This window comes from Pieris napi, chromosome 21 (genome assembly GCF_905475465.1).
Source record: "Pieris napi chromosome 21, ilPieNapi1.2, whole genome shotgun sequence".
In the NCBI taxonomy this organism is placed as follows: domain Eukaryota; kingdom Metazoa; phylum Arthropoda; class Insecta; order Lepidoptera; family Pieridae; genus Pieris; species Pieris napi.
The window spans coordinates 7,900,454-8,185,000 of record NC_062254.1 but is presented as its reverse complement, the minus strand read 5'-3'; the positions used below and the strand labels follow the sequence as shown (position 1 = coordinate 8,185,000).

Genomic DNA, 284,547 nt, shown 5'->3' with positions numbered 1-284,547 from the left:
CTGTCCAAAAAAACAAATATTATTAAGATGGGTTAGGTTAGGTTAGGTTAGGTTAGGTTAGGTTAGGTTAGGTTAGGTTAGTATATGAATATTTGGTCGCCAAGAAGCTGAGGCTTAATTAAACAATTATTATTTCGATCGGAGCTGTCCAAAAAAACAAATATTATTTAGATGGGTTAGGTTAGGTTAGGTAAGGTTAGGTTAGTATATGAATATTTTGTCGCCGAATAGCCGAGGCTTGATTAAACAATTATTATTTAGATCGGAGCTGTCCAAAAAAACAAATATTATTTAGATGGGTTAGGTTAGGTTAGGTTAGGTTAGGTTAGGTTAGTATATGAATATTTGGTCGCTGAGAAGCCGAGGTTTGATTAAACAATTATTATTTAGATCGGAGCTGTCCAAAAAAACAAATATTATTTAGATGGGTTAGGTTAGGTTAGGTTAGGTTAGGTTAGGTTAGGTAAGGTTAGGTTAGTATATGAATATTTGGTCGCCGAATAGCCGAGGCTTGATTAAACAATTATTATTTAGATCGGAGCTGTCCAAAAAAACAAATATAATTTAGATGGTTTAGGTTAGGTTAGGTAAGGTTAGGTTAGTATATGAATATTTGGTCGCCAAGAAGCTGAGGCTTGATTAAACAATTATTATTTCGATCGGAGCTGTCCAAAAAAACAAATATTATTTAGATGGGTTAGGTTAAATTAGGTTAGTATATGAATATTTGGTCGCCGAATAGCCGAGGCTTGATTAAACAATTATTATTTAGATCGGAGCTGTCCAAAAAAACAAATATAATTTAGATGGTTAAGGTTAGGTTAGGTAAGGTTAGGTTAGTATATGAATATTTGGTCGCTGAGAAGCCGAGGTTTGATTAAACAATTATTATTTAGATCGGAGCTGTCCAAAAAAACAAATATTATTTAGATGGGTTAGGTTAGGTTAGGTTAGGTTAGGTTAGGTTAGGTTAGGTTAGGTTAGGTTAGGTTAGGTTAGGTTAGTATATGAATATTTGGTCGCCGAATAGCCGAGGCTTGATTAAACAATTATTATTTAGATCGGAGCTGTCCAAAAAAACAAATATTATTTAGATGGGTAAGGTTAGGTTAGGTTAGTATATGAATATTTGGTCGCCAAGAAGCTGAGGCTTGATTAAACAATTATTATTTCGATCGGAGCTGTCCAAAAAAACAAATATTATTTAGATGGGTTAGGTTAGGTTAGGTTAGGTTAGGTTAGTATATGAATATTTGGTCGCCAAGAAGCTGAGGCTTGATTAAACAATTATTATTTCGATCGGAGCTGTCCAAAAAAACAAATATTATTTAGATGGGTTAGGTTAGGTTAGGTTAGGTTAGGTTAGTATATGAATATTTGGTCGCCAAGAAGCTGAGGCTTGATTAAACAATTATTATTTCGATCGGAGCTGTCCAAAAAAACAAATATTATTTAGATGGGTTAGGTTAGGTTAAGTAAGTATATGAATATTTGGTCGCCGAGAAGCCGAAGCTTGATTAAACAATTATTATTAATATCGGAGCTGTCCAAAAAAACAAATATTATTTAGATGGGTTACTTTAGGTTAGGTTAGGTTAGGTTAGTATATGAATATTTGGTCGCCAAGAAGCTGAGGCTTGATAAAACAATTATTATTTAGAACGGAGCTGTCCAAAAAAACAAATATTATTTAGATGGGTTAGGTTAGGTTAGGTTAGGTTAGGTTAGGTTAGTATATGAATATTTGGTCGCCGAATAGCCGAGGCTTGATAAACAAATTATTATTTAGAACGGAGCTGTACAAAAAAACAAATATTATTTAGATGGGTTAGGTTAGGTTAGGTTAGGTTAGGTTAGGTTAGGTTAGGTTAGGTTAGGTTAGGTTAGTATATGAATATTTGGTCGCCGAATAGCCGAGGCTTGATTAAACAATTATTATTTAGATCGGAGCTGTCCAAAAAAACAAATATTATTTAGATGGGTTAGGTTAGGTTAGGTTAGGTTAGGTTAGGTTAGTATATGAATATTTGGTCGCTGAGAAGCCGAGGTTTGATTAAACAATTATTATTTAGATCGGAGCTGTCCAAAAAAACAAATATTATTTAGATGGGTTAGGTTAGGTTAGGTTAGTATATGAATATTTGGTCGCCGAATAGCCGAGGCTTGATTAAACAATTATTATTTAGATCGGAGCTGTCCAAAAAATCAAATATTATTTAGATGGGTTAGGTTAGGTTAGGTTAGGTTAGGTTAGGTTAGGTTAGTATATGAATATTTGGTCGCCAAGAAGCTGAGGCTTGATTAAACAATTATTATTTCGATCGGAGCTGTCCAAAAAAACAAATATTATTTAGATGGGTTAGGTTAGGTTAGGTTAGGTTAGATTAGGTTAGTATATGAATATTTGGTCGCCGAATAGCCGAGGCTTGATTAAACAATTATTATTTAGATCGGAGCTGTCCAAAAAATCAAATATTATTTAGATGGGTTAGGTTAAATTAGGTTAGTATATGAATATTTGGTCGCCGAATAGCCGAGGCTTGATTAAACAATTATTATTTAGATCGGAGCTGTCCAAAAAAACAAATATAATTTAGATGGTTAAGGTTAGGTTAGGTAAGGTTAGGTTAGGTTAGGTTAGGTTAGTATATGAATATTTGGTCGCCAAGAAGCTGAGGCTTGATTAAACAATTATTATTTCGATCGGAGCTGTCCAAAAAAACAAATATTATTTAGATGGGTTAGGTTAAATTAGGTTAGTATATGAATATTTGGTCGCCGAATAGCCGAGGCTTGATTAAACAATTATTATTTAGATCGGAGCTGTCCAAAAAAACAAATATAATTTAGATGGTTAAGGTTAGGTTAGGTAAGGTTAGGTTAGTATATGAATATTTGGTCGCTGAGAAGCCGAGGTTTGATTAAACAATTATTATTTAGATCGGAGCTGTCCAAAAAAACAAATATTATTTAGATGGGTTAGGTTAGGTTAGGTTAGGTTAGGTTAGGTTAGGTTAGGTTAGGTTAGTATATGAATATTTGGTCGCCGAATAGCCGAGGCTTGATTAAACAATTATTATTTAGATCGGAGCTGTCCAAAAAAACAAATATTATTTAGATGGGTAAGGTTAGGTTAAGTAAGTATATGAATATTTGGTCGCCGAGAAGCCGAAGCTTGATTAAACAATTATTATTAATATCGGAGCTGTCCAAAAAAACAAATATTATTTAGATGGGTTACTTTAGGTTAGGTAAGGTTAGGTTAGTATATGAATATTTGGTCGCCAAGAAGCTGAGGCTTGATAAAACAATTATTATTTAGAACGGAGCTGTCCAAAAAAACAAATATTATTTAGATGGGTTAGGTTAGGTTAGGTTAGGTTAGGTTAGGTTAGGTTAGGTTAGGTTAGTATATGAATATTTGGTCGCCGAATAGCCGATGCTTGATAAACAAATTATTATTTAGAACGGAGCTGTACAAAAAAACAAATATTATTTAGATGGGTTAGGTTAGGTTAGGTGTTGATGCCAACCCCCACGACACCTCAGAGACTCAGGCCTGCACAGGATTATACGTTTAGATGTTCGTTTGAGAACACCCGTGCAGTAACCAAAGTAACCTCGGTGCGGCTTTGAATACCGGTGGGGTTTGACTTCGTACGTACTACTGTTCTAGCCAATCCCGACGTCGCTTCAGAGACTCGGGCCTGCACGGGATTAGACGTTTAGATGTTCGTTTGAGAACACCCGTGCAGTAACCAAAGTAACCTCGGCGCGGCTTTGAATACCGGTGGGGTTTGACTTCGTACGTACTACTGTTCTAGCCAATCCCGACGTCGCTTCAGAGACTCGGGCCTGCACGGGATTAGACGTTTAGATGTTCGTTTGAGAACACCCGTGCAGTAACCAAAGTAACCTCGGCGCGGCTTTGAATACCGGTGGGGTTTGACTTCGTACGTACTACTGTTCTAGCCAATCCCGACGTCGCCTCAGAGACTCGGGCCTGCACGGGATTAGACGTTTAGATGTTCGTTTGAGAACACCCGTGCAGTAACCAAAGTAACCTCGGCGCGGCTTTGAATACCGGTGGGGTTTGACTACGTACGTTTTGTCGAGACGGTTTGACGTATCGCTGGCACCGCCTCAACCCACGCACGATACTCGACGATGGTCTTCGCAGCACTCCTCCTTTGGTTGCGACGTCCACGATCCTGGTACTTCCGTCGGGCCCGGGGTACGTGGTTTCGATGATTCCCCTCGGCCAAGTTCATGGTAACGTGCGATCCACGATAAGAACCACGTCGCCTGTCTGCAGCTGCTCGCCTTCCCGTCGTTTTCCTGGGCAGTAGCGTGGGCAAGTTCTCCCGTAGCCATCTCCTCCAAATTATAAGCTAGGTTCGTTATTAGTCTAGAATTGACTATGTGTTCTGCTTCCAACAAGGCTGCCTGCAGTTCAAGCCTTGGCATAGAGATATATACTTCGGCTGCATACGACGTCTCCCTCGTGTCAGTGAAAGTATGCAGCTCCCCCTCAGTGCAGAATGTTGTCATACATCGCGGCAGCTGGATGTCTTGTTTTCTACCGATTTGTTCTAGGTAGCTCTTCCGCGCGTCGGTGTCGTCTTCAACGATCTCTATATTGTTCGACGCCCATCCTCGTAACTCGAAGTGTGCCTTCTTATGCATCAAGTCGACTTGCTGTATTACTCGTTGGTAATCGTCGCTGTGGCTGTGGAAGCTATGCAAATGATCATGCATATAGTGCTTCCGCTCTATTGCTTGCGCCGCTTCTTCATATTTATGTAAGAAGGCCTTTCTGTTCTTAATTTTTATATAAATCGCAGTGCAAGGCGACGACGCAGCTTCAAAAGCCAGTAATAACATTCTGTAATCCTTCACTAGCGCTTCCTTGTCTTTTCGCCAAAGGTATCTGAGACTATTTCTATCTTCTTCACATATTTTCCCCTGCAGAAACATTTGTTTTGTATCGGCCGCTATTGATACAGGACCTTGACGAAATCGCAGTAGCACTCCAAATATTGACTGCAGTAAGTCCGGGCCGGACAGCATAACGTCTTTGAGGCTGACTCCATTGTTTTTGGCCGCAACGACAATTCCTAGCTTCTCATTCAGAGGGTGAACCACTGGGAAGTTAGGCAGGTACCATTTTTCGTTAGATGTGTAGTCGGCTGGTGCTTCTTGGGCGTAGTTGCTTTTCAACAGACCTATCGGCGCGCTATGTTCATTTTTTAATTTAGCGTTACGTAGTTTTTCTTCTATTCTTTGAGATCTGTTGAAAGCTGCTGCGTAATTGTTTGGAAGTTGTATGTCTTCCTTTTTCCACAACAGTCCGACCTCGTATTTGCCATCTTCCAACTGTCGGCTGGTTCTTTCCATTATGTCTAGTGCTCGCTGTTCGATATCCGTTGAAGGCTTCTGCGGCTGAACTATTGTATCTTCGACGACACTTACGTGTGCACATGTGTTTACGTAATTTATCGGAAACACGCCGCTGCTGTCGGAGCCATGGAGAACCCACCCTAACTTTGTTCGTGACGCCACCGGCTGCCCTGGTTTTCCACGTCGTATTTGTAACGAGACAATATACTCCCAATTGTCTTGGCCAATGAGCAGCTTCGGCGCCTCAGCTTCGTAGCACACGTCTTGTAGTAAGCCCCGCAAGTGATGACACTTCTTTAGTCGGCTTTTATCTACGAATTGAGGGGTTAATTTAAGCTCCTTGATCGTTCTTGCCCGCTTAAGTGTGCTCTTCTCGCTTTGCTTGATCCCTTTCACTTCGATATCTAAAATCATAGAGTCGTGATTTTTCATTTGCCCTCCGCCGATAGTTTCTATATTCAGGGCTTCGCGAGGACCCTGGATGCCGATGCTCGAAGCCACGTTTTCGTCAAGCAGTGTCACCGTTGAGCCTTCATCTAGCAGCGCCAGTACTTGTTTGCTCCCAGCCGGTCCGTATATCTCCACCTTGAGCATCTTAAGAATAGCTTTCGGTGTGCTTATTGTATTGACCGTTGCTGTCTCGGGCGCTGCCTCTTCGTGACATTGTTCGCTCTCCGACGTCACATGTAGTAGGCTATGATGCCATCTTCGACACAACTTGCACGGTGGTCTTCGGCATGTTTCTTTCCGGTGCTTCCCAGCGAGGCACTTGAAGCAGACCTTAAGCCTTTTAACTGTTTCCCATCTCTCGTTGACTGCCGCTTTTAGGAATCTTTGGCAGTCTTTGAGTTTATGTGTACCTTCACAGTCTGGGCACTTGATTTCTTCAGGTCTACTCCTTTCAGCGATATTATACGTAGCTTGCTTCACTGGCCTTCTTATCGCTGCGCTCGGTCGTACGCTTTTGCTGTCTTCGAGTACTGCGAATGCGCCGCATTTGTCCGCTTCTAAATTGAGGAAGTTGCTTATCGATTGGATATCACTGAACGATTCCTCTTCCCTCGCAGCCGTGAAATCGTACCATCTGAATCTGAGAATTGGAGGCATCTTCTCTATTATAAGTTTCACGATTTCAGGCGAGTAGAGGTATTGCGGTCTCTTCAATCCCTTTATGGCGGCCACGCTGTTATTTATTTGGCTAGCGAAGACGCATATGTCCCTGGGATTTTCCGTCGTTCTGGGAAGCGCCTTTAATTTCTCCAGTTCAGCTAGCACCAGCGCGTCGGGTCTACCAAATCTTCGGCGTAAAGCGTTAATAACTTCTTCAGGCATTGCCTCTGAGTACAAGAGGCTCTTAATGCTTTCTCTCGCTGTGCCTTTAATCGCTTTACGTAGCCGCGCCATATTCTGAATGCCAGAGAACATCGGAGATGTGTCTTCATATACGACTCGAAACGCCGTCCATTCGGAGCTGTCGCCTTCAAATATCGGCAGCTCTTGAATGTACTTCGGTTGCGGCGCTACATGTGTCGTCATGGCTTCCTTTATTGCGTCAGCTATTGCTCGAATGTCGCTCTTTGTTTCTATTTCTTCTGGCCTTTGTGCCGAAGAGCGCATCCAATTTGCTACCTTTTCTTCATGGTTATCGTTGACATCTTCTATAAAGGAGTCTTCATCTTCCGTTTCTGCTTCTAATCGTAATCTAGCCAGGCGTGCTGCTGCCTGCGCTTCCCGCAGCTCGCAGCGAGCCAGCTCTTCTCTGGCCTCGGCTTGTCTTCTTGAGCTGGCTCTGGATACGGCTCTCGATGCGGCCCGCCGGGTGGAACCCGCTGGTGCCAGAGTCAATGCTTGATCTGGCTGGCTGGCTGCACTCGTCGACGTGGACTGCTCTATCGTTATCTCTTCGCCTGTGGTCCGAACTTCGGACGTAGTGGCGGAGGTAACAGTCGTCGTCGATTCCCCTCGCTGCATCCCGTTCTGTGACCTTGTGACTGGCATTTTCTTTTCGCAGTATTCACTTCTTGATGACAACCGTTGCAGGATCCGGCGCTCGATTGGTCGCCGAATAGCCGAGGCTTGATTAAACAATTATTATTTAGATCGGAGCTGTCCAAAAAAACAAATATTATTTAGATTGGTTAGGTTAGGTTAGGTTAGGTTAGGTTAGGTTAGTATATGAATATTTGGTCGCTGAGAAGCCGAGGTTTGATTAAACAATTATTATTTAGATCGGAGCTGTCCAAAAAAACAAATATTATTTAGATGGGTTAGGTTAGGTTAGGTAAGGTTAGGTTAGTATATGAATATTTGGTCGCCAAGAAGCTGAGGCTTGAATAAACAATTATTATTTCGATCGGAGCTGTCCAAAAAAACAAATATTATTTAGATGGGTTAGGTTAGGTTAGGTTAGTATATGAATATTTGGTCGCCGAATAGCCGAGGCTTGATTAAACAATTATTATTTAGATCGGAGCTGTCCAAAAAATCAAATATTATTTAGATGGGTTAGGTTAGGTTAGGTTAGGTTAGGTTAGGTTAGGTTAGTATATGAATATTTGGTCGCCAAGAAGCTGAGGCTTGATTAAACAATTATTATTTCGATCGGAGCTGTCCAAAAAAACAAATATTATTTAGATGGGTAAGGTTAGGTTAGGTTAGGTTAGGTTAGGTTAGTATATGAATATTTGGTCGCCGAATAGCCGAGGCTTGATTAAACAATTATTATTTAGATCGGAGCTGTCCAAAAAATCAAATATTATTTAGATGGGTTAGGTTAGGTTAGGTTAGGTTAGGTTAGGTTAGGTTAGTATATGAATATTTGGTCGCCAAGAAGCTGAGGCTTGATTAAACAATTATTATTTCGATCGGAGCTGTCCAAAAAAACAAATATTATTTAGATGGGTTAGGTTAAATTAGGTTAGTATATGAATATTTGGTCGCCGAATAGCCGAGGCTTGATTAAACAATTATTATTTAGATCGGAGCTGTCCAAAAAAACAAATATAATTTAGATGGTTAAGGTTAGGTTAGGTAAGGTTAGGTTAGTATATGAATATTTGGTCGCTGAGAAGCCGAGGTTTGATTAAACAATTATTATTTAGATCGGAGCTGTCCAAAAAAACAAATATTATTTAGATGGGTTAGGTTAGGTTAGGTTAGGTTAGGTTAGGTTAGGTTAGGTTAGGTTAGTATATGAATATTTGGTCGCCGAATAGCCGAGGCTTGATTAAACAATTATTATTTAGATCGGAGCTGTCCAAAAAAACAAATATAATTTAGATGGGTTAGGTTAGGTTAGGTTAGGTTAGGTTAGTATATGAATATTTGGTCGCCAAGAAGCTGAGGCTTGATTAAACAATTATTATTTCGATCGGAGCTGTCCAAAAAAACAAATATTATTTAGATGGGTTAGGTTAGGTTAGGTTAGGTTAGGTTAGTATATGAATATTTGGTCGCCAAGAAGCTGAGGCTTGATTAAACAATTATTATTTCGATCGGAGCTGTCCAAAAAAACAAATATTATTTAGATGGGTTAGGTTAGGTTAGGTTAGGTTAGGTTAGTATATGAATATTTGGTCGCCAAGAAGCTGAGGCTTGATTAAACAATTATTATTTCGATCGGAGCTGTCCAAAAAAACAAATATTATTTAGATGGGTTAGGTTAGGTTAAGTAAGTATATGAATATTTGGTCGCCGAGAAGCCGAAGCTTGATTAAACAATTATTATTAATATCGGAGCTGTCCAAAAAAACAAATATTATTTAGATGGGTTACTTTAGGTTAGGTTAGGTTAGGTTAGTATATGAATATTTGGTCGCCAAGAAGCTGAGGCTTGATAAAACAATTATTATTTAGAACGGAGCTGTCCAAAAAAACAAATATTATTTAGATGGGTTAGGTTAGGTTAGGTTAGGTTAGGTTAGGTTAGGTTAGGTTAGGTTAGGTTAGGTTAGGTTAGTATATGAATATTTGGTCGCCGAATAGCCGAGGCTTGATAAACAAATTATTATTTAGAACGGAGCTGTACAAAAAAACAAATATTATTTAGATGGGTTAGGTTAGGTTAGGTTAGGTTAGGTTAGTATATGAATATTTGGTCGCCAAGAAGCTGAGGCTTGATTAAACAATTATTATTTCGATCGGAGCTGTCCAAAAAAACAAATATTATTTAGATGGGTTAGGTTAGGTTAGGTTAGGTTAGGTTAGTATATGAATATTTGGTCGCCAAGAAGCTGAGGCTTGATTAAACAATTATTATTTCGATCGGAGCTGTCCAAAAAAACAAATATTATTTAGATGGGTTAGGTTAGGTTAGGTTAGGTTAGGTTAGTATATGAATATTTGGTCGCCAAGAAGCTGAGGCTTGATTAAACAATTATTATTTCGATCGGAGCTGTCCAAAAAAACAAATATTATTTAGATGGGTTAGGTTAGGTTAAGTAAGTATATGAATATTTGGTCGCCGAGAAGCCGAAGCTTGATTAAACAATTATTATTAATATCGGAGCTGTCCAAAAAAACAAATATTATTTAGATGGGTTACTTTAGGTTAGGTTAGGTTAGGTTAGTATATGAATATTTGGTCGCCAAGAAGCTGAGGCTTGATAAAACAATTATTATTTAGAACGGAGCTGTCCAAAAAAACAAATATTATTTAGATGGGTTAGGTTAGGTTAGGTTAGGTTAGGTTAGGTTAGGTTAGGTTAGGTTAGGTTAGTATATGAATATTTGGTCGCCGAATAGCCGAGGCTTGATAAACAAATTATTATTTAGAACGGAGCTGTACAAAAAAACAAATATTATTTAGATGGGTTAGGTTAGGTTAGGTTAGGTTAGGTTAGGTTAGGTTAGGTTAGGTTAGGTTAGTATATGAATATTTGGTCGCCGAATAGCCGAGGCTTGATTAAACAATTATTATTTAGATCGGAGCTGTCCAAAAAAACAAATATTATTTAGATGGGTTAGGTTAGGTTAGGTTAGGTTAGGTTAGGTTAGTATATGAATATTTGGTCGCTGAGAAGCCGAGGTTTGATTAAACAATTATTATTTAGATCGGAGCTGTCCAAAAAAACAAATATTATTTAGATGGGTTAGGTTAGGTTAGGTAAGGTTAGGTTAGTATATGAATATTTGGTCGCCAAGAAGCTGAGGCTTGAATAAACAATTATTATTTCGATCGGAGCTGTCCAAAAAAACAAATATTATTTAGATGGGTTAGGTTAGGTTAGGTTAGTATATGAATATTTGGTCGCCGAATAGCCGAGGCTTGATTAAACAATTATTATTTAGATCGGAGCTGTCCAAAAAATCAAATATTATTTAGATGGGTTAGGTTAGGTTAGGTTAGGTTAGGTTAGGTTAGTATATGAATATTTGGTCGCCAAGAAGCTGAGGCTTGATTAAACAATTATTATTTCGATCGGAGCTGTCCAAAAAAACAAATATTATTTAGATGGGTTAGGTTAGGTTAGGTTAGGTTAGGTTAGGTTAGTATATGAATATTTGGTCGCCGAGAAGCCGAAGCTTGATTAAACAATTATTATTAATATCGGAGCTGTCCAAAAAATCAAATTTTATTTAGATGGGTTAGGTTAGGTTAGGTTAGTATATGAATATTTGGTCGCCAAGAAGCTGAGGCTTGATTAAACAATTATTATTTCGATCGGAGCTGTCCAAAAAAACAAATATTATTTAGATGGGTTAGGTTAGGTTAGGTTAGGTTAGGTAAGGTTAGGTTAAAGGGCCTCATAGCCAAACGGCTTTGTATGTGACCGTGGTGGGTGTGAGGTTCCGGGTTCGATTCCCGGTCCGAGGGTAAATTTATATTTATTCTCGGCCTTTGGTAGGGCTGTACGGTGCCGGGCGAGTGTTTAAACCGTACATAGTGGGCACAGTTGAGTTTCTATAGTGTGCAGTGGGCACCCAACTATATTGAGACTCCTGTGTAGGCTTAGAACGTAGCAATACGCTCTAGGCCGAGGATGGCAATTACAAGTGGTTAAGTAATTGGACATTCCTTTTTAAGGGCCTCATAGCCTAGCGGTCTTATTAAGTGGCAGCTAGGTGAGGGGTACCGGGTTCGATTCCCGGTTCGAGGGTAAATTTATATTTATTCTCGGCCTTTGGTAGGGTTGTACGGTACCGGGCGAGTGCTTAAACCGTACGTGGCGGGCACGGTTGAGTTTCTATAGTGTGCAGTGGGCACCCAACTATAGAGATTCCTGTGTAGGTTTAGAACGTAGAAATACGCTCTAGGCCGAGAATGGCAATTACAAGTGGTTAAGTAATTCAACATTCCTTTTAAGGGCCTCATAGCCAAACGGCTTTGTATGTGACCGTGGTGGGTGTGAGGTTCCGGGTTCGATTCCCGGTCCGAGTGTAAATTTATATTTATTCTCGGCCTTTGGTAGGGCTGTACGGTGCCGGGCGAGTGTTTAAACCGTACATAGTGGGCACGGTTGAGTTTCTATAGTGTGCAGTGGGCACCCAACTATATTGAGACTCCTGTGTAGGCTTAGAACGTAGCAATACGCTCTAGGCCGAGGGTGGCAATTACAAGTGGTTAAGTAATTGGACATTCCTTTTTTAAATTTATATTTATTCTCGGCCTTTGGTAGGGCTGTACGGTGCCGGGCGAGTGTTTAAACCGTACATAGTGGGCACAGTTGAGTTTCTATAGTGTGCAGTGGGCACCCAACTATATTGAGACTCCTGTGTAGGCTTAGAACGTAGCAATACGCTCTAGGCCGAGGGTGGCAATTACAAGTGGTTAAGTAATTGGACATTCCTTTTTAATTCAATGCGGTGCCAGATGTCATTCATTCAGAATGGATGTGTCTGGCACTGTAGGTGATATGGAGGGCCTAGGAGGAATTTTTAGTGGGTCGGGTTTCTCCCCTCTGGTTAGCAGAGGGATAAGAGATAACCATCCCCACAGTCCCCGCGGTAGCGACTGCATACGCCCGCGGGCCTGCAATTGTGCATTTTAACCTCCTTCATAAAAAAAAAAAAAAAAAAGGTAAGGTTAGGTTAGTATATGAATATTTGGTCACCCAATAGCCGAGGCTTGAATAAACAATTATTATTTAGATCGGAGCTGTCCAAAAAAAACAAATATTATTTAGATGGGTTAGGTTAGGTTAGGTTAGGTAAGGTTAGGTTAGGTTAGGTTAGGTTAGTATATGAATATTTGGTCGCTGAGAAGCCGAGGCTTGATTAAACAATTATTATTTAGATCGGAGCTGTCCAAAAAAACAAATATTATTTAGATGGGTTAGGTTAGGTTAGGTTAGGTAAGGTTAGGTAAGTTTAGGTAAGGTTAGGTTAGGTTAGTATATGAATATTTGGTCGCCGAATAGCCGAGGCTTGATTAAACAATTATTATTTAGATCGGAGCTGTCCAAAAAAACAAATATTATTTAGATGGGTTAGGTTAGGGTTAGGTTAGGTTAGGTTAGGTTAGTATATGAATATTTGTTCGCTGAGAAGCCGAGGCTTGAATAAACAATTATTATTTAGATCGGAGCTGTCCAAAAAAACAAATATTATTTAGATGGGTAAAGTTAGGTTAGGTAAGGTTAGGTTAGGTTAGTATATGAATATTTGGTCGCCGAAAGCGACCAGGACGCCGAGAAGCCGAAGCTTGATTAAACAATTACTATTAATATCGGAGCTGTCCAAAAAAACAAATATTATTTAGATGGGTTACTTTAGGTTAGGTTAGGTTAAGTTAGGTTAGGTTAGGTTAGGTTAGGTTAGGTTAGGTTAGGTTAGGTTATGTTAGGTTAAGTTAGGTTAGTATATGAATATTTGGTCGCTGAGAAGCCAAGGCTTGATTAAACAATTATTATTTAGATCGGAGCTGTCCAAAAAAACAAATATTATTATTTAGATGGGTTAGGTTAGGTTAGTATATGAATATTTGGTCGCCAAGAAGCTGAGGCTTGATTAAACAATTATTATTTCGATCGGAGCTGTCCAAAAAAACAAATATTATTTAGATGGGTTAGGTTAGGTTAGGTTAGGTTAGGTTAGTATATGAATATTTGGTCGCCGAATAGCCGAGGCTTGATTAAACAATTATTATTTAGAACGGAGCTGTCCAAAAAAACAAATATTATTAAGATGGGTTAGGTAAGGTTAGTATATGAATATTTGGTCGCCGAGAAGCCGAGGCTTGATTAAACAATTATTATTTAGATCGGAGCTGTCCAAAAAAACCAATATTATTTAGATGGGTAAAGTTAGGTTAGGTTAGGTTAGTATATGAATATTTGGTCGCCGAAGGCGACCAGGACGCCGAGAAGCCGAAGCTTGATTAAACAATTATTATTATAATATCGGAGCTGTCCAAAAAAACAAATATTATTTAGATGGGTTAGGTTAGGTTAGGTTAGGTTAGGTTAGTATATGAATATTTGGTCGCCGAATAGCCGAGGCTTGATTAAACAATTATTATTTAGATCGGAGCTGTCCAAAAAAACAAATATTATTTAGATGGGTTAGGTTAGGGTTAGGTTAGGTAAGGTTAGGTTAGGTTAGGTTAGGTTAGGTTAGTATATGAATATTTGTTCGCTGAGAAGCCGAGGCTTGAATAAACAATTATTATTTAGATCGGAGCTGTCCAAAAAAACAAATATTATTTAGATGGGTAAATTTAGGTTAGGTAAGGTTAGGTTAGGTTAGTATATGAATATTTGGTCGCCAAGAAGCTGAGGCTTGATTAAACAATTATTATTTCGATCGGAGCTGTCCAAAAAAACAAATATTATTTAGATGGGTTAGGTTAGATTACGTTAGGTTAGGTTAGTATATGAATATTTGGTCGCCGAGAAGCCGAGGCTTGATTAAACAATTATTATTTCGATCGGAGCTGTCCAAAAAAACAAATATTATTTAGATGGGTTAGGTTAGGTTAGGTTAGGTAAGGTTAGGTTAGGTTAAGTTAGGTTAGTATATGAATATTTGGTCGCTGAGAAGCCAAGGCTTGATTAAACAATTATTAATTAGATCGGAGCTGTCCAAAAAAACAAATATTATTTAGATGGGTTAGGTTAGGTTAGGTTAGGTTAGGTTAGTATATGAATATTTGGTCGCCGAATAGCCGAGGCTTGATTAAACAATTATTATTTAGAACGGAGCTGTCCAAAAAAACAAATATTATTTAGATGGTTTAGGTTAGGTAAGGTTAGGTTAGGTTAAGTTAGGTTAGTATATGAATATTTGGTCGCCGAATAGCCGAGGCTTGATTAAACAATTATTATTTAGAACGGAGCTGTCCAAAAAAACAAATATTATTAAGATGGGTTAGGTAAGGTTAGTATATGAATATTTGGTCGCCGAGAAGCCGAGGCTTGATTAAACAATTATTATTTAGATCGGAGCTGTCCAAAAAAACCAATATTATTTAGATGGGTAAAGTTAGGTTAGGTTAGGTTAGTATATGAATATTTGGTCGCCGAAGGCGACCAGGACGCCGAGAAGCCGAAGCTTGATTAAACAATTATTATTATAATATCGGAGCTGTCCAAAAAAACAAATATTATTTAGATGGGTTAGGTTAGGTTAGGTTAGGTTAGGTTAGGTTAGTATATGAATATTTGGTCGCCGAATAGCCGAGGCTTGATTAAACAATTATTATTTAGATCGGAGCTGTCCAAAAAAACAAATATTATTTAGATGGGTTAGGTTAGGGTTAGGTTAGGTAAGGTTAGGTTAGGTTAGGTTAGGTTAGGTTAGTATATGAATATTTGTTCGCTGAGAAGCCGAGGCTTGAATAAACAATTATTATTTAGATCGGAGCTGTCCAAAAAAACAAATATTATTTAGATGGGTAAATTTAGGTTAGGTAAGGTTAGGTTAGGTTAGTATATGAATATTTGGTCGCCAAGAAGCTGAGGCTTGATTAAACAATTATTATTTCGATCGGAGCTGTCCAAAAAAACAAATATTATTTAGATGGGTTAGGTTAGATTACGTTAGGTTAGGTTAGTATATGAATATTTGGTCGCCGAGAAGCCGAGGCTTGATTAAACAATTATTATTTCGATCGGAGCTGTCCAAAAAAACAAATATTATTTAGATGGGTTAGGTTAGGTTAGGTTAGGTAAGGTTAGGTTAGGTTAAGTTAGGTTAGTATATGAATATTTGGTCGCTGAGAAGCCAAGGCTTGATTAAACAATTATTATTTAGATCGGAGCTGTCCAAAAAAACAAATATTATTTAAATGGGTTAGGTTAGGTTAGGTTAGGTTAGGTTAGTATATGAATATTTGGTCGCCGAATAGCCGAGGCTTGATTAAACAATTATTATTTAGAACGGAGCTGTCCAAAAAAACAAATATTATTTAGATGGTTTAGGTTAGGTAAGGTTAGGTTAGGTTAAGTTAGGTTAGTATATGAATATTTGGTCGCTGAGAAGCCAAGGCTTGATTAAACAATTATTATTTAGATCGGAGCTGTCCAAAAAAACAAATATTATTATTTAGATGGGTTAGGTTAGGTTAGGTTAGGTTAGTATATGAATATTTGGTCGCCAAGAAGCTGAGGCTTGATTAAACAATTATTATTTCGATCGGAGCTGTCCAAAAAAACAAATATTATTTAGATGGGTTAGGTTAGGTTAGGTTAGGTTAGGTTAGTATATGAATATTTGGTCGCCGAATAGCCGAGGCTTGATTAAACAATTATTATTTAGAACGGAGCTGTCCAAAAAAACAAATATTATTTAGATGGGTTAGGTTAGGTTAGGTTAGGTTAGGTTAGGTTATGTTAGGTTAGGTTAGGTTAGTATATGAATATTTGGTCGCCGAGAAGCCGAGGCTTGATTAAACAATTATTATTTAGATCGGAGCTGTCCAAAAAAACCAATATTATTTAGATGGGTTAGGTTAGGTTAGGTTAGTATATGAATATTTGGTCGCCGAAGGCGACCAGGACGCCGAGAAGCCGAAGCTTGATTAAACAATTATTATTAATATCGGAGCTGTCCAAAAAAACAAATATTATTTAGATGGGTTACTTTAGGTTAGGTTAGGTTAGGTTAGGTTAGGTTAGTCTATGAATATTTGGTCGCCGAAGGCGACCAGGACGCCGAGAAGCCGAGGCTTGAATAAACAATTATTATTTAGATCGGAGCTGTCCAAAAAAACAAATATTATTTAGATGGGTTAGGTTAGGTTAGGTTAGGTTAGGTTAGGTTAGGTTAGTATATGAATATTTGGTCGCCGAATAGCCGAGGCTTGATTAAACAATTATTATTTAGATCGGAGCTGTCCAAAAAAACAAATATTATTTTAGATGGGTTAGGTTAGGTTAGGTTAGGTAAGGTTAGGTTAGGTTAAGTTAGGTTAGTATATGAATATTTGGTCGCTGAGAAGCCGAGGCTTGATTAAACAATTATTATTTAGAACGGAGCTGTCCAAAAAAACAAATATTATTAAGATGGGTTAGGTAAGGTTAGTATATGAATATTTGGTCGCCGAGAAGCCGAGGCTTGATTAAACAATTATTATTTAGATCGGAGCTGTCCAAAAAAACCAATATTATTTAGCTGGGTAAAGTTAGGTTAGGTTAGGTTAGTATATGAATATTTGGTCGCCGAAGGCGACCAGGACGCCGAGAAGCCGAAGCTTGATTAAACAATTATTATTATAATATCGGAGCTGTCCAAAAAAACAAATATTATTTAGATGGGTTAGGTTAGGTTAGGTTAGGTTAGGTTAGGTTAGTATATGAATATTTGGTCGCCGAATAGCCGAGGCTTGATTAAACAATTATTATTTAGAACGGAGCTGTCCAAAAAAACAAATATTATTTAGATGGTTTAGGTTAGGTAAGGTTAGGTTAGGTTAAGTTAGGTTAGTATATGAATATTTGGTCGCCGAATAGCCGAGGCTTGATTAAACAATTATTATTTAGAACGGAGCTGTCCAAAAAAACAAATATTATTAAGATGGGTTAGGTAAGGTTAGTATATGAATATTTGGTCGCCGAGAAGCCGAGGCTTGATTAAACAATTATTATTTAGATCGGAGCTGTCCAAAAAAACCAATATTATTTAGATGGGTAAAGTTAGGTTAGGTTAGGTTAGTATATGAATATTTGGTCGCCGAAGGCGACCAGGACGCCGAGAAGCCGAAGCTTGATTAAACAATTATTATTATAATATCGGAGCTGTCCAAAAAAACAAATATTATTTAGATGGGTTAGGTTAGGTTAGGTTAGGTTAGGTTAGGTTAGTATATGAATATTTGGTCGCCGAATAGCCGAGGCTTGATTAAACAATTATTATTTAGATCGGAGCTGTCCAAAAAAACAAATATTATTTAGATGGGTTAGGTTAGGGTTAGGTTAGGTAAGGTTAGGTTAGGTTAGGTTAGGTTAGGTTAGTATATGAATATTTGTTCGCTGAGAAGCCGAGGCTTGAATAAACAATTATTATTTAGATCGGAGCTGTCCAAAAAAACAAATATTATTTAGATGGGTTAATTTAGGTTAGGTAAGGTTAGGTTAGGTTAGTATATGAATATTTGGTCGCCAAGAAGCTGAGGCTTGATTAAACAATTATTATTTCGATCGGAGCTGTCCAAAAAAACAAATATTATTTAGATGGGTTAGGTTAGATTACGTTAGGTTAGGTTAGTATATGAATATTTGGTCGCCGAGAAGCCGAGGCTTGATTAAACAATTATTATTTCGATCGGAGCTGTCCAAAAAAACAAATATTATTTAGATGGGTTAGGTTAGGTTAGGTTAGGTAAGGTTAGGTTAGGTTAAGTTAGGTTAGTATATGAATATTTGGTCGCTGAGAAGCCAAGGCTTGATTAAACAATTATTATTTAGATCGGAGCTGTCCAAAAAAACAAATATTATTTAAATGGGTTAGGTTAGGTTAGGTTAGGTTAGGTTAGTATATGAATATTTGGTCGCCGAATAGCCGAGGCTTGATTAAACAATTATTATTTAGAACGGAGCTGTCCAAAAAAACAAATATTATTTAGATGGTTTAGGTTAGGTAAGGTTAGGTTAGGTTAAGTTAGGTTAGTATATGAATATTTGGTCGCTGAGAAGCCAAGGCTTGATTAAACAATTATTATTTAGATCGGAGCTGTCCAAAAAAACAAATATTATTATTTAGATGGGTTAGGTTAGGTTAGGTTAGGTTAGTATATGAATATTTGGTCGCCAAGAAGCTGAGGCTTGATTAAACAATTATTATTTCGATCGGAGCTGTCCAAAAAAACAAATATTATTTAGATGGGTTAGGTTAGGTTAGGTTAGGTTAGGTTAGTATATGAATATTTGGTCGCCGAATAGCCGAGGCTTGATTAAACAATTATTATTTAGAACGGAGCTGTCCAAAAAAACAAATATTATTTAGATGGGTTAGGTTAGGTTAGGTTAGGTTAGGTTAGGTTATGTTAGGTTAGGTTAGGTTAGTATATGAATATTTGGTCGCCGAGAAGCCGAGGCTTGATTAAACAATTATTATTTAGATCGGAGCTGTCCAAAAAAACCAATATTATTTAGATGGGTTAGGTTAGGTTAGGTTAGTATATGAATATTTGGTCGCCGAAGGCGACCAGGACGCCGAGAAGCCGAAGCTTGATTAAACAATTATTATTAATATCGGAGCTGTCCAAAAAAACAAATATTATTTAGATGGGTTACTTTAGGTTAGGTTAGGTTAGGTTAGGTTAGGTTAGTCTATGAATATTTGGTCGCCGAAGGCGACCAGGACGCCGAGAATCCGAGGCTTGAATAAACAATTATTATTTAGATCGGAGCTGTCCAAAAAAACAAATATTATTTAGATGGGTTAGGTTAGGTTAGGTTAGGTTAGGTTAGGTTAGGTTAGTATATGAATATTTGGTCGCCGAATAGCCGAGGCTTGATTAAACAATTATTATTTAGATCGGAGCTGTCCAAAAAAACAAATATTATTTTAGATGGGTTAGGTTAGGTTAGGTTAGGTAAGGTTAGGTTAGGTTAAGTTAGGTTAGTATATGAATATTTGGTCGCTGAGAAGCCAAGGCTTGATTAAACAATTATTATTTAGATCGGAGCTGTCCAAAAAAACAAATATTATTATTTAGATGGGTTAGGTTAGGTTAGGTTAGTATATGAATATTTGGTCGCCAAGAAGCTGAGGCTTGATTAAACAATTATTATTTCGATCGGAGCTGTCCAAAAAAACAAATATTATTTAGATGGGTTAGGTTAGGTTAGGTTAGGTAAGGTTAGGTTAGGTTAAGTTAGGTTAGTATATGAATATTTGGTCGCTGAGAAGCCAAGGCTTGATTAAACAATTATTATTTAGATCGGAGCTGTCCAAAAAAACAAATATTATTATTTAGATGGGTTAGGTTAGGTTAGGTTAGGTTAGTATATGAATATTTGGTCGCCAAGAAGCTGAGGCTTGATTAAACAATTATTATTTCGTTCGGAGCTGTCCAAAAAAACAAATATTATTTAGATGGGTTAGGTTAGGTTAGGTTAGGTTAGGTTAGTATATGAATATTTGGTCGCCGAATAGCCGAGGCTTGATTAAACAATTATTATTTAGAACGGAGCTGTCCAAAAAAACAAATATTATTTAGATGGGTTAGGTTAGGTTAGGTTAGGTTAGGTTAGGTTATGTTAGGTTAGGTTAGGTTAGTATATGAATATTTGGTCGCCGAGAAGCCGAGGCTTGATTAAACAATTATTATTTAGATCGGAGCTGTCCAAAAAAACCAATATTATTTAGATGGGTTAGTTTAGGTTAGGTTTTTTTTTTTTTTTTTTTTTTTTTGTATTTTTGTTTGTTCGCAATTTGTTTTTTTTAATGAGAAGATGTAGCTTGAAGAGCTTAACAAAGATATGATTCACAAAAGGGTGGAGATGCAAGGAAGAAGTGGCTATTTGATACCTTCTTGTTCCTTGTACCTTTACAATTTGTCACATGGACGAATTAATATAAAATTGATATAAGGCAAGTGTTTGCTATTTGTTAAATAATTATACACAGTAATTGGAGTGAGTTATAAACAAGTTATTGGCGTCCAATGTGACGTGGAGTCTCTGTGTATTATAGTCTGAATTTATACAGTACAAAAAAAATAGGAAATGTAGTAACATAAATATAATAAAATAATAACCTCAAAATAATTCTAGTCTAGTCCTGTTACAGTAGTACTAGGACTAGACTAGAATTACTTTGATAACATGTGAATGAAATATTGTAGAAATAAACAAATGTTGGGGATTAAGTTGACAGGGTTTCTATTACTTCTATTACTGTAATAGGGCTAAACTAGAATTAATGAAAAATTGTACAAATTAACAAATGTTAGTAATTTAGTTAACAAGTTTTCTATTACTTCTATTACTGTAATAGAGCTAAACAAGAGTTAAAAATTATTTTGAAACATGTAATTGTGACTTTTAACATTTATAAAGGGAATATTATGATATTACTTAAAATTAACATTATACAGTGCAAGACAGTCAGACAGTAAAAGATGATAAATACAACTCTATGAGTATGTTAGAATAACAGTCATTTTCGAATGTTGAATTTATCTGTTGAATTGTTTGAGGCAATTTATGATATGGGTCATCAGTTGAACAAGTGACTCTAGTTCTGAGGGGTGCGAAATCAGTTCTCTTAAGGAGAAGGGGTTAAGTTTGGTCATGTGTTTTGTGAATTTTTGTGTATGGTTGTGTCTTTGATTTATAAATCTAGGGCACTCTTCTAGCAAGTGTTTCAGTGTCTGCGTGGTTTGGTTGTCGCATGGGCAAGTGTCGTTGTCAGTGATTTTGAATCGGTTCAGATAGCTTTTGGCGAAGGAGTGTCCTGTGAGAAATTGTGTAAGTTGAAACGAAACTGGTGTAGAGGAGAAAAATGAATGTATGTCTTCTAGTTTCGGGAATATGTTGACCGTAAAGTGTCCTGTGCAGTCTCCTGCATATCTGCTATTGCTTATCACTTTGGTCGCGCTTTTAATTGATAATTTAATATGGGACAGGGGGCATGCAACGTGGGATGGAGAGCAGTGCATGTTCGCAGCTTTAGAGGCAGCTGCGTCCGCGGCTTCGTTGCCAGGGATCCCGGAGTGTCCTTTCACCCATTGAAATAGGATCTCGGAGTTTATATGTGTGTTTTTTAGCTGGTGAATGGTTTTATGTTTTTGTGCAACAAGTGGGTGTGTATTAGATGGTTGTTTAAGTGCAGCTAGCGATGATTGTGAGTCGGTATGAATGAGCGAGTGCGATATTTTATTTTTATAGATGTGTTCTACAGCTTTAAGAATTGCAAACAGCTCAGCCTGAAAGACTGAGCTAGTGCTGTGTAATTTAAATAATTTTGTTAGTCTGGGTGTACGGGTGGAGGGTGGGAAGACAACAAATGCCGCGCCGACAGAGCCGTCGTTTTGTTTGCTGCCGTCCGTGTATATGTGTGTGTGTGTGAAGTTATTGTTAGTGTTGGTGTCTGCAACACGTGTACTGATTGCTATCCTATGCGCAGGGTGAAGGAGCTCCTGGGTCGATATAGGTGTTTCTATCGGGATGTCAGAGGGGATCCTATCGCTGGTTCTATTGATTCGGGTTTGTTCCAGCTCAGCGGTCTCTAGGACCCTGAGGTCTAGCGGGGTGATTTGGGTTAAAGCCGTGGCCGCGCAGGTTGAAATAGTGCGAAACCCCCTGATGATTTTTATGGCGAAAAGCCTTTGAGTATTATTTAGTCGTTTTCGAATATATTTCTTAGTGGCGATATGGCCCCATATTCCCGAAGCGTAAGTAATAATAGGTTCGATAACCCTTTGGTATATGAGCCTAATGTTATCAGGGTGAGGGCCCCAAGTTGGTCTGGTGAAGAGTGAGATTTTATGGAATATTTTTATTGCCCTCCCTAAGATGTAATTAACATGTTCATTAAAATTAAGCTTACTGTCTATGATTAAGCCCAAATATTTAATGGAGTTGTTAAATTTGAGTGGAACGCCATTGAAAACTATTCGGCCGAGGGTCGCAAGTTTGGTGAACGCGATACACTGTGTTTTGTCTGGGCCAAAGCGGAGCTTGACGCTGTGTCCCCATAGTCGAATAGTTTCCAGTGCCGAGTTTGTGATGTGTTCGAGTGTTTGGACGTCCTTAGCTGTGCTTATAAGCAGGACGTCGTCTGCGTATGCCTGAAGGGAGCAGCCTTCTGGAATAGGTGTGTTGAGAAGGCTGTTGAGAATTATGTTCCAGAGGATAGGCCCGCAGGCTGAACCTTGGACGCATCCTTTCTCGGTGTGTTTTGAGACGGTGGTGTTGCCGAGACGCAAAGAGACTTTCCTATCATGTAGGTAACTTTGTATGATTTTAAAAATGTTAAGGGGACATCTTATGCGGCGGAGCCCGTCATAGACAGCGGGCCACCACGCATTGTCAAATGCTGCTTTGATATCGAGGGAAACCGCTATTGCTAGCTGACCTTTGGACTTGGCTGAAGTGATCGTGCTGATGGCTTGCTGTATGGCTTGCACGGTGCTTGTCTGCTCCGTGAAGCCGAATTGATTTGGGTTCAGTAGTTTTAAGCTATGTGCATTGAATGTAAGTCTTTTAGTGAAAAGTTTTTCTAATGTCTTACCGAAGACGGGTATAAGGCCAATAGGTCGATAGGAACTCAGTTCTTCGAGTTTTGTTTTACCGGGTTTGGGAATGATTTTCACTACCGCCTCTTTCCATGTGGAAGGGAAGTGTGAAATCGTCAAGCAGCAGTTAAATAGGTTGGTGATGAAATCCGGAAACAAACGAGCGAACACGGCGCATATGTCACTGGTCAGGTGGTCATGACCCGGTGCTTTGTTATTGCCAATCGAGCTGATGGCGTCGATTATCTCGGTGGTGGTGAATGGGGGTTCGTTCTCCGTGTTAGGGAGATCATTAGAAGCACCCCTGATGTCGCGGTGTTCGCTCGTGTCGGGATCATCGCCGGGGTAAAAGTGGTTAAGCAGCGCTTCGGCAGTCTCCTGTTCGGTGTTTGTATATGTGTTGTTGATCTTAAGTGTTCCCGGGTGTATGTTGAGAGCTTTCTCTTTTGAAAGTTTGTTTGTAATGGACCATGCGTCGTCCTTGCCCTGAGCCTCGCAGAATGCCCGAAAGCTGTCTGTCGAGGCCCGGCGCATCTCGGACGCATAATTCTCTTTTGTTTCCCTATACTGTTCGATTAGATCGGGTGAGGGTGTGTTGTTTGATCGTGATGTGCGATGCAAAATCCGATGTAATTGTAAACATTTAGTTTTGAGGTGCTCTAAGTGGTCATTCCAGAAGGGGGCTTTACTTTTTTGTTTGCCGGATTTGATGGGAAATGACTCTGTACAGGCGTCATTAATAATACGCGTCGTGCGTTCCACGATCGAGTCGAGTTCGGTGGGTGAAATGTTGAGGAAGTTTGTGTTAAGGATTTGACTATTGGCAATTTTGGAAAGCAGATTTTCCTTGAATTTGTGCCAGTTTGCATTTTTAGTGCGGTATAAAAAGGTGCTTTGGTTGGGTATCGTGGTTGGCGGATTTTGCAGATTGATTTTAAATGTGATTATGTTGTGTTGGGTGGATGGGAATAGGTTAGGCCTGACTTCCCAGTGTGTTATTTTGTTAACAAGAGGGGTGGTGCTAAAACTTAAATCGATAATGGAAGAGCGAGGGCGGCCGTGTGTGATAGTTTCGAAGGTAGGTGTATTACCTACATTGCACAGGTGTAAGTCCGCGGAACTCATAAGGTCGACCAGATCATGGCCCCGTCTATTGCTACGCGGGTAGCGGCCTCCACCCCAAAGTGAATGCCATGCGTTGAAGTCACCGCAGACTGCGATAGACGCGTGAGGATGGTGAGTGATGAAGTTTTCTAATGTGTTGAGTGTGTCATTGTTGTCTGTTTCTGGCTCTATGTAAACAGAAGCCACGTATAGTGTGGAGGTACTAGTGGGTATGGAGATGATGGCCAGGTTGCCGGTAGAGTGTTGTGTGAGTAGCATGGCATTGATGTTTGATCGTGTAACTATACAGGCTTTCGTGATTCCTCTCCGATTGGTTTGGAATGTGCGTAGGCCTGGTATATGTGGTGAGAGTGTGTTGTTACCTAGATATGGCTCAGAGATGATTGCAATGTCTGTGTGATTGTTATCAAAGTGTAATTTGAGCTCATGAAATGCATTGCGAGACCTATCGAGGTTCGCCTGTAAGATATTAAAATGTGACTGCATATTTAATTGTAATTGATTTTGGCCTCGACGCGGGCACGCATGGATTTTACTTTGGGGCAGTTCTCGCTGTCAGCGCGATGGCTAACGTCGGTCGTAGTTTTGTATTGGTGGTTTTGCTCACTGCAGTTAATGCAGCAAGGCTTCTCTGAGGTCGCCTTGCTGCATTCGCCCGTTGTATGTGTTTTTGCGCATTTGGCGCAGGTGGGGACGGTGGCTGGGCAGCGGTTTTTGGTGTGCCCAAAACCTTGGCAGTTTCTGCATTGAATAAATGGTGAGAAATTCTCACAGTGGACTCTTTGGTAATGAATGGAGACCCTCTCGAGTTCCAGGAACTTACGCCAGGCTGTCGGCGAGGTGTTTAGTACGAGGTTATATAGTTTGTCGTTCCTATTGTTCCGTTTAAATTTTATGTTAAATTTCTCTGATTTGAGTGAGGGATTTTGATCCTTGATAGCATTGATAATTTCCTCGGCGGGAGTGTCTTTGCTGATGCCTTTTATGTGGATCATGGGATCGAGACGACGCTCCTCTTCTGCATTGAGCGAGCCCGTCTTTTTTAAATGTGAAAGCGCGTGTTGTCTATTATCATTACTTTCAAAGGTAATTTTTAGTTTCCCTTTCGACAGGGGGGATATTTTAAGCGGGGCGTAGCCGCCCTCTCGGAAGTTGATAGATTTTCGGACCTTTTCCACTAACTGTTGGGGGGTTGAGCTGGGTTCTCCGCTGACTACAATAGATGGCCCAGACTCTTTTTTGGAGGTGGCCGCGATGCTAGCGTAAGACCTATTGTGCCCAGAGGGGGCGTTATTTTCTGTGGTGGCCGATTCTAGAGTTTTTATTTTTTCCATTAGCTTATTCATCTTTTTGGTGTTTTGTTCGAGAAGCGTGGAATGCTCCTGAAGTTTAGAGAGAAGTAAATTTTGTTGGGGTGGAAGGGTTGGATGGACTGTAAAGGTAGTGTCCGGACACAATATGCTGGGGGGTGGTGGCGGTATCTCAGTTATGATTGGTGTTGGGCCGGGTGCGAGACACGTGAGCCTCGTCTGAATGATTTTGGTAGCATTCTCCAGGGACACGGTAATGCTGTTTTTTATTTCAGTCTTAATGTTCCGAGAGGCCCCGAGCGCCTCTTAAGCTTTGTTTAGCCATTCGCAGGCTTCGTCAATGGGGTTAGCGTCGTCGCTGATGACCAGCTTGGAAGGAGAGCGGGCGAACGCCGGGAGATGCGCCTCCGACTGCGCGTTAATCGCAGCGGGCGAGGAGGTTTGTTTGGAGGTTTTGGGTGGTGAGCGGAACATATTGGGTTAAGTTTTAGGTTAAATTTAACTGATTTAAAAGCCGTAAAGTGAAAAAAAAGAAATAATAAAAAAAATAGCAAAAACCTTCGTTATTGAAGACGACGTTAAGCCTGTAATAAACCGATACCTGACCCTAATAAAAGGTTGGCGCACGTGCAAAAACAAAAGGGACCGTCGCTATAGATGTATTTATTATTTTAACAATGAGGGATTATTATTGCAATGACTTTAAAAGATAGGAATTTATTAATAACAATGAAAATTAACGTTGTTTCTAAAGAAAATAAACTAAACTAAACTCTTTAACGCGCGATTTTACCTGAAAGGCGGCAATTCCTTTCTAAGCGGATAAACAAATTTACTGATATGAACAATTCGGGTGAAAAATTTACGGCGTTTCTAATTGAAATTAAACCTTTTGGCTCCGGACGAACGTGTGTATAGTTTTTTACTGTAGCTAGCAGTGGGTTTTTATGAGAATTTAAATTTAATTTAATTTAAAAAAAAAAAAAAAAAAAAAAAGAGTCGCTGGCTGTTAAAATGACTTAAATTAAAAACTGAATGACCCTATATAAATTGACAACTGTATCGCCTGTTAAAAATGTATGAAATTGAATTTAAAAAGAATTAAGTTTAAAATAAAAACGAAATAAAATTGGCGCGTGACTGTTAACGTTAAAATAGTACAAAATTCGAAAATTGAACAATAAAAAGTGAAAATTAACTGAAAGTATCGCCTGTTTAAAATGTATGAAATGGAATTTAATTTAAAATAAAAACGAAATAAAATTGGCGCGTGACTATTGACGTTAAAATAATACAAAATTCGAAAATTAAACAATTAAAAGTGAAAATTAACTAAAAGTATCGCCTCTTTAAGATGTATGAAATTGAATTTAAAAAGAATTTAGTTTAAAATAAAAACGAAATAAAATTGGCGCGTGACTGTTAACGTTAAAATAGTACAAAATTCGAAAATTGAACAATAAAAAAAATGAAAATTAACAAAAACTACTGACTATTGTAGATGGCTGGCCGAGAGGATGCTGGTTGACGCAGCAGCAGCGATTCCGTCGGATGAGAACACACCCCAATAAGCGCACAGTAAACAACTTTCAAACACACAACCGTCGCGAGAACACCGACTTTTTGACTTGTTATTCGCGGAGGAATAAGAAATTCCAAGTTAAATGAGTGGTTATTCGCGAGAGCGGAGATGACCGTTCAGTAAGGCAGTTAGATTGAGACTGGTTAGGTTAGGTTAGGTTAGGTTTTTTTTTTTTTTTTAATGCACCTAATAGGCCTACCTTCCCCGGCTACTTTATCGCACAGGGGCGTTGACTAAGCTAATCTTTCCTCTTTTCTTTCGTCCATCCTCTAAATAATGTACAACACAGCTTTATTCTTTATTAGGATTTTACACCTATCAATATCACAGTTCCGGTTACACTTTTTATTATCCTACTTATATCTATCTCCTTACTATCTATTTATCTTTACATTTCTATCACAGTCATTCTTTTATTTACCTACTTATATCTATCTCCTTTCATTATTTATTTTCTACACATTCCAATCACGAGACGTGGCCCGCGAGGCGGGCGGCTTTCACTTCTCCGTGAGTATCCTCATAATACCCATTAGCAAGTGGGCGCCGGCCGCCTTGCGGTCCCCGCCCCGGCTTTACTCTCATTGAACTTGGCTGTTCTTTTAGTAATTTTAAGACAAAAATCCTCCAGGTGCGATCTGTTACAGGCTAGCATGTCGGGCAGTCCCTGAAGACTAAGCGACATGCCCGTCATCTGTTCCAGGTCGCATCTGGAGGAGGCAAAAATGGGGCACTCCAGAAGTAGGTGTGGGATGGATTGTTCCACCCCACTCTCACATTCGCAGTCCGGTTTTTCTTTCAGCCTGAAACGGCACAGGTACTCGGCAAAGGGCCCATGGCCTGTGAGGACCTGTGCCATCTCGGGACTGAATCTTTTCTCTCGGATTTGTTTATGTGCCCTTGTAATATTTGGCAGGAACAATTTAGTTATTCCCCCTGTTATCCCTTCCTTATATCTTCGATCCCATTCTTCTATAGTTTTTCTTCTCACTTCTTTCCTGATGTATGAGAGCGGGTACTCTACGTGAGCTGCTTTGACTTTCGAGGTCTCCGCAGCGGCTCTCGCGAGTTCGTCCGCCCTCTCATTCCCCTCCGTGCCGACGTGCGCTTTCACCCAGTGGAGCTTAATATTCTAGCCCTTTTTAAGGCTCTCCACCAGGTGTCTGCGGATCTCGACTACTCGGGGGTTTCGAGAGCGTCCGCCCGCAATCGCCTCGAGCGAAGACCGCGAGTCGCTGCAGATGTTCACGTCAGTACCCGCTATCATCGCCTCCCTCACTGCACCGACGAGAGCCGCCAGCTCTGCTTGATACACGGTGCTGTAAGGGGCCATCTTTATCTTTTTCCATTTTCGCTCTCTTCCTCCTTCCCATTTCGTCCATGCTGCCCCTACTCCTTTCTCCGTCTTACTACCGTCTGTGTATATAGCCGTAGTGCTGTCATTTTGTATTAGGCCAGGGTCAGTTGTGATGGCGAAGCTTATCTCCGGTTTTTCCGCGGGATGGGGTTGTTCTAACGCAGGTACGGCTCGCTCAATCCGGTCTCCTTCGCGTATGAACGGAGACGACCCCCTTCTGGCCTCAAACATCGCGGCGGCTTCTTCCACCCTGAGGTCGAGGGGCAGTATCCCCGCCAATAGCGTCGCGGAATTTAGCGATGCCGTCCTGTACGTCTTCGCTATTTTTTGTGCGAAAGCCCTCTGCACCGTCTCCAGTTTTTTCCTTGTACACAGTTTCTTAACTGTCGGTGCCCAGGCTGCCGACGCGTAAGTCACTATCGGCTCTATGACGGCTTGGTATACCTGGTGTACCATGTCTCCCGTCATTCCCCATTCCAGCTTCGCCATTCTTGCTACTTTCTTTTGTATATCTGCCGCCTTTCTTGTGACATTTTGCACATGCTTGTTAAACGTTAGCCCATCGTCTATCGTTAACCCCAGTAATTTAATCTCCTTTTCCATTTCTATGTCTTGTCCATTCATTCTTATTCTTGGAGTATCGAACTTCAACCTTCGCGTCAGGACCATTGCTTTGGTTTTTTGTGGCGCGAAGTTGAGCTTGTTCTCGATACCCCACTTCCTTACATACTCGAGGGCAACGTTTGCTCGGTTCTCGATGGAGTGCGTGTCCATTCCGCTGAACATCAGCACAACATCGTCTGCGAAAGTCTGTGCGTATGTCCCATCTTCTTCTAGTTCGACCAGTAGTGGGTCGAGCAAGATGTTCCAGAAGGTGGGGCCGCTAATCGAGCCCTGAATGCATCCCTTTTCAGGTTGCCTCACATGCTCTCTGTTTGCGTAGCGGACCACCACCTTCCTGCCTTTGAAGTAGTCTTCCACTACCAGCCTTAGTTGCTTGGGACAGTCTTTCTTTGCTAGTTGGTACTTGATCGCCGGCCACCATGCGTTGTCGAAAGCCCCCTCGATATCTAGCGACACCATCAGCACTATTTCCTTGTTTTTAATGTGGCTCCTCGCTTTTGTCAAGATATCGTAGAGGGCATCCTCCGTGCTTTTCCCTGGCATGAATCCATACTGCCTCCTGCTCATCCTGGGGAGTAGGCTGTGTCTTATCCTGTTAATGATAACCTTTTCTAGTATCTTCCCCATGACTGGCAAGAGGCCTATTGGACGGTAGGATTTGGCGGCCGCGTAATCCTCCTTTCCTGGCTTCCTCAGTACCACTATTGTGCATTCCTTCCATAGATCAGGGAAGCATCCCACTTCGAGGCATTTATTGAAGATGGCCAAGGGAACCTCCGGGTTCGCCGTGATAGCTGCGCAGCAGATATCCGCAGTGAGTCCGTCAGCCCCCGGGGCCTTCCTCGGGTTGAAGCTTCTAGCAGTGCTGATGAGCTCCGCCATTGTGATTGGCACTTCATCAGCACTACTTCCCTGCAAGCTGCTGGTCATTTCCTCTACCGTTTTTCTCATTTCTTGATGGATGTCATTATCCATCTCACAATAGTCAGGCGGGAAGAATTTCTGTGCCAGCAGCTGCACCGATTCTTCGGAGTTCAGCGAAATGCTCTTCTCTATTAGCGTGGTGTCTTCCCTGATCCCTTCCGCCTTTCTTATTATTTTATATATTCTGTCCCATAAGCTTTCCCCTTCTTGCTTCGTGCAGAGTTTTTTCCACCCTTCTTTTTGAGCCCTTTCGATCTCTTCTTCGTATATCTTTTTTGCCTCCAGGTAGGCAGTTATTACGCACTCTCTCCTCCTGGGAGCTGCATATGAGATCCTTTTCTTTTTCTAACCATGTCTTTCTTTAGGGCCTCTATTTCTTTGTTCCACCAGGGTGGATCGAAGCTTTTCTTCCTTTGTTTCAATTTGGGGATATGTTTCTCAGCGGCTTTTGTTATTAATTTTGTGTATTTCATTACTATGTTATTGACCCCGGCCTTTGTGTCTTGTCCTTGTATCCTTTCTATGGTGATGTCATGATTTCTGTGTCCTATCCTTACCTTGTTCTTAAATTCCTCCCAGTCTGCATTTTTAGTACTGTATTTGCGGGTCGTCTTTGGTAGGGTGTGCGTTTGGGGTTTTTGAAGGGCTGTAGTCACAAAAATCGTGTTGTGGTCTGAACTGGTAATAGAAGTATCAACCCACCATCTCGTTACCTTACTGAGGAGGGCCGTTGTGCATACTGTGATATCTACTGCACTCGTGTATCTACGGCCCCCTCTTACGGTGTCGAAGGTGGGTGTGTTGCCACAATTTAGGATGCTCAGCCCTTCTTCGTCAAGGAACCCTCGTAGTTCCTTTCCTCGTGTGTCTTCGTTTCGGCTCCCCCACCATTCACTCCATGCGTTCACGTCCCCTCCAATCAGTACCATCTTGGTTTTTAGTCTCTTCGTGAAGCTTCCTAGTTGTACGAGGTATGGTTCGATGGGTTCATCGCCTTCGAAGTACACTGAAATTACCCCTATCTCCCACTGGTCCGTTCTCAGGACGGCAGCCACTATGTATTCCGTTATAAGAGTTTTGTCTTGTAGGACCTCAATGTGCTCGTCGAAAACAAGTATCGCCGCCTTCACCGGTTTCTTTCCAGTGGGTACGCACTGCACTACTCTGTACACAGGGCTTTCTGCCATCTGTTTACTGGCCCCTGTGTACGGTTCCTGGAGTAGCGCTATCTTAACTTTCCTACCGCCCGCTTCTTTTACAAACTCCTGGATCGCGATTCTCTTTTTTCTTAGGTTCGCTTGTGCCAGGAGAAAGCCGGTAATTGTATTTGTGCCCTCGGCTTTTTTAACAGTACGCGTAGCTTTGCCTTGCCGCTTTGTCCCACCCCTGTCGGGTTGGACAGCTCTGGCTAAAGGCGCCATGCTCCGCGTTTTTTCCGTTTATACCTTTACAGTTTATGCAGCTGGGAGGCTTTCCGTCCTTATACATCTGGCAATCAGCCCTCATGTGGGCTCCTCCACAATGGCTGCACACCTCTGTCTCCTTTTTACAGTGTCTGCGGGTATGTCCATACCCCAGACACATTGTGCATTGGACCAGAGGGGATTGGTCCTCTACCCAGACCCTCTGTAGGTCCACGTGTATCCTGCCAGCCGATGTTAGCGCTTGCCAAAGTTAAGGCGTGACCTGGAGGACCACGTGGCTCTCCAGAGGGTTTCTCGCCTTTCTTCTATATTTTTCTGTTATTTCCATGTCTCGTTCCTCAAGGTGTGCAGTCATGTGTTTGTTCTGATTCCTTATGGCCCGGGTAATATCCTCAGTTGAGTTGCAGGACAAGACATTTTTTATTTTAACTAGGGGGTTTTTGTTTAAAGTGTCTTTCACTATCATTTATTCTCCTAGCTTTTCCTTTAGTCTGTTCCTTTCTTCCTCTGTCCTACAACCCATTATCACCTTCCCATCTCTGGCTCTCTTTATTCTTTCCACCTGCCAGCCTTCTTCTTTAGCATTCAACAGATTTCTGATATTTTGCATGGTCGCTTCCGTCGTATCGCTTGCGCCCTTGGGCGCTACTACGACCGAGTGCAGCGTTCGTTTTTGTCTCCCCGGGCCATCTTTATTGTATTGCTCCTGACCGAAATTTCCTTTGGTCGCTTCAGCGTATGACCTCATTTGCTTTTCCCATATATTATGCCTTTCTATTTCTTTCTTTTCTTTTTCTTCAAACTCTTTCCTAATCTCGGTCAGGACGCTTTCATTGTTCTTCGTTGCCAGATGTTCCATTTCTTTTCTGAGTTTCTCTAGTTTTTTATTTTCCGTTTCCATTCTCTCTATTTGTTTATTTAACCTGTCGTTTACATCCATTTGCATTTCATTTCTTTGTTTCGGTGTTTGTTTGCCTGGGTTCTTTGTTAGCTCCTCTTCGGCCTCCTTAACTATTTGGTACAGCCGCTTTACAGCTGACTGTACCCCTATTTTTATATCTGTCTTTATATTGCGAGACTCCGCCAGGTGCGCCATTGCCTTTAAATAGCAGTTTTTGGCTTCTTTTTCCCTGGTTTGAGCGGGAGCAGGAGACTTACCTCCTCCACCCGCCCCAGCCAGGGGAGCCTCTTTTGCCACCTTTGGGGCCTGGCTGGAGGCCTCCTCCCACTTGTCAATGCTGCGCCTGATGGCAGGCGCCGATGTCTGGTTACTCGGAGGAGTGCGAAGACCCAACATTTCGCCTATTAGGATTTGTCCCTTTTTTAAAATAAAATAAGATAAAATCAATTAAGTTCAATAGAGTACTTAGTCTAGGGTCTACTCCCAATAGGGTAGTAGACGTGTCAATAATATATTTTTTATTTACAATTTTTAAATATACAATAAACTTATCCTAGGGTCTACTCCCAATAGGGAAGTAACCGTCAATTTACAATAATAATATTTTTATATTTACAATTTTTAATTTCTTAATAATATTACTTAACCTAAGGTCTACTCCCAAAAGGGTAGTAGCCGTGTCAGTATATTTACAATGCAGTATTATTTATAATTAGATTATTTAATAAATTAAAAGTCAAAAATAAGGTCTAATACTGCTGACTAAAAATGTATATAATAACAGTTCCCAATAGGGGGAAGTTATGTCAGTAGTTTAAAACTTAGCCTACTTTCTTATCTAACTTAAAACTAGTGTCTTTTCCCAAAAGGGAAAAGGCAGTCAATAAAGCTATTTGTTTTAGGTCCTCGGGAAGGGCTGGTATAATTTAGAAATAAATAAATACGCGCGCTGGACCGTCTGCCCTATTCGACGAGGATGTGTGTGTTTGTGTATAAGTGTGGTGGTTGTCAGGTGACTCCCCTCTTTGAGTGGAGTCAAATGAGCCGTCACACTTAGTGTTTATGGTGTTTTGTGTGTGTGTGTGTGTGTGTGTAAGTCACTTGTGTGTCCGTGTAATTAGGTGCGGTAGCTATAATAAGACTCCCCTCTTTGAGTGGAGTCGTTTGAGCCGTCGCACCTGTATGTTGTTATTTTGATGGGTGGTCAGGCGGACGTGTCCCTGGGTAAGATGCGTTTTTTATATATGTATATTCCCCTAATTTGTCCAAACTTGCTAAGTTTACGTATACTACGTATACAAGTCCGCTGCCAAAATTGTAGAAAAACGCACCGTTTTCGAGTTATTTACTGCCAAAAGATTTTAATATTTCAAAAGTTTTAGAAATTTTTTAGTATATGAATATTTGGTCGCCGAGTTTCCGAGGCTTGAATAAACAATTATTATTTAGATCGGAGCTGTCCAAAAAAAACAAATATTATTTAGATGGGTTAGGTTAGGTTAGAATTGGTTAGGTTAGGTTAGTATATGAATATTTGGTCGACGAGTTTCCGAGGCTTGAATAAACAATTATTTTTAAGATCGGAGCTGTCCAAAAAAACAAATATTATTTAGATGCGTTAGGTTAGGTTAGGTTAGGTTAAATTAGGTTAGGTTGATATATGACTATTTGGTCGCCTAGTTTCCGAGGCTTGAATAAACAATTATTATTTAGATCGGAGCTGTCCAAAAAAACAAATATTATTTAGATGCGTTAGGTTAGGTTAGGTTAGGTTAGGTTAGGTTAGGTTAGGTTAGTATATGAATATTTGGTCGACGAGTTTCCGAGGCTTGAATAAACAATTATTATTTAGATCGGAGCTGACCAAAAAAACAAATATTATTTAGATGGGTTAGGTTAGGTTAGGTTAGGTTAGGTTAGTATATGAATATTTGGTCGCCTAGTTTCCGAGGCTTGAATAAACAATTATTATTTAGATCGGAGCTGTCCAAAAAAACAAATATTATTTAGATGCGTTAGGTTAGGTTAGGTTAGGTTAGGTTAGGTTAGTATATGAATATTTGGTCGACGAGTTTCCGAGGCTTGAATAAACAATTATTTTTTAGATCGGAGCTGTCCAAAAAAACAAATATTATTTAAATGCGTTAGGTTAGGTTAGGTTAGGTTAGGTTAGGTTAGGTTAGTATATGAATATTTGGTCGCCTAGTTTCCGAGGCTTGAATAAACAATTATTATTTAGATCGGAGCTGTCCAAAAAAACAAATATTATTTAGATGCGTTAGGTTAGGTTAGGTTAGTATATGAATATTTGGTCGACGAGTTTCCGAGGCTTGAATAAACAATTATTATTTAGATCGGAGCTGTCCAAAAAAACAAATATTATTTAGATGAGTAAGGTTAGGTTAGGTTAGGTTAGGTTAGGTTAGTATATGAATATTTGGTCGCCGAGTTTCCGAGGCTTGAATAAACAATTATTATTTAGATCGGAGCTGTCCAAAAAAACAAATATTATTAAGATGGGTTAGGTTAGGTTAGGTTAGGTTAGGTTAGGTTAGTATATGAATATTTGGTCGACGAGTTTCCGAGGCTTGAATAAACAATTATTATTTAGATCGGAGCTGTCCAAAAAAACAAATATTATTTAGATGGGTTAGGTTAGGTTAGGTTAGTATATGAAAGGGCCTCATAGCCAAACGGCTTTGTATGTGACCGTGGTGGGTGTGAGGTTCCGGGTTCGATTCCCGGTCCGAGTGTAAATTTATATTTATTCTCGGCCTTTGGTAGGGCTGTACGGTGCCGGGCGAGTGTTTAAACCGTACATAGTGGGCACAGTTGAGTTTCTATAGTGTGCAGTGGGCACCCAACTATATTGAGACTCCTGTGTAGGCTTAGAACGTAGCAATACGCTCTAGGCCGAGGGAAGCAATTACAAGTGGTTAAGTAATTGGACATTCCTTTTTTGAAGGGCCTCATAGCCAAACGGCTTTGTATGTGACCGTGGTGGGTGTGAGGTTCCGGGTTCGATTCCCGGTCCGAGTGTAAATTTATATTTATTCTCGGATTTTGGTAGGGCTGTACGGTGCCGGGCGAGTGTTTAAACCGTACATAGTGGGCACAGTTGAGTTTCTATAGTGTGCAGTGGGCACCCAACTATATTGAGACTCCTGTGTAGGCTTAGAACGTAGCAATACGCTCTAGGCCGAGGGTGGCAATTACAAGTGGTTAAGTAATTGGACATTCCTTTTTAAGGGCCTCATAGCCAAACGGCTTTGTATGTGACCGTGGTGGGTGTGAGGTTCCGGGTTCGATTCCCGGTCCGAGTGTAAATTTATATTTATTCTCGGCCTTTGGTAGGGCTGTACGGTGCCGGGCGAGTGTTTAAACCGTACATAGTGGGCACGGTTGAGTTTCTATAGTGTGCAGTGGGCACCCAACTATATTGAGACTCCTGTGTAGGCTTAGAACGTAGCAATACGCTCTAGGCCGAGGGTGGCAATTACAAGTGGTTAAGTAATTGGACATTCCTTTTTCCTTGGGTAGAATGCCTAGCGAACCCCGAGGGCCCATATTAAGGGCATGTGAAGGGCTGAGGTGTTTTTAGTGGGTGGGGTCTCGCTACCCCTCTGAATAGCAGAGGGTTTTGAGTGTAGACCCAGCCCCACAGTCCCCGCGTCAAGCTCGACATGCTTGATGCGGGTCTGCGTAAGCGCATTTTCACCTCGTATAAAAAAAAAAAAAAAAAAAAAGGTTAGTATATGAATATTTGGTCGCCGAGTTTCCGAGGCTTGAATAAACAATTATTATTTAGATCGGAGCTGTCCAAAAAAAACAAATATTATTTAGATGGGTTAGGTTAGGTTAGAATTGGTTAGGTTAGGTTAGTATATGAATATTTGGTCGACGAGTTTCCGAGGCTTGAATAAACAATTATTTTTAAGATCGGAGCTGTCCAAAAAAACAAATATTATTTAGATGCGTTAGGTTAGGTTAGGTTAGGTTAAATTAGGTTAGGTTGATATATGACTATTTGGTCGCCTAGTTTCCGAGGCTTGAATAAACAATTATTATTTAGATCGGAGCTGTCCAAAAAAACAAATATTATTTAGATGCGTTAGGTTAGGTTAGGTTAGGTTAGGTTAGGTTAGGTTAGGTTAGTATATGAATATTTGGTCGACGAGTTTCCGAGGCTTGAATAAACAATTATTATTTAGATCGGAGCTGACCAAAAAAACAAATATTATTTAGATGGGTTAGGTTAGGTTAGGTTAGGTTAGGTTAGTATATGAATATTTGGTCGCCTAGTTTCCGAGGCTTGAATAAACAATTATTATTTAGATCGGAGCTGTCCAAAAAAACAAATATTATTTAGATGCGTTAGGTTAGGTTAGGTTAGGTTAGGTTAGGTTAGTATATGAATATTTGGTCGACGAGTTTCCGAGGCTTGAATAAACAATTATTTTTTAGATCGGAGCTGTCCAAAAAAACAAATATTATTTAAATGCGTTAGGTTAGGTTAGGTTAGGTTAGGTTAGGTTAGGTTAGTATATGAATATTTGGTCGCCTAGTTTCCGAGGCTTGAATAAACAATTATTATTTAGATCGGAGCTGTCCAAAAAAACAAATATTATTTAGATGCGTTAGGTTAGGTTAGGTTAGTATATGAATATTTGGTCGACGAGTTTCCGAGGCTTGAATAAACAATTATTATTTAGATCGGAGCTGTCCAAAAAAACAAATATTATTTAGATGAGTAAGGTTAGGTTAGGTTAGGTTAGGTTAGGTTAGTATATGAATATTTGGTCGCCGAGTTTCCGAGGCTTGAATAAACAATTATTATTTAGATCGGAGCTGTCCAAAAAAACAAATATTATTAAGATGGGTTAGGTTAGGTTAGGTTAGGTTAGGTTAGGTTAGTATATGAATATTTGGTCGACGAGTTTCCGAGGCTTGAATAAACAATTATTATTTAGATCGGAGCTGTCCAAAAAAACAAATATTATTTAGATGGGTTAGGTTAGGTTAGGTTAGTATATGAAAGGGCCTCATAGCCAAACGGCTTTGTATGTGACCGTGGTGGGTGTGAGGTTCCGGGTTCGATTCCCGGTCCGAGTGTAAATTTATATTTATTCTCGGCCTTTGGTAGGGCTGTACGGTGCCGGGCGAGTGTTTAAACCGTACATAGTGGGCACAGTTGAGTTTCTATAGTGTGCAGTGGGCACCCAACTATATTGAGACTCCTGTGTAGGCTTAGAACGTAGCAATACGCTCTAGGCCGAGGGAAGCAATTACAAGTGGTTAAGTAATTGGACATTCCTTTTTTGAAGGGCCTCATAGCCAAACGGCTTTGTATGTGACCGTGGTGGGTGTGAGGTTCCGGGTTCGATTCCCGGTCCGAGTGTAAATTTATATTTATTCTCGGATTTTGGTAGGGCTGTACGGTGCCGGGCGAGTGTTTAAACCGTACATAGTGGGCACAGTTGAGTTTCTATAGTGTGCAGTGGGCACCCAACTATATTGAGACTCCTGTGTAGGCTTAGAACGTAGCAATACGCTCTAGGCCGAGGGTGGCAATTACAAGTGGTTAAGTAATTGGACATTCCTTTTTAAGGGCCTCATAGCCAAACGGCTTTGTATGTGACCGTGGTGGGTGTGAGGTTCCGGGTTCGATTCCCGGTCCGAGTGTAAATTTATATTTATTCTCGGCCTTTGGTAGGGCTGTACGGTGCCGGGCGAGTGTTTAAACCGTACATAGTGGGCACGGTTGAGTTTCTATAGTGTGCAGTGGGCACCCAACTATATTGAGACTCCTGTGTAGGCTTAGAACGTAGCAATACGCTCTAGGCCGAGGGTGGCAATTACAAGTGGTTAAGTAATTGGACATTCCTTTTTCCTTGGGTAGAATGCCTAGCGAACCCCGAGGGCCCATATTAAGGGCATGTGAAGGGCTGAGGTGTTTTTAGTGGGTGGGGTCTCGCTACCCCTCTGAATAGCAGAGGGTTTTGAGTGTAGACCCAGCCCCACAGTCCCCGCGTCAAGCTCGACATGCTTGATGCGGGTCTGCGTAAGCGCATTTTCACCTCGTATAAAAAAAAAAAAAAAAAAAAAGGTTAGTATATGAATATTTGGTCGCCTGCGGCGACCAGGGCGCCGAGAAGCCGAGGCTTGAATAAACAATTATTATTTAGATCGGAGCTGTCCAAAAAAACAAATATTATTTAGATGGGTTAGGTTAGGTTAGTATATGAATATTTGGTCGCCTGCGGCGACCAGGCTGCCGAAAAGCCGAGGCTTGAATAAACAATTATTATTTAGATCGGAGCTGTCCAAAAAAACAAATATTATTTAGATGGGTTAGGTTAGGTTAGGTTAGGTTAGGTTAGGTTAGTATATGAATATTTGGTCGCCTGCGGCGACCAGGGCGCCGAGAAGCCGAGGCTTGAATAAACAATTATTATTTAGATCGGAGCTGTCCAAAAAAACAAATATTATTTAGATTGGTTAGGTTAGGTTAGGTTTGGTTGGGTTAGGTTAGGTTAGGTTAGGTTAGTATATGAATATTTGGTCGCCTGCGGCGACCAGGGCGCCGAGAAGCCGAGGCTTGAATAAACAATTATTATTTAGATCGGAGCTGTCCAAAAAAACAAATATTATTTAGATAGGTTAGGTTAGGTTAGGTTAGGTTTGGTTAGGTTAGGTAAGGTTAGGTTAGTATATGAATATTTGGTCGCCTGCGGCGACCAGGGCGCCGAGAAGCCGAGGCTTGAATAAACAATTATTATTTAGATCGGAGCTGTCCAAAAAAACAAATATTATTTAGATGGGTTAGGTTAGGTTAGGTTAGGTTTGGTTAGGTTAGGTTAGGTTAGGTTAGTATATGAATATTTGGTCGCCTGCGGCGATCAGGACGCCGAGAAGCCGTGGCTTGAATAAACAATTATTATTTAGATCGGAGCTGTCCAAAAAAACAAATATTATTTAGATGGGTTAGGTTAGGTTAGTATATGAATATTTGGTCGCCTGCGGCGACCAGGCTGCCGAAAAGCCGAGGCTTGAATAAACAATTATTATTTAGATCGGAGCTGTCCAAAAAAACAAATATTATTTAGATGGGTTAGGTTAGGTTAGGTTAGGTTCGGTTAGTATATGAATATTTGGTCGCCTGCGGCGACCAGGACGCCGAGAAGCTGAGGCTTGAATAAACAATTATTATTTAGATCGGAGCTGTCCAAAAAAACAAATATTATTAAGATGGGTTAGGTTAGGTTAGGTTTGGTTAGGTTAGGTTAGGTTAGGTTAGGTTACAATTATTATTTAGATCGGAGCTGTCCAAAAAAACAAATATTATTTAGATGGGTTAGGTTAGGTTAGGTTTGGTAAGGTTAGGTTAGGTTAGGTTAGGTTAGGTTAGGTTAGGTTAGGTTAGGTTAGGTTAGTATATGAATATTTGGTCGCCTGCGGCGACCAGGACGCCGAGAAGCCGAGGCTTGAATAAACAATTATTATTTAGATCGGAGCTGTCCAAAAAAACAAATATTATTTAGATGGGTTAGGTTAGGTTAGGTTTGGTTAGGTTAGGTTAGGTTAGTATATGAAAATTTGGTCGCCGTGAAGCCGAGGCTTGAATAAACAATTATTATTTAGATCGGAACTGTCCAAAAAAACTAATATTATTTAGATGGGTTAGGTTAGGTTAGGTTAGGTTAGTATATGAATATTTGGTCGCCTGCGGCGACCAGGACGCCGAGAAGCCGAGGCTTGAATAAACAATTATTATTTAGATCGGAGCTGTCCAAAAAAACAAATATTATTTAGATGGGTTAGGTTAGGTTAGGTTAGGTTAGGTTAGGTTAGGTTTGGTTAGGTTAGGTTAGGTTAGTATATGAATATTTGGTCGCCTGCGGCGATCAGGACGCCGAGAAGCCGTGGCTTGAATAAACAATTATTATTTAGATCGGAGCTGTCTAAAAAAACAAATATTATTTAGATGGGTTAGGTTAGGTTAGGTAAGGTTAGGTTAGGTAAGTATATAAATATTTGGTCGCCGAGAAGCCGAGGCTTGAATAAACAAATATTATTTAGATCGGAGCTGTCCAAAAAAACAAATATTATTTAGATGGGTTAGGTTAGGTTAGGTTTGGTTAGGTTAGGTTAGGTTAGTATATGAAAATTTGGTCGCCGTGAAGCCGAGGCTTGAATAAACAATTATTATTTAGATCGGAACTGTCCAAAAAATCTAATATTATTTAGATGGGTTAGGTTAGGTTAGGTTAGGTTAGTATATGAATATTTGGTCGCCTGCGGCGATCAGGACGCCGAGAAGCCGTGGCTTGAATAAACAATTATTATTTAGATCGGAGCTGTCCAAAAAAACAAATATTATTTAGATGGGTTAGGTTAGGTTAGTATATGAATATTAAGTCGCCTGCGGCGATCAGGACGCCGAGAAGCCGTGGCTTGAATAAACAATTATTATTTAGATCGGAGCTGTCCAAAAAAACAAATATTATTTAGATGGGTTAGGTTAGGTTAGTATATGAATATTTGGTCGCCTGCGGCGATCAGGATGCCGAGAAGCCGTGGCTTGAATAAACAATTATTATTTAGATCGGAGCTGTCCAAAAAAACAAATATTATTTAGATGGGTTCGGTTAGGTTAGGATAGGTTAGGTTAGTATATGAATATTTGGTCGCCTGCGGCGACCTGGACGCCGAGAAGCCGAGGCTTGAATAAACAATTATTATTTAGATCGGAGCTGTCCAAAAAAACAAATATTATTTAGATGAGTTAGGTTAGGTTAGGTTAGGTTAGGTTAGGTTAGGTTAGGTTAGGTTAGGTTAGGTTAGGTTAGGTTAGTATATGAAAGGGCCTCATAGCCAAACGGCTTTGTATGTGACCGTGGTGGGTGTGAGGTTCCGGGTTCGATTCCCGGTCCGAGTGTAAATTTATATTTATTCTCGGATTTTGGTAGGGCTGTACGGTGCCGGGCGAGTGTTTAAACCGTACATAGTGGGCACAGTTGAGTTTCTATAGTGTGCAGTGGGCACCCAACTATATTGAGACTCCTGTGTAGGCTTAGAACGTAGCAATACGCTCTAGGCCGAGGGAAGCAATTACAAGTGGTTAAGTAATTGGACATTCCTTTTTTGAAGGGCCTCATAGCCAAACGGCTTTGTATGTGACCGTGGTGGGTGTGAGGTTCCGGGTTCGATTCCCGGTCCGAGTGTGAATTTATATTTATTCTCGGCCTTTGGTAGGGCTGTACGGTGCCGGGCGAGTGTTTAAACCGTACATAGTGGGCACGGTTGAGTTTCTATAGTGTGCAGTGGGCACCCAACTATATTGAGACTCCTGTGTAGGCTTAGAACGTAGCAATACGCTCTAGGCCGAGGGTGGCAATAACAAGTGGTAAAGTAATTGGACATTCCTTTTTCCTTGGGTAGAATGCCTAGCGAACCCCGAGGGCCCATATTAAGGGCATGTGAAGGGCTGAGGTGTTTTTAGTGGGTGGGGTCTCGCTACCCCTCTGAATAGCAGAGGGTTTTGAGTGTAGACCCAGCCCCACAGTCCCCGCGTCAAGCTCGACATGCTTGATGCGGGTCTGCGTAAGCGCATTTTCACCTCGTATAAAAAAAAAAAAAAAGGTTAGTATATGAATATTTGGTCGGACCAGGACGCCGAGAAGCCGTGGCTTGAATAAACAATTATTATTTAGAACGGAGCTGTCCAAAAAAACAAATATTATTTAGATGGGTTTTTTTTTTTTTTTGTTCGCAATTTGTTTTTTTAAATGAGAAGATGTAGCTTGAAGAGCTTAACAAAGATATGATTCACAAAAGGGTGGAGATGCAAGGAAGAAGTGGCTATTTCATACCTTCTTGTTCCTTGTACCTTCACAATTTGTCACATGGACGAATTAATATAAAATTGATATAAGGCAAGTGTTTGTAATTTGTTAAATTATTATACACAGTAATTGAAGTGAGGTATAAACAAGTTATTGGCGTCCAATGTGACGTGGAGTCTCATTGTAGAATAATCTGAATTTATATAGTACAAAAAGAAAAAAAATAGGAAATGTAGTAACATAAAAATAATAATATAAGAAAATAATAACATCAAAATAATTCTAGTCCTATTACAGTAGTAATAGGTCTAGACTAGAATTACTTTGATAACACGTGAATGAAATATTGTAGAAATTAACAAATGTTGGTGACTATGTTTATTTAGATGGGTTAGGTTAGGTTAGGTTACGTAAGGTTAGTATACGAATATTTGGTCGCCGAAGGCGACCAGGACGCCGGGAAGCCGTGGCTTGAATAAACAATTATTATTTAGATCGGACCTGTCCAAAAAAACAAATATTATTTAGATGGGTTAGGTTAGGTTAGGTTAGTATATGAATAGTTGCTCGCCTGCGGCGACCAGGACGCCGAGAAGCCGAGGCTTGAAGAAACAATTATTATTTAGATCGGAGCTGTCCAAAAAAACAAATATTATTTAGATGGGTTAGGTTAGGTTAGTTTTGGTAAGGTTAGTATATGAACATTTGGTCGACGAGTTTCCGAGGCTTGAATAAACAATTATTATTTAGATCGGAGCTGTCCAAAAAAACAAATATTATTTAGATGAATTAGGTTAGGTTAGATAAGGTTAGGTTAGTATATGAATATTTGGTCGACGAGTTTCCGAGGCTTGAATAAACAATTATTATTTAGATCGGAGCTGTCCAAAAAAACAAATATTATTTAGATGGGTTAGATTAGGTTAGGTTAGGTTAGGTTAGGTTAGTATATGAATATTTGGTCGCCTGCGGCGATCAGGACGCCGGGAAGCCGTGGCTTGAATAAACAATTATTATTTAGATCGGAGCTGTCCAAAAAAACAAATATTATTTAGATGGGTTAGGTAAGGTTAGGTTAGTATATGAATAGTTGCTCGCCTGCGGCGACCAGGACGCCGAGAAGCCGAGGCTTGAAGAAACAATTATTATTTAGATCGGAGCTGTCCAAAAAAACAAATATTATTTAGATGGGTTAGGTTAGGTTAGTTTTGGTAAGGTTAGTATATGAACATTTGGTCGACGAGTTTCCGAGGCTTGAATAAACAATTATTATTTAGTTCGGAGCTGTCCAAAAAAACAAATATTATTTAGATGAATTAGGTTAGGTTAGATAAGGTTAGGTTAGTATATGAATATTTGGTCGACGAGTTTCCGAGGCTTGAATAAACAATTATTATTTAGATCGGAGCTGTCCAAAAAAACAAATATTATTTAGATTGGTTAGGTTAGGTTAGGTTTGCTTAGGTTAGGTTAGTATATGAATATTTGATCTCCGAGTTTCCGAGGCTTGAATAAACAATTATTATTTAGATCGGAGCTGTCCAAAAAAACAAATATTATTTAGATGGGTTAGGTTAGGTTAGGTTTGGTTAGGTTAGGTTAGTATATGAATATTTGGTCGCCGAGTTTCCGAGGCTTGACTAAACAATTATTATTTAGATCGGAGCTGTCCAAAAAAACAAATATTATTTAGATGGGTTAGGTTAGGTTAGTATATGAATATTTGGTCGCCGAGTTTCCGAGGCTTGAATAAACAATTATTATTTAGATCGGAGCTGTCCAAAAAAACAAATATTATTTAGATGGGTTAGGTTAGGTTAGGTTAGGTTAGGTTAGGTTGGGTAAGTATATGAATATTTGGTCGCCGAAGGCGAACAGGACGCCGAGAAGCCTTGGCTTGAATAAACAATTATTATTTAGAACGGAGCTGTCCAAAAAAACAAATATTATTTAGATGGGTGTTTTTTTTTTTTTTGTTTGTTCGCAATTTGTTTTTTTAAATGAGAAGATGTAGCTTGAAGAGCTTAACAAAGATATGATTCACAAAAGGGTGGAGATGCAAGGAAGAAGTGGCTACTTCATACCTTCTTGTTCCTTGTACCTTTACAATTTGTCACATGGACGAATTAATATAAAATTGATATAAGGCAAGTGTTTGCTATTTGTTAAATAATTATACACAGTAATTGAAGTGAGGTATAAACAAGTTATTGGCGTCCAATGTGACGTGGAGTCTCATTGTAGAATAATCTGAATTTATATAGTACAAAAAGAAAAAAAAATAGGAAATGTAGTAACATAAAAATAATAATATAAGAAAATAATAACATCAAAATAATTCTAGTCCTATTACAGTAGTAATAGGTCTAGACTAGAATTACTTTGATAACATGTGAATGAAATATTGTAGAAATTAACAAATGTTGGTGACTATGTTTATTTAGATGGGTTAGGTTAGGTTAGGTTAGGTTATTATACGAATATTTGGTCGCCGAAGGCGACCAGGACGCCGAGAAGCCGAGGCTTGAATAAACAATTATTATTTAGATCGGAGCTGTCCAAAAATCAAATATTATCTAGATGGGTTAGGTAAGGTTAGGTTTGGTTAGGTTAGGTTAGGTTAGGTTAGGTTAGTATATGAAACTTTGGTCGCCTGCGGCGATCAGGACGCCGAGAAGCCGTGGCTTGAATAAACAATTATTATTTAGATCGGAGCTGTCCAAAAAAACAAATATTATTTAGATGGGTTAGGTTAGGTTAGGTTAGGTTAGGTTAGGTTAGGTTAGGTTAGGTTAGGTTAGTATATGAATATTTGGTCGACGAGTTTCCGAGGCTTGAATAAACAATTATTATTTAGATCGGAGCTGTCCAAAAAAACAAATATTATTTAGATGGGTTAGGTTAGGTTAGGTTTGCTTAGGTTAGGTTAGTATATGAATATTTGATCTCCGAGTTTCCGAGGCTTGAATAAACAATTATTATTTAGATCGGAGCTGTCCAAAAAAACAAATATTATTTAGATGGGTTAGATTAGGTTAGGTTTGGTTAGGTTAGGTTAGTATATGAATATTTGGTCGCCGAGTTTCCGAGGCTTGAATAAACAATTATTATTTAGATCGGAGCTGTCCAAAAAAACAAATATTATTTAGATGGGTTAGGTTAGGTTAGTATATGAATATTTGGTCGCCGAGTTTCCGAGGCTTGAATAAACAATTATTATTTAGATCGGAGCTGTCCAAAAAAACAAATATTATTTAGATGGGTTAGGTTAGGTTAGGTTAGGTTAGGTTAGGTTGGGTAAGTATATGAATATTTGGTCGCCGAAGGCGAACAGGACGCCGAGAAGCCTTGGCTTGAATAAACAATTATTATTTAGAACGGAGCTGTCCAAAAAAACAAATATTATTTAGATGGGTTTTTTTTTTTTTTGTTTGTTCGCAATTTGTTTTTTTAAATGAGAAGATGTAGCTTGAAGAGCTTAACAAAGATATGATTCACAAAAGGGTGGAGATGCAAGGAAGAAGTGGCTATTTCATACCTTCTTGTTCCTTGTACCTTTACAATTTGTCACATGGACGAATTAATATAAAATTGATATAAGGCAAGTGTTTGCTATTTGTTAAATAATTATACACAGTAATTGAAGTGAGGTATAAACAAGTTATTGGCGTCCAATGTGACGTGGAGTCTCATTGTAGAATAATCTGAATTTATATAGTACAAAAAGAAAAAAAAATAGGAAATGTAGTAACATAAAAATAATAATATAAGAAAATAATAACATCAAAATAATTCTAGTCCTATTACAGTAGTAATAGGTCTAGACTAGAATTACTTTGATAACATGTGAATGAAATATTGTAGAAATTAACAAATGTTGGTGACTATGTTTATTTAGATGGGTTAGGTTAGGTTAGGTTAGGTTATTATACGAATATTTGGTCGCCGAAGGCGACCAGGACGCCGAGAAGCCGAGGCTTGAATAAACAATTATTATTTAGATCGGAGCTGTCCAAAAATCAAATATTATCTAGATGGGTTAGGTAAGGTTAGGTTTGGTTAGGTTAGGTTAGGTTAGTATATGAAAATTTGGTCGCCTGCGGCGATCAGGACGCCGAGAAGCCGTGGCTTGAATAAACAATTATTATTTAGATCGGAGCTGTCCAAAAAAACAAATATTATTTAGATGGGTTAGGTTAGGTTAGGTTAGGTAAGGTTAGGTTAGTATATGAATATTTGGTCGACGAGTTTCCGAGGCTTGAATAAACAATTATTATTTAGATCGGAGCTGTCCAAAAAAACAAATATTATTTAGATGGGTTAGGTCAGGTTAGGTTTGGTTAGGTTAGGTTAGTATATGAATATTTGATCTCCGAGTTTCCGAGGCTTGAATAAACAATTATTATTTAGATCGGAGCTGTCCAAAAAAACAAATATTATTTAGATGGGTTAGGTTAGGTTAGTATATGAATATTTGGTCGCCGAGTTTCCGAGGCTTGAATAAACAATTATTATTTAGATCGGAGCTGTCCAAAAAAACAAATATTATTTAGATGGGTTAGGTTAGGTTAGGTTAGGTTTGGTTTGGTTAGGTTAGGTAAGTATATGAATATTTGGTCGCCGAGTTTCCGAGGCTTGAATAAACAATTATTATTTAGATCGGAGCTGTCCAAAAAAACAAATATTATTTAGATGGGTTAGGTTAGGTTAGGTTAGTATATGAATATTTGATCTCCGAGTTTCCGAGGCTTGAATAAACAATTATTATTTAGATCGGAGCTGTCCAAAAAAACAAATATTATTTAGATGGGTTAGGTTAGGTTAGTATATGAATATTTGGTCGCCTTCGGCGACCAGGGCGCCGAGAAGCCGAGGCTTGAATAAACAATTATTATTTAGATCGGAGCTGTCCAAAAAAACAAATATTATTTAGATGAGTTAGGTTAGGTTAGGTTAGGTTAGGTTAGTATATGAATATTTGGTCGCCGAGTTTCCGAGGCTTGAATAAACAATTATTATTTAGATCGGAGCTGTCCAAAAAAACAAATATTATTAAGATGGGTTAGGTTAGGTTAGGTTAGTATATGAATATTTGGTCGACGAGTTTCCGAGGCTTGAATAAACAATTATTATTTAGATCGGAGCTGTCCAAAAAAACAAATATTATTTAGATGGGTTAGGTTAGGTTAGGTTTGGTTAGGTTAGGTTAGGTTAGGTTAGGTTAGGTTAGTATATGAAAGGGCCTCATAGCCAAACGGCTTTGTATGTGACCGTGGTGGGTGTGAGGTTCCGGGTTCGATTCCCGGTCCGAGTGTAAATTTATATTTATTCTCGGCCTTTGGTAGGGCTGTACGGTGCCGGGCGAGTGTTTAAACCGTACATAGTGGGCACAGTTGAGTTTCTATAGTGTGCAGTGGGCACCCAACTATATTGAGACTCCTGTGTAGGCTTAGAACGTAGCAATACGCTCTAGGCCGAGGGTGGCAATTACAAGTGGTTAAGTAATTGGACATTCCATTTTAAGGGCCTCATAGCCAAACGGCTTTGTATGTGACCGTGGTGGGTGTGAGGTTCCGGGTTCGATTCCCGGTCCGAGTGTAAATTTATATTTATTCTCGGCCTTTGGTAGGGCTGTACGGTGCCGGGCGAGTGTTTAAACCGTACATAGTGGGCACGGTTGAGTTTCTATAGTGTGCAGTGGGCACCCAACTATATTGAGACTCCTTTGTAGGCTTAGAACGTAGCAATACGCTCTAGGCCGAGGGTGGCAATTACAAGTGGTTAAGTAATTTGACATACCTTTTTCCTTGGGTAGAATTCCTAGCGAACCCCGAGGGCCCATATTAAGGGCATGTGAAGGGCTGAGGTGTTTTTAGTGGGTGGGGTCTCGCTACCCCTCTGAATAGCAGAGGGTTTTGAGTATAGACCCAGCCCCACAGTCCCCGCGTCAAGCTCGACATGCTTGATGCGGGTCTGCGTAAGCGCATTTTCACCTCGTATAAAAAAAAAAAAAAAAAAAAGGTTAGTATATGAATATTTGGTCGGACCAGGACGCCGAGAAGCCGTGGCCTGAATAAACAATTATTATTTAGATCGGAGCTGTCCAAAAAAACAAATATTATTTAGATGGGTTAGGTTAGGTTAGGTTAGGTTAGGTTAGGTTAGGTTAGGTTAGTATATGAATATTTGGTCGCCGAAGGCGAACAGGACGCCGAGAAGCCGTGGCTTGAATAAACAATTATTATTTAGAACGGAGCTGTCCAAAAAAACAAATATTATTTAGATGGGTTTTTTTTTTTTTTTGTTTGTTCGCAATTTGTTTTTTTAAATGAGAAGATGTAGCTTGAAGAGCTTAACAAAGATATGATTCACAAAAGGGTGGAGATGCAAGGAAGAAGTGGCTATTTCATACCTTCTTGTTCCTTGTACCTTTACAATTTGTCACATGGACGAATTAATATAAAATTGATATAAGGCAAGTGTTTGCTATTTGTTAAATAATTATACACAGTTATTGAAGTGAGGTATAAACAAGTTATTGGCGTCCAATGTGACGTGGAGTCTCATTGTAGAATAATCTGAATTTATATAGTACAAAAAGAAAAAAAATAGGAAATGTAGTAACATAAAAATAATAATATAAGAAAATAATAACATCAAAATAATTCTAGTCCTATTACAGTAGTAATAGGTCTAGACTAGAATTACTTTGATAACATGTGAATGAAATATTGTAGAAATTAACAAATGTTGGTGACTATGTTTATTTAGATGGGTTAGGTTAGGTTAGGTTACGTAAGGTTAGTATACGAATATTTGGTCGCCGAAGGCGACCAGGACGCCGAGAAGCCGAGGCTTGAATAAACAATTATTATTTAGAACGGAGCTGTCCAAAAAAACAAATATTATTTAGATGGGTTAGGTTAGGTTAGGTTTGGTTAGGTTAGGTTAGGTTAGGTTAGTATATGAAAATTTGGTCGCCTGCGGCGATCAGGACGCCGAGAAGCCGGGGCTTGAATAAACAATTATTATTTATATCGGAGCTGTCCAAAAAAACAAATATTATTTAGATGGGTTAGGTTAGGTTAGGTTAGGTTAGGTTAGTATATGAATATTTGGTCGCCTGCGGCGATCAGGACGCCGAGAAGCCGTGGCTTGAATAAACAATTATTATTTAGATCGGAGCTGTCCAAAAAAACAAATATTATTTAGATGGGTTTGGTTAGGTTAGGTTAGGTTAGGTTAGTATATGAATATTTGGTCGCCGAAGGCGAACAGGACGCCGAGAAGCCGAGGCTTGAATAAACAATTATTATTTAGATCGGAGCTGTCCAAAAAAACAAATTGCCATGTATATTATTTCTAGGAAACATTTTTTTAGTTCAATAAAAATTACTCTAAATAATAAATGTTATTTGTGTTTCTTTTATTTCTATTGCAACGAAGTGTAAATAAATAAAAAATAAATAAATAACTATATACAATAATAAAAAATAGGGGTTGATCGAAGAGGGGTGAAAAATTAGAGGTTGTATGTATTTTTGTATGCTGTATCATGAACAAGTAAAAACAAAAAATTGTCTAAAAAATAAAAGTTTAGGGGTGGACCACCCTTATCACATATTATTTTAGTTCAATAAAAATAATTATCTACAATAATAAAAAAATAAGGGTTGATCGTAGAGGGGTGAAAATTAGGGGTTGTATCTTTTTTTGTATGCTGTATCATGAACAAATAAAAACAAAAAATTGTCTAAAAAATAAATGTTTAGGGGGACCACCCTTATCAGATAAAATAAAAACAATTTTTTTTATAAAGAATAATTTTCTGGGGTGGACACCCCTTTTCACTTAGGGGATTGAAAGATAGATAGTAGCCGATTCTCAGACTAACTAAAAAATTTCATTAGAATCGGTCGAGCCGCTTCGGAGGCGTATGGGAACTGGGAACAATTACTACGGAATTGGAGGACCAAGCTGTTTATTAATTGAATGACTTTCCGAATTACCTCCCTTAATAAAATTCAGTAGAATTGCACTCTCTTTACTATGATGCCTTTTCGTCTCTTTCTGTCAAATTCTCTTTACGCTGTAATGATGACAAGAGACAGATGACAGATGGTTTCTATCCATCTGTCATCTGTCAATGACATCTGACATTAATCGACATTCGAAATGTGACATTAATTATAAGCTGTAAATTGCATTTGTGTCAAAAAAGTTTGACTAATAAAAATTCATTCTATAAACTCAGATTTTAACCAAAAAAGCTGCCACTTAATAAGACCGCTAGGCTATGAGGACCTTATACTCACCTAACCTAACCTAACCTAACCCATCTAAATAATATTTGTTTTTTTGGACAGCTCCTTTCTAAATAATAATTGTTTATTCAAGCCACGGCTTCTCGGCGTCCTGGTCGCCTTCGGCGACCAAATATTCATATACTAACCTAACCTAACCTAACCTAACCTAACCTAACCAAACCTAACCTAACCTAACCCATCTAAATAATATTTGTTTTTTTGGACAGCTCCGATCTAAATAATAATTGTTTATTCAAGCCACGGCTTCTCGGCGTCCTGGTCGCCTTCGGCGACCAAATATTCATATACTAACCTAACATAACCAAACCTAACCTAACCTAACCCATCTAAATAATATTTGTTTTTTTGGACAGCTCCGATCTTAATAATAATTGTTTATTCAAGCCTCGGAAACTCGTCGACCAAATATTCATATACTAACCTTACCAAAACTAACCTAACCTAACCCATCTAAATAATATTTGTTTTTTTGGACAGCTCCGATCTAAATAATTATTGTTTATTCAAGCCTCGGCTTCTCGGCGTCCTGGTCGCCGCAGGCGACCAAATATTCATATACTAACCTAACCTAACCTAACCTAACCAAACCTAACCTAACCTAACCCATCTAAATAATATTTGTTTTTTTGGACAGCTCCGATCTAAATAATAATTGTTTCTTCAAGCCTCGGCTTCTCGGCGTCCTGGTCGCCGCAGGCGACCAAATATTCATATACTAACCTAACCTAACCTAACCTAACCTAACCAAACCTAACCTAACCAAACCTAACCTAACCTAACCCATCTAAATAATATTTGTTTTTTTGGACAGCTCCGATCTAAATAATAATTGTTTATTCAAGCCTCGGCTTCTCGGCGTCCTGGTCTACTACTTTTTTGTTTTTATTTGTTCATGATACAGCATACAAAAATACATACAACCTCTAATTTTTCACCCCTCTTCGATCAACCCCTATTTTTTATTATTGTATATAGTTATTTATTTATTTTTTATTTATTTACACTTCGTTGCAATAGAAATAAAAGAAACACAAATAACATTTATTATTTAGAGTAATTTTTATTGAACTAAAAAAATGTTTCCTAGAAATAATATACATGGCAAAATAACAGTTTGTCGGGTCAGCTAGTACATATATACGTATACTATATGCCTCGTGTTGAACACATAATCGAGGATTATACAATATCTTTTATATCGATTATATAATATTATGATTGCACATCCTTGTTATCGCTTTGTTGGGTTGGGTCACTGGAGTGGGTGTTCATTGTAATATAATACAAAAAAGATACAAATATTAACTACACAGAGATGTTTCTCTTTGTGTACCTATGCCATCAAAAAAATTGTAAAAAATTCAAGTCTCGCGACGCAGTTCTACCGTATAAAGTGAGGTCCACGTAATACCAACTCGGTTAAGTTATTCAGTCCCTACTTTAGGGACCTTCAGTCTTTAGTTATTACGTAATTAGCTTATCTCACAACATCTTATTTCCATATCAATATTGCAAATCCAGACCCCTTTTTGCTCGACTTGGCGATAAATAGATATCGCAAATAATTCTTCATAGATTCATAGACATAGACATAGAATAAAATTTATTACAAACGAAAACACACACACATAAACACACAAAATAACAATACTTGAAGAAAAGAAATAAAATAAGACATCAAAAACAATAAAAATTAAAAATTCCCTTTTGCCATTCAGTTCGCTTCCAGTGTGCAATGTGTGTGTTCTGTGGTTGTAATTGGCCCTGGCTCAGAATTATGCTGAGGAGCAAAAAGTTCCACAGCGCTAGCCATTCTGCCAGAGACCACAGCAGCTAGTTTGCGCCTCTAATAAAATAAAATAAATAATAATAATACCAAGTAGAAAAATAATAATAATAATAAAGTTAGAAGTGTGAGTAAATCGTGTGTAACGGTGTATAATAAATAAAATAAAATTAAAAGTTAAAATAAGAATAATTGTAAATAAGTAGATATATTTTGTTTTTTGGGTGGATAAAAACTACATTTCGTGGGACTTTTATTGAATAAGTAGATGTGTCTTATAACTGCGACTAAAATTCGGCTTTAATTGAAGACTCTTCAGCGAAGGAGGGATACTTCGTCGCGCTATATTTAAAACTCCCTCTCCTAAGATTCCGCACATGTATCGGAGACGCATTCGGGGAGACCGATTAGAGGCCAGAGGTACTTGGGTCTATTTTGTGTGCACTTGTTTTAATGTTCAAGACAGAGGTTTTTCTACAAATAAAATGGCTATTTTTAGAAGGCTTTTTTTTCGCAATGTTGCGGAATGCGATGGACAAACCTGATAGCTAGAGTCATTTATTTCGTAGTCCATCAACGTTGTTTTCAAGGCATTGTATACAAAAAACTGGGCCGAACATTTATAATGGCCCAGTGGGCCAACAGGGTAGGGCTGTCGACTCAATAATGTACATATTTAATTATACGATTTTCAATTTCAAGGCGTAAATGATGAAAGCGCACAAGCTAACTAAAATTACAATTTTTTTATATGCAACATTTTTCATTCACGCTCCGCTTGTATTTGTTGTAGAGTTTATAAAACTTATATCGAAAAATGGACTATCAAAGGCAATCAATATTTTTTATTTAGATGAATAGTTCCTGATATTTACACGTTCAACCGAACGAATTTCAGGTTTTATTATATTTGCTATAAAAAATACTTTTACCATTGAATCGCGTCAAATAAATTTTATAGTTTTGATGTACACGGTTTATAGTTCCGGTTCGGTTTATAGTGATCCCTTTAAATATTTGAAACCGTAAATAAATTTACGCGAGTAGCCAGTTACGGTAGCCAATCTTAGCAGTAGTAGCAATTTAGTTTAGTAGCCAATATTATAAATCACATAATGTTTTACTTAATTTTTTAATAATAATAAATATACCTAAACCTTCTTCTTGAAATATTCTAGGTTAGTGAAAACAGGATTAAGTTTTTGAGTTAATCGCGAACACAGACAACTTGTTTTTATATAAATATAATTAAACACTCACTTTTTGTAGGCATTAAACTCTATAACGTTTCTCTAGAAGTCAATTGTATATCTCTCATAATTATCATGAAAAAGTATTTTTACTGTTGTTTATTTAATATACTTTATAACACTTAACGTGGCGTTTTATTAGTACAAGAATTTTCTAAATCGGTTCTGTCGATCACCCCCTACTTACAGACATTACCACTATACATAGATATTATGACAAACTTAATATGAAAAATTATAAATAACAGAACTATTTTGTAGTAACAGCCCTGATATAGCCGGACAGACTAGGGAATTGCTTGACATTATCGGCAGAGGAAAAATGACAAGTTGTGAAATTTTGTACGTGATTTTTTGTGTTTAGTCACGTAAGTTGTTTATTAGTTTTAGTATTAGCTAAGTGTTCTCGGAATCTCTAAGTAACTTTTTGTAAATTCCTTTTAATGTATAACATTGCGTGTTATGATAAGTAATAGTGAGATATGAGCAGTGTGGTTTAGCAGGGCATAATTAAAAAGAAAGGGAATGCTTAAATGGATTGGACATGCAGAAGAATGAAAAGTGGTTAAAAAGTAGGATATACAAGGCAATCGTGGATGGTGAAATGAGGTCGGCCTTGTCGTACATACCTGGACCAAATCCAGGGGATACTAGAGAAGGGGCAAGTTAACCACCCATATACCATGACCATGCATCGTGAGTATCATGAAAGTGATTGAACCGAGAGAGGTGTGTTGGGACTGTAGCAATTGGAGATTCGCGTAATCCCTTGGGAAAGAGGCCCGATAGATAATTTATTTGCAAGAACGTGGTACATTTATATCGATCAATTATAAAAATCCGCACAACCAGCCACATAAAAATAGGCATGCAAATGTCACATTAATTTTCATTAAGTATAAGGACATCAGCCTTGCGATTCTGTAACTCACTTTTCGAACTCACACAGCGGTTTTAAACAATAAACTACAAGCTCCCTCCTTATCAGAATGCCAAATCGTAAAATGACTGCTTTACGACTGATTTGAGCGCACCCGCCGCTGCGTAAACCGCTGTGTGATTTCGAAAAGTGAGTTACAGAACCGCAAGGCTGTCATAATAATAAGTCAAGCTATTTATAATTAATTGTTGTCAAACTTATGGGCCAAATAGTCGCCCACGATATAAAATATATAAATAATAAAGATAATATAAATAAATAGAATAAACGGGTCATTGGAGTCTCCTATAATGTTTTTTTATTTCAAGCCAATCTAAGTTAAATCTGATCTAGAGGGTCTTTACGACAAAGTTTTAAGTGATACAGTTATGACAGTGAGGTACAGATTAGAGAAAAACAATTTAAATCAGTTTTTACTTCACAAACGTCCCTTACATCTTACCTTAGTCATAAAAATTTAAACTTTGACTGTGTGACCCTTCTTTTTTTATTAAGCGTTTAATGAAACGCGTTGCTTGACCCATCAAGAATATGATTTAGCTTAAAATTTTATTAAATGTATCGAATAAGCTATTTCAAATACAGCAGTTATTTTTGTTGGCATCACACGTCTCACACTAGAGCAGTGTTGGCCTAGTGGTTTCAGCGTGCGGCTCTTATCCCTGAGGTCGTAGGTTCGATCCCCGGCTGTGACCAATGGACTATCTATGTGCGCATTCGCTCGAACGGTGAAGGAAAACATCATGAGGAAACCGACATTTCCAAGACTCAAAAAGTCGACGGCGTGCGTCAGGCACAGAAGGCTGATCACCTACTTGCCTTTTAGGTTGACAAATGATCATGAAACAGATACAGAAATCTGAGGCCCAGACCTTAAAAGGTTGTGCCATGGATTTTTTTTTAGGGTGCGCCATGGATTTTTTTAATTCTATTAAATTTATCGAAAAAGCTATTTCAAATACATCACTTATTTTTGTTGCTATCAGACTTCTCACATACGTCATGTATGGAAGACATTAAATTTGTAGGAGGATTGAAGTCCTAAATAAACTACTACAGTTGCACATTATTCAATTGCAACGTTCGAACGCAAACACTTTGCCTCGTATATCAGTTACGTGACGAATTCCGAACGATCATTTATTTATAAGTGCAATCCTAATTTTACGATATCCGATGTAGGGGAGACTAAATTAGGGTATGACGTACGTATTCTATATCCAGAATGGAGTTGTTGAAATCATTTTACCTATGAAATATATGATTAAAATCTATGTGTTAACCTAAAGAAATTCATGACAGTTATATGATGCAAACAAGCCTACGGGATACACATAAAGGGCAATCATTGCAGCTCATGGACTCAGGATTTTAGTAGGTACGTTGCCGGCCTTTAAGGGAGAAGTATACTCTTTCTTAAATAATGTGAGATCGTCAAAGAGAAGAAAATGTGACAGCCATCAAAGTGATGTCGATGAAATTTTGAATGATTTAATAACTTAACTCTCAAAATTTCTTATATAATACTACAAATCACTACTACTCAAGAAGTAATCGAATATTGAAGAAAGAAGTGTTTTAATAAGCAAGATGCTTTAACTTGACTAATAACGCTTATTATGAAAATTTAAACGTTTTTGTGCACAGCGAAGCAAACAAAACAACCCAGAAAGACACTTCAGATATTGGTTTAGTACCCTTTACGTAAGATGGCTAAAAATTCAATCTAAATTAAATGTATTGAAAATATACCTTGACGATTAAAGCAAATACATAATTCAAGAGTAGAGTAAAGGAACAACGCGTAAGCTAATCGTGAGTCCTTTGCGCTTCAAATGGCTGATGAAATACTTTTGAAGCCTTGAAGTTATCATCATCATCATCAATGGTTTCACAGCCCCTTGTGGGTCTTAGCCTATTCAAGTATACTTCACCATCGCAATCTATCCAGTGCTGCCCGCGTCCAATTTCGAACCCCTATTGTTTCGAGGTCCTTGACAACTCCATCCCACCAACGCAGGCACGATCTACCGGGTTTTCTCTTGCCACCGGGTTGTGAGTTCAGTAAGGACCTTGGGGTTCTGTCGTCCGCCACTCGGTGCACATGTCCCAGCCACTTGAGCCTGTTGCACTTTATGAATTGGACGATGTTATAATAAGTTCTTGAAAAAATAAAATATGTTTATTATGGAACATAAGATACATGTATCACTTATTCCACGTCATTAAATTTGAAGGCATCCCTACTCATCGGCAAAGAAGACAGAGGGGGTAGGCCGAGAGAAAAAGCCGGCGTAAAAAACTCTCGGTACTCTTTTAAAACAGCAAATCATCTAAATCTTGTTTTTTATTGTAGCGAGTACGCAAAACACCGTCGTCGCAAAAATAAGTAGAGAAATCTCGTCTTTCTTGCTAAGGGGCCAGGTTTCAGAAGTATAAGTGAGCACTGGTCACAGCAGTACGCAGAATTATGTACAGAATAAGCTTGGTATTCTTTCTGAGAAGCCGCGATCGGAAATATCTACGAAGGCCAAAGTAGCAGCGATTTGCTATCATGATGCGTCTACTGATCTCTCGGCTGGGATTAATATTTGGGAGCCCAAGTAAACAAACTCCTCACACTGTTCAAAGCTCACGATTTCTTGCTCCTATTGGTGTTGTCGTCATTAACTACGCTTAAAAGGTACGAGCCATTAAAAAAATCCCCTGAAGGTCACAGACAGTTTTCCTTGTTTTCACCTCGTCCGAGCCTTGATAAAAAATGAATAGCGTTGGGAATACTTGATTTTATTGTAGTCTGGCTGATCGGAATTACAGTTCGGTTTAGTCTCGGAGCTCTTCCAATCTGGTTTACGATGAACTTGGGTATTGCCATATCAATGAAACTTTAGCACGTACTTAAATACGACCATAGAAATATTAGCAATTTTATCGAAATTCCCGATTACACTTGAACCTAAATTACATTATAAATTGGTTTACATTACCATACATTTTATATACGGGAAGATAGTCTTAATAAACATCCCTTTGTCCTTGGCGCGACAGACAGTCCCTTGTTTTTTTGTTTTCACATGAGGCCCATCTGATGTAAAGTTATACCGCCCATGTACTCTTTCATCGACAGAAGGCTCGCAAGTGCGATGCCGGCCTTTTAAGTCAAAAGTCAAATCATTTATTTATTGGAATCTAAACAGGTACATCACTATACAGAAAAATAAAAAAAATGTAAAACATAAAATAAATAGACACATTGGACATATCCTCAAAAAAAGTTTTACTAATAAAAAAAAATTATTCATATACGTAACACAATGTACACTTATAAACGTCAAAAAAGAAATATACATTAAAATTTAAATGATTTAAAAAATTCTTAATAAAAATTTACTTCAAACGCCCTTACTTCATAGAGTATATTAATACGAGTGCATAACACACAAACCAATTTCTTCCTAATACATAATGAATTCGTAGGTTCAAATAAAATCGTTGGAATACGTCTCCTCATGTTATTTCCAAGTGCGGTTAAGCCAAGTTCTATAGTAAGTGCTTCGCTATTTCATTTGCCCGAATGCTTCACAATTCACCCTGTTGAGTCTTGTTTATGTGTCGCTGAACACAGCTATGTTAGTACAATTCTAATTATTCCACTTTCTATTAATTTTAAGACATTATATCTGTTTTAATAATATTGGGACTGTTTAGAGGTCAAGTCATACAAATTTATTTCAATTAGACCATCTAAAATGGCACTTTTGAACGTTAACTAAAAAAAATATTGGTTGTTTGTAAAGTAGGTTTACGATCGAGATGTTTACGTGATAACGTCTTATTGGTGATATAAGTTTTTGGGAAGTAAGGAATTAATGAAGATAACAATTTTTTCAAATTTTAAATTACATCTATCGTTTTATTCACACTTTTGATGATAAATTTCGGGTGTAAAATGACAAGTTTACTTATTCGACTATGATATACATTTTTCTTCATACATTCACGGAATGACTGGCAGCGCTCGAGATGAGACGGGAGATCGGTCCGTCTCTCTCTCGTTATACCTGCGATCGCGCTCGTGAGGTTTTGGTGTGACACAAGTTTCTGAACATGTCACCCGACTAAAACGATTTTAAAGACGTTATCACGTCAATATAAAGATGATTCTAGATGCCCCTTCCAAAAGGTAGTTTCGTGTGGAGAACAATGGGCAAGAAACTCCACACTTACTCTTTTAAAATAGCTTTACAATATTTTGTATACATTAGTTAAATAATGAAGACAATGTACTCCTAGAATAAAACTACTATACGAAAATAGGCACAAAGTATTACTTACAAAATATTAAGCAATGCAGCAGATAGGTCAATTATTGTATTTTACATGTTCCTCACATATAATATCGAAACCGTAGAACAATAAACGAAACGTCGGAAGCGCCTGTTCTGTTTCTGACTCACACCGTCGAATGTTTGGCTCGAAGATATGTGGTTTCTTCAAGCTGGTTTCCTTCACCTTCATAAATAATAAAACAATAGCAATCAATACACTCAACAACTTTGTATATTTATATTCGTTCGAGAAAGTTTAGAAAGCATCACAACTAACACACCCTTAAAACTAAGAAGGTAACTTAATTCTAGAAACTTCAAAGTAAAAGCAAAATTTATAGCCCAACATCTATTTGGTAAATACACGGCCGCCATTGTTGACTTCCTTTATGAAGAAAGATAAAATATTTCCTGAAGCGAGTCAAGCATTGTCGGGGAAATGTCTTGTTGGGAGCATGGCTGTCAGCGGGCGAAGTTACAAGATGTTTTGAAGGCTCCATTTTCGGTGAAATTCATTAATTTGTCTTAACGGTTGGTTTCTGTTGGAAAAAGGGGTGAGAAGTGTAGGTTTTGTCAATTAAATATATCAACTTAAAACGACAAAATCAATTATATTAAAAGGTAAGCCCATCAAAAAAGTTAAGCAAGAACATCTATTAACTAAAATAATAAAGTTTTATACTAAAAAATACTGTCCCAATCAATCCCATTCGACATAGCTAAACCCCTTTTTAGGATTTTCACTACAATTACTATTAAAATTGAACAAAAAATGTTTGACTATAGCTAACTTCAGGGTGTCGGTTTTTTGTGACGGTGTGCGCGCGCATCGTAAAAATTTACTGTCATCATTTTTCCCTTTCGCGCCAAAAGAAGTAGAACTTCAAAACTATTTTGAATTTAGAATTATAAAACTGTCCCGACCTTTCCACCACAAACAATTATTATTGACGTGAAGTTAGTGTATATAGTGAAGACTGCGTGAACTATGTCTCCTGTCATAATCTAATGCATTTTCAACATATAAGGATGATATACTTAACACTAAAACTCGTCCCTCAAGGTCGTATTCCAAATATAATATATTTCACTAAGTATGAGAATTTAATTATTTAAATACGAGGAATTAATTATAAAGCCGTCGCTTCCGTCTTTACCTTGTGCCATTCACAGCTTACATTCCCCAAACTTAACAAAGAGCGGCCGCCAATGAATTGACGAATATTTACGTTGAAAAATCGTTACGTTTAACGTGCCGTGGGCGATGGGTGTCGTAAACATTCATTTTCCTTCATGTTCGTTCAAAGCAAGTATATTTTCTCGTTTAAGGGATATAAATGTGTTTATTTTATTTATAAGCACTTAAGAAAAGGCTGTAGAAGAAAAGTGAAAAGTAAAAGGGATTAGATATTAAGGTTAAAGTTTAGACTGTTTATTTAATAATTCCATCATGAATAGGCAGTCATTTTTGGCGTCATTGCCATAAAATGTATGAATAAACTTCGAATCTGCATTAAAATTAGTAATCATTTTGATTGTACAATTACTTGACTCCATGCATAAAAAAAGGGTGCGTGTACTTATGTACGCGCGTAAGAAGTTATACTTCCTTGGCATTATTAAAAATAGTTTTTGATTGCATGCAAATAATAATTACAATTAAATAATCAAAGACTGGAAAAGGAGTCATTATAGTCAATAAAGTTCAGTTTACATTTGAAAAATTATTTATTAATTATTATTATTATTATTCGAATGTTGTTTTTAAATTATGTCCAATGCCGTAGCATCTTCCGTGGGCAACTTCATTCTGTTAATTTTGTTACGGTGCGTGCGCATCGTAACATTTCACTCTCATAAATTTTTCATAACGCGCCTAAAGAAGTATAACTTCAAAAATGATATTACAATACACATGGTAATAAATATTGCTCCGCATAAATAAATGTCCCTGTGGCAGTGATATCTGTCTGACTGTCTGACTGTCATGCCAAAAAGTGTCGCTGTCCATCTACATGGAACCAACAACAGAGCTGGTGCGGCTTGTGAAGCGGCTGAAAAAGCTAAAGCATGCAAATACAGGGGTCTAGGCTCCGAATATGATTTTATCCCATTCGTTGTCGAGACCCTTGGTCCGTGGGGTCCTAGCGCTATAAGGCTTTTTAAGGAAATAGCAAAAAGGTTAGTCGACATCACAGGAGACCGAAGACCTGGCAGCTACCTCGGACAAAGAATTAGGCTAGCTATTCAAAGGGCCAGTATTTTCGGAACCTTACTTATAGGGACATCTTTTAATAATATATTTTAGTTATTATATTTTAAGGTTAGTTATTGATTTTTTTTTATATTTTCATGGATTATATTTCTCTATAGGCATTTGAATTTTTGTTGTTGCGTTGTAATACACATAGTTATAAGTAGAGATAACAAATAAAATCCCTTGTGGTAAACTACGAAACAAACTTATACTTCACGATGTATTTTTACATCTCAAGGGACAAATAAAATCGTCTACTTTTCACTGTCCTAAACATCTTCAAGTTCTGTGCCTTTTTTGTATTTCCGCAAGACACTTTACGCTTTACGCTTGACACTTTTAGGTATGTATAGTTAAAAAAGAAAGTGAGTTAGACCTCCAGTTACTAGGAGTCCCTGTATGGTGACTCTACCTGTGGCTCTCTTCCATTTGACATATTAATGTTTTAGGGCCTTGACGTAATAAGTACTACATGACACTTATATAATTAAACTACTGTTGTACAACACATTGTGGTTTCAGTATAGGACAGGTTTAAAAGTCATTGCTTAAGATTGTAAGTGAATGTATAAAGTTTTGAATCGATAGTGAAAATTTGACGCTCGCAAGATTTTATTTATACGGTTAATGGAGAACCAATAAATAATACAAAATAAGACAAAACAAATACGTATAAGAGAGAGAAAGATTTTATTTAACTGTATACTTTAAATATCTAATAGGGACCTTCAAGAAAATAGCGTTCCTTAAAGGCTGGCAACACACCTGCTAAAAGACTGGACTTTGGACTAAAGGCGGCGGTAAGCACTTCTTTCTAAGTACCTACTCGTTTTCCCCCATAAAAAATCTCTTCCGTATAATTCCATTTCCGTGTTCTTAAATTCGGCTTAAAACTTTTTCGTGTCTAAAAAATCACGGATAGAATTTCTTGGAGCATTCCAAAATTTGACAGCACTTTACGTTTAGATAAGGAATTGAGTTAGATCCGATTGAAAACTTTTCAGCTGATGTTCTCGTGAAGAGATTAGAGGCAATCTTTTCGAGTTTTAAGTGAGTTTTTAGATCGTCCCCTGGGAACATATTTAACGGGGCTGTCTTGGTAAAGATTAAACAAATTGAGACGTAAGAGGTATATCGTAAGATAAAATGAAATGACGTAATTTCGTTTTGTAATTTATTAAAATGTTTATTTTTATCTGTGGTTTATAGACAACAATGTTTTAACTAACCATTTCATTTCCAGAATTAGACGAGAAATCATAGTAAATAGTTTGACTAAAGATGCAAAAGTGTGAAGGATGGAACTACTGTTATTAAAAAGAGTAGGGTTTTACACCAAATTAATGATTTTTTGCAACTCTCAAACCAGAAGCCGTGCGTTTGAACCCCTTGCGAATTAATGACAAAAATAAAGGAATTAAAATATTCCTTCATTTATTTTAATTCCTAAATTATACGTAACAGACGTAAATAAATAAAAATAACTAATATTATGTATGTTTACAAAAATAGTGATAAGTTTCCTAGAATAGAACATACGCACAATGTTAATACTCGGAACAAATGCAGGCTGCAATTTCCCCGTATCTTAAGTTAGTAATTCTTTTTTGGGAAAAGGGATACTTTTCTTTAATAAAATCCGAGAGGCTCTTTTATCTCTGCCTTTTAATAAATTAAAAAAAAATGTATTAAAGAAAAGCAGTGTAAAAAGGCTAACTATAAAGTTAACGACTATCTAGTTGATAAAGGGCCTGGGACTAGTGCTAGACAGGCTACTTCTAATTAATTTGCGATATTTATTTTAAAATAAGTGTTGTTTGATGATTTGCTATTTGAAAAGAGTACCGAGAGTTTTTTACGCCGGCTTTCTCTCTCGACACCCTCTGTCTTCTTTTCCGATGAGTAGGGATATCTACCGATTCAAATTTAATGACGTGGAATAAGTGGTACCTATATCTTATATTCCATAATAAACTTTTTTTTTATTTTACAACGGAAATTTACGGTTTATTCGATAAAGTTTAAGGATAATAAAATTTGAAGATAATATAATTTATTTTTTATATGTCCTTTTTTAATATTGTCCAGATCACTATTTTTTTTTTTATGTAATAGGAGGCAAATGGGCAGGAGGCTCACCTGATGTTAAGTGATGTCGCCCATGGACACTCACAATGCCAGAAGGCTCGCAAGTGCGTTGCCGGCCTTTCAAGAATTGGTACGCTCTTTTCTTGAAGGACCCTAAGTCGAATTTGTTTACATATGTTTTAATTGATTTGTTTTGTCTAAAGAATAAATGGCTTAATATGTATAATTATATAGCACTTGCTTACCTTGACTATATTTTTTTTCTTACGGTGGTTGCCTGGAAGACATCACTCGAAAGCGATATAAAGGCCGCCAATTGCCCTCCCTTTCATTTAATTATGTCGATTGTACTATATTTATCTGCATCCAATGAAGTATTAATAAATAAATAATGAATATCGTTATATCCGGTAATATTAACATTCTATAGATGTTACCATGTCGGAAGGATAAAATGAAAATTTTTGTGACATCAAATTAAGTATGATCCCCTATAAAAAGAAACCTTTTTTAGGATAAGCGGAATAATAATAAAATATTAAGAGTTCGTATACATATAGACAGACACACACCCACACACATACACATAATTTACACATACACACATACCCCATGTGGTTTCCGAAGTGTTGGAGGCCTGATGACCTGTAACACAGGTACTCTTACCTTTAGCAGGCATCAGTCTCACACAGACTAGCTTTTTCCATAAACAGAAGTAAGAATAGAACTGTCACTTGCTTATGTCCTATGTTTAAGTTTTTGTGAGAAAATAAATAAATAAAATATAGGTATATATAAGTTAATTGAGTAGGTACTTTTGTCTATCATACGTTTTGAGTCTCTGAACATATCGGTTCGCCCATTCCTTTTACCGTACTAGTTGAATCCAATCACAAAAAATCCATTACTGAAAATTAATGACTATACAAACACTAGCTTAAAATACCTTAGTTTGATTTTAAAAAGTACTATAATTCATAAAGTCGCTTTTCAGATTTTGACTTTGTGATAATATGTATGATTAAAACAGATAAGAACCCTAACCTTCGTACTAACTAAATTTATCGTATTTCATGTATCCTTTACATTCTCTACATGTTTTAATTGTTTTCTTTTGTTCCATTCTTTATTTCTAAGTTATTGAATAACTTATATACTTTTGCACTTCTTGCGCTCGTCTTTTTTAATATTATTGTTTACCTATTTTGTTGCCTGAACGAGATCGCTCGAAAGCGATAAGGCCAGTTGCATTTCGTATTATTTAATTCTCTTAATTCTACTATATTTCTAGCAACGAAGTGTTAAATATTTAATTAGATGAAGAACATCGTGTCACTATTTATTTGCAAATTGATACGAGAGTGATATGGGCATTAGTTTTAATGGGTATTTAATATTTTATAAGGTTTAATTATCAGTAATATATATGAGGATAAACTTAGCCAAAACCTACGTTATATATTTTTAAACAAAACAATGTTAAGTACAATATAATCCCAAATTATACTAACCAGATGATTTGTGACAAAAATGTTTGATAAGTATATATTGAAACTATTAACAAAATGTTCACCATAAACATAGTTTCTCTAACAGCATTTTTATCAGATAAACCTTTTAGGAATAAACAAAAGACTATTTGATCGTCAATACGGGTGCGAATTTATTCGCAAATTTTGTTGAATTACAATTGATGATATTCAGTTCTATGTTTACAAAACACAAAAACTAAAAAGCCTTTGCTCGTATCAAACATTGACGCTATTGACAAAGCGACTCAAATTTACAGACTACTGAGCTGTCCTCGCACTATTCGTTGCTTATCATCAAATAGATTTTATCTGAAAAAGGCACGGTTATTACGTAGATTAAAACTTCAACCCTGTCGGAAAGTTCAGCATTAGTATTAAACGCCTTTTCTAATCGAAAGCGTATTTCGCGAGACGCGTAAGACACCATTCGTGAAGTAATTCATTGTAATTAATATAATGTACTTATCTTGTTTTTTTTTTGGAAAAAATTGAGAGATAGAAAAGTCCCTGGACACGATGGCAGTAGAGTATTATTAATATTAAAAAAATATATATAAATATGTCCTGGATCTCGGGTACCAAATATATATATATATTAAGATTGATATCTATAGTAAGACGGCGTCCATGCGTCGGGTTGTCTCGTTCCCTAAAATATGGCGAGGGGGCCGATGGCTGGCCATGCGTCATACTCGTGAACGGGTGCTGCTTGTGGTGACTGGTGGTACTTAAATCCGTGTATGCGGTGATGTTGGTTGGACTATGTGTTTGCGTGTTGTTCCCACGAGAATGTGCGTGCTCCTATTTCACCATGCCTCCTGCTTATAGAGGACAAGTCTTTTTTTAATTTATGTTATTATTATTAATTACCTGATATGTCATGTGGAACATGGTGTAATGGTTGCAGATCCTTACAAACGTGGTGTAAAAAAAATGGCGATTAAGAAGAGTGGCGGAGAGTTTATTTCCAGTTCTTCTCTTCCGTTCTACGCCCTTGATTTGAAAACTGGCAGTAAATGTAAAATTAGAAGCATTAATATGTATTTCTTTACTGACGAGTCATAAGTGTACAATGTAAATTATGTTACCTATATGATTTTTTACTTTTAAGAAAGTTGGTTTAAAAATCGTCTTGTCTCCAATGTCTAGACAACGCTGTCAGTCCTGTCTGCTCACGTAATACTCATCACTTAAGTCACTTATTCTTTAGTCTTAATATAGATAAGGCCTGTGGAATGGCAAGTCATTATGCCAAATATTATCACTAATTTATTGATATGAATGCATTAGTTTACAAAACAAAAAGAAACAAGAACAGAGACGTCTAATTTCTGGTATGGATAATTTTGTTAATTGTTAGCTTGGCAATAAGCTTTATGCATCAAATAAAATCTAATCAACCTATCCAAACAACACTTCGCTTGCCCTGGGGAAAAAAGTCGTAAAAGCAAAATCTTTTTTTTCAGGAAAAATAAAAGAAGGTAATGCTGTTATTTATTATTAGGATATTCAGTACATTACATATACAAATATATATATTTAAACATTGTTGTTATGTATTTTTTTATATTTTATATATTATTGGTTTCCGAACCAATTCGACTTAGGGTTCTTCAACAAAAGAGCGTACCAATTCTTGAAAGGCCGGCAACGCACTTGCGAGTCTTCTGGCATTGTAAGTGTCCACGGCGGTATCACTTAACATCAGGTGTGCCTCCTGCCCGTTTGCCTCCTATTACATTAAAAAAAAAAGTAATTTATCTAATTAGACTGATGAGCAAAAACGTTTTACGATAAAAAGATTTTCCTTTTACGACTTTGTTCCCCAGGGCAAACGATATGTTTTTACAAATTTGAAACAAATTCACTCTGTCTTTTACTAGAAAATTAATTATTTATAAAGTCTTTGTTTAACGTGTACCTAATTATTATTTAACTACATTAATGTAACTTTTCTTCAAATATATTTTTCGTCGATGAAAAAGTTATTATTTCATTTTAATCCGTAGATACATAAATTGTAGATATTGTAACTCACGCATTAACACGTAAAACAGTTGTCAAGGAGTTCATTTGCGTAAATATATACTTCGGGAAAGTGCTATGTATCCTGTATTAGTAATAAAATGTCTATGATTACACTTAATAATGCACTGAAATATACACTTTAATCAATAATCCAAAATCATATCTCCTAGTTTTAAATGTGTTAATATTGTTCTTAAGGTAAATTTTTTAGCAAAGATTTAAATTACTTGTCAGCTCACAAATGTAAAGGCTGGCTACGCACTCGCGAGCCCTATGGCATTGAGTGTACATGAGCTGTATCGCTGTTGGTATCACTTAACATCAGGTAAGCCTGCTGCCCATTGGCACCGTTCTATAAAAAAAGAATTCGTCGTCAAAGCCCTGTATACCGTTGTACTACGGATGTCCAACAACTAAAGTAAAAAAAAAAAATTTACTGGAAACAAAGTTCCAAGTTCTCCTTACGAGTCTCTATTAAATATAACAAAAGCGCGGATCCAACTCTCTAACAACATTGTTCACGACCATTCTAGTTCGTTCATATGCGAATCGGAATGCTTTCTTACAATAGAAAACATGTAATTTCCACTGAGAAAATTTACTAAAGCATGTTCGTCCCTTAATTATAAAAGGATAAGTTCGGTAGATAAAGTTTTTATTGCTCAGTTGAAATGTATGAGGGCTATTATGGATGTTGGACCTCTTGTGTAGACATTTTGTACGTACCTACTCATTACTTTGACAGTATGAAGTTTAAAGAAAACACTTTTTAACCGGATTAAAATTATGTATATTTTACATAATTTTAAATTTTACATAATTTTATTTTAAACGGCGGCGGCGGCGGCGGCGGCGGTAAACGGCGTGCGTGGTGACTGAAGACAAAAGGTGGTGAATGTCAAAAAAAGTATCGCAGCTGTAGAAAAAGTTGCATTATCTGTATTTATTTCCCCGGAGTTGGTATCAACAAAAAGATGGAGGGTTCTTTAAATGTGTAAAGGTTATGTTGATAAAAGACAACAGTATGAAGTTTATATATCCTAGAAAAAGTTATGACTGTAAAAAAGTATACAAAAGTATTCAAAACATTCGAAACTTGCCTGAATCTACCGAGGGATCATGGCTGTGGGTGACTACGTTGAATACGATGTAATTAAATTGTAAAAAGTTATAGATCACTGCCGTGTAATGCTTTCAAGGGGCAGGTGATTAGATTTTAAAACGCAAGGTGCCTTTTTAATGTGGGAGAGTATGTAGGCTATAAGTTTTGACAACAATTATAAATATTTTAACTATTCTTATTATGATAATTAATATGACATTTGCATGCCTATTTTTATATGGTTGATTGTCCGGTTTTTTTATATACGTATGCGTCCTTGTTAATTTATGTGTTTCTCTGCTAATAAAGTATTTATTTATTATTTTATTAATCTCAAGGTTTCAAGTACACCTCTATTCCTAGTTCCATGCTATTCCTAGTTACGGTTCAATCCACATTCAAGAACTGGAGTGATTGCAAGCCATATTATATAAGAAAATTGTCCATCGTTTTGCCAAAAGTATTTACGTCAAAGCAAACAATTTACAGGATCAAAGCCAAACAATAAATATGACAAAAGCCGAAATATAATAGAAGTCATTAGTGGTGGGCGCTCTCTTATTAAGATGGTCTTTGACGTGTAAATATCAAACAAGCAAGTTAATTGACCAATTACGACGAAAAACCGCCTATTGTGTTTTCATAAATGATTGAAAATCATTTTAATGATTAATTTAATAAGGTCATTCAGGTAATTTCTATAGAGATCGAAAATTATCTTACATGAGTATACCATAGTTCTTTCTTATGGTAAAATTATATACCTGTTTAAATAATGATACTGATGATGAATTAAAAAACCATCAACAGCGACTATTATGTAGCGTTATTGGAGCATTTGAAGGATAAAATCGCGGAAAAACAGCCCCTATTAAAGAAGAAAAAAGTGTTGTTTCATCAAGACACCGTGTCACAAATCAATGACAACGATGGCAAAATTCCATATCGGGTTTTGAATTGCTTCCGCATTCACTTTATTCTCCAGATTTAGACCTCATGAGAATGCTCGCTGGACAGAATTTTTGTGCTCATGAAGAGGTGATCGCCAAAACTGAAGCCTTAATGCTTAAAAATAATGTGTTCTATTAGATAGATGTTATCTATGTTAGTCTACGAACTTTTCAACCCACCTATTATGTTTAAGACCAAACAGAATTTGAAGGATTGCGTTGTAGATCTAAGTTGTGTAAAAGTTTAAAGTAGGTTTAAATAAAACACTATTTTGACCGGATTGAAGTTATGTATTATTATAAATTAACAACTATTTAACATAATTTTTAATTTATCCGACGTTTCGCGTGCTTTACAGCGTGCGTGGTCACGGTGACTGAAGACAAAAGATGTTGAATGTCAAAAAGTATCACAAAAGATGGAGGGTTTTGGCAAAAATGGCTCACTTTTAGTCGATACCAACTCCGGGGAAATAAATACAGATAATGCAACTTTCTCTGCAGCTGTGATACTTTTTGACATTCAACATCTTTTGTCTTCAGTCACCGTGACCACGCACGCTGTAAAGCACGCGAAACGTCGGATAAATTTAAAATTATGTTAAATAGTTGTAAATTTATAATAATACATAACTTCAATCCGGTCAAAATAGTGTTTTATTTAAATGAATAAAAGTTATGTCAATCAAAGACAATACTTTAAAGTAGGTTTTCAAGTTGATAATACTGAAAGATGATTGTTGAAGAGACTACCTGTACTTACTTATTTTGTTCGGAATTATACATAAACCTATGCGGTTTGCAATATCGCGAACATAAACATTACTTACTACCGATATACGTTTTCTTAAAAATTTTCGGTGACTAAAATAATTTAACCTTTAATATATTTAAAATGAAAGCTAGAATTGACTGACAGCTAAGAGAGTTGTCAAGGATAGGACGTACGTGCCATTCATCAATACGTGTCAGCGAAATTAGACATTCCCTTTTCAAGAGTTTTTCTCACTCCCTTAATAAAACTCGTAAATTAAACTTCTTTTCCAAAACGACGTCTTTTATCACGTTTAGGAAAGGTATTTGTTTTTTAATGTCCTTAAACATAGCTAGCTGATGTTATATTAAAACAATACTACAACCTATTTTGCCGTGAGGTTGATCATTATTCCCTTTTTTAGAAAAGATTGCCTTTTGTGATTTTGTAGATTTTTGAGACTTAAAACATGAAAACAGCACACTAGTATGCACACGTAGGATGAAAAATGTATTGGTACGACTAGGATTCGAACAAATAATCTTAAGCTTAACCACTAAGCTAATATTTAGTTTATCTTGTTGTATAGTTCGCATTACTACTTTTAATTAATTTAACGTACTTGATTTATACTGGAGCTTAACATTGTGCTTAATTCACCTATCTAACATAATGTATTATTTCTATTTCTGTCCGAAGATCCGCGCCGATGTTAGCAGAAGTTACCTTTTTCTACACAAGCTATTTTATCTCAGTTTACACTAATGTTCAAGTACTGTAGCCAACGTCAAAGTAATTGTATGCCAATGAAAGCCATGTTTAGCCATGAATCAAGCAAATGTTTACGTCAAATCTATATAAAATAACTTTAATAATACAAAAAAAATTCTTTACAATTAAACTATATTATAATAAATAAACACCTACATCACTTTAATAAAAACAAATAGAGGAAATTAAATATAATGTAGTTTGATGTATCCCAACAGTTTTACAGAGAAATAATAATTATATACAATAATTATATATATTATTTGACAAGGAGGGAGCTTGTAGTTTATTGTTTACCAGAATGCCAAATCGTAAAATGACTGCTTTATGACTGATTTGAGCGCGACCGCCGCTGTGAAAACCGCTGTGTGAGTTCGAAAAGTGAGTTACAGAATCGCAAGGCAGTATTAAGGAGATAATATAATATAAAAAGACATACTTCTGATAATTATATCAATGAAAGGCTTGAAGCATTAAACAAATAAAAGTAAATCAGTGGCGCTACCACCTTTTTGGGCCTCAGATTTCTGAATCTGTTTCGTTTTAAATCTAATAGACAAGTAGGTGATCAGCCCCCAGTGCCTGACTCACGCCGTAGACTTTTTGGGTCTAAGACATGTCGGTTTCCTCACGATGTTTTCCTTCACCGTTCGAGCAAATGTTAAATGCGCACAAAGAAAGAAAGTCCATTGGAGCACAGCTACGGGTCGAATCTACGACCTCATGGTATGAGAGTCGCACGCTGAAGCCACTAGGCCAACACTGCTCAAAAAAGCTTGTACTTAAAACATAAAAACTTCATAGCATTACTAAGTCACAAACACTAGTTTATACAAATTTGCAAACAAAGCACAGAGAGGGAACAACAACTGCGCTTTTAAAAATGTCCCAGTCGAACACTAAATTCTTTTAGTTAGTATAAAACTTTTGGTACAATTCGCACCGCGCTTATAAAATTCGCAATTCCACCATACTTGACATGTTCCCTCTACCTAAATTAACTTTCGTTTAAACGAGTTTTAAGGGGTCGCTGTTTTATAGTATTTTACAGTTAAATCTCACCTGCCCGTTTTTATTGAAAAAGTTCGGGAGAATGGAAAATAACGATCACTGTTCTCCTGGTACCTTCCGGTGCAACGTTGATATGATGTTTGTGTTCGTTGAACTAGATTACCGTACAATCATCCTTTCGATTGAATTTGCCTCGATAAATTTTCTTTGAATGCGCGTTATTTTAAAATGCTCTCATAGGAATTGGACGTGACAACGTCTGTTACTGAGTAAAGTTTACAGTGCTTCGTAATGTCAGTATTTATTGGCTATCAAATGAGCTTGTTAATTTATAATTATTTACTTTCATATATTCCCAACAGAACTCGAGAATGCTTTTGTTGTAATACTTATGGATTTTTATAAAATACTAGCTGACCAGACAAACGTTATTTGCCATGTATATTATTTCTAAGAAACATTGTTTTAGATCAATCAAAATAACTATCTGCTATAATAAAAAATAGCGGTTGATCGTAGAGGGGTGAAAATTAAAAGTTGTATGTATTTTTGTATGTTGTATCATAAAAAATAAAAACAAAACAAAAAAAAATGGGATTTGGGGACACCCATAAGGGGTGTCCCCAAATCACTTAAGGGTTTGAAAGATAGATAGTAGCCGATTCTCAGACTTACTGAACATGCATAAAAAATTTCATGAGAATCGGTTGAGCCGTTTCGGAGGAGTATGGGAACGAATATTGTGTGACAGACAGAGATAATTTTATATATATAGACATAATAACAATATGCTTTATCAGTTTATTAGTTTATCATTCTTATTTCTTGCCCAGAACACATCGTATATGTAGTAACGATAAACCTATGTCTCTGAAATGATTTCTTCATTAAAAATAAGTAAATCTTTCCCTAAATTAAATTATTGTCAAAGTTTCGAAGTACGCATTTGCTTAAAACATAAGTATCTAATTCCCTGTCAAAAGTTTTGATACACACGATTGATTGTTTGTACTCTACTTAGAATTTACAAGTTGTTCAAGTTTTCGGGTACTACGGACTAACGAGAACTCCCTGCCAGAGGAATAACAGTTACCAGGGCCCAGGGTAAAATTGTGGGGTCCTTTTTAGCTGAGGCACCTCTAGGGCAATAAACTATTTTTTTTTTTTTGTAAAACATACGCTAATAGTAAGTCGATAATACACAAATAACACGAGTACAGGAAACAATCAACTAATTTAAAAAAAAATTATATAAAAACACACATTAATAGCATACATAAGAAGAAAAAAAAAATCAAAATAAAATAATCTTTATCTGTACTAAGTAATAAATATCTATTCTCTGCAGGTATCTCTGTCATGAGCAAGGTGCATGTTTAGTATGGTATTTACTCGTTATATATTATTTAATATAATATTACTTCTATTGCAAACTATGCACCATTCAAGAGTTTAGGGTTTTCTCTAAAAGATTTAGATCTGAAATTTCTGTTAGCACACAATTATTGCGATATCAACTTGACAACTGCTTTCCTAATCCTTAATTTTAATCTCCTTTAACAATCTAAAATGTCTGTCACGAGACATTTGTCGTTTTTTTTAAGTTTTACATATGTGTCTATCCAGGGTTATATAGATGATGATGATCTACGGAACAAGGTCACGGTCACTGCGTATTTTTTTATATTTTATTTGTAGAAGTAAATCATGAATACATACGTATAGTTTTAGGTTATGGCTTTGACCGTATTATATAGGTATGTTAACTAAAGCTGGCGGCTTCAACACATTTACACTTTGTGCTTGTGTAGTGTCTATGAATAAGCGCGAGACGTGATGTCAAACTGAAATACAATCATAAATACATCATGAATAGCCTGTCCGTCGTGTATGAGTGTACTAAAATGGATGGCAAAAAAATCATATTTTGAAACATACTGTATGTGAAATTGCATTAGTGTGAGTACTGTGAACCCGCCAGCTTTCGATAACCGACCTATACCTGACGTGGACCGTTGGTTGCAGAGATCATATGGGGCCCAAAGTCGCCAAGTTCGCCTCTGTTGAATAAACTTTACCTTCTTATATTGATCGAGCCCTATAGTTACTTTCTTAACAAAGGTCAAGCTACAATTATATACAACTGGTTTACTTTATAACTTGAGAATTAGCAAAGCCGCGCAGGTTATTGAAACTTTTTACTTCCGGTATTCCGACCTTACGATAATCACCTGACAAAATATTATAGCACAATGTATACTCTTTATAACGAATTTCAAGGGATCTATCATATTTCTTCATTATAGAGAGGTTTCGTTATAGGGAGAGAAGATAAAAACACCAAATTTAACCAATTACAAATATGTATGATATAATTGATAGGTGACAATGGTGTGTTTAGTAACAGACACCAACATTTAAACATGCTCAAATAATGGCACAAAACAATAACAAAGGCGTGACGGCTGTTTATGACCTCAGGTGCCTTTTTAGAAATTTCGGCACCTCAATAGGTTAGTTTTGTAATCTGATAATAAAAACGATTACACTTAAGTGTGTTGTTGATGTCTAAATAAGAAAGTATTTCTTCGTTATAGAGAGTGGTTATTGCGTTATAGAGAGTGTAATAATGTATTTTTTTACGTTATGGCGAGATTTTCGTTATAGTGAAGACGTTATAAAGTGTTTATACTGTATTACTATATTATACCCTCGCTACCAATATCTTAGATTTAATCTTAATATACTGCTGTATTCTTAAACTAAACATAGCACTATGTTTGTTAATTAGGGGTAAGTGTCTTTGTGTGTCATTTATATATTAGGAATTTTATTCCTGTATTTTTCTTTTAAATTATTAAACTTTAAATTTGTATTCCTTATTTGGCTATTGTGTAATAAAATTATTAATACTAGCTATGAAATACTATAAATCAAGTATTAGATGATCATATAGTCTGTTTGATAACATCTTTTTATATCCAAGGTGGAAAAGCCCCCTGAAAGTAGTAGGAAAAGTCAATATGATCTTTGTTTTTGATTACATAATTTAAACCATTTATGAATATAACATTTTAACATGTCATACAATAACTCCAGCTTACAAGTTGTTGTTTGTATGTTATTAGGACCATTTTTAGGCAAAGTTATAAGGATATTTAAATTTTATAGTCCAGGTGTTAAATATTCCGAGTTAAATAAAGCAAACATAAAGTTTACCAAATGAAAAAATTATTGCGAGAACGTGAGAGCTGAACTTGTTCAAAGTTCAAACTTTAACTTCCCCTTAAGTCCGTGAAATTTTACTAGCTATCTGCCTTTATGGCAGAGGTTTTATTGTAGCCTTTTTAAAGTTTATCGTAATTTATGAAATACGTATTGGTTTTAAACAAACATATTATATTCCTTTGAATCACTCATAATAAAACAGATTTTACAGTATTTAAAAAAAATCTTCAAATTTAATAGATTCTTTAGGTAATCTCCAGATTTGACCCCCAGAAATTTTGCTGATTAAGAGGTAATCGCTGAAACTGAAGCCTATTTTGAGGCTAAAGTTAATAACTATAAAAATTGTAGCGAAACATTGTATGACTGCTGTAATCGTCTTTTACTTCTATAAAAAAAAGATATTTTTCTATGTTAGCCTACGAGCTTTTCAGTCCACCACATTAGACAGACTTAAAAGGGTTCTTAAAATTAAAGAAAGGGATTTCAAAGGCAAATTCAAAACATCTAAAACAGGCGTCTTTTGAGGATTATATTAAATCTCTATTTGAAATACATATTTTAATTTTCAAAATTTTCATGAGGGTGATGCAAAATATTTTAACTCGGCTGATCGTCAAACTTGATTCACTTTTTTTTCTTTCGTTTGGATTATGCTAGACGCAGTTGAATTTGATTACATTTTTGTCAATTTTATTTATTAGTTACGACTTTAATTGTATATTTGTTTGGTGAGCGTTCTATGCGTATTGTGAACTAAAAGGCAAAGTATAAATTTTTATCAGTCTAACCTCTCTCATTATTCCCATACTAATTCTTCATGTTAAGGATTTATCGAGGCGAGGCATGTACTCAGGGCTTATTATTTTAAGTTAAAATTGTGTAACATCGGCCACCGAACCTTTGTTTGTGGTACACTCTCACTATCTTATAAGTTGAGAGCAGTGTTGGTCTAGTGGCTTGAGCACACGTCTCTCGTCCCAGAGATCGTAGGAACGAACCCCGACTGTGCACTAATCGCCAGTTCTTTCTATGTGCCCACTCGAGGCTCGTAAAAGACGCGGACTGATAGCATGTGTATAAAACTTACCTATCTACGTGTCTTTTAAGAAAAAAATCAGGAAACAAATACGTCACTTGTTTTTTTATTTTTTATAACATTATATTTGGTTATTGTTTAACATTGATGAAGTCGCAGTCATCAAATAAAATATGCATTTAACTTTACGAATTGTATTACGACTTATGAATAATTTAATAATTATTACAAAACCAACATGTAGCAAAGTTTATTTTGCAATTTAAATTCGTGGACTTATTTATTGGTAATGTCTCCATTTTACCAATTGCTGATATTCAATTAATTACAACAATTTAAAATTTGTAAATTTTAACTACTGTATAATTATTTTTGTTACAGAACAACTAAGTACAATGTATTTTTGTATCTTTTTTTTATTTATTTTTTTATAAGTTTTTATTTTGCAATCAGTCAGCTAGACTATTAGCAGATGTGTTGAGAGCTGTTAGGCGTTCAAAGCAAAATCTCCATCGAGACTGCTCCGCTGTTTCAACCGTGTGTATCAAGACTTAGGAATTGTCGCATTTTAAGCCTATTTATTAGGTCCGGTATGGTTAGTTGCGTGGCAAGCTTATTAGGATGCATTTCTAGCCTTTTTCTGTATTTCATACATCTCCTCTTTGATAGTTCTGATTTTGATTTTTGAGGTGCTCATGAATCTCCGATGTTTTTATAAACCATGGACAGTTGGATATTTGTTTCAAAATGTAATTTTGAACCCTCTGTATGATACTTATGTTAGAGTCACACGCCGAATTTTTGTGTCTTATAAACATTTTCTTTATGTAGAAATAAATGTTCCCAAAAATAGCTCGTATTGGGCCCAAATATCTGCATCGGTTCTTCTACATCGTAGCAAGATTTAAAATGCGTACTCAGCTTCAAGGTCGAGATTCGCGAGCCCGTAACTAAGACTGCTTAGATGTATTCATTTTTATACAGAATTATAACATCATCTAAGTATACTGTCAAGATAATTTAATAAAAACTAATTGTAAAACAAAGAGCTGTGTTGGCCTAGCGCGTTCAGCGTGCGACTATGATCGTAGGTTCAATTCTCGGCTGTGCACCAATTGACTTTCTTTGTTTGTGTAATTTAACATTCGCTTGAACGGTGAAGGAAAACATCGCGAGGAAACCGGCTTGCCTTAGACCCAAAAACTCGACGGCATGTGTCAGGCACACGAGGCTGATCACCTACCTGCCTATAAGACAAATGATCGTGAAACAGATACAGAAATCTGAGGCCCGGACCTAAAAAGGTTGTAAAACTAATATCGTTTTCGTTAATATAAATCTCGTAAAAATTTACAAATGTAGCTTACACACCTGTCTAGACGGGCAAATCTAAAAAGTTTAATGTTGAAACTTTTTATTAAATTGTTATTACCGTAACTTTCATATACAAATTGATACTCTGAATATATTATATTAGTTTAAACTTTGAAAAATAATTTTCAGAACTATTCACCTTAAACGAAACGTTCGAGGCAATGCTCTTATACAAAAAATAGTACGCAATTAACGAACCGAATGAATTTCTCTAAGAGTAGAGTTTTGAATTCGTGTATGAATGTTACTATTACTATAATAAGTAACTGCCTGCTCCTACTTTATAGCATTCGTTGGCTTATTTATTGGTTGTCTTTCAGATTTCCAGAAACTATATCTAATATATAAAATTCTCGTGTCACAATGTTCGTTCCCATACTCCTCCCAAACGGCTCGACCGATTGTTATGAATTTTTTATGCATATTCAGTAAGTCTGAGAATCGGCTGCTACATTTATACTATCTATGTGAATCTCGTAACAATGATAATGATAACCCCTAAGCGATAAAAAATATGTTTTTTTTTACTTTTTTATGATACAGCATACAACAATACATACAACACTTAATTTTCATCTATCCTCTACGATCAACCCCTATTTTTTATCATACGTAGTAGATAGTTATTTTTATGGAACTAAAAAAAATCCTAGAAATAATATACATGGCAAACGTTTGCCGGGTCAGCTAGTTTAATTACAATAATTGAAAATGTGTTTAAATTTTATTTTAAAAAAAATTTGTAAAAAAATTTGCTATCCGAATTTAATCAAATAAATGGAGTTTAAAATTAGAACGATTTTCATATCTTTATATTTTTTTTAAATCGCATGTCAGCTCAGCAAATCCAATCAATTCCTATAAGTGTGTTTAAAGCAAGTGATTATCTGGATACTTAAATAAATCAAAATGAAAAGATATGTAATTGAAAATTTTACTTTTAAACCGGAATAACTGAAATGAAGTATGTTATTTCTGTGAAACATAAAATTCTAAGTTAAAAAGTGGACTTTACTATTCCCGCTACCCGTGCTACGCGCCCGTGGCTCTTGCATAAATTATTTGTAGAATAGAAAATATTTTGCTCTTTTTAGTTTTTCCATAAATACTTTGCACTTTCCATGCAAAACATTTAACAATATATGTTCGTAATCTAAATCCAATCTAAGCTATGGTTAAGATTTTTGAATCTGTATCGTTGCTCATAATGTATTTTCTACAGTATATGTTACAAGCTATATATTCAATAAACTCTGTGCCATATTTTTCGTCTATAGAGCAACCACGCTTTTTCACAATTATACCAGTATTTTTTGGTTTTTACCATTTTCAGCCTAAATTAGGAATTATTTTTCACTTTTTAGTTTGATGTGCTTTAAAAGCGTGTTTTTTTAGTTTTTTTAAACTATTATTTATTTTTTATTTTTTAGTTAATTTTTTTTTCGGATTTGATTTATATTTGATTTATTTTGATTTATTTTGATTATTTTTTTGGATTAGAAAATTTGAACAAAATCTGTCCGTTTAAAGTGGGTCAAAATCGAGTCCGAAGGAGTCGGTTACATACATACATACAGGTGAAGCTAATATAAAGCTTGTAAAAATACATGACTATTATGATGAACTTAATACAACAAAAACTTGTCTATGTCCACACTTTTTGTATAGCGACAGTGTGTAGCGTACAATTGGTAGCGCAATAAATTATTAGCTCATAATTATGTTTAATTTCCTACACACTCCTTAACTAGGAAGCACACGTGCACAACTAAAAATAAAATAAAAATATTACAATTCCAACTTTTTACCAGTGATTTTTTGCGAATTTAGGTACCAGATTGGTCTTAACAATACTTAATTTTTTAATTGATCAGCTCACTACTGAATATATAAAGCTCTGGATAAGTAGTGTTTATTCTGTTATATTTGCGAAGAAGTAGAATGAGAGGTGCCTGGACTCCTAAATTGGTTTTTGCGGACGAAATTTGGAAAATTCTGCTGATTATTAACCTCGGCAAAGAATACGGGACTTCAATGTTAATGTTCTTTATAGTATATATTTGTTATAGTACAGTACCACCAGGAAAAATAAAGAGAGGTCGCCCTCTTGCACGGTGGTCTGACGAGCTTACAGAAGTTTGTGGGGAAGATTGGCAGAATAAACCTCAAGATAGAGATAGATGCTGGCCCCATCTCTATCTTGGTTCGAGGTCCTTGAAAAAAAATAGGTATTTTTATATTTAAGTGTGTGTATCTTTTGTATGTGTGAATAATTCTGGGAATAAATATTATTATCATAGATTTTGTAACCTTATCTTCGTCGTTAATATTTTCAATATTGCTTTCAAAATCGGAGCAGTGTTCTTCGGCTTCAGCGTGCGACTCTCATCCCTGAGGTCGTAGGTTCGATCCCCGACTGTGCACCAATAGACTTTCTTTATATGTTGCGCACATTTTTTTAACATTTGCTGGAACGGTAATGGAAAACACCGTGAGGAAACAGGCTTGCCTTAGACCCAAAAAGTCGACGGCGTGTTTTAGCAAAGAAATAAATGACCATGAAACGTATACAGAAATCTTAGGCTCAGACCTAAAAAGGTTGTAGTGCCACTGGTTCTTTTCAAAATCGAAAATTTTAGTTGAAAAACATTTCAGTTCAAGTTATAGGTACGCTGTTACAATTGGAAGAGCAAATAGTTACTGTAAGTGAACTACAAGAATAATAATTGATTGTGATAATCATACTTCATAGTTTTTTTGTTACCAATTAAATGTTAGCAGTGAGACTGAATTACTAAACTTTATAAAAAATAACTATTTACTATGTAATTTCACGATAATATCCTAAGAACCTACAAAACAAAAACATTCACGTACCACTTGAGTATGCGTTATATGAAATCGTTTTCACTGCAAAGCAATAATCGAAAATTCTCCCGCACAGCAATAATGTTTGAAATCTTGTATATAGTATTATGATAAAATCCAAGCTGCATGGGGTCTATACAAAGATGTAATATCAGGGAACACGATTGTAGCGATAAAATTATACGATAAAAAAGTAAAAAAATCTTACTGAAATAACTGAAAGGTGGAAAATTGCGTTGATATGTCACAAGAACTATTTAACCAATTTTGACGAAACTTGGAATGTCCAGGAGGTTATCTGATATGATTTTTAGGTTATGATAAATATGTGTACAAAGATACGCTTACTTAGCGCTCGTACTTGGAAGTCTAGCTAGAACATATTTAGTTTTATGATACTAGCAAATTCACATACATTTAATTATATATATTTGTTTCGTGTGCCACTATTCTATTATACAAGAGCTTCATAGATTCATGATTGTAATAATTGAATTCAATTAAAATAGGATTAAGGCATTTATTATTATTATTAACAGATTATAGCCTTTTAACCAGACTTAGCTGGTCTTCTTATAGTGTCATCGTCGTCATAGCAACCTAAATACTACATTAGTGGAGCCTCTTCTAGGATTATTTTGACTTATTAATGTAATAAAATGATATTCAAATGAAAATCCATTATAGGCGCTACGCCATGATGTAAAGCTTTAGATGAATTTGTTGGTTCAAAATTAACAGAAAAATTAAACAGGCGAATAATTGTAATCTACTTAGTATAAACTATTGTTACTTAACGCCCTTATGAAAAGTCAATGTTCTGATCAAATAGCATAAATGTCTAATCGAGTTATACAGTAAGTAGATCAAGGCATTTTCTTTTGAGAACTAGCGAAGAGAGATACGACCTTCAACTATTCAAAGTTAGAGTGTCCCTCAAAGGCCAGCAACGCACCCTTAAAAATGAGACCGATAATTGCCCTTTTTGGGCGTCCCTTAGCCTCATTTGCCCCCCTATAATATAAAAAAATAGATCTAAAGTTACAAATAAATACTTCGTGTTCAATAAATTCGATACTAGAAACTGAAAATGCCGTTTTCATTTTTTTTTGTGTATATGCTGTATGCATGTTCCGTCCAAACATTCCAGAAGCACAGCTCCTAGTGTTAATAGCATTCCATCCTTTTTTATTTATGGAGCCAACGAGCCGGCGGATCATAAGTGCCAACCACCAGCCAAGAAACATCAGAGACAACCTACAACGCCATTAGTCTACCGCCATACAACGTTAGGAGGCTTACGGGTGTGTTGCCGGCCTTTAAGTTACATTATTTCGTTAAAATACATTTTCTTAATAACGCCTTATCCAATCCATGTAGACAAAGTCGCGTGCCTGTTCTTAAGATAAGTAAAATTCACGCCTGCTTCCCCACACGTACGTGAAAGGAATGAAGAGTGCCCTCCCTATTCCTCCCTAAGGATTGTTTGCCAACTAATTTAAGGCTTCGATGGTTTTCACTTCAGAAGCATATGTAATGTAATATTTTACTGACACGCATTTCTCGCTCGAACATTGCGATAGTTGTTCCTGCTTTCAATATTGAATTTATTGAACTGTGGAATTTATAAAAATATTAAACCGATGCTATTTCATAGATACGGCTTTTATGGCGTAGTTACAGTACATGCCAACTGTGGGATTAGAGTTCAATTTCTGATGTAATATTATTGGTTTGACGTACGAAGACGTAGAAGAGTCTAATGCATCAGCATATGTCTGAGTGGGGGAGCTTTTGACTGTTGATAGTTATATTCTTATCCATTTATCTCTAAAAAAATTACCGAATTTAACTGTTTTTAATTTTTTATTTTTTATTTTATTTTTTATTAAACGACTATTTACTTACTACTACTATTATTGTTACATTTAATTTAAAGGATTAAAAAAATATCAAACAAACAAACTATGTAAATAGTTTGTGTTTTGTTTTTTGGTTTCTTTCATTTTATAAATAAATAAAAAGTATTTAACCACGTACTTCCAATCCCTCCTTAGTCCGAATAAGCCTAAAAAGGCTGGATTAAACATGTAATCTCCTTCGCAATCAGAGCTGCGTAAACTATAAAAACCGGGCAAAAAACATCAAAAGAAGAACAAAGGAAGGAATCAATTCCAAGTAATTGCATCACTTTTCACGGCGCCGCCATTAACGTTACCTTTTTAATCCGGTTTTTTCCGGTTTCGTCCGGTTATAGTCCGAGTAACGGTCCACTTATCCGGATGTATCGAATGGCCCCACTGGACATTAACTTCTGAACTCGGATCTTAACCATTTAACGGCGTTTAATAGATTTTGCGGACGATTTATCGTATCAATTTAGTTTGGGGATCTGCTTGACTCTTTTTATTTATAATAAGGTCCACTAAACGAAGGTTGTATAAATGCTTATTTAAGGTTTTATTCATAATTTATTTTCGTATTAGTAGCACCAGGTCCTTTGGTCATTTGGAGCATCTTAAGGAGCATCCCACACCCTAGGAGGGTTTCTAAATTGCGAAAAAGATTGGACTGCCTAAGTCAAGTCCCGCATACCGTGCGTTGTTTTTTCAAAGGATAAATAAATTTCGTATATAAAAATCAACAGAAAACAAAATAATTCATTTATAATTAATTAAGACACAAGTATGGTTTCGCCATAACGTTTTACATAGTGGACATCTATGCCTTAAATATTGCCACGGTTTGATATTTATTTAATACTAACGGAACCAACAGACGTTGTCTTGTTTTAACTATGAATATTGATTTCGAATTGGTATAATTAACTAAAAAATATTTCAGATACAAAGTGTTTATTATTCTAAAGCTTTATGATATACAACATTATTTTTTTGTTTTTCTGGCGCGTATCTATATAAATAGTTTTGTTGGTATATAACAGATGTATTTTATCCAAATAATTATTTTATATGTATTTTATCAATATAATAACTTCGATCGAAGCATTTGTTTTAAACAATATTCATTTTTGTTACATCTTTGACGATATTTGCAGCACGCATTCTGTCAATGTTATGTCAAACGCCATAAGGTTGCATCACAAAGGTTTGTATTTATATATGTTATTATATAATTAAGTGTTCCTAAATTTTGTAATTTTCCGCTCAATTTTTTTAATTTTTTTTTCTTTCATAATAACCTTCTCCTGACAAAAACAAACACAACCAAAAAAGAATTAGCGAAATCGGTCCAGCCGTTCTCGCGTGATGCAGTGACCAAGGGAAATAGGGATTCATGTTATATAAATAGATTAAATATAAAATCCAGCCAAGATTTATACCATAACCACAGACTTTGTAGTATAATTAATGGGTAGAGTCCCAATTACAGAAGTACTAAATAAGCCACGTTAAGCCTTTTCGCGGACCCCGGCAACGACCGGATCGCTGCAGGCGAACTTTGAAATACCGGGTCATTTTACGTACTTATTAAAAATACATATAAGTTTATTCATTAAAAATAAACTTATAAGTACATCTGTTTTATAAATAAATTTAATCAGAGATACTGGAGTTTTCTAAATACGGCCTTGCAGGAAAGAATAATTATGCGGATAGAAAGTGTATCATTTTTTAGTATAAAGTTTTTCATTTATTATTACAATCAAATATTTACAATTTTCTTAAACTAAATAGTAACAATAAAACAAAAAAAAACTCATGTGTGCAATTCATACGTGGTAGAAGTGAATCCATCAAAAACAAAGTTTTTATAATGAATAATATGTAATTCATACTTTTTTCACTAACTAAATGTAGGACTAAGTTAAATTTTCATTTATAAGTTTAATATCAATATCAATCTTTAATTTGATAAAAACTAAAATAATGGAAGTTTGAAATTCGATTATTATTACTTATTTAATTTTTTGCACATCTATGTTTTTTTAATTCAGAAAATGATCAAATACACGCCAATTTAAAGTTTATACACTGCCCAATTCTTCCCATCTCATTCTCTCCCACGCTAAATCCTACGAATGTTTACGTCTGTCTCTTTTTACTGTCGCTATTTCCGTTGCATCCGGTTTGAAATCACAACGATTCTAAAGAAGTTTCACTTCAATAATAAAAATAAAATTAAAACAAATTTAAAAAGTTTGTTCCCTGTGGACCTTTAACGCTGGCAGCATTTCCTCGCTGTATTTCGATACTTATTCGTTGAGCGAAGAAAGCACCAGCTCACCGGCACTAATACATTTTTTAGTATTATATTTTTGGTGTTTAAACTTCCACATAAAGTAGTGCGCCGTGCTATTGTTTACAAAAGAATTAAATTTATATTATTCAAGATACTAAAATAAAATTAACATTGCAATCTTAATCTTATCTGTACACAATTGCTTTCTTATAGTTATTAAATGACTAGATTTTTTTATAGATCAGCGGGTAATCGTTAGACACTCTCAATGCCAGAGGTATCGAGAGTGCGTTGACGGCCTTTCAAGCTAGCCATTACATCTCACTTTAAAACTATAACATTTTTTCTTCCTCTCAAATCCCTCGTAATCCTTGTATGTTATACTTTGCGGTATCATTGGCGTGCATAAACAAAATCCTTGTTGGAAATTGGATGAAAATTCACAAGCAAAACGGAAACGCTTCATCTCAATATATTGGCGTGTTTATGACTCGATTCCTTCTCATTGTGAATACTGAGAGTTTTACTGCAACTCGTAAGTTTCATACACTGACTTGCCTATTCTATATGTTCTGAACCGTGTACTAGCTTAGTGGTAAACGCGTGTGTCATAAACCCGGCTGGATTCGATTTCGGCAAAGCAATAATTTATACGAAAAATATATATCCACTTGATCAAAAAATAACATACTATCTACCTCATGTAGGCCTAGGCGATATCGAAGTTTGTCTCAATTGACTTAAATAAAAACGAATTAAATGAAAACATTAAAATCACATACAAAACATATTTTATTTGTGATTTTTGGTACAGAAACAGAAATCAGATTGATTAATACAGTTATTACACGCTAAACAACATTTCTAAACCGGAAGTACAATTACATCCGTACACAGCATTTTAGTGGCATCTTCAGTGCTGGTTAACTAAATATTAACTATTACACACAGTGTACAATCTTAATATATATAAATTACGATTTACGTGTCACGTTGTTTGTCCGCTATGGACTCCTAATCTACGGAACCGATATCAATCAAATTAGCACACCGTGTGCAGTTTGATCTAACTTAAAAGATAGGATAGCTTACATCTCAATTTATACCCGCAATATTATTTTATTGCAAAATATTTGTTTATTATTTGATAGTCACAATTCTAACAGATGGCGCTGTGTTGAAAGTACCAACGTTTCAAATAAGCTACAATTTAATCGAATTACCACCAAAAACGCATGGTGGTCCCCATGACGGATGTACTATGTAATATAACTAAAACCTTAGCCACAGCAACGCTTGGCCGGTCTGCTAGTATACATATATTAAAATTGATGACACAAACAATTTAATGACATGAGTATTGTTTAAAGCTGGAAATAATTATCTCAATTAATTGTATTTGTTAATTGCTAGTCTATTATAATTTTCCTTTTATAGTATAATTAACTCCGAAACACACGAGGAAAGGTCAAGGTGTTATCAAAGGCAATACTTCAGTCGTTACGGACAGTGATTAAAACGGATCATTTAGGCCGATCGCTTGTGGAGAACTCCGATTTGTCACTAACTTCCCTTCATTACTTACTAAGTTAGTTTAGTCAGCTCCTTGAGATTGTCCACATACAGTCGCAATATATATAATGAAACGTATTTTCCGGATATAAATGTGAATATATTTCAGTCGACGTATATATATATATATAAGTGTTTTTAGGAGCAGTATTGGCCTAGTGGCTTCAACGTGCGAATCTCATCCCTTACGTCGTAGGTTCGATCCCCAGCTGTGCACCAATAGACTTTCTTTCTATGTGCGCATTTAATATTCGCTCAAACGGTGAAGGAAAACATCCGGCTTGCCTTAGACCCAAAAAGTCGACGGCGTGTGGCACAGCTCTTCGATTCTGTAACTCACTTTTCGAACTCACACAGCGGTTTTCGCATCGGCGGTCTCTCTCAAATCAGTCGTGAAGCAGTCATTTTATGATTTGGCATTCTGATAAACAATAAAGTACAAGCTCCCACCTTTTCAGAATGTCAAATCATAAAATGACTGCTTCACGACTGATTTGACAGAGACCGCCGATGCGAAAACCGCTGTGTGAGTTCGAAAAGTGAGTTACAGAATCGCAGGGCTGAAGGCTGATCACCTACTTGTCAATTAGATTGTCAAATGATCATGATACAGACATCTGAGGCCTGGACCTAAAAGGTTGTAGCGCCACTGATTTATTTTATTTTTATCAAGTGATTTCAACAATGGTGGTCATAATCTATGCTAATATTATAAAGAGGTAAGGTTTGATTTTTTGTTTGTTTGAAATGAATAGGTTCCGAAACTACTGGACTGATTTCAAAAATTCTTTCACCGTTGGCAAGCTACACTATTCCCGAGTGACATAGACTATGTTTCATTTTCAAAAAAATTTAGGGATGCATATTAAAACTTGAATAATCTAACCCAAGGTGTAAAAAAATAAACAAAAAACTTCCTTTAATCGTGTGCGCTGCGAAAACTATTAATGATAGAACAAAATGATGTAGTACAATTTTTCGGGACATATCACAATCTATAAAAAATGTCGCGACAGCATGTCTCTATCTTTTATAGTCACATCACAATAAGCGTCCTTTTGCGATCCTTATCAAAATAATTACCAACGTTTCACATAAGCTACAATTTAATGGCATAACCACCAAAAAAGCATGGTGGATTGGTGTTCTCCTGCCTTTTCTCTTGAATAAGTTACTACTATGTAATATAACAAAAATCTTAGCCACAGCATCGCTTGGCCGAGTCTACTAGTCTCAAATATAACATACTACACACGTATTTCAGAAGTAGATTTTGGAATTATTATTATTTATTGTCTTAAGTAGTAGTTTTTATAAAAAAAAACGAAAATATAGCTTTTTACAATACAAACAATTTCTTCTAATAACATATTAATATTACGAGATAACGAGTGAAAACTTATTTTACTTTATACTAATTAGGTTTTTAAAAAAATATTCATTATTATTATTTTTATAATACAGACTTAATATAATACTAGCTGACCCGGCTAACTTCGTTCCACTTAACAGTCTAATTATATCGTGTTAACCTTAGTTAAGCTTAATTTAAAAATCATCAAATCAACGTTAAAGCACTTTCTGATATACAACATTTTATGATGAGGTAACATATGTCTTTGATCAAAATCAAAGCCTGGTTATGCATCCTCAATCACCTCAAGATCGGAATTTCTTGAACTGCCCTGCGATTCTGTAACTCACTTCACGAACTCACACAGCGGTTTTCGCATCGGCGGTCTCTCTCAAATCAGTCGTGAAGCAGTCATTTTATGATTTGGCATTCTGAAAAGGTGGGAGCTTGTACTTTATTGTTTATGATGCGTAAAATGATGCGTAGTTTTGTCAACACATGGCACCACATGCTGTTTGCATTCGTAATATTAATTTATTGTTATACGATAACTTTTCCGATATTTTATTACTTATTCTGCTATTCGAAGCGGAGAAGAATCCACCAAAAAAGAGATAACTAACATCGGTCCAGCCGATCTTGAGATATAAGTGGTGTAACTAACACGACTTTGTTTTATATATATAAATAGTATCAATCGCTTATACTGGGAATAAATAAGGCGCATCTGCGTTTCTCTGTGAATACAAAAGAAACAACATTTAAAGCCTATATAGGTTTTATTCTAGGTTTTATAAAGTAAAATTATATAATGAAAAAATTAAAATATCTTACATATATTATGTCAAGTGACATAAATTAAACATCGTCGATGAGACGGCAAAGACAACATTACAAAAGAGTTTATATAAAATATAGACAAGAGTTTGTATAGGAAAATATATTGTTTTCCTTATTTAGAAGATACGGCCGCATTTAAGCAACTAATCTGTTAAAATATTCCCTCGGTGACTAAACAAAATTATAAAAACAACTTAGAACATCCCAAGAGGTCTTATTGAAAATCAATTCTGTGTTTAAGTAACGCAGCATTGGGCTTATCTCTTAATTTTAAAGTCAAATTCTTAATCCACAAAGTATTCGGGGCACGTTTGGCCCCGACCTGTTTTGCTTTGCAAATGTTCTTAGTACAGGGTTAAGGTTGTTTATTATAATATTATTTGGGTAAAATACTTGGGTAAAAAAAATATTGAACATTTTAAGTAAAGTTTTAATAATAACTCTGATCAGCGCCTAATGTAACATCAGGTATGTAAAATAAGATAATGAAATGTGATTATAAGTTAGTTGATATACCTTACAATTTGTAAGATTTGGGTATTTAAGTAAAAATAATATTGACATTTTTGAGTAATTTTTAATAGTCGAGTAGTGTAAAATAATAAAAATATAATAAAACTGTGGTTATAAGTAAGTAGATAATGCAATACAATGATTTGGGAACCTTTTAAGTTAAAAATACCTGTGTCAGGGTTCCCAGCTCTTCCATAACAAAGTTAATATACATAATATTTTTTTTATTTACATTACAAATTAGATTTTTTAAACAGTAAAAACTAGAGGGCTGATAGGATGGTTTCCTCGCGATGATTTCCTTCAGCGTACGAGCGTGTGTTAAATGCGCACATAGAAAGTCCTCGTACGATCTCAAATTTCACGACACAACACTGTTCTCGCGTTGATCAAAGCCTTAATAATAATATTATACTTTTGTATTTTTGTAAAAGTGACAGGCGAGAAGAATGAATAAGAGTTTAAAGTAAAGAACTGATCTGTCTCTTTCTTTCTATACGTAAAAATAATATAATGAGAAGAGACGAATGGGTAAACTAGCTAAAAAGTCGTATTTTAAATATAAATAACGTTAAAAAACTTAGACGTTATTCTTAACCAAGCATACCAGTGATCCTTTCTGTAATACACGAAATATCAGAACAAAACGTAAAGTTTTATGTTTAATCTGATGATATAAGAGAAAGCTCAAAAAGTTCAAGTTGAATATTTTAACATCCCAATCGAAGACAACAAAGGATTTTCATTAAAATCTTAAAGTGAGCTTATGTAAACAGCGAAATAACGAGAGATTGTTGAGTTCGAAGCCTCACTTGATAGGCGGTTGCAGCGTATTTTAAAGTCAAATTCGAATCACAAAATATTCAGAGCTATGGCTCTTCCGAATTGCAAATCTTAACCTCTGTACACAGACTTCATTGATGAGGGAGTGTATACATCTAGACGGACTGCATCGTGTACTCAGTGTTGCGGACAAAAGGCCCATTACTGATGCAAGGAGCAAACCGAAGCTAGCAGATCGTTCTGCTATCTGCTGTCCACTATCTGCCCACCTGCTGACTGTTTCCAGGTGTTCCCGGATAGTGGAAGGAGTCCCGTTAGCAGCGTTAGTTTTAGGCCTTAGTTTAATAATGATACATTTATGCAGCCGTTCCAGACGTGAGTCGTAAGCTTCGCCATGTAATTTTGTAGCTTCTACCACAAACGTTTGACGAATAAACGGAACAATAAAACCCCTTTAATTTTGCGAGTACGATCGTCGTTCGAGCCATCGTACCCTTATACTAAGTTAGATGCATAATTTTACAACGCAAAACTTGACACACTATATAAAAGTATCTGTGTCTTAATCTTTTAGATTATATTGAGATATAAATTAATTAGCAATTTTAAATCAAAATAAGTTTGCGAAAAGAAAACTGTTATGAAATTCGTTGCACTGCAATTTTTATATGTACGTCATAATAATCTGAATACTACACACCAGTTTTCTTTCTATATACATGTGTATAAAATTATAGTATATTTCATTACGAGTGCGGAAAGCCTGTCATTGCAAAGAGTTCCGACAAATGTCTACCCGAGCCGAGGCGCAGCCGAAGGTGAGGGTTGACAGTCGGAACAAGTTGCAATGATGGTTCCGCACGTGTACTGAACGACTATTTTTAGTACAGTTGCGAAAAAATTAAGCTATTTAATAAAAACACAATAGACTCAACTAACTAATCATTTATTTCGTATAAAAGGTATAATTCCCATATTCTTTGAAATTACAGTTTTTTTACTAACTGGGGAAGTTTTAGGTTGCATATTTACCGTTTGAGACAAACTATTATTAATTTCGTATGATTGTTCATGTATAATATAACAAACAACTAAACTAGCAAAAAACATTTTCATGTATATTTAATATATAATATAACAAACAACTAAACTAGCAAAGCAAATGATGATGATGAAATTTTTTGGCAAATGGCGCCAACTGTAAAAGAATATGGGCAGAGATTTTTTTTCTTCACCCATTCTGGGTAGGCAAAGGGAACTATGCCCATACAGCCAAATCGCACGAGTGCGGAAATGGTAAAGAAAAAGCACGAGTGTGTAATAGCTCACATCCCGAACGCTATACGTCCCTTCAATACGACTTTTTGAGCAACTGTATTAAAAAGTATTTTTTTTATTAAAACTTTAGTAGCGCTGTAATCTTTGACATCAAAATTTTGCTTTAGTTTTTTTAATAAAATCAGGCATTTCCCAAAATTCAATCTTTTCTATCCAGTGGATAGAAAAGATTGAATAAGAAGTTTCATTTATTAAATTATTTATATATTTTTCACCCAATAGCATGCATATTTCACAACGTTTTGGCCCTTGAATAAGCAGGTATCAATTACACCAGAGAATATTCCATTGGTAGTGAGAATTGCGCGCGCTTACACAATTAAACATTAAAAAAAATTACACGCAATAAATATTTTGGATACCATGATTGATGTAAAGAGTCCTCCTTGTAACGCAAAAGACGAGATCAATCGAAAATAAACTTGACTCATTTTAGCCTTACATAGATTAAACTGAAATATTAAATCCCAATAAATTATTTATATTTCCCTTTGACGAATACTTGAGCAGTGTTGGTATTGGTAAAACCGCTCCCCAGCTTAGGATGATTCAAAATTAACACTTCTAACCAAGTTTTTAAACTATGTTTATAGAGACTTGAGAGATTGTTTATCTCAAGATAAACAATTCGCGAAAAAAGAGGACACCGTGAGTCATTTCTGCGAAAACCCTCCATCTTTTAGTCGATACCAACTCCGGGGAAATAAATAAAGATAATACAATTTTTTCTACAGCTGTGATACTTTTTGACATTCAACACCTTTTGTCTTCAGTCACCGTGACCACGCACGCTGTAAAGCACGCGAAACGTCGGAAAAATTTAAAATTATGTTAAATAATTGTAAATTTAATACATAACTTCAATCCGGTAAAAAAGTGTTTTCTTTATGAATATCCGTTTTAAATTCAATTTAATAGTCCTTTATATATTGCCAGTTCTTCTTGCCCTCTTTTCACTCTTGACTGGCGTGCTGGTAGTAAATGTAAATTTGAAATAATTTTGTCATTTTTTCTCTTGACGTTCATAAGTGTACTTGGTTAGCTGTATGAATAAATTTATATTGAGTTTGATTTTATAAATTTAACCTCAACTCGATTAAAGTTAACTAAAAAAAACAAAACCTTTAGTTTAAATCAAATCATTGCTCATCATAATAGTTACTGCCGCATTGCGAGTTTTCTGTCCATTTGATAAGTATTAAAATATATAATAATAACATAAACATGGAATAAAAAAACACTTTTAATTTCGCCGATGACTTTTAAAATACGCGTGATTATTAACGAAAATCATGAAACCTTTGGATCTAGCAAAGCTAATTAAGTAAATACAATTATTGCAGTTCATTTCTTAAGAAGAAATAACATTTTCATAAGTATTTCAGAAATGTGTCTGCTCCTATAAAATTCAGAAATTCACACATCGAGTAATGCAGTGTATTAGAATGGTCAGAATAAGAATTTTTGGCATAAAATGAAAAGTAATTTTTGCCCGTTTCCTGAAATACTCGGTTGTCTGAACGGGCATTCGTCTATTGATAATAAAATCGACAAATGCAAGCTTCGATTGGCAATAAAAGAAAAATATGGGATACTGTTGAAAACTGATCCGCCGAAATAACTGTAGTTCGTTATTGATATTTCAAAACGTATCTTTTATTGTTGTTGACTCTAAAGCAATTTACTTAAAAGTCTACTTTAAACTTGGTGACATATAACTTTAAAAATCTTAATGAAAAGCTCTAAAAAGGGATCCCAGAGGTAGACCCTTTTTAGATCTTTTTAGTCGCTGATGTCACGTATACATTTGTATACTCTGACTCCACACTGTATAGAGTTTATACTTCCAAAGCAAAATTCGAGATGAATGAAGACAATAAGTAATATTAAACGTAATAGTATCAGTAAGTTTAAATGAAAACCTTGAGCAGCGCTCTGTTAGGGTATTTAGAACTAACATTTTTATGTCTAGGCCTCAGATTTCTGTATCTGTTTCATGATCATTTTTCTAATAGGCAAGTAGGTGATAAGACTTATGTGCCTGACACACGCCGTCGACTTTTTGGATCTAACACAAGCCGGTTTCATCACGATGTTTTCCTTCACGGCTCGAGCGAATGTTAAATGCGCACATAGAAAGAAAGTCCATTGGTGCACAGCCAGAGATCGAACCTCCCACCTCAGGGATGAGAGTCGCACGCTAAGCCACTAGGCCAACACTTCTGTGGAACAACGGATAAGCCTTCGTATCGTTCGTACCTACTGCCAGTTCTCAAGAATGAATGTGAAGAACTAGCCATAAACTCTCCGTTCTTCTATACTATTGTAGGTGATTGATTAACGTGTCGTATTGAAACAGTGATGTGTTCAGACAAGAACATATCAGAATAGTTACGGTCGTGTGTTCTGAAAAGAACAGTTTCATCGTGTCGTAAGACACGGTAATTTGCCCTGACAAGGGCAGTTGTCAAACGTTTTCGTCGTGAAACAAGAATAATATGTCCTGAAAAGGACAGTTGTTAGACGTTTAGTCGAGATACGATAATTTGTCCTGAAAAGGACAGTTTTCAGCGTTATCGTATTGCTACGATACCGAAGTGTTCTGAGAAGAACACGTTCGTACGCTTCGACGGCTGCGTGCAGAAAAAGGCCAACTTTTTGCCGCGCCGCAGTTTTATCGCCTACTCTGGTACCTGCGCAACCAATCAACGCTCCGCATCTTGGCACCACATGTCAATATTAGTTGTAAGTGTAGGATAATTTTTAAGTATAATTGTACACAGTTTTGTGAATAAAATCATTCATCATTCACTATTCCATCTTCACCTCTTCTCTACAAGTAATTAGGGAGTTTTATTTTAACATCGACCAAATAATTCTGAACCAGTCAACATCAAGCAAACATCCCTAAAGTGGTGACCCCGAGAAGAACAACCCGAGAAGAACAACCCGAGAAGAACAAACCCGAGAAGAACACCAAGAACATTGAAGATGTCGACAACAGAAAATTCCGGTGCAGAGCGTCTAACTTCATCAACACCGTCGAGCCAGGAAGCCTCCGGTATTTCACTGTCGCTCCGCGTGCCACCACCGCATCCGCAACAGCCAACCATCGACACACTCATCGGTGAAATAAGAAGATTGTCTTCGGAAGTTGCTGAGCTACGAGCACAACCTTGCGACAACCATCGCAACCGTCGCCCTCGCCACCGTTTACAATCACGCTCGCAGAACGCATCTACAAATCGTAACGAAAACCAACGAGAGTCGCAGATGGAAGACCGAAGTCGCAAAAAGTCTCCAATGCCATACTGCTACTACCATCATCGCTACGGTATGGACGCGAAGAAATGCGCACCACCATGCAGTGTCAAGCCTATTAACCAGTCGGAAAACTAAAAGTAACGCTGGCCGCGGCGGGAACTGGCGTTACCGAATCATCACACCGCCTTTTCGTTACCGACAGGGTAACGAAACTTACCTTTTTGGTCGACACAGGAGCCAATATCTCCGTGCTACCAAAGAAAAAAGGCTCACGCGAAAAACCACTGCCGTTTCAACTCTACGCCGCCAACAACACTGTAATTCCTACATACGGAGAGAAGTCACTCACACTCGATCTTAACCTCCGAAGACCATACACATGGAAATTCGTCGTAGCAGATGTGTCCAAGCCAATCCTGGGAGCAGATTTCTTACAGTACCACCACCTCATTGTCGACGTAAAAAACCGACGATTGATCGACGGGAAAACACAGCTGGTAACTAACGCTCAACTTAGTACTGCGGTCATACCTACAGTTCGCAGTATAGACATTGAGCAAAATTACCACAGCATTCTAGCAGATTTCCCAGGCACAACTAGACTCACTTCAATGAAGCTAAGTCCTAAACATTCCGTCGAACACTTCATTGAAACAAATGGACCGCCTCTTCACTGCAGGCCACGCCCCATTGCGCCGCATCGCTACGAAATGGTCAGGAAAGAATTTCAGAACATGATTAACCAAGGGTTATGCAGACCAAGCAAAAGCCCTTGGGCATCACCTCTTCACGTCGTGCCAAAGAAGAATGGAGACCTACGCGTGTGTGGCGATTACCGAAGGCTCAACGCTATAACCAAGCCCGATCGGTATCCCATACCACGCATACGTGATTTCACATACCAACTCGCAGGGAAGAAAATTTTCTCCACACTCGACCTCAACCGCGCCTACCAACAATTGCCAGTCAGCGAGCAAGATGTGGAGAAAACCGCCATCATAACACCATTCGGCCTTTTCGAGTTCCCGCGCATGTGTCCTGGTCTAAAAAACGCCGGCCAGACATTCCAACGTTTTATTCACGAAGTACTGCGCGAACTCGACTTCGTATTTCCTTTCGTTGATGATCTACTGATAGCGACAATCGACGAGGAAGAGCACCGAAAACACCTACGCACCGTATTGCAGCGACTAGAAGAATACGGCATTACCATAAACCCATCAAAATGTGTTTTCGGCCAGCCAACTGTCAAATTCCTCGGTCATCAAGTCACGGCGGAAGGAATACAGCCACCCCAAGAGAAGGTACAGGCTATCACAGACTTTCCAAAGCCACAAACCGTAGAAGAGCTGCGACGTTTTCTCGGTATGATAAACTTCTACCGCGAAAATATCAAAGACGCCGCCACCATACAAGCGCCGCTAAATACTTACCTGCACAACATCAAGAAGCGTGACAAAACCAAGATCGACTGGACCGCTGAATCGACGCAAGCATATGAAGCATGTAAAGAGAGCATAAAAAACGCCGCTTTACTCGCTCATCCGTCTCACCATGCGACGCTTGCTATATTCAGCGACGCGAGCGACAAAACAGCTGGTGCCGCACTCAATCAATTTGTGAACAACACATGGCAACCACTCGGCTATTTTTCGAAGAAATTCAGCGACGCACAGACTCGCTACAGTACATATGATCGAGAGCTACTCGCCATCTATATGGCTGTCAAACACTTCCGAAAAATGTTCGAGGGACGTGAAATAATAATATACACGGACCACAAGCCGCTAACTTTCGCTTATACAAAATCAAATACAAACAGCGAATCACCGAGACGCACCCGACAACTACTTTATATCAGCGAATTTACCACTGATATACGACACGTCAGTGGGTCTCAAAATGCAGCCGCAGACGCATTATCACGCATCGACGCAATCACATGTCCATCGCCGATCAACTATAATTTACTCGCAAAAGCTCAAGAGCGCGATAGCGATAACATTAAAACACTCGGCTTACAGAGCAACTTATCTTTCAAGGAAGTAAACCTGCCCGCGTCAAACATCAAATTAATCTGCGAAACTTCAACCTCATGCATACGTCCGTACCTACCTGAAGAATACCGACGTACCGCATTCGACGCAGTACATAACGTAAGCCACCCTGGAATAAAGACCACGAGGAAATTAATTACGCAACGCTACTTTTGGCCCTCAATGAACGCAGATGTCGGCAAGTGGGCAAAAGTATGCCTACAGTGTCAGCGCGCCAAAATACAACGCCACACAACAAGTCCATTATCAATTTTTTCACCAACCGAACGATTTGAACACGTGCACATCGATATCGTTGGTCCGCTACCTACCGCGGCCACCGGTCATCGATACCTCGTGACAATGATCGACAGAGCGACGAGATGGCCCGAAGCATACCCATTATGCGAAATAACAGCCGAAGACGTCGCCAAAGCATTATACGAAGGTTGGATTTCCCGTTTCGGTTGCCCTGCTACAATAACAACGGACCAAGGACGCCAATTCGAAAGCAGAGTATTTGCATCTCTTTCTCGCTTACTCGGCATCGAAAAAACGCGTACAACTGCATACCACGCACAATGTAACGGTATCATCGAACGATGGCACCGTGTCCTTAAAGCCGCATTGAAGGCAAGACTACAGACTGCAAGAAGCTGGATTAACGAGCTACCAACCGTCCTACTCGGATTACGCGCCGCTATGCGAAGTGACACCGGCGTAAGCGCCGCTCAACTTACTTACGGATGCAACATACGCTTACCCGGTGATTTCTTATCAACGACTCGAGATAACGTCATTATGGACTCTGCCTACATCGATCAGCTTCGCGACGCAATACGTAACTTGCAACCAATGCCTAACCAACCACACGGCAACACAAAACCTATATTTATACACCGCGACCTGCAAACATGTGAATACGTATTCGTACGCATAGACGCCGTAAAGAAGCCATTACAAGCACCCTACGACGGACCCTATCGCGTGCTAAAACGAGACAGCAAGATATTCACGCTGCAGTTACCTAACCGTGAAACAAACATCTCTATTGACAGACTCAAACCCGCCTACACAATTGCCGAGCCAGATGTGCCCACTGATACAATACCGAGTACCTGCAACAAGCAAATCACATCAAGTGCGAACGAAACACATGAACCATTAAATAACCTGAAACATCAAAACGACAACAACCTGAAACATCAAAACGACAACGACCTGAAACAACAAGACATTGGGAACAACACAATACCTACAAGGACAACTCGCCGAGGCCGCGTTATACGCCTGCCGGTACGCTTCGCTAGAGGGGGAATCCTGTAGGTGATTGATTAACGTGTCGTATTGAAACAGTGATGTGTTCAGACAAGAACATATCAGAATAGTTACGGTCGTGTGTTCTGAAAAGAACAGTTTCATCGTGTCGTAAGACACGGTAATTTGCCCTGACAAGGGCAGTTGTCAAACGTTTTCGTCGTGAAACAAGAATAATATGTCCTGAAAAGGACAGTTGTTAGACGTTTAGTCGAGATACGATAATTTGTCCTGAAAAGGACAGTTTTCAGCGTTATCGTATTGCTACGATACCGAAGTGTTCTGAGAAGAACACGTTCGTACGCTTCGACGGCTGCGTGCAGAAAAAGGCCAACTTTTTGCCGCGCCGCAGTTTTATCGCCTACTCTGGTACCTGCGCAACCAATCAACGCTCCGCATCTTGGCACCACATGTCAATATTAGTTGTAAGTGTAGGATAATTTTTAAGTATAATTGTACACAGTTTTGTGAATAAAATCATTCATCATTCACTATTCCATCTTCACCTCTTCTCTACAAGTAATTAGGGAGTTTTATTTTAACATCGACCAAATAATTCTGAACCAGTCAACATCAAGCAAACATCCCTAAACTATGCTTCATGACATCTTGATTGTTGTAAAGATATTTGAAGTGAAACTTCTTTATCGGGGTTGGAAAAAAATTTTGTGTAACATTTTTTCGTTACGCGTCACATTTTTCGGTTACGCGTCACATGTTTCGGTTACGCGTCACATTTGACCGTTACGCGCGTCTTTTTCTTGTCCCTACCAGGGTTGATTCAAAGAGATTCTAAACCATTAATAACAAAAATGTATAATAACGATAACAATGATACTAAAAATTCTATTACAATTTATGAAATTCTGTAATAATCTTAGTGGTAATAAGGTAAAATGAAATAATTGTATTATTTGTATTCGAGTCTGTGATATTAAAAGCCTTTTGTTAAACTTTATCTAATTTAACTTTATTTACCCAATTTCTGTAAAGTTGCATATAGATAAATTTCGAAAAATAAGGTCATAAAGAAGTTTCACTTCTAACGTGTGTACACTAGTACACGCACATTTTTTTTTTAATAAATTGTATCTGCACAAAGACACAATTGAACATTATGGTCTAACCTGACTTAAGACTTTGAAGAAGTAATTAAAAACTAACCTAATTTACTAATAAGGATTTGTATCACAATAAAGTGACCAATACATAAAGTCTCTATTAAGGGAAAGACTGTCCTTGTGTACAATTTTTCCCCTTTTCACTATTTAGCACTAACGTGCACTCACACTAATTCCCAAATTAGAATAGTTTTGTCCTTTTCAATCTGCTCTAGGCCCGTGGTGTCAAGAACTGAATAGCCTCGACATTCACGTGTTGGAGAAGTCTAGAATAGTATATAAAAATAAACATTTAGCTTTAGGTCATAAAGACACGAAAAGTAAATATTCCAAATACAGTATTTACAAAATTACTTACCAAAATGACTTCCATTTTCTCATTTTTTGAGATAAAGTGAGGAAACATTCTTAAGTAATTTCTTGTGTCGTTATGGCCCTCTTCTTTGCTATTGTTGGCGACTTTGCTGTTTTCTTAATATTTTCCTTTAGATCTTGATGAAATTTTGTGTTAGAATGGCTGCTTGCAAGTGATTCAAATTTAAGTGTAATCTGACATTTTAATTTTTTTAATCTTAACTGAATTCTTTTTTTTATATAGAACGCACAGAAGCCGAGATGTTGTAATACCCATAAACACTCTGATGTCAGAGAGTTCGCGTGTATGTTGTCGGCCTTTTGAGAATTGGAATTGTTTCTTGAAGGACCCTAAGTAGGGTTCGGAAATACCCCGAGGGGCAGCTGGTTCCACATAACGGTGATGAGCGGCAAAAAAATGTCTGGAGGAACTAATCCGAACAACTTCTCTGAACTTTCTCCGTGGTAAATGTGACAGAAATGCAGGGAGACTCAAGATATGCAACGTCATGGGATCAAAACGCTCGAAAAGTGACTGGTTGTCGACGATTCGAACGGCTCTTCGATGAAATTCTAGAATAATTCCAATCATTGATAGATACAATCCTGTGTTTTTTTTTGACATCTCATAAGTCTCTTGTGACTTTTAATAACCAACAACATCCCAAAACAGTTACTGTTAAATAGTGGTGAATATATAAAGGAAAGGCGAATATATATATGTACCTTATATATAGATAACACTTAAAATACCTTTCCAATCTATTTTATCAATAAGATGGACCGAATTTGTGTGGGTGCAATGGAGCAAAGCTATTCTCAAAACATATTGAAGCATCAAATTGCGTATACAGACTAGGTCACATCCCAAGAGATACTCAGAAGCGAAATGATACATAAATCTCGATTATGTTCAAATACTACGCGTGTGTTATTAACATTTTCCTCTTTGTATAGAGAAATGATGATCTGTAATATCGAAAGCTATTAAGAAGATTATTCATAAATCCAAAGACATCCACTTCTATGGGTCTATGAACTCAGTAATTTGTTACCCTATAGTTACAGCGATAATGACTTCAACATGGATTTTTTTTGTTAACCAAGGTTCCCAAAGAATCCTACAGTGTAATGTAAATAAAAAAAGAGTGCGTGCGTACAAAGTACACAATGTCAGAAGTGAAACTTCTTTGGCAAACAAATTTTTAAATCTTGTTCATATATACAAATCAGGGAGGGAAAAAGGTAGTCTATATGTTAGGTATTTAATGAATTTAATTATTATTAAAATATTAAAAGTGTCGAAAATAATAAGTTTATTGCTTTTAATTGATTTCTTCGGTAACATGTGGCATTTTAATTAACAATTCGTCATTTGAGATTTCAATAAATTATTTTGCATAAAATGTAAAATACTAATATTTCATAAATTCTCTTTATTTTTTTACTTTGTTCGGTTAGTGTGTTATCAGCCTGTTCAAGTCAGGACGGCTGACCAAGATGTTCACGAATCATATTTGCTGTGTTAATAAGACATATTTTATATTAAGTATACAATACAAGGAAAAAAAGCTTCTCTAAGATGCTACAAAATCAAAAAATGCTTAAATAATATAATGTACTTGTTTTAATGAAGGCAAAATCAGCGTATTACTTCTTTAACATAAAGTGGAAGTATATGGAAACTTGTTGTCTAGCCTACTTTGTCTGTTGCCTTACGTTCGATTTTTAAATCTATTTTATGATCTTTGAACTGCAACTGTGCGATCGTCAATTGTTTTATATGTGTTTTTATGACACATTAAAACTTTAACTTTATTCAATGAACTTCTTTGTATACTTTGATTCGAGAAAGCAGTTATTTATTTTACTAACTAAACTAAACGATTGTAGTACTAAAAAACAAAAAAAGTAAGAAAATATTTGAAGAATCGGGAAGACCTTGACTTTGTTTATCAGTAACAATTTAGATTTTTCTTTAAAATACTCAGTATTGATTATAGTTTATTTAAAGTTTAATTTCAGTTTTTTTAGTCCATTAATGTAGTTATGTTTTCTCTTTCATATATTTTGTTTATCAAAGTAATCTGTTTTGGTTTTGAGTACTACGTGTTTATTATAATATATGCTACCTTTAAGCTGTAAGATATTAAATAGTTAAATATTAAATTATCACTTTCGTTACCACACATATCCCAAAAATAAAAGATGATTCTACTTCGATGTCTTATTAAGTGCTTGTCGTGTGATTACATACAAACTTCAATTGCCGTTTCTATTTATTTACTCGTTGCATAACATCTTACATAATGTGCCTTACGTACATTCGAAGCTTCCTCGAGGTCCCTTAGAGATGTACGTTTCTCACAGAATAAGGATAATTTGATCCCATTTTAGACTTCAATAGGATAATGTCATAGATTGCCTCGATTAACTTGTTATAAAAACTTTAAGTATAAGAAACGAAGATATCTTGCTATTTTTTTATAAAAAGTATTTTGCACAGTTGTTTCTCAAATGCTTCTTGGAACTTGTAACTTGGAACGATTTCAACATTTTGTAAATTTGTTTTTATTTATTTAGTTGAAATGTTACAAACATTACACATATTGTCACATACAAATGAAATTGCTAAGAAATGTTCAAAAATGTGCAACAATTATTAGAACACCGCATGCAAAATAATTATAATATTTAAAATATAAGAATAAGAAAGAAAAAACTTTGACATTTCTTATTAAATTATAAGTGCACTCGTTGCTCGTCTATTCTTGTGTATAAGCCTAATATTAATACCTTAACTATAGTGCCTTACAATTGAAAAGTAACGCATTGATTTGGTCCATACAAAGAAATACTCAGCAATGGTGTAGAGAATACAAAATAAGTTTACTCGCTATATCATGAGAATGTATGGAGTTTACTCGTTCCGCTTATGTAACCGACATTGTTCGTTTTAAGAATGGTTAGATACGCTCAGGGGTAAGGAAAATATGAAACCATTTCAAGTCCTTTCGGATATGGTACAGAATGCTAGAGAGGTTGGGAATTCGAGTATCGATTAACAACACAATACTCTGATTTTTAACTCCGTAGAATTCTGACAGCTATAATTTTTGACATGTCAGAGTTTACAAACCTTTTTGTCCGGGCACATTTTTCAATTTCAATACGAGTCTGAACATTAAGTCTATACATATATTTTATTTGTTAGTGAATGTACACTTACACACTTATGAAATATCAGAATTCTACGGAATGAAAATCTGACTATAGGCATGGCTATTGCTCGCTAAAACACACGCGCACACACTTACGCATGCAGCGCACACACTTAATAATGTTACGGCGAAGACGGATATATTGAGTTAAACACTGGCTGGATTCACAAGAGTTTCATTGTCCATTGATGTTGTTGGTAATTTTCTTCTATCGGATTAGTGTTAACTTGCTTTAATAGTAGAAAATTAATAATAATAAAAAATAACTGTACATAATCCGTGGCTTAGACCAAGCTAATCTATATATATAAAAATGAAACCCGTTTTCCGTTGTCACGACATAACATGAAAACGGCTTGACCGATTTGTCTGATTATTTTTTTATAATATTCCTTGAAGTACGAGGATGGTTCTTACGGAGAGAAAAATTTAAAAAAAAATGAGTAAAAAAGTCTAAAAACACTTTTGTATATTCCCATACAAAATATTCGTAATAATATTTAAAGGCAATTTGAACTTTAATACCATATCATAAGGTTCAAGTGTTAGTGGAGGGGTTCTGGGAAGGTAATTTTTTATTTTTTGACAAAATGTATTTGTTGAAAGTGGATAATAATCCACTTTCTTTTTTTATCTTACTAGCTAGACCGGTGTCCCGAATAGCAGAATAAGTATTAAAAAAAAATAAAGAATCGACTGTTAGGCGGTACGATGTTCGCCAGGCCAGCTAGTAATAGATAAAGAAGTGTAAGGGCAAGACCAATTTTCATAAAAAAACAGTTTTTATTTGGAAAATTACGTACAATATGCATTGAAATGAAGTAGTATTAATGTTCTACATTACTAAGCAAATAAAACTTTGAAAATAGCGTATGAAAATAACACCTCTGCATTATTTACTACGCTATAAAAGTAAATTTTGGAATTTTCTTGTTAAAGGACAAATGTGTAGCATTTGCAAGGCAATTTCGTTACAAATATTCGTCTCACATATGTTTTATTAGCTGATGCGTGAACTGTTACATTATATAAATGTCGGAATGCGAACCAAACTAAACACTTCACAAATAATTTACATGTATTGTAGTCCATTAAAATGTTACAATTTGAGGGCCAGGCTGAACATTTGTTAGAGGACGCAATTTTATTTATGAGACATGTAGGGGGGGGGGGTCAATACAAGCTTAAACCCAAGTTTGTGGGGTTGGCGCCCTTGTCCCCCGGCCGCCATCTTGGAAAAAGGGGTGAAAACACATTTTTGTGTCGGCATTTTACAGGCAATTAAGAGACCCATCGGCTACGTTGGCTGGGCGGCTTTCTTGAGCCGACTGAATGGTTGGAAACCAGTAGGTCCGCCTAGGTACTACTGGACAGAGTGGAGGAGGACCTACTGCAGCTGAAAGCCAGCAATTGGCAGGTCTGGTTACACATTTCGTAGACACCTTTTAGGTCGCAGAGCCAGCGAAGTGAGAGAATGTGAGTCAATTGAAATATTATTATTGTTGAAAATGCTGTTGTTTGACGGACCCATGGGACTTAATAGATACAAAAAGTTGTAACTTTTTGTACACATATTTGTGCCGCGATCGCTACTAAATTGAAAGGAAGTTACATATAGCGCTGCGCTTTGTCTCACGCCTATATCTTATTTCTTTCATATTTAATCATTATCTTACTGTCGTTTTACCATGTTAAAATTGCATACGTTTTTACAAATTTTACGTCCTACACATAAACGTTTTTAAACCTCTTATTACGTGTCTTAATAATTATTATCGTGCATAAATATTATTTATAATTATACTATCCTTTTATAAACGCGCTGGTTAATTTATAAAGGGCCAAACAATGTTTTTTTAAATATAAGTCTTTATCTTGCAATCAGTCAGCTAGACTATGAGCAGATGTGTTGAGAGCTGTTAGACGTTCAGAGCAAAACCTCCATCGAGACTGCTCCTCTCTTTCAACCGTGTCTATCAAGACTTAGTATTTGTCGCCTTTTAAGCCTATTTATTAGGTCCGGTATGGTTAGTTGCGTGGCAAGCTTATTAGGATGCAAAAAGCCAAACACATGATATAAAATTATCTATCAAATTTGTAGAATAAATCAAAATAACTGGAATGCCGTGTGAGAAAAGCTTTATGGCTGTATTTGTAACATGCAGCTTGTCTATTTGCCTGAGGTTATGTAAATTGCCTTATTCTCGCGTTATAACCTACAAAGGTCATGCAAAGTGGGGGCTATACTGACAGGAAATACATGATAAGCAATTCTTATACAGTAAAAATAGTTTCTGTTCACGTTTTAAACGACAATTCTATTTCAGTTGTAATTACTATAATAACTTACTGTTAGTTGTAATTACTATAGGTTACTGAAGCGATTCGGCAAAAGGTCTCCATGGAGTCAATTGCAATATCTATGCTTATCAGTGCTTGCTTGGCGGCGTCTATTTTCAATTATAAAGGAATATTGTTTTCATATAGATAGAGCATTGGTCCTGGAAACATTTTTCATAATATTTTGGTGGGTTTTTCTCTTATACGTGAGCTGTGTTGGCCTAAAGGTATGAGTTTGACCCTCATTCCTGACGTCGTAGATCGTTCCCCGGCTGTGCACCAATGGACTTTCCATTTCGCATTTAACACCCGCTCATATACGCAAATGATCACGTAACATATTCAGAAATCTGAGACCCAAACGCAGGCCACTGATTATTTTTTTCGTATTCTGTGTCAATTGTGTTCCGGTACTTATATGAGTAGTTCTCGTAGTTCTTGAGTGAGGATGTTCGAGAGGCTGTGCACCAGCGGATGTTTGACACATAGTTAAGTAGAAAACATTACGAGGAAGCCGGCCTGTCTTGGACCCAAAAATCCTCAAATAATTTTTGGCTACATGAAGGTGTACAGAAAAATGGTTAGAGAGAATATATGGAAAGATCTATACCATGCCCCATTACAGTTTGTCCCATTACTTTCCTTTCTCGGCTATACATCTCGGGCATAAATGTTTCAAAATATTTTGGATATTATTTATTTTATACTTTAACGTTGGTGAAATAATTTCCGAATTCGGTATAGCCTTTGTTTGTTCATTATATTTCCTGTTTATATATAAAAATACAGCTACCAATTTTTAATATAGTTTTGAATAAAGCGATAAGTGAAAACGTAATCATACGATGATCGACGAAAAGCGTCAGTTAGCTAACGACATGGCTTTAGTTCAATAAACCAAGTGACGTAGAATTATGAATGCTGGATAGGAAACCCAGGATGTCCAGTTAAAAAAATTGCATTTTACTCCAACGCCACCGTGGTGAATGATGTAAGGTAGCTGAGCTTATCTAACTGAAATTATCGTGATTCATGTGTCCTTTTCATTGCCTACATTATGTTTCAATTGCTTTGGTTTGTTCCATTCTTTATGTCAATGTATCTCTTATGTAGTTTTGCACAACCACTGGCACAAGGTTAGCGTTTAATTTTTTTTTCCTTAAAGTAAATGCCTGGAAGTGAGTCGCTTTCAGCGATAAGGCCGCAAGTTGCCCTGCTTTTTATTTGAATATTTTTGCAGAAAGTGCTTTCTTTAATTTCGTGTAAATTTTTTATCAAGGTTAATGCTTAACATTACAAATGCCATCAATTTGTATATGCCTCCTGATTAAACTTTTGCAGAAATACATACACTTATTCAAATGAATTATTATTTAAAAAAATATAATGCATTTCTAGATGTTTTAGCTGCGAGAAGTCCCTTTTCAAATTACCTTATTCATTTAATAGCATCACCGGGTAGCAGATGCGAATTTATTTGATATTTTATTCTAGAAACGTCTTCATAAAACGCAATGACGTTGCACGTAGTTAAATTTTGTATTAATTTTTTAAAAATGTTGATATTATTTTCAATCGAAATAGATGTAATATTATGTTTATATAGGTTTCATTTATTTAAAAAAATCCAATTTAAAATACTTCGAATACAACACATATTTTAGCGCCACCTGTGGCAACATAGTAACACTACAACAGTCGGTTTAAGCAGTTAGCACGCGACACTACCTTCATACGTACTGTATATATTAATGCTCAAATACGTATTCAAAGCGCTGTCTTAGTTCGGATACTAAACTCTAGGTGGCGCTGACCTAAGTTGTTTATTATGTATGGAAATGGTACGTGCGGTAAATGTTTTTCTCTTTTAACTTAACTAAAACTTTTGTTTAGCTAATTTTTATACACTAAATAAAACAGCGAATCCTACGTAATCGTTTATTATCTCTAGTGACTGTGGGTAAGATAATAAAATAAAACTTAACAGAGTCAATTAAATATTTAAAAAAATAGCATATTCAGTTAAGTAATAAAGTTACCTTAAATTATCAAGTAATTAATTAATTATGAATAATCTATGTTAAAACGCGAAAATTACAAATTCTTACAATAAAGCAGTCAAATTTTATAACAATTATAAAAATTAAAAATAACACGTTCGACTGTAACGTTACACTACTTATAGAACTAATATATAATACAAATTAATTACTAAATATTAGTCAATGGTGTTAATTCTGACTTCATTAAAACAATATTTTTAGAAAACTAATTTAAAAACATTAATTTTAATTAAAAATAAGTAATTTTACCGACCGCAATCAAACGTTTTTAAACTTAAGGAAATCCTCATTCTTCATAAAAATAAATCAGTTTCATAACATAAAGATATGATTTTTAAAAAGGATTCCAGATAATTTATTAGTGTATACAATACCAAAATATTTTTAAATCCTATTTCTAGATTTAAAAATAGAACACGCCAAAACACAATTTGATATAGAGAGAAATATTGAAACTACAAGTGCTCGTCACACACTAAAAGTTTTATTAGATCATAGACCCACAAAGTAGTTTTTTCTTTATACACAACTAGATGTCGCTAGTAGAACAAAAGAACTATTTTGATACATATTTAACAAGAAAAAATACTATGGTAAAAAGAGTGAGTGATTTAATGTTTTTGACTCTATGGGATTGTTTAATAACTTGGAAATTTAGAATTGTAGCGAGTCAGTTCACTTAATAGAACATTTCTGTAGATTTTGTTAAGTTTCCGATAAAAATTGGATTCTCGTAAATCTTTTCAAGATAAATATCTGTATTAACACCACTGATTATAGATTATAAATTAAGTTAATCTAGTACAATAATCTAACACTAAGCACTCCTACAAATAATGCAACACACGAAGATATCATATGAGAGTTACTGGCTTGGCTCTCAAAATCCTGAACGCTTCGATGCGATTTTATTTTGTCCGGTTTCGCTTCATCGGCGGCCATATTTCGATCGTCATAAAAACCATTTGCCATTGGTTTCGCTGAAACAGTTGACAGTCGACTGGTCGTGTATACATTTTTCTGATCTTCACCCTTATTTTCTATAAGCATTGGGACTTTTGGTTCCACACTTGCTGTTGTTGTAGTCGGCTTTACTGTAGTCTTTTGTTTGGGTGTTTCAACGTCCGGTTTGAGAAGGCTGTCGAAATTTTTGGAGCAATTTAAAAGGAAACGCATGTCAATGTAAAATAGTTTCCCATTTAACTGTGTATCATCATAATATTCATAATCATTTTGCCCATCGTCTTCCACGTCTGTGCTCTTGTCACCTTCCGCTGTCTTCGTCCATTTGTCTCTGATGTCCGAGGTGGGTATACATTTAAGGTTTTCGATGGATAGCTTCAAGTGCGAACTATTCGTGTTGTTCATTAATGTTAAGAACCAGTCCAGACGGCAATCGCAGGGGAACATGTTATCTGAAAAATGCAATGAATACGCAATTATTATAAATAATTTATAAGCAAAGTTGCTGTAAATAAAAAATACAACAGTATTACAGCTATCGCAGAGAAGTGTTGCGATAGCAGATGGAACACACACATGTGTGTGTCTGTTTCATTCTAGTCTTCTGTGACTGCAACTCTAAAGAATTATCGTTTTACATATATTATGTTATGCAGGAGTAAATGTAATAATATATACTCGTTTTGTATAGAACGAATAAATTTATCTATTTATATAAAAATGAAACCCGTTTTCCGTTGTCACGACATAACATGAAAACGGCTTGATAGATTTGTCTGATTATTTTTTTATAATATTCCTTGAAGTACGAGGATGGTTCTTACGGAGAGAAAAATTTTAAAAAATTGAGTGAAAAAGTCTAAAAACAACATTTTTCTACATTCCCATACAAAATATTCGTAATAATATTTAAAGGCAATTTTATTTTTAATACCATATCATAAAGTTCAAGTGTTAGTGGAGGGGTTCCGAGAAGGTAACTTTTTATTTTATGACATAATGTATTTGTTGTATTATTAACTTTCTTTTTTTTATCTTACTAGCTAGACCGGTGCAGTGTCCCGAATAGCAGAATAAGTATTTAAAAAAAATTAAGAATCGACTGTTAGGCGGTACGATGTTCGCCAGGCCAGTTAGTATTTTATAAATGTTGTTTCGAAAAATAAAACCAAATAAATACCTACCACTATTATCTAACTAGGTAGCTAAATAATACATGTCATCTCTAAAAATAACCTATAGTGATGAAACTTGGACTAATAAATTATGTATATTATATATAAATACACGCACACTTACGAATTTACACTTTTTGTGTGCACGAAGTTATAGGTTAAACTGATAAACTCCTTTTTTTCAACTCAGTCAAAAAGTTAATTAATCATTCCATTTACATTTCACGTCTGAAGAGTAGCTATTGATACGCTTAATTAAATAATAAGATAAAATATTTACCTTCAACGTCGAGACTGCTGACATTACTGTAGAAATTCTCAAGTATCGGCGCCATTACATCGGAGTCAAGATTCTGTAGTTGATTGCCTTTCAAACTCATTGACTTTAAGGATTTTAATCCAACAAACAACTTTATATGTTTAATTTCTTTCAGTGTATTATGAGCAATTGATAAAGATTGCAAATTGACGAGCCCATGAAAAGCTTTCTCGTCAAGCATCTGAATTTTATTTCCATCCAAATTTAATACCCGAAGGTTCTTTAAAGGCGCAAACGTATTATCTCCTATTACTTGCAAACTGTTACTACTAAGATCTAACTTTTCCAACTTTTTTAAGCCTAAAAAGGTTTCACTGTTCAACATGAATAAATTGTTTGTATCAATTTCCAGTTCTCTTAGATTAGACAAATGTATGAAAGCTTTGTCGTGGATTGTTGTAATTTTATTTCTCGTCAAATATAGCTTTTCTAGAGATGGTAAATCGACAAATACATTTCTGTTTATCTCGACTATGTTATTTGTATCTAGGCCAATTGTTACCAAGTCCCTATGATGCGCAAAGGCATTAGCTTTTAAATCTTTGATCTGATTATCTCTTAGTGTTATTTCTTCAACGAATGTTAGATTAGCAAAATCGAATGGTTCTATTGACTCAATATTTGCGTACTTTACTTCGAGTTTTAGAACTGATTTTGTGTATTGTAACGCGTGTTGAGGTATATACTTCAAAATAACGCCGCGTGTATTCGTGAATGTTAGCTTGTGGACATTTTCGAGTTCTTCAAAAACCTTCCAATTGGCATCATCAATTGAGATTTCGTTGACAGTTGCATAGCAATCAGCACTCCGAATTAAGTCGAGATTTGAATCTCGAACGCAGTAACATTGAATTTTATTTGTGTTGTTATAAACTGGGTCGCATATATGGGATTTGGTTTCCCGTTTTTGATGCAATCTTTTGCCTTCGACGCAGAAGAGCACGGCGCATAGGAAAAGCAGCTTCCAGGATGTCATATTGATTGTGAAACACCAACTGTAATAAGGAGAAGTTCTATTTAATTTTTAGTACATGCACACCAAATAAATTTTCGTCATAATATAGCTTTCTCTTAAATCTCAATACTATAAAGCTGTGTGTAAACCAACTTTAAAAAACCCTGGTGAAGTTTGGAATTTTGTATTTAATACAGAAATACCAAGTATAAGAAGGTATATTTCTCTCCGATTCTCTATCATTTATTGGATGTTGGCAAATCTATCATGAAAGTGTATCCAATATAAGGAATAATCCTACTAAACTGGTCTTAATTACAAAATCTGAAGGCGTTTACAATAAGACACTAAAAACAATTTCTAGTAGTCATAAAAATCCTGAACAATTATTTTATGAATAAGTCTTTTAAAATTGTAACATTAAGTGGAATGTACAACTAGTTATACTAAATAACGTCATATTACTTCAAAAATAAATCGAATAACATTTCTCAGGAAAATGACTAACTTCTTAGGTCACGTTCACACTATCAACAATAAAAGAGAGGATGTGACTTCATCTGAACAAATATCCTTTTTGTACCTACGAGTTATTTTAACAGTAACTTAGGAATTTTGTGTAGTTATGTTTGATGTAATTTTAGAAAACAAATGTTATTTTGTAATATGATAAATAAACACTAAAATTTAAAAGGTTTGTCTTTATATTTTTCCTTAAATTATTATAAATTTTTAATAAAAACTTTGATTATTTGACGAAATTCAAATGTTTTATTATTAAACTCCATCTATGAGATTTCTAATCCAAACATACTGAGAAATTCTGACCAGAAAACCCAGAACATTCAAGGTCATGGATCCACTATATTATGGCAATTTCAGGACTAACTAAACTGTGGAGCAGTGTTGGCTTAGAGGATTGAGCGTGCGCCTCAACCCTAAGGTCTTAAGTTCTAGTCACGGCTGCACAATGGTACGCACAGTGATGGGCGTGTGTTCAACTGAGAAAAATAAATCACGAAACAGATACAGAAATCGGAGGACCAGACTTAAAAGTTGCAGCACCACTGGTTTTTTTATAAATAATCTCCATAAATCTCATAAAACATAAAACATTTATTTTTATTTATTTATTGTATACATAATCTAAAAATAAAAAGTATTTATAAAAGTGTGATGGAAACAAAACTGGACAGAGTTTGAATGATCTCATGCTATTAGTAATTTAAAAGCCAACCTACACTTTTGAGCGGAGATAAAAATGTTAATTTATTGACAAAATTATAACAATGTTTCGCAAGCTACTTGGCAATACAACAAAGCTATAATATTTTATATCCGCTTTTTTATTGTATAGCTCTATCGTCATAGAACTAGAGAGCATTTTAAATACCTTATAACTTTAATGATTCTCTAATTTCTCAGTTTCTTTCGCAAGTACTTTCTCCGTTCTAACAAATTAAGCTTCAATTAGCGGAGAACTGTTGGCCTTTGATTAATTTACGAAGTGACAAGAGAGTGATCCAAACATTCAATTACTATTTAAGGTTTCGTCTTTGGCTGTTACGTCCCTGACTTATTATTATAAATACGTTCGTATATTTTTTTATTTCTTTTAACCACACTTTTTTTATACCTCATGTTGGTTGCAGGTGATTAAAAACATTTTGCAACAAACATGGCGATTAAAAAGAGGGAGGGAGAGTTTATTGCCAGTTCTTCTGGTCCTTTCTATGGCCTTGATTTGAGAACTGGCAGAAAATGTAAATTTAGAAGTTTTTTAACCAACGTTCATAAGTGTATACCGTTACCTGTATGAATAAATTATAACTTGTTTTTTTTAGTTTATCAGCACGTTTTACAGCACGTGTCAACGTTAGAAATCCGAACAGCTATATGAAATAGTATGAAAAATTTTCCCCCATATCGATGAAATGCCTTACTAATTATTTCATAACCCCTCAACCGAACAGCCTTGGGATCGCTGTCGAGAAACCCCGATTAGCCAATCAAGCAACGCAAGTGGAATTGGATAGGCCATACACTCCGAAATAAATTCTAATCATATCCCCAAGCAGGCCAAGCAAACCTGGCGTCGTACAGTTGCAGGTGAGGTGAAGAGAGCCGGAAAGACTTGGAGCGAGGTGAAATACCGCTTAATGCAGACTCACTATGGATGCCCATCTAGGGGTCATATGACATTAAGGGTCTGTTTCACAATGTATCGATAAAGTACTAAATAGCTATGCAAGACATAAATTATTTGGAAGATAAATTGTGCTATTTGACACTTCATCGGACTCATACTTATGATGGACTTTATGTGACGAATAGTGCTATCTGACAGTCGTGAAACGCAACAATAGTGTTTATCCTACCAATAAGTAATAAATAGCTAATTTGGAACTTATGTAGAACTTATCCGTACATTGTGAAACAGACCCTAAGTCAAGTAAGTGTACCGAACCGCAACAGAGCTTAATACTAGCGTAAATAAAGTCATTATATCAGAAATACATTTTAAATTTATGTAAGTAAACTTAATAATAAACTACATGGCTGATGACAAACTTCCGCCGGTCGAGAGGTTATAACAAGGGTCCGAATGTTCAGATTTGATTAGATTCGGTTTAATAGTGAAAAATCATTAAAATGTCTAATGGGATTTTAAAGGTTGATGTTTTTTTATAGAACAAAGCACATGTGAAAAGGACTAATTACAAGTGATGTACACAAAGGACACTCACACTTGCAGAGTTCTTGCCTGTGCTCAAGTCTTTTAACAATTCGGTGAATTTAAAACGGTGCTAAGTTATAATGTATTTTGTCATAATGTAGTCAGACTTTATTCCTATATATTTAGTTAAAAAATAAATCAATGGCGCTACAACCTTTTTAGGTCTGGGTCTCAGATTCATATATGTTTATAATCATTTGTTAATCTAATAGGCAAGTAGGTGATCACCAGTGCCTGACGCACGCCCTCGACTTTTTGGGTCTAAGGCAAGCCGTTCGAGCGAATGTTAAATGCGCACATAGAAAGAAAGCCTCTTGGTGCACAGCCGTAAGAATTGGTACCGTCTTCTCTGGAAGGACACTAAGTCGAATTGCTTTAGAAATACTTCAGTGGGGAGCTGGCGGACGTCGAGGTCATGTATTGCTTTTAATACTGAACTTATGAACTTGTGTTTTTTGTGTTTCCTAAGCGTTTTTGTATTATTAATAATCCCATATTTCACTGTCGATTTGAATCACGTCAAACACTATCGTGATCCCGCGTTATTCAAACGCACTCGTTGAGTGATTGATAACGCAAAGGTTTTGGCACTTTTACCGTGAAAGCTTTACACGTATTTATGTTCGAGACCCTTCAGAGGTGAAACGAAAATTGTTTGCTAACGATAATGTCTTTATAAAAAGTATGCTTGTGTGTATTTCAATTATTTTCAAAATGTAAAATCTTGGGAAGAAAATGAAAAAGTATAGTATTGTCTTTGATTGACATAACCTTTACACATTTAATGAAAAAACTTTTTGACCGGATTGAAGTTTTGTATTATTATAAATTTACAACTATTTCATTCAGCTAATATCATTACTTAAACGGCATAGATGTTGTATTACCTTTAATTATCAGTTAAGCCAGCCTATGTCAATAAACCCCAAAAGAAGAACATTTTCGATTCCCTCTACAATTCCTGTCCTCATTTCATATTACAGTAACTAATTAGTACTTCTATGAATAGATCTAGGCTTACTTCACTGGCCCAGATTACCTTTTCCATTTGAATGGGTAAAGGACTCATGAAGATTTTTCGCTTAGTTTCTCATTTTATGAAAGATATCATAAAACTATATTAAAATGAACGGTTAATCTATCATAAATAGTTTTTAGTGTCTCCTCTGCGTTTGAGCCTTTCTCTCTGTGGATTTTCTCTAACAGTAGTCTAACAGTATCTTGTAGGTACTACTGCTCATCCAATCTCGAAATAGCGGATTCTGGTGTGGTTTAAGTTCCACATAACCCTGCTACTTTCAGGGGCAAAAGTATTTTACCTCGGATATCAAAAAGGTTTTGTCGCTCCGAGGGACCGTAAAGCTTTAAAATATGATCTATAAACCTTTTAAGTTATAGTTCTTTTGGCGCGTTAGGGAAAAATGATGAGAGTAAATTTTAACGATGCACGCGCACACTGTCACAAAAAACCGACACCCTGAATATCTGTTCAAACGTCGGTAAAACAGTCCGGGCCGCTAGTTGGCGCTTGCTCTGTTTTATCGACAAGTTGTATTGTCTGTCATGGCGCCGTATTTTTCAGAGTTGTGTTTATTAAAACCAAAATAATGAATTCTAAACGAGAAAACCCGTTTCAATGTGATAAAAAAAATAGTGTTTATTGTAAAATATCATGATTAGTATATATTATATCGTTTCGATTGGAAGTGGCCTTTAAAATGGACAAGAAAAATGTAATTCGAAGAGGAAAACGTCCCTCTAAAGTGCTCGAATAATTATACCAAAGAAGTATAACTACTAACGCGTGTACATAGGTACACACACGTTTTTTTAAATAATACGAATATAATACAACCACCTCAGAACCACCTCTGACCTTAATGAGAATATACTTATTCATATGCTGAGTAGTTTAAAGGGCACAGAAAACAACACCCTAGGGACTTTTAAAGGGTTACGTCAAACATCCAAAATTTCTAACCATCTGGACCTCTGTATACTTTGTTACATATTAATAGCAACACCAACAATGCCACACTTACGAGAGAAAAGAAACAAGTTATATACTAGAACCAAAGTGTAACCTTGGTGAGGGCGCGCCCAAACAAAATGCTTATAATGTTATTAATAAGTTTACATAGATAAATACTACAAGAAGGCCAAATATAGGAAATGAATATAAGAGAGTGATAATAGCCCTTTTTATAATCGGATAGGCGGTCCGAAAATATGTACTATGTAGCCATTCTGTTTAGTGGAGCGTAAAACCCTAAGTTAGAGCGCTTAGTGGAGATGAAAAATATATCCTCTTGTTTGCCACGTCTCAAGGAACAGAAATTATTTATTTATTAACACTTCCTTGCATACAGAAGTATAATAAATACAGTTGACGTAATTAATTAAAAAGGAGGGCAACTGGCGGCCTTATCGCTTTCGAGCGATGTCTTCCAGGCAACCAAAGTGAGAAAAAAAATTAAATAAGACAAGCGCAAGAAGTGCAGAAATAAAGACATACAGACAAAACGAATGGGACAAAACAAAGCGATTTAAACATGAAAACAATGACCAGGACAATATATAAAAGGACTACAATATAGGAAAGAAGGAAAGGACGAAGTTAGTAAGAAAGTTAGAGATACGATGTGGACAGGTAATGTTACCTGCGGACAGGACAGGAAAATATTCAGTTTAAACAAAATATGAGGACAGCCGCATCCAAAAGATCCCCCGACAATGTTGTGGCTTATGTATAAACAATTATATACACAAGGAGATTAAACTAACTCTATCACACAATAGGGAGCCAATTTACCTACTTATTCTACACATTTATGACCTTCCACATCTCGTCACTAAACCTCACATGACACGAATTATCCATTAAAACTATGTATGTGTAAGTGAATATGTAGTGTAAGGCAAATTTTACATCTTAGTTAGTTCATATCACGTGACATAGCGAGAAAACTTCAAAGTAGTAAATGTGTCATTAAGTCTTATGTATCATGATACTGCAACACGAACTTGATATGTCGAAAAGTAAAACATTTGAGAAATAGGAATAACTGTTTATATTTTATTTATTATTTTTTTATTTACTTTAACACAAATCTTACAAGACTTCTTTAGTTACACTGTTAATTTTTACTATTATTATTTTTTCCACTACCTTTACATTATTTTTCTTTTATTCTTCTATACAATGATTAATACTTCGTTGTTTTTATCTAATAATGATTTTGTTGGATAAATTCAGTTTTAAAAAAATTCCTAAGCAATAATAATAATATAATATAGTTTTTGAGGTTGTAGCCGGTAATCTCTGGATCTTCTGAAGTGATTTATATATTTTTTTTAATTTTTAAAAAACTTCATTTTTTAGTTTTAGTTTTTTACAAGAGAAACGATATACAAGTCGCCATCAGCCGTCCTAATTTAAGTCTACTAGACTCATTCTGATATGTATCTTTAATGCCTTGGAATTGGTTAAACACGCTAATATTACGAATTTTAGACGGTAATTGATTAAATAATTGCACACCCTCATACTTAATAGACTTCTTCAAATAATTTGCACGCAGCTTCGGCAAGATAAGCAAACTCGCTCGACGAGTATTGCGTGTAGGGGTGTGTTTGACGTAAATTATTGTACCAATAGACAGCTGATAATTGTGATTGTTTATATATACGAAAAAACTTTTTCGGTGTAGACGGTTTTTTTTTTTTTTTAAAGACAATTCACACCAATTGACCTAGTCCCATGCTAAGCTGGTGAAGCTTGTGTTATGGGTACTAGGCAACGGATATACATACATATTATAGATAGATAGACATATAAATACATATTTAAACACCCAAGACCTAAGCACAACCCCAAATGCTCATCACATCGATGTTCGTCTCAGCCGGGGATCGAACCCGGGACCCATGGATTCGCAGTCAGGGGTACTAACCACTAGACCAATGAGTCGTCATAACAAAAATAAAATTATAGAGCTTGATAATACCAACAACAAATAAGGCTACTGCACATGTCTTACGTATATATTATATAAAAACAAATCTACAGTCGCGACTACATGTCTGTTCGCGATAAACTCAAAAACTACTGCACGTAATTTATTACGGTTTTCAAAAAGAGACATAATTTTTCAAGGTTTACGGGTCGCGGTTGCTGACTCCGAAGCTAGTAATAAATAAATTCAGCAACACGAAAATTCGACTATTTCATACGACTTATATTCTACTTTATATTGCAGTATTATCATTAAAGTGATGCCACTCGGATAATTAAATTTACTTGTCAATAACTCACGCCCAATCCAATCAGTAGCAGTCGAAATAATTGCGACTGTTACATAAGCTTAAATCAATACTACGTATATCTCTTTTTATAAAGAAAAAGGGCTTTATCGATATAAAAACTCAACAACAAGGTTGTCAGAAACGACTGGCTCTCGTATGTCAAAATCTAATACGTTTTTGGCATAAGGGAGTAACAGTTAGCTAACGCCCGAACCCATTTTTCACCATCTGAGATAGTAATCTTAATCCAAATGTTGTAACAATGTGCCAATAACCAATCGACGGATTGTAATAGCCATCTGTCGATACAAGCTATCCATGGGAGGTCATAACGGTGTCTGTGGATAGACCTTTGTATGAAATTGACAGTTGACGAAAGCTCGATTTCTACAGTTAATTATTTTAACAGATTTTAAGTTGCACCAGTTTTTTTAATAATTTAAAAAAACTGTTTGTTATGTTTATATACACATGTAAATTTTAATGTTATTTGTACGGTTTTATTTACTTTATTTGGTTTACATTGATTATTATCAAATATGAGTGTAAACTCGGTAAATGGAACGACAAAGAGCATTTTATCCGTCGCCAAAAATAGATTGTCTTCGTAGGGTTTGGTTATTGGGATTCAGATAGGAGATCGATCGACTGTGACGGTCTGATCTCAGATAGCTTTCAATGTAAGATTGTGGATTAATTATTGGGTTCGGGCGTAAGTGAGCCCGGGCGGGCGTTAGAAGCGGGCGTTAGAAATCGGAATTGAACAAGATTTTATTTAAATTATTTCACAACGGCCGTACTCAGGGTCGTTTGATTCCATAATAAAATATTTTAATTACACAGGTAACGACGCAAATTTAATACCAGATTAGCTTTTTTTTCTTCAATTGTGCGTAAAATATTTTTTTACTAACAGGTTGTACGTAGAAATAAAAATCTATCAATGGAAATCTTGGCCAACTCTCTACAGTCACACTCACATACTCAAGTGTCTTAAATAGAATAAATAGTTTTTCCCTCGATGGCATTGTGGATCGCTGGTATGTAATTCAATCTCAGCATTGATCGCTTTATTAATCATCAAATTAATTAACAATTCACTTATGATATGCTATCATCTATAAATAACAAATTGCTGCATAGTGCAGTTAATCTTCAGTCGTAAGCACCGCTGAGTGAAAAATAAATGTATTTTCTTTCAATTCAGATGTGGATTTTACTCTCAACTCCAAAACAATGAGCTATTTAACAGTTAAACGCTTTTAAGAGTAAAATAAATAATTAATTAATCTATATATATAAAAATGAAACCCGTTTTCCGTTGTAACGACATCACATGAAAACGGCTCGACCGATTTGTCTGATTTTTTTTTGTTGTGTTTGTGATTGTCAGGAGAAGGTTCTTATAAAAAAATAAAAAAAAATTGCGCGGAAAATTAGAAAATTCAAGAATACTTAACCACCATACAATTCGTACTTTTTGGTGTAACCTTATGGCGTTTGACATAACACAACATTGACAGAATGCGTGCTGCAAATATCGTCAGAGGATGTAAGAAAAATGAATATCGTTCAAATTAAATGCTTCGATCGGAGTTATTATATTGATTATATAATAATATGCGAGCCAGAAAAACAATAACATAAAGCATTAGAATAATAAATACTTTGTTTCTGAAATATTTTTTGATTCATTATACCAATTTGAAATCAATATTCATAGTTAAAACAGGACAACGTCTGTCGGGTCCGCTAGTAATTAATAAATGTTGATTTTCATACGTCACAGACAAAACAGTCACAGATTATTCGAAACGACAATAACAAAGCATGTAAATAGTGTTTCTTAAATCTAAAATATAATATTGTCTTGGAGTTTAATTTCCTTGGAGGACTGATTTTGATCGAAATATAATATATGTGTATTCGTGTAATTTAATTGTGATATAAAAGGAAAATAATGATTATAAATACGTTAAAAACTTGAAGTTTGTTTATGTGTTTATGGTACGTCAAAAATTGGTGCGACGCCATCTTGTATAGGAAGGAGTTTGGCGGGATTTAATGTTTAATTTGAATTTTTAAAGCCAATAATATTAGCCTTCACGGAATTATGATAAAATCGCCGAAGTTATTTAAAAGTTATTTGATGTTGTACGTAAATTAATCAATTTTAAAAATGATTAAGCAACTGAGTATTATATGAAATATTTTATTCTCGTTAAAAACCTATCCAGTTAATAGATTTTCCGTATTTTATTGAGACTCTACGTTATTTTCTCTCTTTGATTTAAAATAAATACAATAAATTTTTTAAATTTCGTAATATATTTTAGGAGTCTAGATAGAATAGTTTTTTAATTGGTAATAATGTTCGCTGCAAATATAAGGAACTTTTTATGGGAGTTTTACCTAGCCAAGGCGAATGTCATAAAACGTGGCTCAAAATGAGTTTCACCTTTATGAAAGAACAATTTTTTTGGAATTTATGCCCCAACTAAGCGGGCTATTAGGCACGCTATTACGACAGACTTTGACATACATATCCAGGGGAACGTATCACGTTAAGAAACACCTTTAAACTAATTCTTCGGTCAACTGTCTGGTGCCAAACAATTACTAGCTGTCTTGTCAGGAACTTATCTTTAATTTGTTGTTTATGTAAAGTTTAACTGTGTAATAATTGACCGGGTAGCCTTTTTATTTATTAAAATTACGAGATATATACGCTATATATACCATTACAAAACTCGATGATTCGAGTTTCAAAATCGAGCTTCTACGATCCCCTTGCAAATAAACTATCTTAAATATTTACTTCGTGTCAAAAGATGTAATATTTGAAATCAGAAACATCGATAAAAGTCCAATAAGTTTGTTTTTTTAATTTAAATACAATAGCTTTGTTTAGCTAATTTACTTCTTCTGTATAACACTTTATTTATATATTTATTATGACGCCTTTTTCCGAAGGGGTAGACAGAGACTCACTTGCTACGGTCCTGATATACCTCTCTCGCTTCATCCAGTTTCATGACATTCACCATGCATGCTCGACATTTATGGGTACTATTAACTTGTCTCTTCTCTAGTAGGTACTAGAATTTGGTCCAGGTATGTACGACAGACCTACCCGATTTCACCATTCACGGCCTAGTATATCCTACTTGTGGTTTTCTTTTATTCCTACATGACCAAACTACCTAACCATAACCTTTCGTATCATTTTTCATTCCATCCATTACGTTCTCCTTTCACCCACTGCTCACGTATCTCACTATTACTTCCAGTCAGGATTTGGTCCAGGTATGTCATACCCAACCAGACTTCACTATCCACTCACATCACACATTGTTAATTGCTTCATAATAAAAAAGATATGATATGAATTTAAATCAGAAAAAAACAAAATACCTTTACAGGAACATTGTATTATTCGTAGTAAGTAACAAAAACTCTTTATGAGTTCAACGTCCGCTCGAGATAACTGAACAATTTTATCACCCAGTTATATTTAACTATAAGGACTTTCTTTATAACTTTTGAAGTGTTTTAACTATGAGTACGCATTTATCTTAACGTCAGGGTTCAATTTATATTGATATCATAGGTCACGTCCGGTGAGTTGTTTTAATATGACATAGTTTTTTACATGATAGATGATTATAACAATTGATTAATTCAAGTTTGTCTATTCGTCTACGTTTTAGTTAATAACAGACAAATAATACCTAACCTTCAAATATTCTTCGATTATTATTATATAAGAGTTCCTTTAGGTAAGGTTCCGAAGATACTGGCAGCGTTCCCCCTTTGAATAGCTTCAAAAAAATTTCATGTTGTGTTTTCGTCTATTATAACTAGATAATTGAAGTTTTATTTTGATACACGAAACAAATATTCATAAACGATAAATCACAACTAGCGTCCATATTGCTGTGTAATTAAAATCATAATTAGCAATTTTTTATGTTTCAAATAAATCAAAACTTATCAAATAAGTCTAATTGCTCTCTTTCTATCAAATTGTGTTTACGCTAGGATGAAAAGTTAAAACCGTGCTAATTGACTTTTAAACTTTATCTACTGTCTCGCCTTGTTCTTAATATACTGATTGAAACCTAATGTAAGAACAATACATGTAGTACACAAATTGATCCTAAGTTAATTCCCAATATTTGTAAAGAAAAATATATATATTTACAAACATATATATATACAGGGTGGCCAAAAAGTCGTGGATCAAACGCAAATAGGGGATAGATGAGGTCATCAGCGGCAAAAAATTGTTCTACGGGAGGTCTCTAAGGTCAACCCCTAAAGAGTTATGATTTATTTTGGTTTTTATATGAAAATTGACTTTTTTTACTAATTCTTATTAAAAGTCGAAAAAATCTACACCTGTATCTTTTTCATAATATCCAATAGATTGGTACTGATGAGTTCTTGCGTTAGACATACTATTTATAGTTGTTTATTGAGTGTATTGAAGACAATATTAAGTTATACGATATACATTTTTTTCAAATCATAACTTTTTGTTTACTTCGGACCCCACTGTGAAAAAAATTACTCTACCGAAAAGTGACCCTGTATTACAAGTTTTGACGCAATTAATAGGGATTCTGAAAAGGTATTACACATGGCCATGAGTCTCTCTAATATCTTTCTAGGACGAAAAAACTACAACGATTCGGACTTATGATAGATTATTATTTACCTACCTGTGACCAGTGCTGTGTGAATCGGACTAAATTAAAAAAATTGGACAGATGGCTGGAGAGTTACGTAGGAGGTTGATAAGACGGTGCAGATTAAGTATTATGGTCAGAGGCAGAAATTTTAAGCATTTATTATAAAATGTTTTGTTTCTCAACCATTGAGAAATAATTGTTTTAATACAATTATTTCACAATCGTTGTTTGTAATTCTTCCTAGAAAGATATTAGAGCGACTCATGGCCACGTGTAATACCTTTTCAGAATCCCTATTAAAAGCGCCAAAACTTGTAGTACAGGGACACTTTTCGGTGGAGTAATTTTTTTTCACAGTGGGGTCCAAAGTAAAGAAAAATTTATGATTTGAAGAAATTTTATATCGTATCACTTAATATTATCTTGAATACACTCAATAAACAACTATAAATAGTATGTCTAACGCAAGAACTCATCAGTACCAATCTATTGGATATTATGAGAAAGATACAGGATGTAGATATTTTCGAATTTTAATAAGAATTAGTAAAAAAAAGTCAATTTTCATATAAAAACCAAAATAAATCATAACTCTGCAGGGGTTGACCTTAGAGCCCTCCCGTAGAAATTTTTTTTGCCGCTGATGACCTCATCTATCCCCTATTTGCATTTGATCCATGACTTTTTGGCCACCCTGTATATATACATATAATATTTTCAACAATATGAACTATAATAATTATTATGTAAATGAATTCTAGCTTTCTATTTCTAAATCTTTATTCTTTACTAGTACACAAAGTAAAGTGTGTAAGTCATAAACCATACGAATAAATTGGTGCCGACAAAATAGGGAACTATAAGTGTTACGACATATGTAACTGTTCTTCATACATTATTGTGACTATTTTTTTTGCAAATTGCTTACACAAAGGAACTTCGCATAGATTTCATCAGAATTATAAAGTCATGTGATGCGAATAAAATACATTTGTATCTATTTTTTAGAACAGAGGGCATACGTGTAGGAGTCTCGTCTGGCGTTAAGTGATAGAGCTGCCCATGGACAATCTCAATGACAGAGGGCATGCGAGTGCGTTGCCGGCCTTATAAGAATTGGTTTCTTGAAGGACTCTCAGTCGAATTGGTCCGGAAACACTTGTGTGTGGGCAGATGGTATAGAGATGGTGATAACTGCGTCGAGGTGATACATTATTCGCTGTTAATTTTCTCTAAATAAGGACCAATTTAAGTTTATCGTAGTTAAGTTCATTTTCGCCTTCATTTATTTTTCAAAGTTGGTTAAAACGTACAATCTAAAAGCGTTGTTGAGCTCTGATGTCGGCGACAAAACCGCAAATGTTTACACATTATTCTGTTTAATTTAGCGCAATGACATCACTCCATTCAGACTGCTGGACGCGTCTACGAATTTTGACTCATCGTTATCAAATTCTGCACCAGCCTTCACAATTTATGGCTCAACACATGCAATATGAATATAGATTGCATTTAATGAGTCTATGGAAGCATAGATTATATTTCACGACAGGAATTTTATTCAATTCTATGGTATTCAGGTGAAAATACTGTTCAACAAAAAAATTAGGACAATTAACACCCAGTATTTTTTATTAGTATTTCATTCATTTTTATACTATGTAAGAATATTGTAAATTCTCTTAATAATATATATTGTGAATTACCGTTTGATATTAATTTATTTATTCTATACATATACTATTTTATTAAAAAATCTTTGATAAAATAAATACTACCACTTAAATAAAATTAAGAATTTATTACACATTCGTTTGTGTTCGCTACTGACCGTATCTACAAGCAATATAAGAATTATAATTATCGTAGGATAAATTGTATGTTTACCAAACTTCCATTTTTCTAATTAAACAAGTAAATATTAAGAGCCTCCAGTTTCTTAGTAAGACATGTGAAAACCACTGTTATTTCCTTTTTTATATCTTATTTTCAAATTTAAAACTATTTACGATTATTTTAGAATTTGATAGTGCTTTAAACCAAATTAAATAATAAATCTATATTTACTTTTAGCTGAAGAAGGGCTGACAAACCGAGCAGGTGTAATTACAAAATGTAAAAATACCATCAGCTGAATTGAAATAACAAATTGAGTCATCCGGTGAACATAAAACAATAAAATTGCGTAAGAACTATTTACAGTCGGCAATGACTCATAGATGAAACATATATGTATTTTTTATGATATGTGTTGACAGACTTTTTATAGAATAGGGGACAAACGGGTAGGAGGTTCATCTGAAGTTTAGTGATATCGCCATGAACACTCAATGCGAGAAAAGCGAGTGCGTTGCTTTTTAAGAGTTGGTACGCTCTTTTTGATTTAGACAACTTACACGTTTTTAGAGCCCTAAGGTTTCCGCCTGAGGGTTCGCTCTAGCCTAAGGGGCCCAACGATTGGAACTTCAATGTTGAGTTTAAAGTTAAAAAATATTCATATAAAGAAAAAGTTAAGAACAGTTTTAATACAATTCCGTTTCATAATGTTCAACTCGATATTTAAAAAACGTCTGTATTTAAACGTTAAAAATTCAGTGCAACTTGAATTCAAAGAATATTCACATTTCATTGTAGTCTATAATTTACTTTTCACTAAACTTTTATACGTCATGTCAAGCGAAATGTCCTTTCGACTTTTTTGTTTTGCTGTGAGAAGCGTCACTAAGGTTTAAAATGAATTCTGACCTTTCAATCAATAGTTTTTATTTATATATTATTCCAATATTTATTTTAAGTTTGCCAATGGCACACTGAAACATTGGTATATAAAGAGAAAAAAAATACAAAATTTGATGTGAAAGCGCAAAAAAAGTATCACGAAGTACAAATAATTGTTCGATAAATTCGCAGCTAGATTTTTTCACAATTTAGCGTTTGTATTTTGCAGCTGAATTTAGCTGGTAATTAAATTAAATTGTAATTAAAAATTAATTTTCACAATAAAAAAACAATGTCTCTACAACCCTTGGACTTGGCCCCATTTCTGTACTGTTGTTACATTTGTGGGGTAAGACGCATACCACGGCGCGACAACCTTGTGGTGGAGGGTTATGTGGGAGTCGCTAATGTTCCTAAAACCCTACGACGCCACCAGAAAACGGGGCAAAATACGGTAACAGCCTTGCATCCCGTCACGCGATCAGCCATTGATGTGACGGCCCCCAACGGCCAATTATGATGTGGAATGGACCTTGGAACAGCAAGGGCCATATTCATATCGGCCTATCCGTCCTGGTTTGTAGAGCAGGGGAAGTCGGGTAAAATGCTTCTAAATATGCATCAGCAGTCATTTGTTTATTTAGTTAATTAAAATAAAAGATTTTATGATTAATAATTTCACATTCACTTCAGGCTCCCCGTATATTAATGTAATTACTCACAGGAACCTAATACCAAGATCCGATATCCCACAGTCTCCCAATATATACTAAGTTTATGGATTAAACTTAAGGATTATATAACTTATAACTTATGTACTCCGGTGGGTTATTGAACGAGATTTATATGTGTAAAGTTTATATATAGTACAGGGGTCTTAAACTCAAAGATTAATTCGAGCTTTTGTGACTTAGTATGAATAAAGGTTTTATAAACATTTTAATTTTTAAAAGAACGAACGAGTCTCGCCATTCCCGTGACTAACCACAGAGCAATGTTATATTTATTTATTAAAGAAATAAACAAGCACTTAACTCAATTTAAAAGACAATTTCCTAGAACAGTATTCATAACAATGTATATAGACATGACAATAGGACGTTATTCAAATCTTTACCGTATTATGCGAATTGGCGTAGCCTATCTTCAGCGTAATTAAAGAGAACTGTATTACACACAATATCTTGTCAATACCAATACCATTTTGCATAAGACTTCATTACTTTCACTGCTAACTTTTACTAATATTATTTTTTTACTAAGTATTATTATTATTACATTCTTTTTATTTTTTAGCGACTGAGTTGGAAACTAGCTGCTGTGATCTCTGGCAGAATGACCAGCGCTGTGGAGCAGTCTGCTCCTCAGTATAATGCTGAGCCAGGACCAATTACATCCATAGCACCATAGCATCCACAATATAATATTTACGTTTGTCCGTCTCAAAAGAAAGAAACAGCAACAAAACGATCACGAAATTAAAAGTTATATCACATATATAAGGTAGCGTAATCCAATGTTCTATTAATTACCTCTTGATATTAAATATCATCACACAGTGACACACAATAATAATATCAAGGACGCTGACGCGACATTGCACACGCGTTCTCGGAATTGCACTATGGCAACGCCAAAAATATTTGTTTAAATAATTCATAGATATTTTATAATAGACTAGCTTGCCCCGCGAACTTCGTTTCTCCTTAATGTGATACTTAGCCTACCTTTTTAGTACATACCAACATGGAACATTTTGCTATGCTACTACCCCATAGACTGTTCGGTTTTGTGGAAAGAAAACTTTTTAGGTTTTTCTGTGAATTTTTCTCTATATAAACCTCAGACTTCAAGTCATAAGATTTTAATTAACAAATAAAAAATAGGGGTTGATTGTAGAGGGATAAAAATAAAGGGTTTTATGTATTTTTGTATGCTGTACCAAAAAAAATATAAACGAAAAAAAAATAGGGGCTTGAAAGATGGATAGTAGCCGATTCTCAGACTTACTGAATATACATAAAAGATTTCACAAAATCGGTCGAGCCGTTTCGGAGGAGTATAGGAACGAACATTGTGACACCAGAATTTTATATATTAGAAGATTAGATAAGATTACAATAGAACATTTATGGCAGCTCGTGGAAATTCAGTTATATGCTAAGCACTTCCTCGTGAAAGCTTTTTACAAAGCAGTTTTGATTCGTCAATTTTAACCATTTGGTTCGGTATATTTGGAAAATTGTTTTTCGAGAACAAGGTCAGTAAGAACTAAACTCTTTTAGATTAACTTTATTTTATTACAATTAATATCATGCGTTTAACGAAACGTCGGCACCGCTTTTTGTGTATCAATTTATTTGATCTACCGCAATTCCTTAATGAAACATGGGGCAGATACATTTCTACGTATGTTTCATTGATAACAAAGTAGATAATGGCTTGTATCACGTCCAATAAAATATTATTTCGCCAATAATCGAACCCAAGAACTACCACAGGATATCTTAGTACCTTAATATTATTAAAACGAAACCACTAGCACACAGCTAAGTGGACCTCAGACTTATTAATTAATTATTAAAAATAAATATAAATAAATCAGTGGAGCTACCTCTTCACATCTGGGCCTCAGATTTCTGTATCATTTCATCATCATTTGTCAATCTTATAAGCAAGTAGGTGATCAGCCTCCTGTGTCTGACACTAAACTAGTTTTTTTTCATAATAACTATATGTAATATGTATTTTTGTACTTCTTGCCTACCTTATATAATTTAATACATTTTTTTCCCTCTCGCAGTGATTGCCTGAAAGAGATCGCTCGAAAGCGATAAGGCCGCCAGTTCAATTTTTGTATTGTAAAGCAACGAAGTGTTAATAAATAAATAAATATGAATATCGAAAGAAAGCCCCACACAGCCGGGGATCGAACGTACGACCTCAACACTGCTCAATTAATTATAAAATGCTTCTAATTCGGGAATACACGGCAACTCCAAAGAAATCCTGTTATATTATATTAAATTCTATATTAAATATGTTTTTTTCAGACAAACCCGCAGACGTAAGTAGAAATGAATAATCTGAATATTTCAACTGAAAACCGGACTTCCTAAATAGTTTGCGGCTAATACAGTTTTAACACCTGGATGAAATCCAACTCATGCAATTGTAATTTTAGAAATTACCTAACTACAGTAAGGTATTACTAGAGCTTATTATGAAACACAGTTTTATGGTTTAATACGTTAATATTTTGAGACTATGACACAGAGAAACAAAAGCGGCGCAAAGTTTTACACCTATTTTATACCTACTTTATTGAAGTCTCTTTAGTCTCACACTCTTACTTATTGCGAATGAATTTTAATTTTAATTTTTTTTTCATATTGGACAATTCACACCAATTGACCTAGTCCCATGCTAAGCTGGTGAAGCTTGTGTTATGGGTACTAGGCAACGGATATACATACATATTATAGATAGATAGACATATAAATACATATTTAAACACCCAAGACCTAAGCACAACACCAAATGCTCATCACATCGATGTTTGTCTCAGCCGGGGATCGAACCCGGGACCCATGGATTCGCAGTCAGGGGTACTAACCACCAGACCAATGAGCAGACAAATGTCGACAGTGTGTGTGAACGAAGAACAGAATGCTGAAGAACAAAGAAGTCCTTATGACAACTAAGAAAAGGAAACTTGAGTATTTCGGACACGTTTTAAGTACCACCAAAAACCGAGCATCAACTTATCATACAAGGCAAAGTGGTAGGTAGAAGGAGAACTGGCCGCAGACGCACGTCTTGGCTGAAAAACTTTAGACAAAGGTTTGGCCAAAGCACCAAGTCATTGTTTAGAAGCGCGGCATCCAAAATTAAGCTAGCCATGATGATCGCCAACCTTCGCATGGAGATGGCACTATAAGAAGAAGTCGACAGTGTGATTGGTCAAGGATTTTTCTTCTTTATGGAAAAACTGCCAGCATAGGTATTTCTGAACCGATAAACTTAGGAGCTTTCTAGAAAAGAGCGCACCATTTCCTCAAAGGCCGACAACGCACAGACCCCCTGCCGTTGAAGGTCTCCATGGGCGGCGATTAGTCCTTTATTCAAATTGACCTGCTCGTTGCTTCCAGTCTCATAAAATAATTGATTGCGCGTGCGTTGATTCGCGGCATGATGCATCATGATATAACGTCCGTATGTCTGTGTGTCGCGTGTCTGTATGTAACAATTCTTCGCAGAGCATGTGTTTATGTTTTCCTCCATCCAATATATAATAAGTCCAGTCGAATCTCAGCAGATCAGAGGAATTACGCTTGATACAATAAACACACGTAAATATATGAAATAGAAGACTTCTACAAAGGAGACTCTTTCGGTTTTAAAGTCGGTTGAAAAGCAAATAGGAGGGACAATAACACTAAACAACAACGAAAATTGGCTTTTTATAAGAAACCCTTCAAAGTGTAAAGAATCAAGGGACAAAGAGCTTTGTACCTGCTTTTGCAATGTGTTAACATAAACACAAAGAAAGCTGCTAATGGCTTTTAAAATTCAAATATTAATTAAAGCATATTTAGCTTCATTCCCGTTCACGAAACAATTTCGTCTAAGAAATTTAATGATCTTGAAAATGTATTCAATATTAATTGCTGAAGGGTAGCATAATTTTTAATTTCAGCTTCAGTCTATAATTTTGAGTACGCGATGTAAATAATTAAAATATAATTTCACGAAATTGTTTACGAGATCATAAGTGGTTCCTTAAAAATAATATTATTTTCTCAAACGCGCGAATCAAATGTATGTAGAGAAACGGAACGTTAACGGGATACGTTTTATTGTGATTGGTCAACAGCTAGTCCAACTCGACACGATCTGTCGTTTCGTTTCACCAATCTAAATCAGGTGCGCAAATCGCCCTGATTAAAGAACGTCAAATGAATAAATATTGGTAAAAGGAAAATGTAGTATAAAATTAGCACATACAATACCTATAGTATCCCATTGTATAAATTGTTATTATACAACAAAAACATTCTCTTCAATACAAATATCTATAAAATTTTAAGGCACTGGTTTATATCAAACACCTGCGGCTTGTGAGGCTTGTGTCTCCAAAAAATTCTTCTTTAAATAGAACATATAGGAAAATCTCTTGTATAAAAGAAATGGACACTTTTATAAGATTATTCGGAAGTGGTTTTCGAATAACAGCTGGTTTCTAAATTCGTCACATGAAATCATTCTACTCAACTGTGTCCAATCTATTAAAAAATGTTTAAATACTGTTTACATAACAATATCTTTGATGTTTAGTAGAAAAACTTAAGAGATAATATTATGTTTATCTTTTCATCTATTTTTAAAAATGTAAGATAAATTTCCTTTTTAATTACAGTGTGAATCTGTCTACATTGTACAACAAATGAATAATTTCACATATTTTGTTTTCGTGATTAAATCTTAAATGCAAAGATCTAACAGAAATCTAATAAATTCTGGCAGCGATAAAAACTAGTGGCGCTACAACCTTTTTGGTCTGGGCCTCAGATTTGTGTATATGTTTCGTCTTTTGTTTTTTTCCTAATCAAGTAGGTTAAGCATGGCTGGACCTACGCTGGTATTTTGGTCTACAGATTTTCTTCACGATGTTTTCCTTCACCATACGACCGAGTGTTGAATATGCACATGCTCGTAGACTATGGACTCATTGGCGCTCATTGCCACGAACCTACGACCTCAGGGATGAGAGTCGCACGATGAAGCCGAAAGCCAGCACCGCCCATTGACAGCAATAGCTTTTGATTCAAAAATAATGTACAATTAAAAATTACTCTTTTTTTTTTGATAAAATTTCTTTCAGTATTACTTTAGAAATAAGAGCCATAATTCTTAAATAACCTTATGAAATGCTACAAAGTCGGTGGTCTCTCCTCTATGAATACGGAATGGCCAATTGTCATGAAGTATTGCTTTTGAAGACGATTTAGTTACATTAGCATTCGATGCGTGTGCTTTGGGGATATTAGCATTTTAAGTGATTGCGGTGCAAAGGGCCTTAAGAGTAAAATAATCATATGATCTGTGGTAATCGTTTTATTGAAAAAAACAAATGATACTGACAGCTGACAGCGGAAAACAATCACACGTTCGTATGGAATGCGATCACTTCGTCGGGATTCTTCTGAGTTTCGAGTAGTTTAAGTAACGTTAACCTAGCATTGTTTGTTGTTTTCACCTCTTGGCTACCCTATCTGAATTAATAGGTTTTTTTCGTTTTCACAGTGGTTGACTGGAGGAGATCGCTCGAAAGCGATAAGGCCGCCAGTTGCCCTCCTTTATGTTTAATTATGTTAAATTGTTATATTGTAATGCAACGAAGTGTAAATAAATAAAATAAATATTTAATAATGGGGCGAGAGATGTTTTACTCTATAAGTATAAAAATAGCGATAGATTTCAACTCCAGGCTTATATAAAGATATCTTTGTTTTAACAGAATGCGATATATCATATGATATATTAGCTTATCAGCTTTCTGTGAACACCGAACCGATTAAATAAATGTTGACTTAGCACGCTACTCGTAGAACAGTCCTATACTATGGTGCATAATTTAATAATTATAATAATCAATAATAATAATAAGCCTTTTTATTTCCTGTTTTACAATAGTTAGTTAGTTGCTATATTACAGTAACAGTAAATATTGATTTTGTTCGGAGGTTAGCTTAGATTATGTTAGTAATATATAATATATATATTATTTATTTATGAATTAACAGGTTAGGGTAAAGGCCTCCGTTAAAAAGTAAATAGAAATAAGAAAGAAATAATCAATAATAATAGGTTTAAATTAATCAGATATTACATATAATAGAACATACAATTTTTAATACGTTTTGTGAGGTTTCCTTTAATTTATATGATGATTTTTTATGATGACAATTTTATATGATGATTTTTTTTGTACCGAACATTAACCGAGGTAATGCGTTTGTCTATATGGAATGAATGTACAAATTTCAGCTATTAAATCTTCTTCTGTAAAGAGCAATCACTTGTTCATTTTCCTTGTGAGAAATCGAACTTAGGCTTTCCGGATAAATCATTTTAGGCGATAAGCCTTCTGTGCGATTCAAAATAATACGTCTGGAAACATAATACTAAAATAATTTAGCCTTTCATTCACAACAATGCTTTATTTAGGTCAATTGTCATAAAACAAAAACACAGGGCGACCATAAAGTAAGCCATATCCTGATTCGAATCCTGTAATGAATATTCATAAGACCTCACCCACGATGTCATATCAGCGATATATTATTTTATATCTTAAGTACATAGAAACGTGAAGTTCCACCCACATTGGATCATAGGGCAGTTCCTTTACGGTTTGGTTAACTAATAAATTAAACTTAACAAAAACCGACAAAGAAAGAATGATTTGCTTTTTAATACTACAAAACTGAGGTATACCTGATGTTAAATGATAAAGTAAAGTAAAAAATCATATAATCATATAGGTAACATAATGTACACTTAAGACTCGTCAGTAAAGAAATACGTATTAATGCTTCTAATTTTACATTTACTGCCTGTTCTCAAATCAAGAGCGTAGAACGGGAGAGAAGAACTGGCAATAAACCCTCCACCACTCTTTTTAATCGCCATTTTTTTTTACACAACGTTTGTAAGGAGCTGCAACCATTACACCGACATGTTCCACATGACATATTAAGTAATTAATAATAATAACATAAATTAAAAAAAACAAACACTTGTCCTCTATCAGCAGGACTCTGGAATAGTGCCAGACTCGCTAATGCGTTGCCGGCCTTTTCTTATGTTTGAAACAAAATATCTCAAAAGCGCATAGAACGATTTCTATTTATTAAAAAAATTCAACCGAGTCAAGTCGGAGCAGCCTTTTACTAAAATTATACTACTCAAACTGAGTACGGAGGACAATATTTTTAAAATTAGTTTTTATTTATTACGTTATTCCAGGTGCAATAAATCTCTGAACAAATAAAACGTTTAACAAAAGACTTGTTCAAAGGACTGAAATTTTACTCAAAAACTTCCTTCTATATGAAGTAACAGTCTCTATATTCACAAGCTTTCATCCATTCAACACGAGAACATATATTTTCTTTATCCTGCATAAGCGACGAAATATACAGTATTAGATCCCCTTCCTTCTAAATTTGATAAATGAAGGTAAAACAGTTTTATGAAGACCTTGAGTAAGATATAAAAAAAATAACAAATGACGACTGCTATATAAGGATACATCAGGGTGGTTAATTTGTATTAATCATCCTATTAGATCAACTGATTCGATATTAATTTATCAACATTTATGACGTTTTTACTTCGCTACTATGGTAATATTAACTCACAAAGTTACATAGAAATTAATTAAGAAAATCATATTTATTACATATGTAATAAATGTAAATGGATAGCCTTACACTCCGAAGAGATTCCAATTATATCCCCAAGCACGCGCTCGAGCAGCCTTTTACTAAAATTATACTACTCAAACTGAGTACGGAGGTCAATATTTTTAAAATTAGTTTTTATTTATTACGTTATTCCAGGTGCAATAAATCTCTGAACAAATAAAACGTTTAACAAAAGACTTGTTCAAAGGACTGAAATTTTACTCAAAAACTTCCTTCTATATGAAGTAACAGTCTCTATATTCACAAGCTTTCATCCATTCAACACGAGAACATATATTTTCTTTATCCTGCATAAGCGACGAAATATACAGTATTAGATCCCCTTCCTTCTAAATTTGATAAATGAAGGTAAAACAGTTTTATGAAGACCTTGAGTAAGATATAAAAAAAATAACAAATGACGGCTGCTATATAAGGATACATCAGGGTGGTTAATTTGTATTAATCATCCTATTAGATCAACTGATTCGATATTAATTTATCAACATTTATGACGTTTTTACTTCGCTACTATGGTAATATTAACTCACAAAGTTACATAGAAATTAATTAAGAAAATCATATTTATTACATATGTAATAAATGTAAATGGATAGCCTTACACTCCGAAGAGATTCCAATTATATCCCCAAGCACGCGCTCGAGCAGCCTTTTACTAAAATTATACTACTCAAACTGAGTACGGAGGTCAATATTTTTAAAATTAGTTTTTATTTATTACGTTATTCCAGGTGCAATAAATCTCTGAACAAATAAAACGTTTAACAAAAGACTTGTTCAAAGGACTGAAATTTTACTCAAAAACTTCCTTCTATATGAAGTAACAGTCTCTATATTCACAAGCTTTCATCCATTCAACACGAGAACATATATTTTCTTTATCCTGCATAAGCGACGAAATATACAGTATTAGATCCCCTTCCTTCTAAATTTGATAAATGAAGGTAAAACAGTTTTATGAAGACCTTGAGTAAGATATAAAAAAAATAACAAATGACGGCTGCTATATAAGGATACATCAGGGTGGTTAATTTGTATTAATCATCCTATTAGATCAACTGATTCGATATTAATTTATCAACATTTATGACGTTTTTACTTCGCTACTATGGTAATATTAACTCACAAAGTTACATAGAAATTAATTAAGAAAATCATATTTATTACATATGTAATAAATGTAAATGGATAGCCTTACACTCCGAAGAGATTCCAATTATATCCCCAAGCACGCGCTCGATTGGAATCCGTAAGCGTGGCCATTCAAGAAAACCTGGCGTCGTACAGTTGAATCAAAAAGATCTGGAATGACTTGGAGCGAGGTGAAATATGAGGCTAAAGAACGCGATGGAGACTCTCTGTGGATGCCCTCTGCCCTTGGACATAAAGTCAAGAAAGACATATTTAATAACATTTTATTACGATCGCTCACTGGACATTTATTTCTTAAAAAAAGGGTGCGTGTACTTATGTACGCGCGTAAGAAGTTATACTTCTTTGGCATTATTAAAAATAGTTTTTGATTGCATGCAAATAAATAAATACAATTAAATAATCAAAGACTGGAAAAGGAGTCATTAAAGTCAATAAAGTTCAGTTTACATTTGAAAAATCAAATAAATAAATGTTTATTATTATTCTCTTACATTAAGTGTAAATAAATTCTATTATTATTCGAATGTTGTTTTTAAATTATGTCCAATGCCGTAGCATCTTCCGTGGGCAACTTCATTCTGTTAATTTTGTGTCACGGTGCGTGCGCATCGTAAAATTTCACTCTCAGCAATTTTTCATAACGCACCTAAAGAAGTATAACTTCAAAAAATTCCAAATAATTTTAACTTACTGTTATATAGTATTATCATTGTTAAACAATTTATGTAATCGATCCAGTCGCGTTTGAGTATATTCGTAATGAAAATATAATTCAGATTTCCACGTTTTATATATACAAGCGGTTGATAAACAAACGAATGATGTAATTATAAAATAAAACGAATCTCCCGACTGGGTGTTAAAAGCGAAAGTATTTTCATAGGTTCAATATTCCAGTTTTATTCTAACAATTGAACGCCGAATAGAATTCAAGTCTGGCTTTGAATAGTGAAACGTTGTCTAACGAACTTCCTGTTTGCATCCAAAGAAACCAAAAACTGCGACCGAATCGAACTCGCAATTAAGATTGGATTTAAATTGTAATTTACAAAACTATTTTAACTATAGCGCAGATTTTGGTCTTTGTCATTACATAAATACCTACACCAAATTAAATTTCATTTAGATTAAAGGTTTAAATAAAAATGGGAAAAGACGAAAATTCTTCAATAACACTCAGTTTCTTTACTTGTCGAATATAACATAACATTTTATTATTTATTAAAAAAAAATCAGAAATCCAATGGAACACCAATTAGTAACACTTTCTCCGTATATAATAATTAAGTACTTGAGTTAATTACTTATTTCTTTAAATTAAATAACAAATACTTAAAAATTTAAAAATCAAACAAGGTACCATGGTAATTGGTTTAAAATATTGTTTTTCTTTCCCCTTCCGGCCGTTTCTTCTAGGGTAATTAAATTTTCTGTGATTATACTTCCGTTGGTGGTTTAAGTTAAATTAGTAAGTATAGTTTAGTGGATATATAAACCACTTCTTTTTCACATTTAATTCACTAGAGTTTCAATACAAGGTCATATCTTAAATTTAATCCTTTAATGTTTGAAACTAGGCATTCTTCAATTTTACAGTTTTAGATACAACCGAACATAATATGTCCTGTACATACGTCTTAAATATACAAAAACCGTCTCATACACAAAAAGAAATCGGTCCATCAGTTTGGGGGGAGTTAAATTCCAAACACACGCACAAAACATTCATATAATATAAACATTATTAACAGTATCTAATTAAAATCTATATATAATTTTTTAAATAGTACTATTACCGTTGGTAATATTTAACGTCATAAGATATAACGAAGAATCGGCTATTGCGATGTACGGACATTCAGCAAATGCATACATTGCGAAATTCACGCATATTGTTCCTTTCAGTTCACACTATTACCGTTTGGCACAGTGATCCTTGACCGGTATTTACGAATATTTCAATAATCTATTTGTGTTTAAGCTTTGTAACCGGCTAGTGGGGCAGGTAGTCCATTGAAAAGTTACATTTGGGGTTGCGTTTTTTAGAGGACGCAATTTTATTTATGGAACATGTAGGGGGGGTCAATACAAGCTTAACTCCAAGTTTTTGGGGTTGGCGTGCTTGTCCCCCGGCCGCCATCTTGGATAAAGGGGTCCAAAAACCATGTTTTTGGCTATATCTCCTGAACTATCCATCGTACATAAAACTTGCAAAGACACATTTTGTAGCAAATCGCTGTGTCTACGATTATGTCCATGTAACTTTTTATCATAAATCCAAAATTCAAAAAGTTATAAATAAAAAAGTGATAGCTAGCTACCATTCTAATAACTGATTGATAATATAATTATGTCGAAGATTACCATATCAGCAAGTTGTCTGTGGAATAGGCCTACTAGGAATACCAATAAGTAAAATTGTAGGAATAAAAAAAAAATAAAAAAAAATATATTTGGAAAATTTGTTTAAAATAAACGAGAGATCTTAAAAGTAAGGTAAAACTGCTGTTTTGATCGGCTTGTCATGAGCATTGACGCACCTAGTCAACTTTAGAAATAGAAAATATTTTCACTTTTTTTACTTATAACTTTTTAAATTTTGGATTTATGATAAAAAGTTACATAAACATAATTGTAGGCACAGCGATTTGCTACAAAATGTGTCTTTACAAGTTAAATGTAGGATGGATAGTTTAGGAGATATAGCCAAAAACGTGGTTTTTGGACCCCTTTTTCCAAGATGGCGGCCGTGGGACAAGGGTGGCGACCCCACAAACTTGGTTTTAGCTTTACACTGACCCCCCCTACACATCAAAAAAATAAAATTGCGTCCTCTAAAAAACGCAAGGTTAGGCCTAAAAAATGTAACATTTCAATGGACTAAGGTTAGTATGAACAATCTCTCTCTCTCTCTCTGGATCGGTAACTCTAAGTAAGGTGGTCAATTGTAAAGTAAGATCTGGAGCGAATAATTTTCCTCCACCAATTTTGGCCCAGCGCTTACGAGTATAGGTGAAAGTACGTAGACTGACACATAGATGGCACTACTAGTATAATTATTTTAGCTTTTTTTATGGCATTAGTATTAACTTTATGCCAGTTTCAAGTAAAAGGTAGGGATACTACACGCGAGAAAAAATAAAGTCATCGAAATAATTTTTGGTTAGCCCTAACGTTTAAATTTGACAACTGTGGTACTATTAGTTAGTGAAATATAGTATTTTGAGTGAAGGAACTTTTATTTGTTTAAAAAATGGATAAAAAGAATTTCGTGAGTTAATAAAGCATTGCTTTTTGGTGAAAAAATACTATTTAAGCCAAGTCTTGATAAACAATATTCGGACTCTTCAAAAGAGAAATCAACCGTTTAGATGAGAAAAGAGAGCAACGAGGCGATGTTATTAACAATATATATAGATTGAATAGCTGTCGTAATAGAACATACGTAGTAACTTTAGTTCATCGCATCGTTTGACGGAATTCGTTAAGCAAACGATATTGAATGAGGCTAGTTAATGAATAATATATTTTATACCCTCACTAATCGTGTGTTAACAGGTTTTGTCTTTGCCAAGTTTTAATCTATACGACTCATGTCAGCTGTCAAATAATCTTTGGATTTTGACAAGTGAAACATTTCGCACTTCGCGCCTATTTCCCTTCTTTCCGGTACACAGACTGTCTCTAAATTAAGCTGTATTTTGTAATTTATTCAGAAAAAAATATGCTTGCCCATCGTCTATTGCCACTCCGAATGTGAGAAGGGTCAAGAACGTATTGCCGATCTTTTGAGAATTGATATAGATTTGTTTAGGTTAACACAGATTTTTATTAATACAATAAACGTTGAAATGATTACATATGCCTAACAATTTTCACAAATAACTTATTGGATTGCCAACAATGTATAAAAAACAAGAAGGCTACTGTGAATAAGTAATATAATCTGATAAGCTAAATGGATGTTAATCAAATAAATATTGCCTAGAAAAGATAAAAATATGTAGGTTTAATTTAAATTTAAATACCATTACTTCAACAAAATTTACCTTGAAATAATATTTTAGAATTATAAAGATTCAAAGCTTTGGCTAAAGGTAAAAAATGAATAGTGAAACCAAATTAAATTAAACTACGGCTGCTTGCTGTCTAAAGTCTGTTTATTTTATTTCCTGACTCTAAAAGCATTAAGCAAGATTTAACTTTTATAAGTACATTACCGACTAATTGGTTGATGAATTTTATTTATATTATTATATCTACTGTCTATTTTCGCAGCGAGGTCAGCCATCCTACAATATTAATGCAGTTAGATATGGAAAGCAAGAAAGCAGGATTAACTATGAACCAAAAATACTAAAATAATGTCCAATGCAATAAATGCTTTTTGATCAATTTCTTTCTGCCTCGTAATTAGCTCTACTTATATAAATGAATTATTGTGACTCAGTTAACCTTTTGATTGGCTTTTAAATTTTTGTTTATACATATTTTTATTTATTATTATTGTTATTTTTTTCTTTAGATTTTACTTTATTTTATTATAGTTATAGTTACGTGTTATTTTAAGTTTTTTTTTCGTTAATTATTGGTGCAGTTCTTGCACTCTACCCTCTGTAGGTGTTTCTTTTTTATTGATCCAGATTAGGGTTTCCTGGGATAAATCGCTTGTAAGCGATAAGACCGCCAGTTGTCTGATAAATTTTGTAACCTGCTTTTTTATATTTTTCAATATGTTTTTGTATAAGGTAAAAGAGTATAAATAAATAAATGCTAAGAAAACAGTCAATGAGGAGGTTATGGAATCAATATTCAAAAGAAGTCGACCGAAGAATAAGTAAGGCTTGGAAACGATTCTGGTCTCTGATATGCTAGCTTCCATGATTAACTAATAGGATGGCAATGGAGAAAAAGTAATTGGAGAGAAACATGGAGAGAAGTATGCTAAACATAAAATTATACTACCTGTGGACGATTATAAAAATATGGAAAAAGACCAAATATGACATGATTGTTTTTTCTTAACAATTATTTGTTATTTTGTTTAACAACGGTCAGAGAAGAAAAGCTTATTTATTTGCCAAATGTAGCATCAGGCTGCTTTTCAGCACCTATCGTAATTGGTTGGTACATGACAGTTTCTTCGCGATGTTTTCCTTCAACAAATGGTTTTTGAGTATACAAAAATCCATTTGTGTATTTGAACGCACGGCTAACATTATAAAATACGTTCGTATGGAAAGGGGTTAATTTACATCTACTAGCTGACCCTGAACTTTCTTTATCCATAATAGGAATGATTTTTTACTTAGCCTACCTATTTAATAGCTACATACCAACATATGGAGTATTTGCTACTCTACCCTGTTCGCTTTACCAAAATAAAAACCAAATTTTAAAAATTACTGTCCATAAAAACCTTTTAAAAAATACTCGATTTGATCCCGTGGTTCGTGTTACGCTTAGCCATTTTATGATTAATTTTGATGTATTATGCTTTGCACACTTATCCTTGTAGTAGATTAATTCCCTTAACAACAATAATTTGCAGATCCCATTTTCTTCATTAGTTGAAGAATTCAAAACGAAAATCTCCCTTAAATCAGTATCAAAAAGTTAATCTAAAACTTTAATTAAAACGCAACGTAATTCCGAACATTCTCCAAACTTATTACATTTAGAGAGAATTCGTCCGCAAAATCTTCGCTGCCATCCAGGTGTTTTTTTTCCAATACAATAAAGATACGCTGCTCAGGGATCTTGTTGGAATTTAATTTGGAACTTTCTTATTTTCATCCAACGGGAATATGACAATCTTGATACCTATTACATTGTTTACACAATTTAATTGTAACTTTAGCCCTCTTTAAAAAGAACTAACCTATCCCGACTTTGATTGGCTGGATATTTTTCGTTTATTTGGCCTATATTGTATGTTACTGAACTTATGGTGAACGAAGTTTTAAAATCATTTCTTTTATTTCTATTGATGTCTCTATCTTAATTTAATTTGTTTCAATATAATTTTTGTACCGTCAAAGTTTCTTGATAATATTATTGTTAAACGTAAGATAACATCGACAAATATATGTAAACAAAAAATTAATAGGGCATCAGTAGCTTTAGAAAATATAATTAAACCAAAGATATTGCTGATGATGACGGGATTTTGTCTTACTTATTAAATAGGAAAATTTGGAAAGGTGCACTAATCATCAAGCGATGTATTATATAATATATACGACCTAATCTCGTACCTACAGAATATAAATAATGTATTATATATTTGTGTTTAATAATTCGGCTATGTGGTAACTTCATTCGAATATAAAATGCTACTAAAATATCAATGTGTATTATTCCATATTTTATTCATAGACTGCATAAATTTTGGCTTGAGGCAATTATTTATTTACTTTACTATCGAGTGGCAGATGTGGACGCAAACTACAAGCCAAGATATATTTTGATTTACTATAATGAATAAGATCGAGTTTTGTTTTGTTATAGATCTAAATTGTACGTAAATTTAGAATCATGATGTGTCTAAATTCATCATTTTATCTAATATATAAAATTCTCGTGTCGCGGTCTAGTTAAACTCCTCCGAAACGGCTTGACCAATTCTCATGAAATTTTGTGTGCATATTGGGTATGTCTGAGAATCGGACAACATCTATTTTTCATACCCCTAAATGTTTAGGGTAGTCCGCCCTTAATTTTCTTTTTTTTTTAACATAATTTTTTTTTTTATGATACAACATTAAAAAATACATACAACCCCTAATTTTCACGTCTCTAAGATCAACCCCTATTTTTTATTATAAATGATATACATGGCAAAACGACGTTTGCCACGTCAGCTAGTTTATTTAAAAACCAATAGAGGGCGATGTGTATATGTTAAACGCGAAAGCAATATGTATATTAAAAAGTTTCCATTCAGGCGATGGCCCATCGAGGCTCGAAAGAGACGCGCTTGTCGCGGGCAAGCCCATTCCGCAATAACAGCCCGAACTGAGATCTCAAGGCCCTTATGGCCAAAAGCAAGATTCCATTTCAGATGAGCTACCCTGCTGTCAAGGTTATTCAGGCCAACAGCGAAATTCCATTAAATAAATGTATGTAAAGTTTTTCTCTTAGAAACATGCATTGTGTTGTATATAGTACAAGCGTCCCTCTTTGATAAAGAAATAAGTAGTGTGTCGTTCCTACAATAGGACAGTTAAAAAAAGTAATATAAAACTACTTAGAAAGACTTTCAAACGTAAGTTACAAACACTACCACAGACAGTGGTCTGATCAGCCTTGCGATTCTGTAACTCACTTTTCGAACTCACACAGCGGTTTTCGCATCGGCGGTCGCTCTCAAATCAGTCGTGAAGCAGTCATTTTATGATTTGGCATTCTGAAAAGGTGGGAGCTTGTAGTTTATTGTTTATCAGAATGCCAAATCATAAAATGACTGCTTCACGACTGATTTGAGAGCGACCGCCGATGCGAAAACCGCTGTGTGAGTTCGAAAAGTGAGTTACAGAATCGCAGGGCAGTAGTGGATTGTTCAGTAGTGACTGAACAATCTAAACTTCATGACTTAATTGGTTTGTTGAAATTATTGGTAAACAGGCATAGTCACAGAGAAAGAACATAAATAATAGTTTAAAAAAACTAAAAAACACGCTTTTAAAGCACATCAAACTAAAAAGTGAAAAATAATTCCTAATTTAGGCTGAAAATGGTAATGAACAAAAATACTGGTATGTTTTTTAGTTTTTTTAAACTATTATTAATTTTTTATTTTTTAGTTAATTTTTTTTCATTTTTTTTCGGATTATTGCATTGTCATCGATCTTTGACAGGTGCGCAAAGTTTGAATTAAATCTGTCCGTTAAAAGTGGGTCAAAATCGAGTCCGAAGGAGTCGATTACATACATACATACAGGTGAAGCGTGTAAAAAGAAGAAAACAGATACCTCATTCTTAAGTTTTTTCAAATCAAGATCCTTCCGTTGATTGAGCAACGTGACGTATTAGTGTATATTTGCATGGGATGAAAGATTCAACAAATTTGATACTTTATAGCATGACTCATGAATAGATGTGAAAAAGCTCAGCGCCCACGCTTTGAAATCTAAACACGTTTACATTTTACAAGCAATCCGCTTCAGGTCAATGGATCACTAAACGCAGTGACGTGACTGCGAAAAATAGGCACGAATTACTAGGTCTTTTGAAGTTTTCGTAAAAGGACCTACCAAATCTCGACTTTCATAGCACCCTTATAAAAAGCTGATACTATTATTTTGTATGGAGAACTTGACCAGCGGTCCGTGATTGTATTTGTATTGAACATTTTAGAATGAATGTTGAAATGCCTAAAACGATTAATTTGATTTATTTTATTTTTTACGTTATAAATTCTAATACGTTTATACAAATATTACGTTGAAAAGTGACTACGCTAAACAAGTACAGGGCCCAAAGATACCAAGTTTCGTTTGAATATCATTGGTCTATTTCATTACTTGAAAATTAAACATCATATAAAAATCATTTTTAAGGTTAGCTGTTATTGTTTTTTATTATATTAATTTATGTTAGCGGTAGAATTACTTTATATATGGTAATTATATTAGGTTATATTAATAAATGTTTTTCTCCATTTTGAGCCAGCTATTCTTTCTATCGAGTCAGAAAAATAGATAGAGGAAGTGCCATCTCTATCTATTTTTCTTGGGGACCTTTTAATAATCTACTATATAAAAATAAGTCGGGTTTTCCTTCCTGACGCTATAACTCCAGAACGCACGAACCGATTTCCACGGTTTTGCATTCGCTGGAAAGGTCTCGGGCTCCGTGGGGTTTATAGCAAAGAAAATTCAGGAAAAATTTCAACAAAAAAGCGGGATCACCAAACGAAATGTTACATAAAACATCTGGTGGCGAAACGGAGTTCGCCGAGTTTGCTAGTGTCGGTATAAAAATGAAAAATTATTGGATCAATTTGTTTTACATGAGAATATGCATGTAAAATCTTGTATGTGATTGTTCAACATTCTTTCGATAATAATTTTAGTTTACTTTTATTACAGTATCATGTAAGTCAGAAAGTAACTTAAAGTGATTAAGAATCAAAGCATTGTTTTAATTATTCGCCCACTTTGAACTCTCATTTATCTTTATCCATTAATACTTTTTGAAAGTTATTAGAATTTCAGACTAGAACTTGCGAACTCTTATTGGATTTGCAAATTATCTGCTAGGTATTTGAGAATAAACAACTAAACAATCTTTGTTGGGATTAAATTCGAGACTTTGAAGTTGTAAATTGTATCGAATATTATAAATACCAAACAAATTGTTTTAGGTTGGACACTAAATATAATATTTTTTTTACTCATTGGAAGGCTGTTGACCCGTATGGTGAATACATGTATCTGAAATGTCATTGCTTGTCATTGTTGTCTCTCTCCCTAAAATATGGTGAGGGGGCCGATGGCTGGCCATGCGTCATACTCGTGAACGGGTGCTACTTGTGGTGACTGGTCGTACTTGAATTCGACTATGTGTTTGGGTGTTGTTCCCACGAGAATGTAAGCGTGCCTCCTGCTGATAGAGGAACAAATCTTTGTTTTTATTTTATTTTATTATCATTTATTACTTAAGATGTCATGTGGAACATGGTGTAATGGTTGCAGCTCCTTACAAACATTGTGTAAAACAAAAAACTTGGCGATTAAAAAGAGTGGCGGAGAGTCAGTTCTTCTCTTTCGTTCTTGATTTCTTTCGCCCTTGATTTGAGAACTGACAGTAACTGTAAAATCAAAAGCATTTAATGTATATTTCGTTTTTGACGTTCATAAGTAGTGTTGCCCAAAATCGGTCTTGGTCTTGCAGTCTTGGTCTTGTTCTTGCGTTTTTGCAAGACCAAGACCAATACCAAGACCGCCTTATTATAGCAAGACCAATACCAAGACTGAACCCTGCAAGACTTGAGCAAGACAATACTTAAGCCTGCAAGACTCTTGCGTCTTGCAGTTAAGACAAACTGAGATTTGGGCGTTATTAAGTAGGTATTTGGTTTCAATCCCGATTTTGAGAAACGTTCCCCAGTATCAAAACCGTAGGTATCACAAATCATAACACTAAACTAAGGGCTGCAGTTGTATTTGTAATTGGCAACGTGCCGCTCGTCTGAATGCACCCTGAAACGTATTGTATTGATTAGGTAGGTAAGTACTTATTATATTTCAACAATTTATTAAGTAGGTAGCGTGTTAATACTCACAAATCTGTTCCCTAATAACTTTCTAGCAAAGTTCATACCTTGTAGGTATCTACCTATAATAATATGTTATGCTTGTTTATGTCTAATGTGCAGATCTAACGTTAGTACTCGTAACTGCTTAAAATTATAGTTAACAAAATTATATAAACATCATGTAGGTGTGAAACTTATGTTTCAAAGTTTATATTATTCTTCTATTTAGCAAAATTTAAAACTAACAGCGAGTCGAGTAGGTCTAGTAACAGTTTCTACGGCAGCCAATACTATGGTACAGACGCCAGCACATCAAGCTACTACAATCTATTAAATTTCTTCAACAGATTTTCAAGTTTATCGCTAAAGAATTAAGGTTCAAAGTTGATTGGGGAAATGTGACGTTCTGCGAATAAACTGTTGGTCGGTCGGTGTATTAAATACCTACTTATTTGATAATTTACCGACAAAGACGCGGTTTGCAACAAGTGTAACACAGCATTTGACACTGAGCGCCGTATTCGCCGACAAAGAGTACGGACAGAGGCACACAAATTTTTACCTATTTTGGTAGGGTTGGTATAGGAGTATAAAATTAAATGACCTTGAAGATGTCCCAGCAGTAGGTAGGTATAAATTGAATGCTCTGAGTTTTTTTTATTTAAATACATTCTCACACTGGCTTGAATTCGAACACTACAGCGTTAAAAGCTGTCGGGCGAGATGATAATTAATAACTAAGTAGGTATTGCATCTATTGAATTGCGAATATTTTGATTTCGAAATAATCATTGTTAATATCGGTAAATGATAGATAGTGAGTGATATCTAGGTACTAAAATGTGAGCAGCAAGATTGAAAAGTGTATATGCCATGTCAATGCTTTCAATAAGTTTATTTTAAAAAAGCTCTCTAGTAAGATTTAGAGTTTACCATTCAATTACACACAACATATTATTGAAAAAGATATTTAGACTGAGTACTTAGGGTCGATTCGACCAAACAAGAGTAAATCTTAATCTTAGAATAAATCGTCAGTTAATCGAGAGTAAATAAATTTTACGTTTTACCAACTACAAATTCTAAGAATAGTGGGCTTATTCGGGAATTGTAACTATACCGCCGTTTCGCACGGAATAACAGCTATTCCTAGAATAATTTAATGGCGTCAGTCAGCCCAATCAGCTGATTTCTGTCATTTCACAAATATGTATTCTGTGTTTTAATTTCAAGTCAACGCAACGCACTAAATTAATAGTCTGGCATTGTATAATGAAACGTTGAAACAATTTATTATTTATTTATTTATTTTTAGATTTTTTATTTTCTATAATATTAGAATGAAATTCAACTGGGCTCAACAAAAGTTCCTTTTTAGACGAAAGCCTCAAACAAACAAGAAATAAAAACTTTTTGTTGTCGTTTGACACCTGTTAAAAGCTACTTTTTCACACTATAATACGGCAAAATCGAGTTGACATGATGTATGCTCTTACACTGTCCCGTTGTAAAACAACATTTATTTGCCGAGTTTTATTTTCGTTCACCATTTTCTTGCTATTCGCGTATTGTTATTCCTAGCGCAATTATACTATCGATTACGTGGACAAACGACTATGGATTTACTCGAGATTAAAATCATGGAATAGATTATTCTTGGTATAGTTACTCGTGTATAAATTGAAGTTTGGTCGAATCGACCCTTAGGAAATTAGTAGAAAAAATATTCTATCGTGGATACCTAGTTATTAAAAAGTGGATAAACGTTGTGTTTACTTAATTTTATTTTTCTGTGCTAATGCCAACATTGACAACCCCACCAAAATAGGTAAAAATTTAGTCCGCTTCTAGACTTTGTGTTGCCGCCGTCGCTTTCATGTCAAAGGTCGCCGCCACTGCCCATGTTCTAAAGAATAAAATAAGTTTCCGGGTGCTCAGAACGGACGCAAATAGATTATGTTGTCCTCGCAATGAAGAATGTAGTCGTAAGGATAGGTAGATTTTGTAAAAATTGTTGTAAGTAATAAAAATATACCTAGTTTATATTATTACTAGCTGTCCTGGCGAACATCGTACCGCCTAACAGTCGATTCTTTATATTTATACTTATTCTGCTATTCGGGACACCGGTCTAGCTAGTAAGATAAAAAAAGAAAATTGATAAGACAACAAATACATTATGTCAAAAAATAAAAATTTATCTTCCCGGAACCCCTCCACTAACACTTGAACTTTATGCTATGGTATTAAAGTTCAAATTCACTTTTAAGTATTATTACGAATATTTTGTATGGGAATATAGAAAAGTGTTGTTTTTAGACTGATTCACTCAATTTTATTTTAATTTTTCTCCGTAAGAACCATCTTCGTACTTCAAGGTATATTATTAAAAAAAATCAGACAAATCGGTCAAACCGTTTTCATGTTATGTCGTGACAACGGAAAACGGGTTTCATTTTCATATATATAGATTACCTATTATACCTTTTTAAAGGACATTGCACTGCAAAATTGGAAGTGGGTGATTTTAACAAACTTGAAACGTGGAAAAGCTCCAAATATGAGCGACGTCATATTGCTTTACGCATTTTGTTTTAAAATCATCGAGAATTGCAGTGTCGGTTTATCAACTTCTATCGTACCTACTCTATTAGCGACTATTGTCTTCAGCGATGATTTACTAAATAAATAAAAATAATCGTCGTGTAGGTACGACGATTATTTTTCTAAGGAATACAATTTTGTTGTAGTAGGTACCTACATCGTTTCTTACTTACACATACTTTAACGACAGTACCTACGTAGCAAAGCGCGCCAGTCACGAGTACGACAAATTGCCTAAAAAATGTACCTACGCACACTGTAATGAAATCTGCTAATCTCAACACAATGCCTGTAGCCTGCCTGCTATTATTGGTTGATGAACATTGTACATTGGTGAATGCTCCAGGATAGCCCGCAAGCCCCCACAAATAGCAATAGGCAAATAGGTATTTGCAAGTCTTGCGAGACTTGCGAGAGTCTTGCTGCAAGATCAAGACCAAGACCAAGACTGAGAGCGCAATACCAATACCAAGACCGAGACCAGGTGTATTGACGCAAGACAATACCAAGACTGGCCTAAGTCTCGTCTTGGTCTTGCATTTGGGCAACACTATTCATAAGTGTACATTGTGTTACCTACATGAATAAATGATTTTTTACTTTTGAGTATATCGGTTTTTCCCTTATTAAGCGTTTGCAAGTTAATTATTAGCCAAATTTCATTTAACTAGACAGTCTTAAGAAATTACCAAGCATTAGATACTAAATAGGGGTGTTAATTCTCGGATCGTAGCACCCTGCACAACTCAAATCTAATAAGGTGAATCTCGCAATGTCGCGCCAACAGCACAGACTAAACTCAAACTGACATAATATAACAGTTTGTGTCACAGACTGTGCAGAGATTAAAGCTTAGGATTCCGGCAAGGATATTCCGCAAGTTTAAGTTACTTACTTTCTATTTAACATTCAGTTACAAAGTTGTAGTATATATTTTGTGTAAAATCCAGAATACTAGGCTATATAACGAATGACGTTCAGTTTCGCGGTCAGGCAGTTTTTGCCGCGCACCACCACTATGTGGAACCAGCTACCCACTGAAGTATTTCCGAACCAATTTGAGTTAGGGTCCTTCATGAAAAAGCGAGCCTTCTGGCAATATGAGTGTCCATGGGCGGCTCCTGTCCGTTTCCCCTCTAACATAAAACAAAATGACGCAAAATGCTGTACGTACGATTAAAAATTATAATATTGTATCTTAATTTTATGTACAAATGAATCTAAAGTCATTGGTATATAATCAACCAATGTATGTAAGTTGATTCTTCTCTCTCAATTTCTCTTCAGTCGCTCATGTCTGAGCGTGGTCAAGGAAACTTCTGGAGCGGATTATCTGTTTCCACCAGTTTTGAGGACGATGAGACTTGATCGGTCCACCTGGTTGGTGAAAGGCCACGTGATCTTTTGCCTTCTGTTTTACCAACCACTATCAGTTTCTCCAAGTTCTTATAGCCTCTGCGCATTGTATAGCTGATATGAATTCATCCAAACATTGTGAAAACAATTTCTACAGTTCCGTATCTATCTGGCTATCGGAAACTTTACAAAACGAATGTATATAGGAAGTGTTATAAAAATATGCTGCAATATGGGTGTGTGGGTAACAATTTATTAATTAAATCGTCCGAATGTGCTTTAAAAATTTGCATACAATTTTAAATTCATTCAACCAACGGCTGCGGTAAGCCGTTTTGAAACTATATAAAAGCTTTTAACTTTAAATACATGAGCAATAAATCAATATCCAAAAAGTCAAAACCTTGAGAGCCGAACAATTAAATTTCGGTGAAATATATCTGGTACATTACAAAATAACATCCAAAAAAGGTATAGAAACCGAATGAAACATTCATTACTGTTTTCTTTTGACTTAATGTTGGCTTGGTCCTCGAGAATTTAAATTTTTAATACGAAACAAGAAATCTTTTTGCACTGCACAATATTTTATCTTTAATTTTAATTCGGAATACAATGATCACTGGATTGAAACGGTACCATAAACAGTAATACAGGACCGGTACTTTTTTGTTTTTGTATTACAATAAAGTTCACAAAAGAGATTGCGACTTTACATGAAATACAATCTAACCAATACAATAATTGTGGCTAATAGGGAATATTATGTTGACTTAATTTTCTACAATACTAGTGTTGTAATAGTAGTTTGAATAGCTTAAACTAAGACTACTGTTCAGCAACAGTCTTAGTGTTCTATAATTGGCCAGAAACTTTTAACAGGATTAGAAAGAGCTGTGATCTGTGTACATAACACATTGAAACTACGTATATATAGTTATGTATATAATCTTAATATATAAAACAAAGTCGGGTTCGTTCACTTAGAACTCGAGAACGACTGGACCGATTTTCATGGTTTATCGGTAATGCAATGTGGTGATAGTAGTGAATTTATTTATGTAATTATAATATAATAATACTATGTAGCTAATTTGAACCACGATTGTACACGGACTGTAAGTCGGGCGGACAAAGTTCGCCGGGTTAGCTAGTAGTCTTAGTTTTACAATTGTGTAAAATCAATGTTAATTCAAATACAATTTTTATTTTATAATAGAGTAAGATTTGTAATAACAAGGCATTCGATTTGTAGCTGCATTTATTTATTGTTTAATATAAGAATATTACAGAAAAATAAACCCTCGTGCCTCCTGTGAACTATAAACTCTGCAAGAGTCTGCAGAAACAGCGAAAGGATGGTTGACTTATGATGGAACTGGCTAAGGTTTTAATGAATTTATACTAATCTCAAATATCATAAAGAGGAAAACTTTGTGAGATTGTAGGGTAATCTTAGGATTTATTGAATCAAATTTAAAAATTATTTTATAAATAGAAAGCCACCCGATAAAGGAAAATACTTTTTCATGGGAATCGGATATGCTAAGTCCGAAAAACAACGAAACGAACGTCTCTTACGAACGCTTCAATATATGATTAAATTCTAAAGGAAATTCTGCAACTATCTATCAGTACGAATTACTCAAAAACTGATTTATGAACAAGATTTAGGTATATTCAAGGTTTTGTGGTCACGAACACGAACTACCTGCATAATTCGACAACGTTTCGTCGTTTCGGGTTTTAACTATGGCACAAATTATGAGAATGTTGATATTTTCCACCTCAACAAAGATGATGTGAAGAAATACTTGAAGAGGCGAGAAGAGTTTGACTTTCTTTAGCTGCAGTAACAATTTAGTTTCTCCTTTGAAATATTAAGTATTATTTTATTTCTTTTTATCTATTAATGTACTTATGTTTTCTGTTTCATATAATATGGTTTATCTATGTAATCTGTTTTGTCTTTGGCGATTAAAAAGAGTGGCGGACAGTTTATTGCCAGTTCTTCTCTTCCGTTCTAAGCCTTAGATTTGAAAACTGGCAGTAAATGTAAAATTAGAAGCATTCATATGTATTTCTTTACTGACGAGTCATAAGTGTACATTATATGATTTTTTTACTTTGTATATTGTCTAAGTGTTTTGTTTTATAATATGTATGTTGGCTGTAAGATTACTAATAAATAAATAAATAAGCTGTAGTCGCTAGTATCCACTATACATAGCTAGGTCTCCTAGTAGCAGACTTCCGAAGTAGAATCTCGCATACTTCCTTTAACGTTACGGGGATGTGTAAAGGCCACAAAACAAAAGAATAAAGAATCTTAAAGATCACAAGAACACATTAAAAATAATAAAAGGAATGAACCAAACGGCTTACAAAGGATACATATACGTTGACATGTGGAAGCATTAAAACTAATTATGAAGAGACTTATGACCTACTTTATATCTCTACCAAGAAATGTATGAGGTTTTTTATTCTTTATCCTTCGCGTATTTCATCATAACTGTAGACTAAATTTAAGGAAATCTAAGGAATCTTTAATAATCCACTAAATCATCTTTATTGCAGTTCACAGTAGCAATATTGAGTATCTTATGTATTTAAATATTTTACAGGTGCCAAAGGGACTAAACGTTTTAAATTTGTTTTTATTTTCTTTTTATTAATTTTTAATATTAGTTTTTAGGTTAAGAAAATTGTAAATACTCTATACTTGAATGTGATACATATAATTTTAATCTTATAAACTTTTAATTATCTATTGAATTTTGTTTTAATAATACATATATTATATATATTATAGCTGACCCGGCAAACGTCGTTTTGTCATGTATATTAGGTATTTCTAGGAAAACAATTTTTAGTTCAAAAAAAAGAACTATTTATTTAATAAAAAAATAGGGGTTGATCGTAGTGGGGTGACAATTAAGAGTTGTATGTATTTTTGCATGCTGTATCATAAAAAAATTAAAATAAAAAAAAATTCTAAAAAAAAATTTTTTTTTTGGGGTGGACACCCCTTATCAGTTTACGGTTTTGAAATATAAATAGTAGACGATTCTCAGACTTATAGAATATGCATAAAAAATTTCATAGGAATCGGTCGAGCCATTTCGGAGGAGTATGGGAACGAACATTATGACTCGAGAATTTTATATATATAGAGATGACAGAATATTCTTAACGAACGATTGGCAATAATGTTTAATTATTCCCACTAGATGGACGGATCACACCTGAAGACGGTTGTACTGGAAATTTAGGGAAGAACCCTATGTTCAGCAGTAGCCATCTACAAGCTGCTGCAGTTCCCCTTATTCTCTTAATTACAGATAATTCTAATTCTACCCTCACATCGTTTAAAGTGATGAAACTTAGATAAAATATTCCTAATACAATGTAAGCCTCCATAAAAAGGGAACATATTTAAGAATATATCTGTTGTCTTTCTGATTCATTTGGGATAGTCGTCCAATAAGCCGTTCATTTATAACGAAAAGGGCGGCTCAGTTGACGTAATTGAAAGTTATAGCCAAGCTAGTGGCGCGTTATAGTGTGGTCCAGTAGCTTTGTATTAAACAAACAGCATGCGCGGAAATTGAAAATCGAATTTTATCTGCGTTCGGACATGTTGCAATATAGGCCGTAAAGCCAAAGTTAAGCAAAATCCGTGGCGAGAATAGGATGTGAATATCATTGAGGATTCCGTCCTTTTAAACGGAAATAAGATTACTTTGGTTGTTGCAAAAAAAGTTATTTTTTTATATACAGTAGAACCTCGATAAGATAAAGTCCAAGGGAAACACAAAATATGTTATGTTATAGAGGTTTTAAGTTATCAAGGTTCTATGTTAGGTAAAGGTTAATATAGAGGTATGTACATGTTTCTATGTACCCTTGCTCCCATTTTTATTTGAATGCATCAGAAGAATGGAAAATTAAATATGTAATCATATTTATTCACATTACTTACATTACATAAAAATAAAACAACAACTAAAGGTTTAGTCTACTTAAAAAAATCTGTGATTTTGTTTTGTTTTAAAAAATTCACTGTTTCTAAATCGATTTGATTTTCAATGACAAATAGAGAGGAGAATACATTAACACATTAACTTATGATGCAAGTAAGTCGTTGTCACAAAGCTTACCGTCGCAAAGCTTTGAAGAATTTAGATAAAGCAAACAATAGGTAATGTATTGTTTAGGTTAACAATAAATTAGTAAACACGTGCAAGCAATAAATACCGAAACCATTTGTTTTGACACTCTTTCAAAATGACTCCTTCACAAACAATTTTATGTTATAGAGGTTGTGGAAACATTTCTTTTAGTTACTGAGGGCCTATACAGAGATTATTTATTTAAGTTATAGAGGTTGCGTATTTTAAGTTATAGAGGTTTTGGGCTCTGATGGGAAGGGAACATAGTATTTTTTGAAGTAACAGAGGTTTCTATGTTACCGAGGTTTACGTTATCGAGGTTCTACTGTATATAATATTCTGTCTTTTGGTAGTGCGTTGCGCTGCCTGTATGCAGACTTCGAAGGCTAACATAATATATATTAGGAAGTTATATGTAGTCCTATAAACCATTGTTATTTTAGTACTTTGTATTATGTTGTATAGTGTGAAGTTCTGTATTGTATTTTTTTTAATATTTACGTCTGGGCTGTCTACAGTTTATTTTTTCTCCTGTATTGTGATCTTAATAAAGTGTTGTATTTTGATTATCTTGCAAATAATGAGATGACAATAAATAAATAGTATTTTTCCCAGTTAAGGTTGTAGAAAAAGGAAAAGTATTAAAGTTGATATATGTATGGGGACCTTCATTATTAGGGAAGCCCGTTGGTAGCTGTGCCGGTCTAAGACGGTTGCGCATTCAGATGAACTGCATAAGGTTATTCTTTACAGTATATAGACGAGTTGAACAATGATGATGAAGATAATAAACATGTAAAAGGCAAATAAAAGATATAGAAGAAGAAAAAGAAGACGAAAAACAAAAATTATAGATACCTTACATTATGCTCTAAAACCGAAGTGACATTGGGTGGGGCATATAAAAAGATGCACAGATAAAAGATGGACTTTAAAGACAACTATATGGAAAGGGCCAAGAGGAGAAAGGAGAAGAGTTGATAAAAAAGGTGGATAGAACTGATAAGCGTTAGCAGAAAGCGAATGGAGAAAGAAAGCCATGGATTTTGAAAAAGCTGGAGGCGGCCTTTACCCGTGAAGGGGTTCCGATAAAAGGAATATGGTTTTTCATGTATATTCAACATTAGTAAAGATTGGAAATAAACGGGCTGTATTATTATTAAAATTGATATCATAAATAAAAAACTAGTTTTTAAAAATCCCTTGCGGGTCCCTAAAAATTAGAACACGCTCCACACGCTCCAAGATAAGATAACCTCTGAACTGTGCCGACCCATATTTTGAACAAGACACCATTGTCGCTTTTTAATTGCCTTAATTTAACTTTCGTTGCGATTGAGGGCATCCTTATCAGGCCTTTTATTACTATTACAGGGGCTTTAATATTTTGTATGTATCTTCTATATAATTAACCATATTCTATCCTGCTTAATCGTAACTTTTGTAAATCATATATTTCGTTATTATTTTGTATGTACATTTTAATTTAAACATAATATTAGCTTTAAGATTATTTTTGGAAAGAAGTTCCTAATCGCGCGTTGCGAAAGGGAGCCCCCCCCCTGTCCCCCAGACAGAAAAAAATAAAACCAAAAGTTGTAACGACACTTTTTGTTTGACACATAGATGACACTAAACAACACATCAACTTCAGTAATGAAAAATCCAAACCAGTAGGCATTGAGCCTAGTGATAATTTTTTTTTTATTACTATTCATTCACTAATTAATCGAAAATTTTGTTGTTGATTCTGCTGGTTTACGCGAATGTTATGACACATAGAAAGTGCATTGGTGCACAGCCCGGGATCGAAACTACGATCGGCCTACGGTACTTTTGAGCCAAACATACTTAGATACAAATCTTTCCACTTTATAATATTAATATAGATTTCTAGGAGTAAGAATTTTGTAATGCCCGTTGGCACCTTTTTTAATTACTTTAAATCATTGATAATTTATAATATATTTGCTGAATAAAATTTCTCGAAGATTTTTTGTAGTACCTAACGACAGCTTATGCCGTAAGGCTATTGAAAAGTCTGAGCTTTGATGATAAAATGAAACTAGGTCTTCAGTCTTACTGTAATTTGATTGAATCTACGCCTTCTTGAATAAATTGTATTGAAACCTATATATTACCTTGTTTCATTATTTAATTTTGTTTAGTTTACAGTCCTAAAGTATTAGAACATAGATATTTTCATAGATATTTCTCGTGGCTGTATAAAATAAAAAATTAAAATAAATCAGTGGCGCTGCAACCTTTTTAGGTCTGGGCCTCAGATTCCTGTATCTGTTTCGACCGATTATGATCATTTGTCAAACTAATAGGTGAGAATCGCAGCCAATTCAAGTATTTTTTGGAATTCTGATGAAAATTTTATGAGGATAAATTGGAAAGAGGGCGAAGTAAAAAAAATAATGTTTAGACGAATTGGAGGCGGCTAGTTTCTTATAAAAGTTTCAATGATGTTGGATATTTTACCGACACTTAAATGTGGCTTCGTCGTCGATCCTAGGTTGGGTTAGCAGCGAAAGCATATCTTTTGCGAAAGTATTGATGAATTGTTTGAAACAAAATTATCAACTGAGGATAGTTACATAATATAAAATCAGCTGACTCTTCCAAATGCGGGCATTCGAATTCTTCACGAATATAACAGAATAAACACTAGGTACTTATACAGAGCTTTATATCGGTAGTGGGCAGATCAATTTAAAAAAAACATTGTTCAGCTCCTATCTGGTACCTAATTCGCATTGTTAAGCAAAAAATTACTAGTAAAATCTATCTATCGAATAACATGTGTGATGTTTGAAAGCAAAAATAAAATGAAATACAAACATATACTTCATATAATTTAACCTAAAACATTCAAATCAAAATATTCGAAACCAACGGAATGTGATTTACGCTCCGTAGTTTTAAGTGCCATAACTCAAAGTGGTTCACGTTTTATTGATTTTATTAATAGCTTTTAATTATTTTAGAAACCATTCCGGACCATTTTAGACTTACAAACATTGTCTTTTGTTTTAGACTAACACGTGCTATACCCACAATCAGCAGTCGTCGGTGTGATTTTTCGTCCTCAAAGTACCCTCGTAACAAATCTTATATATAAAATTCTCGTGTCACAATGTTAGTCTGCATACTCCTCCGAAACGGCTTGACCGATTCCTCTGAAATTTGGTAAGCATATTGGGTAGGTCTGAGAATCGGCTAACATCTATTTTTCACACCCCTAAATAATAAGGGTGGTCCACCCCTCAATTTTTTTTTTTCATTTTTTTGACAAAATTATTTTTTAAATTTTTTTATGATACGATATTCAAAAATACATACAACCCTAAGTGTTTGCCCTTCTATCACCAACCCCTATTTTTTAATAATTATTTTAAAATTTTCCGCGCTTTTACTCTGGATACTCATTGGCCAGACTATATCGGTGTAACTACCCAGTGAACAACGCGGAGTAGGGATGAGACCGAAGCCGGTCTCCTGTTTCTCTCACTCCCTCCACAGTTGTCGGCCATCATTAATGTAAATGTGTGTTTATGTATCAAACTTAGTATAGTGACGTTTAGAGTTGTTATTTTTTTATGTCAGTGTAACTCTCATTATTAATTATAATAACTCTCTTAAATTAATCATACAATTAATTAATTAATAGTAAATTAATAATATAAGATAATATTAATAATATCTGTTATTATTAATTATAACCTAAAACTACTCAACGCGTGTCAGGGGCTCCTACCAACAACGACTTTTGTGTTGTTGTAAGTATATTTTTTTTTATACTCAAATTGTTGTTAATAACAATATAATTACGATGTTTTTCACTCTAAAGTAATTTTGTTAGTTCTAATTATGTGTATTTTGTACAGCGAACAATGCCACGAAAACGCAAAGGGGCTAATTTGAGCCGTAATACAAGTGAAACCAGAAGCAAGAGAAATTTAAGATCCGAAAGAACTGAAGAAGAAATCCAGCAAGAAAATACTGATGCGCGTGTGAGCATGGCGCAATTGCGTCAAGAACAATCTGAAGATACACGAGCTGAACGCAATGAAGTGATAAGATTACAACAACGACAATCACGCCGATTCACAGCCAATAGACGCAGAACAAACAACCAGCAACGCCAACAGGTACACCGAGCATTTACATATGATTCATTCCTGCGGCTAGCATTCCAGTATGAGCCTGATGTGGAATATTATGCCCATACAAAAGTGGTGATTGGTGCTATGGACAAAGAATGTTCAAATTGTCATGCTCTTAAATTTAAAAACGAGCCAGCTGGGATGTGTTGCGCGTCAGGAAAAGTTCAACTACCCGACATTGAAACACCACCGGAACCATTGAACGGTTTACTTATCGGCACGGATCCAGATTCTAACATGTTCTTGAAGTCCATTCGAACATTCAATTCATGCTTTCAAATGACATCGTTCGGAGCAACAGAAATAGTTCGAAATACTAATTCACTTGGTCAACAATACAATTCTACATTTAAAATTAGAGGCCAAGTTTATCATAAAATAGGCTCATTACTGCCAATGCCAAACGAAGCACATAAATTTTTACAAATCTACTTTATGGGCGGCGAGGATTCCGGAAGCGCACTTGCCAATCGAGTGAATGCACGTTGTGACTATAACAACCTTGATTCATTTTTTGCCAAACGCATCGTGAGCGAACTGGACGCTTTACTGAATGAGCACAATGAATTGTTGAAAATATTCAAATCACACATGCATAAATTACAAAACGATAACCACGCTATTGTCATTAATCCTGATAAAACACCAGCTGGAGAGCATATTCGTAGATTTAATGCACCTGTTGTTGACGACGTTGCGGGAATCATGGTTGGCGATTGTACAGGTGCACGAGAAATTGTGGTTCGTAGAAGGAGTAATAATCTTCAGTTCATTGCTGATACACATCGTTCATATGATGCTCTCCAATATCCGCTAATGTTCTGGAAGGGACAAGACGGATACTGCATAAATATCAAACAACGCGATCCCGTATCAGGTACTTCATTCATTTTAAACTTGATTACTAATTAAAAAAAAATTAAATTATTTATCGTAATTGATTTAATCTAATATTTAAAAATATATTATTACAGGAGCCGAAACAAACAAGAACGTTAGCTCGAAAGATTATTATGCGTACCGATTGATGATTCGACGCGGCCGGGACAACGTCATTCTACGATGTCGCGAGCTTTGTCAACAATTCATGGTCGACATGTACGCCAAGATAGAAGGCGAACGACTACGATACTTACGATATAATCAACTTAAGCTGCGTGCGGAAGAGTACATTCACTTGCGGGACGCTATTAACAACAACGCTGACGCTGCCGAAATTGGTAACTCTGTCATTCTACCATCATCGTATGTGGGCAGTCCACGTCATATGCAAGAATATATACAGGATGCTCTGACTTTCGTGCGCGAATATGGACGACCGTGTTTATTTATCACGTTTACATGTAATCCAAAATGGCCAGAGATTGAATCTTTGCTATTGCCTGGCCAAAATTCAATCCATCGTCATGACGTTACAGCACGTGTGTTCAAACAAAAGTTGAAGTCTTTAATAAGTTTCATTACTAAATTACATGTATTCGGCCGCACACGTTGCTGGCTGTATTCAGTTGAGTGGCAAAAGCGAGGATTACCTCATGCTCACATTTTGGTTTGGTTAATCGATAAAATCCGTCCTGAAGAAATCGATAGTATCATTTCTGCAGAACTTCCAGATCCGTCTACTGACCAACTGCTGTTTGATATTGTTACAGCGAACATGATTCATGGTCCATGCGGTACTCTTAATCGTACATCGCCTTGCATGGCAGATGGAAAATGCACTAAAAATTTCCCTAAAGATTTCACGAACGATACGATCACAAATGTCGACGGATATCCAATATATCGTCGAAGAAGTCCCGATAATGGCGGACGATCATTTATTAAAAACATCAACAACACAGACATTGACATTGATAATCGTTGGGTGGTACCATATTCACCTCTGTTGAGCAAGACATACAATGCTCATATTAATGTTGAGTTCTGCAGTTCTGTGAAGAGCATTAAATACATTTGCAAGTATGTCCATAAAGGCAGTGATATGGCTGTGTTTAGAGTGGAAAATACTAACGTGAATGCTCAACCAGTGAATAAAAACGATGAAATAACACTTTATCAAATTGGTCGGTACATCAGCTCCAATGAAGCTGCTTGGCGTATCTTTGGTTTCCCGATTCATGAACGGGATCCAGCAGTTGTTCAGTTAGCCGTCCATCTCGAAAACGGCCAGCGTGTATTTTTCACGAACGAGACAGCAATTGATCGTGCTGTAAATCCACCTAAAACTACACTCACTGAATTTTTCGAATTGTGTAATCGTGCGGATGATTTTGGTGCCTTTGCACGAACGTTACTCTATTCACAAGTACCATGCTATTTCACATGGGCTCAAACAAAAAAATGGATGCAAGCAAGGCAAGCAAGGCTCCCCAGTTGATGCATGTCCCAATTTATTTAAATCAAACGCTCTGGGGCGAGTATTTACAGTCAATCCAAAGCAAACTGAATGCTTTTATCTTCGATTGTTGTTGGTTAATGTTACTGGCCCATTGTCATTTCAAGATATACGGAAAGTGAATGGGCAACAGTATTCAACGTATAAAGATGCGTGCCTTGCACTCGGCTTGCTGGAAGACGACAACCAGTGGGAATGTATGTTTGCTGAAGCAGCATTAAATTGTACAGCAATACAAATTCGTCTACTATTCGCTATAGTGCTAACTACATGTTTTCCAGCTCGAGCACAGATATTGTGGGATAATCACAAAGATTCAATGACTGATGATATATTGCATCAACATCGTACACGATGCAACGATGTAACGATAACGTTCAGCGACGCTATGTACAATGAAGCATTGATTGCTATTGAAGATCTCTGCATTATAATTGCTAATTTATCACTCAGTCATTTCGGTATGAATTCGCCAGATCGAGCTGTATCTGATTTTATGAACACGGAAATGAATCGTGAAATGCAGTACAACACTGTAGAAATGGCGGCGATTGTTACTCGCAATGTCCCATTAATGAATGAGGAACAAAAAATCATTTACGACCGCATTATGCTCGCAGTTTCAGCAGGACAAGGTGGATTCTTCTTTTTGGATGCACCAGGTGGAACTGGAAAAACATTCCTTATTTCGCTAATTCTTGCTGAAATACGATCAAATAATGGCATCGCATTGGCCGTTGCATCGTCAGGCATTGCTGCAACTTTATTGGATGGAGGCAGAACAGCTCATTCAGTATTTAAGCTGCCATTAAATATTCAAAATAACCCTGACGGAGTGTGCAACATAAAAAAACAATCGTCCATGGCCACCGTGCTGAAACAATGTAAAATTATCATCTGGGATGAATGTACTATGGCGCACAAACATTCACTTGAGACGTTGAACAGGACGTTAAAAGATATCAAAAACAACGACAAACTATTTGGCGGCACTCTGTTAGTCCTTTCAGGTGATTTCAGGCAAACACTTCCCGTCATTCCACGTTCAACATACGCTGATGAGATTAATGCTTGCTTAAAATCATCTACACTGTGGCGTAATGTTGAAAAAGTACAGCTGAAAGTAAATATGCGCGTTCAAATGCTTCAAGATCCATCCGCTGAAACATTCTCAAAACAACTCCTAGATATCGGTGATGGAAAAGTAACTATAGATGAGACTGGATGCGTAAAATTACCGACAGATTTTTGCACAATCGTTGACTCGCAAGACACTCTCATTGAAAAATATTTCCCGATGTACACACACAGTACTTAAATCATGAGTGGCTTGCAGAAAGAGCAATTTTAGCGGCAAAAAATTTAGACGTTGACAATTTGAATCTGAAGATACAACAGTTATTGCCAGGGAACTTGGAATCATATAAATCTATTGACACAGTTTGCGATGCGAGCGAAACTGTAAATTTTCCGACAGAGTTTTTGAACTCACTGGATTTGCCAGGTGTGCCACCGCATAATTTACAATTAAAGGTTGGATCTCCGATTATCATGCTTCGCAATTTGAACCCGCCACGGCTGTGCAACGGTACGCGATTGGTCATTCGAAAATTAATGAAGAACGTCATCGAAGCTAGCATTTTAAATGGAAAGTTCCGAGGTGAAAACATATTAATACCACGGATTCCTATAATACCTACGGATGTGCCAATTCAATTAAAGCGTGTTCAGTTTCCAATTCGATTGGCATTTGCCATGACCATCAATAAATCCCAAGGCCAAACGATGTCGGTTTGTGGCTTAGATTTAAGCACGCCATGTTTTTCACACGGACAATTATACGTGGCATGCTCTCGAGTGGGTAAACCATCAAGTTTGTTTGTGTTAGCTAAAGATGGGCTAACAAAAAATATTGTTCACGCTGTAGCATTAAGAGACTGATATTTTTTGATAGTGTTGCCGTTCTTATCGAATAATGATACGTATATATATATTAGAGAAATAAATTATGATGAATGATTAATAAATATAGTGCTTGGCGTTTGTTATTTCTATATTCCCTTATCGTTCACAGCATTACACACCTATTTCGTGCATATACCACATCCTTACACACTTAAAATAGGTTAGTTATTTTCTGTCGGCACTAGAAAGTACATAGAAATTATTTATATGGCAAAACAACGTTTGCCGGGTCAGCTAGTTATGTATAAAATCTTAGTTCTGATTTTATTGTAAGTTGTATGTTTTTGTTTATATACAGGGTGGCCAAAAAGTCGTGGATCAAACACAAATAGGGGATAGATGAGGTCATCAGCGGCAAAAAATTGTTCTACGGGAGGTCTCTAAGGTCAACCCCTGCAGAGTTATGATTTATTTTGGTTTTTATATGATTATTTTTCCGACCCAAATATCGGCCAATAGAATTGCACCATTCGACGTCACGTGGTACAACCTACATGGTATTATACTGAAAATTTTTTGTGTAAATTTTCTCTGGTCGTTGCTTCAAGAAAAGTATTAAGTAGTTGTTTTATTCATTATGAAATTCTTATTTGTTAACTGTACATTTCGTCTCATGGTGCAATTCTATTGGCCGACATTTGGGTCGGAAAAATAATCCCCCGAATATCACTCGAGCTTCAAAATTATCTGGTATTTCCCTCAAGGTTCGTTGCAAACAAATATTATATATTACAATAAAATATGCTCAAAATTCCTGACTCTGACCATAATACCTAATCTGCACCGTCTAATCAAATTCCTACGTAACCCTCCAGCCATCTGTCCAATTTTTTGAATCTAGTCCGATTCACACAGTACCTACTGGTCCCATGTAGGTAAATAATCTATCATAAGTCCGAATCGTTGTTGTTTTTTCGTCCTAGAAAGATATTAGAGCGACTCATGGCCACGTGTAATACCTTTTCAGAATCTCTATTAAATGCGCCAAAACTTGTAGTACAGGGACACTTTTCGGTGGAGTAATTTTTTTTCACAGTGGGGTCCAAAGTAAAGAAAAATTTATGATTTGAAAAAATGTTAAATCGTATCACCTAATATTATCTTGAATACACTCAATAAACAACTATAAATAGTATGTCTAACGCAAGAACTCATCAGTACCAATCTAGTGGATATTATGAGAAAGATACAGGATGTAGATATTTTCGAATTTTAAGGAGAATTAGTAAAAAAAAGTCAATTTTCATATAAAATCAAAATAAATCATAACTCTGCAGGGGTTGACCTTAGAGACCTCCCGTAGAACAATTTTTTGCCGCTGATGACCTCATCTATCCCCTATTTGCGTTTGATCCACGACTTTTTGGCCACCCTGTATAGTTCTAGATTTTACCATTACTTTATTACTTTTCCCTTCTTTATTCACACTCAGCTAACATTTTTAGCCACATTGGTGGACTACTGAAAATTGGCTTCTGTCTCTGACGATATCTCGATATGATGATGACGATGACGATATCTCCTTTTCGTGGCGTGGCGTATTTTTATTTTATGCTCTCAAACATCACTCATGATGGAACAGAGTTAACCAAACAATTATGATATAATACTAATAACGTAAGAACTATGAATCAAGGCCCTTACTCTGTAACCGACAAGAATGCTAATAATGAGTTTTTGTACAGCACAATCCCGAAACGATAAATTTGTTGAAAAATTAACACTACTTACTTTTCTAAAATATTAAAAAAAAAATGTAGTTTAAGAAATATATTAACTTTATTATAGAAGAACTGCCTGTGATATGACAGGGACAAACGTATTTTTTAAAGGATTCCCAAATCTTACACATTGTAATGCATATCTAATGCATAATGAATAAACACATTTGTTGGCGATCTGCCCACGGCCTTGCCGACGACAACCAGCTTGTCCAAATTATCTGGCTCGCGACAGACCAAAGTATGTTAGAACTCTTCTAAGTTACAAACACAGAAGGGTAAATGCCGTTTTGAACGTATTTCCTTCTTGAGTATAATAGATAGTTCAGCGATGGCCACTGAACGAGTGAGCATTTTAAGAATATATTTTTTCTTTCCGCCCTTAAAGCTATTTCCGTCAAATACTATTCAAAGCTTAATGTCAAGAGTGCTTAAAATTTAAGTACTCTTCACATACGCTTTAATGTAATCCATGATAACATTACCAAGTTTTACTCATATTTAAGTTGCAAATAAATTGATTCAAGATATGAATAAAAACGTATATTTAAGTACACAGAGGTCAGGCGGTTTAGTCCTACAGTCCTGAGTAACAAAATTAATGAAAGACGAAATGAAAGTACGTTTCGATTGATTGTGATTGATCAACATTTCTAGTTCTAGCGATATAATCCTTTATCGAATCACAATGAAACGTAACGCGCCATTTCCGCTACGTTTCGTCTTGATTACAATATTCTAACATGTGTTACAAAAAATACCACAATCTTATAATTCCATACGGAAACGATTCCATACGATTTAATGAATCTAAAAAAATATAGAAAACCCAATGGCGCTACGATCTCTATGCCTCAAATGTATGTTTCTGTTTAGTGATCATTTTTCTTTTCTTAACAGTTCTTTTTGGCCTGACTGAATTTTTAGGTCTAAAGTATAGCCGATTTCTCACTATGTTTTTTTCACCGTAATAGTGAGTGTTAAAAATAATCTATACTAATATTATTATTAAAAAAGAGGAAACACGTAATGAATATTCACACAATTACTGGACCGATTCCAAAAATTGTTTTATTTTTAACATGCTACTACCACCCTGAATAACAAAGGCTATTGTTTTTATAATATTTTGAAATATCAATGGGCGTGCGAAGCTGGGATAGACCACTAGATATAAGTTATTTAATATAATGTGAGCACTAAGAGTAAAAAATCACAAAGGAAATTCATACAATATTTGGAAAATCGTAGCATTAATTTTCCATATGTCAAGTAACAGTTGCCCGTGACACAATCTCCGTTAGATACGCAAAACCTTCGCGAAACTGTTATGAATGTTTTGACAGTTGTGACTAGGAATTCTATCGATTTATGCATTTCGTTTTACACGCTTATACCAAAAATGATTATTAATATAACAGTAAAAGTTGCCATGCCATGCTCAAATATATGTATATCTTAATATAAAGGGTATTTCAACAAGAAGTTTGTTTTTCAATTGTGGCAACACCGAGAACGTGATAGTTTTGACATTTAGTTTTTGGCGGTATTCGTAGCAGGTGCTTTGGCAATTATTACAATGAATTCAATTTCGCTCGAAAATCGCATTAAAATAATTCAAATCCACTATAAAAATGGTGGTTCTGTTAAAGTTACATTTCGTAAAATTCGTGATATTTTCGGCCAGCATAATCGTCCTTCTGAGACCGCTGTTAAGAATTTGGTCGCGAAATTTGAGTCGACAGGCTCGGTACAAAATGTGCCAACACCAACACGTGTTCGACCGGGTCGTTCAACAGAAAACATCGCCGCCGTGAGCCACAGTGTTGAAGAAGATCAAAATTTGTCAATTTCACGACGTTCTCAACAATTGGGGTTATCCAAAAGCACAACATGGCGAATTTTGCGAAAGGATTTGGCTTTGAAGCCTTACAAGATTCAACTGGTGCAGGAATTAAAGCTGATCGACCATTCAAATCGCCGCAGATTAGCTCAGTTCATTCAGGAACAACCTGCTGGTTTTTCTGAAAAAATAATTTTTTCAGACGAAGCCCATTTTCATTTGTCAGGGTACGTCAACAAGCAAAATTGTCGCATTTGGGCTTCTGAAAATCCTAAAGCAATTATTGAGAAGGCTTTGCATACTCAACGTGTTACTGTGTGGTGCACTATGTGGTCTGGAGGCGTGATTGGGCCGTTTTTTTTCGAAGATGAGGCTGGAAATGCGGTAACAGTCAATGGATCACGGTATCGCGAGATTTTAACCACTAAATTTTGGCCTATTATTGATGACATGGATATCACTGAAATGTGGTTTCAACAGGACGGTGCCACATGTCACACAGCCAATGAAACGATCAATTTATTGCAAACCAAATTTCCCGAGCGCATAATTTCGCGAAATTCAGCTGTTAAGTGGCCAGCCAGATCGTGTGATTTAACACCACTGGATTATTTTTTGTGGGGCTATGTTAAAGAGAGAGTCTATACGGAGCCAATCGAATCGATTGCAGCCTTAAAACTCAAAATCCGTGATGTCATTAACGAAATAGACCCTCCATTTTGCCAAAAAGTGATTAAAAATTTTGATGAAAGAATCAACATCTGTCAGCGTGGTCGTGGTGGACATTTGCCAGATATCATTTTTCATTCATAATTGCCAAACTTTTCTCTTTGTAATACAATAAAAATTTTATCCATTTTCCTCTAAATTCTTTGTTTTATTTTGTTTTAGAAAACAAAGTTCTTGTTGAAAAACCCTTTATATATTTCTTGTGTGCGTGTGTATGTGACTGAACTCCTCCTAAACGACTGGACCAATTTTGATGAAATTTTTTGTGTGTCTTCAAGGGGATCTGGGAATGGTTTAGATTCACAAATCAGCCCGCCAGATGTTAAGGGTAGTCCACCCCTAAATTTTTATTTTTATTTTTTAGACAAAATTTTTAATTTCTATTTTTTTATGATACAGCATTAAAAAATATATACAACCCCTAACTTTCACTCCTCTACGATCAACCCCTATTTTTTATTATAAATGATATACATGGCGAAACGACGTTTGCCGGATCAGCTAGTACTATATAATATATAGTGACCCGGTGAACTTCGTATCACCTACATATATTGTAGGTACCCCTACATATGTGTCAGAAATCAATATTTTTTTTAAACAGACCAAAGAGATCGCATCTCAAATTACAGCTATGAAACACACATTTTTAAAGCACTTCATATATGACAACGAAGTGACAATTTGTTATTTCGAAAAAGACAATACACATCTCCCAGATAGAAACAGTTTTTAATATTATTCTATGTTTCATATCGTTCAAACCTTCCCTAAACTTCCACAAATATTTCAAGATCATAATTAGCCAAATCAGTCCACCGACTCTCGAGTTATAGCAACACGAACAGCAAAATTACACCCTAAGTTGTAGTTTCTTATTAAAAACTAAATAAGTAACATTAATGTCTTTAGGTACTTACACTTATCATAATAAAGGTAGGTATATTTTTAAAAACATGTTCGGATCATAACCGTGCTAAGGTTTAAAGTTAGAATCTTGTAAAGGCAGAAACGAGACTTTCCCGTATATCAAAATCCAATACAATTTTATCATGTATATAACAAATTATTTATTTTTTCAAATTAATTTCTTGTTTGTTTTTTGTTTCGTGTGTGAATATTTCTTCATTGGTTATGCATTGTTGTCGATTTAGGGTCACCTGTTAGGACAGGGTTGTGTGTTTTTGTAACTAAATCAATAAATAAAATTACGTTTTTCAAAGTCAGACTTAACAGTCTCAACTCTATATAGGGACATATAAACTTGAATTATAGGATTTGATTCCCAGCAACAATAATTTTTTCGGTTTAGTAGTAGACTTCGTTAATAGTATGATCACTGTGATGAAAATTGCTGCTCCATTAGGTGTTAACGATATTCAAAGAACAACTTAATCGCTTCTGAAATACACAAACATATTCAAACACAATCTTATATTGTATTGGAAAAGTTTCAGCGATTATTCTAAAGTCTACCTAAATTCCCAACTTCAGTAACTTAAGGTTAACGATAGATAGTTTAGAACTACTTTTCCGTCCCTTCCCATAAATATGTTAAGTAGCTTATATTTTTACTTTACTGCTTTTTATGTAAATTATTTATTTTATATATACTCCTAAACATCACACATGCTAAAAAATGGACTATCAAATACTTATGAAATTATGTTATAAATAAATATACATGTGTGAAAATGACATGAGAACTTTATAAGGCGCATCGCTATGCAGATCCAAGCAACTTCTTCACAATCGAGTAACCAGCAAAATCGCAGCACGTATCTCCGGATACACAAAGTCCCCTTTTTGTATCGAAGAAATCGCATGAGTCCGCCAATTCTCCGCGAATATACAATGTAATAAGTAGCAAATATTTAGGTAGGTAGGAATACAGCAAAACAAAAGAAAACAATAATAATAGTAAATATTTAACGACTGTGGCAGGTTCTGTTTGTATAGAACTATGTTAGATCATGTAATTCCACCCAGACACGAGAAATTTTCATAAAACTACTACCAAATGCGTAGGAAAAAAATATTGAAATCTCAAACTATAATAGTCGCTTCCCATTTAAGGTCAACTTCACGAAGCTTTTAAGGAGGTTTCATTATTATTTTTTGTTACGACGCTCGCTATTTCTATAGTATAGTATATTGTTATATTACTTATCTGTGCCGCGCCCGAACTGTTTGAATCATACCAAAGACAACTATAAATTAAAAAGTAATAAATAGAGTAACTGGAGAGGAGTGACTGGGATTGTGCAGGGTACTAGACCTCGAGGCCGTTCTTTAATTCGCTGGACTGATTACGTAAAGGCTCGTACAATGTACATGTCTTACCATCACCCAGGTGCTGAGGCTTGATGAAGACCAGGGGAATGGAGGAGAAGATTGCGACACCAACACGACCTTAAGAAATGATACCGCGACTGATGACATGATTAACATATTTTTATATTTATGATAGATATACATTATGTTGCTCTACATAACAGATAAAAAATTATTTCAATCACGATTTATTATACAAGCTAAGTTATAAAAATCTATTAAAGATAATTTAGCTAAGACGTTCACAGTAATTAATTTTTCAAGCGGCAAAGTAAAAGGGTCGGTTATATTTTCAACAATTTTCAGACGCCCATAAATAACAAAACTACGGAAATAAACTCGTTGAAAAATGGCAACAAACGCTTAAATCATTGCCTACAAACTCATTTTGGCGATGTAAAATAATGTTTTTAATTACTCTTTGTTGCTTTTATAGTTATTTTACCAAAAAATTAAATTCTTCCGTAGTTTTAAAGACCGTCGACGCACTCGCGAGACCTCTGGTATTCAGAGTGTCCATGGGCGGCAAAATCACTGTTCGTCAGATGAGCCTCCTGCCCCTTTACCCCCTTTTCTATAAAAAAATAAAAATAGTAATTGTAATAGATTTAATTAATATAAGATAATTAAATGAGAGTCATTTATATTAGGTTCGCTAGGTAAAACTTGCTCCAAGCCTGAAGTCGCGGGTTCGAATTCCGACTAAGCAGTAACAAATTGTTTTCTATAAAACATGGTGATGGTTTCGGCCTGTATTGGACCTCATGAATCAACGAAGAGGACAGCGGATAAGCTTTTAGTGTCATTATAAAGAAATTATTTATGAAACAGATACATAATTGTGTCCGATTGTGTACTTAGGGGCCTAGTTTTCTTACAAGGTGTATTGATTTACTTTATTTTAAAAAAAATACTGAAATTTATGTGACGGTGTGTAATTGTTACCATTGTCTAGCGACGCGTCGAAGTTAAGTAAAAAAAATATTTATTATTATCGTACAAACCCATTCTTAAAGAGAAAGTCAATTTTAACTGAACTACTCATATCTCTATTAATCGCGTAAACATTCAAAATATTTTGCTTATACTTGCTCTGTTTATATCGATTATGCAAGGTCCTTCAAAGTTATTCAACGCCTACTACTAACTCGTAAATCTTCGTATATATAAGGAAAGTTACGCAAAGATAATAAAACCGGTCATAAACGTCCATCTCAATAACTCATAAGTGACAACTCAAATGACAACATCTATTTAATTTTTCAACCCACATAAGGCGTGTGACTATTGTTCGACGTCACGGATAACATCTCAATACTCAGCTAATGAATCTGTATACTGGAGATTCGTTTTAACATATTTCTTAGACTTTCTTATTCGGCTGAGGGGCACACACTCCCCAGGGAGTGAAAATATTCGAAATCTAGTTAGTTTATTTCTATGAAAAACAAGACAGAACTTTTATAGGAAAAATAAAAATAATTAAAATTGTAAAAATAGATAACTAAAATACGTTTGATCCGTAATTGATCTGCCTCGCGATCCTGTAACTCACTTTTCGAACTCGCACAGCGGTTTTCGCATCCTGATAAACAATAAACTACAAGCTGGGAATGCCAAATCGTAAAATGACTGCTTCACGACTGATTTTAGCGCGACCGCCGCTGCGAAAACCGCTGTACGCGTCGAAAAGTGAGTTACAGAATCGAGTATTGGTATACTTATTCGAGCGAGAAAAGCACCAGCTCTAGGGTCACCGGTACTATACGATACGTGAACCCCATGGCCTAAGGGTCTCTACTACAAAGGGAACCAAATTAAACTTTAAGGACAGATATATATTGGCCGTTTATTATTTTCCACCTGCTCTGCGGCTGCGTCTGTCCGAGGGAGATGAGATTCGGTTAACGTATCAACAAAAGAAGCATCCCAAAGCACGTCCCAACCTCCAACGGGATATAATTGGACACACACACACTAACTCATTCACTTCATTTGTAACACTAAATTTTTTTTTTTTTTAACTGTTTTAAACAATTGTTTTCTAGTTACTTACAACACAGGGCCTCCCTAGTGTGGGGTCTAGCGATATATGAATTATGTCACAACCCTTTTGTCGTAAATAAAGTTTTTATTATTATTAACATATTTAATTATATTATATTTACATTTCTGTTACACTCAGTTTTAATTATCACATCATTGTATTATATCGATGTATTTTTAAGAAACATATTCGATTACGAAGAACCGTGGCGATAACTATAGAAAACCCACTAATGCTTGAACTAGATAACTTTATTACTACTTTCATTTATCTAAAGTTATAACTTATATCTGTCAGTATTCAGGTGTTTTGAAACTTTAATCTTTACTAAAGACTTTCTTGAAGTTTTAAGAAGTTGTTCAAAGGTACTTAAAATGATAAATCTAAAGTTCATCAAAGTTAATATTAAGTTAAATTCACACGAAATTCGACACCTTATACTTATTGTATGTCATCGTTAAATTTTATTTCTAACTTAACTAGCTTTCGCACGCAGCTTTGTCCGCGTTTTCGTGTATTTTGGCAAGATATTTAATTTATTTATCAGAAAAAAAGACAAAGCTAGAACCATACTAATATGATTTTGTTAGTTTTTAAGAGTATTATTATTAAGTAGTATTCGTACCGTTATCGTGTCTCTATGACTATTTAACTAATTTAAACTATAATCAAAGAAGGATCTATATAGAAGTAAAATATTTTTAATTCAGCGATGCACTTTTTACACGCTTTATATTAGCTTCACCTGTATGTTTGTATGTATGTATGTATGTATGTATGTATGTATGTAACCGACTCCTTCGGACTCGATTTTGACCCACTTTAAACGGACAGATTTTATGCGCTTTTTTATTTATAGATGCGCTTTTTTATTTATAGATAGATGAATAAAAAAAATTTAACTAAAAAATAAAAAATAATAATAGTTTAAAAAAACACGATTTTAAAGCACATCAAACTAAAAAGTGAAAAATAATTCCTAATGTAGGCTGAAAATGGTAATGAACAAAAGATATTGGTATTATTGTGAAAAAGCGTGGGGCGCTCTGTGCCTATAGAGCAACCCATTATTTATTAATTTAATATGTCGCTTACACATTGCCGTACTCAATATTATCAAGAGAATTATACAGTGTCAGCTTGATTGACATCATTATAATTACCGACGCGGTTTTCATTGATAAATATTCCTGAATTTTGTGGTTGCTAATGGAATCTGAATTTATTAACCGTCTGGAATTATTAAAGCCGTGTACAACAAAGCATGCGCTAACAATATGAAACAAATAGAACAAAAGTTTAAAGTGACTTTTGAAATAAATATAACACTTTTTATTGTCATTTAAAAAATTTAATATTTTTATTTTAGTTTGTCTCTGCATGTTTTATGGATTATCTGTTATTAATAACCGACTTCATAAAATGTAGGTTATTGGATTGGCTTGTATGCGCGAAATTGAATTGGAAAATATAGTATGATAAAGTGTGCTTAGTTGTGTTTCATGCGGATATGTTCCTTTTTAATAGTCCAAGTTCTATCAAAACTTACTTATATTATTTATTATCAGTTATATAATATAAAAATATTCTACATATGAGGTATCACATTACGATGGACCAAATACTCGAATATATAAATGTATGTCGAATGATAATTTTTAATTTTAATAGAACAGGGCGAAAAAGGGCAGAAAGCTGACCTGATGTTAAGTGACGTCCGCCGCCCATGGACACTCTCAATGCCACGCGGATGCATTGCTGGCCTTTTAAGATTTTTGCGAAAGGATTTATTTTCACATTTAGGTGAATCCTCAATAAGTAAACAACAAATTCCTAATCATTTTTTTCAAACATGTTATATAAACCGAATTTGGCTTATATATATATTACATATATATACAATTTACCGCTGTAAAGTCACTCACACTCAGCGCGGACTCGTAAAAGTTGGATGATGTAATCTGTTCCCTAGGTTTTACGATCTCAAATAGGTTAGTGGGATAAACTGAAAAGGGCTATTAAATGGTCGCTTGGCTTAAGTGATTCTTTTTCATTTTGATTTCTAACTCAGAGCTAAAATAACTTGTCTATGTTCATTGTTAAGATGCAATATTTTTGTAATGAATCATTGCTGTTTATTCAAATTAAAAATCATTTATTCATTTAGGTAAACACAATGTACACTTAATAAAATCGATAAAAAATACATTTTAAATGCCATTAATATTACATTTACTGCCAGTTCTCAAATCAAGGGCGTAGAAAGGATAAGAAGAACTAGCAATAAATTCTCCGCCACTATTTTTAATCGCCAAGTTTTTTGTTTTACAAAATGTTTGTAAGGAGCTGCAATCATTACACGATTTTTCATATTTGATTCATTCGTACATATATATCGATATTACATCTAGCTATAACTCGTTGTGTATTGGGGTTTATCTGTTTCATAGATTATTTCATTTCTTATTTATAGTGAGTTTGTGATGGGTCTTTTGTGCCTGAGACACTTAAGACAGCCAATAGCAACAGCTATTTTGTTCTTCAAAGCGACTCAGTTAATATTTAATAACATATTTTAATACGTGTGGGCCAAAATCATTCAAATTCTAACAGAATAAACGATGCTTATTCGTATTGGTGATCGACCCACTACCGAATTAAAAAAAAGCGTTGTAACTTATCCGCGTATTACTTATTTGCTTAAGAGCAAATAAGTATTTTTGAATAAGAAATTAAAAGTAAAAACTTAAAATTGTAGATAAATGTAATATTTTATTTTCCATAAAATTTATGTTCACCGTAATCGTCATATATTCTAGATAAAATATATAGTATCTTATACTGTAGATACATAATGTGTATGTATATGATGTAGTGTAATTTTTTCCATAAATAATGTTAATGTAACGAGTCTTTTCATAATATAAAATGCTTTCATTATCAAAATAGCTCTATTTTTAAATATTTAATAAAGTGATTTTTATACGTAAATTATGAAAAGTTTACGATGACTTATCATTTTAAATGAATCATTCATAACTGTCTTATAAATTGTGATCATCATTTTGTTTCGTTCCTTTAGTGATGCAACATATTAATATTGCTTCAAAGTCGCGTATCAAGATGAAACTGTCTTTGATACAGCTATCTTAGTCTGATTTTTAACTGTCAACAGTCATACAGGATATTCATACATTTCCACTAACGTTCCCCGTACTCATGATCCATTTTTCATCTGGACTAGTAGTATAGTCTGTGGAAGACCATGCTCACGTCATCAACACGTTCTCCATAGTAACAGGATAATAAATCGCACTGCAATAATTGGTATGAAAACCACGAAATTATTAATTTAATACGACCAGTTTTAATGTACGGCTGTAAGACTTGAATAGGAGCAGAAGTTACTGGTGGCGGAATGCAAAATACTGCGTAAAATCCTGGGCCAGACAAGAAGGGACTACGGGTCATGGTGAATCCGAAAAAAATCCGATATAGAAGAGTTAGGTAGCAACTACGTTTGCTGGAACACCTGGACCACATGGGCCAAGAACAGGCGGTGATGGAGGTAAACCTGAGCTGGCCTAGTGGTTGGAGACTAGTAGATTGGACTAGGTATGGTATGATGAGAGTGGAAGAGGACCTGCTGTAGCTGAAAGCCAACAATTGGTGGAAGGTGGCACAGGACAGGGAATTATTCTTATTTTGGTGGCCAAGAAAGTTTTTGGGTTGCAAATCCAACGGAGTGAGTGTGTGAATTATGAATATTTTTTTAGTTTCCAATACAGTGAGGAAATGCATCAACGTTATTGTGACATATTTTTTATTTAGTCTTTTACTTTTATTTAACTATCATAACAAATATAAATAAACATATGCCACAAAACTATAATAGATGTATTACATTGTCGCAGTCCGGATATTTCTAATATCACTCGTCAATCTCACACAAGCGGGTAATTAATTCTTTTCTTTAGATTATTTGTGACATTTGTTACATCAAAGTGAGGCAATGAAGTAATTCGCGCCATGGTTAAAATTAACCGCGTTATAGATTCCCCGAAACGAAGCTATAGTTATTATTCATGGACAGTTAACTGGAGCTTCGTATGTTGCGTATAACATGTTAAATTTATTTATTTTCGAACATTTTGTTTATACTTCGTCCGGATAACGTGTCGCAATAGTGCATCTGCTATTCCATTTTTAACTATTTACAAAGCCATTCTGAAAGACACAATTCGTTTGTTTCATATTTTGATCGATTTTTAAGAGTTGAAGCCCGTATAAATTCTACCTTCGAGTGTGTAATCAAGCGCTTGGTTTTGTGTTCGATTTCTAGTGAAACAATAGTTGTATTAGGTAATACAAAAGCTTGATCAATTACTCAAAGAAACCTAGCGCATTTTTTGTGGAAAACCTGTTTTTTTTTAACAAATCTGAATGACAAAATTTCAGTTTTATATTTTCATCGATTTTTAAGAGTGAAGCCCGTATAAAATTCGCTTTCGAGTGTGTAATCAAATGCTTGGTTTTGTGTTCGATTTCTAGTGAAACAATAGTTGTATTAGATAATACAAAAGCTTGATCAATTACTCAAAGAAACCTAGCGCATTTTTTGTGGAAAACCTGTTTTTTTTTAACAAATCTGAATGACAAAATTTCAGTTTTATATTTTCATCGATTTTTAAGAGTGAAGCCCGTATAAAATTCGCTTTCGAGTGTGTAATCAAATGCTTGGTTTTGTGTTCGATTTCTAGTGAAACAATAGTTGTATTAGATAATACAAAAGCTTGATCAATTACTCAAAGAAACCTAGCGCATTTTTTGTGGAAAACCTGTTTTTTTTTAACAAATCTGAATGACAAAATTTCAGTTTTATATTTTCATCGATTTTTAAGAGTGAAGCCCGTATAAAATTCGCTTTCGAGTGTGTAATCAAATGCTTGGTTTTGTGTTCGATTTCTAGTGAAACAATAGTTGTATTAGATAATACAAAAGCTTGATCAATTACTCAAAGAAACCTAGCGCATTTTTTGTGGAAAACCTGTTTTTTTTTAACAAATCTGAAAGACACAATTCGTTTGTTTTATTTTTTGATCGATTTTTAAGAGTTGAAGCGTATAAAATTCGCCTTCGAGTGTGTAATCAAGCGCTTGGTTTTGTGTTCGATTTCTAGTGAAACAATAGTTGTATTAGATAATATAAAAGCTTGATCAAGTACTCAAAGAAACCTAGCGCATTTTTTGTGGAAAACGTGTTTTCGATAACAAAATAGAACATTTAGTAATGTATAACACGATGTATAACATTGTCAAACTATTTACAATTCATAACAAATTTCGACACAATATCTTATTTGTTAAAAACATGTGTATTTCATCGTCAATATGTATTTTCAGAGTTCAATATATATTTTTACATAATAAAGCAACTACGTAATAAAATCGATGCATCGCTTACTATTTATAGCCAGATAATATAAAACACAAGATGTATGTCAAACATACTATGAAGCATTGTTCGGCCTACTAAATCGAGCTGTTTCAGACCAAGGCGATTTATGGGGGACATAAAAACGTCCAATAGCCGCGGTTATCGCGAAAGGGTAACTTCGACTACCTTACAGGCTATTTCAAAAATTAATAGCTATATTAAATAAAAATTCCCTTACAATTTTCATTGGAGAAAAATTGTGCGTAGTTCGTGATGGGTAATTACTAAAATGGTTCCCAGGCAAAGGGCGACGCATAAACCAATTCTAGAATCTTCTAGAATCTTCATTTTCATGTGCTTAGTACTAATATTCTTAAAAGGGCACACATGATTCGCTGTATTACATTAGTTAACGAATTACATAGGGTAACGGACCTTTTTTATTGTCCGTTGAGTGAACTGCCAAAAGTTCTACTAAGTATATTTAAGTCTATAGTATTTACTTAAGATGTCATGTGGAAAATGGTCTAATAGTTGCTGGTCCTTACAAACATTGTGTAAAACAAAAAACTTGGCGATTAAAAATAGTGGCAGAGAGTTTATTGCCAGTTCTTCTCTTCCATTCTACGCTCTTGATTTGAGAACTGGCAGTAAATTTAAAATAAGAAGCATTTAATATATATTTCTTTTTGGACGTTCATAAGTGTACATTGTGTTACCTATATGAATAAATGATTTTGATTAGTTGATTTGTGATTTTTAATATTTTCTAATTAATTTCTTAAGTTTGTTATTCATTCTTGTTTAGGATCACCTTTTAGACACCATTGTTTTTTGTAAATAAATAAAATAATTCTTATTATCAGAGACTATTATAATTCGCTTGATAATGAACTTAGTCATCCAAATCATCACTACTACCCATTAGTCATAATATACATAATTATCGTTTAATCAAGCCGGTCTGCTCAAGTGATCACACGCCATACAATTAGTGCCTCGGGAATGCAGATAAGAGATTACAGTATTAAATAGCTCTTGACACAATTCCGTTGATTTGAACATCGCGTTTAACATTGTCATTGCTATTGAAATCAATTATTGTTCAATTGAGATAGTCATTTGTTTTTAAAGAAATGGGAGGGTAGAATGGAATAAACTTTTAAATAAATAATAGTTTAAAAACACGCTTTTAAAGCACATCAAACTAAAAAGTGAAAAATAATTCCTAATTTAGGGTTGCTCTATAGACGAAAAATATGACACAGAGCGCCCCACGCTTTTTCACAATAATACCAGTATTTTTTTGTTCATTACCATTTTCAGCCTAAATTAGGAATTATTTTTCACTTTTTAGTTTGATGTGCTTTAAAAGCGTGTTTTTTAGTTTTTTTAAACTATTGTTTATTTTTTAGTTAAATTTTTTTTATTTATTTTTTCGGATTATTGCATTATCATCGATCTTTGACAGGTGCGCAAAATTTGATTAAAATCTGTCCGTTTAAATTGGGTCAAAGTCGAGTCCAAAGGAGTCGGTTACATACATACATACAGGTGAAGCTAATATAAAGCGTGTAAAAACGAAGGCGGAAAGCTTGTTTGTTATTGGTCCCACTGACGAGAAGATTTTGTTTTTCAAAAGTGCCTTCTAATTCAAAAGACGAAAAACATGTAGTAATAATAAATAATCTTCTCTACACTGATCCCCTATGAATCGAATGGTCCATCGCCAATATATCAGGGGGTGTTTCTAGATACAATATAAACAGCTTGTCATAGTTATCACAAATTAGGTACGTTTATATAGACTTCGATAGGTCTCAATCTGGTCAATCTAATTTCTACTTACCTTATAGGAAAAACGAAATTGACACAAAAATGATTATCTGCTAGTTACTTTGTTCATAATCACTAATAAATATAATTACTTACACTACACATTGGTAGCAAGTTCGCCACTAGGCCAACACTGCACTATTTATTTTTTTTAAATTACACAAGAGAGCACAAACATACCACCTTATGTCACGAAATGGACGTCAGAATATTTAAAAGGCAAGACCCCAAGGAAGATATAAATGGTAAACTTTTTCTATTTTATAATAAATTATAAATGTAATGTAATGTGTGTAAATTTAAGATTAATTTAACTTCACGATTCAAAAGTGTACTTGGTTACCCACTTGAATAAAGATATTTTGAGTTTGAGTTTGAGTTTATCCTATTGTTAAACCTTTTTATTTTTTTATAAATACATTTGAATTAGTATACATTGTCGAAAGCCATAGTTACGATGCGAGAACATTTTGCCATACTTCAACACATGTTGTAATGCTTTACGAGTATTGGAGTTTACTAACTGAAGGCAATTAAAATCTTTACAGCACTTCCTTACTTAATTTTCCTTCCTATTTAATTTTCCATAAACCTGGAAAATCTAGGACGTCAAAGCTTAAACCAAAATCTAGGCTTATAAAGAACTTTCATACAAAGAGTTTTAACCTGTACAAAGTTATGAGTCTGTAAATAGTACCGTTATCCTCTTTCTAGGCACTTCAAACTTTAGTTAAAAATGTTAATATTATGCAGTTTTCACAAAACAAAGGCCCAACCATTTTCACTTAAGTTTCATACTTCTAAGTGAATGGGATCTTTGCCAAATGTTATTTTAGAATGTTTGAACGATTAAACATTGCAAAATCTATAATTTAAAGTTGTTAAATCATCCTACAGCCATGTTAACTATTATAATAACTTATGCTATTAGCATTGTAGTTGAAATTCCCTAATTGGATTTCTTAATCATTTTATTTAGACACGGAAAGTCATCTTTATTTTTTCTATACTTTTATCACTTTACAGTACAATAATAGTTTTATTAACAACATTGCATTGAACATTATGAAAAGCTCTCATACTCGCAGTTAGCTACTTTCTTATATAAAACATGTGGCAAACGAGCATGACGATTACCTGATGTTGAGTAATACCGCAGCCCATAGACAACTTGCATTGGCAACCTTTTAAGAATTGGTACGTTCTTTTCTTGAAGGACCCTTGGTTCGGAAATACATCGGTGGGCAGTTGGTTCCACGTAGTGATGGTGCGCGGCAAAAATAAAATAAAAATAATAAAGCTATAGGTTTCATATAAATAAAGACTACTATATATATGACACTACTCAAAGGAATTTAAGTCAGTCTAAGGGCTTAGTGTATTCTAGCTCTCTATAGTTAAGAGTCGACACGTTTTAGTTTTAACATAGTTTAGTCGTGTCTAGTTCCAATTGTACCCGTAAACACAGCTTGGCCTACATCTTCAGAACCTGGCTACTGCACTTGACGTTAAGCAAAACATCTTGCACTTGATAAGCCACATTTACTTTACCGTATCTTGTTTCTCTCCTTCTATTTATAATATAACAAACAAGAAATATATAATAGCAATTTGCGTTAGTATCAAATAGCTTATGTGAATGGGATATATAGGCCGTTTTGTGTCCGTTTTAAGTGCAGCTTTTATTAAATTACAATATTGCGTAATTCATTAATTTATTTCGTAATTTTACAGCTAACAAAATTTATATATAAAAACAAACAATTACTCTAATGTTCAAACATTTACAAAAGGGAAAAAACATTTAAAAAATGTCAATACATTTAACTAAGTTATACCTAATTTGGCTGTGTGATGGTGTAAAAGTGAGGGCATGTACGTGAAGGTGTGTATGTGTGGTATGCTTATAATGCATGTTATTTTGCGCTATGGATATTCTTAATACTCATTTCAACCATATTCCGCGATAGCTTGAACAAGTCAAGGGTTAAATATTGGTCGTTCTATGTCCGAGCTGCGCGATACAAAGTGAGTGAGTTCAGTTTTTTGCATTGTTAGTTTTGATGTAGGGTACATGAAACAAAGCACGACTACGAATCCTGTAGGCTGGAAAATGGAAGGGCAATGTTTCTAGAAGTGAGCTGCAATTAATTTTATTTGAGATGATGTTATTTAGTAGCATTAAATCGTATTGTTTGCGTCTAGAGTCTAATGGTTTTTTCTTTCAGTTATCTCTTTTTTTTTTATTGAGAAAAAGCTTGCCAACGCTTGGCACACTGAGACATTGGTAAAAACAAACACAAAATAAAAATTTTAATGTGACAAGCACTTATAGCCAAACATGACATACATATAGAGATCATATAGAGATTATTAAACAAAACAAACATTACAAAAAAAAAAAAACAATTACTTATCAAAGAAAAAATTCTAATTACAAAAAACTAAACAAAAATCTCTTAGTGGAATGAGATATCAGGGAGACAACCACAGATATTTTCTTTACCAAATCATTATTTTGCCTTCATTCGCAGTTTTTTTCGAAATCTCAAATAAAAAAGTATACCGTCGTAACCTTCAAGAAAGGAGCGTACCAATTATTAAAAGCCTAGAAACGCACTTGCGAGCCCTCTGGCAATATGAATGTCTATCGGTGGAGATAAATAGTGGTCTCCTATCACTTAGGCGAGCCCGTTTGGCCTTTGTTATAAAAAAAAATTAGTCTATGTTACACATTTTATTTTAAGATAAAATTCCAATCATAGCAATTTAGAGCTTTTAGCCCAAATTGCTTATTAACGATCTCCTAAACGTTTTTATCACAATTTACATGAAGCAGTTAACTGAAGAATACGGAAACAAGGTAAAGTAGGGTAGTGCATATAGGTCACACATGGAGCTTGAATCATTCATAAAACTGCATACCGTCTCAATGTGTGTTGGTAGTTACACTCCGGTCGGTAAAGATTTAATGGACTACAATTAGAAACTCAGATTTACTAACATACTAATAATAATTGTTATTGAAAATAGAAAACTTAAACAAAAAATATCCCTGTGGCAGTGTGCCTTTAATGCTGGCAGCATTTCCTCGCTGTATTTATTCGAAAGCACCAGCTCTGGGGTCATCGGTACTATGTACCAGATGGCAACTTAAATCTTTAATTAGCGCCTGTGCACTTGAACCCCACGGCCCAAGAGTCTCTACCCCAAAAGAAATAAAATAAAAGTTGGAGGAGAGACTCTTATATTTTAGCCATTTATCATTTTCGTTACGTACATGTTAATTAGTTATATACAAAATAAAATAAATAGATAAAAAACAGTCTAACCCAAAATTTATTTAAACCTTTCAGCATTTCCATTTCATCGAAATCGAGTGATTTCTGTATTGTATTTATCAAATTGTTTAAAAAAGGTGTGTGTAAAAAAATATATAATCAGTAACTTTATGTCAAAACATTTGTTTTTCTTTAAATAAAATAAAAATAATTTAACACAATTTTTAAGTCACCCACTGCAGAGGTTGTTGTGTATATAACTATAAATAAAAAAGTTTTAAACGTTCCAAAAACCTCATCTATTTAGAGAGTTATTTATGAGATTTATTTGCTTATAAAACGTTTAAAATATATGAATAACTCTTGCTTGAAAAAGGTTTTGTAAAGGAGATAGAAGGGGCTTAAAAAGGATTGTACGACGAAAAGTCATAGTTTCCATAATTTTGAAATACGCTTGGAATATCCTCTTTGTAGATGCAGTTATCCGGGTCATATTTACTTAGTTACAAATTCCGTTACGTAACGAGAACTGATTGTTCTTCATATGATTAATATTCGAGGTTTTTAAGCGCTTAGCTTTAGATACAGAGACCACTGTAGGGCGAGCTAAATTGCTTATATGAAGAATTTAACCTTTATAGATTATTTATTAGTGACTATAGAATCTATTTAATTGTCAATAAATTCTGTTAACTATAAATGACTTTAATAAATCAAATCAGGCAAATTGGCGTCGCACCAGTCTCTACAACTTACCCAGCTTGTAACGCGTAAAAACGTCAATTCAAAGTGTGAATAAATCTTTGAACTACACATATATATTTCGATCCTAGACGGTATTAGGATTAGATAGATGAAGACATATATACAAGCTTTGTCGTCCTCGATTCGACTAACCTGTGACTGTTGATGTTGTTAATATGTTATCATGTGAATGACTTACGAAAAAAAATTATGAAGTTTTTTTTAAATTAAGGATAATTTTAAATATTTCTATATCGCTTTTAAAGCTATGTTTTAAACGGATTACTCTTAATAACACTTTATATTTCATACGGTTAAATCGCCTATTACAGCACAAGATCTATTTAATTATTAATTTTGTAACATTACAATTAGTTTTATTAGAAACGTGTTCAAATAGTGGGCAAAACTTTACCCGTTCGTTGGACGCGCGGGAAATCTAACTATAAGTACTTAAAAACATAAATTCTACGATAAGACTTTAGTGTAATTAACTTGGAACTTCATATGTGTTCCTTCGGGTACTTGGTTTAAAAATAGCTCGAACAAAGTATATTAGAAATCCCTTGCAGTATGCTGACATGGACAAATAAAAATGAAATTAAAATTCATTCATTTTGGTAACTATGTACACTTATTATTACAGTTTTAATCAAGGGCGTAGAATGGGCAAGAACTGGTAAGAAACACTGCACCACCCTTTTAAATTGCCAAATTTGCACAAGAAAAATTAAGCCTAAAATCAGCAATATTTTCTAAATTCCTTCTGCAAAAACCAACCGAGGAGTTCAGGCACCTCTCTTTCGAATTCTTCGCGATTTTAACGCATTGAACGGAGCTGGATATATTCGGTAGTCGGCTGATCGGTTTAAGGGAAAGCATTGTTGCGTGCCTATCTCGAACTTAATTCGCTGTTTTGCTGATAATATTTTTTTTCTGCTTTACCAAAAATTTCTGGTGACTTTATTGTATGCTTATTTTATCTCGTATATATTTTAATTGTATTTTTCAATTGTCATACATTTTAGATGGAAGATCATGTAAAATATGCCGTAGATTAAGTACTATGTATGATGTGGTAAACTTTAATAAATAATTATACTAGGTACATATACAGAAGACATTGTGGTAAGTAGTCTGGTACTCTTTCCATTGTGTAAAATTGATGCAATGTTCGGGACTATGTTTAGTAAAGAGCTTAGGCCCGCCCTTAGACACCTGCAACACCAGGCCGGCCGGTCTTGAGCTTAGTTTATACGAAGCTTTGGTTACGGCAAAAGCATTTGTTTGAATGCCAAAACTGCCAAATGTATTGAAGTACTGTTGCCCAAATTATACTTCCGGGATATTATCAGTTTTTTTTTTTAAAGACAATTCACACCAATTGACCTAGTCCCATGCTAAGCTGGTGAAGCTTGTATTATGGGTACTAGGCAACGGATATACATACATATTATAGATAGATAGACATATAAATACATATTTAAACACCCAAGACCTAAGCACAACACCAAATGCTCATCACATCGATGTTCGTCTCAGCCGGGGATCGAACCCGGGACCCATGAATTCGCATTCGTACTAACCACTAGACCAATGAGTCGTCTTTGAAGTGCACATTTGTAGAACTAAAACTCTCAGCCAATTCACAGAGCATTTTAAATGTTCCTCGACAACTTCGAAACGACAGACCGTCGAAAAAGTGATTAAACGAATCCGTCCAGGCGATATAATCAAGAAATTCGCGGAATACGTAGTCGAATTGAAAAAGTTGAAATAGGTTTATACGTTGAAATCGTCTGTTTCGTTTCAAATTAAAAAATTCAGCAAATGCATTTAATTACATAATACTTTTATGTCTTATCGCCCAACTGCACTTTCCAGCAAAATGTTAACGCGAAATCCATTCAAGCACATTTTTGATGCTGGAATTCTGAATATTTTTTTAATATAAAACCTGAATATTCAGATATTTCTCATCTCATAGTCGGTAATCAATTCAGCCGTAATGCACCTCAGTGAATGAATATTTAATATTTCGGCTTTATAAAAAGCTTTTATGGGTAGAATTTTTCAAGTGGAATGGCTAAATCCCAAACTGTACGAAACATAAAAAAATACAAATTTAACAAAACTAAAAAAAAATACTTCTAAACCTATTGTCGACTTCTTTTTTGACAATACTTTTTTCACAATCAACAATTCATAGAAATAAGATAAAATTTTAACGCAGATTATGGTTTAGTATCAACTGAGTACTTATATCTCTGTTGTTTATTTACATTTATTAGTTACCTACAGATTATACAACTTTTTAAATTTCTAATGAACTTCTCAAATAGCATATTCAAAAAGTTAAAAGCAGTCAATAATTCATTCATATTAGATAAACAAATAGGTTTTTAAACAGTTTTGTCTATAAAAATGAGTGTATCTAGATTTATGGTTGTGTAAATAGCCTAAAAGAGATCTAGGCGACCTTAAACATCCCACGCGAGCTTACAGACAAGGTGTTAGCAAATGGTTCACTGGCTTCTATCGAGGTCAAACAATAGATTTTGCAAATTCGAAATTCAAAAATATACTGACAGTTACTTCCACATCCGTATTTTGAAATAAGAATTCAAGCGGTATTTTAAACTCATACGCATTATATACATTTTTAATAGGTCCTTTTCATAAATGTTCTATTAGCAAATAAAATAGTTTTTTTTACAAACTGAAGAGGTAAGTTGATTAAAGTTTTTGGTACAGGGTTAATTCTATATATTTCTGAGTTTCTATGCTTGCCTAAATGTGTTTTAATCATAATCTTAACTATACATGGACGAAGTAACATAACAAAAAAAAAATTCTCTGAAATTATAAAACCTAGGTTATAAAATAAAATTTTACTTATTAATTATACAGTTCTTGTCATCGCAATCTTTTCTTTAACCCCTATAACCATTGCCAAGACTGTCGAACAAAAAAGAACCTTTTAATGAGGCAACAATAAATACAAAATACGTCATGCAATGAAATCATCCTACAATTCACATCGTTTGTGATTATTTAAGAACATAATACAATTATAAACCAGTTGAAATTACCCAGAATACGCCGTCAAATACATTTCGTTACACGTATTGCGGACTGCGGTTACAGTATATTAATGTTATAATGAAGATGAGAAAATCTGAAAGTAGGATCTTCTATCTCCCTTTATCTATAGTGTATTCACAGTTTGTGTAAAAACAGAATTATCAATTTGTTTGTACTGTTTAGGTGTAATTGTTAATCTTTTGTATAAGTGTTTTTTTTTATGAAAACGAAAGGTGTTTGGTGTGTGGTTTGTGTGGTGTAAGGAGGAAAAGGTGTTCAACTTATGTATCTTACACACTTTACACATACAGACTTGGGGAATACTTCAGAAACATCTTTTAAAATTGAGAACATGCCAAAGAGGAATGGAAAGAAGCATGGTGGGTGTAAAACTGAGACATCGAAAAAGAGCAGAAGAGATAAGATCATTGACCAAAGTAGAGGACATTATAAAGAAAATAAATCAATTTTGTCAATCAACAATCAAAAATTGTTATCTCTCATTATATTTTTTTTCTTTGATTATTCTTATTATGTGTTTGTCAATTTGTTAGTAATAAATGTTATGTCTATGTCTAAAGGCCGATTTACATTATCTTAGTGTTTAGGAGAGAGCTTTAGTACAACTTGAAAGGCAAGTTCTTTAGCGTAGCGTTTACTAAAGCAAGTAGCGTTTACATGTTTCAACTAAAGTACTATCCTAAAGCACTCTCCTAAACACTAATGATAATGTAAATCGGCCTTAAGAAGTGTAACCACGGATAAGGTAAGTACAAGGGTAAATTACACCCTAACCTGACCTAAATTAAGTAATAAACAAAATATATAAAAAATATTAAGGCGAATTCAAAGCACTACATAGAACAAAGAACCGCTGAAATTAGGCGCTGCGGGCGCTAAAACACGTAATCCTCTTACACACATTCAAAATAAATAATGGTCGCTTAAATTGTTTGTTTATTGTCCCTTCCAACATTGCCAACAGACAGTTCTCTATACCTATATAATTTTTTTAAAGATACAATGGAACTCGCCATTACGCAGGTACGTTCTAGTAGGTCAATAAATAATTACCCAAACAATGTTTAAATAGGGTCAAACAAACGTTAAGTTACGATCATTTTGTTTGCATGCCCTTTCGAGCTATGATTGTTAATTACATCGACCCACTGAGATGAATGACGTCATTGGATGACAATTCACGCCCTTGAATGTTAGTGTCGTTTACTATTACTGATTTCACAAATATTGACTTTATTTTGAAAAATAGAAATATCTATAACCGGGCGATTCTGAATTCCATTTTCGAATTCTAATTGCCTTTCAATTAGGATTCTAAGAAGATCGAATCTAAGAAGGATTACCTGCTTGCGTGTTTAATTCCACTACCCTTATACCGCGATACAAAAATACTTTTTACTAATGTAGATGTCGCCGTAAAATTAATACCGCCAAACAACTCGCCATATTGTTAAAAAACCTAAAATGTAAAAAATACGTTACTTACTGATCTTATCGTTTTTTTTCGGAATATAAATTGTAAAATAGGGTAGTTTACCTTAGAATCATTAAATAAAATATCGGTCGGCGTACAAATCCGATTCATTAAAAAAACTAGTATGTCCAGTAATTTTGACAGAAAGATGAAACAAAACCCGGTCATAAAATACATAGCATTTTTCAGTTATACAAAAAGTCACTCAATAATTATTGGAGACTTCGTGAAGATTTTAATTTTGATATTTTGCCTTCTACATTTCAACAATAAAAATTATATATTAATATCTCATTAAGGAGCTGTTTCTCATCAAACTAAGGGTCAGTAAATAGTCAGACACATATTCATGAATTTTATTTCATTGATTAAAAATGATTATGAGATTCAGAGATATTCTTGAAGGACAATAACATTTGTTTGATAAAATGCTTATTATATTAACCGTCATAAAACTACTATATTACCACAAATCAAGGCGGACCTTTAGAACTTTCAAGAAATCATATCTCTATTAATATCTCTTTATAAGATGATTTGATACAATTCTGCAAATTTTGGATTTTTTTTATATTTTTTTATGTCATTTTGAGACATCCAAAAGGGTACTACTGGCCACTGGACCTCTCAATACCCAGATGGAAAAAAATAAAATACCTTTTTATTTAATTATATTTCTTTCTTGTCACAATGGAAATACAGTTCATTATTATACAGAATACAATTTCTGATCTTAGAAACGAATAAACTAAAAAAAATACTAAATTTAAAAAGTTCTCTAGCGCACGCTAAATTTTTCCTGATCATAGGTAATATTAATTTCCTATATATTAAAAAAAACACGGTACAACCGGTACAGGTCGCTAGTATGGAATAAAGGTCTCCTTGTGTTATTTAGGGTCAAATTGTTAGACAATTACGTTGAGTTTATGTAAAGCTCAGATAATGTTCATATAACGTTTGAAACATTAAAAAATAATTAAATACTTGTCGAAAGTAAATGTCGATTTAACTATACGGACGTTGCCAAACAACTTCGAAATCAAAGGCGATGCGTATAAAATGTAGAGATATTAAAAATTAATAGAAACGTAAGATTAATTATTTAGACCAACTTTTTGCTTTTTAAGGAAATAGCAAAAAGGTTAGTCGACTTCACAGAAGACCGAAGAGCTGGCAGCTACCTCGGACAAAGAATTAGTCTAGCTATTCAAAGTATCTTCGCTGCCAGTATCTTCGGAAACTTGCCTAAAGGGACTCCTTTTAATAATATATTTTAGTTTTATATTTTAAGGTTATTTATTGTTTTTTGTTATATTTATTTAAAATTATTCAGACTTTATAAAGATATATAATAGTTATATAAACCTAAATATGACACCTTTGAAATATAGTTAATTTAAAAAAGTATATACATATTACAAGGCAATGAGTGTCTATCACTTCTGTTTAATTTAATCAACATATAAATCTCGTGCGATCCATTAATACATTTTTAATATATACTACGTACTACGATGCTTTACTGAAGCCTTACAAAGAACATGGAAGTGAATCTTCCCAGAATCCGTTCAACTAATTGGTTCCAATATGTAACTTTGGACTGGTCTACGTTAGATCGTTTAGATCGAATATTTGCTGACTAAAACATATTTGCGAACCCTATTGATTACCCAGTAAGCAAACTGAAAGCTTTTAACGCAAAGACAGATTTATGGGGCTGTTTCATTAATGTTTTTAGAAAATTTAGAAAAATTGTTCTATGTCACCAAGAAATCCGGGTAACGTTACGAATAGGTCATGGTGAAAATAGTTGCCAGGGAATTTGTTAAAGGAACATATGTATTTGTCTTATTAGATATAAAAAGTTACGTGCCCGCGTGCTGTTGGAGTACCCCACAAAACCATTTCCGATAAATATGAATATTCAAATAAAAATGGCGATGTCCTGTTCTGAAAAAATAGAGCTGAATTTTGTTGCGAATACTGTCAAATGTGTACTCGTATACCACGTTACACGAAAGACAGGTGCCCCAAAAATATATTCTGCTTATTGTATATTAGAGTTCGTGTAGGCACTCTTTATACTTCTATTTACCTTTATATAAAAGTACATATATGTCTTTAATCTATGAATACAATTATGTAATTTAATTCAAAAAGCATTTATCTATTATTATGTGTAAAGGTGCCTACCAACAATTTCCTTCCTAAAACAATTAATTTCTTATATACGTATATATATATATATATCAAGTAATTGTATGTAAAACTACTAACTAAAAATTAATATTTATAGCTTCAACTTTTCTCAAATTGTAAACTACTTAGGAATCAAAAATTATCCCTGCCTAAAATTTAAATAATCTAAGTAATATTTTACCGTGCTTTAAATATATTATTTTCTTGTAGAAAAACCTTTTATAGTTTCATTATTATTTACATAATTTTTTTAGATGTCTTTAAGTACTATAAAATATGTACTTTAATAATTCTGTTACTTTTCCACTATTTTATGTACATATATAAACGTGTTTAATAAAAAATGAGCAACTTACCGATTTAAAATATTTTTTCTTCCTTGGTTATCACTGCCTAAAATTAAAACAACTACGACGTTACATATTTCAATTATTGTGAATACTGTTTATGATTTTCACACGTTTTAAATTAGGTATATAGGAGATATTTTTACACGAAACTAACTTTATTTTTTTAAGCGATGAGACGACCGTGCCGCTGACAGCCGGCTTTTTCAAATGTCTATGATTTTTTACCGCCTTCGCGTCTGCGCTTTGCCGCGTTGGAAGGGTTACAAAACTTAAAGACGTAACGTGTTAACGTGACTTAAACTCAATTATAACTTACGACCTTAGTCAATAATTAAAGTTAAATTGATTGGGAATACAGTACTAATACCATAATATTATTATCAATTATGACAATAACCATAGAAAATTAATATTTTTACATTGTGAATGTCGGCGACATCTAGTAGCACATTAAGGCAATAGTTATCGTTATAATAATGACTTACTCATTAGTAAATGTTTTAATCCATTTAAAATTAAAAATATTTTATATTATATTCATGGTAACAAATTATTGATTCTAGACCAAGTTTAATTAAATAGTATTTTTGTTTAAATATACTTGATTTTAGTTCCACATAATCTGTGGCACTTTGGGCAGACTTTCATAGAGTAGGTTTTGTATAGAGTACAGAGTACAGACTTCAGAGCTCTCAGCTCAGTTTCAGTGTCAAACTTCATTCTTCAACCATCAATCATAAGTTGCACAATCCCGAAATTAATAGGTTATAAATTTTCATAGTTTATTACCAATTTTTCTAATTGTAAAATCGCGTCGAAATGGCACAGAGTAAGCTTAATGATATGGCTGGAAAGTTTGCTAAAGGTGGGCCTCCAGGACTCGGCATTGGACTAAAAGTGGCAGCGGTACTCGGTGCAGCAGCCTATGGCGTTTCGCAATCCCTGTTTACCGTCGAGGGTGGCCATCGTGCTATTATATTCAACAGAATCGGAGGTATTCAGAATGACGTTATGACTGAAGGCTTGCACTTCCGTATTCCATGGTTTCAATACCCAATAATTTTTGACATCAGATCGCGGCCTAGAAAAATTTCCTCGCCTACAGGATCCAAAGATTTACAAATGGTTAACATATCTCTACGTGTTTTATCCCGCCCGGATTCAAATAGTCTTCCAATAATGTATAGACAGCTTGGTAAAGATTACGATGAGAAGGTCTTACCATCAATTTGTAACGAAGTCCTGAAATCTGTTGTCGCCAAATTTAATGCTTCTCAACTAATCACGCAACGTCAACAAGTGTCATTGCTTATAAGAAGAGAATTAGTTGAGCGTGCTGCTGATTTCAATATAATTTTGGATGATGTTTCACTGACTGAATTAAGCTTTGGAAAAGAATATACTGCTGCAGTTGAAGCCAAACAGGTAGCACAGCAAGAAGCTCAAAGAGCTGCTTTTGTTGTGGATAGAGCTATACAAGAAAAACAACAAAAAATTGTACAAGCTGAGGGAGAGTCTGAGGCAGCAGAAATGTTGGGTAAAGCAATGGGAATGAGTCCAGGTTACCTTAAGTTACGTAAAATCAGAGCGGCCCAGAGCATTTCCAGAATGATTGCTCAATCACAAAATAGGGTATTCTTACCAGGTAATAGCTTAATGATCAATCTCCAAGACCCTTCCTTTGATGACCTGTCTGAGAAACTGACTAAGAAGAAGTAACAGGAAGCCATGGAAGAGTATGCCCATAAGCTAGAACCAATGCCTACTCTTCTAGAAAATGAAGCCTATTTAATAAGCAGTGCTTCTTCAATTACTATATAAACAAAGTTATGCATTTTAGTACATGTATCAGGGTTCAATTTTATTAACTTGCATTTTTTGTTACTTAGGTGTAGATAATATAGTTGTGTATTTGTTCTGTAAATCATAATGATTATAAAAGATTTAACATATCATAGCTTGTTTAATTTGTTTTGTTAACTTAAGAAAAGGAAAATATTTTTTATTATAAAACAATTGACATTAAATATTTATATATTATTCCAACACAACATATGCCTTTGACATCGGACCCCTGGGGGACTACCATGAGCATTCTTAAAGCAATATAGTTGAGATGCTGATGAGTTTAGACTCCTAAATTCAGTATGTTCGTTTTCATACCAAGGCCAATAAACTGAAACGTATTGGAATCGTTGATCGCAAGACTGAACAAAACAACAATCATTTTGTTTGAGGTTTCTATTGTAAGTTTTGAAATTTAACTGTCAAACTTCCATGGACAGATGTTTCTATAAAAATAAATAAAATTATTTTAAATCAATCACAATAAGCTATAATTAAATTATTTTAAATGTAAAGTTTTCTGATGCTATAATAGTTGACACAGTACACACAGAGTCGCAATTTAGGAATGCATTTACACCGCAGACTCACCTGGAAAACACATATTCAAACAAAGCAAGACGAAATTAACCACAAATAGGGTCTCTACAGGCTAATGGGACAAAATTCAAAACTATCCATTGACAATAAGTTGCTTTTATAAAAAACATACTCCAGCAAATATCAAACACCCCACGGTGTCTCAAAACAACACAAGTCCATGAATTTCTTAATATGCCCATGGTAAAAGCAGAAATAATCACACATGGGTATAACTACAAACTAAGACTTCAAAAGCACCCCAATCAGCTAGCAGGACAGCTAACTATACCAGAATCTACACGACAACTAAAAAAGCAGCGAGGCATTTTTGACCAGGACAACCCAACAGACTGAGTTTAAATAAGAATAGGCAGGCTCCGCTGGGAGTAGCGCCTAACATGTAAAGAAGCACTCAACATATCTACTTATAGTCGCAAAGACTGATTCTATGATTAATATTTAAATTTAAAAAAAAAGGTACTTAATAACAAATGTCATGGGCTGTTGCAACTATCGGTTTTTACAACCACATATGAGTAGTTCGATGTTGTTACAACAGATTTTGACCAATATAAAAACTTTTTATATTAACACCTTAAATTTTATTTTGAACCTTACTTTTAAATTGTCAACCTTGTGTAACACACAAAGTAGTAAAATACTACACCTTAAATGGGTTTTAATGTATTAGGTAATTAACATAAAACCACTAAATATTTTACTGCTAATATTTATTTATACATATATAACATTATCTGACATTAGACTATTGAATTATTATATTTACTCCTTCTTAAGAGCTGAAGGCTGGGGCAAGCGATATTTAGCCATCTCCTTCTCTGCTTCAAAGTAACTCATATTGTCATAGAGAAAATATTCTGGAACCTTATATGGGCCATTTTTACTTGGATCTACTCCTGGGCCAACAGGCTGAGATGATTTGTGAATTACAGCATTACTCAAACCAGGAACTTCCGCAGACGATATCGAACCTTGACTTTGACCTGTTCCTTCACTAAAGTATCTTCCAATTACAATTATACTTCTTTTCATACTATGTCTGGTAAACATTTTTGGTTTGATAGGTTTTTCAGATTCACCTCGAAGGCTCGAAATCAGATTTGTGATTACACATTACACAATCCCATAAATGTCAAAACAATGATTATCTCATTCCTGTAGTCTGTGAATCTGTCTTCTTCGGTTACAAAAACTATTGTTTGTTTGAAAATAATATTATGTATTTGTCCTATTGAAATATGTATATAAGCTAACAGTTTTCGACATATGGAATTTAAAACATATTTGGTACTATTTTTTTATTAGCTCTCATTCAAGTCCCGATATATTATATCCCCGACCCTGTTTCTTCTGCATATCAATGATATGTTGCAACTTAGCAACATTCATTGCTATGCGGATGACAGCACTGGGGATACTTTTTACACTGGCCGGGCAGGTATTTCTCGGGCAGTTGTCGATGAGTACGAAACTCTACTACATGGAGTCTCAGACTGGGGCAGACTAAACCTAGTCCAATTTAACCCCAAGAAGACACAAGTTTGCGCGTTTTCTGCTTAAAAAAACACCATTTGTCGCTACTCCTCTTTTCGAAAACACTCTTCTTAAAGCCACAGCCAGCATTGGAATACTTGGCGTTGACATATCGAACGACGTTCAGTTTCGCGGTCACTTGGAGGGAAAGGCTAAATTAGCCTCCAAAAAGCTTGGTGTGCTCAGCAAGGCGAGACGGTACTTCACTCCGGGCCACCGCATGCAACTATATAAAGCGCAAATTCAGCCCCACATGGAGTACTGCTCTCACCTCTGGGCGGGGGCTCCCCAGTACCAGCTCCTTCCACTTGACCGTATTCAACGCAGAGCGGTTCGAATCGTCGATGACCAATCCCTTTCCGAGCGGCTTGATCCTTTGGCGTTGCGTAGAGATGTGGGGTCACTCTGCATCTTCTACCGCATTTACCATGGAGAGTGTTCAGAGGAGTTGTTCGGATTAATAATTGCAGCTGAGTTTCGTCATGGGACGTCGAGGCAGAGTACGAAATTCCACCCGTATCACCTCGACGTCCGCCGTTCCACAACTGAGCGTTTTTCAAAGCAGTTTTTGCCGCGCAACACCACTTTGTGGAACCAGCTGCCCATTGAGGTATTTCCGAACCAATTCGACTTAGGGTCCTTCAAGAAAAGAGCGTACCGATTCCTGAAAGGCCGGCAACGCACTCGCGAGCCCTCTGGCATTGAGAGTGTCCATGGGCGGCGGTATCACTTAACATCAGGTGAGCCTCCTGCCCGTTTGCCCCGTTTTATAAAAATAAAAAAAAAGATATATTATATAATGACGTTATAGGTCAACACTCGCGCGGTAAAAGTTTCACCGTGCAACATTATGATTTTGTGTCTATGACGGTATGAAAACATTTAATTTTGAAAGTAATTGCTTCATAATAATTTAGATTTAATTGTTATGAAGTTTTAAGGGACATCGCTGTATAAAATGACAATAGAAGTTTATTAATTTACCGTAATAAAAATAGTTTGTTCCACGTAGAATACTTTAAATAGCTGTTTGTCCTCAAAATTTAACTATTTTTAAATAAATATTATCGTATTACAGTAAACAAAGACAAGTACATTCTATTTTTCTTCGAGTGAATCTAGTGCCACATACGACCTCAAACGCCGCGCTTCTATTACTTACGCTTGTTTACATAGCTTATAACTACGGTATTGAAATAAGACAAAACCTTTAAAGAATATAAAGTTTTAATAAGATAAATTAATAGTAAAATATTTCGGTTACATTTGATACATTGACAAAAAGACACTAACAAAACAGATTCACAATGACATCAGTTTATGGTTAATAGTTTCATGTAAGAAGTTTACATCAGGTTTACATCTGGAAATTAAAATGATGACTATAACTACATTATTTTAAAAAACAAGAATAATTAAATGTGGTCTAGCTACATTATGTTACTTTTGCTTGTCTTTGGTTTTAAAATGCTACAGATGATTATGAGCTAAATAAAGCTTAACCTAACCTATGATAGTAATTGGCAAAGAGAGCACGGTGTCTATTGATATTGGTCTAGCTTGTCTTTGAAACATTTTCACGACTGTTTTGGATAGGTAGCTAAGTTGCCTTGCATAAAATCGCCGAATATTCTATCAAATCGAGGGAAAATGTATTTACTTTAATATTATTTACTATTATTCGTGAATAAAAATGGGCTATGAATAGATATAACGTGTTTCTGTTTGTGTTGCTTCTGATAAACAGCAGTTCAGCCATTTACATGAAAGGTGAGTACAAAAAATGGGCAAGTACCTAGAATTTTTTGTTTTACTGTTACGGGTTAAGATTCAGGTATAAAATTATAAACGCTTGGTAGAATTAATATTGACTCATATTTCTTATTGGTTTATGTTAGAAAAAAGCATGCACTTATGATTCTGTATTGTAATAAGCGCAGGGCGCTGTTTATAATAATTATTGTAGTTGTGTATATTATGTACTTACTGTATAGCACACTAGCACACTATGTAACCCGGCAAAATCAAAACGTTTCTCATAAACGTCATTGCTACTTCAAACTCTACTCTTTTTGCTGTAGTATGTTGTATCTAAGATTCGCTGGTATAATCTAGGACAAATGGATCAATAATATTATGTTTAATAAATAATTGGGGCTGTGATACGTAACCTTTTAAGGTAATACAATTATTTTAAATCCAATACTAATAATATAATATTTGGCTAGTAGGGTACCGTGTATGTTTGTCATTTGTGTAATGCGTCAAATTAAAAATGTATCTTTTTCTCTGTAGTCTATGGTTTTTTCATATATATTTTTTTAAAAGTGTTGCCACAATAGTAGTTGTACCAGTCTAACTGTTAGTTTTGTTTTCCTTTTCGTGGGAAAAATATCTATCATCATTATATTCTATTCAAAACAAACGGAAAGTTTTTGTGACACAACTTCAGCTTTTTTTTTAAATATTGCTATTTTTAATAAATTAAAAATAGAAGCTAGTAAAACGTTGTCTCGAGTCTCGACCCGAGAGCAGTTTTTGAACTATTTGGTTGGCAACACACTTTTTTATTTCGTTCATAATTACTTATTGGTTTGCCGCTATATATATAATTCAGCGTGTTTAGATACTTGACCCTATATTCATATGTGAAAACATGAATTTATAAAATATTTCATGCAGTTAATCGCCTTACTACTATAAAACTTGTTAAGACTTAAGAATTATAAAGGTGGATCGTAAAATGGCGAAGTCGGCGCCTGTGAACGATGTGCTATGTAGCGCCGTGGAATATTTAGTGAAGCTTGGTGCTAATCTACGAAGACGTTCTGAGACGCTAAAACATAAACGGATAAAAAAAGAAAAACTAAGAAATACTCTAGCCGTGCAAAAGGCGGCTAATAAGGTTTTGCTTTTATGCGAATTGTCGAAGAAATCGATTGTGACTGTTGAATCCAGTGTCAACACCATTTTATCTCAAATCAAAACACTTCAAGGCAGTGCATATAGCGGGAAAAGTTGTAGTTCAGAAAATATCTCCAATTACGAATATTTTGAATATAACTCTAGGCGGCTAAAAATTCGACAAAAGTTTAATTTAAAGCACTATACTTCTGCCAAAGTAGTAGCAACTGCAATGCCAACTTCTCTAGCAAGCAAATATCCAGTGTTTTACGATTGTAAATTATTAAGATTGCGAAAGAGAGCTGAAAGAAATGAAGAAAAATCTAAATCCACAAGTTCTGAAACATTTAAATCTGTGACATTTAATGATAGCATTGTTGTATGTGGAGAAAATGAAAAAAGTAGTATTGCATGTAGTAATAGTGATGAACTAAGTCAAAATCTTGTAGCTGAAGGTAATACAAAACATCCAACAAAGAGAAAGCTAAGTTCATCTGAAGATGGCTCGGAGGACTGTACAAAATCAATCAATAGAAAAAAGGTTAATAGTATTGAATTAGAAAGAAAGTCCAGTAAAAAAGGTAACCCATATGCTAATATAGAAAAACAGGATTTGCTACAAAACAACCCTGAAAAGAACTCTACTGTAAATGAAATGAATAGATATGATGGAACTGACAATTCTATCCAGACATCTTTGAATGAGGATGTAATGGAGTCTTTAATAAATAAAGATACTTGTGCAGAAGATGAAAATGATGATATTAAGTCTAATGATGTAAGAGAGGAAGACAATTTTAAATCTCAGTCAGAAAATATTGCAATTACAAGTAATTATGAAAGTGACAGAAGTGAAGATTCAAATTCTTCTAAACAAACTTACATCAAATGTGTTAACATAAATAGGCTGTTAAGACCTGACAAAATACCAAAAGATCTGCCACCAGTAGTAATAGAAAGTGACAGTGATGACAATCTTAATAAAAACCCTAAGCCAAAAAAGAAATCTAAGCATAAAAATATTAATTCAAAGTGCAATTTAACAACCTTTAAAACCTATAAACAATACGGGAAAAAAGCGAAAGATGTACACAATTTCAAACCATGTAAATTTAGTATACATATTACCAGATTGCCTAAATTGACACCTGAGTATTTATTATCCCAAAATTTAAAAAGAATTGTCCAAAATGAAACAGTATTATGTGAAATATCCTCAACTGTTGTAACAGATATACCAAGTGAACAAAGTGGTAAGTCAAATGATGGTAAAGAAAAATTAAAGCTAGATGAAGACATCTTGGCAAGTAAAACTTCTTTACTCCATCACTCAGATTCAGAACTATCTGATGATGACAACAGAAATGTAAATGAAACAGTAAAAAAGGAACTTCTTTGTGACTCGGACTCTGACAAAGAAAACCCAAAAGACAATTCACCTTATAATAACAAAAATGATAGTGGTAAAGAAGCTATACATACAAATGAAACAATAGAACAAAATCTTGATAAGGATAAGTGTATTGAAGACAGAGTTAGAAAAAAGTCAAAAAGCATAGATACTGATAGTAATAATACAGTCCAACAAAAAGAAAGTAATCTGGATTCTCACAGAGTTTTATTAACACCAGACATCACCAACAAAGTAACAAATGAAGATTGTGATTTATTTGATAAGTTAAAGAATTCTGTAGAACAATCTGATAACAATGAATGTATTGAGACACCAGAATCAAAACAAATAAGACTCTTTGATAGTACAACAAAAAGAAAGTTTTTTTCATCAAGTTCAGACACAGAAGATGAACAGCTTAAAAAAACATATGAGAAGATAAGAGAAGATTTACTTAGAGACAGTCCAGAAAAAGAATTGCTAAATAAATCAGGATCTGAATCATCCAAATCAAATACTAGTGGGGATAGTAATACTAAATTAAAGAAACGCAAGTTAACTAAAAGAAGAGCAAATGAAAATAGCAAGGTTAGGATTACATAAACTTAAATTAACTTTTATACTACACCCGCTCAGAAAATACATCATAGCTCTTTTCATCAAAATGTAGAACAGTAGTAGTAATGTTTATCACCAAGAGCAGGAAAATGATATTAACGATGATGAAATTAAGTCATTGTTAACATTAACGTTTTCTCTTTTTACCTGTGTTATTCAAAGGAAAGGAATGAATGAGATTTTGTTTTTATTTTCCTTGTAGGTGTAGTATAAAGCGCTATGTATAAATCCAAAGTGTGATTCTGATCAAAGGTGTAGTTTAAGGCACATCATTGGGTTCGTCCAAGGGCCACAATACACCTGAGCTCACACTATTATAGTGTACTTCCTTCCTTAATGTACAATGTTTTATAGTGGACTCTTAATAATTCTTATATATAATTCAGCTTACATTTTATCTTTGCTAATTTCTAAATGTTATATTCTCCTATATTTAATAAATAATACTAGGCCATTGTCAGGTCTCCTAGATGGATCTTGCACTGTTAAGAGTAACATGATAAACAATTTTAGAATTTTCGTCACAGTAGCAGTCCAGGGTGCTAGGATAGGATTAATTTATCTCTATCTATAAGATAAATATTGTTACAAATAGTAATTGATTAAATATTAAGAATATTCTGTATTTTTATTTCTCCAACATGAGAGTTTTTATTAAGAAAATATAACTTACAGATGGATTCTAATGGTAAAACGAGCAGCAGCAGTGATGATACAAATAATGAAGATAAAGCAATAAATGGGTAACTAGAGTAATGGCTTGGCATTAAATTAACGGGTTTCAAAGAGATTTAATTGGACTGCATGTCTGTATGTAAAAATAAAAGCTTGTTCAAAGTAAACATTTGTTCATTGTTAAAGTTGCAATATGTAAACACTAAAATATGAGTATTATTTTCATGATTTATATTATTTCATTAAAAGCTGCAGCTACCATAGTTCCATACATACATTTTGTGAAATAAGACAAATTACTGGTGAAGGGTTCATTTTTATTAATAAGGAAGTATTGTTAACCAAAATATAAGTGAATCCATTTTATAGAAAGTGTTCCACAGAAGAATATGTTTTACTATGTAAGTGTTGTGTAGAGAAACAAAATCTGCAGTGTATGCTTATCTAGAAATCTAGGACAATAATTGAGTCATCAATATTAATTTTTAATTGTATGTAGAATCTTGTCTTTATTTGACGATTATCACCAAAATCAAAAGAAAATATTTTTCCTTGTGATCTTGATTCTAAACAAAATATTATCAGTTAACTATGTAAAATGATGGTAAAAAATTGTTTTATTATCAAATGTGTGAAAGTTATGTCAATAAAAGACAATACTATAGTTAACTATGTTTTTGATATTGTTGGACTTAAATTCCAATATGTAGAGTTCCAAGTAAGTACAATGTTTACACAAATTTCACACAAAAAAACAAAATCATTGATATGATCCTTTTTGGTTTTAAACAGATAAGATATAGGTATATCTGGTTCTAACATACAATAACGTATAATATTTCATTATATAAGTACATATATAATTTTATTGAAAATGTTGAATTTTTTTGAACAAAATTTATTCATCCAGCGGCGCTACAACCCTATATGGGCCTCAGATTGCATCCGTTTCTTTTTGATCATTGTAATGGCAAGTGTCTGATATATGTTATCGATTTTTGGATCCTTCACCGTACGAGCGAGTCTACCAGCCGACTACGTACTATCTCTGTATGAGGCATATTGAAGCTACTGTTCTCAAACTTATTTAATTAACCGTTTGATATTTAATCCCCTAGAAATTATTATTCATTTGTCCATCTAACCTATTATAACTTAATAGCTATAGTATTAACAGGACTCATTTTTGAAGTGAAACTTCTTTAGGCGAATGAGGGTAATTTCTTTACGCATGAAACGCAATAATAATAATATTAGCGTCGAGAAGATGTGCAGCGTTTGTGTCGAAGAAAAGGGAGAGATCGATTGACAGAGAGTGTGAAAGGGCAAACGTAGCATGTAGCAAATAGCTATGAAGCGAGAGGTGGAAGAGAGCTATAGTGAGAAAGATTGAGAGAGAGAGTAAAAGAGATCGAGAAAAAGTTTAGTAGTTACATATTAGAACTTTAGATGGCAATTCTGTCGCATAACGTCTTGTGCAGTAAACTATTTTTTATTTATTTATTTATATTATCATTAGCACGTATACAGTGTGAATATAGATATACAAATACATCGAGTGATCATATGCTGGTACATGGGGCTTTTTGTTGTACTTTATAGCTATATATATAGAGTATTTTCAGTTTTATTGTTTACTAGCCGTTTCGCGCCCGCTTTGCTGGACGAATTAAAATAAATTTTATGTTTCATTATTTTTTTTTTTTTCATATTTTTATTATTCAATTTTCTTAGCGGGAAATATTTCGAAACTCGAGTTTTTAACAGATGTTGACGTTTAGAGGTTCTAGGAAGCCTCCCCGAATGTTTCCGCGGTGAGTTCCGTATGGATAAATTTTCATAAAGGTAAAACAGCAATAAAAAAATGAAGGAACGTTAGAATTCGAAAAATAAATTCGAAAATTTCGCATCGAATGGTGGTAGTTTCATGTCGATACGATCAGTGGTTTAGGCGTGATTGAGCCTCAAACGAAGACCATTTTCATTATATATATATAGATAACTCAATTATTAATACCGAGTGAGGTTAACATATATAACTTTAATATGTCTAGGTTAACGAACCTCCGTACGTTGAAGAGGTCTCGCCGTCAGCGGACCGAAAAACGCGAGTTCCTGCACGAGTACAGAATGTCCAAAATGCCAAATGTGCCAGTGATCAGTGAAGAGCATTTACTGGAACCGGAATCCAGTTCAGATGTTCCGTCTCCTGCCGCCAATGAGGACTGCGAAGGTAAAGTGATAGGATTCCTTATATGGAAATTGTATTCCTTATATGGAAATTGTATTCGTTTTTACAAGAAACTCCCAAGCGAAATTAGAGAATTATCACTAAATAAATTCAAAGCCCTCGTTAAACGTAAATTAATCAATAAAGCTTTTTATAAATTTGACGAATATTTAAATGATCCTAATCCTTGGGATTGATTTGCTTCAGTTCAATTTGTATGACTCAAAACTTTGCGATTAAAAAGAGTAGAGGAAAGTTTCTTGCCAGTTATTCTTGCTTGCTTGCTTGGAATGGCAGCTGGTTCCAAGCGGTGGTGCGCAGAAACTTACAGTTAACGCAAGCCTAGGTCAACTGCAATTATGAATAATATATAAAATTAGGATAAAAATAAACAATTTACTATAGAGGATACTGTAACTGATTTGTTATGATAAATAGAACCCGGATTCGATTTCCAGTATTGTAAAGAGTATACAATGTAAATAAATTGTATTTTATATAAGGTAATTCTTTTAATTGATCTTCAAAAAACTTACAAAATCATTTTATCTACTATCTTCAGGAACGTAGGATGAAAATAGCGTATTTTGGTGATTTGTGATGTTTTTTTTAGTTTCTTTTAGTAATAATCAAATAACATAGAAAATGGTTTTATCATATACGTAGAAGTCTGAAGTACTAAAATTTTTATCAATAATATTAAGTGAGAGCACATAGTATTTTGTAGGTTAAGCATGGAATGCCATATAGGTGACCACGGAGTTTTACCCGGATTAATTCCATTAAAGCGAGCTATTTGTAGAGGAAAACAATAGTTCCAACCAGTAATTTCCTAAGATTGACCCAGTTGAAGAATTTCCGAACGAATTCGGCTTAGGGTCGCACGCACATGCGAGCCTTCTGGCAATGTGAGCGTCCATAGGCGGCGGTGTCACTTCAGATGAGCCTCCTGCCCGTTTCGCCCTGTTATATAAAAAACAAACAAACAGTAATATATAGATTATTGTTAGGTTTTATAATCTACTAGCCGTTTCCCGCCCGCTTTGCTGGGCGAATTAAAATAGGAAATAAATAAAATTTTATGTTTCATTATTATTATCATTTTTTCATATTTTTATTATTCTTCTTTTTAACTTCCCGCTAAGAAAATTGAAAATTTTCGAAAATCGAGTTTTTAACAGATGTTGTTCTAGGAAGCCTCCCCGAATGTTTCCACGGTGAAGTCCGTATGTATAAATTTTCATAAAATTTAATAAAAAAATGAAGGGACGTTGGAATTTAAAAAAATAGTGGTGCGGTTAGGCGTGAAGGAGCCTCAAACGAAGACCATTTTTCTTATATATATAACCGTTTCTGGTTGAATGGAATGCCTACAAAATATTAAATTAAATAATTTTGTTTATAGAACTGCCATCAGTCGCTGTGCCTGGGTTGAATGGAGACAATGATTCATTGGCTAAAGATGACTTATTAGGTGATAGTGATTCCTCGACATCGCAAACTGAACTAAATTCACAGGTAAATACAGAATCCAGAAGTTGAAGTCTGACTTTTGTTCAAAAATGTATTTGATTTTTATATATTTTGATGAGTTTTTTTTTTTTAATTTTAATGAAATTTGTTGAAAATTTTATTTTATGTTAATGTTAAAAAAAATATTTTATTTTAATGTGTGCTTGTATTGTCGTGTGTGTTTTAGTTGTATTTTTTTTTTAAATTTCTATTTGATTTTTTTTTTGAGAAACTTATGCTTGCATTAATTGTCACACATTTTAGATTTTGTAAAATAATTAGTAAATTTAGGACTGTGTGTGATGTCGTAAGCTTGATAAATATAAATTTATCTAGAGCAGTGTTTCCGAAAGATTTTTGTGAACTTCTTATGAAACATATTTTTTTCTTTTTCTAGGAGGATAAAGGAAATTCAGAAGAGGAAAAGTAAGTCTTAATATTTTTTAATAATAATACATAAATAGCCGTGTTGGCTATAATCTTGGTGTTGTTTATAATCTCCAACACTACCAAATTAAGGTGTTCCTTATTTTAAAACGTAATATGAACGTTAATTTTTTTATTTTAGTGTTATATCAAAACGTCGCAAAGCGAATGCAATATCGTCGGATTCGGAGGCGGGTTCCTCGCGAAGAAAGGATCACAGAATGAGTGATTTCGAGGATTCGGAAGATGATGGTTCAGAAACGGTTAAGAGGAAACGGAAGAAAAATAAACGGTTGGACGAAGATAGTGAGGGTTCTGGCTCTAGTGATGGGTGAGTTTATTTTTTATATTAATACTATTTTTTAATCTAAATATCTACATCTTCATTGTATTAAAAAAATAATTGGTAATGACAGCCACATGGTAATAAATAATTATTTTTTATTAACTTAAATTCAAACTTTTTAAAACGCTGTCTAGTACGTTACCATGGTTACAATTATTTATATAAAACGACATAGTAACAGATGTACAGACAGAACCTGAGGATTATATTGAGTCTTACCCTAAGGACCCTTCGGTCCACATTTAGAAGCGTATCTCAAGTCATAATCTCGTCTTGAGCACTGTCAATAAATGGTAATATTATATATAAATAGCAAAAAAGGTAAATATTATATATATAAAAAACGTTAGAAGTTATACTTCTTTGGGGTAACAAGATAAAAATGTTTTCAAAAAATTTATTCAACGTTTGTTGAAAAAACGACCTAACAATAGAAAAAACTAAAATGTTGCCTATATCTAACTTCAGGGTGTCGGTTTTTTGTGACGGTGTGCGTGCGCATCGTAACAATTTACTCTCATCATTTTTCCCTAACGCACCAAAAGAAGTAAAACTTCAAAAACTTCTTAAAACTAGATTGAAGTGTGTGGCATATTATAATGTATATTTTTTATTAATAAATAAATAGGAAAGAAAACAGTTAAGTCAAGCAAATTTCGTACAATTTGATGTCACCAAAGTCCTATTTATAACAAAACTCATCACCATTGGTTCAGTCGTCATATTGCAAAAACGAGTATGTCAAATTACATACAGGAAAAATGGTTTGACAGATTCTAATGCACTGACCTGAATAAGTTATGAAGATTTTATTATTATTATTAAAAGTCTCCTAAATTCGATATAATTGTTACACCAATCTCATATTCTTGTGATAATCCTAAATATACTTTTCACAGCAAAAAGAAGAGACGACGTATAAAGAATATAGATGACAGTGATGGATCAGGTTCGGAAACGGAAAACGAAGGTCGGAATAAACATGGAAGAAAGAATATTCGTAAGGTAATAAATACTTGTGGATGAATGATATGGAATCAGTAAAAGCAGTGTTGGCCTAGTGGCTTCAGCGTTCGACTCTCATCCTTGAGGTCGAAGGTTCGATCAACGGCGGAGCACCAATGGACTTTCCGTCTATGCGCATTTAACATTCGCTTGAACGGTGAAGGAATACTTCGTGAGGAAACCCGCTAGCCTTAGACCCAAAAAGTCGACGGCGTGTGTCAGGCACAGGAGGCTGATCAACTATTTGTCTATTAGATTGACGTTGGCTGATGAAACAGATACAGAAATATGAGGGCCAGATCTAAAAAGGTTGTAGCAACAAATGTAAAAATTAACGGGCTAAAAATAATGTAGCGCCATCTACTATGTGCGCTTATGAATCTCTGTAATGACGTCATACCCTGAAACGCGCTAGCGAAATCGACCTTAGCCATATCGGGGCCTTTAGACCAGCTCAAAGTCGAGTATACTCTGAAGGTCGAAGGATGTCTGATCCTTCCTCCACAACAAATAAAACGATGAAAATACCAGCTTCTTCCTTTTGACGAAATTCAGCGTAGGGCTTGACGAATTGTCAATCACCAATGTAATACTGGTCGACTTGTTCTCTCTCTCTACGCAGAGACATATAAGTGTACTATGGAGAGTGTTGATCCTTTCTACCTCTTTTCATCACCGTATACTCCCTCAAAAGCAACGTGCCTACTGAAATTGGTATCCATAAGCTCGATTTGCCCCCCTCGGCTTGTTTGTAGCTTATACTTAAAAAAAAAAAACAATCACGCCATTTATTTACTTCCACATAATTATTAGGAAAAATTCACTTTCTCGGCATTGATTCATATATTTTTTGCCAAATTAATTTGGAAACAAATCAAAGCACCTACATGTTTGAATAATTGATTTTATTTACAATTTATAAATAGCAAATCTGAATATTACAGAGCTGTTTAACCAGTAGGTTTCCTTTTATTAATGTTATTGTGTTTCAGGTTATGGGTAAAAATCAACTCGAAGAAGCCACCAAGAAAGCGGCCCGAGAGGAGAAGGAAAGAATCGCTCGAATCACAGAAAGGCAAAAATTGGTATGACAAATGTTTAATAACTTTAATATGTGTTCATAATTAACATTTTAATAAAAAAAAAAAAATTTTTTTTTAAAGTTTGGTCCCTGTGGCATTGTACCTTTAACGCTGGCAGCATTTCCTCGCTGTATTGCTATACTTATTCGTTGAGCGAGGAAAGCACCAGCTCTGTAGTCACTGGTACTATCTACCAGGCGCCAACTTAAATATTAATAGCGCCTGTTCGCACGGCCCAAGAGTCTACTCCAAAGGGAACAAAATCGAAGTTGCAGGAAAAACTCTTATATTTGATTTGGGGCAAACGTGTCAACGTTGCCAAAAGGCTTTAAAAGTTGCATATTCGGTGATATATTTGTTATTTGCAAATTCCAATTTTATTACTTACTAGCGGCTTGCTCCGGCTTCGCACGGGTATAAAATATATAGCCTATGTCACTCATTGAAAATATTATTAAAATCGATCCAGTAGTTTTGATTTATTCATAATACTGTCCGTGGCCGCGCGTTAAATTTGGATATTTTGATAAATCGTAAGCGGAAAAAATTTAATTATTTACGACATCACATTAGATACCTCAAAAATAACAGTATTTCTCCACTATTTATTGGATGTTATACATATAAACATTCCTCTTCAATCACTCTATCTATTAAAAGAACCGCATCAAAATCCGTTGCGTATTTTTAAAGATTTAAGCATATATAGGCACAGAGAAAGCGACTTTGTTTAATACTATGTAGTGATACTCTAAGTAACGGCTTGATTAACTGCAAAAAATCTTATAAATCCAACAAAATAACTGGATCGGCTTAAAAAAATCGACTATATATATATCATATCATCATATATATATATATATATATAATCGACTATATATATACTCTCACTTATAGAGTTTTCTCACTTATTTGACTTGACTGTATAGATATACATTTTATTTCTATTTCAGTACAATAACCTGCAATTTGATGAGTCTGGTAAACCTGATGAAGTGGTATTGGATAAAGTCATACTCGATTTTGATCCTGATACAAAGGAACCAACTATTGAGGTCGATAAAGGACTTGTCAGGAAACTTAAGCCGCATCAGGTATGTTAATTATAAAATAAATTATATATATTATAAATAAATAAAAATGTGTGCGTGTACTAGGTGTACAAACATAAGAAGTGAAACTTCTTTATGACCTTATTTTTCGAAAAATGATCTACTATATGCAACTTTACAGAAATTGGTTAAATAAAGTTAAATTAGATAAAGTTTAATAAAAGGCTTTTATTATCATAGACATGAATACAAATACAATTATTTCATTTTAACTTATTACTGTACTACTATGTAGTACTAAGATTATTACAGAATTTCATTAATTGTAATAGAATTATTAGTACATATTACTATCATTGTTATCGTTATTATATATTTTTGTTACTAATGGCTTCGAATCTCTTCGGATCAACCGTGGTAGGGACAAGAAAAAGATGGCGCGTAACCGAAAAATGTGACAAATGTGTGTAAATTTTTTTCCAACGCCGATAAAGAAGTTTAACTTCAAAAAGCAACATGGCGCGTAACTTGCTACAAAATTTCTCCCATACGTCGATAAAGAAGTTTCACTTCAAAAGATGGCGCGTAACGGAAAAAAGATGGCGCGTAACGGAAAAATGTGCCGCGTAACGAAAAAATGTTACACTAAATTTTTTTCCAACCCCGATAAAGAAGCTATACAAAACTAAAAAATACTGCTTATTACATCAAAATAAGTGTGGCGAATTAGGACTTTAGCTAAACCAATCTAACTTATGGTCCTTCAAGGAAAGAGCCTATATTTAAAAGGATGGCAGCGCACTTGTGAGCCTTCTGTGCCAGTATGGGTGTTCATGGGAGAGGGTAATAGGCAAGCCTAAAAGTTCTATTTAAAAAAAAAAACGTGTGGCAGTCGAGGACTGCCGCGGTAAAGCTATTGCATAGCATTTTTTATCAACTTATGCAATATAATTTTTTTTCTTTGATATTAATTAAAGTTTTTTCTTTGATATTAATTCAATCTACCACTCTACCAGACTCAGACTAGCACGCCTATCCGATCACGCTAAACAGATGTGAGACGCAGTATGCGTTCTGTCCCGCTCTAACGCGTATTGGCCGCACCTATATTACGTCATCGCGTGTTAGGTTTATTTCGTTACGGAATTTCTTGATTCGGTCGCCGCTCTCAAAGCCCGCTGTAAAATCTATGCAATAGCTTAAAAAACTATTTGGTCATTATGAATAGGGTATTCAAATGTGTCATCAGAGTATTGAGAGACGAGCTCACTCGATCTATATTGAATCCCTCATTGGCGGGCTTATCATTTGTCAATCAAATAGGCAAGTAGGTTATCAGCCTCCTGTGTCTGACATATGCCTTTTTCTTGGCTATAAGGCATGGCGGTTTCTTCATGATGCTTTCCTTCACCGTTTGACCGAAAGTTAAATGCGCACATAGAAAGAAAGTCCATTCGTACACAGCCGGGGGATCGAATCTACGACCTCAAGGACGAGAGTCGCACCCTGAAGCCACTAGGCTAACACTGCTGCTGCAAATAACATTTCCTGATAATCCTAGCATTCATTGACATATATATAAAGTAGACATATTTTAATTTCAGGCAAACGGTATAAAGTTCATGTGGGACGCTTGCTTCGAGAGCGTGAAACGAATCAAGAAGGGAAAAGGATCTGGTTGTATCTTAGCGCATTGTATGGGACTCGGGAAGACGTTACAGGTAATATTCATGACATTCGATAAATGTCCAATTTGGTCATAGACTATAGCTATTAAGATGAAGGTATATTAAAAATTATTTAAAAAAACAATTTAAATTAATTACTGAGTTATGTTCATTATGAGTAATGGTTCAAAAATTCATATTAAACATTTATAATTTTATGATGAAACCAAATCGCTTTTCTAGGCAAGATGGCGAGCGTTAGTCTCTATGACGTATCACGCTTGTAAACATGTAAACAAACTTTTACGTGTTAATTGTCATTCTCAGACACACACATATATAATTTTTTTATTCAAAACAGCCTTTGATAATATTTAAGTCTAAGATAGTATGAGGATTAGACAGGCGAAGACATAGCATGCTACGTCATCGTTGATACGACTAATCTATGATAGTAAAGTCACGTGATTGACGTCTAAAGATATTTTAATCAAGTTTTTAAAAAAAAAATCTAAATTTATTATTATTTACAACTTATTTTATTTCATATAGCTTTTTAAAGCCATGTTTTATATTACGGACACAAAATTTTATTCAGACGTATAATATAATACTCTCGTTAATTTGTTTTTTTTCTGTCACTAGTAAAATACACGAGAAATTGAATAAAATGAATGATAATTGGTCCCTTGTTAATTTGAAGTTGAAGGAATAGTATTTTGCTCGCGAATATGCGATAATTTGAAGTCCTGCCGTACTTTACATAATTTGAAGTGTTTATCACGCACAGAGCTGTAATTTTTTAAATATTCATAAAGAGATTACTGTACAAGAGGTTTATTTTGTAAACTATATTCATCCCTTTCTCACGTATCACACATTTGACAGGTTGTCTCTCTCACTCACACGCTGCTAACTCATAGTGACCTCACAAGCGTGAATCGTGTACTGGTCGTGTGCCCGCTATCAACTGTATTGAATTGGGTCAATGAGTTCAAAATGTGGTTAAAACACTCCGAAGCCGACTATGAAGTGGATGTCTATGAGTTATCTAGGTAAGACCAACATGTAATTATGTCAAAAAAACAACGCGCTACAACCTTTGAGGTCTGGGCCTCAGATTTTTATATAATAGGCAAGTAGGTGAACAGCTTTCTGTGCCTGACACAGTTGAACTTTTTGGGTTTTTTCATGCAGGATGCACAATGTTTTCCTTCACCGTATGTGCGAGTGTTAAGTGAAATAGAAAGTACATTGGTTTCCAGGGTTCGAACCTACGACCTTATGAGAGTCGAATAATATACATGCATTAATAAATTAGAAATAATTTTAAGATTGTTAATACAGAGTCATTATACAGACTCCAGTATGTCAAAATCCAATACATTTTTGACGTACAGAAGTCGGATATAAGCTACGGTTTCCTAGAAAAGCGGTGCCGTGAACTAACGGCCGTAATGTAACGTTGGGTGACGTATACGTTGTCTATAAATAACATCGAAGTCGGTTTTCTAGAGAACGTTGAGTCTCACCGTAACGTCAAATAGCGGTGCTGTCATTTGCATGCCGTCATAGCGGTGATAAACAGTAGTTCAACGTTTTTCGCGTGTAACGGTGCGCATATTTAATTAATACAATGCCTTCGACGAGCGAAAATGATGAACAATTAATTGATCTTGTTAAAAATCATGAAGCTTTGTAAAATATCAAATCCAAAGAGTACAGACAAGCTCAGATGAAGCAAAATTTGTGGAACGAAATTGGAATAACACTTCAAAAATACGGTTTCTAGGAAACCACAGCTTGGCCACCGTAAAGACGGCCGTTATTAACAACCGTAAAATGACGGCCATTAGTTAACGGCACCGCTTTTCTGGGAAACCGTAGCCTTAGCTAAGTATCGTTTCTGATTTCGTCCTTTCACGCTGTTTTTAAAAATGATCCAAGAAAAATCTATTCAATAATAATATCATTATTTTTTCTTAAATTACAGTTGTTTTTATATGATGTTTTATATTTATAGGTTCAAACAAAACTCTGATCGGGCATTTCAACTGTCGCAATGGTACCAACATGGCGGCGTGTGCGTGCTCGGTTATGAGATGTTTCGGAATCTATCTTCGGACAGTAATAAAAAATTCAAGAAGAAAATGCTTAAAAACTTCCAAGAGAGTCTTGTTGATCCAGGTAATCTTAATATATATAAATTACGCGTCACGTTTGTCCGCTATGGACTCCTAACCTACTTAACCGATTCCAATAAAATTTGCTGTTGCAGTTTGATCTAACTTAAAAGATAGGATAGCTTACATATATATAATTCTACTGTACGTGTGTGTCACTGAACTCTTAAACGGCTGGACCGATATGAATGATTTTTGTTGTATGCGTTTGGGTGGAGCCCTGGATGGTTTACTCATCAGCCCGGCAGATGGCGCTGCAGTCGGTACTTTCATACTTTGTCTAATATCCTAATCGCTTGAAATATCATGCAGGACAACGTCTGTGGGGTCCGCTAGTATTAAAAAAAATATTTATTAACACTGTTGCAAGTATAGTACAATTAAAGTAATTAAATAAGAAGGAGAGCAACGCGCGGACTTATCGCTTTCGAGCGATCTCTTCCATGCTTTATTACTATACTTCTCTCTTTCCGACAAATTGTGTTTATGCTACATATAAAAGAGAAAGATGCTTTTATTAAAACATTTTATAATCTATTTTGTGTAATATTTAATTAAATGTATCAATTATTTTACCGGTTTTGAAAGGAACATTAATAGCTAGATTTACTTGCAAATTTTGTTAATAATTTAATTAATAATTTATTTCAGGACCTGATCTAGTAGTGTGTGATGAAGGGCATTTATTAAAGAACGAAAAGACAAGTCTATCTCAAGCCATGAACAAAGTGAAGACATTACGGCGTATTGTACTAACTGGAACGCCATTGCAGAATAATCTTAAAGAATGTAAGTTATATTTTGTAATTTAGTAATTATTACTATAACATTTTAATAATAATGAAGGATTTATTTGCATAAATAAGGTACATTTAGATTTATTAATTATAAAAAAAAAACCTTTTTGTAGGTAAAACATAACAAATAAGAAGCATTTTTTTATTGCCCTCAAATGGGTCATATTTGTCCCTTTTTTGGTGGAGATCTTTTTTAGTAGCAACACTTATGAAATGTCAGAATTCTATGGAATTAAAAATCAGAGTATACGTTTTTTATAATTGTTGTCAAAACTTATGGTCTAAATAAAATACTCTCTCAAGCTATAACAACATCTTGCCTTTAACAAAATTAAAAGATACAAGCCCATTTGCCATAACTGAATACCAACTTTACGGCAAAAGACGTTAATATGGGAACTTTTATAATATTTAATCAAAAATAAAGTTTTATTTTATTTTTATTTCTTCAATTGTTATTCTGATTTTAAAATTTGTGTATGTTTCTATTTGATGTACATGTGTGTGTGTAATATTATTCTGTGTTATTATTGTGACATGTGTCTGTGTATGTAAATAAATACGCGTTTATGTACGTTAAGCGAGCAGTGTTGGCCTAGTAGCTTCAGCGAGTGACTCTCATCACTGAGGTCGTAGATTCGATCCCCGGCTATGCTCCAATGGACTAACTGTCTATGTGAGCATTTAACATTCGCTCGAACGCAAAACATAGTGAGGAAACCGGCTTGTCTTAAACTTAAAAGTCGACGGCGTTGCCGATTAGATTGACAAATGATTATGAAACAGATACGAAAATCTGAGGCCTAGACTTAAAAAGGTTGTAGCGTCACTAATTTATTTATTTTTAAGTACGTCAACAAAGATTTTATGTAAGAATTACCAAATTGCTTAAGTTTATTTATATTATATTATATTATACAGATTACTGCATGGTGCAATTCGTGAAGCCGAACCTACTTGGTAAATACAATGAGTACTTGAATCGGTTCGTGAATCCCATCACCAATGGACAGTATACGGATTCCACTGAACACGATATCAAGATTATGAAGAGACGATCTCATGTCCTCCACAAGATGCTGGATGGCGCTGTACAGGTTTGAATTTTTAAATTACGTTTAAATTACTCTATCCAAATATGATATTATAAATTGAACATTATAGTATTTGTGCCGAGGTAAACATAACAAATATATATATATATCTAAACTATATAAATATATACATCTGTATATTCAATTTCAATTTCAAAGCCTTTATTTCAACTAATACAAGAGAAAGTTTACAAAATATATATTGTATATAAAAAAAGTTCTTTAAGAAGGTTTTGTTGCACAGCTGTCCTCATGTACAGCTTGCCTTTGTGGCACAATATATATAAAGTATATATTATATTTATATATCTTTAAAATATAACATATATACCTGTGCCTTCGCATGGTGTGATCAGTATTCCCTGGAACTCCACCGTGCCATAGCCATCTTTTAGTGATGGCTGAATATGATTTATAGGCACCCATGCTTCACCAGCGAGAATAATAAGCACCATCTGCAGTCTTGTTTAGGCCACACAATAGTGCATAGTAAACTCTGATTTTTCATTCCGTAGAATTCTGGCATTTCATAAGTGTTGCTACTAAAAAAAAGGACGTATCCACCGAAAAAGGGACGTATTTGACCCATTTGAGGGCAATAAAAAATTATATGCTACTTATTTTTTATGTTTTAACTACAAAAAGGTAAATCTACATATTTACTTACTCAAGTGACCTAATACAAAAATAACAGATTTCAATATCACGAACAATATATCGAATTGACTATAATTATTTTAAAGAAAAAACTTTTTAACCGGATTAAAGTTATGTATTATTATAAATTTACAATTATTTAACATAATTTTAAATTTAACCGACGTTTCGCATGCTTTACAGCGTGCGTGGTCACGGTGACACGGTCAATAATACATAACTTTAATCCGGTTAAAAAGTTTTTTCTTTAGCTGGCATCACTGCCTGCTAATTCCAGGTTATAAAAAAATGTTATGTTATCTTTACTTGTGCGTTTTTTACTGTTCGTGATGAAAAACTAACAAATAAAATGTATGTATAGACTCAGATGTTCAGACTCGTATTGAAATTGAAAAATGTGCCCGGTCAAAAAGATTTGTAATCTCTGACATGTCCAAAAATTATAGCTGTAGGAATGCTACGGAATTACAAATCAGAGTATAGAATCGTTTTTCAATATTCATATGTTTATAGCCAATCCTTAAAAATATCAATTTGTATAGCCATTAAATAAGTTTTCAACGTATGAACAATTATTTCCAGCGACGAGATTACGGTGTCCTCGCACCGTTTCTTCCGCCGAAGCACGAGTACGTTCTTTTCATCACCCTCACGGAAGTACAAAGCAAATTGTATACGCACTATTTGGATAACTATTCGCGAAGGTAAGAAATTAAACTTTTAATAATAATAATTTATTGCAAGAATATGGTACAAAAATGTGTAAGGTTACAATCGTAAGTTCGCATATGGCGCGCAAATTTGTCTTTAAAGGAATTTTACATTATTAGTCATATGAATTGGTCAATTCTTATTTTATTTGTATCGTACATATCATAATATACGTTATCAAATTTATATCAACTACAGTGTCTCACTCAAATAATCATTTATTGAATAATATTTTTTTTCCAAAAGTAATACACCAAGTAGATGTTTAAAAACTCTAGTCGGAAGATCTTTTAATTCTTTTGGTAAATTATTGTAAACCTTGATTGCCATACAAAAGATGTTATTCCTTTCCTGATAACAGAGAATAGGACCAGCGGGCACTTTAAAGGCTTGCAACGATGTATTATAAATATTTAACATATATTTTTTTCAGACCTCTCCCGGGCAAGTCTTCAGGATTCCTATTCCCGGATTTCCAATCTCTTCAACGAATATGGACGCATCCCTTAGTTCTAAAATACAATTCTGAGAGATATGAAATCATGCAACAGAAAAAGGTATTAAAATTTCTATTTAAACATTCGAACATACAAACACATATTGAAATATTACATATAACAGATTCTGTTATTAGGTACATAGCTCTGATTCATTTCATAGAAACAATTTGTTTGTCTTTATAACGTCAAACAAATCGCCTTTTATAAAAATAAATTATCCATTTGCTTAAATTTTTTTTGGCATAAACCAAATAAAGGCCGGCAAAGCACTTGCGAGCCTTCTGGCTATGTGAGTGTCTATGGGCGGCGATATCACTTGACAGCAGATGAGCCTCCTGCCCGTTTGCCCCCTGTTACAATAAAAATAAAAAAAACCTTGGTTTTTACCTGTTTCATGATCTTTTTTTCTAATAGGGAAATTGGTGATCAGCCTTCTGTGCTAGACTCTTTATGTGCCGTGATCGTAGATCACTTTTTTAGGTAGGAATCTAACCTACGACCCCTGGTTACATTTCGTTTCCTAAGCAAAAAGAATACATGATAACAAAATTATGTTCTACTTATTGATCGTCTCATTTTCAGAGAGAAAGAGAAGAAGAGGACTCGGAAGGTTCCCTAGTAGACTTCATTAATGATGACTCTACTCCAGATGTATGAGCTTTGAATATATTTTTATATATACATATATACTTAAGTATAATTCATGATTTAGTATCCTTCGTACAACATATAATACTCAAGTATTATATATATGTTAATATGACTATGTCCGTTTTTGATAACTTCAACATATAGATTTTCCATTTAATTTGTATAGTTAATATGCCTATCCAGCGCTGGTTATGATAACCTAGCTTAACAGCTCTGTAGTCTATTTGACAATGTGAAAAATAGTGTTACTGCGATAAATCTATATAAAACATGACTTAAACGGAATAAAATACAGAAATAAATTTTATATGGAAACGCTTAAAAATAATTAATTAAAAAGAAATAAATTAGATTGACATGTAAAAATGGTTTCAGGAAACGTCAACCGAAGAATCGTCAGATGATTCTTCGGGTATGAGTGATGACAGCCGCAAGAAGAGTAAGAAGAAGAAGTCGCCGAAGAAGAGTAAAGGCCGTTCTACGCGACGTGGTACCCGGGCAAACCCTGGTATTAATTTTTTCAATTTAATTTATGAATATATTTAAAATACCATACCTGATTAAAACGCGTTTTAACTGTGTGATCATTGCTTAATGATTACGTGGAATAGTTATATACAGGCTCCAGAAGATAAACCAATCCTTATATGGAAATTGTATTCGTTTTTACAACAAACTCCCAAGTGAAATTAAAAAATTATCACTGAATAAATTTAAAACTCTCGTTAAACGTAAATTAATCAATGAAGCTTTTATAAATTTGACGATTATTTAAACGATCTTTGGGATGGATTTGTTTCAGTTCAAACAATTTGTATGACTCAAAACTTTCTTGCCAGTTCTTCTCTGGTCCGCTCTACACCCTTGACTTGCGAACTTACTGGTTACCTATATGAATAACGTTATTTTGAGTTTGAGTACATGATGTCCTATAAATCAACGTCAAGCCGAAATTGGATTAAAGTGAAGTTATTCCTAGAAAATTAAAAAAAAAATATTACAAGAGTATATTACTTTGGATTTGGTATAGCAGTGTTGGCCTAGTGGCTTCAGCGTGCGGCAGGCGTAGGTTCGATCCCCGGCTGTGCTCTAATTGACATTCTATGTGCGCATTTAACATTCGCTCGAACAGTGAAGGAAAACATAGTTAGGAAACCGGCTTGCCTTAAACCCAAAAAGTCAACGGTGTGCGTCAGGAACAGAAAGTTGTTCACTACTTGCCTATTAGATTGATTTGTCAATCTTGATCATGAAACAAATACAGAAATCTGAGGCCGAGACCTAAAAAGGTTGTAGCGCATTTTTTTTTATACCACTTTGGAACTGGGACCTCTTTTTGTGTCAACATTACATTGTAATTTTTTAACATTGTATATTAATATAAAGAACATCACATGTTGCTTAAAATTCATTTACTTTTAAATGCTTTTAATAATACGAGACATCGATTTTTTCATTAATTTTCTGGGGTTAACGGCTGTATTCACTGTACTCAGTGTAAATATTCACAATAACTCGTACAAAAAATGTTGGTTTATATCATATATAAATTATAAAATTAAAATTATATAAACTTTATATAGTCTAGAATATACAATTGAAAATTGTATTTAATTTCAGTGGAAGCCGAAGACGACGATGTACAAGAGGTGATAGAGGTGAAGAATGAGAACCCAACAGAATGGTGGATGTCACTCGTGAACGAAGAAGAGCTGGACGATGTGCGGAACTCGCACAAACTAGTTTTACTTTTTGATATTTTGCGGCAGTGTGAAGCTATTGGGGATAAATTGTAAGTATTTTCTATGGTCAATTTTTGAAATGAAACTTCTTTAGGCGCATGAGGGTAAATTTTTTAAAAAACGTCACGCAGATGTGCAGCGTTTTTGTCGAAGAAAAGGGAGAGAGCAATTGAGAGAGAGTGAGAAGGGTGAATTAACTTATAGAAATTCTATTTTTAAAATTAAAATTTCGTAAAGAGTATTTATGAAATATTAGTATTTTAAATTTTATGCAAAATAATTCATTGAAATCTCAAATGACAAATTGTAAATTAAAATGCCAAGTGTTTTTATTATCGAGGAAATAAATTACATTTATTATTTGTATTAATTTTCGACACTTAATATTTTAATGACAATTTAATTCCTAACTTATTTTCCTTTTTCCCACCCTGTAAGTCTCGGAAATCTAAAGTTTTAGATTTGTATAAATATGAAAAAGAGTTAAAAATTAGTTTGCCAAAGAAGTTTCACTTCTGACATGTGTACTTTGTACGCACACACTTTTTTTAATTGGTCTGTGGTCACTTTGGGAGATGAGAGAAGGTTATGAGTTCAACATGTAATTTTTTAAGCTCTTGTTTATGGTCTTTTTTATGAAATACTTGTCTATGGTGACTTAAAAACGATATCTAAGAGAAACTACACTTGTAAAAAAATCTTTTCCTTTTTGTAAGTTGCTTTGCAAATTTTTTTTTAATACAGTTGCTCAAAAAGTGGCGTATTGCAGGGACGTATAGCGTTCGGGATGTGGGCTATTACACACTCGTGCTTTTTCTTTACCTTTTCCGAACTAGTGCGTTTTCTTTCCCAACTGTCAAGATAATGTCTATTAAAAAGAAAAAAACAACCACGAAGTTTTTATAATTCATGCAAATATTTCAAAAAAGAAGCTACTCATTTGTTTTAATATCAGATTTAATGATTTGATTCAATGAGTTTTAGGTTAGGTTTCATTTAATTTCATCTCATTAAATTTCATATCAATAAAAAAATTCTACTGAAGATTTGGCTGTATGGGCATAGTTCCCTTTGCCTACCCAGAATGGGTGAGGAAAAAAAAATCTCTGCTCATATTCTTTTACAGTTGGCGCCATTTTCCAAAAATGTTCTTTGCTAGTTTAGTTGTTTGTTATATTATATATTAAATACACATGAACAATCATACGAAATTAATAATAGTTTGTCTCAAACAGTAAATATGCAACCTAAAACTTCCCCAGTAAGTAAAAAAACTGTAATTTCGATGAATATGTGAATTATACCTTTTATAAGAAATAACTGATTAGTTAGTTGAGGTTATTGTGTTTTAATATTTTATTAAATTGCTTAATTTTTTCGCAACTGTATTAAAAATAGTCGTTCAGTACACGTGCGGAACCATCATTGCAACTTGTTCCGACTGTCAACCCTCACCTTCGGCTACGCCTCGGCTCGGGTAGACATTTGTCGGAACTCTTTGCAATGACAAGCTTTCCGCACTCGTAATGAAATATACTATTATTTATATATTGTTGAAAATTGTGTATGTAATTGTATTTTAATAAATAATTAAAAATTAATATTGTCAAGATTAATAATTATTATTATTTATTAAAGCAGACAAATCCATATAGGTAGTTAGCTTAGAGTATATTAAAATATAAATTTCAAAAGGGCACATGCAGTCCATTGCAATGACCCATGTAAGAGCAATCCAGCATTCCCGCTATTACCGTTGTTATGTAACGTCAATATATAATAATTATTTATTTTAATATATACATTAAACATTTATAATTATGATCATTTACAGATTGGTGTTTTCTCAATCATTGTACTCATTAGATTTGATTGAGCATTTCTTGGGAAAAGTAGACGAAGCCACGCAGGAGGGACGAGTGGATGAAAAATTGGGGGGACACGTTGGTAAGTTTCTTTTGCCAAAACCTATTTGATTTGATTCACGTCGATATATTTTTGGTTAGGCACAAACGCCTGATCACCTACTTTTAAAATGATAAACAGAACTTTAGAGGCTTAAATCAAGTTTAATTTACAGCGTTTTTGGACATTGTACGAAACAAATTGATGAATCTGAAATGTATTTAAAAAGTGATGTTTTAATTGTGGTTTTACAGTATATTTGTTATTTTTCTTAAATTTTATAGCGTGGTAGCGTTTCGTTAAACAAACTTTTATTAGTTTTTTAGACGTAGACCGAACGATCTTAATATTTTTCGGATCGCCCATACGCTTACAGAAAGGGCATTCTGTTATCACATTCTTATGTATTTTCGCTATGCCTTATTATATATCTTGTAATGTTTAAGTAATATTTATTTTTATAAACATATTGACTGCAAGAATTATGTTTGTGCCGTCCGCACCGATTATCGACGCCACACATTAGTTATACATTTTATAACTTGTTTATTTTCTCTTTGTTTTTTATTGGCGGCTACAAATAAAAGACACGTATAAAGTGTATGTTAATTTTGCACAGAAAATATTTTTTGTTAAGTTTGAACGAAAAATAATTCATTTTAAATGTTTAGGATCCTGGTCTCCCGGCGTAGACTACTTCAGATTAGACGGTTCCACGTCGTGCGAGAATAGATCAATTTGGTGCAAAAACTTTAATAGAGAAGACAATCCTAGAGCGAGGTGAGTTGTTTCAATAATATATCCTTTTGCTAAAAATATATAAAATGGTTAACAAAACTTTACATTGAAGTATTAACACTTTGTCTATGGTATAGAATAACGAAGCATACATTAAAATGCCGACACCTAGTGGCTTTTGTTCATAAATTGTAATAGTGATTATAGTATAAAATACTAAAGAAAAAATACTAAAACGTCAATCAAAATTTCAAGAATTGTCAAACTTTGTCTGTATAAAGTTTGACACATTTGACAGCTATTGATACGAGATTGTGACTTAGAATATGGACCTATTATATACAGCAGTTATTTTTATCCAATGGGATATATGTTTAGTATGGCTATAAGCGAAAGTCAAACTTAGAACTAAGCCTGGATTTTGAATGTTAGAATAATATTCATAAATAAAACTTAGCGGTAAGTGTAGACTCCCGGACGTCAAGAACTACATACAGGATACGTAGTTCGCACTCGAGTCTCGATTCTCAATCTGAATATTCAAAATTTGGTTATGAATCTAAAATCGTTTTTTTTTTAAATTTATATCTGAAATCTGTTATGCCTCGCATTGTAATAAAAAAATAACTACATAGATTTATAGTTATAGCTCCCTCCAGAATTAGGCATGGGTACCCATATCTCACAAACTACTGAACCTATTTTGATGAAAATTGAACTGTTCCCAATCACTTGTGGACAAATATACATGTGCGTGAAAGGCTGAACAGACTCAAATACTTTAAACTCTCTAATCTTTTTGTAGTCGGTTAAAAATTAATGTTTTAAATTTTGCTGTATTTTTTCAGATTATTCCTTATATCAACCCGAGCTGGTGGTCTCGGTATAAATCTGGTAGCTGCAAACCGGGTGGTAATTTTTGATGTATCATGGAATCCATCGCATGATGTGCAGAGTATCTTCAGAGTTTACCGATTTGGGCAGAAAAAACCTTGTTATGTTTACCGGTTTCTTGTTATGGTGAGATTTATTTACATAATATACTAGCCGTTTCGCGCCCGCTTTGCTGGACGATTTAAAATAAATTTTATGTTTCATTATTTTATTTTTTTTCATATTTTTATTATTCTTCTTTTTAACTTCCCGCTAAGAAAATTGAAATATTTCGAAAATCGAGTTTTTAACAGATGTTGACGTTTAGAGGTTCTAGGAAGCCTCTTTTGTTTTTATTAGTGGGAAAAAATTTCATAAAAAAAAAAACAGAAATAAAAAAATGAAGGAACGTTAGAATTCGAAAAATAAATAGCCATAAACCATCTAGGAATCGCATCGAATGGTGGTAGTTTCATGTCGATACGATCAGTGATTTAGGCGTGATTGAGCCTCAAACGAAGACCATTTTCATTATATACAGTAGAACCTCGATAACGTAAACCTCGGTAACATAAAAACCTCTGTTACTTCAAAAAATACTATGTTCCCTTCCCATCAGAGCCCAAAACCTCTATAACTTAAAATACGCAACCTCTATAACGTAAATAAATAATCTCTGTATAGGCCCTCAGTAACTAAAAGAAATGTTTCCACAACCTCTATAACATAAAATTTTTGTGAATGAGTCATTTTATAAGAGTGTCAAAACAAATGGTTTCGGTATTTATTGCTTGCACGTGTTTACTAATGTATTGTTAACGTAAACAATACATTACCTATTGTTTGCTTTATCTAAATTCTTCAAAGCTTTGCGGCGGTTAGCTTTGTGACAACGACTTACTTGCATCGTAAGTTAATGTGTTAATGTATTCTCCTCTCTATTTGTCATTGAAAATCAAATCGATTTAGAAACAGTGAATTTTTTAAAACAAAAGAAAATCACAGATTTTTTTAAGTAGACTAAACCTTTAGTTGTTGTTTAATTTTTATGTAATGTAAGTAATGTGAATAAATATGATTACATATTTAATTTTCCATCCTTCTGATGCATTCAAGTAAAAATGGGAGGAAGGGTACATAGAAACATGTACATACCTCTATATTAACCTTTACCTGACATAGAACCTTGATAACTTAAAACCTCTATAACATAAAATATTTTGTGTTTCCCTTGGACTTTATCTTATCGAGGTTCTACTGTATATAGAAGAAATATATAATAAAAAATATTTCATAGTACGAGCCAGTTTATAGCTATGAAGCTTCCAGGCAAGTTTAAAACCTACTTGGGGATATTGGTGGTACAACATAGCCAAAATATATACACAAATTCAAATCACCACTAGTAAAACCCATTCACGAGTAATGATAATGATTAGACATAGACATAACATTTATTACATACGAAAACACACACACATAAACACACAAAATAATACTCAAAGAAAAAGTAAAATAAGACATATCAAAACAATAAAAATTAAAAATTCCCTGATTAAAAGTGATTGGGATTATGAATGAATATTTGATTCAGTTGAGTTGATATCTTATACTAATAATATTTCAATGTTTGTTAATAAAACAATTTTTTACCGGATTGAATTTATGTATTTTTAATTTAACCAACGTTTCGCGTGCTTTACAGCGTGCGTGGTCACGGTGACTGAAGACAATTAAAGGTGTTGAATGTCAAAAAGTATCACAGCTGTAGAAATGAATCTGTATTTGTTTCCCCGGAGTTAGTATCGACTAAAAGATCTAGGGTTTTGGCAGAAATGGCTCACGGTGTCCTCTACTTTCGCGGATTGTTTATCTTGATATTTTAATTAGGATATTATTGGATCAATTATTTATTTATATTAGTTTGACAATTTTAGGCCGTCTTCTCTATTGAAATTGGGGTGTTTTTTTATTTCAATGGCTTCGTGTACCAATCTTGGGAACAATCTTAGTTTTAGTCGATACCAACTCTGGGGAAACAAATACAGATAATACAATTTTTTCTACAGCTGTGATACTTTTTGACATTCAACACCTTTTGTCTTCAGTCACCGTGACCACGCACGCTGTAAAGCACGCGATACGTCGGTCAAATCTAAAATTAAGAAAAATAATTGTAAATACATAATTTCAATTCGGTAAAAAATTGTTTTATTATCAAATGTGTTTAAGTTATGTCAATAAAAGACAATACTCCTCAATGTTGGCAACACTGGGAAACACTTTAATATTTCCTACCTATGACGTTGTTTAGTGTGTACCATATTATTATATTATCTGTAAAAATCTTAGTCCTAACAGATACATGCATTAGAAAAATAATAACATCTAAAACTCTATTTCAGGGAACAATGGAAGAGAAGATTTACGAGCGGCAAGTGACGAAACAGGCGATTTCGAAGAGGGTCATCGATGAGCAGCAGATCGACAGACATTATGCGGAGAACGATCTCGCGGAGTTGTACAAGTTCGAGCCGAAACCGCCTCAGCCGAGGCCCATTCCGCCCTTGCCCAAGGACAGACTGTTCGCCGAAATGCTTAAGGAACATGAACAATTGGTATTAAAAATAAAACTTTAGAGGTGTCAAGGGACACCCGGATGGAACGAAATTCCTTTCGATTAATTTATATGTTAATTGGTATCATAACAGTATGATAGATTTTCGCGACACCAATCTTACGACGAAAAAAAAAAGCCAACATCACGAGGTGTTCTCAGGCGGTCACCCATCCAAGTACTGACCTCGCCCGACGTTGCTTAACTTCGGTGATCGGACGAGAACCGGTGTATTACAATAGCAAATAGCAAAAAAGTGTCGTGACAACTTTTCGTAAGAATTTTTTCCGTCTAGCCCCCTTTCACAACGCGAGATAAGGAACTTCGTTCCAAAAATTATATAATCTCATTCGGTAATATTCTAATTATGAAATGAAATAGACTTTTATTGGCATATTTTATTTACATACTCTTTAAGGAAATTTAAAAATTAAATTAAAGTATTATTCCCCTAAGAAAACAATGCTTTAAAACAATTTTTTAATTATTAAAGTACAATGTATCCCGACCAAGGAGGTTTCAATTCAATTTAAGTACACATAATCTGTGGTGAGCTGGTTCCGAGCCAATAGACCAATAACAGACTTTTTCCATTTTGGCGCTATTTCGTACATACGAATTTGAGTAATATTTTGTTGGATAAAACTTTAGTAGCAAAAGTGTCAAGCAACACAGACGATACCGATGAAAATTTACTCCACCTGACATTCTAGAAACAGCTTCGAAACTGACGAATAGTCTTTTGCCACAAAAATCAAGAAAAGAGTACGACAAATGTTACCAAGACTTTATGACTTGGAAACCTATAGCCATGAGATTAAATAAAGTAGTGTATGCAACTGCATATAATTAGGTATTAAAACACTCATGTAATATTATTTTGAAACTACACTCATGTTTTAATACCCTCTATTATATGACAGTTGCATAAACTACTATTATTATATCATTACTCAAAATTTACATATTTTTAATTTTAAGTATAAAACGTCACAGCAACGGCATAATGTTGTGCAATGTCAAAACTATTTTTATTATTATTTTTATCTTATTTTTTATTATATATAATATCATTCATTCTATGATTATAGATGAAATACTCAAAACAAATATACAAATTACAGTCTCAAATTATTGAAATTTTATGAAAATATGTCTCAAATAAGGCATTAGACATTCCAGCTGTTAACGAACAGACACACCTTTTTATCTATCTTAAGATTACTATAATATGTAAAGAATGATAAAAAGGTATAAAATAATTTAAAATTTTAAACTTTTATAATTTGATAATTGTCTATTTATTTAAAGTATACTGTCGTGGAAATGATAAAATTTAAAATGTAACTAAATTAAAAATTCCAGATATACAAATACCACGAGCACGATTCCCTCCTTGAAAACAAAGAAGAAGAAACGCTGACGGAAGAAGAGAGGAAAGCGGCATGGGAGGACTTCGAGAATGAGAAGACTAGGCCTCCGCCCGCAGTCTTCGCGCAGCCTTACGCTATGCATAATGGCATGAGTGAGTTATTTATTATTAATAATTATTTTTGCGATTATGACATAATAATTGTTTAAATAAGTTATTTTTTATTAAATTTAAATTATTAATCAATCATCCAAATTTTTATATCAAATATTTTTATTATTTCTCATATGCGTTCACGGCGTTGCTAGGTTACTAAGTACCTTGTTTTTTTTTTTTTTCAATTTAAAATGAAATGTATTGTACAATTTCTAATATTTCCATTCTCTATTCTTACTCTCATACTATTTCTATTATTCAATTCTAATTTTTAATCTAATATATAAAATTCTCGTGTCGCGGTGATTGTTGTTAAAACTCCTCCGAAACGATTTGACCGATTCTCATGAAATTTTGTGTGCATATTGGGTATGTCTGAGAATTGGACATCTATTTTTCATCCCCCTAAATGTTAAACCCCAATTTTTTAGTTTTGGATAGTTTTGTATATGATACAGCATTAAATTGTATGTACAACCCCTAATTTTCACCCCTCTACGATCAACCCCTATTTTTTATTATAAATGATATACATGGCAAAACGACGTTTGCCGGATCAGCTAGTATTCTCTAAAAAGTTTTCTTTATCTATTATATGATTATAGAATTATCTATTATTAAATTATCTTCCAGTGTTGGCACAGCAACAGCAGTTGGCGTACGCGGCTCTGGCAGCCACTCTTCGTAAAGAAGCTCCCACTATCACCGAGAACCAGATACGAGATATGATACCACTTATATATGGTGCTAACCCACAGGTAATAACTAATATAAATATTTAAATGTAACGAAAATCTAAATCATAAACTATGGGAGTTAATATAATTTAAAATATCTTGTCCGGTTTTGCCAACTCTAAACTATATCTAAGTAAAATATGAGAAATTGAACCTTTGATTTGTAAGTTACTTACAAATCAAAGAAGATATTTATAATCCCTACCTCCAAGTGAATGTCCCAGATATCAAATTATTTTATAGACATACTAACAATTATTAACCTTAATTCGAACCTAGGTACCTCAGAATGCGCTGTCAAGTGCTTGGCAACGAAGCCCAAATTTTCCTTGAATACAATTTTTGATAGACCCTAATTTGTCTGTTTAGATGTTCGCAGGATATGATTATAGTGTAAGTTATTTATGTCATTAAGCATGTATGTGTCGTATTTTATACTTTTAGTATCACTATGTTAAAACTATTTTATATTATATTAATCATTGGATAACAAAAAATAATCCAAAGTTGATTTCCTAAATATTCTAAATTTAATGTACAAATTAAATATAAAAATAATTCCCTTAAGATTGATTTAGTTAATTGAATAAATAATTAGGAATATGTGTATATGTATTTCTGTTAATTGGATAATTTATTTGAAACATTTTTATTGCTTAACTTATTATAGTTAAGAAAATCGTAATAAAGTCTATAAATATAAAAAAAAATATTTTAGTTTTAAAGATCTTAGTATAAAATTCTATATGTTTTGATTCCATCTAATTAATATAAAATACATATTTTCAGCTCATGCAAAAGTTGGGTGAAATGTACAAATACCCACAATCAGGCATGATGAATCCGGGGATGATGAATGCTGTCATGAATTCTGGTGAGTGTATATTATTATAGTATATGTATATTGTATGTACTATAAATATTTGACTTGCAGTATGAATTATTATAATAATTATATTACCTAGAAAAAATATGATAAAATTTATGTTAGATTTTTTTTAAATACATATTACTTTGACTATATAGGTAATGAACTTGTGTGGATATTTGTGAGTTTTGTTTTCAATTCTCCATACCAATTATTAATTTATAAAATTATATGTAATTCTTGTATTTTAATAACTAGGCATGCCCTTTTTTTATTATACTTTGTCTATATTAATAATGAACGTTAGAAGAAGTTCATTATTGTCTCATTTGAACACTTCAGGTGCTGGTGGTGGCAGTATGCCGCTAGGTGGCAGCAGCGGGCTACAGTATGAACCGCCTTGGCAGCGACAGCAGCAGATGCGATTGCAGCAACTGATGCAGCAGCAAAATGTAAGTATTTACACAGAAATTTAGACTAAGCCGTAAGGCTAACGTTAAGTTAAGTATAACTTTTATATTGTAAATAATAAATATTTAAAATTTCTACAATTATTTTAGCAAATGGGTGCGAAGTTCTACGCGGGAGGTCTAGGCAGTCGTGACCCCGTGGCGATGGCCCTGCAGCATCAGAGGGCGCGGGAGATGATGCTGGGAGAGCGGACACGCCCACGCGGACGTCCGCCGCATCGCGATACTGCGCCAAGGACCAACTCACACGACGTTGTTAACCTTGACTCGGATTAGGTAAGAATTGAATCTTAAAGAATCAGTAGTGAACAAAATAATTCACTTCATATGTTTTGAATTTCTTACTTAGAGTCTGGCTAATGAAAGAAGATAATTGAATTATTTGAAAACTTTCGGATGGGCAACACAGAATGTCATTGAATTTCTTAGGTTAGTATGATTTATTGTCTTGATACTTCATGCAATTACTCATTTTTATTTCTAATGTATATTTTTTTCCGAATAGTTAACAGGTATAATAGCCTAAACTTTGTTTTATTGATTTTTTTTATTCTGATTTTGATTATTCCGAATAAAGTTGTGTTTTACAATAAACATAGTTTTAGTTTTCCATGCAGTCATTTTAAGTATCAGTAAAAGACTAAATACGTATAGTATTTAATTTCATAGAAATACAGTTACTATCAATGTAAAAAATAATAAAATAAAATCAAGTATCAAGTAAGTTTAATCCACAAAATATATCAAACTTTTAGGGATACCATACTAAATTTTATTGAATCTGCCGCGCTTTTTAGTTATCTTCTTTCATTAGCCAGACTATATCAATATAGTGTGTTAATTCTTTAGTGTATGTTTTCTTTGACACAGTCTGTACTGCCTTATATATAGCCATAATACTCACATTCTTATAAAATAATAAAACATTAAATTTAAGGCCTTTATCTATTATACATAAACAAACCTGAAAAAGGATGTTTCAAATTACGAAAAGTCGATGTTCTATGTCAACCCAATGTTTTTTTTGTTATGCCGGGAATCGAGTACTCTATCCTTTATTATATTTTTAATAGGTATAAATTGTATGTTAGTTAAATGCTAATCTCCAAAACAACTGGTTTAAAATGAAAAAATATTTCTGTGATAAATTGTTTATTCTAGGCTATATAAAATCACACTGCTACCTTAATATCATGGGTGAGAACTACCTGGTATTATAGTTTCAGTATCTGTTATCTGATAGATGTCAATTTTTTTTACATGTTTTACAGAAGAATACTACAAATGAACTCTGTACAGTGAATGATATTAAGGTGCTACGCAGGAAGGATAGTTGGTACATGAGCCGGAGTGGGCCAAACTAGGCATACTGTGTAGTTTTACTATAGACACACCCTACACTACATATCATGAATCTCATTTGACATCGCACACAAACTCACAACTAGAAAAATAAATTACCTATGCTTGTAGCTACAAATCCAAGAGATTAGGATATTTTTTTATCAAGCAAAAGTTTAGTTCAAAGGTTAAGTGATTTACATAACATTGTGTGTGGTTTTATTTGTCAACTTTAAGATTCAGTGTCAGGCGACTACTTATAAGACAATTTTAGGTAAGATTTCTCGTGAAGCATCTTTTAAATTCAAACTCAATGAATATAGCTTGCCAACTGCAGCACATATCAGGCACTTTTGGTACTCGAAGCTACATGAAAAAATATATACAGTGCCTAAATGCCTAAAACAGTTTAGATTCATCTTAAAATCGAATTTCAAAATGTAGATGTAAATAAGAGTAGAAAATGCATTTTCATTGTAAACTTTTTAATCTTCATTTTCAAAATCATATTTAAACAAATCTGTGTTGAAAAGGTTTTAATCAAATTTTAATATATTTTAAACATTTTTTTCTAGTACAAACTGGACTTTTAAGCATTTTAATACAGATTTGAAGTTTTGCATTCAGTAAATGTGGCTTGCTAAATTATATTAATCTCAGTACAGGAAATTAGTGTTAAGTTATAATAAATGTTGGTAGTTTTAAACGCAATGTGGAGATACATTTTAATATGACTGTGCAATTACATACATAATTTGCTTAATTTTCTTTATTAGGAAATCAATATTTAGGTGTATAAATTTTATAACAAAATGTAGGTTTATATTATAAATTGGGGATAGAATTCATTGTTTCTCTGCCCTTTTAAAGATTATAAGTAAAATAATTTTGTCATCAATATTGCAAAAAAATAAGGCAGATAGTGGGGGCAGAGCGACTGACCCATTTGCTACTTCTGTTGTAACTTCACATAAACTCCATTCCATTAATATCAATTGATTTAATTGGATTTCTGTTTGGTGATGTCATTATCTGTTGTGAGTAGATTAATTAATTGTGATTTAAGACTAGTTTCTATAATTATTTTTCAAATTACTTGATAATCAAACGGTTGAATCTGATCAATGGAAGTTTATTTAACTCTAAATGTGAACATTTTAGTTGTGATATTATCACTATTACATTTTTGTATACGTTTATTTTAATAAGTCACTACGGTGACTTTAATACTTGACAATTACTATTAGTTATATATTTATAAAATTATGAATAGTATTCTCCCGTGTGATGATTTAATTGGACACTAATAAAGGCATTCTGAATGTTGTTTTTATTTTTTAAGTTACAAGTATCTCCTAGATTTTATCATAATATTTATGAGTTATATACATTTTTTATGAGCAGTATTTGAATTAGTTTGTAAGTTATTTACTCAATATTTTGTTAAGAATAAACTATAACAGGTTTCTTTATTTCGCACACATGTGAAGACAGTTGTAATTTCACAATAGTATAACAATATGTACTATATTATAATAATGGTAAATGTAGAAAACTTCCTATTATTTTGTAGTAAAATTGAGGAATAATAAATAACTTAAAATGTGTATATGTTTGTTTTATTTCGTATTAATCAATCCAGGATCTATAATAATACCATCTTATTTATTTTATTAAATTATGATGATAATAATACATACTAAATTTATGTTACTATATTTATGAAAATAGTCCAGAAATATAAATATGCCGAAAATTCTGGCTATTGTGAGGTGGCGACACTGATGAGCAGAAAATTTGCACTGCACTTTTTTACGTATGTTATGACATGAAATGAAAATTGATATTCTGCTGTATAAAGTCCGGCTGCCAGTTTGCTAAAGAGGCCTCTTCACAAGCTACACTTTATATAATGAAATAAGTGGCTACATCATTGCCGACTATATTCCGAAAATACAAAATACATTTTAATGCAGCACATGGCTGAAAAATAAGAATATTTTACAACGCGCTAGTTCATACAGAACGGACTATGCAGTTATATTACGGTCGAACTCATAAAACTACTTGGACAGTATTTATAAGTTGTTAAAGACTATGTAACTTTAAAAAAATGTTTAAGAACTATTATAAACCCTAAAATGAAAACCTAATAGGTATACTAATAATGACCTAAGATTATTTAGACACTGGAATAATACCAATCCACGAACTAGTTCGATATGGCTTCTCAAGGAAAAATTATTGGAGTTTTCACTAAGAAGCAGTATCGAACATTTAACGCATACAAGATCGATAAGCAACCTTAAACTTCCGATTCGCGAAGATAATGTATATGGAGAACAGACAACTTCATATACTGTTACACTCAAAAATCAAGTGTTCTTAAGGGTTCTAAGGTATTTTTTGTTCAACCTGGGGATGTAATAACTTTTCTCCATAATTTTTTTTTGTTTTGATTGATTGATTTATTAACTCCCGTTTGTAAGGAATTTAAAGGAATTTGTTCTGTGATATAGACCTTCAGGCACCAAGGTTAAACACATTAGTGGTTTTTGAGAAATTTTGTACTGTTAATTTATTTCATGTTCAAGCAATAACAGTTAAAAACAAAATATTATTGTTAGACAATCTATAAAATAATATGTGTGTTATTAACACGATTTAGAAATTGAAAAATATTCTTTTTGTTACATAATTACGTACCACTACATAAATAAATTAGAATAGCTAATATAATCTGTTAATCCAAGATCTAAAAGTATAGAAATTAAACTCATAATACGACTACTAACAATAACTATTTAATTAATAGTAATAATAAGTTAAATCACATTTTATGAAATTTAATATTGACAAACGTATCTCTATAATTACCAATTGAAATTACTTTATTGTTTCACATCCTCTTGCTTTTAAATAATTTTATAAATTATAGAATATTTTTATATAAAGTGTTGCATCATATATCATTAAAACAATTGCGACTTTGCTATTTAATTATTGGCAACCTCGTCTAGGCTTCAGTGTGCATATTATCAAATTAATAACAAATCTAGCTTTTATAATATATTTAGATTAGGTATTCCTGTTTTGTAACCAATTGATGCTCCAATAAAATTCAACAACCTCTGAGCTAAATATTCTGCTTCATCCTTTTTAGCAACATTTGCGTTTATCATTTCTAATTTGTTTTCTTTACAAAATGATAAAACATCACTGGTATTCACAGCCATTGAATCAACAGAAAGCCCACAAGGATTCACCAATACCACTCGACGCATTTTTAAATCTGGGTGGACTTTATCTAGCATTTTCCTTACCCATTCAATACAAAAAACGGTGCTTAAATCTATAGCAATGACCATGAAATCTATTCCAACCCTTCCTGTTATATCAGACTGACTGATGATCCTTTCCAAATCTATACAGCGTAGAACAATCATTTTCCACTGAAAGTCTTCTTTTGTATGAACGTGGATCAAAGCTTCTGATATATTCTCAACTATATCACGGTTTACAGCAAGAACAACAATAGTTAAACCGTTTTTATATGATGTTTGACCTACCCATGGGGCAGTGAGCATGTTATCTTCCTCTATATAAGACATGTTGAGTAACGGTTAAGACTATTTATAAATTACGGTCAAACATACAAAATTGAATTCAATCCAATTAAATTGAAATATTTAATATTGTTGGTTTAATCTAACTTCTTATTTATAGTTGTCGTTAAATTTAAATTTTATAAATTAGTCAAACGTCAAAAGTGAAACTGTCAAAGTGAGTAGTCAGCTCAATACAACCGTCGTATTATAGTCATCTGACATCTGTGAGCAGTGGCAATTGGCAATTCACAATTGTCAAGTAAACACAACACCTATATAAAAATAACAAAGTACACCGCGAGAGTAATACAAAAATAATCTTTACACTTATGACTTAACATTATTATGATTCACGAAGTTCAAACTCGGATTTCTTTTTAGTTCTCTCTCATGTTTACCTACAATGAGTTATCAAAATACAGCTTCATAATTTTATAACTTTTTCAATTTTCACTAGCCCAAAGTATAAAAAGATAAAAGCCATAAGCTAGTAGAACAAAATGAGTCGTCGAGATGATAAAAATTCTGATAATGGTTTTGAAGCATGGGGTGGTTATATGCAAGCTAAAATCTCAAAACTGGAAGAGCAATTTTCCTCCAAAGCTACAAAAGAAAATCAAGTTTCGGATATATTTAAGGGTATTAGTATCTTTGTCAATGGTTACACAGTACCTACAGCTGATGAACTAAAAGATTTAATGGCTCAACATGGTGGTGTTTATCATACATATCAACGACATGAAGACATTGTTATTGCTTCAAATTTACCAGATACAAAAGTAAAGAATATGTCCCTAACAAATATTGTAAAACCTGAATGGATAACTGAGAGCATAGCATGTAATCAGCTGCTGGATTATAAAGATTTTTTACTTTATTCTAACAAACATTCCCAGCCTAAGTTAAAATTTCAAAAATCTGCTAGAATGAGCATTGATAAAAAAAATAAGAAAGAATTATCAACTGATAGTTGGGTTGAACCAATTAATAATTTAGATATTGAAAGACCTCTTCTAGATTCTAGTTATGTTATTGTGAATTCTTCAAATCCTTTAAAAGATATTAAAAATACAGACACTAAAACTGCTGTGGATCCAAATTTTATATCTGAATTCTATAGTAATTCAAGGTTACACCATATATCTCAACTTGGTGCGTGTTTTAAGCAATATATCAATGATTTGAGGGAAGAAAGCAATTATATATTTGCTGCACAAATAAATTTAAGAGATAGAATAAAATCATATAATCAACATAGCAGTTTTTCCATGAATTTTGAATATAATAAAATAATTATGCACATTGATATGGATTGTTTTTTTGTATCTGTTGGTTTGAGGAAACATCCTGAATTAAAAGGTAAACCTGTAGCTGTGACCCACTCAAAAGGTGGCCAAAGTCAAACAAAGAGATCAGGAGTTAATAGATCTGCAGAGTTTGAGCTCTATAGGCAAAAACAAGCTGGAAAACTAATAAAAGCTGGTCTTGCTATTAATGATATTGAAATTTCTACACGAGTAGATAATATTGGTGATGAAGGTAACAAATTTGGTTCAATGAGTGAAATAGCTTCGTGTTCTTATGAAGCAAGAGCAAAAGGCATCTGTAATGGAATGTTCATGGGAGCTGCTTTAAGACTGTGTCCAGAGTTGCAAACTATCCCATATGACTTTGAAGGTTACAAAGAAGTAGCTTATACACTTTATAACACAATTGCTCAATATACACTAGACATTGAAGCTGTATCATGTGATGAAATGTATGTGCATTGTACAGATCTCCTAAAAAATCTTAATGTCAGTCCTGAAGATTTTGCAACAGTAATAAGAGAGGAGATTAGAGAAAAAACTGGATGTCCATGTTCTACAGGTTTTGGAGGGAATCGACTTCAGGCCAGATTGGCAACAAAGCAGGCAAAACCAAATGGTCAATTCTTGTTAACTGCAAATCTTATTGAAGATTTTATGTTCGACATCAAGCTCAAGGACTTACCAGGTGTTGGTAGACAAACATCTCAAAAATTAGAATTACTGGGTCACCAAACATGTGGATCACTACAATCACTGACTTTGGCATCTTTACAACAACATTTAGGTAATAAGACTGGAGCGCAGCTCTTTGATCAGTGTCGAGGGCGTGATCGAAACCCATTGACATACCATACAGTCAGAAAGTCAGTTTCTGCTGAAGTCAACTATGGTATCCGTTTTGAAACAAATGATCAATGCTATCATTTTCTGAATCAGCTCTCTGTAGAAGTTCAGTCCAGAATGCAACAGTTTAAAGTAAAAGGACAGTGCATTACATTAAAATTAATGGTGAGAGCAGAAGAAGCACCAGTTGAAACAGCTAAGTTTTTAGGACATGGTTTTTGTGATGTCATAAATAAGTCTGTTTCATTGCTTGAAGCAACTAATGACTCTCAAATAATACTTCAAGAAGTAACATCACTTTGCAAAAAGCTCAATATAGATCCAAAAGAAATGCGAGGTATTGGAATACAGGTAACAAAACTAGAACAATTAAATGACAAACTACAAAAATCTAAAGGTGCCATAAGTAAATTTTTAACCAATGTAACAAAAGATGAAAGAAAAGATAAACCTAATTTGTGTATGAAAAATGAACCAGTTTCCCCTAAAAGGCCTCTGTTCTCACCTAGAAAAAAATCACCTATACTTGGACCTAGTAGATCACCTAATAAACGAAGAGGAAGACCACCAAAAAACTCAAAATTGAGTACATCTAAAAATCTTATGGACAAGTTCTTGCAGTGTCCAGCAATTAAAAATGAATTTAAAAGTCCAATAAAGAATAAGTTTAAAGATGTTGAGGAACCAAAGAAGAATATTGAAAATATAGAAACAAAAACAATAGTTAAATCTGGATTACTGGGGTTATCATGGAAACAAGTCCGTGAATTACTTAGGGCTTGGTTTGATAGTGGACAGCCACCAAAGCAGTGTGATGTAAATATGATCATTTCATATATGGAAGAGATGATCTGCAATAGAAATATTGATAAGTTATATATTTTAATAAACTTTTTTAGAAGAAGAATACAAGAGATTAATAACGAAATATGGAATGAAGTTCTAAATTATGTTTTAGAACAAGTTCAGAGTGCGATGATGGCTGTGTATAATAAAAGGTTGTATTTCGAAGATTGAATTTAAATAAAACAAGTTTTATATTTTCTTTTTACTTTATTTCATCTAGTGTTTCATGTCCTAACACTACAAAGAAAAAACATTATTCCATAAACACGGGTCGTGTCAAATAATACTGCCTTCAACTAATTTCATGTGGCAGGTACAGGCTAAAGCTAATTGGAAGGTATTAGAAAACAAGGCAAGTACAGATTAAAAACAGTATAAAACATTCATGCATTCAAAACGGTAACCACTTTTATATTAGAATGTACGTATATGTACTATGGTCATATATTATGTTGAAAATGGCAGTTAGTATCACTTGATAAGCGTATACACATAAATGCCATTAGCATTTCACATGAAAAGCCAGACAATTTAAAATTTGGTGTCCTAAACTTGATGGTCAATTTAAGTAGGTAATTTTTAATTATAATTATTATCACAGATACTTCATTGCGAAAATTAAAGAGGCATAATACAATCTGCCCTTTGTGTAAAATGTACCGGCATATTAGAATTTCATTAGGAGCGAATTGTATATCTTAAAATAAAAATAATTGTGCTTCAAAAATCAAGCTAAGCTTGTAACGAAAACTTACAACTCATTTGTGACAAAAAAATATTGTTACGAAGTAAACTACAATTTTGTTACTATATATGATTATATATCATGATTTAATTCTAGTATTTTATCACTATAATTTGAAGACTTGTATTGGGACAAATTATCAAGGCTTTCAATTTAGACTAGAATTTTAGCCAGTAGCAAAATTATTTTTCAGTAATTGTATATTTGATACAGTTTATCTCACTCACAATTCAATCCAATTATAATGCGTAATATATACATACTTTTCTAAATTAGTAATATAAAGAAAACAATTAATTTTGGCACTGCTATTAAATAAAATTATATTTCCACAGATTATTAAAAAAATCTTGGCACGATATTTTAAAATCAGTACAAAAAGTACAAAGCAGTGCAGATAAGTAATAAAAAATACAGATGTTTTCGGAAACAATATAGAAAGTTGAGAATCAACAGATGGCTGTAATAAATTTGCACAAAAAGGATTTTTTTCAAGCTTAAAAATATTGTCCCTATATTTAAGTATTTGTAAGTGGCCTCACGCAGTAGAGTTAGCTGATATAGAGTGCTTGAATTTCGAGTCTATAATTATTTCGTCCCCTGAAGACATGTTGTACGAATATAGCTGTTTCGTCGGATATTTCATTTCTTCCGGACCCTGAAAAAAAATTTATCAAAAAGGGGTCTTCTGCTTTAATACAGTAAACATTCTGTTCAGCGGATATTGAAGCAATAGATTTAATTAATCTAAAACTAAACCATTTTTATATCCAGTAAATTTAAACAGAGATTTAATATTAATGTGAATAATATTGAGATTTCATAGAAATCATTTTTTGTGTGTTTACCTGTGAGTCCCTCAGCTCTTGGTCCACGTAAAACAATCTCATCTTGGATGCGGGGAATCCAGCCAAACGCTCCAATCGCGTTTTTAAATCTGCTACAGTTCTGAAAGTAATTTTCCAAACCATCGTTTTTAATGCGGTTTTTAGACGACTTAAAAAAAGAACGTTATCAATTTGCATGTTAAACTTTTTATTCAATATTTTTTATAATTATAATTTTAAGACTCGTGCTTTAAAACGTGTCCTAAATTTCGCAAGTCTTAGTATGTTTGTCCACAAATTCTTCGAGAGCTAAAAATTATATCGATTTGAACGAGGTAATCAAGTTTGGGTATACGTTACATCAAAACCGGCTCAATAGTGTTTGAGATAAGGGTATTATGTGCACGGCCTAGGTAAAAGTATTGACACCTGTCAAGATCAATTTTTCAAAATGACCTCTGACGATGTATCTAATCCAAAATATTCTATATAAAACTAAACATAAAATACGTTACTAGGCGAACGACTACCTCCTTCGCTCATTGTGTATGGTTATGCTGGATTCGATTACCGGCGAAACATTTCCGCGTTCCGTTTTTAATAACATTCAATAGTTGAAAGTGACAATTAAACGTTGTGTTAAATAGAAAATAAAATTAAATGGCAAAATTTCCAAAAGATAAAATTTACAACATTCATTAAATATTACTCTTTTTAATCTCATAAAATCTACGAAACCCGTCCCATGCCCCCCACAACGGGATGTTATTCTTTGCTACGTTGATAGAATTCTCAATACCTGTAAACAGGTACCGGGTTCGATTCCCGGTTCGAGGGCATGTTTTAATTTAATTTAAATTTGTTCTCGGCCTTTGGGAGGGTTGTGTGGTACCGGGCGGGTGCTTAAACCGTACACAGAGGACACGGTCGAATTTCTAAAGACAGGCACGAATTATAAAAAATCCTATACTTGACGCTGGCTAGTACAAATCGTGCCAGAGCCATAAAAAAAAATACCTGTAAACATCAACGGTCCTAACTTCGCTGGTGTCTCCACACGTGAAGGTAATTTGCACTCGCTTTTCTGGTCTCAGGTCAACGGAAACCAGCGGGTCCAGCTTACCGTGAACTCCCACTAACTCCCAGTATCTGAAAATGAAATATACACTAACAGTGCATGCTTCCAACAAAAAAAAAACACATATTTTTTTTTTTCATTTTGTCCCCACAAAATTATAGAACGAATAAAGTGGAGAGATATATATATATAGTTAGGTGGGGTAAATGCATGAACGGGGCAAATGTAATACCATAACTTTAACTGTTTACACACAAAATAAATACAATAAATTTTTAGTGCTATTACCCCAGATTAGTAACTATCTACAGTATTAGAATTGTAACATATTTTTTATATTTACCCCTTTACACCGGGATAATGCATTAGAGATTTAATCTGTAATCATCTATAAATATAAGTAATTACATCAAACAAAAGCCTAAAGCATGTTTAATATTCACAGTAAAAATTATTTGTAAATTGTCCACAAAATAACAAGTCAATCTAGTTATGGTACTCGCATTTACCCCACCTGACCCTACTAATAAATTTTAAGAACTATTTATATTGGCAAATTAAATATACCTACCATATAACGGTTTTGAAGTAATGTGAATTATATGTTATTAAATTATAATGACAATGGCTGCCGATACCAGCACCATTGCTTCGACATATATAATTATTACATACATGGTTTTCAGTGCACAGAATATCAATACTTCAATACGTGGCCATACTCAGACAATATGCCAAATGATTACCTTTTCATAGATGTAGTTGATATCGTAAACTTGGAATCGCGCGGTACAAAAACTCAACAATCAATTCCAAATATTACAGAATAGTCGTTAGTTCTGCCCAAAATTTAATCGTTGCATCAAGCAATAAATCACGCTCTGCTAATTCTTACAATGACATGATGTTGTTTACGTAAACAAATATGCAGTCTCGTAGGATGTAGTAATATATCAAATGTTTAATTTTTAATGTAACACTGCCGCCCATAGACACATTGCCAGAGGGCTCGCAATTGCGTTGCCGGCCTTTAAAGAATTGGTACGCTTATTAAAGGACCCTAAGTCAAAGTACCGTGTCGCCTTGCAGTTCACATCAAACTTTTTAGAAGCTAATTTAGCTTTTCCGTTCAAATGACCGCGAAAATAAACGTCATTCGATATGTCAACGTCCTTTATTCCGATGCTGGCTGTGGCTTCGAAGGGTCTTCGAAGAGAGAATAGCAATTTTATGTGATAATCTTGAACTAAATAATCGCAAATTTTAGTCTATGATTACCTATACTTGATACCAATTAATAAGCGTGTAATAAATGTTGAAATACACATAATAATATTTTTCCTCTTTACATTTAAACCTATAAATTAGCGTTTCTCAATTTTCGCAACGCACGCCTACAATTTCCATTTATGAAGAGCCTTCGACGAACAAATTGTTAATTAATTCAATTGTGACACGAATACTCATATCGTTTCTTTAAGCAAAAATTTCTACGAGTTGACGAGATATAAAATAAAAAAATTAGTTAAGTTTTGTTACTCCTAAAATATTAAAAAAAATATCCAGAACGTGCGTCTTTGCCTATAACTGTAGATTTATTTTTATAGTTTAACAGTACACATTTATATAAAACTTCTGTAACACATTGAAAACCAATTTCATTATTTATAGTCGATAAGTGACCTTCAGAAATGTAGTCTTGTATATTATTTATCTATTTATTTATTTAAAAATCACAAAATTATATAGTATGGTAACCATACAGACGCTGGTCTCCACACTAGGGGATATCCCTGTGTTGTGGATGGCCAGCTACTTTATAATTTATTTACAGCTGCCACACATAAGAGAGAAACTAGCGCAAACTAGCTGCTGTGGTCTCTGGCAGAATGACCAGCGCTGTGGAACATTCTGCTCCTCAGCATAATGCTGAGCCAGGGCCAATAACAGCCACAGCACACACGCATTACACACTTAAAACGTACCTTCTAACGCACAAACCTAATGCTTATAATATATAATGTAATTAATAAGTTTATATGCACTCAATACAGATATAATCTAATAACTTCCCGTTTATATGAGTTCAAGATTTATTTATATACTGGCCCAAGTTGGCTATCTCTATATCCCTTTCTACCTAGACGGATACGTATACGAATTGTAGGATTAAAAACCCACAGACATTACGGTTTTATGAAAAGGTTTACAGAATATTTACCTGAAGTAACCGTTCATTCAACGGCTGAAATTGCGAACAAGTCACTTATATATAGCCTTTCAAACATGAGACTCATTAAGGGATTCCGTACAAACAATTATAGAAGTAAGAATCCCAACAAAAACCAAAAACATTTTATTTTCTGTGTTTTTCGATGATTAATAAAAGTACTACTTATAATATTATATTTAAAAATAAAACGTACCTATCCGGTCTGTCAGCCTCCGGTTTCTCCATGTAATATCTGATGAAGGCTCTTTCCGCCGCATCTCTCTCCTCTGGCGGGACAGCACCACCACCATTTAAGGTTCTTACGTGAGGCAGCCTCGCTACTAGAAGTAATCTTCTTTCGTGCTCTGTTGATTCTACACGCTCCCAGAGGGGCCAACCCTGAAATTAATGTTTTTTTGTAAGAAAAAATAATTGTTATTAATAAATTAGGGTCCTTCAAGATAAGAGCGTGCCAATTCTTAAAAGGCCGGCAACGCACTCGCGAACCCTCTGGCATTGAGAATGTCCTTGGTATCGCTTACCATCAGGTGAACCTCTTGCCCGTTTGTCCCGTTATATATATAATACTAATAACATAGTATAATGCAGATATATTTGTATAATAACTATGTAATATCTTGCGTTAGGATACTATATCTAGTTGGGCTGCATACTATCGCAGCAGACGCTCTTGACGGAGGCTGTTACCCTGCCTCCCGTCCAAAGCGAGCTGATGGGGCTTTTCGGTTTAAGTGGGTCCATTGCTCCTCACGGACCGACCCGTAAACTCTCCGTGTCACTTTAATAAATTACCCCAAAAAATGCCTGATATACTTAATACCTTACTATATCTTATTTCGGACTCACAAAGGTCTTGTGGTAAGTTTCCAAAATGTTTTTGACATATCATTGTCACCCTAAGACTTTATAACGAACTTAAAGTAATAAGTACTCGTACTTTTTCGTTTAAGTCAATATAATAATGTAAAGTTTTGAGTTCGCCTTGATTTCAATTCAATTTACATAAATTACTTAAAGTTTAGTTCGCCAATTTCACTTAGTCCAATTCGATTTTTAAGCAATCAAAATTCAAAAATATTCCTGTAGAAATTTTTTTTGCTCAATGATTAATGAAAAATAAGGGTTCACCCTTCTACGTTATTGCGACTGAAGTCGAACGCGATATTCCGTGACCTTGATAACAAAACCTTTAATAAATGTACAGATTAAAAACAAATCCGGGTCCAATACCAAAAGAGGTGCCATCAAAGATCGTTGACTGAATTAAAGAGTCACGATTGCACCAGGAATTACAATTTTAAACGAAGGCTATATCGAGAAGGTTTTCAAGGCTTTGACTACTTTCTATATAGGGAAGGCGTTTTTGTTTGCGGATTATTGTATTTAAGACGTGATCTATAGAAATATACGGATAACGTCAATAACTTTTTATTAGTACAACTGGTGATGTTAATTGTCAAGTGGTTTATTACCATATGTATAATAAAATCGTTATTTTATTTGCAGTTTCTCTCGGACACACGCACATAGTGTCAAAACATTATAGAACACTAAGGGTCTGTTTCTCAATGTATGGATAAAGTACCAAATAGCTATGCAACACATAAATTATTTGGAATATAAATTGTGCTATTTGACATTCATCGGACTCATAACTTATGATGGACCTTATGTGACGAATAGCGCTATCTGACAGTCGTGAACCGCAACAATAGTGTTTATCCTACCAATAAAGTTATAAATAGCTAATTTGGAACTTATCCGTACATTGTGAAACAGACCCTAAGAATGTTAATGAAAATTACCTTAGTTTAAGCTATTTATGAGTATTGTAGAAAATTAAGTCACCATAACTTATACTTATTAGCCATAATCATTGTTTAGGCTAGATTGTAGTTCATGCAATGTCGCACTGAGTTTTTGTGAAGTTTATTGTAAGAATTAAGGTTTTTATTTTATTATTAACAGTATGCCTATTTACTTAAAAGGCTTGGCGTCTCCCGCCGGGCCCGGGCGACAACTACTCCGGAAATATCCTCATGATATTTATGGGCGAGTTGGAGCCCGCTGGCTTAACACTTTGTTGCATTACCTATTTGGTAGATTCAGATAACATAAATTAAGGAAGCAATGGGCCTTATCGCTAACAAGCCATTTCCAGACAATTATATTAAGGAAACAGAAATACTACGGATAAATTAAAAAAAGTGCATTACTAAATTAAAAAAAAACAAAAGCTCATCTTAAGATCCATTTTATCTTCAATCACAGATTATAAAATGGTGTTTTAATTAATTGTTATTACATTGTTATGTGCATTTATTTATTTCTCGGATCGACCTTGAGTCTTGACATACGAGGAATCGAAAAGGTTTTTATGTAGTGTTGAGTAAACATTAAAGAGTTAATGTGAAATATTTATTAAATATATAACATTTATTGGACAAAATAATGCCAGCTCTTAACGGCAGCTTAGATTTTTATAACACAGAACTGGACTGGCCAGAATCCCACCTGATGATAAGTGAGATGCGGCCTATCCAGGATAAAAGCTACATAAGTTGTTATATTAAGAGACTAGCCGTTTCGCGCCCGCTTTGCTGGACGAATTAAAATAAATTTTATGTTTCATTATTTTATTTTTTTTCATATTTTTATTATTCTTCTTTTTAACTTCCCGCTAAGAAAATTGAAATATTTCGAAAATCGAGTTTTTAACAGATGTTGACGTTTAGAGGTTCTAGGAAGCCTCCCCGAATGTTTCCGCGGTGAAGTCCGTATGGATAAATTTTCATAAAAGTAAAACAGCAATAAAAAAATGAAGGAATGGAATTTAATAAATAAATAGCCATAAACCATCAAAATTTCGCATCGAATGGTGGTAGTTTCATGTCGATACGATCAGTGGTTTAGGATTGAGCCTCAAACGAAGACCATTTTCATTATATATATATATAGATATAGATTAATAGTGTGGACAGTAGTCTTCAAACGTAATAAATTATTATTCAATTCCCTATGGAAATGACGTCAATAATTGGATTCATAGCGATAGGTAATAGAAGACCCCACTTTCACCTTATAATATTATTATACTTTCAAAATATTTAAATGCTTCTGGAGTCGTGCTTTCAAGTACGGTAAAATACTAGATTCATCTTTCAATGTGCACAATTTGTACTTTAGTATAAAGGAAACATCGTGAAGAAAAAAAACAGCATTAGGGCCAAAGTTTATAGGTAAGAAGACCCCGCTTCGAAATTATATTATTATTTCAAAATAGTTTAACACTTTAGGAGTCGTGCGTTCAAGCACTGTGCAACACGAGATTCGTATTTACACGTACACACAGCGGACCTAGTGTCTAAGTGTGGAAACTGCGTCCACAAAACCACTCACAAGCAACCATCGTGAGGAAACCAGGCATGCCTTAGGCCGAAAAATTACCTACGTATTAATAAAAAATATTAACCAAACATCAGAAATCCAGGGCCAAAACTAATGAGGGTAGTAGAGTATTTTGTAGAATTGTATAAAGTGCGTCATAACTACAAGTACACATTGCTATTGTACGACCTTCCACATTTGTCCGAAAGCGGAACACGGAACAAATTAAACTATGCATGCATCAGACTATGGTATTTCTTATGTATGTTAAATTAATGAGTAAAAAAATCAATAAAGATTACAGATCAATTTATTGTTGCTCTTGCGAGAATCACGCAAATTTTTATTTCTTTAGATTCATTAATGTAATACGCACAACGGACCTATTGAGAGTATAAGTGCGGAAATCGAGTCCACAAACCAATACATTTATATAACACTGAAGTAATTGGCAGGTTAAAATGAAAATAAATAATAGTTTAAAAAAACTAAAAAACACGCTTTTAAAGCACATCAAACTAAAAAGTGAAAAATAATTCCTAATTTAGGCTGAAAATGGTAATGAACAAAAAATACTGGTATTATAATGAAAAAGCGTGGGTTGCTCTATAGACGAAAAATATGGCACAGAGAAAAGCGTGTTTTTAGTTTTTTTTAACTATTATTATTTTTTTATTTTTTAGTTAATTTTTTTTTTTCGGATTATTGCATTGTCATCGATCTTTGACAGGTCGCAAAATTTGAATAAAATCTGTCCGTTTAAAGTGGCTCAAAATCGAGTCCGAAGGAGTCGGTTACATACATACATACAGGTGAAGCTAATATAAAGCGTGTAATATATATGTAACGTATTAAAGGTTTTAATAAACATGGCGAAAATAAAATTATATCAAAGACAGAGTAGATGGCTAGATTCGAATATTTAAGTATAAAATGCATGGAAGAAAGCAGTCTAGACCAGACAATAAATATAGCTAAGAAATATAGCACGTCTTTGTTGTCTGTGACTTGAGACATGCACCAAGTTCCAAATGAATAATATATCGTCAAATGTTTTACCTATGTTACATTATTTTTGTTGTTATAGGGAATTCTGATCATTTCTTTTTAATACAGAGTTTTATGCCTTAATTAAAATATTGCTTATTTACAATGCTATTAAATAAAGAATTAGTATTTTTTTATTGAACAGGGAACAAACGAAGAGTAGGCTTTCCTGATGTTAAGTGATGGCACAGAATTGGTATGGAAATACTTCAGTGAAAGATAAAAATAAGATTAACTTTGACATTTAACTATAAGAATTTCAGAGTAAGGGCGCTGAAGTTTCAAGGGATTTCAAGGGATAGGAAATATTATATATATTTTGCACGATTGATTGACGAAAATTGTTACGACCCTTGTTGACCTATACGTAAATTTAAATTCAGAACACCTGCTGGCCTTACCCTGTTCGTAAAAAATTAAATGGAATTCCAGTTGGAATTTCAACTCCGTCCAAAGCGGTAACGGATCCGTTCCGATTCATTAACTGCACTATCGATTTCGTACAGGGTACATGAATAATTGGCCGTACAATTGTACATGCATGATTACTATTACACGTAATAATATCACGGTATTAATGTTAATTATAGTATATAATTATCAGTTCAATTGTTTTCTTGGAAGTCTTACGTATCAATAGGACATTGAATAGCCAATTTTATTGTATTTATTAATTGAACCCAATCCATGGGACCTAAAGAAAAGCTATGCCTATGCCTAGCTGTTTATTTATTGATTTTTTTAATGCAAGAAAATCATATCGCATGGAAACAAGCTACAATGTTATTAAAATAATATTTATTTACTTTTCATTGCAAATACAAGAATTAAATAAACGTAATCTTTTCGTTTGCTAACGGGTGACCTTATCGCTAGTAAGCGATCTCTTCCAGGCACCAGGCAACAGGACCTTAGTTAAAGAAAACAGTAAAAATAACTCCGGAATATGTTCACTGTGTGTAACTAAGAAAAATAAATTTAGAAAATTTATTCTGAAAAAAGCGAAAGTTTAGATCAAATTTTTACTATTTACCACGAACTATACCACGCTGAGTAATGTAAATTTCTATATAAGAACCCTAGCTTATAAGGAGTAAGAATATTATACGTCATATTTTGATTTACAAATCACAAACATACATACAAATGTTATTTTAACCTCATATTCAAGAGAATGCATAGGAATAAATGGATACCGCTTAAAAGGTTATGTCGCTACCATAATGGCATTGAAGAGTTTTAACGTGTTTATGAATCTATGGCCTCGGCTATAAGTAGAATTAAAACACTGTACTGATAATTAAATTCTAAATTCAAAAAATTGAATTCTTTTTGCAAATTTATAATGTGTGTTTTGTAAACTATTTTGAGTTTCTTCCTTTTTCTATTGTTTTTGTTATCTTTTTTCGTATAGGGGCAACACCGTTTATATGTACGTCTATTTGTTTGTTATTTCATGTGCTAGTCTTAATTTAGTGGCCCAAAGAGGCTAGAAGTGTTAAAAAGCAGACATATTAATTTTATTAACTTGTGGAAATATACTTTTACTATGAAACTCCGTGAAAGGCAAAAGCCAGTAATGGCTTCCTTATTCGTGTTACTTCATTGTGTCGGCGAATGCGAGGCCTATAAAGTATTATATTTATACCTATAATTATTAACCGCTTGTGACTTAACATTAACCGGTGTATAATCAAGCGTTCCGCGTTTGCGTGGCGGGTTCTATCGCCGCGAAAAATTGTTTCGATCACTTGAACATACATTAAGGCGAAACGCCAAATGACTTGCTGTTGCGTTGTCGACTTTTGTGTTTGGCTGACATTATAATATGACTCAACAAAATTAGATCTAATTTGAAATGACGAAAATAATTTGACCGAAACATATGTTAACCATTACCGTCAAAAGTAATAATAACAACACACCGGTTATATTGACCAAAATCAAAGGTCCCGGCTGAATTCTATTGTATTAGGTACTTAAGAACAACGTCATAGGCTGTTATGACTATCGGTTTTTACGACCAAATATGAGTAGTCCCTTCGATGTCGTTATAACAGATTTTGATTGTATTCCGATTTGTTTTCTCTTTATATCACGCTACAAGTCATATATGTACATATATCTTTGACCGACTCAAAAACACTTGCTTCGACATTTATGATTTTCAATTTCTTTCTTGTCTATGTCGGAACTGCTTAGCAATGGATGCCGTCCGAAACATCTCAATAGGTTATTAATTGGAGTGCAGATTCATTACCAGAAGGAACTATTGTTCTGTGCTTTTTCAAAAGGTCTCGCTCCGTCGATTCTGAATAGGGGAAATATGGAGCGTAGCAAAACTAGCAACGTTGCGATTTGACACACGACACATGAGGACTACTAGAATCCTTTGATAACTTCATAGGTAATTTGTCTGTTATTTACGTCTATTAAAATAATACAATTCAGTCTGAAATACATACTGAAATAATACTGTTTTCTAATTTCCATAATTTAAAGAGCAAAATTTTTGAAGTTGTACTTCTTTAGGCGCGTTATGAAAAATTGATGAGAGTGAAATTTTACGATGCGCGCGCACCGTGACGCAAAATTAACAGAATGAAGTTGCCCACGGTAGATGTTACGGCATTGGACATAATTTAAAAACAACATTCGAATAATAATAGAATTTATGTTACACTTAATGTAAGAGAATAATAATAAATATTTATTTATTTAATTTTTCAAATGTAAACTGAACTTTATTGACTATAATGACTCCTTTTCCAGTCTTTGATTATTTAATTGTAATTAATTATTTGCATGCAATCAAAAACTATTTATAATAATGCCAAAGAAGTATAACTTCTTACGTTAGTACATAAGTACACGCACCCTTTTTATTTTTATAGATCGGGGAAAACGGGTAGGAGGCTCACCTTATGTTAAGTGATACCGCCGCCCATGGACACTCAATGCCAGAGGGCCATACGGGAAGATAGGGAATAGCCCATAACAATCTGATTTTGGTTTGCATACCAATTCCACACACACTACCAACGAGAATATAGACATGTTTCTTATATGTACGGACATTTTTCTTTCTTTAAAATGGGAGTATACGAATTGATAGTCAAGCCATAATGCAATGCGACTAATCCACTATGTTAGTAGGACAAAGGTGAATACGTAATGTGAAACGTGTGGTCCTGTCTTGTAATAGGGTGGGGAGATCTGGGTCACCGGAACCGATGGATATAACAAAAGTGTAGTTCCTACCAAAAAAATTAGCTCCTTTTGGATTTTGCTTTTTTAAATACAAAGTTAAGAAACGTAACTGCAACGGCATGAAACAAATTTCTATGTGATTTACAGATATTCTAACTCTCTATTCAAACATGTATTGTTTCTTCGGAAATCAAAAGTAGGAGCGCCGGCTTATAAAGTCACAGTTGCGCAAAGTTAGATTAAGTTGGAAAGTACAACATTCCATAACACATACACACACACATATATATATATATTTAATTAATTACCTACTGTCAGTTTTGAGATGTTTCTAACGGAATTCACTAACTAAATACAGTTGCGCAATTAAACCAAAAAGTCTTTTTTTATATAACAGGGATCACACGGGCTTCCCATAGACACTCACATTGCATTAAGGGCTCGCAAATGCGTTGCCGGCCTTTTGAGAATTGATACGCTCTTTTCTTGAAGGACCCTAAGTAGTATTGGTTCGGAAATACCTTAGTATAACAATAAATATTTTAGAATATGAAAGAAATCTCTCAATTATATGTCTATATCTATATTATTTTGTCAATTGTTCACAATACTATACAGTATACAGTATACACCTTTTCTAAAGGTCTTTATGCTTAAACATTGAAGATGCATTACATGCGTGGGCGCAGGTCGATCGTTCGTTGGTCCGTGATTCACAACAAGTTCTTGTTTAAAGCAATCATTCAATAAACTTTGTTGAGGCAAGGTAATATCTAACGGTCAAATTTCCATATTCAATTTGTAATATAACTTTATAACGAATTTAAAACATTGTTTTTTTATTTTATTTCTTTTAAACTGTCACAAACCCATTAGAATTTATATTGAATACAAAGACAAAATGCTGGTACTGAATTTCTTCCTATAGATATTTTTATTTGAAAATCGAATCTAAAAAATTGTTTTTTTTTAAAGTCACTAGTCTATACAAATGTATTTTATAGGAGCAGACCCAGAAGTTACTTCGCTCATTTTCGTATAAGGTTCTTTAAGGAAATCATTCAATTACCACATTTTAGTTTTTATATTATCTGCGCAATGCAGTAACCGCATTATGCGTGCGTAATCTCAAAGTAATAATAATACTTAGGTCATACAAGGTAGCAATAAGATGACGTGTCAACAAAGTAACTGGCGATGGGAACAAGTGTATTGAAAAACTTTAGTAAACAATCAATTTAAGGATAATAAAAATAAAGACCTTTTATTTCCAATCTTACAAGTACACATGTCAGAAGTGAAACTTGTTTGGCAAACTAATTTTCAAGTCTTGTTTATATTTATACAAATCTATAACTTTAGATTTCCGAGACTTAGAGGGAGGGAAAAAGGAATTTAATTGTCATTAAAATATTAAAAGTGCTAATTTTAAAAATAGAATTTCTATAAGGTAATTCACCCTTCTCACTCTCTCTCAATCGGTCTCAATCACTCTCTCCTTTTTCTTCGACAAAAACTCTGCACATCTTCGTGACCATTCATCCTAAAAAAAAATACCCTCATGTGCCTCAAGAAGTTTCACTTCAAAACTGTTGAATATACAGTTTAGATTTATATAAATTTATTTTTCTTGTTACTTGATATCCAAACTTCCTTCAGTACCATTGATCGATCCCCGTCGCGGGTAAAGGCCTCCTTCTTTATCAAATCACTATCCATAACTTTATTTCTCCATTAGCTTAAGGAAATCCATAGCTCCATTAGCCTCCATTTAAGGATATTTTTAGTAATTTATTGCGTATTTTGTCTCTCTGTCGCCTTAAGTACCTATTTCCCCTCAGGTATTAGACAATTATTGTTCATCACTTTTAAACCGGCTTCAAAATCACTAAAGGAGGTTATCAATAGACGTCTATGAATGTCAAAAGCGCGGAAATGTTCCGAAACTGTCAAAAGTGTGTCTACATATGGCAGACTAAACATCTGTTTAAAAAAGGTTCTATTTATTAATCTATATTTTGTCGATATCCTTATTATATCTATAGATAAATAGAATCACATCTATGGTATCTACGATATGTCTTCTTACAATACAAAGAACACCTGAGTCCTCAACATTAATTTATTAAAAAGGTTCCGCTTAACTGGCAACACTGCGCCTATGAACTATTTTGGCTCTCTACCAAGCTCGCATTTTAACTTTCACTGTAGATATAACAAATTAAATTACCATACTTTGACGGGCTTTACGCTTCGAACTTGTTTCTTAATATTTTTGATCAAATTACTGATATGAAAAAATAATTTTAAAACTTTTGTCAATTAAATGTATAATCTATAGATTTCCTAAACTTACAATAAATCTGATAAAGTTTAAGGATATTTTTTACGTGTCTACCATGAGTGTGTAGTACAAAGTTTATTGCCAGTTGTTCTATTCCGTTCTACGCCCTTGATTTGAAAACTGGCAGTAAATGTAAAATTAGAAGCATTTCATATAATATATTTTTTGACGGTCATAAGTGTACATTGTGTTAACTATATGAATAAATGATTTTGACTTTGACTTTGAAAAGACAAAATTTTTGTCGTAATTCAGATTAATAAATTATAATGGATGCAACGGGTGAAAGGTCACCCGTTGCATCCATCCGTTGTATCGGCTAACAAGCGATCTCTTCCAGCCTAGTAAAGTAAAAAAACTAAATACATAGAGTGCAAGAAGTGCATAACTAAATTAATAATATACAAGTAACAATGAAAAATTATAAAATAACCGTACCAATTATTTATTGCCATAATTGCAATACTAAATGTGAATACTGAAAAATTCTTCGTTGTTAAGTCTTGAAAATACAAAAATAACTTCAGGAAATATAATTCAGGAGCGCAGATTGCCAATCAAGACGGCTAAGTGCCCATTGCACTTATTACTATTGATGTTTACATTTATCTTGCAAATGTACCTGGTAAATTAACGTTTAAAAGCCAGAAGTATTACTATAGGTGCTTATTAAATTTCAGAGTTGATGTGTTTTTATTCAAATTAAAGGTTAAAGTATAAATGAAATATCGCTTGCCCCTGGGAACAAAGTTGGAAAGCACTATTACGACTGTTTTAATGTTTTCTCATGTTTGACTTCCTTGGTGTTGCATGATAACTGCCATTTTTTTCAGAATTTTTGCAAAAATTTTGTATAAAAAAAACATGTCTTAATTGGATGGAAATGATTTTGTGCACAATGTTAGTTATACTCAAACCTAATTTTACTTTTCTGAAATAGAAAGCAACAAACAGAAATATAGTTTTAGTATAGATTGTAATTTTACTAAATAATAATAAAAGTTAAAAACAAATGAATAGTGGTGTGAGACATTGCTCCGTTCTGGACATGCGTCAAAATGTGCCGTCGTAATGAGTAATTGTTAAAATTTAAACAGTGAAACAATCGCAAACGCTTTTGCCCTTCAGTCTAATAAGATAAATTACTGTAATATACATTTAGTTATTATTTTACTATTTACACTTAATACATAAAAATGTTTAAATCGTGAAAAAAGAATAAAAATAGGTTTCATTCGATATATATACGTATTTGTATATGTAATGTACAAGTAACTATATATGCAACTTAGTATCCTAGTAATAATACTTATTACCTTTAATTTTTTCTAAAAAAAAATTAGATTTTCTTTTTTCGACTGTGTTCCCCGGGGCAAGCGATATTATGGGCGTATAAAATTAAATAAAATTTATTTTTTAATTCATCTTTGTTATGTCTTGAATTATGTTTCGGTTTAATAATGCCAATCATTGTTACATAACAATGCTCTATATATGTCAATAGGCAGATTGGCAAATTACGAGGAAATTCGGTTTACATCTAGGCTTTATCGATATATTCGTAAAGATGCCAAGGTTTGGGAAATCTAAAAAAAGGCAGTCGTATGACGAAAATCACCGGGGTTACACCATCAAGATTACGCAAACACTGACACTAACTAGGCCAGAACTAATTCAGGAAGACCTTAACCCATATGATCCCGGCTCTCGTGTTACACGAATAAAATAAATGTCTTCACGCGTTTGATATAGCTCTATAAAATCTGCACCTTTGAATCGGAAGGGTTATGTTGATTGGCACACGTTCTGATCGCGGTTTATTGATGAAGTAATCCTATGATTGCTTTGCAACAACTGATGCATAACAATGAAAAAATAAGACGCACTTTTGGAATTTAATATACTATCTTAAAAAAGATAAGCCCCATATCCAACGTGTATATCTGTGCAAATACAACCTAAATTTTAACGAAATTTTTCTGACCTCCAAGATAGCCTACATACCTAATCCTTTTTAATATAAAATTAGAACACATTATTTATATATACTTCGACAATAACAAAAAAAATCAGTGGCGCTACAACCGTTTTAGGTCTGGGCCTCAGATTTCTTCACTTGTTCCATTATCATTTGTCAATCTAATAGACAAGTAGGTGATCAGCCTTCTGTGCCTGACACACGCCATCAACTTTTTGGGTCTAAGGCAAGCCGGTTTCCTCACGATGTTTTCCTTCACCCTTCGAGCGAATGTTAAATGCGCACATAGAAAGTCCATTGGTGCACAGCCGGGGATCGAACCTACGACCTCAAGGATGAGAGTCGCACGCTCAAGCCCCTTGGTCAACACTGCTCATACTTCGACAATATACGCGAACACCTTGTCTTCTATTTGGAGCACAAAATTTGACCTTAGACCTAATGAGGCAAATAATAAAGCAAGGTTAGGCACTCACCTGCACTCTCAAACTTCTTAATGCTGGAAATTTGGCAAGCCTGTCCACTTCATCCCACGTGGCCAGTCCAGTGTTGTTAAGATTCAGGAAACGAAGTCGGCTGTAAACAAGCGATAATTAAGTTACACAATGAAATCACAAGTTTAGTGGGTCAATGACAATTCATTACAGCTATCAAACCATTAATGACATTGACTAGTTTTTACACAGATAATAATAATGATAAATTTAAACAGATAACGTTTTAACGAGTTTGAATCATTTATTAGGTTGAAGATTAAAAATGTATACAAAATCATTAGCTACTTGCTACGATAAAAATGAAATTTTTCTAATGTTGTAGAACTTTGGATGTGGTTTATTCTTATTAACCTATTTTTATATAATAGGGGAAACGGACGCCCAAAAAGGGCAGTTATCGCATTCCATGGACACAATTTAGTGGGTGCGTTGCCGGCCTTTGAAAGAGTATACTCTAACTTTGAATAGTTGGACGTATCTCTCAGGGAAGACCCGCCACCGGGAGTCGATTCCACAGTTCGCTAGTTCGCAAAATAAAGTGCCTTGTGAAAAACTTCCAGCCATCAAGGTGATGTTGATGAAATTTTGAATTGATACGGCCGCAACACACGTGATCGCAGAGAAGCAACTTCTACTTACATATAGTAGCTCTGGAATATATTGTAAATACTTACGGGAAGCCATCGTGACTTTTCTTATTCCCATTGCTATCGTCACATTTGTCACAGGGATCGGGCGCTAACGTTGTTAAATTGCAGTCATTAACTAGAAGCGTCTCCAAGTTAGGGAAAGCATATCCGAATTTTGAAATTTCTATCCAGCTACTGACAGGGTTTCCTGAGAAGTGGAGTTTCTTCAACTGTTGATGAACTGGTTGAGTCTGATCACATCTCAAGCGTGAACATTCCTCGCACCGGTCCTTTTCATTTACCTCTTTCCCAGTGAGGTCCACGTACGAATACTCATTGAGGCTCAAGTGCAGCTCTTCAAGAGTCGGAAGAGATTTCAACAGACCATGTATACTGGGCCATCCGACATAAGTAGAGTTCAAGACGAGATTACTCAGACTATCCCAACGTGGATGAAGAGCCTGGGCCGCTTGAATTTGAGCCGACAGCCGATTGAAACTTAAGTTCAGAAACCTCACTCGGGGAGCTTGCTCAAGAATCGCAAATACCTAAAATCATTGAACAATTCAAACTATTTGACAGAACAATGAGATTTGTGAATCATTTAAACGTATAACAAAAAATTTATAACCTCCATTGTACTCTCAATAACAACAATTCGAAACAATTAAGATCACTGAACTTATGGAAAGTATTTCAAAATCAAGGCATACCTCTTCCCAGTCCGTGAGCTTATTGTTAGCGAGATCAAGCTCCACAACATCAGCGCACTTATCTGCCAATACGGTTGCCTCTCCAGCGCAATCTATATCACAATCGTTGAGCACTAGAAGTGTAGGCACACTCAGTCTAGGAGATCGTTTAGGCACAAAAATAGCTACAGGCAAGTCGTCAATGGAAGGGTTCACCTCTCCCTTAGCACCATACTTCCGCTCGAGTGCTTCTAAGAGCGACGGCATTTTGAAGCTGTTGACAAAAGAAATGAATGTTACACAATACTAGGCTAACATTAGATACTAGTTGGGCTCAGGGCCGTCTTAAACTAGGCTAGGGCCATTGGGCACACAAGAATTTGGGGCCCTTTTGGATAATGAAAAGCTAATTATAATAATAAAAAATTCTAAGTGTGACCATTTATGTAATACAGTATGATATATTATGTCATTAATGATATTAGAATGCTGCTGGTTTTTTGGTTACGATTACGATAACGGTTTCTTTCGAGATGTCTGTTGAGTCTTCTATTATATCCTTATTAATAAGTACAGTAGGAATAGGCGCAGTTATCGATATAATGGCGTAGTATATGCCTTGTAAACCTTCTGATAACTTTTTTGATTACTGATTTGTGAAAAAAGTGTAATGTGCCCGACAAAAATGTTTTGAGAATAAATGTGGGAGAGAAATAGTCGGTCCTTCGGGGCCCCCTGGGAATGGGGGCCCTGGGCACGGGCCCCGTGTGCCCTTATGGTGAAGACGGTATTGGTTGGGCTGTGTTGTCTACTGAATATGTAAAGTTTACGTCAAGTTTGCCAATAAAACGTTATCTTTATGTTTACTTTTCCATAGTAACAGCCGTATAAAAAGAAATCCAAACGTGTTCAGTGAGCATTGTTTTGTTACATCCAACGGCCCTGAGCGATTTATAGAGTAATTGCATAAACAAAAAATTAAAACCGTACAAAATTTATATAAAACAGAAACCTATGTTCTTGATTTTCAGAGATAAGTATTTAAATAAAATTACTCAAGCATAACTATCTAATCATTAGACAGATTAGATTCTAATGAGATAACGTTGCGTATTTTGTAATGAGTTAGATAATTTACTGACCCATATCTGGTATAGTAATTATTCCTAATGACTGCTGCGGTGACAATAGTAAATTATTTCTCAATAAGAATGGCACAATTTGTTATAAAGCTTTTACAGTCTCCAATAAGTCAACAGGTCTATATGTTTAATTATTAAAGTATTATTAAAAGAACGCTTATGTTATAGGATATAATAGGATAGATTTCATTTGCCCTGAGTAGGCTACTAAATGAAATTGAAAAATTCTTTCCGCATAAAGGCCGATTTACATTATCATTAGTGTTTAGGAGAGTGCTTTAGGATAGTACTTTAGTTGAAACATGTAAACGCTACTTGCTTTAGTAAACGCTACGCTAAAGAACTTGCCTTTCAAGTTGTACTAAAGCACTCTCCTAAACACTAAGATAATGTAAATCGGCCTTTAGAATCCTACAGAATAGTGAGTTGGCCGTAATTTAGGAAATTTTTACACATATCTATAGAAAAGGAAAATATATTTACCTTATACATGAACCCTCGGGAAATGGATTTCAAAAACTACTGACCCGATTTTGATGAAGCTTGAACCCTTAGTTAAAATATACGATATAACTCGTAGTATCCCAGAAATTTGTGGACAAAATACCGACCGGTCAAACTACTATAGTACTCGCTTTTAACCATCACCGTCACATTCCACACAATTCCACGTGAGTGAAATATATATTCATTAAATACTGTTTACGATTTTGATACAAAATTAAGCAATACACTCTTTATTTAAAAACGATCGCAGCGCAGTTAAATATTTCAAATATCTAAAGCGTTGCGTTATATGTTTGCGAAATATAATCAGAGACGAGCTAAAATCATATTATTCAGAGCGGAGCCTTGAGTTTACGTATGTTCATTAAATAATAATAGTTTTATTCAAGTACAGTATGAGCTGGCTACACGCGTACATACAGTACCTAAATTTCTATTTCAATACAACTTATTTGTATATATAACTAGCAAACTCGGCGAACTCCGTTTCGCCACCAGATGGCTTGGTTTTATGTAACATTTCGTTTGGTGATCCCGCTTTTCTGTTGAAATTTTTCCTGAATTTTCTTTGCTATAAACCTCAGACCTTTCCAACGAATGCAAAACCGTGGAAATCGGTTCGTGCGTTCTGGAGTTATAGCGTCAGGAAGGAAAACCCGACTTATTTTTATATAGTAGATAATCAACCTGTAAGTAGCTGCCCCTCGGACTTAGTTTCGCTTTAATATGATGTTTTACTTAGCCCATCTTTTTATTAGCTACATATATATGGAACATTTCGCTATGGTACCTCATATAGAGACTGTCCGCTTTTCCGGAATAAAAACCTTTTTTATGTTGTATAAAAAAAAATACATACGACGAGTTTTGCGCTACGCAACATTTGCGATACACTTTTACTTATATATACTAATATAAACAATATTTTACCTTACATTGTTAAATAGTATTTAATTGAGAGTTTACTCGTGCCTTCATGCGTAAAAACAAAAATAATGTAACTGTATCACGTGACAACAAAAATATCAAGAGACTCAATTAACGAAACATAATTCGAAAAGGCCATAGGGTATTAGAAGGGTGATGCAGTTTGCCTAATAGTCTGAGGTCATATCGTGAGTACCCAAGGTCTATAATTTCGATTGTCGCACTTATTACTAATTAGATACGTTCTATAAAGCTTTTTTATGTTGCAAAGGTGACCTTTAGTTACCTCTGTAAATAGATCAATAAATATCCTCTTTACAATTTAACTTTTATACAAATGTCTCACTCTGCATCTTCTACCGCATTTACCACGGAGGCTGATGAGAGGAGTTGTTCCGAATAATTCGTTGATATGTCGAGGCAGAATACAAAATTCCACCCGTATCACCTCGACGTACGTCGTTCCGCAATTGAGCGTTTTTTACGGCAGTTTTTGCGGCGCACCACCACTATGTGAAAAGCTGCCCACTGAAGTATTTCCGAACCAATTCGCCTTAGGGTCAAAAAAAGAGCCAACTCTTAAAAGGCCGGCAAAGCATTCGCGAGCTCTCAGGCATTTAGAGTGTCCATGGAAGGCGGTATCACTTAACATCAGATGAGCCTCCTGGCCGTTTGCTCCCTGTTCTGACGACGCGCGCCATGGATTTGTTTTTAAAACTCACTTATTATGTTATTGTGCAAATTGGATATTTGAAAATTATTTTTTTAGGCTTCCCAGCACTGAGCACCGAGATGATACAGTCAAAGTCCAGTAAATGGGTTAAATTTGTGAAAATTATTATAAATAACAATTTTAATGTCAAGTCTTCGAAGTCGCTTTTATTTAAATTTAACACTCACCCTTCGTGTCAGATATCAGATGGAAGATTTATTAGTGGTTTATGTTCAACAGCTACATCAGAATTTATTGCGATTTTTACAGCACTAATGATTATGTATATTTCTCGTTCTTATCCAGAAACTGGATACTAATATGGTCTATATCTGTACTTGAATGCACATCAGATACCTACCGTATTCAATTAGCGTTTGTTTCTCGGAACAATGAGCACTTATAATAATTTATAAGTGATCTTAATCGCTATCGTGCAAGAACCTTGACTTACTCATATTCGAATTTTGCAAATAATTATAATTATATACATTTCTGATTTTACGATTCCAAAAACGAAATATACACAATCTAATAACCTCTTGTTGTTTATATATTTTTCTTAATTAATATACGTACATTATAAAGTTTTTGGTTGAACGCGCTAATCTTAGGAACTCGTGTGAATTTCAATTAAAATTCTTTTACCTCGAAATAATTTTTTTTTTTTTAGAACAAGATTAAACAGGCAGTAGGTTCACAGCCACTATGAGGATCAGGTTGATGAGTGATACCGCCGCCCATGGACACACACTACCAGAAGGCTCGAAAGTCTGTTGCGTGCCATATCATGATGCGACTACATACTATAACCCCGATGAAATCGTGGGACACACTTATTCAGGAATTTAGACTACTAATATATTCTTAACTTCATTTTTTAAATATCCATATGTAACACGTACTTTTTGGATGGCCCCTAATGGCTAAGGAATTTAAAAAAATCGTTAAACCTCCTTTTACAGCGTCTTAAAACTTTCTTAGTCAGGGCTAAAATTTTAGTATAATTATAATTACATTACAGTATTATTTTAAACAATTTTGCCATACACTTATAAGCCCTATAAGATCTTAGACATTAATTCGCAAAGACAAATTAAGGTCGTCTGAAGACTAACACCCCGTCGCGACGGGAGGGGCGCCGAGTTAGGTATCCTAGAATTTCTAGACTAATGCACGGTGCATTACAGAGATTATAGTTTCATATATGTATAACAATTCCAATAGAAACGAGTCTAGCGAATTATATCATAGATTATTTTTTTCATATTAAGTATCGATATAGCTGTGTTAGCAGTAGGACCGCCCATTTACATCTTTTGTGTATTTATAAAATTCTCGTGTCACAATGTTAGTTCACGTTCGAAACGGCTCGACTGATTCTTATGAATTTTTTTATGCATATTCAGTAAGTCCGAAAATCGGCTACTATCTTTTATTTCTTTTTTAGATATTTTTTTGTTTTTCTTTTTTTATCATACAGCATACAAAAATACATACAACCCAATTTTCACCCCTCTACGATCAAGCCCTATTTTTTATTATTGTAGATAAAGTTTATTGAACTAAAAAATGTTTCCTAGAAATAATATACATGGCAAAACAGCGTTTGCAGGGTCAGCTAGTTATCTTATAAATATAATATATTTTCGTAGCTACATAATCTGCTATTCGTCTAGCTTTTAAAAACCATTTATTAGTTATTTACATGGCTTCCTTATTAAGGGCATATATAATATATTTAGTTAAATCATTTGAAAACGGCTATTGCTAACGTAGATATTTCTAAATAAAAGGTGTCAAACGCAGACCTTTCGAAAAGTATTTATATGGTAAACTTTATCGGATTTAAAGGCCAACACGCGCTGCCAATTTTCGAGTATGTATTCGTAGACATTTAAAACTATGAAATGGTTTGGACCTATGGAAAGGTTGAAATCCGTATTGCGAATACGGCTGACATTTTCAATGAACCGGAACAAAGTATATAAAAATATATCAATAATATGTGATCAGAATATAAATTGTAAGATGACTGGTAAAGCTGAGATGGTAATTTAAAATATCAATCAATAACCTACCTATATATTATGTACTAAAGTTCCTAACTAGAATTTTTGGAAAAAAAAATTAAAAAAATCAATAAAATCTCAAAAATATTTTATATTAAATACCATATTAGACAAGTTTGAATTTAATTTTCGTGAAATGTTTCTGGATGATATTTTATTTATTTGCAATGCTCTTAAATACAGTAAAATAATTAAATTTTAATACCTTTTGTGTATTTATAAAAAAATCACATTTAATATTTTTAAACGCGGTTTACCTAAAGAAGAACATTTTCTTTTGTGTAATAATATATTAACACGAAAAGTACTCCGTGCGCGTCTAGACTATGTAAATAATTGAGACGTAGATTGTTTAGCTTACAAAGGACCTTGAACAAAAAAAAGATATAACTTCATCCTTGATCCTTCTTTATACAAATTACTACACGTCGCCATCAACTGCGCAATTTTCTATAACTATTTTATGTTTTAAGTCAAGCATTTAAATTAAGCACAATTAAGCGCCACCTGGAAATAGGTTCTATCGTTAAGAGAATAGGATTCTATGTACAAATATACATAAACCAAATAAGCGTATGTTTTGTGATTAAGTATTTGCATCTACATTTTTTTTTGTTCTATATATAACTGTAGATGCTATTAAATCAAATACACGTGTATTTACACCAAATAGAAGCTCTTACATATGAAATATCTTTAAAGTTCAAAACATCCTTTTTGCGCGACTAAATTTGTATGAATATATTTTTTAATATTGATTAAATCACAAATGATATACTGCTTATTATATTTTATGTATACAATTTGGGTACAAAAATAAATAGTGGTATTTAATTATATTTATTACGATATAACCTAGTACTTGGTAGTTAATCTGAGATTAATATTTATGCAGCAGACGCCATTTTGACACGATATTAATTAATTATTATTAATAAATACTAATAAAACTAGGACCCGTTTATATTACTTCGCTAAACTATGTTTATATCCTAGAATATAACTTTACTACGTTATCTAAGCCTTTGTTAGGTATAATACGATACTAGACCTTGGTAATCAGTCTCTTTAGATAAATACTTACTGGTTATTTGTCGCACGTGTATATCTAAATAAGTATTATATTGCCAAATGGTAAAACCAAGAAACAAAGAAAAAAGTCTTATTTGAGCTTGACATATTTTTTTTAAATTTCGTAACCCCCGTGGTACAAAATGGTACATGAAATTATAAGTGTTAATTTCGCGGGGAATCAAACCCGGGTTATCCGACATGCTACAAAACCTCGGATGTATTTTTATATAATCTCATTAAATTTTTTGATTAAATAGATAAAATGTATGTTATTTAGGAAGTTAAGAAACTAGGTCAATGCCGTAACACAATAATGATAGCGAAATCGTAATTTATTTCACGTGCATTATGATTTTTGAAAAATTTATAATACACCTTAAATAATGCGCAGTATTCAGGACAAAAGTAAATAGTTTGCTGTTTGTAAACACTCGTAATACCATACGAGGTCTTTGTTATGGGTTTAAGAATGTATAATATATTTGACCTATGAACACTAAGGATTAAAATTATACTGTATATCTGTAAAATAATGGTAGGTAACATATATTCAGATTAAAGTTTATTATCTGAACTCAGTATGTAAACTAAAACCAGCTAATTTCGAAAGAGGTTTTTGTTATTTAACACGGAAATATTAGTTTGTACATTGATTATATTATGCAACAAAAACAAACTGCTTTATGTTGTAAATATATAAATAAACAAATACATAATAGAAATCATTTTACAGGACATATAGTATTAGTTAATATGACACGATTTTAATGTTTACAAAACAGCTCAGTGTTTATTTCTAACTAGACAAGGGAAAATTACTCACATTCAATAATTATGGTTTCGTAATTTTTCTTCTAAAGCCTTCGTCTATCATATCCAGTACCATAAAAATAACTAAAGACGCAGCACTATAATTTCTTTCGACACAATCACTTGCACAAGGAAATAATATATCCGTCAGCTGTTTACATGGTCAACAGGATTTCCATACGAAATGCTCTGTGAACGAAAATCGAAACACGAATGAAAGCTAATGTTTACTAAAATCAACAATTTACATCAATACCAGTTTCACGCACGAACATCGTCGCTGTGTGCTATAGATATAATGTTACACACACTTCTATCCTGCACCACAGCGTCACAGACTTGAAACGTTGGATCACAGAGTAACTACATAATATTATGGCTCAAAATGGAGCCTGCCGTCTGACCTAAGCCAAAGCCACTTTGCGACAGGCGGAATCCGCTAACGCACCACGGGTTTTTTTTGGAAATGACTTTATCTTACGCTTACCATGAAATATTAAAAAATACTACTTTTATACTTTTAACTGCTACACTAAATAAATAATAACTTATAAAGATATTATATAAAAGAAATTACCTTAAAATACTAAATTCAATATGGCAACCGTTCAATTACATACCCAATATTGTAATACTGTACTGTTGTAATTTTTTTGCCAGTAAGAGAAGAACTTTATTAAATCAAAATAGCAATGTTGTTAAAATTTCGAAATAAGCGATGTTACTTAAACATTATGAAATTTAGGGTTATTACATTATTTTAAAACATCGCTCCGCCACTGATTAAGTCATTTTGACGTTGGTAGTTTTTTTTTAATTAACACCTCTTTAGGTGTACTTTCCACGATTACTCTAATACAAAAACTAATTATTTTAAATATACATACAACGAAGAGGTTGTTGTGAAGTTTAAAAACAAATAATAGTGCTTGGAAGCGTGGAAGAAGTGAAACTTCATAATGTGGAGGTCGAAAAAGGAAGCATTCACTCTAGCTCTGTCTCTTTTTATTCCCCCTCCCCAGGACACGTTTAACGCAACCTTGTTGGAAGTCGCATTAGAAGTTTCACTTCAATAACCGTTGTGTGTTAATATTATATTAACACATATCTATATCGCTTATAGCTAGAACCATATTTTTACAGAGACACATTATAATATGTAAAAGAAAGAAAAAGACAAAATATACATTATTTATTCCTTTAATTATAGTAATAATACTTCTACAACTAGTGTAACTAGGTTGTGGCAAGCAAACTGTCTGGGCGGGTTATCTAATTTTTCGTGTGTACGTAGGGACACAAACGTACTCCAGTTCCATAGTATGCCTGTATGTATGATTTTAAGTGCTAATCCGAGGTACGGAAATGTTCAAACTTTGGCTACTTCCCTCAGTCAAATAAATTTAAAGAAAAAAGTGGCATGTTTTTAACTTTTGGGCTCATGGTAAGTATTTAAAGAAGCGAGCATCAAACATGCCTTAGTCGGACCCTACAAAGAAGTTCAATAGTGATTTAATTTATATCAAGAAATGAGACAGTACGTCCCAGTCGCCCTGCCTTCCACTTCATGCACCCTGAACATTATTGCATGTGAGATGGATATATTTAGAAGTAAGCTACGGTTTCCTAGAAAAGCGGTGCCGTTAACTAACGGCCTAAATTTTATTGGAACGAAGTTCCTTATCGCGCGTTGTGAAAGGGGGCTAGACGGAAAAAATTCTTACGAAAAGTTGTCACGACACTTTTTGCTATTTGCTATTGTACTACACCGTCTCGTACGATCACCGAAGTTAAGCAACGTCGGGCGAGGTCAGTACTTGGATGGGTGACCGCCTGGGAACACCTCGTGATGTTGGCTTTTTTTTTCGTAGCGATGAAATGAAAATTGTGAAAATTATTTTTGGAATCACTTAACTAAATTAGTCGTACTAAACGTACACCAGAATCCCTGTACAATAATAATTTCGGGGTCCCTAGTTTCCTTGCAAAATACAATACCTTTAAAATATATTCATTATAATAAATAAAAAAATAATGTTTCAGGAAAATGTCATGAAATTCTGCGAATTCAAAAATTAGTGAACTAATATTACAACGAGAGATCGAGAAAGTCTACCATACTGTTATGATACCAATTAATATATAAATTAATCGAAAGGAACTTCGTTCCATCCGGGTGTCCCTTGACACCTCTCAAGTTTTTTATTTCATTTTACGGTTGTTAATAACGGCCGTCTTTTCGGTGGTCAAGCTGTGGTTTCCTAGAAACTAGTGCGACCGTATTTATAAATGTTATTCCAATTTCGTTCCCCAAATTTTGCTTCATCTGAGTTTGTCTGTACTCTTTGGATTTAATATTGTACAAAGCTTCATGATTTTTAACAAAATCAATTAATTGTTCACAATTTCGTTCGTCCAAGTGATTGTATTAATTAAATATGCGCACCGCTACACGCTTGAACTACTGTTTATCACCGCTATGACGGACGTCATGCAAATGACAGCACCGCTATTTGATGTTACGGTGACACTCAATGTTCTCTAGAAAACCCACTCCGATGTTATTTATAGACAACGTATGTGTGACGTATCCCCAACGTTACATTACGTCCGTTAGATAACGGCACCACTTTTCTAGGAAACCGTAGCTTAATTTATAAAGTTTTAGGTTTTATGTTTTCTCATCTATCAAGTTTAAACATTACAAACAACTTCCATCCTTTGAGTATTAAGCCAGAAAGGAGTCGCCTTTACGCGCGTCCCCCTCTGTCAAAGTACGAACCCGCTGGACATACGCGTTATATAAAACTGTTTCTCGACCCTGCCGCGCCATTCCGGTATGACGCTTGTTAGTGTAAAGAGCTCCGACAAAAATGACTGGATGCAGTGTATTCGGCTGTAAAAAAAGGTCTAACACATCGAGTGTACAAAAAGACAACGTGACATTTCATCTGTAATGTATTTTCTTAAGTAATATTATCGTATATTATAAGAATACGTGAAAATCAAATAAATATTCATTGCCGAGTAATGCCGAGTCAATGTTGCCAGTTTATTGCAAAGTTCCGCACTACGACGTTTTTTGTGGCTTAATTTTTTTATTTGCATAATTTTTTTACTAACAGATGGTACTTACATAGCGATCATATTGTTCAATCATATTGCTCAATGACTTAAGTAAATATGCTTTACTATTGATTAGTTGTCCTGTTCGTGGATTCGCTCACAAGTACTTTGAAGGTTTACCCGACACTTCAAATTTTCTTATTATACTAATGTCTTTAATTAATGAAGAAAGGACGTGAAAAATTATAAAAATTTATCACATGAATTTATCCTAATAATGGTTATTTCCTAAGTTGGTAGTTAGCCACACCAACGCCGGGATACGTCATTTTAGAGAGGGGACACATACTATTTTTTTATCGATGAATTATTGAACGAATGAACAATATAATGTAATTATGGATACATTTTTTTAGTTTGAAATAAAACTGTTTTATTTTTATTATAGATTTCCAAAAGACCCTATCCGTCGACAACAATGGATAAAAGCTTGTGAAAATCACAGAACATGGCTACCCAAACGTACAAGTAAAGTTTGCTCCGATCATTTTGATACGTCATGTTTCTTGTTGCTGGCTAACAACAAAAGAAAATTAAAGGAATCAGCAACACCTACATTGAATAATATTCCTATTAATAAATTTTATCGACATTCCTTATCGACATGGTGGTAGCTCTAATTATCTCGGGATTGTTGCGTATGTGTGCTGTACATGTAACGTGTAAAGATACGATTTTTTTAAATGTGTGCATTGCGGTTACTCTTGTGTAAGCAAATTAGGTTTGTGTGCGTGTGTACAAACATTGTGCAATTTGTTTCTGTAGTAAAATTTTGTCTGTGTGAGTGCATCGTCCCCCGCCGATGTTTTGGCAGAAAAATTAATTAGCATCGTTCAAGTGATGGCGTCTCCTTTCTGGCTTAATGCTCAAAGCTTCCATCCATAGATTTTACATAATCTTATGCCACATAATCTGTGAAGCCCATAGCTATTATGGTCAGCAGTCTGTGGTCGATAGAATACTGTTATTTATCACCCAAGGCACAATTTGACAATATTGTGATGAGTGATGACATTAAAGAAATAACAAAAATAAACAAACCATGAAATCACGTTTTCGGCGATAAATTGATAAATTATCACTATCTACGGTTATCATTCAATTATTGAAAACTAGCTGTGTAAATATCTCGTCTTAGGTTTAAAGATTTTTTATATAGTTCAGATTTTATTTTTGTTTAAAGGTAAGTTATTTTATATATTTTTAATAACTTACTAAAATTCTTGTGGTTGACACCGTGTTTGTTTGTTTGTTTAATATAGTATTCTTTAAGAAAGAGAGAGATATATATATGTATATAGATATACTATATAGTATAAATAATACTCTTAGTTTGTATGCACTACATTACATCATTTTGTAGGTGTATCAAATTAGCCTTATGCAATAAAATGTCTTATCTCGAGATATGACATAACTCTTTGATGATGTTAGATGTTTTTAGAAACATACATTTTAAATCAGGGTTATAAAAGTAAAAAAAAAAACTTTAAAACAGGAGTAAGTTCCTCTGAATAATGTGTGATTGCTATGTCTGTTATATAAATAACAAGACAAGTAATCAGCCTTTTATGCTTCCAAAGACAAGACATTGTTTTACTTTTAAACACAATGCCATTCAACTATACACTATTATAAACACAAAAATACTTTTTCTAAATTTATGACAAGTCAGACATAAGCTAATTATAGTAAGTATAAGTACTTTAAAAGGTTTTTTGCTACTTCTTTCTTATAGGTTCTTGTATGTTGAAGTCAAAGTCTGTACAGACAGACAATACACAGATATAAAATAAAATAGGTCACAATTTACTTTAATTTCTATAATACCTTGGCAAAAACATTTCTGGCTTTGTGAAATCAACACTTGAAATACAGCCCATATCATTAAAGTAAACACTATATTTCATGACCTATTTAGTTTTTAGTTGCTTCGGGAACAGTTCATGTCCCCTAGTAGTGTGTGGCTTTTTTATCTCGCTGAAAATGAAACCAACAATTTCATGATAAAATTTTATGCCCAGAAACAATCTAATCTAAACAAGAGATAATTGTTGCCATATGTTAATGCTATATATATATAGATGCTTTTTCGTTTAGATAGGATTATCTACAGAATGATTGGAGATTATGCAATATTTTATAAAAATTACAATTAAATAATAAGAAAATTCAGCATATTTAGACTTTTTGTTACACATATTTTACACTAAAAGTTGTTATGACTAAATATTACTTTAGTAATTATAATACTAAGACACCTGGGGTGATGGTATAATAAATCCACTTTGTGCAAAGTAGTACTTTTCTATAATGTAATTTTCGTGTTGAAAAATTTTGCAATTTTAAAGACATTTTGGATACATCTAAATGTTTACTTAATATAAATAAATGAATATTTGAGTAACAATTTTACTTAAAACTATGTTTTAAGTTAACCAGTTCTGTCATAGGTAAGAATTCGGCCTATCTACAATTGCCTGTAGAAGGCTGCTGTTGCTATTACTAAGGCGCTGTAGTGCGGATCTAACCAAGATCCTTCCGCAAAATCTTCCATAAAGTGGATGGACACATCCAATTCTTGTGCTCGATGGCGGATGGACTCATTCGGGTCTTCCTCAATGCTACGCTCTACAGTAGCAATAGCTTCTTCTGTACGCAGTACGCACCGTACGGCGTCTCTGGGTATGCGAGTTATCAATTAGAGTAAACGTGGTGCGAAAACGTTCCATGGTTAATCGAATTAACTGCTCTGATGGACGATTTTTTCGACGATAAAATGGACGTAGTGCGCGATACATATTCCGCACAGAACCATTATTTTCGAAATAAAATTGCACAATTTGCAAGCGTTGTTCAGGCGTGAGTCTATTCATGATGAATTGCCAAACCAAACTGAGAATAAATCATATTTTGTGATTTGATAGCTGTTAAATCGGTCGCCATCTTGAAAAGTAAAGCCAACATAAAGTTCTATACCTTTAAAAAAAACACCCGTTATTTTGTTCCTGTGGCTTGAGATAAAATCACTTAGTAGTAGTAGTAATAAATTTGATTTAATTTTTATTTTATTTTTACGCCTCAAATTATCGGTTACCGCATCAGCAACACGCTAGCCGCGTTCTATAAGCATTGTTAATATAATAATTTAGGCGCAAAAATAAACACCAACTCAGCTTTAAATATGTTAGGATTATGCAATCGTTGTTTTAGCATAGAAACCTTGGATCTGACATTGTCCGAACTTCGAAGTAGTGAGATTTTTTATTATAAGTCTGTACATGATTGCCCCGTCATTATCATTAGGAAACTTCGACAAAACACAGGTACCTTTTCGGTTTTGAGAGTTCAAGGATATATGACGCGCTTGTCGTATAAAATTTGTTAAATTACTAGTTTGATTAGTGCCGTATTGTAGACCGGTCCCCTACATTTGGTAAGAAATATTTACTGTATTACTGTGCTAACGAAATTTTAATTTCATGAACATTTATCAAAAAAGTCTTTTTAAATGAATCCTTGATTACTTACTGGCAATGTTGCATGTTTGTTCTAAACGAGGAACACCATTTGTTATATTTTAACCTTCTTTAGAAATATTGTACCAACCTGGTCATAAAAACTAAAGCAAGATCTATCGTTCAGTTTTTTCAAGTAATTTAGTAAGCGATCGGTGCAAACTATATATGATTAAATGGAATATTAAAAAGATCCTGCTTAAAAATCTGCATCATGAACACACATGTTTACCCCACAGACACACCCTTACATACATACCATCACACACACACCACACAACACAGCTTAATTAGGTTTTAATATTTTTTATTGATTTTTTCCTTTCGTAATTGTTTGAACCTTTTTGTATATACATATAATGTATTCCATATTTGGTATAATTTTTCTTACAAAAGTATGAAAGTCCCTTTTGATCTGCATTTAAGTGTTAACATAATTTTAAAGTAATAAAAATATAAAAACCATTGCTTTTAAACGAAGTTTTTCCGGACTTGACCTTCATTTAAGTGTATTAAATTTTCTGTTTTAATGCCATAGTTTCACAACGTAGGTGGAATATGGTACATATTTTATCATTCATTGTTCTCATGGTATGTAAATAATGGGCGCTTGTATTCCTTAAACAAACGCTCATACAAAGAGATAAAGTGCACACGTATTATATACATAACATCTTAATACCTAAAGTTTACATTGAGTTGCGTGTAGTAGGTAAAAATTAATAGGAATAAGTACAAAATGAATTTTAGTATTGATTCGAATATATTGCCAGGAAAAGCAAACAGATAAAAATACCTTTACGTACTTAATTACGCAATCTAATATGTGTCATAATAGTATTGGTTCTGGGAGATATGAAAATGTTATAATAATCGATAAATTTGTGTAATATCTTTCAGGATGCTTGTTCGAGTATCACTTCGCTGCTTGAAGCTAGCAGATACACTTACTTCAATTGGCAAAGCGGGTCTATACAGCTCAATGGCTTCGATGGAACGTAACCACAATTTCTTCTTTAGACAGGTATTTATAAAAGGATTTTACACTTAAGGTTTTTAATTTCATAGAGACGAAATAGAATTTAGTTTCAGAATTTTCAATTGGAGGAAAGTAATATAAATTAATTGACTACTGCAAATATTAATATTATTTTTTATTACATTTAAATTAAATATTTTAATACGGTATTATATTTTATTTATTGAATATGATGTCTATCTATTTCGTGACAATAGTGACATTATTTTTCGTATAATATACAAAAAAAACATTCTAAGTGATCCATTGAAGTGCTTATTTATATATTTAGAATACTTTATAGTTAAGGGATAATTAAAATTCTAAATGAGTTTTAGGCATCGCGAAAGCTTTACAATATGCTTGATGACGTTTTTATATTAAAAGCTACTAGTCTATGTAATATAATAAATGTAATGTAAATGATTTTTTTATATCTTAAGTGAGTATAAAAAAATCTTTAAAATAACAATATTTTGATATAACTATTTAAGTGTGTATAAGTGAATTTAAAAAATTTAAACACATTAATAATTTCTACTTGTTAAATAAATATTTTATAAATTAATATGTCAACCAACAACATTTAATCTTATATTTGGAACGTGAAAATCATCTATTTTTAACAAGTCCTTCTAATTTTCTTGAAGGTTTGTCACGTTTTCATGGCCATTAGTATTTTATTTATTCCAAACTGGGACGGAAACTTTATGAATTATTTCCCAGAAACTTTTATCGTTGTTTCATTAGATATGTTTATATATCCAATCCAGACTGTAACAATTTTTATAGTACTAAAGCTAATCAGTTTTGCTTTTCTTCTGTTAAATTTTTATCTTTTAATTTAATTGTTGCTTGTATTATGTTGGAATCGTTGTGGACAATCGTCAGAAAATGAGTTTTATGTTTTTGGAACTAATAATAGACAGTCCATTTTTTGGTGTAATTAGAGAAATCAGAAAATTATTTTAATCTTTAGAGAAACTATTTTTTTGCAACAAATTATAAGTTTTTGTTTAAACTGAAAACGAATAGTCATCATCACACATCATTTTAGTTGTGTTAATCTTATTATAATATGTCGGGTTTGGATTTTTTACCTTAACAATTTGTCAGAGACCAATTAATATATGTAGTTCCTATATTTAATTAAGATCTTTCAACAAGCCAGTAGATAATAAGCTTTTTTTAAATGGATATTTTTATCGAACCGGGATTCAAACTATATTACAGATATATATTTTTTATAACTACAAGAGGCAAAACTTATTTTCTTTCTTTAGTCGCGTTTTTACTGAAGATCGCGTGGTGTAGCATAACTCCCTCCATTCTCTACTAAGCGCCTGTTTCCCTCCTAGTCGGTCCTATGCTTTTCACTCTACCTTCTACAGTAGTGTATAGTAACAAGATATTTCAATAATAAAAATTAGCAGGTTATTATTACTCTTGATTAGTCATTTTGTGAATAATGTTATAAATATGCCATGTCATGTAGGCTTGGCCCTTATCAATTCCCAAAAATAAAATGATAAAAATCTCTTTGATAGCCATAATAGAGTGCTCATTTACCTCATCGGGGTGGTTAGAGCCGTACAGTCAATACTCATATACATACGTTGCTATTTCTATGACAATTGTATGACATACACAATATGGTGATTAGCTATTCCCTTGTCAGTCGTGTGTTTTAGCTTCTTAGGGTGAGATTCAGAATCCTATACTTTTTTGATATACCGGAGTGAGATTTATGTCTCGTGTCTGAATCTTACTTTTATATAGGAAGTAGTGGCGTGACTATACCATCTGGGGCCCGTAGCTAATTCTTTTGATGGGGCCCTATCAGTAAAAATCGACACAGTACTCAGTGTAATTTGAATAAACTTCGATATTTTCAGCGTATTCAATTACACGTTGACGTCCCACTAATGGCCATAGGCCTCCTCTCTTAGCCGAGAGTGAATGGTCTGTAGTCTCCATGCTAGCCCAATGCGTATTGGAGACTTCAGATTCATCCATGGATCATAATATCTCTTGGGTCGGGGGCCCGTGGCATTTTACCAGCCCTGCCACTCTATTGTTATGCCACTGATAGAGCCTAAAGCGAATGGTTGTCAACTGCACCTAACTTCTATATAATCTTTTTTATCTCATTGTTTTCATCATTATGACAACTTTATCTAACGAATTGTTTGTCATGTATTGATTTTAATGTGCAATCTTTAGTTTTATCGCAGATGCAAAGGATTCCAAGGTCATTGAGGTTAAGGTATCTCACTTCAAATACACTAAAAATATATTCCGTTCCAATGCTAACATCGTATACTATAGGCCTTAGTTATATTTGTCTTGGCTGAATATTTGTCAGAGGATTTAATTAATAATAAAAAAATTACGTTACACGTATGAAATTATATGATGCAATAAGTAGATAGAATGATACCTGTAAAACTATATGATGCAATAGATAGAATGACAACTGACTCACTTAGTAAATAGTATTAATTAATACCAGTATTGGGCTTGGCTGGATTTCGGTATGCTTCTTGATCATTTTTATTATTAGGCAAATTAGTCAGGTTTTTTTGGTCAATTTTTGGATCACGATGTTTCCTTCACCGTACCCTAGATGGTACGGTATTAAAAGCATACATAGAAGAGAAGAAGTTAATTGGTACACAGCCGTGATATGTAAGCTTGATCTCAGAGTTACTACCACGCTTAGAACTCGGAAAAAAATTGTCCATAACAAAATCTTTACCAGATTTAGACCCTACTTTTTACCTTTGAATACGTAATAATACATTGGCTTGTTAGGAGGTATTACTTGCAATATACGAATATTTGCAGGAATAATTGACTACCTCATTAATAAATTTAGCTTAAACAAATATATGTTAAGGTAAGGTTGATAAAATATGACCGCTCCTATTCTCAAACATAATTAATGAGTATTGGGCCGTGGAGTAATTGTTTTTTCAAACTTTTTCAAACGAAAACTTCGTTGCGAAACCGGCATGTGTTAGATATACTTAGAATGTAATAAGAAAGCATATATCAATCCCTACTAAAGATATAGTTAATTTTGATTTTGATTTGGGTGAACTTGATTAATTTTATATTAAATACTTTCAGCTCTTCGACCATGAAAGTAGTACCTATACATACCTTCTAGGGGACACCTCCAATAAAGAGGCAGTGCTCATTGATCCTGTATATGAACATGCTGAGAGAGACGCCAACCTTATCAAGGAATTGGGATTCAAACTTGTATATGCCAGTAAGTATATCGCAAATAGTAATTTGTACGAAACTTTTTTGAAGTGATACTTCTTTATCCGCATGAGAGTAATTTTTTTTTAAAAACATCACGAAGATGTGCAGCGTTGTTGTCGAAGAAAAGGGAGAGAGCGATAGAGACCGATTGAGAGAGAGTGAGAAGGATGAATTACCTTATAGAAATTAAATTTATTATTTGTTTTAATTTAAAAAAAAAATATTTGAATTAATTTTCGATACTTTTAATATTTTAATGACAATTAAATTCATTAAATTCCTAACATATCTTCCTTTTTCCCTCCCTCTAAGTCTCGGAAATCTTAAGTTTTAGATTTGTATAAATATGAACAAGAGTTAAAAGAAGTTTCACTTCTGACATATGTACTTTGTACGCACGCACTTTTTTTTCTATATATTCTAGAATATAAGTTATGATGTAATTGATTTTTGCAATGTCATTTCCGATTATGATATATCATATCATCAAGATGTACGTAATAACAAATGATATAACACCTGTCAAATTGTTTATACCTAAGTCATTAATCAATATGTTTTATCTGTCTTTGATTAATATTCTATAATCCTTGTTGCCAACTCTTGCAACAATTTTCGATTATCGCTTATTAGATCATTTTTATTTATAATCTAAGTATCGTAATACAAATGGTTCTAATCAAACGATTATGTGATAATAAATATGATTGTGAAAAATTCAAGAAAGAGCTGAATTGTTTATTAACAAAATTACAAGCTTTTTGCAGCGTTGATTAGGGCGTACCTTTATAATTATTTTTTAATTGGATTAAAACATTAGGTTTTTTATTTACACGTTCGTTTGTAGAATTGTTACGAATTGTCTAAGTGTCGCGACAACGTTTATATATATGTGCGTGTGTTTGTAATTAGCTGCTTAATTACACCTTCTAAACTGGAGCGATTTTAATGACATTTTTGTGTGTGGATTCGGGAATAGTTTAGATTTGCAATTAGTTTTTTTTGTATCAAGATAGGTTAGGAAAACGTTTCTCGAGTTTCATTTTCATATAAAGATTGACTAGGTCGACATTGCTATTTATCTCTGACGTTTTGAATTTAACCAAAATCACTTCTGCATTCAAATAAAAATAAATCAAAATTATCAAGGAGTGACTGAAGTTATGGTTATGTTTCTCTATATATCTTATTAAAACCGATTATACACTCTAGATAATTTCATTTTAAAGAAATTAATCAATCCAAATTGCACTTAAAAGGTTTAAGTAACAATATTTCTTATTTCTATTGATGGGCCTTATATTAAGACCTTGCAAGATAAATTTCAGAGCTATACACACAAAATTACTTGTCGAATTGATGTTTTTTGGATTTTGTTTGAAGTCGGTTAAGATGAATACTTAGAGTAGTTAATATGATTTTATTTAGCCTTTGTAGTAGCTACCAACATATGGAACATTGCTATCCTACCCCATAGAGACTGTTCGATAAATAAAATTACTCGAATTGGTCCTTCGGAATTGCGATTCATTTTCATTAATATTCTCCATATATTTCAGTGAACACACACATGCACGCCGATCACATAACGGGTACGGGCAAGCTCAAATCGCTTCTCCCTGGGACTAAAAGTGTGATTGGCAAAGGATCTGGTGCCCAAGCTGATATCTATTTGAAAGATGGTGATGTAGTTCGCTTTGGTAGTCATCAGCTGTGGGCCGCAGCCACACCTGGACACACGAATGGCTGTTTCACATACATTAGCCATGAACAGGTAATGACTGATTTTTGTTTAACGACATAGTTGAGGAAGATACAAAAACTTTAGAATTATCAAGGCTTTTAAGTAAGTATAGAAAAGAATATATGAAAAATAATAGTTAAGCTTTGGTTCTTTACCAGAGAATCGAACCGACTACTTTATGCTTTTAGGGTAGGAGTAAAGATACTTTTTAAATACATTTAAAAAAGGTGGAACTCATCACAGATCAGATTAACGATGAAATTGAATGCATGACACAAAATTTTGACATCTTTACGTCTAATACTTTTTGATACAAACAATACTTTTGGCTTAGCACGGTCATGGCATGAAAGGATTTTAAAGGCCGGCAACGCACTTGCGAGCCTTGCAATGTGAGTGTCCATGGGTGCCGGTACTTAACATCAGATGAGCGTTGTGTTACATAAAAAAAAATATTTTAGTGAGACGGTATAAATATTTTTTGTGTTAAATTAAATTGTCAATTTCTAAAGTAAATTAAAATCGGACCATGTTCAAATTCAAGATAATCGGAAAGAAATTTATCGATAAAGTTATCATTATCGTAATAATTATGTAAACAATGACTCTTTATAATATTGCATATTATTTATTACATGGAAATGTGTATTTTTCATATATTATTATGTCAGCCAAATATTGACGTTTTCATAGGAATTAAGATCATATTATGTTTATAAACTAGCTGATGGTTGCGTTAAATTACCTATGTTTGACGGTTACGAACACCAACGAGATTTTTTTATAGTTTTGATAAATAATAAAATGAAATATGTTTATTAATTTATAAGTATGAATTTTCAATGTGTAAGATTTGGGAACCCTTTTAAGTAAAAAACTTGTGGCACTCAGAGACTGCAACTTATGCAATTACAATTATTTATTTATTTATTATCAGACTAACACGCCTATATAGTCTGTCTCACACTAAAGGCCGATTTACATTATCTTAGTGTTTAGGAGAGTGCTTTAGGATAGTACTTTAGTTGAAACATGTAAACGCTACTTGCTTTAGTAAACGCTACGCTAAAGAACTTGCCTTTCAAGTTGTACTAAAGCACTCTCCTAAACACTAAGATAATGTAAATCGGCCTTAACGCGTATGTACCAGCCACGCTTACGCTACGTCACCGATCACGCCAGAACGATGTGAGACGCAGTATACGTTCTGTCCCGCTCTAACGCGTATTGGCCGCACTTATATTATGCCATCGTGTGTTAGGTTTTTATTTTCGTTACGAAATTTCTTGATTCGGTCACCGCTCTCCAAGCCCGCGATAAAATCTATGAAATAGCTTAAAAAATACCTGTATCAGGGTTCCCAGCTCTTCCATAACACACTTAATACTTAATTCCATAATGCATGAGTGTGTGGGTGCATGTGGGTGAATGAGTGAGTGTAATGTGTATGTAACTATATGTTAGGTCTCAGTAGCATTTCGAACACAGTGTAAAGAGTTTTATGCAGTCTCCAAATCATTCAAGTACTACGTCTTTTGAACTAGGCTAGAAATATATTCAAATTTTCAGTGTATGGCCTTCACTGGTGACGCACTCCTGATCCGCGGTTGCGGCCGAACGGATTTCCAAGAAGGCAGTTCCGAAACGCTATATAAGTCAGTCCACGATAGAATATTCACATTGCCCGACCATTTCATATTGTACCCGGCGCACGATTACAAAGGCTTTACTTCAACATCTGTTGGTGAGGAGAAGAAATACAACCCCAGACTGACGAAACCGATAGAAGAGTTTGTTAAAATCATGGAAGGCCTGAATTTACCGTACCCAAAGAAAATTGGTAAGGTCTTTAATTCTATTTCGAGATATATTTAAGATACCTAACAGAATTTTTGGGTAAAGATTTCGGTTTTGATGACTTTTCTTCCATAGAAGTAATAATAGTTTTACTTATCGAAATGTTCTAAACAATTTTATTCTAATTTTATAATTTAAATTTAAAAAAAATTAAATTCAAATTTCCGAAAAAGAAACAGTTGGTGAATTGGAGAGTGACGTCATCGTTCTCAAGGCCTCCAACGCAGTCTCAGATCATAAAAGCTTACCAAAGACTAGAGCTTACTATTTGTGTTGTTTTCCTTAGAGTAGTAAGTAATTTTTTTTTGTAATTAGCAAAAGTATCGTGCATTAAAAAGGTATATATTTTATAAACATTTAGCTCATTTGTATTTGTTATTCATAATCACACTGACAATATACATACACAGATTATATACAACTATGCATGACATAGACAAAAAGTTCTGTTTAAATATGTAAAAGACAAGCGCAAAGTTAACGAAATTCCGTCGCGCAGTGTAATCTATAATTTGTATTATTTCATATTATGTATATTTAATTTATTTGTAGACTATATTACAGACTATATAACATTTTTAGAATATATCTAAAAATGTTTTACTGAATAACACGACCAACAATTTTTTTCAATTCAATATCTATATTAATATATAGATAGTTGCGACGTCTTGAAATGGAACGACCATTTCGACCGTCATAATCAGCCAATCAGAGCTTCGTCTACTCAAAGGAATGCTATGATTGGTCGATGCGTTATTCCTATAATTCCTTGATTTTCTATTCGCCTTCTATAACTGATTAAGAGTGGCCCTCTTTTATCTAGCATTTTAATGAATCGAGCAACAACTCAACTCTCGTTTCTAGTTATTTTTGGTAAATTTGAAAGATACACAAGGAAACAAACTGTATTTGTCAGAGCTTGAGAACGTTGACGTTACGAGCGCGCCAAAATGGCGTTGTCACCCGAAATTGAAGGCAATTTTAAATATTATATGTTGAACATAGTAATTTTCTTAATGCTAATAATATTATATGTATGTCGTTAACGATAGAAAAGTTGAGGAATGACAAATAAGTAATCACTGATGAGCTTCGCATTGTGAGAACAAAAATTACGCTAGATGGCGCTACATACAATCACTAATGTATTCTTATTTCTTTTACAGATGAATCCCTGCCTGCAAATAGAGTCTGTGGTGTTTTCTAAAGAGATTATATATACAATATAAAGGTTAAGATATACGAATCCTAAAACTTTGGATATTTATCTTGATAAAATGTAAATTGTGATCAATACGCTGTGAAAAAGTAGTTTAACTACTTTAAAATGTTTAAAAGTTTACTAGATTCCTACGTTTATTTTATATTGTTCATTGTACAGTAGCTCAAATTAGCCATAAGTGTAATCACAAAACAACATTGTTTTAATTATTTTTTTATAGAAATACTTATCAATAATGTATGTTTCAATAAATATATTCAGTTAATGTTGTATTATTAAAATTACTTCAAAATCTATATCGTATAATATAAAATTAATTTTAAAAAGAACAATTAGTTCCTATTACATGGCTTCAGCATGTGACTCTCATCCCTGAGGTCGAAGGTTCGATACCCGGCTGTGCACCAATGGACTTTCTGTTTATGTGTGACATGTGGCAGATAAGGCTGATCACCTTTTTTTCTATTAAAAAAAAATTATCGGATGCAATTAGAGGCCACTGGATTATTATTATTTATTATTACTAGTACAATAATAATAGTTACTTTTATTAATACCCTTAGTTATGAATAAAGTACCCTTTATTCATAACTAATTCGGTCTTATTACGTTTTAATATGTTTTTTGTCAAATGGGGTTCACGCTGTGATATAGACACGGTGAGTACTTTAGTTAACTTAATACCCACATGCTCGCCTAGATGGCGCTTTTTTAAAATAATTTTGTTACAGTGTTAGTTGTATAAGCTAATAGTAATTCGAGTATTCGTTATAGGGATGTAACTTGAAGTGGGGCGATTTTGCTGTGCAGTTGTAGATTGAAGCAATTCATGAGGAAAAATAAGATGATACGCAAAAACGAAATATATTATAACAACGCTAACATTATTTCGAACAAGAGATTTCTCCGACAGTTGGCCGCAGGAGTCACGGTATCAAATCTTAATATATATAAATTACGTGTCACGTTGTTTGTCCGCTATGGATTCCTAAACTACCGAACCGATATCAAACAAATTTGCACACCGTGAGTAGTTTGATCCAACTTAAAAGATAGGATAGCTTACATCTCAATTTATACCCGCAATATTATTTTATTGCAAAATATTTGTTTATTATTTGATAGTCACAATTCTAACAGATGGCGCTGTGTTAAAAGTACCAACGTTTCACATAATCTACAATTTAATGGCATAACCAGCAAAAAAGCACGGTGTTCATAGTTCAAGCATATATATCAGGTTTATATAGTCATGAACTATACAACATATTCAAATCCTGTGTAGCATATCTGTCTTCTTGGCCAGCTTTGACGCTATTAATACGATTTTTTCTACAAGAACCTTTCATATATTATTAAATTAGACGGAGTAATGGTTGAAACTGTAAATATGATAATCAAATTTCTGTAATAAAAATGATTGTATTTGACAAAAAAAAATAACGTAAGAAAATTGTGAATAAAAATTATACGTATGATTAAATAGATATTTGACATAAAAATTACGTAAGAAATTTTATATACACGGACTTGAGGACCCAGGCCGAAGTCAGAGTCTGGTTGGAGACGTCCTTGCGCTAGTCGTGAGAAAAGCCCATTCCTCCCCAAAACAGACCGAGCGTCAAGGCACTTCTGGCCTAACAGGGAGATTCCAATAAAAAAAAATAGCTGGGCGTTCGGGCCTGTCCGTGTTTTTTTTATAGAACAGAGGGCATTCGAGGAGGCTCATCTGATTATAAGTGATACATTCAATTCCATAGTTCACGCGAGTGCGTTGCCGGTCTTTTAGGAATACACCTACGCTCTTTTCTTGAAGGAAAGAAACTGAGACTGCTCTTCCTTCATCCACATTTAAATAACGGAAGAATAATACTAATTATTTTATTTTGTTTTTGTATTTAAACACAAATATTCGAGAAAAATCTCTCCTTTAACACATTGAATATAAGTTTCTCAGAAACCTACAAAATCGAGCTGTAACTTAGAATTAAGTTTTAACTTATTCTAAAGCCACTGAACAAACTTTGAGGGCTGAGAAACCTAATGTAGTTTTGATATTGTTTTCTCACTGTTTTAAGCCATTACAGCATGCGTCTTAACCGTGGCTCTACCTCTTTCTAAGGATTTATTACACTCGTTAAAAGAACCTCTGATCCTACCTGTAAGGATCCGTTGGTTACCTTAGGCCTCTTGGTCCAGACATCCCGTACCTATTTATATATTTACTACTTATTTGTTAGGGTACATCTGTAGAGCGTAGGAAAAAGTATTGTTAGTGATTTTTTGCCTATCCACTTTGAAAATTTGACTAGGCATAAACTTATGTGTATCTTGATTGACATACTTATATATGAAAAGAAAAGGAAGACAATTATCTTTGGTGAGATTTCTTAAGGAGGCTAGAAAACTACTCCACTGTTTTATCAATAAAAAAAATTTACGCGAGTTATGTAACCTAACATTACTTAAGTTACATATACATATATACTTTAGTTAATAATTAAAACAAAATGTAAACCATTATCGCACACTTGAAGCCAATATGAACCCTTTAGTTTGTACCGCACTCATAAATTATATTTTAACATTCTCGTTTCCGACAATGTCCAATAACATAAGTATCGTAACTTAGATTTATGTTAGCGTCGCAACCCCTAATTTTATGTTAGTTATAAGCTTGCCGAAGAACAAAGTGTTTCATTTAACTTATATCTGAACATATCCAACAACCACAACCGAACTTAATTCGCGGACGTCGGTTATGTATGGAATCAAAATCTATTGTGCGACTATGGTAGCACACACTTAAATATAAGGTCCTAAAATCGATTTTTATTTGAACGTAGTCAAAGGTAGTGATGTATTATGCTTATCGCGTTCATGGTTAGCTTGACATTTGCCAATGCCATACCCTTAGGGAGGGGAACTCAATGCCAACGGTAAAGTACAGGGGTGAGTTATTAATGAGGTTTTATTTGGGAGTAAAGAAAATGCCTCCCTCTTTAACTATACGCAAATTGCCTTAACGGGTATTACATAATTGGGTTTAAATAAAAGTAATGAATGTCTTTTATGAAAATTTTAATATTTTATTTCCTTACATATAAGTTGGTGCATGGTCTTGGTGGGAGTCGCTGACAGAGTAAAGTTAGACTTAGAAAAAGCCAAATAAATATCCATCTGCTGTGTTATATACTAGCAGAGCCACGGCCAGTATGCGTCATCCACGTCGTCCAGCCTAGGACCTACTGCAGCCACGCCCACCCACGCCCACTACATGTGCTGAGGATGCTGGCCTAGTACAGTCGTGTACCAGGATAATGTGAGATGTAGCAAAGTCAAATCATTTATTTTAATTAGACCACCTAAAATGGACCACTTTTGAACGTCAAACAAAATACAAAGAAGATTCTAGTTGCCCCTTCCAAAAGGTAGTTTCGTGTGGAGAAGAATGGGCAAGAAACTCCACACTTACTCTTTTAAAATAGGTTTACAGTATTTAGTTTACATTTGTTAAATAATTATATGTGAAGACAATGTACTCTTAGAATAAACTACTAGCCACTTATCGAATCGTAGACTGGTGAGTAACCAAGAGCCATTGTATCATGTATGTGATAGCCTTTGCTTTTGGAGAAAAACGGTTTGCCGCCGAAGACCGCAGATTGTAGGGGGCCCAATTAATGAGTCAGCCACTACACCGCCTCGGTTGGGGACTGGAGAGAAGGAGCACTGGAAGTGTAGCTTACAATCCGAAGTATGAACTTAAATCGTTCCAGTGCATCATCACCTTGAGACTGACGCAAGAGAATGTGTTTGTTGGCATTTTAATCTCTACAAAAGTGGTAAAGAAATAAATCAGACGAGTTCCACAGATAGAGAGCATTAGATAGAAATACTATTAAAAGTAATATTGGTTTGTCGGCATTTGGTATTGCGTCGATACAGCCATGAGGCGTCGATTGTGGGATGTCTGGTGATCGTGACGTCACTCGCCTCATGCAACGGCCGCATAGTAAAGCAGGGAGTGTAGCTTTTTTATTACTTCAGATTAACGCAGTTTCGTTACCATAGAATGAAAGTTAGAACGAAGTTTTATGAACTTATTGTTTAAACATCTATATAACCGCATGAATCTTTTATACATTACATTAAAAAATATATGAACTAATGTTATGAACTACATATTACGTAATTATAATTTTTCACTAGCTCTGAAGTGTGAAAACTAGAAATAAATGAAAAACAATAACTAACCTTAAAATATAATCACTAAAATATACTATATTATTAAACCCTTTAGGCAAGGTTCCGAAGATACTGGCAGCGTTCCCCCTTTGAATAGCTAGACTACGTTACATAAATACATGAAATAGTGAAGTTAAGATTGTGGTAGAAGAATGTTGAACGGTTCCTCCGACCTTCAGTAGCGTTTGGAACATCTTGCGAACGCGATTCAGGGTATAACATCATCGTGATAATAGTAGCAGATTGAAGGTATCTCGACAAACTTTAACGTAAGCAATTAAGATTGTCGGCTAACCATAAAAATATATACATTTATAGCAGTCATAGACATTGAACTGTACTTGGAATAAAAGGAAAAGCTGGGAGTGATTGGAAAATGGTGGCGAGAATGAGAGACATGTGGTAGAATTTGGAGGAGGCTTTAACTCCGTCGAAGATCGTGTACTAATGTAAATAATGACATGGACTTGATTGGAATGTAATCCTGATTTTGTAGTAGGTACTCGAATGCAGGCTTTTTTATTTTACTTATAAAATTTCATTATATCACCACATTCTACTAATTTTTCGTTTTCAGCTTTCTGTCAGACTTTGTGTAGGCTCGAATCCGGATATTTGAAAAGAAAAAATCCAATTATATATTTTAAACTAATGCCCTAATCTAATCCTTTACTATATGTCTTAGTATCTAGGCTAGACTGCGCACAGCCTAACTGCAGTCACTTAGATTTGAAAACATACAGTACTAAATCTTGAGAAAATCAGTAACTAACTTATTTTAATTATACTGGTTGATGGCTTATGTAGCCTGAAGGCGTAAACTTTCTTGAAACAAGATATAAAGTGTGAAATGAGTAAATAATCTATAAATTAATTAATTAAAAATATAACCGATTTAAAATGTAATGAAATTTCGCTTTTAAAACAATCTTCCACAGCTGATCTCAATTTCCTAATTGTCATCCTTTTGATGATCAAAGGACCTTTGATACTCAACAATAATCTTAATCCGTCTAGGTGTCTTGGAGTAATATTCCCCACACGTTTGTGTGCTATGCTATGTATAGATATGCTAATAGTAAAATAATATAGAAATAAATATGACAAATTCAAAACTTCCTTTTTATCGCTTATATACGTAGATCAAAATGTGACATCAGAGTGATACATTAAAAAAATGTAATGATATCAATCTAGATGCCTAAAATTAATTTGGTCGATTATTTACCACCGATTTGAATAAATCAAATGCATAATGATAGTCTTTCTTAAAGTTAAACATTTTGAGAAAGTCTTTCGTATAAATATATCTATATATATATTCGTATCTTTAAAGCCATTTATAAGGATCTATATTGTTTCTTCTTTTAGTGCCTCTCCATTACTGGCCGGTTGGTTGGCCGTCAGTATCTTGAAGAGTGTCTTGTCCTCTGCCAGATGCAGCATATTGTTTAATAACCGCGGCAGTATTGTACGTACTGAGTGCACTTATGTTTCATGTCCGACTTGGCTCGATACGGCTTTGGCCAGTAATTTTCGTATCTTGGTACAATAATAGCAGCTGATACCCATTTACATCGCCTCTGGGCTAGACGAGTGCAATTTATGTGATTTATGACTAAGTATTTATCTAAATAGCGAAATTACCCGTAAGAAATGCCAGCTATTTATTTTAAAAACACAGGTATCGGAAGGATTTCTTATGTGATATTTCCGATACATATTTGGAACGATCCTGTATTGGAACGAATTTGTATTAAACTATAACGGAAAGAATGTTTTTATTTGCGGTAACCTCGCCTTAAAATAGCCTTCGCTACGCCCACAATTAGGTATGAGCAATTTATGCAACAATTTCTAAAAATCCGCAAATAAATGGACTCAAAAGTTGGTAGAAAACATATTTTGTTATAGAATTAGTTTATAAATATATTCAAAGCCCTCGTTAAACGAAAATTAATCAATAAAGCTTTTTAATCCTTGGGATTGTTTTGCTCCAGTTCAAACAATTTGTATGACAATACTTGGCGATTAAAAAGAGTGGCGGAAAGTTTCTTGCCAGTTCTTCTTACCCGCTCTACGCCCTTGACTTGTGAACTGGTAGTAAATGTAAATTTACAATTAATTTAACTTCTTTCTGACAATTCATAAGTGTACTTGTTTACCTACATGAATAAAGATATTTTGAGTTTGAGTTTGATTACTCAATATTCATAGTAGTTGCCTTTAACAACAATAATTTGATAACATTTTTATAATACTATTAGTAGCCTCAAAATAGGCTTTCGTTTCGGCGATTACCTCTTCAACAGCGCAAAATTTTTATCCAGCGAGCATTTTCTTGAGGTCTGAGAACAGTTAAAAAATGTTGGGGGCCAAATCTGGTGAAGGATGCGGAAGCAATTCAAATCCCAATTTATGTAATTTTGCCATCGTTTTCATTGATTTGTGCACGGTTCTGACGAAACTGGACTTTCTTATTCAAATTGGTTATATTAAGTAGGTTCTTAAAGTAAAATTCAGTCTGTAGTGTAGTGTGTAGATTTTGACACAAGAAAGTTTTTTTTCATATAGGTAAACAAGTACTATTCTAAATTTACATTAACTACCAGTTCGCAAGGGGGTAGAGCGAGCAAGAAGAACTGGCAAAGAACTCTTCGCCACTCTTTTTAAGCGCCAATTTTGGATTCATACAAATTGTTTGAACTGGAGCAAATCAATTTTCAAGTTCATGCTAAACATCGACTAACTCTGAAACTCTTTCTTACTTAATGAAAACAGAAACATTAAAATAATAATTCATTTTATATCACTGCAATAAATAAATCTCAACAAAGCAAAGTAACTGCCGTTTAATTTCATATATAGTTTAAAGGCACGTCAGCATTGCAGTATTCGAAAGGCCTTGTCCGTAGAAAACGGGTCAAGAACTATGAGATTAGTACAAAACATGTTGGTATCATCTATTGTTGGAAACAGGACCAACCTTATTCCAAAAGGGTTTATTTTGTGTTTTATGCCAATTTTTAGTTTTCCTTTATTACTTTGCTGATGTATTTTATAAGTCACTAGCTGACCTGGCAAACGTTATTTTGCCATGTATATTATTTCTAGGAAACCTTTTTTTAGTTCAATAAAAATAACTATGTACTATAATAGAAATATTGATCGTAGCGGGGTGAAAATTAAGGGTTGTATTTTTGTATGCTGTATCATAAAAAAAAAATATTTTATTTATATATTATATATTAGTTTTGCAAACCTAACCGGTATACACCAAAAATTTCACGAAAATCGGTCAAGCCATTTCGGAGAAGTTTAATTACAAAAACCATGACACGTGAATTTTATATATAAGTCATTAACGTTAAAATCTTAAAGGCGCTGTTAGCAGGCTAGACTTGAGACTCCGTGCCTTCGTAGCGTCTGTCCAATTAATTGTTCTATGTGCAATTAATAATATATAATTAAACACACATATAATTATTATGGTTATATATTAGGCTTATACGGTGAAGAGAATCGGATTGAAACAACACATCCAGAAACCAAACTCTACTGCCTTGCGATTCTGTAACTCACTTTTCGAACTCACACAGCGGTTTTCGCAGCGGCGGTCGCGCTCAAATCAGTCGTAAAGCAGTCATTTTATGATTTGGCATTCTGATAAGGATAAGCTTGTAGTTTATTGTTAATCAGAATGGCTTAGTTCAAAAAGTTCGAAAAGTGAGTTACAGAATCGCAAGGCTGTTTTGGTTAAAGAGTCCTTAAGTCGGAAACACACTTACGTGTCGTGGCGTGTCGTGACGCGCCAGAAGCATTATATATGGTTAGACAGAACGTGTTGCGACACGACACAACATGCAAATATGTTTCTTATCATATTAAATGTATGAAACCAATATGCTTCTGGCGCGTCACGACACGCCACGACACGCCACGACACGTAAGTGTGTTTCCGACTTTATTAGGCATGGATCATTTTGACAACGTTAAGCCGGGCGCATACATACTGATTCCGGATCAGGTTTCCGTATCAGGGTTTCAGATTCGGAAACCTGAATGGTCCGCGTGCATACAAAATGTTCGACAAGGCGCACACCGTTCTTACTTTTTCCGGACAGAAAAAAACCTGACGTTCGGTTCGGAATTTCTCCGTGCGTTCGTTTTGGAAGAACGGAAAAAAACCTGATAACGTCACCCCGAACGCAGCATTCGCATACATTTTGGCTCGATCGCCGCACACGTACGGAAATTTTCATTCAGAATCGCGTTGGCGCTGTGCCGAGTAGACGTACGACGTGTAACGCTCTCCTTACTTTTTATTTTATCTCGTATGCTATTATGAAGCTCATCAAAGGATTTCATTGACATCCTGTAATATTTGAAGAATTCTTCTGGGTATGCCCGTAACTTTGCTGTTTTGACATAGAATGGACTCTCAGTTAATCAGTATGTATGCGCCCGGCTTAAGCCGGGCGCATACATACTGATTCCTGATCAGGTTACCTAATCAAGAATTCCGTGTGGAGAGCGCACACATTCTGTTTTTTGCATTCGGAATTTAAACGATCAGTTCGATCATAGACGCTTCTGATAACGCACGACTATGGACGACGTAGACGAATTGATGCTCATTGCTCTTGGCGCTAGACAAAAAGGGCATAAAACGAAGTTATTGGGTGCATCCACTGAATACCCAAAGATTAACTGAGAGTCAATTCTATGTCAAAAGAGCAAAGTTACGGGCATACCTAGAAGAATTCTTCAAATATTACAGGATGTCAATGAAAACCTTTGATTGCGTGTAAAATGCTTCATAATAGCATACGAGATAAAATAAAAAAGCAAATCAGCTGACGGAGAGCGTTACACGTTGTACGTCTACTCGGCACAGCGCCAACGCGATTCTGAATGAAAATTTCCGTACGTGTGCGGCGATCGAGCCAAAATGTATGCGAATGCTGCGTTCGGGGTGACGTCATCAGGTTTTTTTCCGTTCTTCCAAAACGAACGCACGGAGAAATTCCGAACCGAACGTCAGGTTTTTTTCTGTCCGGAAAAAGTAAGAACGGTGTGCGCCTTGTCGAACATTTTGTATGCACGCGGACCATTCAGGTTTCCGAATCTGAAACCCTGATACGGAAACCTGATCCGGAATCAGTATGTATGCGCCCGGCTTTAGGCGCTCTATTTAATAATCATTTACCTAAAATACAGTAAAGTGATCTTTATACAAATAGTTATCGATACGTAAGAAACGAATTGAGTAACAATCTCCATTGGCAAGAAAGAGAATGCGCATACAATTTTTCATACTTAAAAAGTCTTTCCGATAAAAATGTATTTGTATCAGTTCAATCGTTATACATCTAGTTGCTCATGGCGTTACACGCAGTAGACTTGTTTTGGCTCGAATCTTATTTAAGCTACTCTGGCAATATTCCAGCTATTCACAGCCTTGCTCTACATGTATAGTATCTTATGTAAAGTAAGGAGGGGTCAAGTTAAAGATACCTGAAGATGGGTCCTTTTCCACAGATAAATATGCATTTAATAAATATACGGGTGCCACGTTGTTTGTCCGCTATGGACTCCTAAACTACCGAACCGATATCAATCAAATTTGCACACCGTGTGTAGTAGAACTTAAAAGATAGGATAGCTTACATCTCAATTTATATCCGCAATATTATTTTATTGCTTATATTTGTTTATTATTTGATACAATTCTAACAGATGGCACTGTGTTGAAAGTACCAACGTTTCACATAAGCTACAATTTAATGGCATAACAACCAAAATAGCATGGTGGTCCCCATGACTGGTGTGCCTACCATTTCCCTTGAATAGTATACTACTATGTTATATAACAAAAACCTTAGCCACAGCAACGCTTGGCCGGTCTGCTAGTTTATTATAAATATAAATTTGTTAAGAATTTTAGTCCAAAGCCATCAGTGCAAAAGATAAGACCGAGATCACAATACGTGTTTTGTTTCGATGTCTCGTTTAATTTTCATATCATTCTTAATTGGAATTAACTGCCAATCTTTAATTAATTCATATTTTTTTTCTATCAGTCCATTTTACCAGTTGCATGAATT

The 284,547-nt window shown here is 34.3% G+C and overlaps 8 protein-coding genes and 2 long non-coding RNA genes across 14 annotated transcripts; 6 read left to right on the top strand and 4 right to left on the bottom strand.

Annotated features, from left to right (window-relative positions):
* Positions 1 to 105,925: 105,925 nt before the first annotated feature.
* On the bottom strand, positions 105,926 to 187,874 carry LOC125060258 (connectin-like). The gene is made up of 3 exons (XM_047665059.1): positions 187,617 to 187,874; positions 108,483 to 109,516; positions 105,926 to 107,479 (listed from the first exon to the last, which is right to left on the bottom strand). Exons 2-3 carry the CDS (start codon positions 109,495 to 109,497, stop codon positions 106,863 to 106,865), a joined length of 1,632 nt encoding a protein of 543 aa, XP_047521015.1. The 5' UTR covers positions 109,498 to 109,516; positions 187,617 to 187,874; the 3' UTR covers positions 105,926 to 106,862.
* Positions 187,875 to 188,315: 441 nt separating this feature from the next.
* LOC125060242 (prohibitin-2) lies at positions 188,316 to 189,565 on the top strand. The gene has a single exon (XM_047665037.1). It carries the CDS (start codon positions 188,430 to 188,432, stop codon positions 189,327 to 189,329), a length of 900 nt encoding a protein of 299 aa, XP_047520993.1. The 5' UTR covers positions 188,316 to 188,429; the 3' UTR covers positions 189,330 to 189,565.
* Positions 189,566 to 192,800: 3,235 nt separating this feature from the next.
* Positions 192,801 to 193,693, bottom strand: LOC125060244. Its single transcript, XR_007118818.1, has 2 exons — positions 193,579 to 193,693; positions 192,801 to 192,954 (listed from the first exon to the last, which is right to left on the bottom strand). It is a non-coding gene; the product is annotated as an uncharacterized LOC125060244 (long non-coding RNA).
* LOC125060237 (transcriptional regulator ATRX homolog) lies at positions 193,151 to 227,522 on the top strand. Of its 3 annotated transcripts, XM_047665031.1 has the most exons (30): positions 193,151 to 193,361; positions 197,182 to 197,249; positions 199,236 to 199,414; positions 200,817 to 200,929; positions 201,321 to 201,349; positions 201,492 to 201,680; positions 202,595 to 202,700; positions 203,693 to 203,785; positions 204,736 to 204,876; positions 206,439 to 206,555; positions 207,390 to 207,556; positions 208,525 to 208,688; positions 209,336 to 209,473; positions 210,403 to 210,578; positions 211,815 to 211,936; positions 212,377 to 212,500; positions 213,026 to 213,094; positions 213,470 to 213,602; positions 214,715 to 214,886; positions 216,671 to 216,783; positions 217,413 to 217,521; positions 218,328 to 218,499; positions 220,758 to 220,970; positions 222,335 to 222,494; positions 223,131 to 223,255; positions 223,604 to 223,627; positions 224,024 to 224,108; positions 224,445 to 224,554; positions 224,663 to 224,848; positions 225,844 to 227,522. In XM_047665031.1, the coding sequence occupies exons 2-29, from the start codon at positions 197,182 to 197,184 to the stop codon at positions 224,846 to 224,848; spliced, it is 3,597 nt and encodes a 1,198-aa protein (XP_047520987.1). In that variant the 5' UTR covers positions 193,151 to 193,361; the 3' UTR covers positions 225,844 to 227,522. The 3 variants fall into 3 exon arrangements, with proteins under 3 accessions (XP_047520987.1, XP_047520988.1, XP_047520989.1); XM_047665032.1 differs by lacking the exon at positions 197,182 to 197,249; XM_047665033.1 differs by lacking the exons at positions 193,151 to 193,361; positions 197,182 to 197,249 and adding an exon at positions 193,658 to 193,770.
* On the top strand, positions 194,094 to 196,596 carry LOC125060239 (myb-like protein X). Its single transcript, XM_047665035.1, has one exon. It carries the CDS (start codon positions 194,335 to 194,337, stop codon positions 196,489 to 196,491), a length of 2,157 nt encoding a protein of 718 aa, XP_047520991.1. The 5' UTR covers positions 194,094 to 194,334; the 3' UTR covers positions 196,492 to 196,596.
* A 1,221-nt stretch (positions 227,523 to 228,743) lies between the features above and the next one.
* On the bottom strand, positions 228,744 to 229,661 carry LOC125060243. The gene has a single exon (XM_047665038.1). The coding sequence runs from the start codon at positions 229,522 to 229,524 to the stop codon at positions 228,976 to 228,978; it is 549 nt and encodes a 182-aa protein (XP_047520994.1). The 5' UTR covers positions 229,525 to 229,661; the 3' UTR covers positions 228,744 to 228,975.
* A 146-nt stretch (positions 229,662 to 229,807) lies between these two features.
* LOC125060238 (DNA repair protein Rev1) lies at positions 229,808 to 232,718 on the top strand. Its single transcript, XM_047665034.1, has one exon. It carries the CDS (start codon positions 230,022 to 230,024, stop codon positions 232,689 to 232,691), a length of 2,670 nt encoding a protein of 889 aa, XP_047520990.1. The 5' UTR covers positions 229,808 to 230,021; the 3' UTR covers positions 232,692 to 232,718.
* Positions 232,708 to 258,710, bottom strand: LOC125060241 (tubulin-specific chaperone cofactor E-like protein). The gene is made up of 8 exons (XM_047665036.1): positions 258,445 to 258,710; positions 251,209 to 251,461; positions 250,541 to 251,043; positions 249,846 to 249,945; positions 237,597 to 237,781; positions 235,110 to 235,241; positions 234,114 to 234,213; positions 232,708 to 233,923 (listed from the first exon to the last, which is right to left on the bottom strand). The coding sequence occupies exons 2-8, from the start codon at positions 251,452 to 251,454 to the stop codon at positions 233,804 to 233,806; spliced, it is 1,386 nt and encodes a 461-aa protein (XP_047520992.1). The 5' UTR covers positions 251,455 to 251,461; positions 258,445 to 258,710; the 3' UTR covers positions 232,708 to 233,803.
* Positions 258,711 to 261,344: 2,634 nt separating this feature from the next.
* Positions 261,345 to 262,109, top strand: LOC125060310. The gene is made up of 2 exons (XR_007118824.1): positions 261,345 to 261,384; positions 261,946 to 262,109. It is a non-coding gene; the product is annotated as an uncharacterized LOC125060310 (long non-coding RNA).
* Positions 262,110 to 262,544: 435 nt separating this feature from the next.
* On the top strand, positions 262,545 to 274,457 carry LOC125060371 (persulfide dioxygenase ETHE1, mitochondrial). 3 transcript variants are annotated; one of them, XM_047665246.1, is made up of 6 exons: positions 262,545 to 262,740; positions 265,976 to 266,099; positions 269,226 to 269,370; positions 270,926 to 271,140; positions 272,680 to 272,950; positions 274,137 to 274,457. In XM_047665246.1, exons 2-6 carry the CDS (start codon positions 265,977 to 265,979, stop codon positions 274,175 to 274,177), a joined length of 795 nt encoding a protein of 264 aa, XP_047521202.1. In that variant the 5' UTR covers positions 262,545 to 262,740; position 265,976; the 3' UTR covers positions 274,178 to 274,457. The 3 variants fall into 3 exon arrangements, with proteins under 3 accessions (XP_047521202.1, XP_047521203.1, XP_047521204.1); XM_047665247.1 differs by lacking the exon at positions 262,545 to 262,740 and adding an exon at positions 264,884 to 264,993; XM_047665248.1 differs by lacking the exon at positions 262,545 to 262,740 and adding an exon at positions 265,769 to 265,787.
* Positions 274,458 to 284,547: the final 10,090 nt, after the last annotated feature.

What these genes read in the sequence shown, in the direction of transcription:
- LOC125060237 (XM_047665031.1), top strand. Translation starts at nt 197,182, where the DNA reads ATGGATTCTAATGGTAAAACGAGCAGCAGCAGTGATGATACAAATAAT. An exon ending in GGAAATTCAGAAGAGGAAAA is followed by an intron (nt 201,350 to 201,491) that starts GTAAGTCTTAAT and finishes TTTTTATTTTAG; the next exon opens with TGTTATATCAAAACGTCGCA. An exon ending in AACTGATGCAGCAGCAAAAT is followed by an intron (nt 224,555 to 224,662) that starts GTAAGTATTTAC and finishes CAATTATTTTAG; the next exon opens with CAAATGGGTGCGAAGTTCTA.
- LOC125060243 (XM_047665038.1), bottom strand. Translation starts at nt 229,524, where the DNA reads ATGTCTTATATAGAGGAAGATAACATGCTCACTGCCCCATGGGTAGGT.
- LOC125060371 (XM_047665246.1), top strand. Translation starts at nt 265,977, where the DNA reads ATGCTTGTTCGAGTATCACTTCGCTGCTTGAAGCTAGCAGATACACTT. An exon ending in CATACATTAGCCATGAACAG is followed by an intron (nt 271,141 to 272,679) that starts GTAATGACTGAT and finishes TCAAATTTTCAG; the next exon opens with TGTATGGCCTTCACTGGTGA. An exon ending in ACCGTACCCAAAGAAAATTG is followed by an intron (nt 272,951 to 274,136) that starts GTAAGGTCTTTA and finishes TTTCTTTTACAG; the next exon opens with ATGAATCCCTGCCTGCAAAT.
- LOC125060242 (XM_047665037.1), top strand. Translation starts at nt 188,430, where the DNA reads ATGGCACAGAGTAAGCTTAATGATATGGCTGGAAAGTTTGCTAAAGGT.
- LOC125060238 (XM_047665034.1), top strand. Translation starts at nt 230,022, where the DNA reads ATGAGTCGTCGAGATGATAAAAATTCTGATAATGGTTTTGAAGCATGG.
- LOC125060241 (XM_047665036.1), bottom strand. Translation starts at nt 251,454, where the DNA reads ATGCCGTCGCTCTTAGAAGCACTCGAGCGGAAGTATGGTGCTAAGGGA. An exon ending in AAAAGTCACGATGGCTTCCC is followed by an intron (nt 249,946 to 250,540) that starts GTAAGTATTTAC and finishes GCTTGTTTACAG; the next exon opens with CCGACTTCGTTTCCTGAATC. An exon ending in GAGGCTGACAGACCGGATAG is followed by an intron (nt 235,242 to 237,596) that starts GTACGTTTTATT and finishes TTTCATTTTCAG; the next exon opens with ATACTGGGAGTTAGTGGGAG.
- LOC125060239 (XM_047665035.1), top strand. Translation starts at nt 194,335, where the DNA reads ATGGCGAAGTCGGCGCCTGTGAACGATGTGCTATGTAGCGCCGTGGAA.
- LOC125060258 (XM_047665059.1), bottom strand. Translation starts at nt 109,497, where the DNA reads ATGACATCCTGGAAGCTGCTTTTCCTATGCGCCGTGCTCTTCTGCGTC. An exon ending in CAGCAGTCTCGACGTTGAAG is followed by an intron (nt 107,480 to 108,482) that starts GTAAATATTTTA and finishes TGCATTTTTCAG; the next exon opens with ATAACATGTTCCCCTGCGAT.